Source organism: Scyliorhinus torazame, chromosome 5 (genome assembly GCF_047496885.1).
Source record: "Scyliorhinus torazame isolate Kashiwa2021f chromosome 5, sScyTor2.1, whole genome shotgun sequence".
NCBI lineage: Eukaryota > Metazoa > Chordata > Chondrichthyes > Carcharhiniformes > Scyliorhinidae > Scyliorhinus > Scyliorhinus torazame.
The window spans coordinates 150,313,786-150,594,008 of NC_092711.1; the positions used below are offsets into that span (position 1 = coordinate 150,313,786).

Here is a 280,223-nt window from a genome sequence, read left to right on the forward strand (position 1 = left end):
ACTCATGAAACATAAACTTCTGAGTCTGAGAATGATGATGGCGACCGTTGTGGGACAACCCAGCCCCCCACCAGGAGATACTCAGAATCAGGTTTTAAAGCTTTATTCCGATGTATGAAGGAAGAGACCAATTTTATATAAACTAAGACTGACTTTCACCATCCACATTAAAGACACCTCTTTTAGTCGCCTTCACATTCTATGAAGCTATTACTTACAATCATGTGTGAATCATCTGTCTCACATTTCATTATTGTTTCTTATAAGTAAATGCATCAGACGTTGTTCATATAAGTTACTATGAAGGGTGCTGATATTGCCACATTAAGAGATCAGAATGTGCTAATGGAAGAACAAAGGCACATTCTGATCTCTTAATGTGCCACTGTCAACACCCTTCTTGATGTGGAGGTGCTGGCGTTGAACCTTTCTTAGTCATTATCACCACCTTTGTCTTTTTGTCCACTACGTCTTTGTCAATCCCCACCTGTCACTGGCCCTCTAACCAGCCCCACTGCTCCACGCCACCACCCCTCACAACAGGAGAAATCTCATCTTATTTCCAGTTCCCTCCAGCTTTGACAAAGAGACATCCAGGTTCGGCACGGTAGCTCCATTCTCTCTCCACCGATGCTGGCAGACCGGCGAGGGTGTCCAGCATTTTCTGTTTTGTTTCTGATTGAGCATCTGCAGTAATTAGCTTTTATCATAGGTGCATTTAAGGGTTCCCTGTGTGTGAAGAGATTCACCCAGTTTTCCAATCTGTTGATGCCCTGGTGAGTTCACTCCAGGGAGAGGCTGTTTAAATGTTGTGTGCGTGGTGCCATGCGAGTGTCCCTTGAAGAAAGGTTTTTGTCTTATCACATGGCTTCAGTGATGTCATTTTGTGTATGGAGCTGGGCTGTCGCTGCCAGGTGTTTGGTCTCAGTTTCATTTTGGAGTGCAGAGGAGGAAATAAGTGTGTTTTTGCCTGTCTCTCTCTATTTTCATTTTAAATATCTGTTCCAGTAAAAAAAAACATTGGTTGTTGGTACCTGCTTTGGTAACTTAAAATATATAGTATAATTTCCAGAAGGAGTTTAAATCTGCTAGTTGAAACTGGCTCAAAATTTCAGGAAAAAGACCAGTCCCATTCAAGTGAGAATGCAGTGTGTTGTGCCACGCCCTTGAGTAGGGCTCTTTGGTTTATTGGATTTTGTTATTGAATTGGAACAGTTAAAGGTGGAATTCATTAAGTGTTATACATAGATCACTGTAGCTGTGTGGTGTCTTTATGTTTGATCATTATTGCTGTGTGTATATATATATATGTGTGTGTGTTAACTGTATTCTTAGAATAAACCTTGTTTTGATTAAGGTGTCTAGGGAGTCTGTTGAATCACACCTGAGGCGAAAGCTTTTGTGCTCATCCTAGCCAAAGTCAACATAAAGGTTGTAGATCAGGTGAACTCCATAATGCACTTTGGAGTTTCGGAAGCCCTGGCCCATAACAGTGGGAAGGGAGTCACTCACTCCCTGACACACCAGTGAGTTTCTGTTTGAATGTAGGGGTTGGATCCTGCTGCTATTGCTGCTGTTGTTCACATCCAGGACTGAACCATGTTCATTCTGACAGTTGAGGTATTTTCAGTTGTTGTTAATAATCCCTGTAACTGGGTTGGGAATTTAATATTCTGGATGAATTTCAAATAAATTATCTCCCGTGAATGTTTCAAGTCCTTGAAGTCAACGAAATGAAAAAGTAGGTTTTAAGCAGAGTGTTGAAGGAGGAGAGAGAAGTGGAGGGGTCAAGGGAGGGAATTCCAGAGTTAGGAACCTGGCAGCAAAAGACTGAAAGAGAGTCAGTCCTGGATTATGGGGGAGTCGAGTCTCCGGAGCGGGGACTTGAACCCACGACCTTCAGCCTCAGAGGTGAGAGTGTGAGACTGACTGAGCCATGGTGTTCGGGAAAGTGATGTGAAGTCTCAGTCTCATCCTTTCCCTGTCCCCACTCCAGGAACAGCAAATAGAGCTGAGAAACTGGGCAGTAACTAAAAGGGAAAAGACAAAGGTTACAAAAATAATCCTCTTACCCAGCGAAGTGCAATTGTGGAACTCACTACCACGGGTAGTGGATGACGTGGATAATATTGATGTATATCAGAGGAGACTGGATGAACAGATGAAGGAGAAGAGTGGTGAGAATGTGGCGTTCGCTGCAACACAGAGTGGTTGAGATGAACAGTACAGATGTATGTCAGGGGGAGCTGGGTAAACACATGAGGGAGAAAGCTGGAGCTTGATGAAGTAAAGTGGGAGGAATCTCGTGTACAGTATAAATGACAGGGACTGAATAGCCTGGTTCGGGTGCTGTACATTGTGAGTGAAGAACTTGCATCGCACAAGATTCCCACCTCTTCAGCCAATTAAATACTTATTAAAAAAACATTTTAGCATTTGATGTGTTCAAAACTTTGTTTGAGATGCAGTGTTTTAACATAGAAAACATGCTCAAGTTTAGGGTGGGGATCTTAATGTTGAAACAGCACCACACTTATAAATGTACAAATAGCGAGGATCAGAGCATAGGGGCTAAAGATCAGGAAATAGCCAAGTTAAAACCTGCCCAGAATGCAGCAGAATAGGCTGAGCAAGCTGATACTGAGCTGAAAGGGACCAGGATCTGGACAGACTCTGAGCTAAAGAGGTTTGTGCACACACAGATATTGATCTGAAGGACTTTTATATTCACAGACCCCTGAAGCAGATAATTCCAAATCGCCCTGAGGGAATTTCAGGTGGTGCTGTTCCCATGTGTTTGCTGCCCTTGTCCTTCATGACAGTCAAGGTCATGGGTTTAGAAGGTGATGTCGAAGGAGCCACAGGTCACTGAAAGGTGCAACACAGGTGGAGAAGGTAGTCAAGAAGGCATACGGCATGCTTGCCTTCATTGGTCGGGGCATTGAGTATAAGAATTGGCAAGTCATGTTGCAGCTGTATAGAACCTTAGTTAGGCCACATTTGGAGTATAGTGTTCAATTCTGGTCGCCACAATACCAGAAGGATGTGGAGGCTTTAGAGATGGTGCAGAAGAGATTTACCAGGATGTTGCATGGTATGGAGGGCATTAGCTATGAGGAGCGGTTGAATAAACTCGGTTTGTTCTCACTGGAACGACGGAGGTTGAGGGGTGACCTGATAGAGGTCTACAAAATTATGAGGGGCATAGACAGAGTAGATAGTCAGAGGCTTTTCCCCAGGGTAGAGGGGTCAATTACTAGGGGGCTTGGGTTTAAGGTGCGAGGGGCAAGGTTTAGTGTAGATGTACAAGGCGTTTTTTACACAGAGGGTAGTGGGTGCCTGGAACTCGCTGCCAGAGGAGGTGGTGGAAGCAGGGACAATAGTGACATTTAAGGGGCATCTTTACAAATATATGAATAGGATGGGAATAGAGAGATACAGACCCAGGAAGTGTAGCAGATTGTAGTTTAGTCGGGCAGCTTGGTCGACATGGGCTTGGAGGGCCGAACGGCCTGTTCCTGTGCTGTACTTTTCTTTGTTCTTTGTTTGTTCTTTGAGCCCTGGTGAGCTCATAGATCATAGAATTTACAGTGCAGAAGGAGCCCATTCAGCCCAGCGAGTCTGCACCGGTCCTTGGAAAGAACACCCCACTTAAGCCCACGCCTCCACCCTATCCCCGTAACCCCACCTAACGTTTTTGAACACGAAGGACAATTTACTTTGGCCAATCTACCTAACCTGCACATTTTTGGACTGTGGGAGGAAACCAGAGCACCCAGAGGTAACCCACGCAGACACGGGGAGAACGTGCAGACTCCGCACAAACAATGACCCAAGCCGGGAATCGAACCTGGGACCCTGGAGCTGTGAAACAACTGTGCTAACCACTGTGCTACCGTGCTGCTCCTCCCACTGTGCTACCGAGTTGCCCTGTCACTGTGCTAACATCCTGCCCTATCACTGTGCTACCGTGAAATATCTTGTAGATGGTACACTCACTGCCACCATTGTGCTCTGGAGAGTCACTGTTTCGGGTGGTGGATGGGGTACTGAACAAGCAGATGCATTGTCCTGTATAAAACATGATGTGAAGATGCCGGCATTGGACTGGGGTGGGTGTAGTAAGAAGTCTCACAACACCAGGATAAAGTCCAACAGCTTTATTTAAAATCACAAGCTTTCGGAGCACTGCTCCTTCATCAGGTCTCACTTCACCTGATGAAGGAGCAGTGCTCCGAAAACTTTTGATTTCAAATAAACCTGTTGGACTTTAACCTGGTGTTGTGAAACTTTTTACTGTATAAAACAGATTCCATAATTTAAATAAGACTGACCGATAAATAATAATTGTTGCCGAAAGGACTGTGACCGAGAAAATATAACCAATTCAGTCCACTTGAAAAAAGATCTGCTCTTCAAAGATATATCAGAAGAAATCCCATTTGGTGTTTGTAGTTGAATTTATTTCCTCAGCAGCTCACTCAGACGCCAAACTGACAAAGGCATTGACTGGACAATAGTGGAAACAATGATCTGAAATGTTCTGTGAGCGAAACTTCTCTCTTTAACCCGGAATGGACTATGTCAGAGTTAAAGGCTAAATTACATTGAATATAAAGCACAGAAACAGGCCATTCAGCCCAACCAATCTCTGCTAGTATTTCTACTTCACTTCATCCTCCTCCCATGCTTTCTCATCTGACTCTATCAGTGTATCCGTCTGTTTATTTCTCCCTCATGTGTTCATCCAGCTTCCTCTTCAATGTATCGATGTTATTCACCTCCACCACTCACTGTGGTAGTGAGTTCCACATTCTCACTACTCTCTGGATAGAAGTTTCTCCTGAATTCAGTTTTGCTCTTATCCCTACAAGTGGGAAACACCCTCTGTTTATCAAAACCTTTGATAATTTTAATGACCTCAATTAGCCCCTCGACCCTGTATTTGGAAAAGAGGAAAGTGACCAAGCCTATTCATTGTGAACATTGAGAATAGATGATTCACTGAGAATGGGTGGGCTGGTCTAGAACAAACAAAGAACAAAGAAATGTACAGCACAGGACAGGCCCTTCGGCCCTCCACGCCCGTGCCGACCATGCTGCCCGACTAAACTACAATCTTCTACACTTCCTGGGTCCGTATCCCTCTATTCCCATCCTATTCATGTATTTGTCAAGATGCCCCCTAAATGTCACTATCGTCCCTGCTTCCACCACCTCCTCCGGTAGCGAGTTCCAGGCACCCACTACCCTCTGCGTAAAAAACTTGCCTCGTACATCTACTCTAAACCTTGCCCCTCTCATCTTAAACCTATGCCCCCTAGTAATTGACCCCTCTACCCTGGGGAAAAGCCTCTGACTATCCACTCTGTCTATGCCCCTCATAATTTTGTATACCTCTATCAGGTCTCCCCTCAACCTCCTTCGTTCCAGTGAGAACAAACCGAGTTTATTCAACCGCTCCTCATAGCTAATGCCCTCCATACCAGGCAACATTCTGGTAAATCTCTTCTGCACCCTCTCTGAAGCCTCCACATCCTTCTGGTAGTGTGGCGACCAGAATTGAACACTATACTCCAAGTGTGGCCTAACTAAGGTTCTATACAGCTGCAACATGTCTTGCCAATTCTTATACTCAATGCCCCGGCCAATGAAGGCAAGCATGCATTATGCCTTCTTGACTACCTTCTCCACCTGTGTTGCCCCTTTCAATGACCTGTGGACCTGTACTCCTAGATCTCTTTGACTTTCAATACACTTGAGGGTTCTACCATTCACTGTATATTCCCTACCTGCATTAGACCTTCCAAAATGCATTACCTCACATTTGTCCCGATTAAACTCCATCTGCCATCTCTCCGCCCAAGTCTCCAAACAATCTAAATCCTGCTGTATCCTCCGACAGTCCTCATCGCTATCCGCAATTCCACCAAGCTTTGTGTTGTCTGCAAACTTACTAATCAGACCAGTTACATTTTCCTCCAAATCATTTATATATACTACAAAGAGCAAAGGTCCCAGCACTGATCCCTGTGGAACACCACTGGTCACAGCCCTCCAATGAGAAAAGCATCCTTCCATTGCTACTCTCTGCCTTCTATGGCCTAGCCAGTTCTGTATCCACCTTGCCAGCTCACCCCTGATCCCGTGTGACTTCACCTTTTGTACTAGTCTACCATGAGGGACCTTGTCAAAGGCCTTACTGAAGTCCATATAGACAACATCCACTGCCCTACCTGCATCAATCATCTTAGTGACCTCCTCGAAAAACTCTATCAAGTTAGTGAGACACGACCTTCCCTTCACAAAACCGTGCTGCCTCTCACTAATACGTCCATTTGCTTCCAAATGGGAGTAGATCCTGTCTCGAAGAATTCTCTCCAGTAATTTCCCTACCAGTGACGTAAGGCTCACCGGCCTGTAGTTCCCGGGATTATCCTTGCTACCCTTCTTAAACAGAGGAACAACATTGGCTATTCTCCAGTCCTCCGGGACATCCCCTGAAGACAGCGAGGATCCAAACATTTCTGTCAAGGCCTCAGCAATTTCCTCTCCAGCCTCCTTCAGTATTCTGGGGTAGATCCCATCAGGCCCTGGGGACTTATTTACCTTAATATTTTTTAAGACACCCAACACCTCGTCTTTTTGGATCTCAATGTGACCCAGGCTATCTACACACCCTTCTCCAGACTCAACATCTACCAATTTCTTCTCTTTGGTGAATACTGATGCAAAGTATTCATTTAGTACCTCGCCCATTTCCTCTGGCTCCACACATAGATTCCCTTGCCTATCCTTCAGTGGACCAACCCTTTCCCTGGCTACCCTCTTGCTTTTTATGTACGTGTAAAAAGCCTTGGGATTTTCCTTAACCCTATTTGCCAATGACTTTTCGTGACCCCTTCTAGCCCTCCTGACTCCTTGCTTAAGTTAATTCCTACTTTCCTTATATTCCACGCAGGCTTCGTCTGTTCCCAGCCTTTTAGCCCTGACAAATGCCTCCTTTTTCTTTTTGACGAGGCTTACAATATCTATCGTCATCCAAGGTTCCCGAAAATTGCCGTATTTATCCTTCTTCCTCGCAGGAACATGCCGGTCCTGAATTCCTTTCAACTGCCACTTGAAAGCCTCCCACATGTCAGATGTTGATTTGCCCTCAAACATCCGCCCCCAATCTATGTTCTTCAGATCCCGCCTAATATTGTTATAATTAGCCTGCCCCCAATTTAGCACATTCATCCTAGGACCACTCTTATCCTTGTCCACCAGTACTTTAAAACTTACTGAATTGTGGTCACTGTTACCGAAATGCTCTCCTACTGAAACATCTACCACCTGGCCGGGCTCATTCCCCAATACCAGGTCCAGTACCGCCCCTTCCCTCGTTAGACTGTCTACATATTGTTTTAAGAAGCCCTCCTGGATGCTCCTTACAAACTCCGCCCCGTCTAAGCCCCTGGCACTAAGTGAGTCCCAGTTAATATTGGGGAAGTTGAAGTCTCCCATCACCACAACCCTGTTGTTTTTACTCTTTTCCAAAATCTGTCTACCTATCTGCTCCTCTATCTCCCGCTGGCTGTTGGGAGGCCTGTAGTAAACCCCCAACATTGTGACTGCACCCTTCTTATTCCTGATCTCTACCCATATAGCCTCACTGCCCTCTGAGGTGTCCTCCCGCAGTACAGCTGTGATATTCTCCCGAACCAGTAGCGCAACTCCGCCTCCCCTTTTACATCCCCCTCTATCCCGCCTGAAACATCTAAATCCTGGAACATTTAGCTGCCAATCCTGCCCTTCCCTCAACCAGGTCTCTGTAATGGCAACAACATCATAGTTCCAAGTGCTAATCCAAGCTCTTAGTTCATCTGCCTTACCCGTAATACTTCTTGCGTCTGTATAATACGTCTGTATAAATTAGATAGATAATCAGATTGTTCATGAACAGGTACTTGGTATTTGGGAGTTGTCGAGCAGTTCAAGTGGCCATCTTCAATAAAGCATTAATTTTCATTTGGACAGCAGATTTAAATAAAAAAATAGAGTACCTAATTATTCTTTTCCAATTAAGGGGCAATTTAATGTGGCCAATTCACCTAACCGGCACATCTTTGGATTGTGGGGGTGAAACCCATGCAGACACAGGGAGAATATGCAAACTCCACACAAACAGTCAACTGGGGCTGGGATCGAACCAAGGTCCTCAGTACCATAGGCAGCAGGGTTAACCACTGTGCCACCGTGCCGCCCTATTGGTTAGCACATTTGACTTAATAAGAAATGCCAAGGATTTTCCAGGAACATTGTAAAACAAAGTTTCAGGAAGGTTGACGAAGATCGGGATGTGACACAAAATACTGCTCTCTCAGTAATTCTACATCTCATTCCCCCACATATTCTCTCCTTCCCATTCATTGCAACACTAATTCATCCCACTATCCTGCTTTTCTCCAAAATCTCATCCCCTGAAGGCGCTGACTCTCGAGTTCTGTTTCACACTAATCTATTGCCCTCCCCAATATTTCACCCAGGTGTCTAAATCTTTACACCTTAACAAACTGTTTTGCGAAGGGGGTGCCACATTCAAATCCACTGACTACCCATATGTACTGTCTCAGAGTGGGACTTCTTCTTCTTCTTCTCTCTCTCTCTCTCTCTCTCTCCCCCCCTCTTCTCTCCTCCCCCCCCCCCCCCCCCCCCCGGCCCCCCCCCATTTCATCCCAGTACAAGGGGTTTGGAGACTGGAGTCCGGATGAATAATGGCGGCCACAGCACCCACAAACCCACGCGGTAACGAAACCATTCTATTCACCGGGCGGGTTGCCCGGACTGCGCATGTCCCTGGGGGGGCGATGGAAAGCTGCGCATGTGCAGGGAGAACCCACCCCCTGACCTTTCTGCTGAGGTGTTGACCAATGGGAGCAGTTGTAGGACCGGAAGGACTCTCGTTCTGAAGGGAAAGGAAGTGAATCCAAGGAGGGTGCGGACTCTGGAAAGGTTGGCCCAGGTCTCTCGGTGAGTGCACGGATTGTGCGAAAATTGGTGGTGGTAAATAGTGAGGAGGATAGTCTATGGTTAAAGGAGGACAATAATAATCTTTAATATTGACAAAAGTAACCCTGCAGCGTCCATCCAATTCAGTTAGAAATTATTGATCATCTCTGCTTCAGAACCTTCATAGGCAGAAAGTTCCAGATCATGATCAATCACTACCTCCTGTATCTGAACCAACTGATACAATCCTTTACATTAAACACAATTTTCGTCCTGTTACATATTTCCGTTAGGCTGGCAGTCTGCATGAAGATTTCCAGGGCTCTCTGTCCACGATTGTAAGCAGTGAGCTTGGATCTGTCAATCAGCACCTTCAGGAGAATTGGGAGGGTGAATATTAGATACAGCAGAGTGAGAATGGAGGGAGAGTGTGTGGGACGGAGATTTACAGCTTTTGGGAAATAAGAGAGGACAGAATGTTCCATAGAAACTAGAAATGTCTATTCTGAATTCTGATCCTGTACTGATACTGATGGTTTTTGTAAATTCCTTTCACAGGATATCAGAAGAGGAAGAATTACAGACAGAAATCTCAAACCAAACCTCACGTCTCGATTTGACAGATTCACTCAATTCATGGGGACCTGAATATCATCAGCCTTTGAATCGAGAAGGAAAAAGGTTTGTCTATTCTTCCTGCTTCAGATGGTTTTAACCATCAGTGTGACTGGAAAATCACCGAGACACACACACCTGAGTGAGAGTGTTCCAGAGCACTGACTGGAAAGAGCTTTAACCAGTTCCACAAACTGAAAATAAACAGCACGGAGAGACCGTACACGAGTTCTGTGTGAGCCTTCAACTGATTGTCCAACCTGGAGAGACACAAGGACACCAGCACCATGGAGAAACCATGGAAATGTGGGGACTGTGGGAAGAGATTCAGATTCCCATCTGTACTGGAAACTCATCGACGCAGTCACACTGGGGAGAGGCCGTTCACCTGCTCTCAGTGTGGGAAGGGATTCACTAAGTTATCCCACCTGAAGACACACCAGCCAGTCCATGTCGGGGAGAAGCTATTCACCTGCTCCACGTGTAGGAAGGGGTTCAGTACTTCATACGAACTGCGTACACACCAACAAGTTCACACTGGGGAGAGACCATTCACCCACAGTGAGTGTGGGAAGGGATTTACTCAGGTATCCAATCTGCTGGGCCACACTGTCACTCACAGCAATGAGAGACCCTTTAAATGCTCTGACTGTGGGAGCAGCTTCAAAAGGTCTCACAAACTGATGAACCATCAGTGCATTCACACCAGGCAGAGACTGTTCAGCTGTTCTCACTGCACAAAGAGGTTTCAAAACTCATCCCATCTGCTGACACACCAGATCCTGCACACCGGAGAGAGGCCATTCACCTGCTGTCAGTGTGGAAAGGGATTCACTCAAATAAGCAACCTGCGGAGACACGAGCGAATTCACACTGGGAAGAGGCCGTTCACCTGCTCTGATTGTGGGAAGGGATTCACTCGGTTATCCCACCTACAGACACACCAGCGAATTCACACTGGGGAGAGGCCATTCACCTGCTCTGACTGTGGGACAGGATTCACCCGGTTATCCCACCTGCAGGCACACCAGCGAATTCACACTGGGGAGAGGCCGCTCACCTGCTCTGACTGTGGGAAGGGATTCACTCAGTTACCCAATCTGCAAGCACACCAGCGAGTTCACACTGGGGAGAGGCCATTCACCTGCTCTGAATGTGGGAAGGGATTCACTCTTTTAGCCACGTTGCAGGCACACCAGCGTCTTCACACTGGGGAGAGGCCGTTCATCTGCACCGTGTGTAGGAAGGGATTCACGCGGTCAACACTTCTGCTGAGACACCAACAAGTTCACGAGTGATGAAGGGGTTGGATTCTGCTGTTATTGCTGCTGTTCATCACATCCAGGACTGAACCATGTTCATTCTGACACTTGGTGAAGTGGGAGGGTCGGAGAGTTTCTTTCTGCTGGACTGGCCGGTCTCACGACTTTGCCTCCAGTGGGCTGATACGCTTTGAGCTTGGGAGAGCACATTTCCACTGAAGTGATCCACAAAAGCTGATGAAGGACATTTTTTTCCCCCCATTACAGGTCGATCTAAAATAAATACAGAAAGAACTGGAAAAACGCAGCAGGTCTGGCAGCATCTGTGAGAGAGAAACAGAATTAATGTTTCACGTCCAATGTGCCACAAGGTGCAATGATCCGAGAGGTGTAAAATACATGAATAGGATGGGAATAGAGAGATACGGACCCAAGAAGTGTAGAAGATTGTAGTTTAGTCGGGCAGCATGGTCGGCACGGGCTTGGAGGGCCGAAGGGCCTGTTCCTGTGCTGTACATTTCTTTGTTCTTTGTAACTCTACCTCAGAACTAAACAGAGGGGGAGAAATGTGATGGGTTTGATGCTGGTGAGAAAGGGGGAGGGTCAGACAGAACAAAAGGGAAAGTCAGGGATTGGTGAGATTAAATGACAAAAATGTTCTGAAATGACTTCCAGTGGAGGCCATGAGTTTATCGGCCGCACACAAGGTGGCTCCTGCTTGGAAGCTTGGGTTTCTGGCCCTTTCTGCCCGGTTAATGGGGACTTGTGTGTAAAAAGTGCAGAATAAGTGGAGGGAGTTGGTTTCTCCTCCAAAGTGGAATATCAGCAGGTTACAACACCCGGCAAAGGTCAAGTAAAGCCTTGGCTTGAGATGGAGGATCTGTGTGGTGCAGCAACTGAGAGTATGACGGAGTTGGAGGGTGTTTCGGCAGCATCGGAAAGAAATGCAAAAGGACTGGTCCAGGGTGATTGAGGAAGCAGTAGCCCCTCTTCGTGGGGCTTTGGAGCGGGTGGAGGATCGCCTGGAGTCACAAGGTGCGATGATCCGAGAGGTGGAAAGGACGGTGTTGGATCGCAGTGTTAGATCGTGTTGCTGGAGGCAGAGATGGTGATGCTGGGAGAGGCCTGCAAGGTGCTGAGGGCGAAGGTGGACGGCCAGGAGAATCAGTCCAGGCGACAGAATCTGTGAATTGTAGGCCTGAGGAAGGGGTGGAGGGAACAAGTGCCACGGGCTATGTATTGAAAATGTTCACGAAGCTGGTTGAGGAGGGGGTCTTCGATAAGGCCCCAGAGGTGGATCGGTCCCCCCGATCATTACAATGGAGGCCGAGAGCTGGTGAGCCACCGTGGGCAGTGATCGGCCGGATGCACAAGTTCCAGGAGAAGGAGAGGATTCTGAGGTGGGTGAAGACGACGTGAGACTGTAACTAGGACGGGAATCTGATCCGGATCTACCAGGACATTGGGGCCGACCTGGCCAAATGGAAGGTGGGTTTTAACAGGGCCCAGGCGGCGCTCTTTCGGCCAATGGGTGTTGTCCCTGGACAAACTCTGGGTGACTTTCACAAGGGCAAAGGACACTATTTTACGATGTCAGAAGAAGCGGATGACTATGTCAAGGAGCATGGGTTGGGGGAGGACTAATGGTGGGATCTGTTCTGTCTCGACGTGTATATACAAGTTTTGTAAATATTATGTTGTTTTTTGCATGTTATGACTCGGGCTCGTATGGATGGGTTCTTCCCTGAGGTTGAGGACAGATGTGAGAGATACAGGAGTGGGCCTGTCAATCATGTTCACATGTTTTGGGTGTGCCCAAAGTTGGGGGATTCTGGCCATTGATTTCCGAGACCCTGCCGGAATTGTGGAGGTGACGATGGCGCCGTGATCTTTGGTGGGGCTTTCTGGTGTTTCGGATCTGCCAGAGCTGAAGGAGGGTAAGGGGGTCTTCACCACTCTGATTGCCCTGCGGCGAATCTCACTGGGATGGAGGTCAGTCACCCCACCGAAAGTATCGGCATGGTTGGGGGATTTGATGGAATTTCTACAGTTGGAGAAGACGAAGTACGTTCTCCGAGGGTGAAGAGGGTTCTACGTAAGACGGAGGGTCTTTCTGTCTGTATTTGAGGATCTGTTTGTTGCCCGGGGAAGGGGGGGGTGGTCAGTTGGGAAAGGGATGTTGGGGTAGTTTAGGGAAGAAAAGAGGGAAAATTATAAATCGTTTGAAAGCCAATGGTATTTGATTGTTGTTTATTTGTATAATTGATTGTGTTTGGAATAAAATACATATATTAAAAACGCGAACTAAAAGTCTAATGATCTTGTCCATTGTTGGTAGAAAAAACCCATCTGGTTTACAAATTCCCTTTCGGGAAGGAAATCTGCCTCCTTACCTGGTCTGGTCTACAAGTGACTCCAGATCCACAGCAATGTGGTTGACTCTTAAATGGCCCAGCACAAAACTGTAAGAATCTGCAAGGATGTTTATTCCATAGAATGGAATTCTACAGTGCAGAAGGGGACCATTCGGCCCATTGAGGCTGCACCAACCGTACCAAGAGCAGCTACCTCAGTCTATTCCCCCGCCATATCCCCATAAACCCACTTAACAAGTATATCTTTGGACTGTGGGAGGACTCTAGAGCGATGGAGGAAACTCATGCAAACACGGGGAGAATGTGCAAACTCCACACAGATAGTCACCCAAGGCTGGAATTGAATCCGGGTTGCTGGCACTGCGAGGCAGGAGTGATATTTGAATGAAACCAGACTATTTGTGTGCCAAACATCAAAAGCAGCGATCAATAGACAGAGCTAAACGATCCAACAACCAATGGATCAGATCTGAGCTCTGCAGTCCTGCAAGTATCTTTGAGCCGCACAAATGCCAGGCAATGACCACCTCCCTCATGAGAGAATCTAACCACCTCCCCTTGACATTCAATGGCATTACCATTGCTAAATACCCCACTATCAACATCTTGGACAGCAGACAGACAGGAACACCACCACCTGGATGTTCCTCTCCACACACCATCCTGATTTGTAAATGTATCACTGTTCCTTCAGTCGCTAATAGCAGTGGATGTACCAACACCACATGGACTGCAGTGGTGCAAGAAGGCAGCACACCAGTACCTTCTCTAAGGCAACTAGGGATGGTCAATAAATGCTGGGTCTAGCCAGCAACGCCCACATCCCGTAACTATATGTATTGTTTTATTTAAAAATTCGATTGGGCCAACAATGAACTTGGGAGAAATAATACTGAGTAAGAACTGTCTATAAGTTGGACGGGGGTAAAGAGGGAGCTGGAGAATATTTTACATCCATGTTTGATCTGTTGCTTAAAGCATCTGTCCTTATGTACCAGCAACTTAGAACTCACGGCGTTCCTTCAGGAGAAAAGGTCGAGTAGACGTTACCCCAGGCGGGGTCAGAACAGACCTGGAAGACAACGGAGTGAAATTGAGTGAGGGGTTGGAGAGAGAGTTCTCCTCCCCCTCTAGGTGTGGACTGTAAGAATCCTGGGGGACTCCGTGCTTTGGGTTTTCTTGTTAATTAGTGAACATTAAATTAAATTCTATGACTGGCTGTGGATTTATTTTGAATTTGATTGGAACACTTCTTCTGTTTTTATTCCTGTTGTGATTACGCTCTGGGTAAGGATGGTCGACAGATGACAGGATGGGAAATTGTGGTTTGGGTCTTCACTGACCAAATGTTTTATTGATCCGAAAGGTGTAAAAGGGACCAAACTCCAGCAGAAATCGAGCAGAGCTGAGAAAAGTCGACTTGCTGTGTGGGAACAGGGAGATAAACAGTTCCCAGAGGACAGAGAAAACAAGAATGCCTGGAATCCTGGACAACACCTGGGTGTCAAGGCCACCATGTTTTCACTGCTTGGCATGGGAATGCTGGCTCCCTGTACCGGGGACGGAGCGTGGGGAAGACAATTGAGAGTTTGGCGTGGCTTGGGCGGGTACAGATGGTTCAATGACAAGTTTTGTAATTGGTCCGTTCAAATGTTAGCTCGGCAATGATTGGGTTAAATCAGTCTCCATAGACTTTGTGATGTAATAAGAAGGGATTCCCCGAGCACAGAGATTTGTTGAGGTTTTACATATTCCACTGACTGGGGCCATGGCATCTGGGGCAGAGCAGGGAGCATTTACCTGGAGATGGTGCTTCTACCCAGAGTGTAATGGTAATGCTGCTGCACTTTGATATTACTGCTCAGACATCGGGGCAGGAGCAGGCCATTCGGCCCCTCGAGCCCACTCCACCATTCAATAAGATCAGGGCTGATCTGATTGTGGTCTTAACTCCACTTTCCTTCCTCCACCCTTTCACTCCCTCGTCAATCAAGAATCTATCAAATTCAATCCGAAAACATTCACTGACCCTGCCTCCAGCACCCTCTGGGGAAAGGGATTTACAGACCCACGGCCCTCAGGAGAAAAACAATATTCTCATCCGCGTCTTAAATGGAAGACCCCTAATATTTAAGCAGTGTCCCCTAATTCTAGTCTCTCCCACAAGGGGAAACATTCTCTCAGCAATCTCTCTGTCAATTCCACTCATGATCTTATTGAAACACATGAGATCCTCTCTCATTCTGCTAAACTGCAATGGATACAGTCCCAACCTGTCAAACCTTTCCTCAGAGGATAACCCCCTCATTCCAGGAATCCGGGGAGTCAACCTCCTCTGAACTGCTTCTGATGCAATTATCTCATTTCTGAAATCAGGAGACCCAAACTGTACACAGTGCTCTAAATATGGTCTCACCAAGGTCCTGTACAACTGCAACAAAACATCCCGACTTTTATTTTTCGGTCTCTTTGCCATACACAACATTCCATTGTGCTTCCCAAGTGATTTCAACACTCGATAAAGCCTGATTAAACTGTTCAAGGATTCGATCGAGCCACTTGCTGTACCTGCAAACTAACTTATTGTGACTCCTGTACACGGACGCCCAGATCCCTCTGTACCTCATCGTTCTGTAATGTCTCACCATTTAAATAATATTGTTTTATTTAATCCTTCCTGCCAAAGTGGACAATTCACATTTTCCCACATTATCCTCCATCTGTCGAGTTTTGTCCATTCACTTAATGTCCTTTGCAGACTCCTTATGTCCACTTCACAAATTACTTTCTGAACTATGTGTCATCCGAACATTTAGTCGCCATACATTCAATCCCATCACCCAACTCATTGATATAGATTGTAAATAGTTGAGGGCCCAGCACTGATCCTTGTGACACTCCACTTGTCACATCTTACCAACCCAGAAATTACCCATTTAAACCTACTCTCTGCTTCCTGTGAGCTAACCAATCCTCTATCCATGCTGATATGTTAACCCCCGACATCATGAGCTCCTATTATGTGTAATAACCTTTGATGTGGCCCCTTGGAAAATACCTTCTGGAAATCTAGATAAACCACATCTCCAGGTTTCCTTTATTGACATTCCTTGTTACTTCCTCAAAGAGCCTGGATAAATTAGTTCATCCCTGAATCTCATTTTTAAACATTGTGTGTCAAAAGAAAAGGTCTCCTCCACCCCTCTGTCTCCTTTGCTAATTACCTTCGAGGGGCTCACTCTCTGTTAAAGAGCCTGCCAACCCCTCTCACCCACTTTCCCCAAAGTGAATGAATTTAATCAGAAAAAGACCAAAAAAACCAAATATTTTTAATGAAACAAGTTTATTAATGAAACAGAACATGGGTTTAAAAAAAAATTATCAGAAAATGACTTAAGGATCAAAGACAACCAGAGTAAAAGAATAATCAGAATAAAAACATGTTCACAATGTTCCAGACCCAAATGTTTCTCTTCAGCTCCCCTGTACCTAGCTCCAGTGACTCCCCACATTGGACACAGGGGCACTGAACCTTGGGGTCACGTCCCCATCAGCCCCAGTTACCCCACCGTCGAACCCCGATTGGTTGGGGATCCATTTTCCAGTCAGTCCTCCAGCACCTTCCTGTCCCTTTATTAGTGACATACCCGTGACAATTTCCCAACTGGGGCGCAGGTCCCAGCTAAATTCAGTCCTCAGCTCCTTTGCCTGTCACTGATGTGAGCAATAGAGAGACAGAAAGGTTCCAAAGGCTCAAATGGGAAGTGAAAACTTGTGGATTCGGATCTCTGTGAAGATCAGTAATTAATATTTTAAAAAATCAAATTCCCAGTCAAATTAAAAGATCACATGACAAGACGTCTTTAGGACTTTTGTTGCAACAAACAAAATAGAAACAACATTAACTAATCACTATTTTTGAAGGAAACCTACACAAAGTATAAAATATAACTTTTCCCTTTTACACAATCTAAACTTCCACTCCACATTATTCTCTCCTCTACCCCGGAAGTCGACACTTAATTGTCTCAGAACCAGTCCAAAGTGATTATTCATTCCAGAGGTTTCCGTTCTTTTCTTTTCCCAATCTGCAGGCTTTAACCCCAGAACTGTCATTCACAGCGAATGATTGGCGAGCTACCAGAAAACAGGCATAAATAGGTCATTTTCTGGTTGGCAAGATGTAACGAGTGGAGTGTCACAGGGATCAGTGCTGGGACCTCAACCTTTAAAGTTTATATAAAAAACTTGGATGACGGGACTGAAGGTATGATCGTTACATTTGCTAACACTGTGGCCAAAAAGGGAGAGGAGGTGGTGCTGCGCCGTTAACAAGGATGATGTCAGTACGTAAGGGAGGATCACAGATCAGGAATACAAAATGTGGAAACTGTTTGGGTGGAGCTAAGAAACAGCAGAGGGCAGCAAACATTGGTAAGAATTGTTTATAGACCACCAAACAGTAGTGGTTTTGTGTGCACTGTAAAAGCTTCTATAGGTACGTAAAAAGGAAATATTTAGCCAAGACAAACGTGAGTCCATTACAGGGAGAATCAGTAGAATGTATAGTACTGTGAATAGAGAAATGGCAGATTATCTACATTTAAAATTTAAATTTTTTTTAAAATTTAGAGTACCCAATAATTTTTTACAATTAAGGAGCAATTTAGCGTGGCCAGTCCACCTACCCGGCACATCTTTGGGTTGAGGGGGTGAGACCCACGCAGACACAGGGAGAATGTGCAAACTCCACATGGACAGTGACCTGGGGCCAGGATCGAACCCGGGTCCTCAGCGCCGTAGGCAGCAGGGCTAACCACTGCACCACCTGTATATTACCTCCTATCCCATGTGCTTTCATTTTGCTAACTAACCTCCTGTGGGGTGTTTGTCAAAAACCTTCTGAAAATCCAAGTGTACGACGTCCACAGACTCCCCTTCATCAATTCTGTTAGTAACATCCTCAAAAACTCCAAAAGGTTCGTCAAACAGGATTTCCTATTCCTAACTCCATGTTGACTATTCGGAGTTTGCTCTCATATTCTATTTTCTCTTTATCAATTTTGTGGTCCTCCTTTGCTGAATCTAAACAAGTTCCCAATCCTCAGGCTTACTACACTCTTACCCACTTTCTGAACCTCTTCCTTTGAACTAATGGGAATCTTAAACTTTGCTTGCCACGGTTCCATCGCGTTTCCTGTTGGATTTTTGTTTCTAAAGGAATTTATATTTGATGTAAATATCTAATAATATTTTAAATGCTAGCAATTGTCTATCTATTGTCACACCTTTTATTGTAAGTTCCCAATGTGCCCACAGACAACTTGTCCCTCATACGTTGACAGTTTCCTTCTGTGAGAAACACCCAGATAAATTAAACAAAAGAACCATGTAACCACCATAGCCCATCTTCATGGCAATGTGGCATTGGCTTTGGGGGTTTCCAATCAGGAATGGGAACAAAATATCTTCCGACGTCCAAATACCCTATCACTCTGGTCCTCGTGAAACTTGGAACCAGGTATTCACAACAAAGCTCAAAGAGCATCAGCCCACTGGAGGCAAAGTCATGAGACCGGCCAGTCCAGCAGAAAGAAACCCTCAGACCCTCCCCATTGACCAACTGACAGAATGAACACAATGCAGTCCTGGCTGTAATTAAGAGCAGAAATATTAACAGCAGAATCCAACCCCTTGTTCACTTGTGAACCTGTTGGTGTCTCAGCAGGTGCGATGAAACACAAAATCCCTTCCCACATTGAGAGCAGATGAAAGGCCTCTCCCCAGTGTGAACTCGTTGGTGGCTCCGTAGGTGGGATGGATGAGTGAATCCCTTCCCACACTGAGAGCAGGCGAATGGCTTCTCCCCAGTGTGAACTCGCTGGTGTGTCTGCAGGGTGGATAACCGAGAGAATCCCTTCCCACAGTCAGAGCAGGTGAACGGCCTCTCTCCAGTGTGAACTCGCTGATGTCTCTGCAGGTTGGATAACTGAGAAAATCCCTTCTCACACTGAGAGCAGATGAACGGCCTCTCCCCAGTGTGAACTCGCAGGTGAGAGATCAGTTCTCGAGAGCTTTTGAAGCCAACCCCACAGTCAGAGCATTTAAAGGGTCTCTCATTGGTGTGAGTGACACTGTGTCTCCGCAGGTTAGATAAGTGAGCGAATCCCTTTCCACAAACGGAGCAGGTGAACGGTCTCTCTTCAGTGTGAACTCGCTGGTGGGACATCAGTTCTTGAGAGCTTTTGAAGCCACTCCCACAGTCAGAGCATTTAAAGGGTCTCTCATTGCTGTGAGTCAAATTGTGTCTCTGCAGGTGAAATAACTGAGTGAAACCCTTCCCACACACGGAGCAGGTGAACGGCCTCTCCCCGGTGTGACTGTGTCGATGGGTTTCAAGCACAGATGGGAACCTAAATCCCTTCCCACAGTCCCCACATTTCCACTGTTTCTCCATGTGCTGGTGTCCTTGTGGAACTCCAGGTTGCACAATCAGTTGAGGCCTCGTCCACACACAGGACACGTATGCGGTCTCTCCCCACTGTGATTAGGTTCAAGCTGTGTAACTGGTTAAAGTTCTTTCCACAGTCAGTGCTCTGGAACACTCTCACTCGGGTGTGTGTGTCTCAGTGCTTTTCCAGTCACACTGATCTTTAAAATCTCTTGAAGCCGACAGAACAGACAAACGTTTGTTCTTCTAGATTGAAAGACCAATGATATTCAGAACCCAATGAATTGAGTGACTGTCAGATGTTGATGCAACGTTTGGTTTGAGTTGTCTGTCTGTAAATCTTCCTCTTCTAATATCCTGTAAAAGGAGTTTACAAAAAGCATCCCTGTCAGTACAGGATAGAAATTCAGAACAGACAATTCTAGTTTCTCTGGAACATTTTTTCCTCTCTCATTCCCGAAATCTGTAAATTTCAATCCCACACACTCTCCCTCCATTCTCACTCTGCTGTATCTAATATTCACCCTCCCAATTCTCCTGAAGGTGCTGATTGACAGATCCCTGCTCACTGCTTCCTGTTCTGGACACAGGGACCTGAAAATCTTCATGCAGGCTGCCAGACAGATATGTGTCTATATTCCTGGACTGAAAATGTTTTAATGTATAAGATTGTTCCAATTGGTTAAGATACAGGGGGTTGTGACTGACCATGTCCTTGAACTTGCTGCCCATGAGGGGAGTCAAGCAGAGATGATTAATCATTTTTAAATGAAATTGGATGGGTGCTGCAGGGTTACAGAATGGGACCCACTCGACACTGACAGAATTGCTCGACAGACAGTCGGCATCGACACAAAATGTCCAATCCTCTTCTGTTATAAATCTGACTGGAAATATATAACGTAGCTACTGTACTACATTACAAAACAAGAATAATTAATGTACTTTATTTCAGAACCATCAGTAATATATCAGAACCATCAGTAATATATCTAACCTGTACCATATAACACATGGTGAGACACAGTGGTTTGCACTACTGCCTCACAGCATGAGGCAGTCGGGTTCAATTCCAGCCTCGGGTGATTGTGTGGAGATTGCACTTTCTCCCCGTGTCTGCGTGGATTTCCTCCGGGTGCTCCGGTTTCCTCCCACAGTCCAAAGGTGTGCAGATTAGGTGGGTTAGCCATGCTAAATTGCCCCTTAGTGTCCAATAAGGTTAGCTGGGGATAGGGGGGGGCTTGGGCCTCGGTGAGGTGCTGTTTTGGAGAGTTGGTGCAGACTCGATGGGCCCAATGGCCTCTTTCTGCACTGCACCGATTCTATGAAGACAAATCTCATAGAATCAGAGAGTTTACAACAGAGCACGAGGCCCTTTGGCCCATCATTTCTGCGCCAGCCATCAAGCACCTCTCTATTCCAATCCCACTTTCCATCACTTGGACCATAGCCGTGTGTGCTTTGGCCTATCACGTGCTCATCTCAATGCTTCTTCAATGTTGTGAGGGTTCCCGCCTCTGCCACACTTTCAGGCAGCAAGTTCCAGATTCCCACCACCCTCTGGGTGAAAATGTTTTTCCTCAAATCCATTCCGAATCTCCTGCCCCTTACCTTAAATTTATGCCCACTGTTTACTGACCTGCCAACTAAGGGGAAAGCTTTCTTCCAATCTACTCTAGCTATGTCCTTCATAAATTTGTACAATAATAATCTTTATTGTCACAAGTACGCTTATATTAACACTGCAATAAAGTTACTGTGAAAAGCCTCTAGTCGCCACATTCCGGCACCTGTTCGGGTACACGGAGGGAGAATTCAGAATGTCCAAATTACCTAACAGCACGTCTTTTGGGACTTCTGGGAGGAAACCGGAGCACCCGGAGGAAACCCACGCAGACATGGGGAAAACGTGCAGACTCCACACAAAGAGGGTGGAGGAATCGAACCTGGGACCCTGACACAGTGAAGCAACAGTGCTGCCCATATCACATATCCCCTCAGCCTCCTCTGCTCCCAGGAAACTCCTAACCAGCCTCTACTCATCGCTGAAACGCCCAGGCAACATGCTGAGGAATCGCCTCTTCATTCTTTCCAGTACAATCCCATCCTTCGTCTAGTGCGGCAGCCAGAACTGCACTCAGTTCTTGATTAATAAGGGGATCAGGGGTCATGGGGAGAAGGCAGGAGAATGGGGATGAGAAAATATCAGCAATGATTGAATGGCGGAGCAGACTCGATGAGCTGAGTGGCCTAATTCTGCTCCTATGTCTTATGAATCTCCTCTGCATCCGGGGCTTTTCACAGTAACTTCATTGAAGCCTACTTGTGACAATAGGCGATTATTATATTATTATTATCCTCTCCAGTGCAATCACATCCTTCCTCTAGTGTGGCAACCAGAACTCCAGCTATGGCTTAACAAGTGTTTTATACAGCTCCATCGTAACCTCCATCCTCTTATATTCTATACCTCAGCTAATAGAAGTATCCCATATCTCTTCTTAACCACCTTATCTACCTTCCCTTCTGACTTCAGGGATCTATGGACAGGCACATCAAGGTCCCTCTGACCCTAAGTACTTCCTAGGATCCAACCATTCATTGTACATTTCCTTGCCTTTTCATCCTCCCAAAATGCATTGCCTCACACTTTTCAGGGTTAAATTCCATTTGCCACTGTTCTGTCCATCTAACCAGTCCAACTACATTACCCTTTAATCTTTCCTCCTCACTACTTATCATACAACCAATTTTTGTATCATCTGCGAACGCACTTGATCTTACCTCCTCCATTCACATCCAGATCATTAATGTACACAACAAAGAGCAAAGGGCCCAGCACTGATCCCTGTGGAACACCACTGGACACGGGCTTCCAGTCACAAAAATAACCTTCAACCATCACCCTCTGCTTTCTATCACTAAGTCAATTCTGGGTCCAATTTGCCAATTGCTCTGGATCCCATGGGCTCTTGTCTTCTTGACCAGTCTCCCATGTGAGACCTTGTCAAATGCTTCACTGAAGTCCCTGTAGTCTACATGAACTGTACTACCGTTAGCTACACACCGAGACAGCTCCTGAAAAAAATCAAGTCAAATTTGTAAGACATGATCTCCCCTTCACAAAACCATACTGACTATCCTTCATTAATCCTTACCCCTCCAAGTGGAGATCAATTCTGGCCCTCAGAATTTTTTCAAAAGTTTCCCTACCACTGAGGTTTGGCTCACTGGTCTGTAATTTCCTGTTTTTTTTACTTACTTCACTCCTTGAATAATGGAACCACATGATCTGTCCACCAGCCCTCCGAGCACCACTCGTGTGACCAGAGAAGATTTGAAAATTGTCAGAGTCTCTGCAATCTCCTCCCTTGCCTCCCACAGCAGCCTGGGGTACATCTCATCTGGGCCTGAGGTTTTAAACAAGTGACCAATTGAAGGTGAGAATGCGAAAAGAAATGGAAAGGGGGAGAAAAGAAAGTGTTTTACTCACAGATGTTGGGGACAGGAGGAAGGTGCAGTCTGTGTGAAGCTCAATCTTCACTCACAGCCAGAGGAGCAGCAACTTTACTGGGCAGACAGTGGAAGAAGGTCCGTCCAACCATTGAACCAATGGCCAGACTTGATTGTCTGGAGGACCTTCCGGTCCTCCGGGGATGCCATCGGCCAAGCTGACGTAAGGGTGGGCGGGGTTTACAGGCCAGCCACGGTGAGCTGCTGTCCAATCCCGGATCAGTGATATTATTCCCAATACGAAGTCTTACAACACCAGGTTAAAGTCCAACAGGTTTGTTTCGATGTCACTCGGTTTCGGAGCGCTGCTCCTTCCTCAGGTGAATGAAGAGGTCTGTTCCAGAAACACATATATAGACAAATTCAAAGATGCCAAACAATGCTTGGAATGCGAGCATTAGCAGGTGATTAAATCTTTACAGATCCAGAGATGGGGTAACCCCAGGTTAAAGAGGTGTGAATTGTATCAAGCCAGGACAGTTGGTAGGATTTTGCAGGCGTACGTTCTGTACTGTGCTCACCCCAGTCCAACGTCGGCATCTCCACATCATTATTCCCAATGGGAGACCTTGCGCTGGGAAGTCTTTGTGACGTCACAATGACGCCGTTCTTGAATCGTCCAATAGCAATTAGTCTGCTGCGCGCTGATGTCTCCGGGCTCCAGTGCGAACCCCGCCCCCACCGATTGTGTCCCCTCTTCCTGCACCTCCTCGAGACAAGGTTTCCAGGCAGCCGGCCGATATTCCAGCCAGAGTGAAGTCTCTCACGCCACCCCCGGCCTGGGACTGCTCATGTCCAAGGGAGAGGGGACGTTGCGCACGGGCAGAGGAGAACCCATCTCTTGAACTTCCTGCTGTGATGTTGACCAATGGGAATATGTTGACAACCGGAAGGACTCTGGTGCGCCAGCCAATCAAAGCGTGGCATTTGTGTGAATGAAGATTGAGCTTTACACTGACTAAAACCTCATCCTGTCTCCATCTGTGAGTAAAACACTTTCTCATCTCCCCCTTTCCATTTATTTTCTCATTCTCACCTTCAATTGGTCACTTGCAGCAACTGAAGGGAAAGGAAGTGAATCCAGGGAGGGTGCAGACCATGGAAAGGTTGATCCAGGTCTCTCTCTCTCTCTCTCTTAAAGATAGGGACATCCTTTGCTCCCACTGCTTGACACATTTATTTGTCTGGCTGGAATGGAGGGAGTGTGTGTGGGATGGAGAATTACAGTTTTGGGGGAAACAAGAGGGAAAATAATATTTCATAAAAACAGAATTGTCTTTTCTGAATTTCTATCCTGTACTGATAATTAATTTTGGAAACTCCTTTTACAGGATGTTTAAAGAAGAGGATTTACAGACAGAAATCTCAAACCAGACATCATGTCAGCATCTGCCAAAGACATTCAGTTTCACGGGGGCTGAATATCATTGGCCTTTTGAGTCTCGAGAGGGAAATGTTTGTTTTGACTACTTCAAAAGATTTTAATCATCAGTGTGACTGAAAGAGCACTGAGACACAAACCGAAGTGAGAGTGTTCCAGTTAACTGACTGTGGAAATAACTTTACACAGCCTGAAAAAAACATCACACCATTCATAGCAGGGAGAGACCGTCCGTGTTCTGTGTGTGTGAACCAAGCCGTCAACTGATTGCCAAACCTGGCGAGTCACGTAAACACCTGCCGAATGGAGAAACCATGGAAATGTGGGGACTGTGGGAAGGGATACAAAGCCCCATCTGAGCTGGAAATTCATCGATGCAGCCAGACTGGGGAGAGGCTATTCATCTGCCCTGAGTGTGGGATGGGATTCGCTCGGTTATTTAACCTTCAGTTATACCAGCGAACTCGCACCCGGGAGAGGCCGTTCAGCTGCTCTGAGTGTGGGAAAGGATTCACCAAGTCATCCAACCTGAAGTTACACCAGAGAGTTCACACTGGAGAGAGGCCGTACACCTGCTCTCGGTTTGTGAAGGGATTCATTGATTCATCCACTCTACAGAAACATCAGCGAATTCACACCAGGGAAAAGCCGTTCTCCTGCTCTGAGTGTGTGAAGGGATTCACTCAGTCATCCCACCTGCAGACACATCAGCGAATTCACAATGGGGAGCGGCCTTTTACTTGCTCTGCGTGTGGGAAGGGATTCACTCAGTTATCCAACCTGCTGTCACACCAGCGGGTTCACAGTGGGGCGAGGCCTTTCACATGCTCCATGTGTGGGAAAGGATTAATTGATTCATCCACTCTGCAGAGACACCAGAGAGTTCACACTGGAGAGAGGCCATACACCTGCTCTCGGTGTGTGAAGGGATTCATTGATTCATCCACTCTACAGAAACATCAGCGAATTCACACCAGGGAAAAGCTGTTCTCCTGCTCTGAGTGTGGGAAGGGATTCGCTCAGTCATACCACCTGCAGACACACCAGCGAATTCACACCGGGGAGCGGCCTTTTACATGCCCCGCGTGTGGGAAGGGATTCGCTCAGTCATCCCACCTGCAGATACACCAGCGAGTTCACAGTGGAGAGAGGCCGTTCACCTGTTCTGTGTGTGGGATGGGATTTATTTGTTCATCCGAGCTGCTGAGACACCAGGACAGTCACACTGATTAGAGACATTTTCGATGCTCTGACTGTGGTGTTAATTGTATCTGTTGGGTTTCAGTATCCACAGTATTGATTGGATGGTTACTTGAGCAAATATAAAGAGCCATTCTTCATGCCCGGTGGGCACTGCGGGGGTTGGGCTGCATCATTGACTCACAAGATAACATTTTAGTTTCAAGTTTTATAACTTTGGTAATTTGTTTTGTTTCACTGCCCAGTCAATGTTAATGTTTGTTTTAAAGGAGCAGAAAGAGACACTGACTGACATCAGGTGGTGACAGGTGGTGTATAAATGGAACATTTCACTCTGTGAACAAATCCACACCAAATAGAGATTTAGTCCACCCTAAGACTGGATTATTAATGGAGGTTTGAGCCCACACCAAACTGAAAGGTGAAGAAAAATACGCCACCACTTATAAAGGGGGAGATCAGGAATCAAAACCTCCATTCTGTTTACAGACCAGTAGAGAGAGGAGAAATCAGGGCTGTTTAAATTAATTCCCCTCCTTTCTGTAACAAGAAACACTTACAGACATGGAGTGGAGTGGGGTCAGGAGGTATCTACCTGTAATGTTTAACTCTGTGAATAAATCTATACCAAGTACAGATTGGCTCCAGTTTCTTCCTTCACCATGAAGCTCTCAGGATTATAACATGGGAACACAGAATGCCTGCCGGATGGTGAAGGTTGGAAAATAACATTTCAGACAGAATCTTACAATCCCAGTAGTTTTTGTGAGAAATAACTGAAGCAAGTGGAAATTGTCAGGGTCTGATTACCCGCTGCTGTTCTCGGAGTCTGAGCCATACGACCAGTGGAAGAATGAAGTGGAGATGTGGACAGGGGTTACGTCCCCACCAAGGAGGAAACAAGGTCTGGCCTCGGCATCCTCACTTCCTAACAAAAGGAAAATCAGAAGCAAAGTATTCTGGGAGCTGGGCTCCTGTCGGTTGGATCCTGATTAAAGTTTGGATTTTCCATGAGGGTTTTTGTTGATGAGGTTTACAAGAAAGATGATCTGTTGGATGTCTATGACGCACAGTTGGACTTGGACAGATTGTGAAGGAGGGTGAAAGCATCTTTTGCAGATCCAGATATCACAACCAAAGACAGAATTAATAGGTGAATGAACCCCAGGAATGACTGGGGAACAATTAACAGGAGTTTCAGGTCCGACTGAAAATATCATTATGAGATGAACTGTCCAAATTGGAAAACCAGGGTCATCAAAGCGACACATGGCAGAGTGAATTCTGAGGCTGAAGGTGATGATGATCAATCTGAAGGCATTGTCTTCATCACAAGGAGCTTTGGTCCAGTATTTTATTTAGCAAATGCAAAGTCCCCAAGCCAAGCAGTTTCTTCCGGTCCTGCTGTAGTGCGAATAGGCCTCCACTGAGTCTGTGGATTGGACCATCTTGTATGATGTGTGCATAGGGGGCTGGTACTAATGCCCCATCTGTGGAGGTTGGTCAAGCAGGGGCCCTGGCTGGTTCTGAACCTGTTAAGTGTGGACACTCTTTCCTGGGAAGGTTGAAAGCAGGCAGCTGTTGGGTTGGGTTTGAGACCAGGTACTTGTTTGTCAAGTCCAATGATTCCCATTAATTTGCCCAGGTGGAATTTGTGTTGACATCCCGTGTGGGAGGATTTTTCCAGATTGGCCTTCTTGATGGGAGACATACTTTGGGTGGGCTGAATACATAGAAACATAGAGAGAAAATAGAAGCAGGAGGAGGCCATTCAGCCCTTCGAGCCTGCTCCACCATTCATTATGATCATGGCTGATCATCAAGTTCAATAAGGGCAAGACTTCTGGTGGTGGCGAACGCACATCAGGTGGCTCTCCACCCAAACAAACCCAACAGAGGCTATTTATCGGGAATTCCGGTTTAAGAAGCCGGAGAACTGAACACCCTACCCCCCCCCCACACACACACACACACACATGCGGGGGGGGGGGGGGACTAATGGAGAATGGTGCTGAAAAGGGAGCTAAAAGCCATGAAGGAGGCGATCAGGACGGAGTTCCACACGATGATGAAGGAGGTGATGTCGGAGGCGACAAACACAATGCAGCGAACCATCGAAGGCCTGGGAAGGAAGGTGGAGGCCCAGGGGAAAACAATCCTGGAGTTGGAGAAAGCTCCCTCGGACCAGAGCGACAGGATTGGAGCTCTGGAAACTGAGGTGAGAAGGTTGGTGACAGCCCAAGGGAGCCTAAGAGGGAAAGTGGAGGACCAGGAAAACAGGTCCAGACGGCAGAACGTCAGAATAGTGGGTCTGCCAGAGAGGACAGAGGGTAGGTTAGGTGGGGTTACGGGGATAGGTTGGAGGTGTGGGCTTAAGTGGGGTGCTCTTTCCAAGGGCCGGTGCAGACTCGATGGGCCAAATGGCCTCCTTCTGCACTTTAAATTCTATGATTTTATGAATAACCTGAGCCTTCCCTCCATCGCCACTGATCCCTTTAGTCCCAAGAGCTGTCTAATTCCTTCTGGAAATTACACAACGTTTTGGCCTCAACTATTTTCTGTGATAGTGAATTGCAAAGATTCACTACTCTCTGGGTGAAGAAATTTCCTCTCACCTCAGCCCTAAAAGGTTTACTACCCATTTTCCTCCAATTATGACCCCCAGTTCTGGACTCCCCCACCATCGAGAATATTCTTTCTGAATCTACCCTGTCTAATCCTGTTAGAAGTTTGTAGGTCAGGCTGGTTTCTATTGATGTGATCCGATCAGTATGGTCGGAGAGGCTGTTACGATCCGATCAGTATGGTCGGAGAGGTTGTTACGATCCAGGCAGTATGGTCGGAGAGGTTGTTACGATCCGAACAGTATGGTCGGAGAGGCTGTACGATCCGGTCAGTATGGTCGGAGAGGCTGTTACGATCCGATTTGTATGGTCGGAGAGGTTGTTACAATCCAGTCAGTATGGTCGGAGAGGTTGTTACGATCCAGGCAGTATGGTCGGAGAGGTTGTTACGATCCGAACAGTATGGTCGGAGAGGCTGTACGATCCGGTCAGTATGGTCGGAGAGGCTGTTACGATCCGATTTGTATGGTCGGAGAGGCTGTTATGATCTGGTCAGTATGGTTGGAGAGGCTGTTCCCAGCTTTTCTCGGTGGCACCACGTGTTTCCAGGATTTTACTCAGATTTTCCCATTTTGCAGAGCTATGAGCCGGGGCCTCCTCGACCGATTTCTTTAATTCCACCGCCAAGCTTTGGTGATGTTTCTCTAATCCGGGCACCACAATGCGGTCGACGTTGCCGATGGCTGACGATATAGTCGGCAGGGGAGAGGGAGAGCCCGCCCTTGCCACCTTGTTACTTGCCGAGCCCTGCGACACCTCAGAATCTGAAGAGTAATCGCACCTTTCTTGTTTTTTCCCCTCCCTGGGCATTTTCAGTGGGTTTGTATCTTCACCAATCAGGTTGTTGGGTTTGGAAGTTCCCGTAAGTGTCTGTTGTACCTGAACATCTATATTTAGAACTTGTGAGTCCCCCTCTCCTAAATACGTCACTGAAGTCCCCCAGACTCACATTTCTGTCCTCGGCCTGCTGCAATGTTCCGGAGAAGCCCAACACAAGCTGGACCAACAGCCCCTCATCTTCTCATGAGGCACTTTACAGCCTTCTCAACTCAACACTGAGTTCAGCAACTTCACACCCTGAACTCTCTCCTCCATTTTGATTTGTTTTTTTGCCGAGTTCCAGTCTGCATCTTGTTTTCATGTTTTTTGCTTCCAGAGTTGTCCTTTATTCTGCCATTAACACTTACTCTGGACCAATGCTTTGTTTCTTTAGTACAACCATTATCTCTCCCTTTGCCTTTTGTTCCAGGATATTTTTGACATTTAATCTCACCAACACTCTAACCAATCCCTGACTGATGAATCTGTGTGACTATTCGGAATCCTGGATATCCGTTATCCCTTCTCAGTTCCCAAATAACAGAGGCCAAGTCTGTGCTTTTTGGCAAAGTCCATTTGGACTTTATTTGTCAGCTTGTGCCACTGGTAAACATGTTTTCAATACAAAATTTAGAAAGTTTTCAACTAGCCCTGCAGCAAGCTAGTCAGATTGATTGTCTTTAGCGAATACAGTAGTGAGTTTTCATTCAATTACAGATCGTAGTAATTCTTCAAATCATAATACACAGGATGAAATAACTAAGTAATTTAAGCAAAATAAAGACGGTGATTGGTAAAAGCAAGCAGCAAAGGAAATAGGTTTCAGAAATATAGATGGGGTGATCCCAGGATGCGTTTTTCCATCCCGGTTTGTGATTTTTAAGGATATTGTTATCTTAATGTCTCACCTTTTTACTTCTGATTGGCTTTAACTAATTTATAATTACTCAATTCGGCCAAAATGCCTGTCCCTCAATTTAAGAGATATTGTATTTAATTGCACTGGTGCAAATTTTCCATTCCATCGCTTGCCAAGTTTCCAAATTATCCACACCTGCATCTAACATTAATTGAAAAACACAGTTTTGATTAAGACATTATCACTCTAGACTGGCTGTTACCACAGAAACTGGACTACTCGTTCTTAGGATAGCAGCACCAGTTCTTACGATACAATGGGGCCTTTTAGCTAGTTGACATCACTGACCTTGCAGATGTGAAACCTAAGAAATTAAAGTGTATGATCTGGATTAACCCTTAGTGGATTCCCAGCTATTGTTGCACTCAAGTAATGCTGAAATGATATGAAATGAAAATCGCTTATTGTCACTGGTAGGCTTCAAATGAAGTTACTGTGAAAAGCCCCTAGTCGCCACATTCCGGCGCCTGTTCGGGGAGGCTGTTATGGGAATTGAACCGTGCTGCTGGCCTGCCTTGGTCTGCTTTAAAAGCCAGCTATTTAGCCCTGTGCTAAACCAGCCCCTAATATGCTTAATATGATTATAGTTAATTATTCCTAATGAGTTCTCATTTAACCTTTTTACCTCTATCATCTTCCCTTACTCTCATGGTTATAGCTGACTAGAAAAGTCACTGACTTTCCCTTTTGTTCTACCTGACCCTCCCCCTTTCTCACCAGCATCAAATCCATCACATTTCTCCCTCTCTTTAGTTCTGAGGTAGAGTTACATTGGACGTGAAACGTTAACTCTGTTTCTCTCTCACAGATGCTGCCAGACCTGCTGCGTTTTTCCAGTTCTTTCTGTATTTATTTTAGACCTGTCTGTAGGGGGGACAAAGACTATTTCCAATCCAGTAATAAATTAAATGTCTTTCTTCAGCTTTTGTGGATCATTTCAGTGGATATGTTCTCTCCCAGGCTCAAAGAGCATCAGCCCAGTGGAAGCAAACCCAGTGAAATGGGCCAGTCCAGCAGAAAGAAACCCTCCAACTTCACTCACTGTCAGAATGAACATGGTTTAGTCCTGGATGTGATAAACAGCAGCAATAACAGCAGAATCCAAACCCTGTCATCACTTGTGAATTCCCTGGTGTTTCAACAGATAGGATGACCGAGTGAATTCCTTCCCACACACAGAGCAGGTGAATGGCCTCTCCCCAGTGTGAACTCGTTGGTGTCTCAGCAGCTGTGATGAAACACAGAATCCCTTCCCACACTCTGAGCAGGTGAACGGCTTCTCCCCGAAGTGAACTCGCTGGTGTGCCCGCAGGTTGGACGAATTTCCAAATTCCTTCCCACACTGAGAGCAGGTGAACGGCTTCTCCCCAGTGTGAATTCGTTGGTGTTTCCGCAGGCTGGATAACTGAGTGAATCCCTTCCCACACTGAGGGCAGGTGGATGGCTTCTCCCCAGTGTGAATTTGCTGATGTGACTTCAGGTTGGATAACTGAACAAATCCCTTTCCACACATAGAGCAGGTGAACGGCCTCTCCCCAGTGTGAATGCGTCGATGAGCTTCGAGCCTTGATGGGAAACTGTATCCCTTCCCACAATCCCCACATTTCCACGGTTTCTCCATATTTTGGGTGTCCTCGTGTCTCTCCGGTTGGACTGTTGAAGCCTCGTCCACACACAGAACACGTGTAGGGTCTCCCCGCTGTGAGTGGTGTGATGTTTTTTCAGACTGTTTAACTGGTTAAAGTTCTTTCCACAGTCCGTTCTCTGGAACACTCTCACTCGGGTGTGTGTGTCTCGGTGCTTTTCCAGTCACACTGATGTTTAAAATCTTTGAAGCTGACAGATCGGGCAAACATTTCTCCTTCTAGATTCAAAGGCCGATGATATTCAGGTCCCAAGGAATCGAGTGACAGTGACAGATCCCAGATGTGACATTTGCGACTTCTGTCTATAATTCCTCCACTTCTAATCTCCTGAAAAGGAATCGTCACTGTCAGTACAGGATAGAAATTCATAAACAGACAATTCTAGTTTCTCTGGAACATTCTTTCCCCTCTCATTCTCCAAAAGCTGTAATTCTCCATCCCACACACTCTCCCTCCATTCTCACTCTGCTGTATCTAATATTCACCCTCCCAATTCTCCTGAAGGTGCTGATTCAGGCAGATTGACAGATCCCTGCTCACTGCTTCCTGTCCTGGACACAGAGATCATAACAAACAGGAGCTGCAGTCGGCCATTCGGCCCATCGAGCCTGCTCAACCATTCAATGAGCTCATTGACCGATCTACCTCAGCACCATTTTCCACACTATCCCCCATATCCCTCAATATCTTCAATACCGAGAAACCTATCAATCTCTGTCCTGAAAATACTTGATGACTGAGGCTCCACAGCCCTCTGGGGTAGAGAATTACGGCAGCATGGTAGCACAGTGGTTAGTAATGCTGCCTCACAATGCCAGGGTCCCGTGTTCAATTCCAGCCTTGGGTCAATGTCTGTGTGGAGTTTGTACGTTCTCCCCGTGTCTGCGTGGGTTTCCTCCGGGTGCTCTGGGTTCTCCTAGATGTACGGGGTGAGTGAATTGGCTGTGCTAAATTGCCCCTTCGTGTCCAGATTAGATTATGGGGTTGCAGGGATAGGGTGGAATATGGACCCGTGCAGGCTCGATGGTCCGAATGGCCTCCTACTGCACTGTAGGGATTCTAAGAATTCCAAAGCAGCACCACATCATCGAGTGAAGAAATCCCTTCTCATCTCAGCTTTCTCTCCATTTTCCTGCCGGTTCCCCACAATCCTCTATCATCTCGTCAATCGGAAATCGGTCGTGAAGCGGGCGCGAAAATAGCTGCTTTTCCGCAGGTTCTGGTGCCACTCGCCGAGAATCCGTCATTTATCCCGATTGCCCAGCACTCATCTACCTCATCTTGATTTAATATTTGTTGCCATGTCGGGCAGCACGGTAGCATTGTGGATAGCACAATTGCTTCACAGCTCCAGGGTCCCAGGTTTGATTCCAGGTTGGGTCACTGTCTGTGCGGAGTCTGCACATCATCCCTGTGTGTGCGTGGGTTTCCTCCGGGTGCTCCGGTTTCCTCCCACAGTCCAAAGATGTGCAGGTTAGGTGGATTGGCCATGATAAATTGCCCTTATTGTCCAAAATTGCCCTTAGTGTTGGGTGGGGTTACTGGGTTATGGGGATAGGGTGGAGGTGTTGACCTTGGGTAGGGTGCTCTTTCCAAGAGCCGGTGCAGACCCGATGGGCCGAATGGCCTCCTTCTGCACTGTAAATTCTATGATGTCCCTCGAGCGCTTCGGATTAGGTTTGGTAAGATTATGCTGAAAAACATCAAGAAATCCGTTGATAAAAGAGTGCAGGCGGATTCAGCGGGGCTGGAGACGCCTTTTCAACATGGCGGCCTGACCCTCAGGAGGTCTCTCGACCCCGCGCTCTCCGGGACTCTCTCGGAGCTGGTGAAGATTATGACTGACGACATTCTCCGTGTTCTTGACCAGAGGCTGGGTGTGCTGACTCAATATCTGTGAGCTCGTGAGGCCGAGCTGTAAAACACCATGAAGAGGCTCGATGATCCTGAGGAGAGAATCCTGAACGTTGAGCAAGATGCCTCCTCAGCGGAGGCAAGAATTCAATCCTTGGAAAACCGGCCGAGTGACGTGGGGGACTCCTGGAGAACAGAGGGTCAGAGAAAGGACATCCGAGTCGTTGGCCTGTCAGAAGGTGTGGAGGGTGAGGCTCCCATTGGGTTCTTCGAGGACCGGCTGCCACGTTTTCTCAAGCTGGATGTGAAGCCTGGGCGTTTCAAATTAGAAAGGGCACATCATGGACTTCCAGTAGCAGCCATGGAGTGAGTGGGCGCACACAGGGCGGCTCAGCCACGGAGTGAGTGGGCGCACACAGGGCGGCTCAGCCACGGAGCGAGTGGGCGCACACAGGGCGGCTCAGCCACGGAGTGAGTGGGCGCACACAGGGCGGCTCAGCCACGGAGCGAGTGGGCGCACACAGGGCGCTCAGCCACGGAGTGAGTGGTCGCACACAGGGCGCTCAGCCACGGAGTGAGTGGGCGCACACAGGGCGGCTCAGCCACGGAGTGAGTGGGCGCACACAGGGCGGCTCAGCCACCGAGTGAGTGGGCGCACACAGGGCGGCTCAGCCACGGAGCGAGTGGGCGCACACAGGGCGGCTCAGCCACGGAGCGAGTGGGCGCACACAGGGCGGCTCAGCCACGGAGCGAGTGAGCGCACACAGGGCGGCTCAGCCACGGAGTGAGTGGCGCACACAGGGCGGCTCAGCCACGGAGCGAGTGGGCGCACACAGGGCGGCTCAGCCACGGAGTGAGTGGGCGCACACAGGGCGGCTCAGCCACGGAGTGAGTGGGCGCACACAGGGCGGCTCAGCCACGTAGTGAGTGGGCGCACACAGGGCGGCTCAGCCACGGAGCGAGTGGGCGCACACAGGGCAGCTCAGCCACGGAGTGAGTGGGCGCACACAGGGCGGCTCAGCCACGGAGCGAGTGGGCGCACACAGGGCGGCTCAGCCACGGAGCGAGTGGGCGCACACAGGGCGGCTCAGCCACGGAGCGAGTGGGCGCACACAGGGCGGCTCAGCCACGGAGCGAGTGGGCGCACACAGGGCGGCTCAGCCACGAAGCGAGTGGGCGCACACAGGGCGGCTCAGCCACGGAGTGAGTGGGCGCACACAGGGCGGCTCAGCCACGGAGTGAGTGGGCGCTCACAGGGCGGCTCAGCCACGGAGTGAGTGGGCGCACACAGAGCGGCTCAGCCACGGAGTGAGTGGGCGCACACAGGGCGGCTCAGCCACGGAGTGAGTGGGCGCTCACAGGGCGGCTCAGCCACGGAGCGAGTGGGCGCACACAGGGCGGCTCAGCCATGGAGCGAGTGGGCGCACACAGGGCGCTCAGCCACGGAGTGAGTGGTCGCACACAGGGCGCTCAGCCACGGAGCGAGTGGGCGCACACAGGGCGGCTCAGCCACGGAGCGAGTGGCCGCACACAGGGCGGCTCAGCCACGGAGTGAGTGGGCGCACACAGGGCGGCTCAGCCACGGAGTGAGTGGGCGCACACAGGGTGGCTCAGCCACGGAGTGAGTGGGCGCACACAGGGCGGCTCAGCCACGGAGCGAGTGGGCGCACACAGGGCGGCTCAGCCACGGAGTGAGTGGGCGCACACAGGGCGGCTCAGACACGGAGTGAGTGGGCGCACACAGGGCGGCTCAGCCACGGAGTGAGTGGGCGCACACAGGGCAGCTCAGCCAGGGAGCGAGTGGGCGCACACAGGGCGGCTCAGCCACGGAGTGAGTGGGCGCACACAGGGCAGCTCAGCCAGGGAGTGAGTGGCGCACACAGGGTGGCTCAGCCACGGAGTGAGTGGGCGCACACAGGGCGGCTCAGCCACGGAGTGAGTGGGCGCACACAGGGCAGCTCAGACACGGAGCGAGTGGGCGCACACAGGGCGGCTCAGCCACGGAGTGAGTGGGCGCACACAGGGCGGCTCAGCCACGGAGTGAGTGGGCGCACACAGGGCGGCTCAGCCACGGAGCGAGTGGGCGCACACAGGGCGGTTCCTGCTCGAAGGTGTTGGTTTTGTCCCTTTTTGCCTGAGTTCCGGGTACATTCAGTGGTAATGTGGAGCGAGAGTGCAGGGCAAGAGGTTCTCCCCTGGATGGGCATGTTTATGGGCTATCAGACCCGGCTGAAGACAGGTAAAGAGCTGGTGAAAGAGGTGGGGAGACTCTTGGCGCTGTTCCAATTACAAAGGAGGGGGTGGGGGGGGGGGGAGGGGGGGGGGGGGTCATTGACAACGGGAAAACTGCAGATGGAGCAACTGATGGGCTTCATTAAAGAGGAGATTGGGCAGCAGAGGGAATGCAGAGCGACTGGTCGAGGCGATTGAGGGGGCAGTGGCACCACTTCGCGGGACCCTGGAACGGTGAGAAAGTGCCTCGAGATGCAGGGGGTGATGATCCGGGAAGTGGAGAAGGTGGAGACCGATCAGATGGACCGTATTGTGCTTTTGGAGGTGGAGGTGGCGATCCCGAGGGAGTTGTGTAAGTCACTGCTGCCGAGGGCGGGGGAGCAGGAGAACAGGTCCAGGTGGCAAAATCTGTGGATTGTGGGTCTGTCAGAGGGAGTGGAGGGAATGAGTGCTACGAACTAGGTCGCCAGGATGCTGGCATCATTGGTGGAGGAGAAGGTGTTGGACAAGGCCCCAGAGGTGGATCAGGCCCATTGGTCCCTGAGACAGAAGCTGAGAGTGGGGGAGCGGCCGTGGGCAGTGATCGTGCGGATGTAGAAGTTCCAGGACAAAGAAAAGATCCTGCGGTGGGCCAGGGCACGGCAGGACTGTGAATGGGAGGCAAACCGAATCAGGATATATCAGGACATTGGAGGGGAGCTGGCCAGGAGGCGGGCGGGGTTCAACAAGGCCAAGGCAGTGCTGTACCCGATTCGGGGTGCTGTACCCGGCCAGACTTTGGATGACCTGTGGGAACCGGGAATATTATTTTGGGCCGCCGGAGGAGGTAAATGACTTTATCAAGGAACATAAGCTGGGGGAGAGCTGAAAGGTGACTCTTGAGTGGAGGAGTTCTGTCCGTGAAAGTTGGAAGTGGAGCGATTACCCCCCCCCCCCCCCCCCCCCCCCGACTTTTGTTGTGTTTTGGGTATTTTTTCTGGACGTGTTGGTATTTTCAGTCTTTACTGTAGTCCGGTGCTTGTTGCACATGGTCACGTTTCTACGAAAGGTCAATGCAGGTTGTATGGAGGCTGGGCTTGGGGCCTTCGGGTGGGAGTTGCCATGTTAGCAGGTAATGCCAGTGAATGGAAGTGTAGTGAGGCGGGGGGGGGTGGTGGTGGAGGGCACGGCGACGTGGGAGGTATGGAGGATGGGTTTGGTCATGGGCAGGGTGGGGGGGCCATCTTGGGTGGGCCCGGTTCAATGTGGGGATGGGGGAGGGGGTGGTAACCCAATGGTGATGTTGGCGGACACTAGAGGGGGGTGGAGGCGTAAGCCTTTGGTGAGAATCGTGACAGGGAACGTCCGCCGACTACATGGGTGGGTCAAGAGGTCCTGTATGTTTCCACACCTGAAGAGTTTGGGAGCGGAGGTGATTTTCTTGCAGAAGATGCATCTCAGGGTGAAATGTCAGTTGAAAATGAAAATGAACAAGTAGGCGTCAAATAAAGTTACTGTGAAAAGCCCCTAGTCGCCACATTCCGGCGCCTGTTCGGGGAGGCTGGTACGGGAATTGAACCGTGCTGCTGGCCTGCCTTGGTCTTCTTTAAAAGCCAGCGATTTAGCCCAGTGTGCTAAACCAGCCCCATGAGACTGAGGAAGGGATGAATGGGTCAAGTGTTTCACTTGATTGGAAGTCAAGGGGGTGGCCATTTTGTTGAGCAAGAGAACAGGGTTTACGGGGGCCAGAGAGGTGTTGGACCTGGGAGGTTTGTGATAATGAGTGGGGCGTGAGAGGGGACGGCGGTGGTGTTGGTGTCTGCGCCCAATTGGGATGATATTGGTTTTGTAAAGAGGTTACTGGGAGCGATTCCGGACCTGGATTCTCACCAGCTGATCATGGGAGTGGATTTTAATTGTGTAATGGAGGTGAGATTGTGGAGATCGAGCCCCAAGTCGATGGGAAGGTTGAGAATGATGAAAGAGTTGGGGGGGTTCATGGAAAGGATCGGGTTGGTGTATCCGTGAAGGTTCGTGAACCCGGCAGAGAGAGAGAAAATAATCCTTCTTCTTGCATGTGTATAGGGTGTATTCCCGGATTGATTTTTTTGTAGTGAGCTGGGCGGTGCTTGAATCTACAGTGCAGAAGGGAGGCCATTCGGCCCATTGAATCTGCACCGGCCCTTGGAAGGAGCACCTCTTGGAAAGAGCACCCTACCCAAGGTCAACACCTCCACCCTATCCCCAAAACCCAGTAACCCTACCCACACTAAGGGCAATTTTGGGCACTTAAGGGCAATTTATCATGGCCAATCCACCTAACCTGCACATCTTTGGATTGTGGGGGGAAACCGGAGCACCCGGAGGAAACCCACGCAGACACGGGGAGAATGTCCAGACTCCGCACAGACAGTGACCCAAGCTAGGAATCGAACCTGGGATCCTGGTGTTGTGAAGCAACAGTGCTAACCACTGTTCTACCGTGCCACCCATATCACATATCCCCAGCCTCCTCTGCTCCCAGGAAACTCCCAACCAGGCTCTCTTCATCGCTGTAACGCCCAGGCAACATGCTTATGAATTTCCTCTGCATCCTCTCCTGTACCATATAACTACACGAGACTGTCTCTGTGCTATATTAATTCACTATCTCCTTAAATGTCAGCCATCTCCTGGAGAAACTAGCCCTTTAATTGTGAACATTAGGAAAGAGACCATCCTTTTAGCCAGACAAGTTAATGTGTCAAGCTGAGGGAGGAAAGGATGTCAATGTCTTTAAGAGAGAGAGGGAGAGAGAGAGACCTGGGCCAACCTTTCCAAAGTCTGCACCCTCCTTGGATTCACTTCCTTTCCCCTCAGTTGCTGCAAGGGGAGAGAAAAGAAAGTGTTTTACTCACAGATGTTAGAGACAGGAGGAAGTTACCGTCTTTGTGAAGCCCCAGTGTTGCTCATTGTTCAGCTTCCGCATTCAGACAACGGGGGAGCTGATTGGATGGTGGAAGAGAGTTCTTCCGGTTCACCAACTCTTCCTATTGGTCACAAATTTACTGCTCACGCACGTGAATCCGTGGTGACGTCTCAGGGTTCCAATGCGCAGGCCCGGCGCGCGGACATAGCAGCTCCGCCCCACTCATAGTTCCTTCTCCTCCAGACAAGATTTCCAGACAACCGGCTGACGGCTCCGGCGAGAGCGAGAAGCCGCTCGGTGATTTCCCCTCCCCCCCCGGACACGGGACTGCGCATGTCCAAGAGAGAGGAGAGGCTGCGCATGTGCGAGGGAAAGCCCAGCCCCTGACCTTCCTGTGAGGTGTTGGCCAATGGATAGAGTTAGGACCGGAAGGATGCTGGTCCTCCAATCAGCGCGGGCTTCATGTGAAAGGAGATTGGGCTTCACACAGACTGAAATGTCCTCCTGTCTCCCACATCTGTGAGTAAAACATTTTCTTTTCTTCCCCTTTCCATTTATTTTCTCATTCTGACCTTCAATTGATGACTTGCAGCAACTGAAGGGAAAGAAAGTGAATCCAGGGAGGGTGCAGACTCTGGAAAGCTTGGCCCAGGTCTCTCTCTCTTAAAGACATTGAGAAGTCTTACAACACCAGGTAAAAATCCAACAGGTTTGCTTCGAATCACTAGCTTTCGCAGCACTGCTCCATCTTCAGCCCCTTCCATTCACCTGAGGAAGGAGCTGTGCTCCAAAAGCTAGTGATTCGAAACAAACCTGTTGGACTTTAACCTGGTGTTGTAAGGCGTCTTACTGTGCTCATGACAGACCCATGATCATCACTTCCTGTCAGAACACAGATCATAACAAATAGATGCTGCATTCAGCCATTCAGTCCATAGCTAACTCATCCTTGAATATATTCAATGACCCTCAGATCCCACTGGTCCCTGTGGAAGAGAAATCCAGAGACTACTAACCCTCTGAGGGAAGAGAAGACTGGAAATATATAACGTAACTGCATACATTATTACACAACTAGAAACAATAATAAATGTACTTAATTACAGAACCATAAATATTATATTAAATATGTACCATATAAAAACATTAGACATATCTCTGCCTGATTTTAATTTTTTTCTTTCTAAAAGTAAATTTAGAATACCCAATTCCTTTTTTCCAATTAAAAGGCAATTTGGCATGGCCAATCCACCTACCCTGCACATCTTTGGGTAGCATCTCCACATCATGGCTTAAAGACATTGACATCCTTTGCTCCCTCAGCTTGACACATTTATTTGTCTGGCTAAAATGATGGTCTCTTTCCTAATGTTCACAATTAAAGAGCTGGCTTCCCCAGGAGATGGCTAACATTTAAGGCAGTGGGCAGCATGGTTAATCTCTGCTGCTTCACGGCACCGAGGACCCGACTTCGATCCAGGCCCCGGGTCACTGTCCGTGTTGAGTTTGCACATTCTCCCTGCGTCTGCGTGGATCTCACCCCCACAACCCAAAGATGTTATGGGCAACAAGTCGGAAAATGGAGAGAAAGCTGAGATGAGGAGGAATTTCTTCACTCGAGGATGTGGCGAAGATCTGGAATTCTCTACCCCAGAGGACTGTGGAACCTCAGTCATCAAGTATTTTCAGACTGAGATTGACAGGTTTCTCGATATTGAACATATCGATGGGGGATAGTGTGAGAAAATGGTGCTGAGGTAGATCGGCCAATTAGCTCATTTAATGGTTGAGCAGGTTCTATGGACTGAATGGCTGAATGCAGCTTCTATTTGTTATGATCTGTGTTCTGACAGGAAGTGATGATCATGGATCTGTCAATCAGCCTGAATCAGCACCTTCAGGAGATTTGGAAGGGTTAAGATCAGATATAGCAGAGTGAGAATGGAGGGAGGGTGTGTGGGATGGAGATTTACAGCATTTGGGGAAAGAAAGAACGTTCCAGAGAAACTAGAATTGTCTGTTCTGAATTTCTATCCTGTACTGACAGTGATATTTTTTGTAAATTCTTTTTACAGGATATTAGAAGAGGAGGAATCACAGACAAAAATTGCAAGCGTCAAGTCTCGATCTGACAGTCACTCGATTCCTCTGGACCTGAATACCATCGGTCTTTGAATCTGGAAGGAGAAATGTTTGCCCGTTCTGTAGGCTTCAAAATATTTTAAACATCAGTGTGACTGGAAAAGTACCGAGACACACACACCTGAGTGAGAGTGTTCCAGAGCACTGACTGTGGAAAGAGCCTGAATCAGTTACACAGTCTGAAAGAATATCACGCCATTCACAGGGGGGAGAGACCATACATGTGGGTTCTGTGTTGTCAAGGCTTCAGCTGATTGTCCAACCCGGCGAGACACAAAGATTCAAAATATGGACAGACCGTGGAAATGTGGAGATTGTGGGAAGGGATACGGAGCCCCTTCTGCACTAGAGGCTCATCGGCGCATTCACACTGGGGAGAGGCCATTCACCTGCTCTCAGTGTGGGAAGTCATTCACTCAGTTATCCCATCTGCGGACACACCAGTGATTTCACACTGGGGAGAGGCCGTTCACATGCTCCCAGTGTGGGAGGGGATTCAGTGATTCCTCCACCCTGCACAGACATCAGGCAGTTCACACTGGGGAGAAGCCGTTCACCTGCTCTCAGTGTGGGAAGGGATTCACTCAGCTATTCCCGCTACAGACACACCAGCGAGTTCACACTGGGGAGAAGCCATTCTCCTGCTCTCAGTGTGGGAAGGGATTCAGTTGTTCATCCAACCTGCAGGCACACCAGAGAGTTCACACTGGGGAGATGCCATTCAACTGCTCTCAGTGTGGGAAGGGATTTACTCAGTTGTCCAACCTGGAAACACATCTGAGAGTTCACACTGGGGAGAAGCCATTCACCTGCTCTCGGTGTGGGAAGGGATTCAGTGTTTTATCCAGCCTTCAGAGACATCAGCGGGTTCACACTGGAGAGAAGCCGTTCACCTGCTCTCAGTGTGGGAAGGGATTCATTCAATTATCCAACCTGCAGACACACCAGCGAGTTCACACTGGGGAGAGGCTGTTCACCTGTTCTCAATGTGGGAAGGGATTTTGTGTTTCATCACATCTGCTGAGACACCAACAAGTTCACAATTGATTGCTGGGATTGGATTCTGCTGTTCTTGCTTGTGCTCTCAATTACCTTGAGGACTGCATTTTGTTCATTCTGACAGTTGGTCAGTGGGGATTGTTGGAGGGTTTCTTTCTGCTGGACACTCCGGTTTCACAACTTTGCCTCCAGTGGGTTGATGATATTCAAAACTTGTTGCGAATACCAGGCTTTAAATTGCACAATAAAAGAATCACAGAGTGAAAGGGCTTTTGTAAGTTAAAAGATATATAGTTCCCATTTCTGTTTGGAATCCCCTAAATCATGCCGTGTTGCCATGAAGATGGGCTGTGGTGGTTAGCTGGCTCTTTTGTTTAATGTATCTAAGTGCTTCTGACAGAAGTAAACTAACAGGTTATGAGGGGCAAGCTGTCTGAGATGGACGGGGAAACTAATGGGAGATAGCGAATAGATAATAGTTAAGGAATTATTACATATTCAAGGGCCAGTTAGCTCAGTTGGCTGGATGGCTGGTTTGTGATGCGGAGTGACTCCAATAACATGGATTCAACTCCCATATCGGCGGAGGTTATCCATGAACCTTGCCCCTCATCTGAGGTGTGGTGACTCTCAGGGTAAATCACCACCAGTCAGCTCTCTCACTCAAAGGGGAGAGCAGCCTATGGTCCCCTGGTCCATTGGTGACATTCATTTATTTTTAAAAATAAATTTAGAGTACCCAATTTGTTTTTTCCAATTAAGAGGCAATTTAGCGTGGCCAATTGACCTCCTCTGCATATCTTTTTGAGTTGTGGGAGTGAGACCCAGACAGACACTGGGAGAATGTTCAAAGGTGACTTTCATTTCACATGAATGCAACAAACAGGGGCTGGTTTAGCATAGGGCTAAATCGCTGGCTTTGAAAGCAGACCAAGGCAGGCCAGCAGCACGATTCAATTCCCATACCAGCCTCCCTGAACAGGCGCTGGAATGTGGCGACTAGGGGCTTTTCACAGTAATTTCATTTGAAGCCTACTTGTGACAATAAGCGATTTTCATTTCATTCATTTCAAATATAGATTTTCTTTTAATAATATTTTATTAAGGTCTTTGAAAATTTTTATAACAGTAACATAAACAATGACATCAACATGGTAAAATAAACATTCCCCCCCACAACCTAATCTTCACACACCCCAACCATACAACAACAACCCCCCCCCCCCCCCCGGAATACTGCATCTGCTGACATTTTAATTTTCCCCGAGAAAGTCGACGAAAGGCTGCCACCTCGGGGTGAACCCTGACATTGACCCTCTTAAGGCGAACTTTATTTTCTCGAGACTGAGAAACCCAGCTGTCACTAACCCAGGTCTCCACACTCGGGGGCTTTGAGTCCACGTACTGAAGGTTCCCGAGGCCGAGTTCCAAGGAAATGACTGTCAAAGGAGCCAGAGAGGGTAACGCTTCTACAGACTGATCACCCACATGAAGTTGTAAAAGGCAATGTCTGAAAGTTTCTTTGAATAAACCTTTTAAATTCAATATCAAGAGAATTCTGCCTTTGCCTTAATTGCCTTGTCTGAACCAAAGTGAATTTTTTTAATGGTATGATGGGGGTGGCTGAAATCAATTGAGTTCCAAATAACAAGTTCAGATAACATAAATCTTCAATTTAAAAACTTGCATTTGTATAGCACCTTTCACAACCACCGGACGTCCCAAAGTACTTTCCAGCCAATGAAGTACTTTTAAAGTGTAGTCACTGTTGTAATGCAGGAAACGCAGCAGCCAATTTACACACAGCAAGATCCCACAAACAGCAAATGATAATGAGCAGATGATCTGTTTTTAGTGATGTTGACTGAGGGATAAATATTGACCAGGACACCGGGGATAACTCCCCTGCTCTTCTTCAAAATAGTGGCTGCGGGAACTTTTACACCCACCTGAGAGGGGCAGACAGGGCCTCAGTTTAACATCTTATTTGAAAGAAGGCTGTTCTGACAGTGCAGCACTCCCTCAGTGCTGGGACGAGGAATGTTGGATGTAACAATATAAAGTTAGAAAGGGAAAGTTACCCTTTAAAACCCCCACCCTTTCCCTCCAGTGCCTAAATCTAACAATAAAAACCCCAGTATAAATAACCTGGATTTGACTGACAAATGTTTAAGTGTTGGTTTAGAGCCACAAGTTTTGACTTCCCATTTGAGCCTCGGGACCTTTCTGTCTCTGTTGCTCATGTCAATGACAGGCAGGCGATGGAGCTGAGGGCTAAATTTAGCTGAGAATAACGGGGCCTGGGCCCCAGTTGGGAAACTGCCATGGGCGACGCACTAATAGAGAGACAGGAAGGTGCTGGAGGACTGACTGGGAAATGGGCCTCCAACCAATTGTTATATCGGTCACTCAGAGCTAAAGAGAAACCCGTCTCTTTAAATACATATACAGGGAAGAGGCTGCAATGAAATCTGTCCCTTTTAACCTGCACAAAAACAGGAGGCTCAGATTCACAGACTGCAGGAGGAATCCATTCAGCCCATCGTGCCCCTGCTATCTCTTTGAAAGGACTCTCCCATTCATCCAACTGCTCTGCCCTTTCGCCACAGCCCTGCAAATTCTTCCCGTTCAAGTATTTACCCTTTGGAAAGATACTATTGAATCTGCTTTCGGGCAGATCAGAACAACTCACTGTGTCAATAAATAAAATAAAATCTCATCTCCCCCTCTGGCTCCTTTGCCAATTACCACAGAGGGACTCACTTTCTGTTAGAGAGCCTGTCAACCCCTCCCACCCACTTTCCTTAAAGTGCATCAATCTAATCATGAAAAGTTCAGAAAAATCAAATATTTTTACTGATAAAAGTTTATTAATGAAACAGAACATGGTTATAAAACAGAAAATGATTTGAGGATCAAAGACAACCAGAGTAAAGGGATGTTCACAATGTTCTGGATACAAATAGTTTCTCTTGAACTCATCTGTAGCCTGTTCCTTGCCATCTTTAAAATAAAAATCTTTTTATTGGCATTTTCAATATTGTATACATTGCCTTTCGTTGTCATGTATTGTACAGTCACAAAGGTTTCTTCTTAGGTTTCTCTATTTACAGTCTGTCACCGTCTGGCTCAGCATTCAATCCTCCCTACCCCTCCTCCAGCACCCCCCCTCCCCCCCAGCTCCTCTCTCCCTGACTCCCCTCCCCACTCCTGCTCCCCTCTCCCTGACCTCCCCCTCCCTTCTAGCTCCCCTCTCCCTGACCCTCCCCCTCTCCCCAGCTCTCCTCTCCCTGACGCCCCTCCCCCAGCTCCCCTCTCCCTGACTCTTCCCCCCCCCCCCCTACCTTTCCCCCCCTTCTTCACTGCTGCCCCCCATTCTTTCTTGCTGGGTTTTGCTCCCTCACCTTGCACCCCAGCCCACCATGGCCCTCCCTCGCTTTCCTCTTTTTGTTTTGTCCTGGCTATTTCTCCCTGGCTACTGGCTATTTATCTATTTACGTGTTGGCCACAAACAGGTCTCGGAACAGTCGGGCGAGTGGCTCCCATGTTTTGTGGAATTCCTCTTCCGACCCACGGATAGTGAATTTGATTTTCTCCATTTGGAGAGATTCCGATAGGTCGGACAGCCAGTCTGCAGCTTTGGGTGGTGCTGCTGACCGCCCGCCGATCAGGATTCTCCGGCGGGCGATAGGGAGGCAAAGGCAAGGGCATCCGCCCTCCTCCCCAGGAATAGACCTGGCTGGTCTGATACCCCAAAAACCGCCACTTTCGGGCATGGCTCCACCCTCATCCCCACCACTTTGGACATTGCCTCGAAGAAGGCTGTCCAGTACCCAACAAGTCTGGGGCAAGACCAGAACATGTGGGTGTGGTTGGCCGGACCTCCTTGGCACCGTTCACATCTATCTTCCACCTCCGGGAAGAGCCTGTTCATTCAGGTTCTGGTCAAGTGGGTTCTATGTACCACTTTTAGCTGCGTTAGGTTGAGCCTTACGAGGGACTTCCGGTGGGGTGGGCGAGCAGGGCTGCTGCAAAAAAAAGAGCTCCCGCCGGTGGCCGCGATTCGCGGCGATTTCGGGGACATCCCCGAGACTCCACGCACTCCCCGACTATCGTCGGCCTTTGGGGCCGCCACGAGCAGCCAGCGGGAAACCCCGCGCGGGTGTCAGGCGGCGGAGGCTGAGGCGCCGGGCCCGGCAGGTCGGAGCAGTGGGGGCGGAGCTATGAAGAGGTCGAGGCGGCAGGCCCGAGCGCCATGTAGGGAGGGTGCTCCACGTCGGATGGCTCCCACCTAGGAAGAAGAAGGTTTGAAGCCTGGTCCCAGGTGAATGTAGAGGAGAAAGAAAGAAGATTCATGGAAGTTTGGTAAAAGTTTTTTTTTCTCAAAAGAGAAGAATGTCAGATTGATGAAGAGCAGGAGAGTGAAGGAAGAGAGAGGAGAAAGGAAAGAAGATAAAAAACAATAAGCCGCTAAAAGATGCGAAAAGCAGCGTCAAAGAAAGGAGGAAACGCGGGTTCGCCGCCGAAGGAGAAGACGAGCAAAAGAAAAGTGTTGACAGGATGGCGGAAGCCGAACTGCAAGGTGGGACCGCACTACTTACGGTGGAGAAGGTGACCGAGGTGATGGTGGTGGAGCTGGAAAAACGTTTGGTGAGGCACATGGAGATCCTGAGGAAAGAGATGGTGGTCGTGGTGAGGTCATTGTTGGAGGAGGCAAATTGGCCCGATCAGGGTGGAGGTGGCAAAGGCATTGGCCGAGGTGAGAGAGCAGGGCGAGAAGATGAAGGAGGTGGAGGAGGCCCTGACACGACACAGCGACCAGGTCCCCTCGATGGGAGACGAGCTGCGGAGGGTGGTGGAGGTTAACAGAGGGCTCCGAGCAAAGCTGGAAGACTTGGAAAACCGCTCAAGGCGGCACAATTTGAGAATTGTGGGCTTGCCCGAAGGGACAGAGGGCCCAAGGCCAACGCAATACTTCGCTAAGAAGTTGGCGGAGCTGATGGGGGAGGGTGAGAACCCCACCCTGTACGAGCTAGACCGAGCTCATCGGTCATTAAGGCCGAAGCCCAAAGTGAACGAGCCACCCAGGGCAGTAATTATCTGCTTCCATAAGTTTTGCATGAAGGAGAAAGTATTAAGCTGGGCGAAGCAGAAGCGTGAGGTGCTGTGGGATGGTACTGCGGTTCGGATCTACCAGGATTGGACGGTGGAGTTGGCAAAAAGACGAGCGGCGTTTGGGCGAGTGAAGGCGGCTTTGTACAAGAAGGGGGTGCGATTTGGTGTGGTGTACCCGGCGAAGTTGAGAGTAACATATAAAGCCAAAGACTTTTATTTTGAGACAGCGGAGGCGGCTGAGGCGTTCGTGAGGGCAGAAGGCTTGGGACAGACGTGAAGAGCGGAACAGGAAGAAAGACTGTGGACTGTGTTTGAGCGGCTGGAAAATGTACAAATGTTACAACTTTTTTTTAATTGATTTGTATTGAAATTTGAAATTTACTTCTCTTTGCATTGTTGCAGAGTTCCAGTTAATGGTGTTCTGTGTTGCGACGGTTAAATGTTATGTTAGTGAATTGTAGGGGTTGGATTGTTGGGTTTGTTTTGGTGTTTCTTTCTCTGGGACTGGGTGGAAGGGGGCGAGAGGTATTGGCGGGGGGGAGCCACCCGCGCTAGCTAACTAGAGTCAGTTAGTGAACGGGGGTGAGGTGAAAGGAGGACTGTGGACGTTGGAGCCTGGGTAGCAGGCTTCAATGGGCCTACGAGGCGAGCAAGAGGGGGTGGAGGGAGGGATGTTGGGGGATGTTTTTGTAGGGGGGGTTCTTGGGAGGGGGGGGGAAGGGGTTCGATGTTAACAATGGACAGGGGCGGGTCAGGCTTATGGGGCAGGGCCCGGTGGTATGGTGATGGTGGATAAGAAAGGTGGGGGGGGGTGAGAGACCCCCAGTAAGGATAATCACGTGGAACGTGAGAGGGCTAGGAGGTCCGGTCAAGGGTGCTTGCACATCTTAAAAGTTTGAAAGCCGATGTAGCAATGCTGCAGGAGACTCACTTGAGGGTGAAGGACCAGGTGAGACATAAAAAGGACTGGGTTAGCGTTTAGTGTTTCACTCCGGATTTGATGGAAGGGCTCGAGGGGTAGCGGTGCTGGTCAGCAAAAGGGTACGCTTCCAGATGGCGAATGTGGTGGCAGATCAGGGGGGTAGATATGTGATTGTGACAGGGGCATTGGAGGGGACATTAGTGGCGCTGTTAAGTGTATACGGTCCCAATTGGGACGATGTGGGATTCGTGAGGAAGGTGGTTGGGGTTATTCCCGACTTAGACACGCATGAGCTGATTGTGGGGGGGGTCTGGAACCTGGTGCAGGAACCAAGGTTGGACAGATCATGGCCGCGCTCGCTGGTCCCATCAGGGGGGGGCGAAGGCACTGGCTGGGCTAATGGTGGAAATGGGAGGGGTGGACCCTTGGAGGTTCCTGCACCCAAGGGAACGGGAGTATTCGTTTTTCTCAGCGGTCCATAAGGTATACTCGCGGATCGACTTTTTTGTGGTGGGGAAGGCTTTGCTGGCTGGAGTCAAGGGGTCGGAACACTCTGCAATTGCAGTGTCAGATCACGCTCCACATTGAGTGGATATGGTGCTAGAGAAGGGGGCAGCGCAGAGACCGGGGTGGAAACTGGATGTGGGGCTTTTGGGGAACCAAGTATTCTGTGAGAAAATTGAAACGGTAATTAAGGAATATGTAGATTTCAATTGTACGGGTGAGGTGTTGAAGGCAGTCATCTGGGAGGCTCTAAAGGCGGTGGTGAGAGGTGAGGTAATTTTGTTTAAGGCTAGGGTGGATAAGGAGGAGAGGTTGGAGTGGCAGAGGGTAATAGATGAGATGTTGGAGGTAGCTAGTAGGTATGCAGAGGATGGGGACCCGGCAAAGCTGGAAAAGAGGAAGGAACTACAGGAGAGCTTCGACCGACTGTCCACCAGGAAGGCGGTGCGCCAACTGAGACGAGCAAGGGGTGCAGTTTATGAACATGGAGATATGTTAGCAGGTCAGCTCCGGAGGGAGGCAGCGGCAAGGGAAATTCTTCAGGTGAAGGATAGGGCAGGGAAGTTGGTGGTGGCCCCAGTGCTGATTAACAAGGTTTTTGAGGAGTTTTATGAGAGGTTGTACAAGTCAGAGCCACTCGGAGGAGACCGTGAGATGCAGGAATTTCTCGATGGGTTGGAGTACCCGAGGCTAGGGGAGGGGGACAGGGCTACATTAGAAGGAGCAATAGTGGAGCAGGAGATAAAGGATGCGATTGGGAGGATGCAGTCGGGGAATGTGGCAGGGCCGGATGGGTTTCCGGTGGAATATTATAAAAAATTTAAGGATAGGTTGGCACCCCTGATGGTGGGGGATGTTTGAGGAGGCGAAAGGGAAGGGGGTGTTGCCGCAAACCTTGGGGCAGGAATCGATGTCCCTGTTACTAAAAAAAGATAAGGATCCGACGGAGTGTGGGTCGTATCGGCCCATATCACTTCTGAATGTGGATGTAAAAGTGTTGGCGAAGGTACTGGTGGGTAGGCTGGAGGAGTGCCTTCCGAAGGTAATAGGGGAGGATCAGACGGGGTTCGTGAAAGGGAGGCAGCTGTTTTCGAACATTAGGAGGGTTTTGAACGTTGTTATGGCACCGGCGGAAAGAAAGGAAACAGAGGTAGTTGTGGCATTGGATGCCGAGAAGGCGTTTGATCGGGTAGAATGGGGGTACCTGATGGCAGTGCTGGAGCGGTTTGGGATTGGACCCAGGTTTGTGAACTGGGTAAAGCTATTATATAAGGAATCGAAGGCGAGTGTCCGCACAAATAATATCAGTTTGAGATATTTCTCTCTCCACCGTGGGACGAGACAGGGATGTCCTATGTCCCCCCTGCTGTTTGCACTTGCGATTGAGCCGCTGGCCATCGCATTGAGAAGTTCGGGAGCATGGAAAGGAATAGTGCGGGTGGGGGGGGGGGGGATAGAGCATAGGGTGTCCTTATATGCCGATGACTTGCTGCTGTATGTGTCAGAGCCGAGTGCGTCGATAGGAGGAATATTGGAGCTACTGCGAGTATTTGGGTCTTTCTCGGGGTACAAGTTGAACCTGGACAAGAGTGAGTACTTTGTGGTGTCTCGGCCGGGGGTGGGGGCAGGGGTGGGGGGGTTGCCATTCCGTAGAGCAGGGACTCATTTTAGGTATCTGGGGGTGCAGGTTGCCCGGGAGTGGGGGAGGCTTCGCAGGTACAACATCACTAGTTTGGTGGGGAGAGTGAAAGCCGATCTGGCAAGGTGGGATGGCCTTCCGCTGTCACTGGCAGGTCGGGTACAGGCGATTAAAATGAATGTGTTGCCACGATTCCTGTTTATTTTTCAATGCCTACCGATTTTCCTGCCAAAGTCTTTTTTCAGGGAGATTGAGGGAGGGATTACCTCATTCATATGGGGAGGGAAGGTGGCCAGAGTGAGAAAGGTGCTACTACAGAGGGGAAGGCAGGCAGGGGGTTTGGGTCTCCCGAACTTGTTGTACTACTACTGGGCGGCGAATGTGGAGAAAGTGAAGAGCTGGGTCAGAGGGGTGGATTCTCAGTGGGTCAGAATGGAGGAGAGTTTGTGCAGGGGGTCAGGGCTGAAGGCACTTGCAACAGCGCCGCTCCCAATAGCTCCGGGGAAATATTCAGGGAGTCCGGTAATAATAGCTTCATTGAAAATCTGGAGGCAGTTTCGCCAACACTTCGGGTTGGGTTTAGGGTCAAGGGAAATGCCGATTCGGGGGAACCACAGATTTGAGCCAGGGAGGTGGGATGGAAGTTTTCAGAAATGGGAAGAGAAGGGGATTAAGACGCTAAAAGATTTGTTTCTTCGGGATCGATTTGCAGGATTGAGGGGGCTGGAAGCGAAGTATGGGCTAGAGCAGGGAGAAGTGTTTAGGTACATGCAGGTTCGGGATTTTGCCAGGAAGGAGATACAGAGCTTCCCAGAGGAACCGGCCTCCACATTGCTGGAGGAGGTGTTGACGACAAGGGGACTGGAGAAGGGGGCAGTGTCAGCGGTGTACGGAGCTATTCTGGAAGAGGATAAGGCACCACTGGAAGGGATCAAAGCAAAGTGGGAGGAAGAGCTGGGAGAGGTTATAGAGGAGGGGGCCTGGTGTGAGGTGCTCCGGAGAGTGAATGCCTCCACCTCGTGTGAGGTTGGGGCTGATACTGCTGAAGGTGGTATATAGAGCACACCTCACGAGGGCGAGGATGAGCTGATTTTTTTGAAGGAGTAGAGGATGTGTGTGAGCGTTGCGGGGGGGGGGGGGGGGGGGGGGGGCGCGAATCACGTTCATATGTTTTGGTCCTGTCCAAAGCTAGGGAGTACTGGAAGGAGGTGTTTAGGGTAATTTCCAAGGTGGTGCGTGTGAAACTGGACCCGGGTCCCCAGGAGGCCATATTCGGGGTGTCGGACCAGCCAGGGTTGGAAACGGGAGAGGAGGCAGATATCATAGCCTTCGCCTCGTTGATCGCCCGAAGGCAGATCCTGCTGGGATGGAGAGCAGTCTCTCCACCCAGTGCCCTGGCGTGGCGGGGGGGACCTGTTGGAATACTTGACCCTTGAGAAGGTTAAGTTCGAACTGAGGGGAAACTCGGAGGGGTTCTACAAGTCATGGGCACTATTTATTATGCACTTTCAAGAACTGGATAACATCGAACATTAGTTGGGGTGGGGGGGTGGGGGAAGGGGGGCTGTGTAGATTAAGGGTGACTATGGGTAATCCCTGATTCCTTTGTGTCATTTGTTTATGTAAACATGTGGACTGAGGTTTGGGGGTTGGTGGGCGGATGGGATCGTTGTTATTATGGGGATTGACATATCTTGTTGATTATTGTTTATTGTTGATGGGTGTAAATGTGGGAGAAAATGTGAAAAAAAATTTTAAAAGAAAAGATTTAGAGTGCCCAATTCATTTTTTCCAGTTAAGGGGCAATTTAGCGTGGCCAATCCACCTACCCTGCACATCTTTGGGTTGTGGGGGAGAAACCCACGCAAACTTGGGGAGAATGTGCAAACTCCACACGGACAGTGACCCAGAGCCGTATCGAACCTGGGACCTCGACGCCGTGAGGCAGCAGTGCTAATCACTGCGCCACCGTGCTGCCCAAGATTCCCAAACTTTAACCAACTCTGGACCCCGAGTGACATTTGTCCCACAACAATCTGGTGCCAGGAACAGGATCCACTGACGGCTCTGATTAAAGGAAAGTTCCCGTAGACAGCAGATACCGGGGTGAGTTTTATACCACCCGGATTTAGTTCAGTCTGACTGACCACTGGGGCCTCCTGGAATCTCAGGGATCTGCTCTGGTTTGTTTCTTTGGCGTCCATTTGATGTAATTTCAATGACTGGAACATTCCAGACAGAGAATTGTTGGTTTTATACCAAGGATGTGTTTGGGGGCAATGTTGAAGTCCCCGTGATCGAGAGGGTTTTGTTGCTGCTGACAAATTAAGGCTTAAAGCTATATGGGAGGCTAACCAGAAAGAGTTAGGCAGGTGGAGAGAGTTTGGCGTGTTCAGAGATCCCAAATAAGGGGTCATTTAGCATTATTGCCTCGATGGATCTGCACAGAAAAGCTCCAAATTGTGTGATCAATGCAGGAATTTCAGAAATATTGTGTTATAGATATTTGGTGCATTAAGGGTTAAAAGTCTCGGTTAGTGTGTGACTGCTGTAGTCATGTTTATAAAAATCCTGGTTTGTAAAGCAGCTCGGCATTTTTGAGAGAGGTGCAATTAAGGCATCGTAAAATCTTGGGAAATGTACTTTTTTATATAAAGAAGCTTCTCTGGTGAATAAATAATTGGATAAATTGTGTTTAAACTTGAATAATCAGGTCTTGATATCCGGGAAGTGGCATAAGGGTAATGTAACTAATGGGAGGTGTGAGGGTACCAGATATCTACCAGGCCAGCAGTGTTTTCGTTTTTTGGCTGGAAAGTGAGCTGAGAAACATTTTCTGAAGAATACAGCCAGCAATTGTGCATTGTTCTGACTGTACTCCAGTTTCTTCAAAAGAGCTCTATCCAATATTAAGCAAGTATGCTTTGTCTGCTAACTGTATTTAAACGTGGATTTTGACCAGAGATGGGTTTGTTTGAGTGCAGATAAAGATAGCAGTTAAGGGTTATTTTTTCATTGTATTGTTAAGCATTGTTTAATGGGTAATTGTAAGCTATTTTCTTTGTGATGCAAAAATTAGTAATAGTGTGTTAGTAATAAAGTTTGTTTTAATATCGCTACGTGTGTGTGAAATCAATCACGCCTGGAGTGAAGTATCCTTTCCTCGCAGTCTTACAAATTGAATAAAATATTGGGGTTTCTGTCCGGTATCCCAGCAACTGTTGTGGTCTGGTCCAGGATCATAATACCAAATGGAACTTATCAGGCCAAGACTAGGTTAGCGGCTCAGGGATTTGAAGAAACCCTTCGGAGATAAAGAGGTCAGAGTGGACGCGCCCACAGCGGAAAAGGTCATTTAAATGTTTTATCATTCCTTTTAACGACTTTTTCTTGTGAATGTAAATCAATAGATTAAAAAGCTCCTTTTCTGCCAAGGATCACCTCCAGAGGGCAGTTTTTTGTAACTTCCTAAGATCTTCCTCCGAAGATCAGAGGCTGAATGCCCTTGACTGCTGAAGTGTTCCCCGACTGGAAGGGAACATTCCTGCCTGGCGATTGTCGTGTGATGTCCGTTCATCCGTTGTTGCAGTGTCAGCATGGTCTCGGCGATGTACCACGCTTCGGGACAGTCTTTCCTGCAGTGTATGAGGTAGACAACGTTGGTCGAGTCGCACGAGTATGTACCGCGTACCTGGTGGGTGGTGTTCTCACGTGTAATAATGGTACCCATGTTGATGATCTGGCCAAGCAGGAATGTTCACTTCCAGTCGGGGAACACTTCAGCACTCAAGGGCATTCAGCCTCTGATCTTCGGATAAGCATTCTCCAAGGCAGCCTTCAGGACGCGCGACAACGCAGAATCGCCAAGTAGAAACATATAGCCAACTAGAGCGGATTAAGTTCGTCCTAAGGGGGTCGGCTCAAGGGTTTACCAGGCGGTGGCAACCGTTCGTCGAATACCTCGCAGAAAGATAGACGGAATGGGAAAAAGAAGGCAGCAGCAGCAGCCCAGGATCGGGGGGGGGGGGGGGGGGGAGGAACCAGAAGGACTCTCAGGGTTGTTAATATATACTGTATAGTATGTATAGGTCGTTGCTACAGATAATTATATATTGGACTGTTAAATTATATTTTTGGAGAGTGTTACTTGTGATAAGGCAGTTGCCAATTAGGGCTAGTTTTCATTTTTGTTATTTATTATTTATTCATTTTTTTTTTTTTTTTTTTTGTTTATAAAATAGGTCATTGTTATTTGTGTTGTTATAATATTGTGTAAAGGATGCACAATGTACTGTGTTGGTTGACCAAAAATTTTCAATAAAATATTTTTTTAAAAAAAGAAACATATAGCCAAGTCCCGCACACGTGTACAGCCTCAACCGGGACCTTGGATTTGTGTTGCATTACATTCACCCCCCACTCTCTGGCCTGGGCTTGCGAAATCCTACCAACTGTCCTGGCTTGAGACAATTCACACCTCTTTAACCTGTGATTATCCCTCTCTCCAGTTGCTCAGTCTGGACCTGTAAACTTAATTACCTGCAAAGACTCGCATTCAAAGTATTGGCTTGCATCTTTGACTTTGTCTATGTATATGTTTCTGGGACCCACCTCCTCATTCACCTGAGGAAGGAGCAGTGCTCCGAAAGCTAGTGATTCGAAACAAACCTGTTGGACTTTAACCTGGTGTTCTAAGACTTCTTACTGTGCTCACCCCAGTCCAATGCCGGCATCTCCACATCATAAGAAGGTGCCAGATGTAGAATGAAGACTTTGGAAGTTAAATAAGTTTGTCTCTGTTTTGAACAATGTTTCAGAGTGTATGGCACTTCACAGTTAGATCAGTTTTGTCCAAGTTGGATTGTCTCCACCTGAAGGCAGAAGCTGCCGTGCTTTATTGGTACCATGGCAGGAAACTCGCGGACATCTTTATGATGCATGTTAATGACTGCCTATGTGATGGTGCTAGTGAGTTCCAAAACAATGTTACTGACAGCAGCAGAACAACATTTAAGATTTGGAGTCAGGTTTCTGGGACCTTGAAGTAAATTGGATTGGAAATCGGGCAGTGTGTGGTCTGACATCACTTTACATCAACAATCTCCCGGAGACAGTATGAACCCTGTCACAGTCAATGGGGCCGGGGCCTCACAGAAAGATGAAGATGTTTCCAAAGCTGGGACTGAGCAGCTGCAAAGTTGAATTGACAAATTGGATTGGTTGGGCACACAGACAAGGCCGGATACAAGTGTTGATGTCTTCGAGCTGAGTTCTGTAATGAAACGTCCAAAGGTCGAGGACATTTAACGGGCGAACAGAACATTAAAAAATACAAGGTGGTTGGGTGAGCTGAAGAATATAAAATGGATTGTTTTTCGTGATGCCTTTCACTGGCAGGAGCCTGTCTCAGTGTCTGGACACTGAGTGATGTTTAAACATCTCTTTTAGCAGAACAGACAAACATTTCTCCTTCTAAATTCAAAGGCCATGATATTCAGCTCCCATGAAGTGGCTGACACAGTCTGGTCTTGGCCTAATGTTTGACTTGCGATTTCTGACTGTAAATCCTCCCCTTCTAATATTCTGGAAAAGGAGTTTACAAAGGTTATCACTGACAGTATAGGATAGAAATTCAGAACAGATCATTCTAGCTTCTCTGGAACATTGTTTCCTCTCTCATTCCCCAAAAGGTGTAAATCTCCGTCCCGCACATCTCTCCATTCTCATGTTATTAGTTAGTAATTTCCTGCTTCTGGACTGTAGTAGAATGATTCAACAACGCTCGTTAAGGCAAAATAACAAGGCTTTATTTACGAAGACTGCATGCAGTAATGGCTGAAACTTGAGGTCAGAGAGCAGTTTGTACCACTGCTGATTCCTTCCCAAGTCCACGCTTTCACAGAGAATCAGCTCAGTATTTATACATTATCAAGGGTGCGTGACTACAGCTTAGTCAGGAATTCAATCTGAAGTAGAAACGGAAGCAATGTCATAAACCTGCTGATCTTCTCGGACTCTTTGTCTCATCCCTCATACCATTATCTTGTCCTTTGATAGAACATTAAAAGGTCGGCGAAGACTCATTCATTCCTTATCTTGTCTTATTCATACCGCCCTAGGTTATGACGGGTTAGCCTTATCAGAAATACCAGAGGTCAGGCATTTTGGATTAGCTAGATTAGCATTCCTTACAAAGGGCTCTGGTACATTGAAGTGGCTAGGTCAGCTTTTCTTACATTGTACTGAATAGTTGACCAGTTTTCCCATCATGCCATTACTTAATTCGTACAACATCACATTCCCTCCTTTTGTCATATCATGACAACTAGTTAAATAGGGATTTCCATGACTCGATTGAAAATGCATTTACACAAGCAACCAAGCAATCCTATCCCTAGTAGCATTAGTAGTAGTAGCATGAAGGCCTTAAAGATCCAATCAAATAATCCATAACCCAACCATCCTAGCCAACCCGGCGGGTTATAGTCATGAAATTCACTGCCAATCTCTTGAATTTGATCAGTTTGTCTCTTAATATGGTAATATGGTCGGCCAGGTTAGTGATATTTTCAGAGCCATCTGGAATATAAGTACAGCACTCCTGACCGACAATAGCACACGTTCCTTCCTGCGAGGCTAACAGATAATCCAAAGCCAGTCGATTTTGTAATGCCACGGTCCAGACAGCCACCAGCTCAGCTGAGACCTCGGCCAGTGCCTGTCCAGTTTCCCAGGCTTCTGCTGCCGTTATGTTCGCCAGTTGTTCCAATGCTGTGGCCATGTGGATCAGTTTGTTGGCTGCCTTGCCCATTCCATACAATGGAAAGGCCATCATAAAGAACTGTTCCGTTTTAGTGATAGTCCTTTTGGCTCGCGAGGGGGAGTGCTTAAGGGAGGGTAGGTGACGCATTTGGGGTACGACATATCCCAGAAAGCAGGATCCTGTCCAATCAGTAGGGAGCCACGGATATGCTTTAGTGCCGCATATTAAATATGTTCCATTATAGGCCGTAAAATCATCAGCTAACGTCATCCAGGGGATTGGGGAGGTTTGGCCCCATGAGCTGTTAGAGGTTATATTCCATACCCTGGACCAATCACAGTTAAACATGCCCTTGTTGGATATGCCTGGTACCGGTCCTTGCCAGTCAACTGTAAGGCTGCACCTACTTTGCCCCATCAACTTTCCTTTCCCTGATTTATTAAAACACATGGAACCTTGAACATTATTTGAGTGGATGGTGAGGGAGGGTGGAGTCCAGGCATGGATTATAAGCGGGCTGATACGAAGCCGAAAATTTAGTCATGTCATAGCCAGCAGATCTCCATATTTCCATATCTCCCCTGGTCCCTTTTTGATTTTGTCGTAAAATCCATTCAACTGTCTCTGCGATATGGAAAGGGGATGGATTGGAGGTATTCCTTCCCTCGAATGGACGGGGATGTGGGTATAAACCCAACACTTGCTTACATTCAATTTTTCAGCATAAAGATATGACATATATAAATAGGTATTGGAATGCAGTTCCCGGGTAGTTCGGTTTTTTTTCTACCGAGTGGCCATTAAGGCTAAATAGTCCAGAGAGTCCAAAAATTATAATGAAGATCTTCATCCTGTGTTCACGTCTGGGTTGGAGACTATCTCCTTGCAATCGGATAGATGTATCCAACTTGAACGTCCTTCAAGCTTGACAGAAGTCGGTGTAGTCAGTAGTACTAGGAAAGGTCCGCTCCAGCGTTGTCCTAGTTTCTTTCTGTCCCAGTTCTTTACCAATATGTAGTCTCCGACCACTGGATATCGAGGGACGGCTGTCCCTGCTGGCACTGGGAGATGTGCCTGTTTCACCTGTGAGTGGAAAAACTTCAGAGCTTCAAATAGTTCTGCATCTGTTCCCCCATCACATGGAGGTCTATTCCCCCATCACATGGAGGTCTATTCCCTCCAGGGGTTTTTCATGGGCATCCCAGGGAGTCCTCATTGGCCGACCATAGACTATCTCTGCAGCTGACAGTCCGGTCCGCGAATGTGGAGTCATTCGCATGTGAAACAGTGCCAAGGGTAATACCTTTAGCCAATTTAACCCAGTTTCTTCAGTTAATTTAGATAATTTTTCTTTTAAAGTCCCGTTGGCTCTTTCCACAATTCCTGCTGCCTGCGGGTGATACGCGCAGTGCAGTTGCTGTTTAATTACGAGTGCTTTGAGTACCGTCACCTGCTAGTTTCCTCCGTCAGGGATGAGGGGTCGTAGCAACGATCCGAGAGAGAGAGACCAAGGTGAATCTTACCCTGTGCCGGAGTCCGTCTCTTCCCTCCGGGTCGTGGCTCAATCACTTCTTCAGTCCCCCACGGTATTCACTCAGGATATTCGTAGCTGCTCGCTTGCGCCAAATGTTATTAGTTAGTAATTTCCTGCTTCTGGACTGTAGTAGACAGATTCAACAACGCTCGTTAAGGCAAAATAACAAAGCTTTATTTACAAAAAGACTGCATGCAGTAATGGCTGAAACTTGAGGTCAGAGAGCAGTTAGTACCACTGCTGATTCCTTCCCAAGTCCGCGCTTTCACAGAGAATCACCTCAGTATTTACACATTATCAAGATTGCATGACTACAGCTTAGTCAGGAATTCAATCTGAAGTAGAAACGGAAGCAATGTCATAAACCTGCTGACCTGTTGATCTTCTCGGACTCTTCGTCTCATCCCTCATACCATTATCTTGTCCTTTGATAGAACATTAAAAGGTTGGAGAAGACTCATCCATTCCTTATCTTGTCTTATTCATACCGCCCTGGGTTATGACGGGTTAGCCTTATCAGAAATTCCAGAGGTCAGGCATTTTGGAATAGCTAAATTAGCATTCCTTACAAAGGGCTCTGGTACATTGAAGTGGCTAGGTCAGCTTTTCTTACATTGTACTGAATAGTTGACCAGTTTTCCCATCATGCCATTACTTAATTTGTACAACATCACACTCACTCTGCTGTATCTAGTATTCACCCTCCCAGTTATTCTGAAGGTGCTGATTCAGGCTGATTGACAGATCCATGCTCACTGCTTCCTGTCCTGGTTTGAATTGGATTGGATTTGTTTATTGTCACGTGTACCGAGGTACAGTGAAAAGTATTTTTCTGCGAGCAGCTCAACAGATCATTAAGTACATGAGAAGAAAAGGGAATAAAAGAAAATACATAATAGGGCAACACAACATGTATCCTGGACAGAGAAACCTGAAAATCTTCCTGCAGACTGCTAGTCTAAATACATATAGATATCTGTATATTTATTGAGCGAAAGATACGTTTAATAGTCACAGTTACTTGAACAGAGATACAAGGATGATGTGAGGAAGAGCTTTATTAAACAGTGAGTAGTCATGACCGGGAACTCGCTGCCTACGAGGATGATAGAAGTGGAGACAATCAACAATTTCCAAATTTAAATTCTTGGACTTTTGAAGGAAATAAACTTACAGGAGAACGGGGATAGAGAGGGGGATGGGACAGACTGGATTGTTCTACAGAGAGTCTGGACTCGAGTTATTGAATGGACTCCCCCTGTGCTGTAAGGACTCTATGACTGGAGATATATAACGTAGCTACAGTACTATATTACAAGAGTAGAAATAGTAAAAATTTACTTCATTACAGAATCTTGAATAACATATGTTATACCACAGTATTAAACATTTAATCTCTATTATACAATAGCACTCAAAATATTTCTGTCCTATGTTAGTTTATAGTCCCCATAAATGTCAGCCAACTCCTGGGAAACCGCTGCTTTATTTGTGGACATTAGGAAAAAGACCGTCCTTTTACCCAAATAAATGTGTCGAGAGGGCGTGAAGGATGTCAGAATGGGCGGCACGTTAGCACCGTGTTTAGCACTGATGCTTCACAGCTCCAGGGTCCCAGGTTCGATTCCAGGCTTGGGTCACTGGCTGTGTGGAGTCTGCACATTCTCTCCACGTCTGCGTGGGTTTCCTCCGGGCGCTCCGGTTTCCTCCCACAGTCCAAAGATGTGCAGGTTAGGTGGATTGGCCGTGCTAAATTGCCCTTAGCATCCAAAAAGGTTAGGTGGGGTTACTGGGATGGGGTGGAGGTGTGGGCTTCAGTAAGGTGCTCTTTCCAAGGGTTGATTAGACTTGATGAGCCGAATGGCCGCCTTCCGCACTGTAAATTCTATAAATGAACACGGTTGATCCTGGATGTGATTAACAGCAACACCGACAGCAGAATCTGACCCCGTGTAATCATCTGTGAACTCTTTGGTGTGACTGCTGGTGGGATAACTGAGAGAATCCCTTCCCACACACAGAGCAGGTGAATGGCCTCTCCTTGGTGTGAACTCGCTGGTGCCTCTGCAGGTTTGATGAATGAGTGAATCCCTTGCCACAGTCAGAGCAGGTGAACGGTCTCTCCCCAGTGTGAACCCGCTGGTGTGTCATGAAGTGGATTGAATGGTTGAAGCCCTTCCCACACACACTGCAGGTGAACGGTCTCTCCCCGGTGTGAACTGTCTGGTGCGTCTGCAGGGTTGATAATCGAGTGAATCCCTTCCCACACACAGAGCAGGTGAATGGCCTCTCCCCAGTGTGAATCCGCTGGTGTTGCAGCAGGCTGGATGACTGAATAAAATTTTTCCCACACACAGAGCATCTGAACGGCTTCTCACCTGTGTGACGTCGCTGATGAATCAGCAGGGTAGATGACTGAGTGAATCTCTTCCCACATTGAGAGCAGTTGAATGGTCTCTCCCCAGTGTGAATTCGCTGGTGTGCCCGCAGATCTGGTGACTGAGTAAATTGCTTCCCACACTCAGTGCAGGTGAATGGCTTCTCCCCTGTGTGAACTCGCTGATGTCTCTGCAGATTGGGTAAGTGAGAGAATCCCTTCCCACACACAGTGCAGGTGAACGGCCTCTCCCCAGTGTGAACTCGCTGGTGTGTCTGCAGATTGAGTAACTGAATGAATTCCTTCCCACACTCAGAGCAGGTGAATGGCCTCTCCCCAGTGTGAACTCGCTGGTGTCTCTGCAGATGGGATAACTGAGTGAATCCCTTCCCACACTCCGTGCACGTGAATGGCCTCTCCCCAGTGTGAACTCGCTGGTGCGTCTGCAGATTGGGTAACTGAGTGAATCCCTTCCCACACTCCGTGCAGGTGAATGGCCTCTCCCCGGTGTGAACTCGCTGGTGTGTCTGGAGTTTGAATGAATCACTGAATCCCTTCCCACATTCAGTGCAGGTGAAGGGCATTTCCCCGGTCTGTCCATGTTGATCAGTTTCCACTTCAGACAGGCATCCAAATTTATTCCCCAAATTCCCGTGTTCCCACAGATTCTGCATGATAAAGGTGTCCCTTGTGTGTCCCCAGATTCAACAGTATGTTGAAAATTCACTTACATAGAACACAGGTACGGTCTCTCCCCACTGTAAATGGTGCAATGTTTTTTCAGGCTGTGTAACTGTGTAACAACAGTCTGTGCTGTGGAACACTCTCACTCGCTGTGTGTGTGTTTTCCAGTCACGCAGATGATTAAAATCTTTTGAAGCCGTCAGAACAGAGAAACGTTTTCTCCTTCTAAATTTAAAAGCTGATGATATTCTGATCCCAGCGAATGGAGCGACTCCACCAGATCTTGATGTGACGTTTGGTTTGAGATTTCAGTATGTAGATCCTAACCTTCTGATATCCTGTAAAAGGTGTTTACAAAAGACATCACTGTCAGCCCAGGACAGAAATTCAGAACAGACAATTCTAGTTTCTCTGGAACATTCTTTCCTCTCTCATTCCCCAAAAGCTGTAAATCTCCATCCCACACACTCTCCCTCCATTCCCACTCTGCTGTATCTAATATTCACCCTCCCAATTCTCCTGAGGGGCTGATTCATGAGGGATCCAGGCTCACTGCTTCTTGTTGAAGAGGTGAAAATCTTCATCCAAGCGTCTATTGATTCGATAAAGGGGGGGGGGGGGGTCTAATAATAATCTTTATTAGTGTCACAAGTTGGCTTACATTAACACTACAATGGCATTGCTGTGAAAATCAACCAGTCGCCACACTCCGGCGCCAGTTCGGGTACATCGAGGGAGAATTTAGAATGTCCAATTCACATAACAAGCGCGTGTTTTGGGAATTATGGGAGGAAACCGAGGCAACCAGAGGAAACCCACGCAGACACTGGGAGAACTTGCAAACTCTGCACAGTGACCCAAGCTGGGAATTGAACCCGGGCCCTAGCACTGTGAAGCAACAGTGCTAACCACTGTGCTACCGTGCCACCCTGAGGAAGGGTTTAATTTTGGTAGCGAGTGGTTAAGAGTTTTCTGCCTATGATGGAGGTGGAAGTGGAGACGAATATTGATTTTAAAATAAAATTGGATAGGTATTTGAAGGAAATTAACTTGCAGGGGAACGAGCAAATAGAGGGGGGATGGAACTGACTAGTTTGTTGTAAAGAGAGTCGATATGGACTCGAGTTACTGAATGGATTTCTTCTGTGCTGTAATGACTCCATGACTGGAAATATATAACATAGCTACAGCACTATATTATACAACTAGAAATAATAAGAAATGTACTTTATTGCAGAACTATAAATAGTATATCTATTATGTACCATATAACACTAAACATATCTCTGGCGTATATTAATTTATTGTCCCCTTAAATGTCAGCCATCTCCTGGGGAAAGCAGCCCTTTAATTGTGAATATTAGGAAAGAGACCATCCTTTTAGCCAGACAAATAAATGTGTCAAGCTGAGGGAGCAAAGGATGTCAATGTCTTTAAGAGAGAGAGAGACCTGGGCCAAGCTTTGCAGAATCTGCACCCTCCCTGGATTCACTTCCTTTCCCTTCAGTTGCTGCAAGTGACCAATTGAAGGTGAGAATGAGAAAAGAAATGGAAAGGGGGAAGCATTGATTTCCTCCTAGATGTTGTACAGAGGAGAAAGTTTTAGATCTTTTAGTTTGTTAACAATTCTACAATACAACAGGACAACGCTGAATACAGAACAATCAGCAAGAAAACAAGGCCAGCGACTCCCCAGCGGTAGCCCCACATCAGTGGAAACGTGTGTGGGGTAAATCATGGGTGTGGAAGCAGTACATGCATGTCAGTAAGAGCAGGCGTGTGTGAAGGAGTATCTGAGTGAATGCTGCATGTGCCGGTCTGTGAGAGTGTGTGTGAGAGAATGAGCAGCACCGACCATCAGGAAAGGACACACCGACACCGAGAGAGACCCCTCCCCTCCCCGGAGGGGCACAGTTCAGCCCCAAAAGGCGGTTCCATTGCCCAAGAGACCAAGGCAGAGGACAGGGTAAACACACAAAACACAATAGTCACGATGCAAAAACACATCAGCTGCACCAAAGACAAAAAGCTCCAAACAATCAATAAAACGAAGCCGTCAGCAGCCGAGCCCGCGCGTGCGCACTCCCCCGCCCCCCCCCCCCCCCGCACATTCTTCCACATCCGCGGAAAGGCCCCAAACACATCTCCGGGTTCCAGTGCGCGTGCCCGGCGCGCGGGCACCGGATCCCCGCCCCCACCAATTGTTCCCTCTCCCGCCACACCTCCTCGAGACAAGGTTTCCAGGCAACCGGCTCCGGCCAGAGCGAGAAGCCGCTCGGTGATCACCCTCTCGGCCCGGGACTGCGCATGTCCAAGGGAGCGGGGAGACTGCGCGTGTGCGGGGTAGAGCCCGCCTCCTGACCTTCCAGCTGACATATTGACCAATGGGTCGAATTGGAGGACCGGAAGGACTTTGTCCACCAGCCAATCAGAGCGCGTGTTTGTGTGAATGACGATTGAGCTTTGCACGGACTGAAATCGACTCTTGTCTGCAACATCTGTGAGTAAAACACTTTCTTTTCTCCCCCTTTCCATTTATTTTCTCGTTCTGACCTTCAGTTGGTCACTTGCAGCAACTGAAGGGAAAGGAAGTGAATCCAGGGAGGGTGCAGACTCTGGAAAGCTTGGCCCAGGTCTCTCTCTCTCTCTCTCTCTTAAAGACATTGACATCCTTTGCTCCCTCAGCTTGACACATTTATTTGTTTGGCTAAAAGGACGATCTCTTTCCCAATGTTCACAGCTAAAGGGCTGGTTTCTCCAGGAGATGGCTGACATTTAGGGGACACTAAAAATATCAGACAGAGATATGTCGAGTGTTATATGGTACAGATTAGACATATTATTTATGGTTCTGTAATAAAGCACATTGATTATTATTTCAAGCTTCTAATCTAGTACAGTAGCTATGTTATATATTTACAGTCATCTTTTTCCTCAGAAAGTTGTTAGTCTCTGGATTTCTCTTCCACAGGGCCCAGTGGAGTCTGGGGTCATTGAATATATTTGAGGATGAGTTGGACAGATTTATATTTGACGAGGGAGTCAAGGATTATGGGGAACCGGCAGGAACATGGGGAGAAAGCTGAGATGAGTCTCAGTCATCAGGTATTTTCAAGACAAAGGTTGATGGGTTTCTAGATATTGAATATATCAAGGGATATGGGGGAATAGTGTGGGAAAATGGTGTTGATGTAGATCACCCAGTGATATGATTGAATGGTTGAGCAGGCTGGATGGGCCATTAGCTTATTCTTTATTATGATCTCTGTGTCCAGGACAGGAAGCAATGATCATGGGTCTGTCAATCAGCCTGAAACAGCACTTTCAAGAGAATTGGGAGGGTGAATATTAGATGCAGCAGTGTGAGAATAGAGGGAGAGTGTGTGGGATGGAGATTTACAGCTTTTGGGGAATGAGCGAGGAAAGAATATTCCATGGAAAATAGAATTATCTGTTCTGAATTTCTCCCTGTTAAGAGAGGTGATATTTTTTGAAAATTGTTTTTACAGGATATTAGAAGAAGAGAAATTACAGATAAATCTCAAACATCACATCTAGATCTGACAGAGTCACTTGGATTCCTTGGGACCTGAATATTATCGGCTTTTGAATCTACACAGAACAATGTTTGTCTGTTCTGGCTGCTTCAGAAGATTTTGAACATTTGTGTGACTGGAAAAGCACCGAGACACATACACCCAAGTGAGCGTGTTCGAGAGCAGTGACTGTGGAAGGACCTTTAACCAGTTACACAGCCTGATAGAATATTGCAACATTCACGGTGAGGAGAGACCGTACATGTGTTCTATGTGTGGACGGGCTTCAACTAATTGTTTGACCTGAAGAGACACGAGAAGATGATGAACATGGAAAAACCGTGGAAATGTTGGGATTGTGGGAAGGGATACAGATACCCATCTACGCTGGAAATTCATCGACGCATTCACACTGGGGAGAGGCCGTTCACCTGCTCTGTGTGTGGGAAGGGATTCACTTGCTTATCCCAGCTGCAGAGACACCAGCGGGCTCACACTGGGGAGATGCCATTCACCTGTTCTCAGTGTGGGAAGAGATTCGGTCATTCATCCACCCTGCGGGCACACCAGCGAATTCACACTGAGGAATGGCCGTTCACCTGCTCTCAGTGTGGGAAGGGATTCGCTCAGTTATCTAACCTCAATTCACACCAGCGAGTTCACACTGGGGAGAGGCCATTCACCTGCAATCAGTGTGGGAAGAGATTCACTGAGTTATCCAGCCTGAAGTCACACCAGCGAGTTCACACAGGGGAGAGGCCATTCACCTGCTCTGAGTGTGGGAAGGGATTTACTCAATTATCGACCCTGCAGACACACAAGCGAGTTCACACTGGGGAGAGGCCATTCACCTGCTTTCAGTGTGGGAAGGGATTCACTCATTTATCCAGCCTGAAGTCACACCAACAACTTCACACTGGTGAGAGGCCATTCACCTGCTCTGTGTGTGAAGATGTTCAAGGAGTTATCCAACCTATTGGTCCACCAGTGAGTTCACACCAGGGAGAGGCCATTCACCTACTCTGATAAGGGAAAGGCATTCAATGATCCATCCCGCCTACGGAGACATCAGTGAGTTCACACTGGGGAGAGGCCATTCACCTGCTTTCACATGAGGGCCTCAACCGGGACCTGGGATTCATGTCGCATTACATTCATCCCCCACCATCTGGCCTGCGAAATCCTACCAACTGTCCTGGCTTGATACAATTCATACCTCTTTAACCTGGGGTTACCCCATCTCTGGATCTGTAAGGATTTAATCACCTGCTAATGGTCGCATTCCAAGCATTGTTTGGCATCTTTGAATTTGTCTATATATGTGTTTCTGGAACAGACCTCTTCATTCACCTGAGGAAGGAGCAGCGCTCCGAAAGCTAGTGACATCGAAACAAACCTGTTGGACTTTAACCTGGTGTTGTAAGACTTCGTACTGTGCTCACCCCAGTCCAACGCCGGCATCTCCACATCATGAGGGAGAAAGGAATAGAAGGATATGCTGACAGGGAGATGAAGAAGGGTGGGCAGAGCCTCATGTGGAGCATAAATACTGACAGATACCAATTGGGCCGTCTGGCCTGGCCCTGTGCTGTAGACTCAATGGAACAGAGACAAATGTATTTATTTTAGATCTACCTGTAGTGGGGGGAAAAACACCATAAAGTAAATGTCCTTCAGCAGCTTTTAAGAACATAGGACATACAGTGCAGAAGGAGGCCATTCGACCCATCGAGTCTGCACCGACCCACTTAAGCCCTCACATCCACCCTATCCCCATAACCCAATAACCCCTCCTAACCTTTTTTGGTCACTAAGGGCAATTTATCATGGCCAATCCACCTAACTGGCACATCTTTGGACTGTGGGAGGAAACCGGAGCCCCCGGAGGAAACCGACAGGCAGACATGGGGAGAATGTGCAGACTCCGCACAGACAGTGACCCAGCAGGGAATCAAACTTGGGACCCTGGCGCTGTGAAACCACAGTACTGATCACTTGTACTTTGTGGATCATTTCAGTGGAAATGTGCTCTCCCAGGCTCAAAGAGCATCAGCCCACTGGAAGCAAAGTCGTGAGATTGGCCAGAATATACCCATTGTATAGAACCTTGGTTAGACCACAGCTGGAGTACTGTGTGCAGTTTTACTCCCCTTACCTTAGAAAAGGTATTATTGCCACAGAGGGAGTGCAATAAAGGTTCACCAGACTTGTATCTAGCTTCCCCTTCAATATATTCACGTTGTTTACCTCAACCACTCGCTGTGGTAGTGAGTTCCACATTCTCACCACTCGCTGGGTAAAGAGGTTTCTCATCAAATCCCTATTGGATTATTGAACCCCTTCATCATCTTAAAGACTTCCATCAGGTCACCCTTCAGTCTTCTCTTTTCTAGAGAAAAGCAGCCCCAGCCTTTCCTGTGGGTTAATGTTCTCAGTTCTGATATTATTCCTGGGCAGCACGGTACCACAGTGGTTAGCACTGCTGCCTCTCAGCACCAGCGACCCAGGAGGTTCAATTCCGGCCTTGGATAACTGTCCGTGTGAGTTTTCACTTTCTCCCTGTATCTGTGTGGCGGATGTGCAGGTTAGGTGGATTGGCCATGCTAAATTCCTCCTTAGTGTCCAAATGTTTAGGTTGACGGGTTATTGGGATAGGACAAGTGAGTGTGCTTGGGTGGTGTACTCTTTCAGCGGGCTGGTACATAATGTGAGGGGCTGAATGGCCTCCTGCACTATAGGGATTCTATAAATCTTAGTTGCACCTTCTCCAGTGCCTCTATTTCCTTTTTCCAAATGGAGATCACAAATGTTGACAGTGCTCCCAGTGTAGTCTAACCGTTGTCTAAACAAGTTGAACATAACCTCCCTGTTTTTCAATTCTATCTCTCTCGAATGGAACCCTCTGTATGGGCCCCACAGTTTAGGAAAGATGTGAAGTTCTCAGAGAGGGTGCAGAGGAGGTTTATGAGAATGTCACCAGGGATGAAGGACTTCAGTTAGTTGGAGAGACTGGAGCAGCTGAATTTGTTCTTTTTCAGACATAGTCATTAGTACCCAGAAGGAGGACATTCAGCCCATCGAATGATATGGGAAATAAAGTGTGAATGTGATTAAAGTGAGTTATATTCATGAAAGCTCTCTGTCTCTCTCACACACTTTTCCCCACCAGATCCATTGGCCTGCACATCTGTTGTTTCATTCATGGGATGTGGGCATTGCTGGCTGGGCTGCATTTGTTGCCCATCCCTAATTGCCCTTGAACTGAGTGGCTGCAGTTAAGAGGCAGCCACATTGCTGTGGGTCTGAAGTCACAAATAGGCCAGACCACGTCAGCATGGCAGATTTCCTTCTCCAAAGAACATCAGTGAACCAGATTTTTTTTCCAACCATCAACAATTCCTTCCTGGTCATCAATGACTTTAATTCCAGATATAAATGAATGCAAAATTCACCATCTGCCGAACCTGGATCCCTATTGTATTTCCGTGGGTCCTTAGATTATTAGTCTAGCTATTGTTTTCCTAGATCTGTTTTGTGAGCGATGAATATAGATCACTATAGCCGATAATTCTGAGCTGTTTTCGAGTTGTTTCCTTGACATCCTGTACTTTCCCACTAATTTGCAGAAACAACAGCCTGACCAGCAGCAACTGTACTGTGTATAAACGTGTGTTATTGCAACTACTCCTTGAGATGCTTCGGTTCGCCGAAGCATTCCCTGCATGTTTGTAATAAAGATTCCCAAACTTTTACCAACTCTGGACTCCGAGTGACATTTGTCCCACAACAACCTGGTGTCAGGAACAGGATCCACTGACGGATCCTGATTTAACAGTAAGAATTCTTACAACACAAAACAATGTGTTTTGAATCACAAAACAAACCTGTTGGACTTTAACCTGGTGTTGTAAGACTTCCTGCTGTGCCCACCACAGTCCAATGCCGGCATCTCCACATCATGGCTCTGATTAAAGGAAGGTCCCCGTGGACAGCAAACACTTGGGTGTTGTTTGTTTTATACCACCCGTGTTTAGTTCAGTCTGACTGACAACTGGGGCCTCCTCGGAACCTCAGGGATCTGTTTCTGGTCTGTTTCTGTGACGTCCACTCGATGTAATTTCAATAACTGTAACATTTCAGACAGGAATTGTCGGTTTTACACCAAGGATATGTTTGGGGGCGATGCTGAAGTCCCCGTAACCGAGAGGGTTTTGTAGCTGCCAAAATATGAGGGGATAAAGCCGTAAGGGAGGTGAAACAAAAAGAGTTAGGCAGTTGGACAGAGTTTGGCATGTGTTCCGAGGTCCCAGATAGGGGTCAGCCAGCATCATCACATCGATGGATCTGCACAGAAAAGCTCCAATCAGGCGGAACTTACAAGTCCATGGTGAGGTTAGTGTCTCGGGGATTTGAAGGACCCTTGGAAGATAAAGAGGTCAGAGTGGACTCCCCCACAGCAGGAAAGGTAATTTTGAAATTCCTTTGGTCCTCTTCACAACATTTTCTTGGGAATATAATTCAAGAAACATAAAAGCTGCGTTTGTGCTGGGGGTCACACCCGAGGGCAGTGTTTCTGCAACCTCCTAAGAAGGTGCCAGATGTAGAAGGAAGACTTTGGAAGTTAAATAAGTTTGTCTATTTTTTCAGAGTATATGGTACTTTTCATTTGGATCAGTTTTGTTCAAGTCGGGTTGTCTCCACCAGAAGGCAGAAGCTGCCGTGCTTTATTGGTACCATGGCAGGAAACTCTCGGGCATCTTTATGATGCATGTTGATGACTGTCTATGTGGTGGTACGAGTGAGTTCCAAAACAATGTTACTGACAGGATCTGAACAACATTTAAGGTTGGAATCAGGCTTCTGGGACCTTTAAATAAATTGGATTGGAAAGCGAGCAGTGTGGGTCTGATGTGACTTTACATCAACAATTTCACGGAGACAGTATGAACCCTGTCACAGTCAATGGGGCTGGGGTCTCAGAGAAAGTGGAACATAGGAATTGGGAGCAGCAGTAGTCAATTCAGCCCTTCGACCCTGCTCTGCCATTCAATCAGATCTTGGCTGATCTCTTCCTGATCTAAAATCTACCTCCCCACATGTTGGCCATATCCCTTTAACCGTTTTTGAAATCAAAATATATCTCTCTTTCTTGAAAACATTTAATTACTGAATTTTGCAAATTCACCGCCGTCTGCGATAAGTAGTTCTTCCTCATCTCAGTTCTAAATCTACCGCCTCTCAACTTATATCCGTGACCTCTTGTTTCCCCACAAGGGGGAACATTTGGTCTATGTTTACCTTATCAATCCCATTTAGTATTTTATACAACTCGATCAGATCCCTCTCATCCTTCTAAACTCCAGCAAGTATAAGCCCAAACTGTTTCCTCACGTCAAACCGTTCATCCCCGGAATCAATCTGGTGAACCTCCTCTGAACTGCCTACAATACCACCACATCCTCCTTCAAATAAGGAGGCCCAAACTGGACACAGTATTCCAGATGTGATCTCACCAACACCCAGACAATTACAACAACACTGCTCTACTTTTATACTCCAGTCCTTTTGCAATAAACGCTAACATTCCATTTGCCTTTTTAATTACATGCTGAACCTGCACTTTCTTGTTGAATACAATCTGATCACACAGAGGGGTGTCTGATAATAGCGAAAAATTACAGATCTGCGCTTTGAGCCTGAGATCTCTTATGAAACTGTCAAGTGTTTCACATGCCTTTTGGACTCTTTTTCGGAATATATAGCACTCAAACATTTCATTAATCTGCAATTCACAGTGTCTGTTGAACTTTTCTGTGACTATTATATTTTTTCTTATCAACTTCACTCTTGAAGTAGAATGAGTTATACAATTCTAACGCTTGTGGTCCAACCATGGTTAAGCACAGCGCAATCTTTCACTGATCACTGCCCGCTTCGAGGTCTGAGGCTGAGAGGTACAATTTAAACTGTGGTTTGAAATTCCTCCAGTTTACATCTACTTTACCCAATGTCCTGAACTGCTTTGGAGCCTGCAAACCCTCCATGAAGCTTCGACTGGGCTCTTCTGTTCAAAATGACTGGCTTCCATGAGGGTGTTGCAATCAGTCTGGATGAGATTTTTTTTTGACCTTCGCAAGTATTTTGGGGGGGAGATTGTTTTCTTTTCCTCTCTAAATCTAACTATTCTATCTTAGGATCCACTCCTGGTACCATGTGATGTTCTCTGTTGTGTACGTGGTGTTGAACAAAGAACATCAAGCTAAGTAAACAAACAAAGCTGATTTATTTACACTACATAAATAAGATACGAACAAGTTCCAAGGTAAAAGTTATTAAATGAAACAATATCTCTAACTACTGATCTCTCAACTATGCAACTAATCTCTCATGCCGAAACATCTTCTCCCAGAATCACAGGAGTCACCTGATATTTATTTGACTGCTCCTTATCTCCATCTGGTGGTGAGAAGTATGAACATAAAATTGTTAACCCTTTGTCATCTTTACAATTTTCATATTGTTACAGATCCCTCTGCCCAGATGCATCTTGAATCTGCTTTCCATTTAAATAATAATTTGCCTTTATTATTTTTGGCCAAAATGGATAACCTCACACTTATCTACATTAAACTCCATTGCCAAATTTTAGCCCAATCTCCTATCCTACCTATATCCATCTGTAAAATCTTTACCTCCTCTTCACTGCCTGCATTCGCACCAATTTTAGATGTTTCCAAAGCTGGGACTGAGCAGCTGCAAAGTCGAAGCCAATTGGATTGGCTGGGCTCACAGACAAGGCCGGACACAAGTTTTGATGTCGTCGAGCTGAGTTCTGTAATGAAACGTCCAAAGGTCGAGGACATTTAACGGTTGAACAAAACGTTAAAAAATACAAGATGGAGAAATGTGAGCTGAAATTTCCATCTTTGGGTGAGCTAAAGAGTATAAAATAGATTGTTTGCAGTGATGCCTCTCACTCGCATGAGACTGTCTCAGTGTCTGGACAGTGAGTGATGTTTAAAAATCAAACAACATTTTTCCTTCTAGATTCAAAGGTCGATGATATTCAGCTCCCATGAATCGTGTGACTCTGTCAGATCTTGATGGGATGTTTGGTGTGAAATTTCTGTCTGTAAATCCTCCCCTTCAACCCTGTAAAAGGAGTTTACAAAAGCCATCGCTGTTAGTGCAGGATACCCAAATGGAGTGCGAAATTCGATCCTGTTGTAAGATCTGGGTTTGGCTCCAATCTCAATTGTAACACTCAAATCAATTACATGTCAGAATGTGTTGCGATCGTTATCTAAATGGAACCTGCTGCTCCTGACTAGTTACAGACCATTCCGGGTACAAGAATGTTGTCACAGAATTCATTAAGTTGATTGTAATAAAATCACAATACTTAACATCGTCAGTGGATCAGTCTGTTTACTCTGGGTCACCAGCTCTCGAGTTCCGAGTGACTGTGGGCTGTCACTTGTTCTTTTTTCTAAAATACATTTAGAATACCCAATTAATTTTTCCAATGAAAAGCAATTTAGTGTGGCCAATCCACCTACCCTGCACATCTTTTGGGTTGTGGGGGTGAAACCCAGAGTGACCCAGAGCTGGGATTGAATCTGGGACTTTGGCACTGTGCTAACCACTGCGCCACCATGTTGCTGCTGTCTCTTGTCCTGTTGACCGATGTCTAACTTCTTACTTCATGTTGTGTTGTGCACCGAGCTCCAGAGAATTGTAGCTCATTAACCTTTTCTAGAAACCAGCTCGATACATGGTCGGTAGTATCCTGAACTTCAGATTGGCCCAAAGAGTGCATGATCAGTCGCTGATTGATTAAATGGTGCAACATCAATGTCTGATTGGTCTCTGAAGGTTGTTGGTCACCTTGCTGATGTTGTTTCCCATTTACCCAGTCACCTTGCTGATGTCACTTCCCATTAACTACTAAATAGTTACCCAGGACCTCAGTCACTTGTGGTAACATCCTTTTTTTATTGCTGTCTCTTGCTGTTTTATTACGTTTCTAGCTTTTGCACTAAGATAGCAAGGCAGCACAGGTAATTTGTGTGTCTACGTACTTGTAATAAGAGGATATGTGGTGTCAATTCCTCATGATTGATGTCCGTCAGGCTCATCGTCCTGATACATCTCAGGTGTTATGTGTAACTTCTCAGTGACTGCTGATGCCTGAAGCAAGTTACTTAACTACAAATAGCTGTAAGTACACGAGATACACAAACTTAAACTAACACAGCAACTACTACAGAACATAGAAAATAAATCCATAAAGGTGATTGGTATACTAAAGTTCAAGTAGCAAGATACACATTACAAAACAGCATTATCTATTAATAAATGACGTGTTCATAAGAAATACAAATCACAGAAACTGCATAACGACAACATCATTACAGAAACATTACAAAACCCAAATTAATGCAGATAATCTGTGTATACTTTGAAGGAAAGTGATTATTTTGCTTTAAGTTAAAAAGCGAATACAATTGAAGACATCATTTCTCCAGCATTGACACGCACAATTAATCTACAAGAAACATCATATACAACAGAGATTCTCATTCTGCATTAGTCCTGTGGTAAAACCATAAAACGTAACCCTACTTTGGGCTAAGACAATATGGTACAAGTCACTTGTCGAGGAGTGCACCTGAATACAGAAACTCACAGAGTGCGATACTGTATTGAGTGAATTGATTCATACACTTTGATTCTGTGATAACCGAACATAACTAAACCAAATCTATTAAAATGACTAAATAGTGACTTCCCTTGAATATTATGATCACTGTTACCCAGATGCTCCATCACCATGTTTATTGATGAATCCTGTCTCACTGCACACTGAGGTCTCGGATAGACTGCTTCCTGGTTGGCTCCAGAAGGAACAGCTCTAAGAAATTCTCCCCCAAAAACTTTATCAACCCAACATATTTTTGCCAATCTGATTATCCCAATCTACTTTTTTTTTCTTTATAAATTTAGAGTACCCAATTCATTTTTTCCAATTAAGGGGCAATTTAGCGTGGCCAATCCACCTACCCTGCACATCTTTGGGTTGTGGGAGTGAAACCCACGCAAACACGGGGAGAATGTGCAAACTGCACACGGACAGTGACCCAGAGCTGGGATCGAACCTGAGACCTCGGCGCCATGAGGCAGCAGTGCTAACCACTGCGCCACCATTCAGCCCATCCCAATCTACTTTGATTAAAGCCACCCATGATTATTGTGGCACATTAATTACAAGCCTTATTTATCACTCCTTGTTCATTCTACCTGCAGTATAACTACTGTTAGGAGGCCCGTTAACTACTCCCAAAAAATACATCGTATATTTACTATTTGTTAGTTTGACTGAAATTGATTGCTCATCCTCATCTTTCAGGCTAAGGTGATCACTCAGTACTGACAAAATGTTATTCTTAATTGACAGGAGTGATCTCTTCAACTTTTCCTAGCTTCCTGCCATTCCGACAATACCCTTCAACATTTAGATTCCCGCCTTTGTCAACTTTTGACCAAGTCTCTGAAATGTCTATCAGGACACACATTTATCTCTTTCCACACTGATAATTCATCCCTTTGTTACAAATGCTGCGCATATTTCCAATCCATTTTCAGGAGTTCAACAATCCAACCAGGATATGATGAGAAACCTCTTTACCCAGCGAGTGGTGTCAATGTGGAACTCGATACCACAGCGAGTGGTTGAGGTGAACAGCATGAATACATTGAAGGGGAAGCTAGACACAAACATGCGGGAGAAAGGAATAGAAGGATATGCTGATGGGGGCGATGAAGAGGGCTGGGTGGAGGCTCATGTGGAGCATTAATACTAACAGAGACCAATTGAATCATCTGGCCTGGTCCTGCAGACTCAATGGCACAGAGACAAATGTATTTATTTTAGATCTACTTGTAGTGGGGGTAAACACTATTTACTATCCAGGATCAAAGAAATGTACTTCATCAGATTTTTAAAATAATAATAATCTTTATTATCACAAGAAGGCTCATATAAACACTGCAATGAAGTTACTGTGAAAAGCCCCTAGTCGCCACATTCCGGCACCTGTTCGGGTACACCGAGGGAGAATTAAGAATGTCCAATTCATCTAACAAGCACATCTTTCGGGACTTGAGAGAGGAAACCGGAACATCCGGAGGAAACCCACGCAGACACCGGGAGAATGTGCAGACTCCACACAGACAGTGACCCAAGCCAGGAATCGAACCTGGAACCCTGGAGCTGTGAAGCAACTGTGCTACACACTGTGCTAACGTGCTCCCCTTGTAGACCATTTCAGTGGAAATGTGCTCTCCCAGGCTCAAAAAGCATCAGCCCACTGGAAGGAAAGTCGTGAAACCGACCAGAATATTCCCATTGTATAGAACCTTGGTTAGACCCCAGCTGGAGGACTGTGTGCAGATTTACTCCCCTTACCTCAGGGAAGGTATTATTGCCACAGAGGGAGGGTAATGAAGGTTCACCAGACTTGTTCAGGGAATGGCGGGACTGTCCTATGAAGAGAGATTGGGGAAACTGGGCCTGTATTCTCTGGAGTTTCAAACTGAGAGGGGATTTCATTGAAACCTACAAAATACTTAAAGGAATAGACAGGGTGGGTGCAGGTGAGATGGTTCCCCTAGTTGGAGAATCTGGAACCGGGGGACACAGTTTCAAAATAACGGGGAAGTCATTTAAGATCGGTCTCGGAGGAGACATTTCTTTACTCAGAGGGTTATGAATCTTTGGAATTCTCTACCCCAGAGGGCTGTGGAAGCTCAGTCATGGTGTGTTTAAAGCAGAGACTGACAGATTTCTAAATAACAATAACACAAAGGGATATGGGGATAGTGTGGGGAAAAAGGCATTGAAGTGGATGATCAGCCGTGGTTGTATTGAATGGTGGAGCAGGCTCAACGGGCTGAATGGCCAAGTCCTGCTCCTATGTTCCAAAATTACAAAGATAGGCAGGAATGTAAATTGTGAAGAAGACATAAGGAGGCTGCCAAGTAACATAGATCAGTTAAATGAGTGGGAAAATGTTAGTGGGAATGAATCCGAAAGAATCACTCGACACTCGGGTCTGCACCAATCGTCAGTTTATTGAGGTTACACCGGCAGGGAACGAGTCACAGAGCGATACAGATACATCTCCGCCGAACAAAGAAAATCAGCGATCTTTATACCATTTCAAACAGTTACTCCGCCCATCTCGGCTGGACTCAATCCAATCATAGTGATTATAGATTACATATATTGACCTTTAGAACCAATGAAATTGGATATTGGGCAGCAAGGACCTGTGTGATCATATCATGGACACTTGGGGGGGGGGGGGAAAGAGTTACTCATGGTCTTATGACATCTTCCAGACCCCCTTATCAACCACCCCTGGGTCTTTTTTTTTCATTAAAAAAAATAAAATTAGAGTACCCACTTCTTTTTTCCAATTAAGGGGCAATTTAGTCTGGCCAATCCACCTACCCTGCACAACTTTGGGTTGTGGGGGTGAGACCCATACATACGGGGAGAATGTGCAAACTCCACACGGACAGTGACCCAAGGACGGGATCGAAGCTGGGACCTTGGTGCCGTGAGATAGCAGTGCTAACCACTGTGCCACATGGACAGATTTCTGATTTTCTCTCCTTGATTTAAGGTACTGGTCTGTGGTTCCCCATTTTCTCTCTCCCTCCTTAAATATTGGGGTTACATTTACCACCTTCCAATCTGCAGGAACAACTCCAGAATCTATAGAATTTTGAAAGATGATCACCAATGTATCCAATATCTCTACAGCCGCCTCTTTCAACACTCTGGGATGTAGAGCAGCAGCTTTTGGAGGTTTATTAACTTTCAATACCATTAATTTCTCCAGTACTACTTTTTTACTAATACTAATATCTTTTAGTCCCTCGTGCTCACTAGTCCCTTAGTTCTCTCGTGTTTTGGGGACAATTTCTGTCTCCATGAAGACAGACACATTGTTTAGATTCTTTGCCATTTCCTTATTCCCCCTTGTAAACTCTCCTGTCTCTGCCTGGAATGGACCCACATTGGTCTTCGCTAATCTTTTTCTTTTCACATACTGATCAAGGATATTCCATTGATTTTTATGTTTCTCGCCAGTTTGCTCTCACATTCTATTTTCTCTTTTATCAGTTTCTTGGTCCTTTGCTGAATTCTAAAAGAAGTTCCCAATCCTCAGGCTCACTACTATTTTGGCCACTTTATGAGTCTTTTCCATGGATCTAAACGTTCCTTGTTAGCCATGGTTGCACCACTTTTCCTGTTGACAGTTTTGTTCCTCAAAGCAATCTAATTTAATGTCAATAGGTAATAATTCCTGAAATGCTGGCGATTGCATATCTGCCATTGTATCTTTTATTGTCATTTCCTAGTCTACCATAGACAACATGCCCCTCAGCTTGACAGTTTTCGTCTGTGAGAAACACCCAGATAAAATAATCAAAAGAACCATGTGACCACCATTGTCCATCTCTATGGCAACAAGCATAATTTAGGGGGTTCCAAACAGAAATGTGATCTAAATATATTCTTACACCCTTTCACTTTATGATCCTTGTGAAATTTGAAGCCAGGTATTCGCAACAAGGCTCAAAGAACATCAGCCCACTGGAGGCAAAGTCGTGAGACCGGCCAGTCCAGCAGAAAGAAACCCTCCAACCCTCCCCATTGACCAACCTTGAACACAATGCAATCTGTGGTGTAATTGAGAACAGAAACAATAACAGCAGAATCCAACTCCTGTAATCAATTGTGAACTTGTTGGTGTCTCAGCAGGTGTGATGGATCACTGAATCCTTCCCACACTGAGAGCAGGTGAACGGCCTCTCCCCAGTGTGAACTCGCTGGGGAGTCTGCAGGTTGGATAATTGAGTAAATCCTTTCCCACACTGAGGGCAGGAAAACGGTCTCTCGCCAGTGTGAACTTGCTGGTGTGTCTGCAGACTGGATGAATCACTGAATCCCTTCCCACACTGAGAGCAGATGAATGGCCTCGCCCCAGTGTGAACTTGCTGGTGTCTCAATAGGTGAGATGAATCACTGAATCCTTTTCCGCACTGAGAGCAGGTGAACGGCTTCTCCCCAGTGTGAATTCGCCGGTGTTTCTGCAGGATGGATAATTGAGTAAATCCCTTCCCACACTGAGAGCAGGTGAATGGCCTATCCCCAGTGTGAATTCGCTGGTGTCTCAATAGGTGGGATGAATCAGTGAATCCCTTCCCACATTGAGAGCAAGTAAATGGCTTTGCCCCAGTGTGAACCCGCTCGTGAATCTGCAGGTGAGATAACTGAGAGAATCCATTCCCACATTGAGAGCAGGTGAATGGTCTCTCCCCAGTGTGAACTCGCTGATGTTTCTGCAGAGTGGATGAACGACTGAATCCCTTCTCACAGTGAGAGCAGGTGAACAGTTTCTCTCCAGTGTGAACCCGCTGATGTGTCTTCAGGCTAGATAACTCAGTGAATCCCATCCCACACACAGAGCAGGTGAACGGCCTCTCCCCAGTGTGAATGCGTCGATGAGCTTCCAGCTCGGATGGGAATCTGTATCCCTTCCCACAGTCCCCACATTTCCACGTTTTTTCCATGTTTTGGGTCTCCTCGTGTCTCTCCAGGTTGGACAATCAGTTGAAGCCTCGTCCACACACAGAACACGTGTACGGTCTCTCCCCGCTGTGAATGGTGTGATGTTTCTCCAGGCTGTGTAACTGGTTAAAGCTCTTTCCACAGTCAGTGCTCTGGAACATTCTCACTCAGGTGTGTGTGTGTCTCCAGTCACACTGATGTTTAAAAGCTTTGACGCTGACAGATCGGACAAACATTTCTCCTTCTAGATTTAAATTCTGATGAAATTCAGGTCTCAAGGAAGCGAATGACTCTGTCAGATTGAGACGTACGTTTGAGATTTCTGTCTGTAATTCCTCCTCTTCTAATATCCTGTAAAAACAATTTACAAAATACATCACTGTCAGTACAGGATAGAAACTCAGAACAGACAATTAAATTCCAGTTTTCTGGAACATTTTTCCTTTCTCATTCCCTAAAAGCTGTAAATCTCCATCCCACACACTCTCCCTCCATTCTCACTCTGCTGTATCTAATATTCACCCTCCCAATTCTCCTGAAGGTGCTGATTCAGGCTGATTGACAAATCCAAGCTCACTGCTTCCTGTCCTGGGCATAGAGGTCATATCAAATAGGAGCTGCAGTCGGCCATTTGGGCCTGTTCAACCATTCAACGAGATCATTGGCCGATCTATCTCAGCACCATTTTCCCACACTATCCCCCACATCCCTCGATATCTTTAATATCTAGAAACCTATCAATCTCTGTCTTGAAAATAATTGATGACGGAGGCTCCACGGTCTCTGGGGTAGAGAATTCCAAAGGTTCACCACATCCTCGAGTGAAGAAATCCCTCCTCATCTCAGCTTTCTCCTCATTTTTCCTGCCTGTTCCCCATAACCCTCGACTCTCTCGTCAATCAGAAATCTGTCCCGGGGGAGAATATCCCGTAATACGGCCATGGGAGTAGCTGCTATTCCACAGGTTCTAGTGTCACTCGCCTATAATCCATCATTTATCCTAATTGCCCGGCACTCATCTACCTAATCCTTGAATTAATATTTGTCGTCATGTCCCTGGAACGTTTCGGGATTACGTTTGGTAAGATTATGCTGAAAAGCATCAAGAAATCCGTTGATAAAAGAGTGCAGGCGGATTCAGTGGGGGTGGAGCCACCATTTCAACATGGGGCCTGACGCTCAGGAGGTCCCTCGACCCCGCGCTCTCTGGGACTCTCTCAGAGGCATTGAAAATGATGACTGGCGACATTCTCCGTGTTATTGACCAGAGGCTGAGTGAGCTGACTCAATATCTGTGAGCTCATGAGGCCGAGCTGTAAAACACCATGAAGAGGCTCGATGATCCGGAGGAGAGAATCTTGAACGTTGAGCAAGATGCCTCCTCGGTATCTCCTCAATTCTTGGAAAACCGGCCGAGTGCTGTGGTGGACACCTGGAAGACTTGGAGAACTGAGGGTCAGAGAAAGAACATCCGAGTCGTCGGCCTGCCGGAATAGGTGTAGAGGGTAATGTTCCCGTTAGGTTCTGGATCCTGTCTTTGACGCCGAGGGATAGTTTCCAACCCAGACCTGTAATCATTCATTTCCACAACTTGAAAGATCACCAGTCGGTCCTGGAGATGGGTAAGGTGAGGTGGGACCTGGCTCCATGAGGGAGTGAGGATTTCCTTCTTCCAGGACTTTCCGGCAGCCACACAAACGAAGCATCGGGGCTTTCAGAAAGTATTTCCCAAGGTGCCACATCAAAGGTCACTGCACAACAAAGGAGCTCATGGTGTTGACTAGAGGGCAGCATATAGAGGATTGGTTAGCTCACAGGAAGCAGAGAGTGGGTATAAATGGGTCATGTTTGGGTTGGTAAGATGTGACAAGTGGAATGTCACAAGGATCAGTGCTGGGCCCTCAACTATTTACAATCTATATTAATGAGTTGGATGGGGTTAAATTTGCTGATGACACAAAGAGGGATTGGAAATTAATTTGCCAAGTGGACTTCAGGAGAATGCAAAGCGCAACAAATAGATTAAGTGAGTGGGAGCAAATTGACAGATGGAGTATAACTTGGGAAAATGTGAACGTGTCCACTTTGGCAGGAAGGATTAAATAAAACATTATTTAAATGGAGAGAGATTACAGAACTCTGAGGTACAGAGGGATCTGGGTGTCCTGGTACAGGAATCACAAGTTAGTTTGCCGTGTTATGACACCCTGGGCTAGTGCGCGGTCAATTCCAGCCCCACGTGCACCAGTCACAGCACTAGTGAATTAACCAATAATTCTTATAAAAATACCCTATGTCTTTGGCCCTTGGCTGCCCAATAATCAGTCACCATTGTTGCAAATGTAAATACGATTACTGTTTATTTATAACAAGAACAATAATAAAATATGCAGCAAACACAACTGATTAACTATAAGCCAATTCCTAATTCCCACTTTAACCTGCCCCCAGCCTCTATATATACACACACATAGACAGACAAACACAGATGGGTGGAAAGGGATAAAATCAAAAGTGAAATAAATTATTTTTTTCAGATGATGGTTTTTAGCGCACTTTTCTTCACAGCAAACCTGCAGATTAAAGTCTTTAGTTTACAGCCTGTACTGATCTCTGTAGATTAATTTGTTCAGGTGCTCTGTAGTTTAGAAATGCAGTACTCACACTTTTCTGGAGAGGCACCTCATCTCTGTTCAAACTTTTCTTGCAGTTTGTGGTTTGTATTCGGGTCTCCATGGTTTCAGGAATACAGCACCCACAGGCTATCTGGGAAGAGAGATAGCACTCACAGCTGCCTTCTGGAGAGAGAGTTGGTCAGTTCTGCCTCTTGTGCTGCTAGAATCAAACTGAAAGCTTGGGACTCTGAAAAGCATCCCAGTGGGATAGGATCCAATCACCGCCTGTTACCTCGGACCACAGCCTTTTGGACCAATTCATTGGCCACCAGTGAATCAATCAAACCGAGTCCCAACCCCAATTCTTACACTGGTGCCTAAAGGTCTGCAGCTCCAGTTTAAACCAGTACAGGCACTTGGATTCTTCTGCTTGAATTAAAGATACAGGCTGCTTGCCTTAAAGTGACTTGTCCATTAATCATCCATGGACCAAAAATGTAATGGCAGAAATAAAAGAAAGGGGAAATAAGGTTATGAAAAGGAAGGGCCCTTACAGCCGGTACAGCAAGTGATTAGGAAGGTTAATGGAATATTGTTGGTTATTGCAAAGGGACTGGAATATAAAAGTTGGGATGTTTTGCTGCAGTTGTACAGGGCCTTGGTGAGACCATGGGCTGGATTCTCCACTGGCGAGATTCTCTGTTGCACCGGCAGCGCACCCACGCCTGGGGATTTCCAGACGACGAGCTGGCAACAGTGGGAAACCCCATTGGCCACTGTTGGTGGGGGCGCCTCAGGATGGAGAATCCCGCCCCATATTGAGAGCACTGTGTACAGTTTGGGTCTCCTTATTCACAAATGAGATAATTGCATTAGAAGCAGTTCAGAGGAGGTTGACTCCCAGATTCTGGAATGAGGGGGTTATCCTCTGAGGAAAGGTTTGACAGGTTGGGCCTGTATCCATTGCAGTTGAGAAGAATGAGAGATGATCGTATTGAAGCACATGAGATCCTGAGTGGAATTGACAGAGAGAATGCGGAGAGGATGTTTCCCCTGGTGGCAGAGACTAGAAATAGGGGAGACCCGGTTAAAATCTGAAATGTCCGAGCAAGCCCCTCAGTTCAAGGGTAATAAATTCTGGTCCAGCGACTCCCACATCCTATTAAGAATTTACAAGACTCTCCACAAATCCTCACTCAATTTCACTCCATTATTGTCCAGTTCTGGCTCCGCCTGGGGTAACATCTACTCGATAATTTCTTCTTGTGCGGTGAGTTCTAGGTTATTGGTGCATAAGGACAGATGCTTCAAACAACAGATCAAACATGGATGTGAAAGATTTTCAAACTCCCTCTCTACCCCACGGCCAAATTGTGGACAGTTCTTACTCAGTATTATTTCTCCCAAGCCCTTCATTGTCCCATTATCGCTTTAATTTCACTCCCACTCTGCCCATGTCCAGTGTGTTTAATTCTATCCTGATTGTTTTAAAGTCAGTTTCTCTCTGGAGTGTGTCAATGTCTTGATGATGTCACAATGGTGTCTCAATCCCCCGGCCACATTAACCATTTCATCTCCTGCTGTGTCTCCAGTAGCTGTGTGTGTTTGGGACCCGGTCTTCAGTCCATTTCACCATGAATTTAGGCTTGTTATTTTTCGCATGTAACAAATCACATCTGCACACCCACACCGGTATCCCAAAATCATGTCATATATTCTTAACTCTCAGATGCTCTGAAGATCAAAGTGAGTGTCTGTCTGTCTTATCTGCCCTGTTATGGTGCTGATATTTCATGTTGTGGCTGGGCTTTCAAATGTGGATTTCTTTAAAACAAAATTCATGGGCCAGGATGTAAATATTTCCAGGAGAAAGTGATCAACTTATTCATCCCATCTAAACATTCCAGACTTTCACTGGAACACAGGTGGATACCAGATTGATATAGGTTTGCCTTTCAGTAGTCAATGGTCAGACGCCCTGTACCATTTGCCAAACTGGACTATTTGACGAACTGCGTGTTTTAATTAACACCCCTCTTTCCTCCAGTTGCTCTACTGTGGGTAAAATCCCTTCGGTTGGGGACGGGTTGATGGGTATTGTTTGGTACACGGTGGAACATTACCAGTGAATGATGCTGGTTCCATCTGTAATTGGCCACAATCATTCTAACCTTTTGCCACATTGGATGTTCATAAAGCTGATCTTTCCTGATGGTTCTGATTGACCATGTTACTGTCCCATTTTCAAAGCTTAAGGGAGAATTCAATTAGGATAAAATATCCAGACCCAGAATAGCCTGGTCCACTGGGCCTATCCAGACTGAAGATATCAGAGAGAGAGGGAGCGAGAGCGAGATGACTGGTGGTTTAATCTGAGGGTAACCACACCTCAGGCGAGGGGCAATGTTGAGAAGGTGGACCCTTCATGGATAACCTCAGCCAGTACGACAGTTGCACCCCAGCTATTGGAGTCACTCCGCATCATGAACCAGCCATCCAGCCAACTGAGCTAACTGACCCCGCCCCCCCCGTAGATGAATAATAATGCCTTAAAATATTAGCTATTGCCCGTCTCCCATCATACCATTTAATGCAGTTTCCCAGTCTACCTCAGACAACTTGCCCCTCGTACCCTGACTGGATGTTCACCCAGATAAATTAAACAAAAACATGGAACCACCAATGCCCATCTTCATGGCAATGTGGCAGGATTTAGAGGGATCCAAACAGAAATGCAAACTGAATATCTTCTCACTTCCAAACACCCCTTCACTCTGTGATCCTTGTGAAATTTGAACCAAGGTATTCGCAACAAGGCTCAAAGAGCGTCAGCCCTCTGGAGGCAAAGCCATGGGACTGCCAAGTCGAGCAGAACAAAACCCTCCGACCCTCCCCAGTGACCAACTGACAGAATGAACAAAATGCAGTCCCGGATGTAACTGAGAGCAGAAACAATAACAGCAATAGCCCCTGTAATCACTTGTGTCTCGGCAGGTATGAGGAAACACTAAATTCCCTACCACATTGAGGGCAGGTGAACGGCTTCTCTCCAATGTGAATTTGTGGTGTGACTTCAGACTGGATAACTGAGTGAATCCCTTCCCACACTGAGAGCAGATGAACGGTCTCTCCCCAATGTGAACTCGCTCGTGACTTTGCAGGTGGGATAACTGAGTGACTCCCTTCCCACACTGAGAGCAGGTGAATGACCTCTCCCCAGTGTGAACTCTCTGGTGTGTCTGCAGGTGGGATGGAACACTAATTGCCTTCCCTTACTCAGAGAAGGTGATTGCCTTCTCTCCACTATGAACCCGCAGATGTGTCCGCAGGTTGGATGAATCACTGAATCCCTTCCCACACTGGGAGCAGGTGAACGGTCTTTCCCCAGTGTGAATTCGCTGGTGATTCTGCAGGCTGGATAACTGAGTGAATCGATTCCCACACTGAGAACAGGTGAATGGCCTCTCCCCAGTATGAACTCGCTGATGTGTCCGCAGGTTGGAGAACTGAGTGAATCCCTTCCCACACTGGGAGCAGATGAAAGGTCTCTCCCCAGAGTGAACTTGCTGGTGACTCTGCAGGTGGGATAACTGAGTGAATCCCTTCCCACACAGAGAGCAGGTGAACGGCCTCTCCCCAGCGTGAACTCGCTGATGTGTCCGCAAGTTGGATGATTTACTGAATCCCTTCCCACACTGGGAGCAGATGAACGGTCTCTCCCCAGAGTGAACTCGCTGGTGACTCTGCAGGTTGGATAACTGAGTGAATCCCTTGCCACACTGAGAGCAGGTGAATGGCCTCTCCCCAGTGTGAACTCGCTGATGTGTCTGCAGATTGGGTAACTGAGTGAATTCCTTCCCACACTGAGAGCAGGTGAATGGCCACACTCCAGTGTGAATTTGCTGGTGTGTCTTAAGGCTGGAGAACAGAGTGAATCCCTTCTCACACATGGAGCAGGTGAATGGCCTCTCCCCAGTGTGAATTCGTCGATGAGTCTCCAGCTGTGATGGGAATCTGTATCCCTTCCCACAGTCCCCACATTTCCACGGTTTCTCCATGTTTTGGGTCTCCTCTTGTCTCTCCAGGTTGGACGATCAGTTGAAGCCTCGTCCACTCCACACAGAACACGTGTACGGTCTCTCCCCGCTGTAAATAGAGCAATGTTTTATCAGGCTGTGTAACTAGTTAAAGCTCTTACCACAGTCAGTGCTCTGGAACACTCTCACTCGGATGTGTGTGTCTCGGTGCTTTTCCAGTCACACTGATGTTCAACATCTTTTGATGCCGACAGATTGGGCAAACATTTCTCCTTCTAGATTCAAGGGCCGATGATATTCAGGTCCCAAGGTGACTCTGTAAGACCAAGATGTGACAATTGAGATTTCTGTCTGTAATTCCTCCTCTTGCAATATCTGTAAAAGAGGTTTACAAAAGTCACACTCAGTACAGGATAGAAATTCAGAACAGAGAATTCTAGTTTCTACGGAACATTCCTACCTCTCATTCCCCAATACCTCGTCTCCAATACCTATTCCCCAGACCTAGTCTCCAGGGAGCGGACTCGGAGGGATGAAGTTTTGGAGCTGTGAGGACAAAAACCTTATCTCGGGGATTCGCAGCCGAGTTTCCAGGGAGCGGACTCGGAGGGGCAGGGTATCGGAGCAGTGACTGTAGGAAGGATGAGCTGGCTGACCACTGCACCCTGGTACAGGGAGCCATTCAAGCGGGGGGGAGGAAGTGGTAGTTGTCGGGGTTTCTATACTTGATAACATCCTTTGGAAGCAGGACCGAGAGTCCCACATGGTATGTTGCCTGCCCGGTGCCAGGGTGAGGGGCATCTCTAACCGGCTTGAAAGGATATTGGAGAGGGAGGGGAGGATCCAGTTGTTGGGGTCCACGTTGGGACAAACAACATCAGCAAGACTCGGAAAGAGGACCTGTTTGGGGAATATCACGAACTAGGAACAAAATTAAAGAACAGGTCCTCAAGGGTTATAATCTCTGGATTATTCCCCGAGCCACATGTAATTTGGTGCAGGAATGAGGAAAATTAGGGAAGTAAAGACGTGGTTAAAGGAGTGGTGCAGGAAAGAGGGGTTCCATTTCATGGAGCACTGGCATCAGTATTGGGACAGGAGGGACCTGTACCGTTGGGACGGTCTCCACCTGAACCAATCTGGGACCAGTGTCCTCGTGGAAAGGATAAATAGGGAGGTCACAATGACTTTAAACTAACAAATGGAGGGGGAGGGGAAGGCCTCAGGGGAACTCAATACAGTTCCAAAAACAAGTATCAGGACAGTCTGGACTGGGCACGAAATATACCGGTTATAAAGTTTACAGGAGGGACAGAGAATATGGCAGAGGGGGTGGAGTAGCCTTACTGATTAGAAATACTATCACCTCAATAGTGAGGGAGGATATAATGAGGGGAAGCATCCAGCGGAGACCATGGGCTGGATTCTCCGTCAGCGGGATCCTCCGCTTCGCCAGCAGCGCGCTCACGCCCGCGGACTTCCCGACGACATGGGGGTGCCCACAATGGGAAACCCCATTGGCCGACGAGACGGAGAATCGTCCACCCATATGGGTGGAACTGAGGAACAAAAAAATCTAAAACTGTAACGGGTGTTGTGTATCGACCGTCTGGTTAGCTCTGAGGCGCTAGATTGTATAAAGGCAGAAATTAGGCGAGTGTGTAGCAAAGGCAGAGTAGTATTAATGGGGGATTATAACTGACACACAGATTTGGAGAGGCAGACAAGCAACTGTCAGAAAGGGAGTGAATTTCTGGAATGTGTCCGAGATAGTTTCCTGCAGCAATATGTTCCAGATGTAACAAGGCGACAGGCAATATTAGATTTAATTATGAGTAATGAGCCCAATTTAATGAGTAGCCTAACTGTGCATGAACATTTATCAAATAGTGATCACAACATGATTGAATTCAGTGTAGTGTTTTAAAGTGAAAAGCACGTTACAGACAGTAGAGTTTTAGGCTTGGGTAAGGCTGACGTTAACGGGATGAGACAGAGACTGTCCACGGTAAACTGGGGAGATCTGTTAATATGTCAAACAACTGAGGATCAGTGGAGAATATTTAAAGAAACATTTAACGAGATACAGAGCAAGTATATACCCCTGAGAGGAAAAGTTTCCACTTCACAAAAAGAAAACAGCCACGGACAAATAAAGAGATTAGGGACAGCTTATGTACAAGACATAGTACAGATCCGGCTGAATGGGATAGGTACAAGGACCAGCAAAGGGTCATAAAGCAGCTTGTAAGAGCGACTAAAAGGGATTATGAAAAGAAACTTGCAAGTGACATCAATATCAATGAGAAGAAATGTTTAGTTATGTAACGGGAAAGCGGGTGGTGAAGAGCAATGTAGGCCCAGTAAAAGCTGGAAATGGAGATATTGTCAGTGATAATGGGGGAATGGCAGACACGTTGAACAATTACTCTGCCTCAGTATTTGCAGTTGAAAAGGAGGATAACTTGCCAGAAGTCCCAAAAAAATTAATAGTCGATAGAGGACAGGTACTTAATACAATTAACATAACTATACCATCACTAACTAGGAAACTAATGGAACTAAAGAGTGACAAATCCCCAGGACCTGACGGTTTCCACCCGAGGGTGTTAAAGGAAGTCGGGGAGCACATTGTAGATGCCCCAACGATAATCGTCCAGAGTTCCCTAGATTCAGGAGTAGTCCCTCTGGATTGGAGAATTGCACTTTTTGAAGTGCAGATACACCAGCGAGTTCACACTGGGGAGAGGCCATTCAGCTGCTCTTAGTGTGGGAAGGGATTCATTTTTTAAGATGGGTGAAAGGGGAAAAACAGGGAATTACAGACCACGAACCGAACACGGCATGGTAGTACAATGGTTAGCACTGTTGCTACGCAGCACCAGGGACCCAGGTTCGATTCCCGGCTTAGGTCACTGTCTGTGTGGAGTCTGCACGTTCTCCGCCGTGTCTGCATAGGTTTTATCCTGGTGCTCCCACAAGTCCCAAAGGTCGTGCTGTTAGGTGAATCGGACAATCTGAATTCTTCCTCAATGTGAATGTGAGCCTACTTGTGACACTAATAAAGATTATGAACATCTACGGTGGGGAAACTACTGGAATGTATAATTAGGGATGGGGTAACTGAACACTTTGAAAAACTTTGTTCTATCAGGGACAGCCAGCCTGACTTATTTTACTGAATTTTTTGAGGAGGTGACTAAGGTAGAGGACAGGGGAATGTCTATGGATGTCATTTATACGGACTCCCAGAACGCATTTGATAAAGTCCCACACAAAAGACTGTTAGCTGAGGTGGAAGCCCTCGGAGTTGAGGGCAAATTATTGACACGGTTAGGAAATTGGTTGAGTGGCAGGAGAGTGTGGGGATATGGGTATTTAATGAGATACAATCAAGAGTATAACACCAAGTTGTAGAGAAAACAAAACTTATTTTATTTAACATTAACTATATACACAGCTCCAGTTGCTGAGTTAGGAGAGATTACTCAAATTTGACCTGTTGCACTTTTCAGGATTAAATTCAATTTGCCACTGTTCTGCCATCTAACCAGCCCGTCCATATCATCCTGAAATCTGAGGCGTTCCTCACCATTTCCCACACCCCCAATTTTTGTGTCATCTGCCAACTTATCATATCTCCAACATTCACATCCAAATCATTGATGTACGTCCGAACAACATGGAACCCAACACCGATCGCAGTGGAACACCACTGGACACAGGTTTCCAGTCACAAAGACAATCTTTGACCATCTCCCTCTGCCTGCTGCCAGGAAGCCAATTTTGGTGCCAATTTGCATGGAGCCCATCTTGACCAGTCTCCCATGTAAGACGTTGTCACAAACCTTACTGAAGTTTTTCTGGGCTACATGTGGGCGGCACGGAAACACAGTGGGTAGCACTTTGCTCCACAGTGCCATGGTTCCAGGTTCGATTCCCGGCTTCGGTCACAGTCTGTATGGAGTCTGCACGTTCTCCCCGTGTCTGCGTGGGTTTCTTCCGGGTGCTCTGGATTCCTCCCACATGTCCCGAAAGACTTGCTTGTTCGGTGAATTGGACATTCTGAATTCTCCCTCCATGTACCCAAACAGGCACCAAAATGTGGTGACTAGGGGATTTTCACAGTAACTTCATTGCAGTGTTAATGTAAGCCTACTTGTGACAAAATATATTATCAACTGCACTACCCTCAACTACACACCTAGTCACCTCCTCGGAAAATTCTAATGAAATCGAATCCACAGAATCCTTCTGCACCGACCCTCCGATAGAGCATGCTACCCAGGTCCACTCCCCCTCTCTATCCCCTTAAACCCACCTACCTTTTGGACACTAAGGGGCAATTGTTCATGGCCAATCCACCTATCCTGCACATCTTCTGGACTGTGGGAGGAAACTGGAGCACCCGGTGGAAACCCACGCAGACAGGGGGAGAATGAGAAAACTCCACACAGTGCTGACCATAGATCTCTTCCTTTCCAATTCCCCACCCTCTTCTTTCAAACCAACTTTCCCCTTCTGATTTCCTGCTTTCAGAGACCCAAAACCTAAAGAGTCAGAGAGTTTTACAGCACAGAAAGATGCCCTTCGGCCCATCGTGAAAATGCTGCCTGTTCAGCCACAGCAGGTCAAAGATGAAAAGAGAGAGCAACAGCTCAGCACTTCATGTAGACACAAAGCCATTTGATCAGTCCCTCACTGCCACCAGCTCAGATACGATACTGCACAAACTTAGCAGCCACTATAGAGTTCGGATCAGCTGTGGTGAAACACTGGAACTGGATCCAGGTCAGGGTGAAATACAGTTTGCTTGCCAGTTCATTGGATGGTGAGATCAGAGATGGGTTCTGCTATGGGTGAACTCAGATGAGGATTTTAATAGGCACTGATGAGGGTGTACATTGAGATGCTGAGTGGATTGACTGGCTTGTCAGACAGTCAGTCCCCTTCACTGTCAGGCAGCATGTAGAGGTCTGACTCCAAGTCTCCAAATTGGCAGAGGACATTGTGCAGAACGTGCCCTGTCCACAGCCTCTGCTCCATCTCCTTGTTCTAGTGCAGAACCAGAGGCACTGCTATTGTTGCTCAGAAACCAGTTACATCCTTTGTTTGGGTCGGTCTTTATAAGACAGAATCTCCCTTTGACAAAGCTATGCTGACTATCCTTGATTAATTCTTGCCTCCGCAACAGAGATTAATTCTGTCCCTCAGGATATTTATTTCCTGACCACTCACGTTAAACTCACTGGTCTGTAATCCCCTGGATTTTCTCTACTTCTCTTCTTGAATAATGGAACCACATTATCTGTCCTCCTTCCTCTGGCACTGCTCCTGTGACCAGAGATTTGAAAATTATTCTCAGAGCCTCTACAATTTCCTCTCTTGTGGGCCACAGCAGCCAGGGAAACATCTCATCTGGGCCTGAGGATTTAAACAAGTCACCATGTGAAGGTGAGAATGAGAACATGAATTTAATGGGGAGAAAAGGAAGTGTTTTACTTACAGAGGTGAGAGGAAGTTTCAGTCTGTGTGAAGCTGCAGGAGCAGCAGCTTTGCTGGGCAGATAGTGAAGGAAGCTTCGTGCAGCCAGTGACACAGGCCCCAGACTCTGATTGGCTGGAGGATCAGCGCCTGTCCAGTCGTCCACAGGTTCCTATTGGCCAATCCCCGTCATGGAGACAATGAGGGGACGGACCTCGGCGCACGTGGGGTGGGCGGGTATTTGACCTCCCGACGCTGAGCTCTTGTCCAATCCGGAGTATTTTGTTTCTGTGACCAGGTGTTGCTCTCAGAGTGCTGGGAACGCCCCTCTGGGTCATTGTGACGTCCCAAAGAAGCCCTGCCTGAATCACTCTGTTCCGCGGTGACGTTTCCGGGTTCCAGTGCGCAGGCCCGGCGGGCGGGCACGAGAGCCCCGACCCCTCCTGTTGTTCCCCCTCTCCCTTCCCCTGCACATCAGCAGACAAGGTTTCCAGGCAACCGGCTGACGCTTCGGGCCAGAGCGAGAAGCTGCTCGGTGATCTCTATCTCCACCCAGCCCGGGACTGCGCATGACTAAGGGAGACAGGGAACTGCGCAGTACAGAGGAGAGCCCACCCTCTGAACTGCCTGCACAGGTGTTCGCCAATGAGAAACTGTGAGGACCGGAAAGACTCTGGTCCTCCAGCCAATCAGAGCGCGGGTTTTGTGTGAATGATTGAGCTTCACAACTACTGAAACGTCCTCCTGTCTCCAACATCTGTGAGTTAAACACATTCTTTTCTCCCCCCCTTTCCATTTCTTTTCTCATTCTGACCTTCAATTGGTGACTTGCAGCAACTGAAGGGAAAGGAATTGAATCCAAGGAGGGTGCAGACTCTGAAAAGCTTGGCCCAGGTCTCTCTCTCTTAAAGACATTGACATCCTTTGCTCCCTCAGCTTCACACATTTATTTGTCTGGCTAAAAGGATGGTCTCTTTCCTAATGTTCACAATTAAAGGGCTGGTTCCCCCCGGAGATGGCTGACAGTTAAGGATAGGAAATGAATATCATACAGAGAAATGTCCAGTGTTGTTCCACGGTACAGATTAGATATATTATTTATGGTTCTGTAAAGTACATTTATTATTATTTCTAGTCTTGTAATATTGTACTGTAGCAACGTTATATATTTCCAGTCATCTCTTCCCTCAGAGGGTGTTAATCTCCAGAATTATTTTTCCCCAGGGACCAGTGGAGTCTGAGAGTCATTGAATATATTCAAGGATGAATTGGACTGAATTATTTTTTTGAATTTAAAGTGCCCGATCTTTTTTTTCAATTGAGGGCCTCTCTCTCTTGGACATGTGCAGTTCCGGTCACCCGCTCTCCCGTGCGGAGGATAGAGCAGTTTTTTCAGCACGGGGGGATTGTGGGAGCTGCGGCCACCATTACCTCTCCGCAGCCCAGTCTCCAACCTCCTGGGACTGGGATGAAAAGTGAGGGGGTGGACATTCACCCCAACATGACACAAAGTACATGTGGCTAGTAATTGGATTTGATTGTGATGCCCCCCCCCCCCTCCTCACCAAAACATATTTTTTTAATTTAAAGTACCTAATTCATGTTTTTTCCAATTAAGGGCCAATTTAGTATGGCCAATCCTCTTACCCTGCACATATTTGGGTTGTGGGAATGAGGTCCACGCAGACACGAGGATTTTGTGCAAACTCCACACGGAGCGAAGCTGGGTGCTCAGCTCCGTGAAACTAGACAGATTTCTGACTGACGAGGGAGTTGAGCGTCATGGGGAGCAGGTCGGAAAATGAACTGAAAGATAAGATGAGGAGTGAATTCTTCACTTGAGGATGTGGTGAAGTTTTGGAATTCTCTACTCCAGAGGACTGTGGAGCCTCAGTCATCAAGTATTTTCAAGATCGTGATTGATCAGTTTCGAGATGTTGAAGTCACCAAGGGATAGGGGGGATAGTGTGGGGAAATGGTGCTGAGGCAGGTCGGCCATTGGCCTCATTACAGGGTTGAGCAAGTTCAATGGGCCAAATGGCTGACTGCAGCTCCTATTTATTATGGTTGCTGTGTCCAGGACTGGAAAACGTGAACATGAATCTGTCAATCAACCTGAATCAGCACAATTGAGAGGGTGAATATTAGATACAGCCGAGTGAGAAGGGAGGGAGAGTGTGTGAGATGGAGATTTACAGCGTTTGGGGAATGAGTGGAAAGAATGTTCCAGAGGAACTAGAACTGTCTGTTCTGAATTTCTATCCTGTACTGACAGTGATGTATTTTGTAAATTGTTTTAACAGGAGATTCGAAGAGGACGAATTACAGACAGAAATCTAATACACGTTGTCTGGATCTGACAGTCACTCAATTCCTTGGTACCTGAATATCATTGGCTTCGAATCTAGAAGGACAAATGCTGGTCTTATCTGTCAGCTTCAAAAGACTTTAACCATCAGTGTTACTGGAAAAGCACTGAGACACACACGCCCGAGTGAGAGTGTTCCAGAGCACTGACTGTGGAAAGAGCTTTAACCAGTTACACAGCCTGAAAAAACATCGCACTATTCACAGCGGGACGAGACCATACACGTGTTCTCTGTGTGGGTAAGGCTTCAATTGTCTGACATAGGGAGACACAAGGAGACCCAAAACATGGAGAAACAGTGGAAATGCCGGGACTGTGGGAAGGGATTCAAAGCCCCATCTGCACTGGAAGCTCATCGGCGCATTCACACTGGGAGAGGCCATTCAGCTGCTCTCGGTGTGGGAAGAGATTCACACATTTATCCACCCTGCGGAGACATCACTGAGTTCACACTGGGGAGAAACCGTTCACCTCCTCTAAATGTGGGACGGGATTCACTCAATTATCCAGCCTGTAGAGGCACAAGTGGGTTCACACTTGGGAGAGGCCATTCATCTGCTCTCAGTGTGGGATGGGATTCAATCAATTATCTAGCTTGACGTCCCACCGACGAGTTCACACTGGGGAGAGGCCGTTCACCTGCTCTCAATGTGGGAAGGGATTCTGTGTTTCCTCGTACCTGCTGAGACACCAACAAGTTCACAATTGATTCCAGGGGTTGGATTCTGTTGTTATTGTTTCTGCTCTCAATTACACCCAGGACTGCATTTTGTTCATTCTGACATTGGTGAAGTGGGAGGGTTGGAGGGTTTCGTTCTGCTGGACTGGCCGGTCTCACGACTTTGCCTCCAGTGGACTCCAGTAACAAGAAAAATTAAAGATTCCATTAGGTCAAAGGAAGAGGTTCATTGATAGATTACAGATTTATTGCTTCACTGATTTATTGGTAACCTTTAAGAATTGATGCAGTATAATTCTTAAATGTAGTATACATACAGACAGAAAATGGAAAATCCACAAGGCAAAGTCATTGTTTCAGATAAAAATATGAGTATTGCTGTACAGCAACTTAATATGTGTCAGAATCTAACACTGCTTCACGAAAAGTTGAATAAAAGCCCTCGTAACGAATAAACCATTGTTCTACAAATACATCTGGTAAGGAGAAGTATTGCAGCCTTAGCAACAGAAACATTTACAAATATCGCAAAACCTTAGCAACAAGCAAGGTTAATGCAAAACACCTTATCTTCAGAGGATTGGCACACATGGTGGGAGCATGTAGACATTTAATTAATTTGATAGACATTAATAAATCTTAAGTAATGACCAATGCCTGGATAACAAATCATGCTCCAAGTGGCAGAGAGTTTTTGGAATAAATCAGGAAGCCTCAGCTGAGAATTTGAAACCAATAAGGGGTTAGACCATTGATAAGAATTTTTAAAGAATAAGTTTTCATGATTAAAGTTTGTTTTGCATTCATGCTTTAAGAAATTCTGAACCATCTATTGATTTCCTAATATTTTCTTATCTTTTCGTTTTATTGTCTTTATGATTTGATGTTTTATTTGATCTAAGTTTTGATTAATTTTTATGTAAGAGAATCAAGGTGGATAATTAGCAATAAAATTGTATTTTTGGACACTTCCAATCAACCAGATCTTGGGCTGTTATTTGAAGATAAAATAAGAGATCTTTTCACTCATAAAGTTGCCAAAATAAGTGTAACCCTGAGGATTGGAAACTTGTCTTAGAATTCAGCAAAGGAGGATCAAGGAACTCATCAAGAGAAAATTGAATATGAGAGCAAACTGGCTAGAAACATAAAAAAACGACAGGAAAAGCTCCTATAGGAATGTGAAAAGGAAAAGATTAGCAAGGACCAATGTGGGTCCATTCCAGGCAGAGATAGGAGAGTTTACAATGGGGTACAATGAAATGGCAGAGAAACTAAACAATGTGTGTCTGTCTTCATGGAGGACATGAAATTGTCCCAAAGACGCGAGAGAACCAACGGACTAGTGAGCACGAGGAACTGAAGGAGATTAGTATTAGTGAAAAAGTAGTACTCGAGAAATTAATGTGGTTAAAAGTTAATAAATCCCCAAAAGCTGATGCTCTCCATCCCAGAGTGTTGAAAGAGGCGGCTGTAGAGATAGTGGATACATTGGTGATCATCTTTCAAAATTCTATAGATTCTGGAATGGTTCCTGCAGATTGGAAGGTGGTAAATGTAACCCCACTATTTAAGGAGGGAGAGAGAAAACGGGGAACCACAGCCCCATTAGCCTTGCATCAGTAGGAGAGAAAATGCTATAATTTATTATAAAGGTTGTGATAACAGACGAATTAGGAGCAGGAGCAGGCCACTCGGCCCCTCAAGCCTGCTCCACCATTCAATACGTTCCCGGCTGATCTGATTGTAACCTCAACTCCACATTCCCGCCCACCCCCCGATAACCTTGTTTAACCTGAATCTATCCAGCTCCGCATTAAAAATATTCAAAGACTCTGCTTCCACTGCCCTTTGAGGAAGAGAGTTCCAAAGACTCACGACCCTCTGAGAGAAAAAAGTTCTCCTCTGCCTTAAATGGGCAAGTTATTACTTTTAAAGTGACTCCAATTTCTAGATTCTCCCACAAGAGGAAACATCCTTTCCACATCCACCCTGACAAGGCCCCTCAGCATCTTATACGGTTCAATCAAGTCACCTAAACTTCATCGGACACAAGCCCAGCCTGGCCAATCATTCCTCATAAGACCAGCCTCCAATTCCAGGTATGAGTCCAGTAAACCTTCTCTGAACTGCTTCCAATACATTGACATCATTCCTTAAATCAGAGCAATACTGTACACGTGCTCCAGATGTGGTCTCACCAATGTCCTGTATAACTGAAGCATAACCTCCCTACTTTTGTATTCAATTCCCCTCACAATAAACAATAATATTCTATTAGCTTTCCTAATTACTTGCTGTACCTGTATACTCGCCTTTTGTGATTCATGCTCTTGGACACCCAGATCCCTCTGAATCTCAGAACTCTGCAATCTCTCACCATTTAGATAATAAGCTTTTTTATTCTTCTGGCCAACATGGGCAATTTCACATTTTCCCACAAGATTCTCCATTTGGCAGACCTTATCCCACTTACTTAATTGATCTATATCACTTTGTAACCTCCTTATGTCCTCTTCATAATTTACTTTCCCACCTATCTTTATATCATCGTTGCAGGAGTTGGCCATTCAGCCCATCGAGCCTGCTCCACCATTCAATACGATCATGGCTGATCATCCACTTCATTGTCTTTTTCCCCACACTATCCCCATATCCCTTTGTGTTCTAGGGATTTAGAAATATGTCAGTTGGGTGGCACAGTGGTTAGCACTGCTGCCTCACGGCACTAAGAACCTGGGTTTGATCCTGGCCCCAGGTCACTGTTCGTGTGGAGTTTGCACATTCTCCTTGTGTCCTTTGGGTCTCAGACCCACAACCTAAAACGATGTGCAGGGTAGGTGAATTGGCCTTGCTGCACTGCCCCTTAATTGGAAAAGAATAATTGGGTACTCTTAAATTTATTGAACAAAAAATAAAGAAATCTGTCCATCTCTGCTTTAAATACACTCAGTGACTGAGCTTCCACAGCCCTCTGGGGTAGAGAATTCCAAAGATTTACAACCCTCTGAGTAAAGAAATGTCTCCTCCGGGACCCGTCCTAAGTGGCTTCCCCCTTATTTTGAAATTGTGTCCCCTGGTTCTAGACTCCCCAACCAGGGGAAACATCTCACTTGCACCCACCCTGTCTATTCCTTTATGGATTTTGTAAGTTTCAATGAAATCCACTGTCATTCCTTGAAACTCCAGAGAAAAGAGGCCTAGTTTCCCTAATCTCTCTTCATAGGACAGTCCTGCCAAACCCAGAACAAGTCTGGTGAAACTTTGTTGCTGTTCCTCTGTGGCAATACATTTCCTCAGGTAAGGGGAGTAAAACTGCACACATTACTCCAGCTGTGGAGTATCTAAGCATTTCATCATGATCGATGTCAAGGCCACCGGACGGTATTCATTGAGGCACGTTGCCTGGTTCTTCTTTGGCCCTGGTATGATGGTGGTCTTCTTGAAGGAGGTGGGAACCTCAGAACGGAGTAGGGAGAGGTTGAGGATGTCCGCGAACACACCCGCCAGTTGGTCCGCGCAGGATCTGAGTGCACGACCAGGGATCCCGTCAGGACCTAGCGCTTTCGAGGGTTCACTTTCAAGAAGGCCAATCTGACTTTGGACGCTGTGATGATAGGTATGGGTGTGTCGAAGGCTGCTGGGGCAGATGACAACGGTTTGTTGGTTTCCTGCTCGAAATAAGCATAGAATAAATTGAGTTCATCGGGAAGGGGTGCGCTGTTACCAAAGATTCACCTCGGCTTTGATTTTTTAGCCCATTATGTTGTTTAAGCCTTGCCACAATCGATGAGAGTCCATGATTCTAGCTTAGTCGGGTATTGTCTCTTGGCATCCCTGTTGGCTTTGCGAAGGTCGTAGCTAGATTTTTTTGTATAGGTCAGGATCACCTCTCTTGAACTCCTCACACCTGGCCTTCAGCAGGGAGTGAATCTGCCGATTAAACCATGGTTTCTGGTTGGGTAACGTACGTACTACCTTCTTTGACACACAATCTTCTACACACTTACTGATGAAGTCTGTGATGGTGCTGGCATACCCGTTTAGGTTAGCTGCTGTGTTCTTGAATATGGACCAGTCACTGACTCCAAGCAAGTTGCGTCGGTGCTCTTCTGTTGCCTCAGACCAGCATTTGCACAACCTTCTGAACCGGATTCTCTCGCTTAAGTTTCTGCTTGTATGCCGGGAGAAGGAGCACCATCTTGTGGTCCGATTTTCCGAAGTGCGGTCAGGGGATGGATCATCAGCCGCCCTTGATGTTTGTGTAGCAGTGGTCAAGGATGTTGGGGTCCCTGTTGGGACAGGAGATGTGTTGGTGGAATTTTGGCAGTACACTCGAGGTTGGCCTGGTTGAAGTTCCGGCCACGATGAACAAGGCCTCCGGGTATTCTGTTTCATTGTTATTTATAGCGGTTACAATTCATCAAGCGCCTTCTTCACTTCCGCCTGGGGTGGAATGTAGACCGCTGTGATGATGGCAGAAGTGAACTCCGTGGAATGTAGTATGGACGGCACTTCACAGTCAGGTATTCCAGCTCCGGGGTGCAGTAGTTCACCAGGGTCGCCATGTCCGAGCACCAGGAGGAGTAGGTAAGAAGAAAAATCCCTCCACCCACTCCAGGTTCAGTCCTGGATGTGATTAACAGCAGGAATAACGGCAGAATCCAACCTGTCATCACTTGTGAACCCTTTGGAGTCTCAGCATGTTGGATGACTGAGTGAATCCCTTCCCACAGTTACAGCAGATGAATGGCTTCTTTCCAGTGTGGACTCGCTGGTGTTTCAACAGGGCAGATGAATCACGGAATCTCCTCCCACAATCAGAGCAGGTGAAATGAAATGAAATGAAAATCGCTTATTGTCACAAGTAGGCTTCAAATGAAGTTACTGTGAAAAGCCCCCAGTCGCCACATTCCGGCGCCTGTTCGGGGAGGCTGTTACGGGAATTGAACCGTGCTGCTGGCCTGCCTTGGTCTGCTTTCAAAGCCAGCGATTTAGCCCTGTGCTAAACAGCCCCTGTCAGGTGAATCAAGTGTGAACTCGCTGGTGTCTCCGCAATGTGGATGATGTTTGAAATCTCTTTGTGCAGTGAGAGCAGCTGAACGGTCTCTCCTCAGTGTGAATGCGCTGGTGGGATATCAGTAGCTGTGAGCTTTTAAACCCACTCCCACAATCGAAGCATTTAAAGGGTCTCTCGTTGCTGTGAGTGACATTGTGGCTCAGCAAGTGATGACCGAGTGAAGCTTTTCCCAGTCGGAGAGGTGAACGGGCTCTCCCCGGTGTGACCTCGCTCGTGTTTCGTCAGGTTGGATGAGGATCTAAACCTCTTTGTGCAGTGAGAGCAGCTGAACGGTCTCTCCTCAGAGTGAACGCGCTGGTGGGACATCAGTAGCTGTGAGCTTTTGAAACCCCTCCTGCAGTCAGAGCATTTAAAGGGCCTGCTCTTGGTGTGAGTGACATTGTGTTTCAGCAGGTTTGATAATTGAGCAAATCCCTTATCACACACAGTGCAGATGAACGGCTTCTCCCCGGTGTGAAGTCGCTGGTGTCTCTGCAGGTGGTGCAACTGACTGAATCGCTTATCACACACAGTGCAGATGAATGGCCTCTCCCCGGTGTGAACTCGCTGGTGTCTCTGCAGGTTGCCAATGTCAGTGAATCCCTGTTCACACTGAGAGCAGGTGAAAGGCCTCTCTCCAGTGTGAACTCGTTCGTGTCTCCGCAGGTTGCCAATGTCAGTGAATCCCTTTTCACACTGAGAGCAGGTGAAAGGCCTCTCCCCAGTGTGAACTCGTTCGTGTTTCCGCAGGTTGCCAATGTCACTGAATCCCTTTTCACACTGAGAGCAGGTGAAAGGCCTCTCTCCAGTGTGAACTCGTTCGTGTTTCCGCAGGCTGCCAATGTCTGTGAATCTCTTTTCACACTGAGAGCAGGTGAATGGCCTCTCTCCAGTGTGAACTCTCTGGTGGCTCTGCAGGTTGGATAACTGAGTGAATCCCTTCCCACAGTCAGAGCAGGTGAACGGCCTCTCTCCAGTGTGAACTCGCTGGTGGCTCTGCAGGCTGGATAACTGAGTGAATCCCTTCCCACAGTCAGAGCAGGTGAACGGCCTCTCTCCAGTGTGAACTCGTTCGTGTCTCCGCAGGTTGCCAACATCAGTGAATCCTTTTTCACACTGAGAGCAGGTGAAAGGCCTCTCTCCAGTGTGACTACGTTGATGCCTTGCCAGCTCGCACGGGGCTGTGAATCCCATCCCACACACAGAACAGGTGAACGGCCTCTCTACAGTGTGACTAAGTTGATGCCTTTCCAGCCCGTACGGAGCTTTGAATCCCTTCCCACAATCCTCACATTTCCATGGTTTCTCCATGGTCCGGGGGATCTTGCGTCTCACCGCGTTGGACGATCAGTTGAAGCCTCGTCCACACACAGAACAACTGTACAGTCTCTCCCTGCTGTGAATGGTGTAGTATTTTGTCAGGCTGTGTCACTGGTTAAAGCTCTTTCCACAGTCAGTGCTCTGTAACAGTCTCACACGGGTGTGTGTGTGTGTCTCAGTGCTTTTCCAGACACACTGATGTTTAAAATCTCTTGAAGTAGACAGAATAGACAAACATTTCTCCTTCTAGATTCAAAGGCCAATGATCTCCGGTTCCCAAGAATTGAGTGACTCAGTCAGTTCTTGACGTGATATTTAGTTTGAGATCTCGGCGTCAAACTCCTCTCGTTCGAACTTCCTGCAATCAGATTTTACAATAGTAATCATTGTCAGTCCAGGATAGAAACTCAGAACTGACAATTCTAGTTTCTATTGAACATTCTTTCCTCTCTCTTTCCCTGAAATGCTCTAAATCTCAATCCCACACACTCTCCCTCCATTCTCACTCTGCTGTATCTAATATTCACCCTCCCAATTCTCCTGAAGGTGCTGATTCAGGCTGATTGACAGATCCAAGCTCACTGCTTCCTGTCCTGGACACAGAGATCTGAAAATCTTCATGCAGGTTGCCAGACAGATATATGTCTATATTACTGGATGAAAAATGTGTGTAATATCCAGACTGTATTCACTTACTTTCCCTCCCAATTTTCCTGAAGGTGCTGATCAACAAATCTAAACTCACTAAAACCTGTACAACCGTAGAGAATCTCCATATAAGTACATTAACTGATTAGAGATAGGGAAATTCTGAGGAAGAATTTTATTTAGTCATGGAGTGGTCATGACAGGGAACTCACTGCCCACAAGGGTTGTGGAAGTCCAGATGATCAATAATTTAAAATAAAATAGGATGGTTACTTGAAGAAAATAAACTTACAGGGGAACAGGGCTATCGAGGGGGAACGGGACTGACTGGATTGCTGTACAGAGAGTCAGCATTGACTCGAGTTACCAAATGGATTCTGTCAGTGCTGCAATGACTGTATGACTGTAAATATATAATGTAGGTCCAGTACTATATTACAAAACTAGAAATAATAATACATGTATTTTATTACAGAACCATCAATAATATCAGAGAATATCATAATAATAGAACCATCACACCACATAACACGTGACATATCTCCGTCCGATATTAAATTTTTTAAAATTAATTTACAGGATGTGGACAATGCTGCTTAGGCCAGCATTTATTGCCCATCCCCAGTTGCCCTTCCGAAGGGGCTGGTTTAGCACAGGGCTAAATCGCTGGCTTTGAAAGCAGACCAAGGCAGGCCAGCAGTACGGTTCAATTCCCGTACCAGCCTCCCCGAACAGGCGGCGGATATGTGGCAACTAGGGGCTTTTCACAGTAACTTCATTTGAAGCCTACTTGTGACAATAAGCAATTTTCATTTCAAGTAGTGGTGAGTTGCCTTCTTGAACTGCTGCAGTCATTAAGGTGTAGGTATATCCCCTGTGCTGTTTTTTTTAAATTTGTTTTTTATAAATTTAAAGTACCCAATTCATTTTTTTCCAATTAATGGGCAATTTAGCGTGGCCAATCCACCTACCCTGCACATCTTTGGGTTGTGGGGGCGAAACCCACGCAAACACGGGGAGAGTGCGCTAACTACACATGGACAGTGATCCAGAGCTGGGATTGAATCTGGGACCTCGGCGCTGTGAGGCAGCAGCGCTAACCACTGCTCCACCATGCTGCCCTACATCCCCAGTGCTGTTAGGGAGGGAATTCCAGGATGTTGCCCCAGGGACAGTATATTTCCAAGTCAGGGTGGTGTGTAACTTGGAAGCGAACCTCCAGGTGGTGGGGTTCACAGGTATCTGCTGCTCTTGTCCTTCTAGATGGTAGTGGTTGTGGGTTTGGAAGGTGCTGTCTGAGGAACCTTTATGAGTTACTGCAGTGTATCTTGTAGATGGTATACACAGCTGCTATGGTTTGTCAGTGGTGAAAGGTTTGAATGTTTGTGGAAGGCGATGCAATCAATCAGGCTGCTTTGTCCTGGATAGTGTCAAGCATCTTGAGTGTTGGTGGAGCTGCACTCATCCAGAAAACTGGAGCGTATTCCATTACACTCCTGACTTGTGCTTGTAGATGTCTGGTGGACAAGCTTTGGGGCATCAGATGGTGTGTTACTCGCCGTAGGATTCCCAGCCTTTGACCTGCCCTGGGAGCTACAGTATTAATATGGCGAGTCCAGTTCAGTTTCTGATCAATGGTAACTCCCAGGATGTTGGTTGTGGGGGATTCAGCGATGGAAATGCCACTGAATGTCAAGGGGTGGTGGTTAGATCCTCTCTTGCAGGAGATGGTCATTTCCTGGCACTTGTGTAGCAAGAATGTAACTTGCCACTTATTAGGCCAAGCCTGATTATTGTCCAGGTCTTACTGAACTTGGACATGGACTGCTTCATTATCTGAGGAGTTGAGAATGGTGCTGAACATTGTGCAGTCATCCACAAACATCACCACTTCTCACCTTATGATGGAAGGAAGATCATTGATGAAGCAGCTGAAGATGGCTGGGCTGAGGAAACTGTCCTGAGGAACTCCTGCAGTGATGTCCTGGAGATGAGATGATTGACCTCCAATCACCACAACCATCTTCCTTTGTGCCAGGTATGACTCCAACTAGTGGAGAGTTATCCCCCGATTCCCATTGGCTCAAGTTTAGCGAGGGCTCCTTGATGCCATACTCGGTCAAATGCTGCCTTGATGTCGAGGGCAGTTACTCTCACCTCACTTCTGGCATTCAACGCTTTTGTCCAAGTTTCAACTAAGGCTGTAAAGAGGTCAGGAGCTGAGTGACCCTGGTGAAACCCAAACTGAGCGTCCAGAACCAGGTTATTGCAGAATAAGTGCCGCTTAACAGCAACTTTGATGACTCCTTCCATCACTTTGCTGATGATGGACAGTGGACCTGCAGAGAAGTAATTGGCTGAGTTGGATTTGCCCTGTTTACTGTCCCCTTAAATGTCCGTCATCTCTTGGGGAAACCAGCCCTTTAATTGTGAACATTAACAAAGAGATCGTCCTTTAAGCCAGACAAATAAATGTGTCAAGCTGAGGGAGGAAAGGATGTCAATGTCTTTGAGAGAGAGACCTGGGCCAAGCTTTGCCGAGTCTACACCCTCCCTGGATTCACTTCCTTTCCCTTCAGTTGCTGCAAGTGACCAATTGAAGGTGAGAATGAGAAAAGAAATGGAAAGGGGGAGAAAAGAAAGTGTTTTACTCACAGATGTTGGAGACAGGAGTCTGTGTGCAGCTCAAGCTCATTCAGGGTTGGAGGAACAACAGCTTTGCTCGACAGAAACCTCCATGTCCAGCTTCCGCATTGAGACAATGGGGGAGCTCTGATTGGCGGAGAAACAGAGTCCTTCCGGTCCTCCAATCTTCCATTGGGCACAAGTCAGCGGGAAAGTCAGAGATAGTGAACTCACCCTGTACATGCGCAGATTGCCCTCTCCCTGAGACATGCGCAGATTCCCCTCTCCCTGAGACATGCGCAGTCTTGAGTTGGTGGGATGGGCTTCTCGCTCTGGCCTCAGCTGTCAGCCGGTTGCCTGGAAACCGTCTTGACGATGTGCTGGGGGAGGGAGTACAAAGGGTGAGGGCGGGGCTCCCGTGTCCTCGCGCCGGGCGGTGCGCTCAAATGCAGTGACGTCACTGCGGAACCGATTTATTCCTATTGGCTGATTTAGAGGCCAAGCTCCTTTGTGATGTCACAATGTGGAGGTTGGACAATGAGTTTCAGACTAAAACTTCCTCCTTTGGGCAACATCTGGGAGCAAATCAATGTCTTCCCTTTTCAGAAGGTCATGAGATATAGGAGCAGAATTAGGCCATTTGGCCCATCGAGTCTGCTCTACCATTCTATCATGGCTGTGCTCATCCTGGCTTTAATTACACCGTACTGTCAGTTCCCCATTACCCTTGAACCTATTACCAATTAAAAATCTGTCTAAAATCTGGATTTAGCCCTTTACATAAAGTGTGTGACATTCATGGAAGTTTGCCAACTGGAGCGTTATTCTCAGTTAAATTCAGCTCTCAGCTCCGTCGCTGCCCGTCATTGACATGAGCAATAGAGACAGAAAGGTGCCCAAGGCTCAAATGGGAAGTCAAATCTTGTGACTTGATACCAACACCTCAACATTTGTCAGTCAAATCCATGTTATTTATACTGGGGGTTTTATTATTACATTTAGGCACTGGAAGCAAAGGATGGGGGGTTTTAAAAGGTAACTTTCACTTTCTAACTTTGTATTGCCTATAATGTCAGCCGTGGCTCAGTGGGCAGCTCTCTCACCTCAGAGTCAGAAAGTTGTTGGTTCAAGTCCCAATCCAGGGACCTGAGGACAAAAATCACATCCAACATTTCTCCTCGCAGCACTGAGGGAGTGCTGCACTGTCAGAACAGCCTTCTTTCAAATAAATAAAATGAAATGAAAATCACTTATTGTCACAAGTAGGCTTCAAATGAGGTTACTGTGAAAAGCCCCTAGTTGCCACATATCCGGCGCCTGTTCGGGGAGGCTGGTACGGGAATTGAACCGTGCTGCTGGCCTGCCTTGGTCTGCTTTCAAAGCCAGCGTTTTAGCCCAGTGCTAAACCAGACCCTAATAATAAGATTCAAATAAGATTCTAAACGGAGGCCCTGTCTGGCCCTATCAGGTGGATGTTAAAGATCCCACAGCGGAGAGGGAGAGGCTGGTGGGAGAGATACCTTGGGTAGACAGGAAGTATGCGGAGGCCCCCGAGGGAGGGTTGCGAAAGGAGCGCCGGAGATTATAGGTGGAGTTTGATTTGCTGACCACTGGGAAGGTGGAGGCACAGTTGAGGAAAGTGAAAGGGGCAGTTTATGAGTATGGGGAGAAAGCAAGTAGGATGCTGGCGCACCAACTTCGCAGGAGAGATGGGGCCAGGGAGATCGGGGGAGTGAGGGATAAGGAAGGTAATACGTTCTTGGGCCCAGAGAAGGTCAATGAAGTCTTTAAGGAGTTTTACTGTAAACTGTACGAGTCAGAACCCCCGAGGGGAGGGGAAGGGATGAAGCAATTTATGGATCGATTGAGGTTCCCAAGGGTGGACGAGGAGCGGGTGGAGGGACTGGGGGCCCGATTGAGTTGGAGGAGATGGTTAAGGGCTTAGCAAGTATGCAGTCGGGCAAGGCCCCGGGTCCGGACGGCATCCCTGTAGAATTTTATAAGAAATTCTCGGAGCTACTGAGCCCACTCCTGCTAAGAACCTTTAACGAGGCAAAGGAGAGAGGAACCCTCCCCCCGACGATGTCACAGGCACTGATCTCGCATATTTTGAAGAGGGGGAAGGATCCGCTTCAATGTGGGTCCTTCAGGCTGACATCCCTCCTGAATGTGGATGCCAAACTGCGAGCAAAAACTTTGGCTACCAGAATAGAGGACTGCGTCCGGGAGTGATTGAGGAGGACCAGGCGGGTTTCGTCAATGGCAGGCAATTGAACACAAATGTGAGGAGGCTCCTGAATATTATTATGATGCCCTCAGAAGGAGGGGACGCAGAAGTAGTGGCTGCAATGGACGCAGAGAAAGCCTTTGACAGGGTGGAATGGGAGTACCTGTGGGAAGTGTTAGGTAGGTTGTATATTTCGGACCCGCCAGAGGGGACGGGGGAGATCATGCGGATCCGAAGGGACTTTGGGAGCTTCTCGGGATACAAGTTGAATGTGAGGAAAAGTGAGCTGTTTGTAATCCACGCTAGGGGTCAGGAGGAGATACTGGGGGAACTCCCGCTCGAGATGGCGGAGGGAAGCTTTCTTTACCTAGGTATACAGGTGGCTAGGAACTGGGATGCCTTGCACAGGCTCAATCTATCTCGGCTTGTAGAGCAGATGGAGGGAGACTTTACAAGGTGGGACATGCTCCCGCTTTCCCTGGCGTGAAGGATGCAGACCGTGAGGATGACGGTCCTCCCCAGATTCCTGTTTGTTTTCCAGTGCCTTCCCATCTTCATCCCCAAACCCTTCTTCAAGTGGGTGAACAGGATTATCACGGAATTTGTGTGGGCAAACAAGACCCCGCGTGTTAAAAGACTGGGCGGGCGGGGGTGGGGGGGGGTGTTGGTGTGTCTGAACTTCTGTAGCTACTATTGGGGTGCTAATGTGGCCATGATTAGGAAATGGGTAATGGAGTAGGGGGTGGCGTGGGGGCGGCTAGAGGCGGCATCATGCAAAGGCACCAGCCTAGGGGCACTAGTAACGGCACCGCTGCTGCTCTCACCGGCACAATACACCACAAGCCCGGTGGTGACGGCGGCACTGCGGGTCTGGGGTCAGTGGAGAAGGCTCGGGAAGGAGGGTCCTCAGTTTGGACCCCGATACGGAACAACCATAGAATTGCTCCGGGCAAGATAGACGGGGGGTTTCAAGGCTGGTATAGGGCAGGCATTAGAAGGATGGGAGACCTGTTTATAGATGGGACTTTACCGAGCTTGAAGGCGCTGGAGGAGAAATTCACCCTACTCCTGGGAAATGCCTTCAGATACCGCCAAATCCGTGACTTTCTCAAAAAACAGGTGGGGACATTTCCGTTGTTACCCCCTCGAAGGATACAGGACAGGGTGGTGTCTGGCATCTGGATAGGAGAGGGAAAGGTGTCGGACATCTACCAAGAGCTGCAGGAGATGGAGGAAGCATCAGTGGAGGAACTGAAGGGCAAGTGGGAGGAGGAGCTAGGTGAGGAGCTAGATGAGGGCCTGTGGGCTGATGCCCTGGGCAGGGTAAATTCCTCCTCATCATGTGCCAGGATCAGCTTAATTCAGTTTAAGGTGGGACACCGGGCTCATATGATGATGGCGAGAATGAGCAAGTTCTTTGGGGTGGAGGACAGTTGTGCGAGATGTTCAGGGAATCCAGCGAACCATGTCCATATGTTCTGGGCATGCCCGGCGCTTAAAAGAATTCTGGCAGGGCTTTGCGAGGGCTATGTCCAGGACTTTGGACACGCGGGTGAAGCCGAGTCCAACAATAGCGATCTTTGGGGTGTCAGAAGATCCGGGAGTGCAGGAAGCGAAAGAGGCCAAGGTTTTGGCCTTTGCCTCCCTGGTAGCCCGGAGACGGATCTTGTTCATGTGGAGAGACTCGAAACCCCCGAGTGTGGAGACCTGGGTTAGTGACATGGCTGGGTTCCGCAGCCTGGAGCGAATAAAGTTCGCCTTGAGAGGGTCCTTGCTGGGGTTCTCCCGGCGGTGGCAACCTTTCCTTGACTTTCTAGGGGAGCAGTAAAATTTCAGCAGCAGCAGCAATCGGGGGTGGGGGCTCAGGTGGGGGAACTGTCTATTTAATGTATATTCTCTTTTTGTATAATGATAACAGCCACCTAGGTTTGTTAAATATTTTTCGTTTATTTTTCTGTTATTGGTTATGTAAAAATTCTGTTTGAAAAAAGCTTTAATAAAAACAAATTTAAAAAAAAAACATTCCCCCGGAGACGTCTGAGACAGTGGAACGCAATCAGCAGTCACAAACCTGAAGAGAAGGGAATCCCAAAAGGCGCTTGCTTGGACAAGGAGAGCAAGTATTGGTGCGCAGCTGTACTACCAGCGAGAAGTGGGTTCCTGCAACTGTATTGGCAATATTACAATAATCATGGGGGGCTTCGATATGCAGGTGGACTGGGAAAATCAGGTTGTTAGCAGATCCCAAGAAAGGGAACTTTTGGAACAGCTTGTGGTAGAGCCCATTTGGGAAAAAGCAATTCTGGATTTGGTGATGTGTAATGAGGCAGACCTGATTAGGGAACTTAAGGTGAAGGAACCCTTAGGGGGCAGTGACCACAATATGATAGAATTTGCCCTGCAGTTTGAGAGGAAGAAGCTGGAATCAGGTGTAATGGTATTACAATTGAATAAAGGTAACTACAAAGACATGAGGGAGGAGCTGGCCAGAGTTGATTGGAAGGGGAGCCTCGCAGGGAAGACAGTGGAACAGCAATGGCAGGAATTTTGAGGGGTTATTTGGGAGGCACAACTGAAATTCAACCCAAGGAGGAGGAAACATGCTAAGGGGAGGACAAGGCATCCATGGCTGACAAAGAAAGTCAGGGATAGTATGAAAGCAAAACAAAAGCATACAAGGTGGCGAGAATTAGTGGGAAGCCAGAGGATTGGGACGCTTTTAAAAGCGAGTAGAGGACAACTAAAAAACCAATAGGGGGGGGGGGGGTGAGATGAAATAGCGAGTAATATAAAAGAAGATAGCAAGAGCTTTTTACAATACATAAAAGGGGAGAGGCAAGAATAAACATTGGATCACTGGAAAATGAAGCTGGAGAAGTAGTAACAGGAAACAAAGAAATGGCAGAGGAACTGAATAGCTACTTTGTGTCAGTCTTCAAGGTGGAAGACACCAGTGGGATACCAGAACTTCAGGTGAATCAGGGGGCAGAGGTGAGTGTAGTGGCCATCACTAAGGAGAAGGTTCTGGGGAAATTGAAAGGTCTGAAGGTGGATAAATCACCTGGACCAGATGGAGATAGCTGAGGAGATTGTGGAGGCATTACTGGTGGAATCACTAAAGGCAGGGAGGGTCCCAAAGGACGGGAAATTGGCTAATATAACACCGCTGTTTAAGAAGGGAGAGAGGCAGAAGACAGGAAATTATAGGCCGGCTTCTGACTTCGGTCATTGGTAAGATTTTAAGATGTAAGATTAAAGATGAGATTGCGGAGTATCTAGAAGTACATGATAAAATAGGACTGAGTCAGCACGGCTTCGTCAAGGGGAGTCACGTTTGACAAATCTGTTGGAGTTCTTTGAGGATGTAACAAGGAAGTTAAACAAAGGAGAACCAGTGGACGAGATCTATTTAGATTACCAGAAGGTCTTTGACAAGATGGCGTATAGGAGGCTGTTAAATAAGTTAAGAGCCCGTGGTGTTAAGGGTAAAATACTGGCATTGATAAGAGGATTGGCTGACTGGCAGAAGTCAGAGAGTGGGGAAAGGGGTCTTTTTCAGAATGGCAGCTGATGACCAGTGGTGAGCCTCAGGGGTTTGTTCTGGGACAACTTTTCACAATATACATTAATGATCTGGAAGACGAACTAAGGTCACTGTTGCTAAGTTTTCAGATGATACAAAGATATGCAGAGGGACAGTTAGTATTGAGGAAGCAGGGGGCTGCAGAAGGACTTGAACAGGCTCAGAGAGTGGGCAAAGAAGTGGCAGATGGAATATAATGTGGAAAAGTATGACGCCATACACTTTGGCAGGAAGAATGGAGGCATAGACTATTTTCTAAAATAGGAGTCCTTGTTCACGATTCTCTTAAGGTTAATGTGCAGGTTCAGTCAGCAGTTAGGAAGGAAAATGTAATGTTAGCATTCATGTCGTGAGGGATAGAATACAAGAACAGGGAGGTACTTCTGAGGCTGTATAAGGCTCTGGTCAGACCCCATTTGGAGTATTGTGGGCCCCGTGTCTAAAGAAGGATGTGCTGGCCTTGGAAAGAGTCCAGAGGAGGTTCACAAGAATGATCCCTGGAATTAAGAGCTTATCGTATGAGGAGCGGTTGAGGACTCTGGGTCTTCACTTGTTGGAATTTAGAAGGATGAGGGGGGATCTTAATGAAACTTACAGGATACCGAGAGGCCGAGATAGAGTGGAACGGAGAGAATATTTCCACCAGTAGGAAAAACTAGAACCTGAGGCCACAGCCTCAGACTTAAGGGAAAATCTCAATACTGAGATGAGGAATTTCTTCAGCCAGAGGGGGGTGAATCTGAGGAACTCATTGCCGCAGAAGGCTGTTGAGGCCAATTCACTGAGTGTCTTTAAGACACATAGGTTGTTGATTCATAAAGGGATCAGGGGTTATATGGAGAAGGCAGGAGAATAAGGATGAGAAACATGTCAGCCATGATTGAATGGCAGAGCAGACTAGATGGGTTGAATGGCCTGATTCTGCTTCAATCTTTTTTTATTCATTTATGGGATACGGGCTGGTTGGGCCAGTATTTATTGCCCATCCCTAGTCTCACGGAAACGGACCCTGATTCCTATACTGTACAAACTGAACATTTAAAAAAATATAAATTTAGAGTACCCAATTATTTATTTTCCAATTAAGGGGCAATTTAACGTGGCCAATCCACCTACCCTGCACATCTTTGGGGTGTGGGGGTGAGATCCACGCAGACACAGGGAGAAAGTGCAAAGTCTACACGGACAGTGACCCGGGACTGGGATCGAACCCGGGTCCTTGGTGCTGTGAGGTAGCAGTGCTAACCACTGCGCCACCGTGCCCCATTGTACAAACTGAAGATGAGCGAGTGTGGCGACGACACAGATCAGTTGTTAGTGACACCCATCAATGTGCCAGTACCATGTGTGCTAGAACTACCTCAGGATGAACCGCCATCCATCCTACCCAATCATGTGACTGCGACTTCTGGTCAATCAGCAGAAACTGAAATTGCCAAAGAACCAAAGAATCTATGAAAGGGAAATCATGCTTGACAAATCCACTAGAATTCTTTGAGATGTAACTAGTAGATTTTTAGAAATAAATAAATTTAGAGTGTCCAATTCATTTTTTCCAATTCAGGGGCAATTTCGCATGTCCAATCCACCTACCCTGCACATCTTTTGGGTTGTGGGGATGAAATCCACGCAAACACGGGGAGAATGTGCAAACTCCACACAGACAGTGACCCACAGTTGGGATCGAACCTGGGACCTCAGCGCCGTGAGGTAACTAGTAGATTTGACCAGGGAGACCCAATGGATGTGGTTTATTCAGAAGGCTTTCGACAAGGTCTCCCATAGCAGATTACTGTGTAAAGTTAAAGCATTTGGGATTGCGGGTAGTGTCTTGCGATGGATAGAAAGCTGGTTAGCAGACAGGAAGCAAAAAGTTGGAATAAATGGGTCTTTTTCTGATTGGCAGGCAGTAACTACTGGGGTGCCACAGGGATCTGTGCTCAGACCCCAACTGTTCACATTATGTATTCATGATTTGGAAGAGGGAAGTAAATGTATTATCTTCATATTTGCAGATGATACAAACTTGGGTGAGAGGGTGAGCTGTGAGGAGGATGCAGAGATTCCTCAGCGTGATTTGGACAGGCTGGGTGAGTGGGCAAATGTATGTTAGATGCAATATAACCTGGGTAAATGGTAGGTTATCCACTTTGGTAGCAAAAATAGGAAGGCACATTATTATTTGAATGGGTGTAAATTGAGAGAGGTGGATACAGAGCGAGACTTTGGTGCCCTTAGGCATCAGTCACTGAAAGTAAGTGTGCAGGTACAGCAGGCAATAAAGAAGACAAATGGTTTGTTGGCCGTGAGAGGATATACGTATAGAAATAGAGATGTTTTCCTGCAGTTGTATAGCCCATTGGTGAGGCCACACTCGGAGTATTGTGTGCAGTTTAGGTGTCCTTATATAAGAAAGAATGCTCTTGCTATGGAGGAAGTGCAGCAAAGGTTTACAGGCTAAATCCTGGGATGGCGAGACTGTCATATGAGGAGAGACTAAATCGGTTAGGATTATATTCATTGTCGTTTAGAAGAGTGAGAGGGGATCTCATAGTAACTGATAAAGTTCCATTAGGATTAGGCAGGGTAGATTCAGAAAGAATGTTGCTGGTGGTGGGAGAGACCAGGACTAGGGGTCATAGTTTGAAGATAAGGGGTAAACCTTCTAGGCATGAGGTGAGGAGACATTTCTTCACCCAGAGAGTGGTGAATCTGTGGAATTCACCACCACACAAAGTAGTTGAGGCAAAAACATTGTGTCATCTCGAGAAGGAGTTCGACATAGCTCTTGGGGCTGAAGGAATATGGGGAGAAAGCAGGATCAGGGTATTGAACTTGATGATCACCCAGATCATAATGAATGGGAGAGCAGGCTCGAAGGGCGAATGGATTCCTCCTGCTTCTATTTTCGATGTATCTATGTATGTATTTAGGAGATGGAGAGCTGACGGGTGGTGATTTAACCTGAGGATCACCACACCCCAGGCGAGGGCAATGTTGAGAAGGCGGGGCTTTCATGGATGACCTCAGCCGGTATGGGAGTTGAACCCGCACCGTTGGTGTCATTCCAATCATGATGCAGTCGTCCAGCCAACTGAGCAAATTGACTCCCTGGTAAATATGTTATAATTCCATAAATATTAGCTATTCCCTGTCTCCTATCAGTTTCCCAGTTCACCTCAGACAACTTGCCCCTCATACTCTGATTGTTTCTCACAGACGAAAACACTTAAATAAGTTAAAGAAATAAACCATGTAATGACCATATCCCATCTTCATGGCAAGGCGGCATAATTTTAGGGGTTCCCAAACAGAAATGGGAATGAAATATCTTCTACTTCCAAACACCCCTTCACTCTGTGATCTTTGTGAAATTTGAAACCAGGTATTCTCAACAAGACAAAGAGCATCAGCCCACTGGAGGCAAAGTTGTGAGACTGGCCAGTCCAGCAGAAAGAAACCCTCCAACCCTCCCCATTGACCAACTGACAGAATGAACACAATGCTGTTCTGGGTGTAATTCAGAACAGAAACAATAACAGCAGAATCCAACCCCTGTAATCACTTGTGAACATGTTGGTGTCCCAGCAGGCGCCATGAATCACGGAAACCCTTCCCACATGGAGAGCAGGTGAATGGCTTCTACCCAGTGTGAAGTTGCCAGTGTCTCTGCAGGTGGGATGGATCAGTGAATCCCTTCCCCTACTCAGAGCAGGTGAATGGTATCTCCAAGATGTGAACTCGCTGGTGTTTCCGCAGGTTGCGTTCATGCATGAATCCCTTCCCACATTCAGGACAGATGAATGGTCTCTCCCTGGTGTGAACTCTATGGTGTGTCAGCAGGATGGATGAAAGAGTGAATCCTTTCCCACACACTGAGCATAGAAATGGCCGCTCGCCAGTGTGAACTCGCTGGTGTGTCTGCAGGGTGGATGAATCACTGAATCCCTTCCCACACTGAGAGCAGGAGAATGGCCTATCCCCAGTGTGAACTCGCCGGTGTACCCGAAGGTGGAATAAGTGAGTGAATCCCTTCCCACACTGAGAGCAGGTGAACGGCCTCTCCCCAGTGTGAACTCACAGATGTGCCTGCAGGTGGGCTAACTGAGTGAATCCCTTCCCACACTGAGAGCAGATGAATGGCCTCTCCCCAGTGTGAATTCACTGATGTTTCTGCAGGGTGGATGAATGTCGGAATCTCTTCCCACACCTTGAGCAGGTGAATGGCTTCTCCCCAGTGTGAACCCGCTGATGTGTCTGCAGGGTGGATGAATGATTGAATCCCTTCCCACACTGAGAGCAAGTAAACGGCTTCTCCCCAGTGTGAACCCGCTGGTGCCTCAACAGGTGGGATGTATCACTGAATCCCTTCCCACACTGAGTGCAAATGAACGGCCTCTCCCCAGTGTGACTGTGCCAATGAGTTTCCAGCTCTGATGGGACTCTAAATCCCTTTCCACAGTCCCCACATTTCCACGGTTTCTCCATGCTTTGAGTTTCCTTGTATCTCTCAGTGTTGGACAATCAGTTGAAGCCTTAACCGCATACAGAACACGTGTACAGTCTCTCCCGGCTGTGAATGGTGTGATGTTTTTCAGGCTGTGTAACTGGTTAAAGCTCTTTTCACAGTCAGTGCTCTGGAACACTCTCAATCGTGTGTTGTACAAAGAACAAAGAACAAAGAAATGTACAGCACAGGAACAGGCCCTTCGGCCCTCCAAGCCCGTGCCGACCATACTGCCCGACTAAACTACAATCTTCTACACTTCCTGGGTCCGTATCCTTCTATTCCCATCCTATTCATATATTTGTCAAGATGCCCCTTAAATGTCCCTATCGTCCCTGCTTCCACTACCTCCTCCGGTAGTGAGTTCCAGGCACCCACTACCCTCTGCGTAAAAAACTTGCCTCGTACATCTACTCTAAACCTTGCCCCTCTCACCTTAAACCTATGCCCCCTAGTAATTGACCCCTCTACCCTGGGGAAAAGCCTCTGACTATCCACTCTGTCTATGCCCCTCATAATTTTGTATACCTCTATCAGGTCGCCCCTCAACCTCCTTCGTTCCAGTGAGAGGGGCTCACTGTCTCTGTGTCTTTGTCTCTGTGATTTTCAAATCGCACGAATGTTTAAAATGTTTTGAAGCCGACAGAGCAGTCAAACATTTCTTCGAATTCAAAGGTCAATGATATTCTGGTCCCAAGGAATCAAGTGACTGTCAGATTTAGACATGATGTTTTGAGATTTCTGTCTGTAATTTCTCCTCTTCTACTATCCTGTAAAAACATTTTGGAAAAGACATCCTCTTCTAATATCCTGGAAATACAATTTACAAAGTAATCACTGTCAGTACAGGATAGAAACTCAGAACAGACATTTCTAGTTTCCATAGAACATTTTTCCTCGTTCATTCCCAAAAGCTGTAAATCTCCAACCCACACACTCTCCCACCATTCTCACTCTGCTGTATCTAATCCTGAAGGTGCTGATTCAGGCTGCTTGACAGATCCATGCTTCCTCTCCAGGATAGGGAGATCAGAATAGGAGCTGCAGTCGGCCATTAGGCCCATCGAACCTCCTCAACCATTTCATGAGATCATTGGCTGATTTACCTCAGCACCAGTTTCCCACACTGTCCCCCACATCCATTGATATCTTCAATATTTAGAAACTTATCAATCTCAGTCTTGAAAATACTTGGATGACTGAAGCTCCACAATCCTCTGGGGTAGAGAATTCCCAAAGCTTCACTACGTCCTTGAGTGAAGAAATCCCTCCTCCTGCCTGTTTCCCATAACCCTTAACTCCCTTGTGGGCAGAACGGTAGCATAGTGTGTAGCACTGCTGCTTCACAGCTCCAGGGTCCCAGGTTCAATTCTCAACTTGGGTCACTGTCTGTGTGAAGTCTGCACGTTCTCCCTGTGTCAGCGTGGGTTTCCTCCGGGTGCTCCGGTTTCCTCCCACAGTCCAAAGATGTGCAGATTAGGTGAATTGACAACGCTAAATTGCCGCTTAGTATTCAAAGATGTGTAGGTGAGGTTACTGTAACTGGGCTGGAATAAATTCTGGGTTTAGATCAACTGAAACAGGTTTGAATTGAACATCCTGTGAAATTTGCAGACTGGAACAGAGGAGCAGGAGTAGGCATTCAGCCCTTCGAGCCTTATGCCCCATTCTTCAAATCATGGATGATCTAGTTGTCATAGATTATCATAGAATTTACAGTGCAGAAGGAGGCCATTCGGCCCATCGAGTCTGCACCGGCTCTTGGAAAGAGCACCCTATCCCTAATACACAACCCAACACTAAGGTCAATTTTGGACACTAAGGGCAATTTATCGTGGCCAATCTACCTAACCTGCACATCTTTGGACTGTGGGAGGAAACCGGAGCACCTGGAGGAAACACACGCAAACACAGGGAGGATGTGCAGACTCCGCACAGACAGTGACCCAAGCCGGAATCGAACCTGGGACCCTGGAGCTGTGAAGCAATTGTGCTATCCACAATGCTATCATGCTGCCCCAAATGAAAATCGCTTATTATTGTCACAAATAGGCTTCAAGTGAAGTTACTGTGAAAAGCCCCTAGTCGCCACATTCCGGCGCCTGTTCCGGGAGGCTGGTACGGGAATTGAACCGTGCTGCTGGCCTGCCTTGGTCTGCTTTCAAAGCCAGCGATTTAACCCTGTGCTAAATCAGCCCTTCACCTGTGAGGTTGTGATCTCAACTCCACTTTTCTGTCTGGCCCCCATAACCCCCGACTCCACTATCTGTCAAAAATCTGTTCAACTCCGCCCTGAATATAGAATCATAGAATTTGCAGTGCAGGAGGCCTTTGGGCCCATCGAGTCTGCACCGGCTCTTGGAAAGAGCACCCCACCCAAACCCAAACCTCCACCCTATTCCCGTAACCCAGTAACCCCACCCCAACTTTTGGACACTAAGGGCAATTTAGCATGGCCCATCCATCTAACCTGCACATCTTTGGACCGTGGGAGGAAACCGGAGGAAACCCACGCAGACACGGGGAGAACGTGCAGACTCCACACAGACAGTGACCCAATCCGGGAATCGAAACTGGGAATATATTCAATGACCCAGCCCCCACTGCTCCCTGGGTTACAGAATTCCACAGACTAAACACCATCTGAGAGAAAAACGTTCTCCTCAAGTATGGTACTGTTTCTCTATTCCTCCTGCCAAAGTAAACACCTTAATTTTGACACGAGCAATAGAAACAGGAAGGTGCCCGAGGCTCAAATGGGAAGTTGAAACTTGTGGCTCTAAACCAACACTTCAACATTTGTCAGTCAAATCCATGTTATTTATACTGGTGGTTTTATTATTAGTTTTACTGGAGGCAAAGGGTTGGGGTTTAAAGGGTAACTTTCCCTTACTAACTTTGTATTGTCTACAGTGTCAGCCGTGGCTCAGTGGGCAGCTCTCTCACCTCTGAGTCAGAAGGTTGAGACCCAGTCAGGGAACTGTGGACAAAAAGTTCCAACATTCCTCGTTGCAGCACGGAGGGAGTACTTCACTGTCAGAACAGCCTACTTTCAAATAAGATGTTAAACTGAGGCCCTGTCTGCCCCTCTCAGGTGGGTGTAAAAGTTCCCACAGCCACTATTTTGAAGAAGAGCAGGGGAGTTATCCCCGGTGTCCTGGTCAATATTTATCCCTCAATCGACATCATTAAAAACACATCATCTGCTCATTATCACATTGCTGTGTGTGGGATCTTGCTGTGTGTAAATTGGCTGCTGCATTTCATACATTACAACAGTGACTACATTTCAAAAGTACTTCATTGGCTGTAAAGCACTTTGGGATGTCCTCTGGTTGTGAAAGGTGCTATACAATTTTTTAATTGAAGATTTATGTTATCCGATCTTGTTATCTGGAATTTTATTGATTTCAGCTACCCCCAACTTACCATTTAATAAATTCACTTTGGTTCAGACAAGACTTTAACCAATTAAGGCAAATGCAGAATTCGCTGGATGGCAAATTTAAAAAGCTTATTAAATGAAAAAGGTTTACTGATCAGTTTTAAGACATTTACTTTTACAACTTCATGCGGATAATCAGTCTGTAGAAGTGTAACCCTCTCTGGCTCCTTTGACAGTAACTCTTGTGGAATTCAACCTCGGGAGTCGGGCTCCTTGTTTGACAGTAATTTCTTGGAACTCGGCCTCGGGAATCTTCAGTACTTGGCCAGCAAGACCTTCAGAACCTCTACTTTTATCCCCAAAGTGACCATTACCTCACATCAGAGTTAGGCCTGTTATAACATGATAATTGGTCAATTTGGTCACTAGATTAATTTAATTAGATCCCCAATTACTGACTCCACCTTCTCTCATTATCTTAAACAGTAATACAATAGAACTATTTCATACTATCCCTTTATCTGATTCTATACAATCCCTTATTCATACTTCAAATGTTGAGGCTAATCAGAGATTGAAGATCTCTCTTGCCAGTACATTTATCCTCATTGCACATTTTTTATACGGATGTGCAATGCGCGAAACCAAGAGTGCCAGTTAGATCGAAGGAGAGTCTGAAATCGGGCACCGCACCAAGCGCCAATCGATTTCCAATCTAACCGGCCTATTCCCATTGGCGAGATCTGGATACAATTAAGGCCAATCTCCATCGGGAAGGACTCCCTATCTAAAGGTCTCCCTTGATTTAAGCAACTCCCCAGCCGGTCAAATGGACGCCGATTAGTATTGGCCCACGCAGACATGGGCCAGGCATCAGGGTACCTGAGGGCTTCCCGGGCCATTGGAGGCCCCCCAAGTGGTCAGGGATAGGTCAGAGTGGTCTCCCTGGCCCAGCCCCTGGAACGTGTGCACCTTGGCACTGCCAGACTGCACTTTGGCACTACAAACTGGGTATTTCACGTTCTGCCCATTCCTGAAGATCACTCATAAAGACTGAGTCTTGATTTTGTGAAACAACCATGTCTTTTTCTCCATTTCAAATCCTCTGTGAAAATCCAAACACAGCGTATCGTGAAATTATTAGATTTAAAACAGAACGAGTTGTTGGGATTCACTGCCTGACAAAGGTGCAGGAAGTAAATTCAACTGTAACTTGCACAAGGGAACTGGACAGATTCTGTGGGAAAAGAAACTTGCCGGGCGATGGGACTAATTTGATGTTCACTCAGAGAGCTAGCATGGGAATGATGAGCGGGATGGCGTCTTTCTGTGCTCTCTGAGACTCGTTTGCATTTGACGAAATTGGGAAATACCTGGAACACACTTCCTACGAGGGGGGTAGAAGCAGAGATGGTGGAATGTTTCCAAAAGGAAATTGGTTGGGCTTTTGAGGGAAATAAACTGACAGAGAAACGGGGATAGAATGGTTTGATCTGCAAAGATCTACAAGTTGTGAATGTTTGGAATTCTCTAACCCAGAGGGCTGTGGGAGCTCAGTCATTGAGTGTGTTTAAAGCAGAGACTGACAGATTTCTAAATACAAATAACACAAAGGGATATGGGGATAGTGTGGGGGAAAAGCATTGAAGTGGATGATCAGCCATATCGTATTGAATGGTGGAGCAGGCTCGATGGGCTGAATGGCCAACTCCTGCTCCTATGTTCCAATATACAAAGATAAGCAGGAAAGTAAATTGTGAAGAGGACATAAGGAGGTTAAAAAGATAGATGTTGAAATGAGTGGAATAAGATCTGCCAAATGGAGAATAATGTGGGAAAATGTGTAATGTCCATGTTGGCCAGAATAAAAAAGCTTATTATCCAAATGGTGAGAGATTGCAGAGCTCTGACATTCAGAGGGATCTGGGTGTCCAAGAGCATGAATCACAAAAGGCGAGTATTCAGGTACAGCAAGTAATTAGGAAAGCTAATAGAATGTTATTGTTTATTGTGAGGGGAATTGAATACAAGAGTAGGGAGGTTATGTTTCAGTTATACAGGACATTGGTGAGACCACATCTGGAGCACTGTGTACAGTATTGCTCTCATTTAAGGAATGATGTAAATGTGTTGGAAGCAGTTCAGAGAAGGTTTACTGGACTCATACCTGGAATTGGAGGCTGGTCTTATGAGGAACGATGGGACAGGCTGGGCTTGTGTCCGATGGAGTTTCGGTGACCTGATTGAATCGTATAAGATCCTGAGGGGCCTTGACAGGGTAGATGTGGAAGGGATGTTTCCTCTTGTGGGAGAATCTAGAAATTGGAGTCACTTTAAAAGTAATAACTTGCCCATTTAAGGCAGAGGGGAACTTTTTTCTCTCCGAGGGTTGGGAGTCTTTGGCACTCTGTCGGATCTCTGCGTCTATTCATATACTTGTAACACCATAGCATGTACCAAAAAACAGAGATTCAAGACTGGCTTCTTGGGTTAAAGGCAATTTGCCACTTTTATTTTGTAAGCGAGTAGAATCTAATGGTTAGTTTCAATTTTCACACATGTACAGAATTTAGGATGTTCTGACTAGCCCTGCAGGAAGCTAATCAGAATGATTGTCTTTCACAAATACAGATTGTTGAATTCAAAATACAATGACAGCTTGTAGTAATTTCTTCAAATCAAGATACACAGTACAAAGGACTGTGCAGTTTAAAATAGAATAAATAGCAGTTTTGCAAAGCCAGCGGACAGAATAGGTTTCAGAGGATAGGTTGAATTGATTCTAGAATGGCTTTCCATCCCGATACCTGAACTTTTATGAAGATTACTATCTATAAAGTTTTGTCCTCTTTACAGCTGTGAATGGTTTTAACTAATCTGTAATTCGTTTAATTTGGCTGAAGTGTCTGTCTGTTAAATTAAGAGATAAACATTTCTGTAATTTTCCACTTGATGAAAAGCTTTCACAGCAAAACATCTTTGCATGGGGTGATTTGTGATTACCATGGACACGGAACTGGATCTTATCCCAGCTCTCCAACAGTCTTTCTGTCAGATTGGCCTTGCAAAATCTTGCAGTTTGCTGATCTGATCCTTTCACAAGCAGTTATCCATTTCTTACTGTTATGGTTAATACATAATAATTTAAAATTTTTGGAATTATAACTTCTTTATATAAATTCTTCCTTTAACCCTTTTTACCTATAATAAAAGGTTAGTTTCTATCAAACTCTCTTTCTCAAAGGGCAGTGGAAGCAGAGTCTTTGAATATTTTGAAGGCAGAGCTGGATAGATTCTTGAAAAGCAAGGGGGTGAAAGTTTACCAGGGGTAGGTGGAAACAAGACCATACAAAGACCATAAGGGATAGGGGAGGCCATTCAGCCCATCCAGCTGCTCCACCTTTCAATGAGGATCATGGCTGAAACCAACATTCCTCACGTTCACTTTCCTGCCCTTTCCCCATAATCCTCGGTTCCCTGACTGATCAAGAATCTATCTCAGCCGGGCAACATGGTGGCGCATTGGTTAGCACTACTGCCTCACGATGCCGAGTTCCCAGGTACGATCCCGGCTCTGGGTCACTGTCCGTTGGGAGTTTGCACATTCTCCCTGTGTTTGCGTGGGTTTCGCCCCCACAACCCAAACATGTGCAGGGTAGGTGGATTGGCCAAGCTAAATTGCCCTTTAATTGGAAAAAAATGAATTGGGCACTCTAAATTTACATTAAAAAAAACAAAAAAATAAGAATCTATCTCAGCCTTAAATATACACAAGGACTCTGTCCCCACAACTCTCTCAGTTCCAAAGACTCTCAGAAGAAATTCCTCCTCATCTCAGTCTTAAATTGACATCTCTTTATTCTGAGACGGTGCCCTCTGGTCCTAGATTCTCCCATGAGGGAAACATCCTCTCAGCATTTACCCTGTCAAACCCCTTAAGAATCCTGGATGTTTCAATGAGATCACCTCTCATTCTTCTAATTTCCAATGAGTAGAGTCCCAACCTGTTTAACCTTTGCCCCGAAGACAATCCCCCCCATAATGGGGATCATCCTAGTGAACCTTCACTGAACCTCCTGCAATAAAATATCTTTCCTTAAATAAGGGGACCAAAACTGCTCTCAGTTCTCCAGATGTGGTGTCACCAGCACCTTGTACAGCTGCAGCAAGACTTCCCGACTCTTATACTCCAACCCTCTTGAAATCAGGGCGAAGGGCTCTGCCCCCACAGCTCTCAGTTCCAAAGACTCTCAATCCGCAACAGAAGAAATTCCTCCTCATCTCAGTCTTAATTGGCACCTCTTTATTCTGAGACGGGTCCCTCTGGTCCACATCTGCAGCAAGACTTTCCGACTCTTATACTCTAACCCCCTTGGAATCAGGGCCAACATTCCATTCACCTTCCTGATTACCTGTTGCACCTGTCTGCTAGCTTTCTGTGTTTCGTGCACAAGTTCCCCCAAGTCCCTTTGTGTTGCAGCTTTCTGCAGTTTTTCTCCATTTAAATAATACTGTTCTTTTCTTCTCCCTTCCAAAACGAACTTCACATTTTCCCACATTATGCTCCATGTGGCAACTTTTTGTCCACTTGCTTAACCTCTCAATATCTCTTTTCAAACTGTTTATATCCCCCTCGCAACTTGCCTTTCCACCTATTTTTGTGTTGTCTGCAAATTTGGGCACAGTACGTTTGCTCCCTTCCTCCAAGTCAAATATAAATTGTACACAGTTGCGGTCCCAGCACTGATCCCTGTGGAACCCCACTGGTTACAGGTCACCAACCTGAAAAAGAACCCCTTATCCCCACTCGCTGTTTCCTGCTCATTAGCCAATTCTCTATCCATGTCAATATATTACCTCCAACACAATGGGTTCTTATCTCATGACTTAACGTTTTGTGAGGTACCTTGTCAAAGGCCTTCTGGAAGTTTAAATACAACACATCTACTGGTCCCCCTCTATCCACTCTGCTTGAGACTTCCTTGAAACACTCTGATAAATTAGTCAGACACGGTTTCCCTTTCACAAAGCCATGTTGACTGCTTGATTAGATTATGATTTTCTGAATGTGCTGCCTATTACTTCCTAATAATTGATTCCAACATTTTTTCAACAATAAATGTTAGGCTAATCGTCCTATAATGTCTCGTTTTTTTCCTCCCTCCCATTTTGAATTGGAGGGTTGTCACATTGGCAGTTTTCCAATCCTCTGGTACTTCTCCAGAATCCAAGGATTTTTGGGAAATTACAATCAATGCATCCACTATCTCTGTAGACATTTCTTTTAGGATCCTAGGATGCAGCCATCCAGGGACTTACCTTATCCGCATTAGTTTGTCCAATACAACCTCTCCAACGTTGGTATTTAATTGCTTCCTCCGTATTCTTTAGTATTAATGGGATATTCGAAGTATCTTCCACCGTAGAGACTGATGCAAAATATCTGTTTAACTCCTCTGCCATTTTCTTGTTCCCCATAACTGACACAGCGGCATGGAGGCACAGTGGTTAGCACTGTTGCTTCACAGCTCCAGGGACCTGGGTTCAATTCCCGGCTTGGGTCACTGTCTGTGCGGAGTCTGCACGTTCTCCCCAAAACTGCGTGGGTTTCCTCCGGGTCCCTCCCACAAGTCCCAAAAGACGTGCTTGTTAGGTGAATTGGACATTCCGAATTCTCCCTCCGTTACCTGAACAGCTGCCGGAGTGTGGCGACTAGGGGATTTTCACAGTAACTTCATTGCAGTGTTAATGTAAGCCTACTTGTGACAATAATAAAGATGATTATAATAAAGAATATTATTACGCTCTCCCAAGATTTATTTTCTAAGGAGCCTCTGTGGAGTTGAGGTTTCAATCAGATCAGCCGGGAAGTTATTACTATTTTTAAAAATATGTTTATTCAAAATTTTTCCAACAGAAATTTTTCAACAATTAACCCCCCCCGCCCCGGAACAAAAGAAAAAGAAAAGAACAGAACATAAACATGTCAATCAAAAATAACACAGAACTTTCCAGTGGGTTTCTCTCGCATATATTAACCCTCCCTTATGTTTTTTACAAGTACCCCTGGGAAACACCCCCCCCCCCACCCAAATACCATCCCCCCCCGAAAGATACACCCCCCTACTCCCTTCCCTCCCTGGGTTGCTGCTGCTGACCTCCTCCTAACGCTCCGCGAGATAGTCTAGGAACGGTTGCCACCGCCTGGAGAACCCCTGCGCAGACCTTCTCAAGGCAAACTTTATCCTCTCCAACTTAATGAACCCTGCCATATCATTTATCCAGGCTTCCACACTGGGAGGTTTTGCGTCCTTCCATAATAGCAAGATCCTCCGCCGGGCTACCAGGGACGCAAAGGCCAGGATACCGGCCTCTTTCGCCTCCTGCACTCACGGCTCGTCCGTTACCCCAAATAGCGCCAGCCCTCAGCTCGGCTTGACCTGGACTTTCACCACCTTGGACATGGTCCTCGCGAAACCCCTCCAGAACCCATCCAGTGCCGGGCATGACCAGAACATGTGGGCGTGATTCGCCGGGCTTCCCGAGCACCTCCCACATCTGTCCTCCATCCCAAAGAACCTACTCAGTCTCGCCCCGGTCATATGCGCTCTCTGAATAACCTTAAATTGTATTAGGCTGAGCCTGGCACAAGAGGAAGAGGAGTTAACCCTACTCAGGGCATCAGCCCACAGACCCTCATCAATCTCCTCCCCCAGCTCCTCCTCCCACTTGCCCTTCAACTCCTCTACCGAAGCCTCCTCCTCTTCTTTCATCTCCTGAAATATCGCCAAAACCTTGCCCTCTCCAACCCATGCACCCGAAATCACCCGGTCCTGGATCCTCTGTGCCGGGAGCAATGGGAATTCCCTCACCTGCTGCCTCACAAACGCCCTCACTTGCATATACCTGAACGCATTTCCCGGGGGTAGCCCAAACCTCTCCTCCAGCGCCCCTAGGCTCGCAAACGTCCCATCTATAAACAGGTCCCCCATCCTTCTGATCCCTGCCTGATGCCAGCTCCGAAACCCCCCCGTCATTCCTTCCTGGGACGAACCGATGGTTCTCCCGGATCAGGGACCACACCGAGGCTCCCATCTCACCCCTATGTCATCTCCACTGCCCCCAGATCTTTAGCGTTGCAGCCACCACCAGACTTGTGGTGTACCTTGTCGGCGAGAGCGGCAGCGGTGCCGTCACCAGCACCCTCAGGCTCGTGCCTTTACAGGACGCCATCTCCAACCTCTTCCATGCCGCCCCCCTCTCCCTCTATTACCCACTTACGGATCATCGCCACGTTGGCTGCCCAACAATAGCCAAACAAATTTGGCAGCGCCAACCCTCCCCTGTCCTTGCTACGCTTCAGAAACACCCTCTTTACCCTCGGGGTCTTATTTGCCCACACAAAACCCATGATGCTCCTACCTACCCGCTTAAAAAAGGCCTTGGTAATCATAATAGGAAGGCACTGGAACACAAAAAGAAACCTCGGGAGGACCATCATTTTAATCGGCTGTACCCTGCCCGCTAGCGAGAGTGGCAACACATCCCATCTTTTGAAGTCCTCCTCCATCTGCTCCACCAACCGCGCCAAATTAAGTTTGTGCAGGGCCCCCTAGCTACCTGGATCCCCAGGTATTGAAAGTTCCTTTCCGCCCTTTCCCTCTTCCTTGGTCCCCTGGATGCACCACAAAGAGCTCACTTTTCTCTACATTGAGCTTATAGCCCGAGAAGTCCCAAAACTCCCTTAGGATCCGCATGACCTCCACCATCCCCTCCACTGGATCTGCCACGTACAGCAACAGGTCGTCCGCATACAACGACACCCGATGCTCCTCTCCCCCTCGGACCACCCCCCTCCATTTCCTGGACTCCCTTAATGCCATGGCCAAAGGCTCAATTGCTAATGCAAACAACAGGGGGGACAGGGGGCACCCCTGTCTTGCCCCTCGGTACATGCGAAAATACTCCGACCTCCGCCGATTCGTAGCCACACTCGCCACCGGGGCTCTATATAGGAGCCTAACCCAACTGATAAACCCCTCCCCAAACCCAAACCCAGGAACCCTTCCCAGAGATACTCCCACTCCACCCGGTCAAAGGCCTTCTCCGCGTCCATAGCTGCCCCTATCTGTACCTCTCCCTCCACCGATGGCATCATAATCACGTTTAGGAGCCTCCGCACATTGGTGTTTAACTGCCTGCCCTTTACAAATCCCGTCTGGTCCTCATGGATCACCCCCGGAACACAGTCCTCAATCCTCGCAGCCAACACTTTTGCCAGCAACTTAGCATCCACATTACGGAGCGAAATCGGCCTATGCGACCCGCATTGCAGTGGGTCCTTCTGCCGCTTCAGTATCAGCGAGATCAGCACCCCGGACATTGTCGGGGGCAGGGTCCACCCCCCCTTGCCTCATTGAAAGTCCTCACTAACAACGGGCCTAACAGGTCCACATACTTCCTATAAAACGCAACCGGGAACCCATCTGGCCCCGGGGCCTTCCCCGCCTGCATGCTCCCCAGTCCTTTAACCAGCTCCTCCAATCCAATTGGTGCCCCTAAACCAGCCACCTCCTGCTCCTCCACCCTCGGGAACCTCAGTTGATCTAAAAACCGTCGCATTCCCTCTTCCCCCGCTGGGGGCTGAGATCTGTGCAGCTCCTCAAAAAGTCCTTAAATACCTCATTTACTCTCACCGCGCTCCGCACCGTATTCCCCCTGCTATCCTTGACTCCACCTATCTCCCTTGCTGCCATCCTCTTACGGAGCTGATGTGCCAGCATCCGGCTCGCCTTCTCCCCATACTCGTACACCGCCCCGTGCTTTCCTCCACTGTGCCTCTGCCTTCCCTGTGGTCAACAGGTCGAATTCCGTCTGGAGGCTTCGCCGCTCCCTAAGTAGTCCCACCTCGGGGGTCTCTGCATATCTCCTGTCCACCCTTAAGATCTCGCCCACTAACCTCTCCCTTTCCCTGCCATCTCTCTTCTCCCTGTGAGCCCTTATGGAGATCAACTCTCCCCTAACCACTGCCTTCAACGCCTCCCAGACCACCCCCACCTGCACCTCTCCGTTGTCATTTGCCTCCAAGTATCTCTCGATACACCCCCGTACCCTCCCGCACACCTCCTCATCCGCCAGTAATCACACATCAAGACGCCACAGTGGGCGTTGGTCCATCTCCTCTCCTAACTCCAGCTCCACCCAGTGCGGGGCGTGGTGTGAGATGGCTATGGCCGAGTACTCCGTTCCCCCCACTTTCGGGATCAGCGCCCTACTCAAAACAAAAAATCTATCCGGGAATAGGCTCTGTGTACGTGAGAAAAAAAAGGAAAATTCCCAGGCCAGGGGTCTGGCAAATCTCCACGTATCTACTCCCCCCCCCCCCCCAATCTGGTCCATAAACCCACTATGCACCTTGGCCGCAGCCGGCCTCTTCCCAGTCTTAGATCTGGAGCGATCTAATGCTGGGTCCAACACCGTGTTGAAGTCCCGTCCCCGTCCCCCCCCCCCCCCCCATTATCAAGCTTCCTGCCTCCAGGTCCAGAATCCGCCCCAACATGCACTTCATAAATCCGGCATCATCCCAGTTTCGGGGCGTATACGTTTACCAATACCACCCCACCCCCTGCAACCTACCGCTCACCATCACGTATCGACCTCCATTGTCCACTACAATATTCTTGGCCTCAAACGACACCCACTTCCCTACCAGTATTGCCACCCCTCTGTTCTTTGCATCCAGCCCCGAATGGAATACCTGTCCCACCCATCCCTTTCTCAACCTGACCTGGTCTGCCGCCTTCAAATGTGTCTCCTGAAGCATGACCACGTCTGCCTTCAGTCCCTTTAAGTGTGCGAACACTCGGGCCCTCTTAACCGGCCCATTCAGGCCCCTCACATTCCAAGTTATCAGCCGGATTGGGGGGCTTCCCAACCGCCCCCCTCCCCCCGGCCGACTAGCCATCTCCTTTTCTAGGCCAGTCCCGTGCCCGCGCCTCCCGCACCCTCCAGTCCCCCAGACGGCGGACCCTCGTCCCGACCACCTCTTCTGTTTCCAGTTCCCATTGGCCAATGCAGCAGCAACCCTGTACCCCCCTCCCCCGCTAGATCCATATCTAGCTCTTTTTCTCCCCCCATAACACTCACGTAAGTCAGCTGACTCCTGCTGACCCCCCCCCCCCCGCCCCATGTGTAGGAATACCCCCTCCTCCCCATCAATCAGTGTGCGCTCCTCCACCCCCCCCCCGTCCTTCCCTCGCGTGGGAAAAAGCCCGCGCTTTCCTGAGCCTGCCCCGCCCCCTCTGGCGCAGCTCATTTTGCGGCCTTATCTCAATTCTCCCATCCTTGGGCCTCCCCTCCCTCCTGCGCCGGCGCCCACTCTCTCTCGCAGTCACCCCATCAGATCCCTTCCCCCATCCCCATCCATCACCCAACCAATGGAACATTCCCTACACATAGTTAAAACCCTATATACAGCAGACATCCCCCCCACAACCACAAACCCTCAGTTTGAGTCCAACTTTTCAGTTTGTATAAAGGTCCAAGCCTCCTCGGCGTTTCAAAATAGTGGTGCCGATCTTGAAATGTGACCCACAATCGTGCTGGCTGCAGCATACCGAACTTCACCCCCTTCCGATGGAGCACCGCCTTGGCCCGATTAAAACCAGCTCTCTTCTTTGCCACCTCTGCGCTCCAGTCCTGGTAGATTCGGATCTCCCTATTCTCCCACCTGCTGCTTCGCTCTTTCTTGGCCCATCTCAGGACACACTCTCTGTCCATGAAGCAGTGAAATCTCACCACTACCGCTCCAGGGGACTCGGGAAGGCCCGCGCTCCCATCAGCGAATTGAGCTTCGTGCTCACATATGCCCCGGCATCGGCCCCCTCCACTCCTTCAGGGAGACCCAGAATCCGAAGATTCTTCCTCCTCGACCTGTTCTCCAGGTCCTCAAATTTTTCCGCCCACCTCTTGTGCAGCGCCTCGTGTGCCTCCACCTTCACCGCCAGGGCCAAGATCTCATCCTCGTTCTCCGAGGCTTTTTGCCGCACCTCCCGGATCGCCGCCCCTTGGGCCTTCTGGGTCTCCACTAACTTCTCGATCACCGTCTTCATTGGTGCCAGCATTTCTTTCTTCAGCTCCTCAAAACAGCGTTTGAGAAACCCCTGCTGCTCCTGCGACCACTGCGCCCACGCTGCTTGATCTCCACCCGTCGCCATCTTGTTTTTCCTCCCTCGCACTTTTTGCTGCTCCAAGAACCCTTTTTTGACCGCTCCACTCCTGGTCCAATCCATATACTGTCGGGGGGACCTTGCTATCACCTTCCCACACTGGAAGTCATCGAACAATTGCCGTTGGGGCTCATCTGGAGCGCCCAAAAGTCCGTTCCCGGCGGGAGCTGCCGAACGTATGACCTACCTAGGCATAGCCGCAACCGGAAGTCCTCAGCCGGGAACTTATTAAATGGTGGAGTAGGCTCGAGGGGCCGAGTGGCCTACCTCTGCTCCTAATTCGTATGTTATCACATCCTTTATAATAGATTGTAGCATTTTCCCTCCTGCTGATGTCAGGTTAATGGGTCTGTGGTTCCCCATTTTCTCTCTCTCTCCTTAAATATTGGTGTGGAGATGCCGGCGTTGGACTGGGGTGAGCACAGTACGAAGTCTTACAACACCAGGTTAAAGTCCAACAGGTTTGTTTCGATGTCACTAGCTTTCGGAGCGCTGCTCCTTCCTCAGGTGAATGAAGAGGTATGTTCCAGAAACATATATATAGACAAATTCAAAGTTCCCAAACAATGCTTGGAATGCGACCATTAGCAGGTGATTAAATCTTTACAGATCTTTACAGATGGTCGCATTCCAAGCACTGTTTGGCATCTTTGAACTTGTCTATATATATGTTTCTGGAACAGACCTCTTCATTCATCTGAGGAAGGAGCAGCGCTCCGAAAGCTAGTGACATCGAAACAAACCTGTTGGACTTTAACCTGGTGTTGTAAGACTTCGTACTTAAATATTGGGGTTACATTTACCACCTTCCAATCTGCAGGAACCATTCCAGAATCTATAGAATTGTGAAAGATGATCACCAATGTATCCACTATCTCTACAGCCGCCTCTTTCAACACTCTGGGATGTAGAGCAGCAGCTTTTGAGGATTTATTAACTTTCAATCCCATTAATTTCTCCAGTACTGCCTTTTCACTAACACTAATCTCTTGCAGTTCCTCGTGCTCACTACTCCCTTGGTTCTCTCGTGTTTTAGGACAATTTCTGTATCTTTCTCCATGAAGACAAACACACACACTGTTTAGTTTCCCTGCCATTTCCTTATTCCCCATTATAACCTCTCCTGTCTCTGCCTGGAATGGACCCACATTGGTCTTTGCTAATCTTTTCCTTTTCACATTCCTATCGGAGCTTTTCCAGTTCTCCCCTGTTTGCTCTCATATTCTATTTTCTCTGCATCAGTTTCTTGTTCCTCCTTTGCTGAATTCTAAAACAAGTTCCCAATCCTCAGGCTCACGACTATTTGGGCCACGTTATGAGTCTCCTCTGTTGACCTAATTGAATCTTCAACTTTTCTTGTTCGCCACGATAGCTTCGCTTTTGCTTCTAAAAGGAATCTATATTTTATGTAAATAAAATGCGAGTGGTTGCCTGTCTATTGTCTATCGTCATACAAAGAACAACAAAGAACAAAGGACAGTACAGCACAGGAACAGGCCCTTCGGCCCACCAAGCCTGCTCGGATCATGATGTCTGTCTAAACTAAAACCTTCAGTGCTTCCAGGGTCTGTATCCGTCTATTCCCATCCTATTCATGTATTCATCAAGATGCCTCTTAAACGTCACTATCGTACCTGCTTCCACCACCTCCTCCGGCAGCGAGTTCCAGGCACTCACCACTCTCTGTGTAAAAAACGTCCCTTGCACATCACGGCTAATCTTTGCCCATATGTCACCTAGTAATTGATTTTTGCCCCTCGCACCTTAAACCTATGTCGCCTGGTAATTCACTTTTCCAACCTAGGAAAAAGCTTCTGACTATCAACTCTGTCTGTGCCACTCATAATTTTGTAAACTTTTATCAGGTCGTCCCTCAACCTCCGTCGCTCTAGTGAAAACAATCCGAGTTTATCCAACCTCTCCTGACAGCTAATACCCTCCAGGCCAGGAAACATCCTGGTAAACCTCCTCTGTACTCTCTCCAAAGCCTCCACATCCTTTAGGTAATGTGGTGACCAGAATTGTCGGCAATATTCCACGTGTGGCCTAACTAAGGTTCTGTACAGCTGCAGCATGACTTGCCAATTTTTATACTCAATGCCCCGATCAATGAAGACAAGCATGCCGTCTGCCTTCTTAGCTCCTTATCCACCTGCGTTGCCACTTTCAGTGATATGCTTATTGTAATTTCCCAATCTACCACAGACAACTTGCTCCTCATACCCTGACAGTTTCCTTCTGCGAGAAACACCCAGATAAACTAGACAAAAGAACCATGTAACCACCATAGCCCATCTTCATGGCAACATAGCTGCTTTGGGAACTAAATATCTTCCAACGTGCAAACACCTTTTCATTCTGAGCCCCTCGTCAAACTTGAAACCAGGTAATCGCAACTAGCCTCAAAAATGGTCAGCCCACCGGAGGCAGAGATGTTAGACCGGCCAGTCCGGCAGAAAGAAACCCTCCAATCATCACCATTCACCAGATGTCAGAATGAACAAAATGCAGTCCTGGATGTCAGTGAGAGCAGAAACAATCACAACGGAGCCAACATCTGTAATTTATTGTGAACTTGTTGGAGTCACAACAGGTGAGATGAATCACAAACCCCCTCCCCACATTGAGAGCAGATGAATGGTCTCTCCCCAGAATTAACTCGCGAGTGTCTCCGGAGTTGGGATGGATCATTGAATGTCTCCCCTGCTCAGAGCAGGTGAATGGCTTCTTCCAGGTGTGAACTCGCTAGTGTTCCTGCAGGGCGTATAGATATCTGAATCCCTTCTCTCACTAAGAGCAAGTTAATGCCTTCTCCCCAGTGTGAACTCGCTGGTGGCTCCGCAGGTTGGATAACCGAGTGAATCCCTTCTCACACTGAGAGCAGGTGAACGGCCTCTCCCCAGTGTGAACCCGCTGGTGTGCCAGCAGGCTCGATGAAGTAGTGAATCCCTTCTCACACTGAGAGCAGGTGAACGGCCTCTCCCCAGTGTGAACTCGCTGGTGTCTCCGCAGGTCGGATGATAGGATGAATCCCTTCTCACACTGAGAGCAGGTGAACGGCCTCACCCCAGTGTGAACTCGCTGGTGTCTCAGCAGGTCGGATGATAGGATGAATCTCTTTTCACACTGAGAGCAGGTGAACGGCCTCTCCCCAGTGTGAACACGCTGATGTCTCCGCAGGTCGGATGATAGGATGAATCTCTTTTCACACTGAGAGCAGGTGAACGGCCTCTCCCCAGTGTGAACACGCTGATGTCTCCGCAGGCTGGATAACTCAGTGAATCCCTTCTCACACTGAGAGCAGGTGAACGGCCTCTCCCCAGTGTGAACTCGCTGATGTCTCCGCAGGCTGGATAAGTCAGTGAATCCCTTCTCACACTGAGAGCAGGTGAACGGCCTCTCCCCAGTGTGAACCTGCTGGTGTCTCCGCAAGCCGGATAACTGAGTGAATCCTTTCTGACACTGAGAGCAGGTGAACGGCCTCTCCCCAGTGTGAACTCGCTGATGTCTCCGCAGGCTGGATAACTCAGTGAATCCCGTTTCACACTGGGAGCAGGTGAACAGCCTCTCCCCAGTGTGAACTAGCTGGTGTCTCCACAGCCTCGATGAAGTAGTGAATCCCTTCTCACACTGAGAGCAGGTGAACGGCCTCTCCCCAGTGTGAACTCGCTGATGTATTCGCAGGATGGATGAAGCAACGAATCCCTTGCCACACACAGAGCAGATGAACGGCCTCTCCCCAGTGTGAATGCGCCGATGAGCTTCCAGCTGAGATGGGGCCCTGAATCCCTTCCCACAGTCCCCACATTTCCACGGTTTCTCCATATTTTGGGTCTCCTCGTGCCCCTCCAGGTTTGTCGATCAGTTGAAGCCTCGTCCACACACAGAACACGTGTAACGTCTCTCCCGCTGTGAATGGTGTGATGTTTTTTCAGGCTGCGTAACTGTTTCAAACTCTTTCCACAGTCAGTTCTCTGGAACACTCTCACTCGGGTGTGTGTGTCTCGGGGCTTTTCCAGTCAGAATGATGTTTTGAAGCTGACTGAAAAGAAAAAAATGTCTCCTTCTCGATTCAAAGTCCGGTGATACTCCGTCAGATCGAGACGTGACATTTGAGATTTCTGTCTGTAATTCCTCCTCTTCTAATATCCTGTAAAAACAATTTACAAAAGTTACTTTTCTTCCCCTCATTTTGGAGAAGGTATCCTGAGGGTAACGACAGTCTGGCCGTGGGGTTAATCCTCCGGGTCCTCAGTCTTATTGAGGAATGTCCCCTTGGATCTATTGTGGTGGTGATTCTTTTGTATTTTTGTTATTATGGGAGGGTTTATGTGTTGTTGACTTTATCCTACTCTGGTACAGACGGGGCTTTTATCTGTGAAAGGAGCAGTTTGGGGAAACTTTGGTAAAGTGAGTTGGAGGAGGGGGTAATGACGCACGCCCGATTGTGGTGTGAAAATCTGTTCCTGTTCTCTCTGTCGCCTAACTAATGGCGGCAGTTAATCTGCAAATTTTCTCAGGGAATATACGGGGTATCCATCACCCTATCAGAAGGAAAAATATCCTCTCCTTTCTAAAGGAGAAAGTCGACATAGCTTTATTACAGGAAACTCATCTGGATTATGAGGAACACTTTAAATTGAGGTGGGATTGGATGGGGCAGTTTTTTTCGCCTCTTTTTCATCCAGTAACAGACTTGTGGCAATGCTTATTATACTATCCAAGCAGTCAGGGTAACTCTGCCGATTACAATGTGCATGTTCAATTTCCTTTGTGCCAGTCCCCTATTTCCCGTCCCTCCCCTCCGCCCCCTTCACTCGTCTTTTCCTGGACCCTTCACTGTACAATGGGAGTTATCTATTATTTACGAGTGGACGGTACCCTCCCCCCCCCCCCCCCCCCCATTGATGGGCCTCCCCCCTTCCACCCCGCGCACTCCCTGTCCTGTTTTAAACCTTCCCTTGGGGGTTCCTCTTCTTGTGTTTTTGTTCTAGGCTCTCTGTGTCAGTTGGTTTCTGGTTCTCCCTCCTTGTCCCAGTAGCCCCCCCACCCCATTTTCCAGCCTGCTCCCTGTGATCCCGTTGGCCCTCATACGCCCACCTCCCTCCCCAGTGTTCCATTGGCCGCTGGCTTCAAACAGGTCCTGGAACAAGTTGGTGAACGGCCTCCACACTTTGTGGGAACCGTCCTCTGACCCTCGGACGGTGAACTTGATCTTCTCCAGGTGGAGAAATTCCGATAGGTCTGCCAGCCAGTCTGAGCTGTGGGTGGTGCTGCTGATCGCCAGCCGAGCAGGATTCTCCATTGGCCGATTAGAGAACCAAAGGCAAGGGCGTCCAGCCTCTTCCCCATGAATAGTTCTGGCTGGTCCAATACCCTGAAGACTGCCATTTGTGGGCACGGCTCCACCCTCATAACCATGGACATTGCCTCTAAATAGGCTGTCCAGAATTCGACAGGTCTGGGGCATACTCAGAACATGTGGGCATGGTTTGCCGGGCCCCGCTGGCACCATTCACATTTGTCCTCCATCTCCGAGAAGAACCTGCTCATTCGGGTTCTTGTCAGGTATGTTCTGTGCACAACATTCAGCTGCATGAAGCTTAGCCTTGCAGAGGAGAAGGTGGAGTTGGTCCAATGCTTCGCTCCAGAGTCCTCACCCTATTTACGTCCCTCGCTCTTCCGCCCATTTTTCCTGGGTTTTGTCAAGTAAAGAGCGCATCCTGATGAAGAGTTGTCCGTGCAGGTCCCCACAGTTTCCCTTCCCCAGTCTGTCTGCGTCCAGTAGCTCCTCTTGCATTGTGCTTCTCAGGGTTCCTGGGTATGCTGGTGTCTCCTTGCGGAGAAAGTTTTTGACCTGGAGCTCATCCCTGTTTGGTCGGTCCAGTCTCTCCATCAGCTCCTCTAAGGTCGCTAGTCTATTTCCCGTGTAAAAGTCCCTAACCATCAGTGTTCCCCCGTCCTGTCTCCACCTCTTGAAGGTGGTGTCGAGAATGGCTGGTGCAAACCTATGGTTGCCGCAGATGGGGGCCATGATGGACACATCGGTCAGACTGAAATGCTGCCACATCTGGTTCCAGGTTTTTGGGGTAGCTGCCACCACTGGACTGGTGCTGGCGGGGATGGGAGTGTTGCCGTGACAAGGGCCCGGAGGATCATTCCTGTACGCGAGGACTCGTCCATCATCAACCATTCCATGTCAGGGTCCTTTACCCATCTCCTCACTCTTTCGGCCGTGGCTGCCCAGTGATAGTATTGCAAGTTCGGGAGGGCCAGGCCTCCCATGTTTCTTCTCCATTGTAGTACTGTTTTAGGGATTTTTGAATTCTTGCCCCTCCGCACAAACGCCATAATCACCTTATCTATTGAATGGAAAAAGGCCTTGGGGATGTAGATCGGTAAGGATCTAAACAGGAAGAGGAACCTGGGCAGTACGTTCATCTTGACCATCTGCATCCTCCCCGCCAGGGAAAGCAGGAATCCATCCCATCTCTGTGGGTCGTTTTTGACTTCCTCCACCAGACTGGTCAGCTTCCACTTGTGGATCCGTGTCCACTCGTGGGAAATCTGGATCTCCAGGTAGCGGGATTTGTTTTGGGCTATTTTAACTGGGAGGCCCTCCAGCTCTGCCCCTCCCCCTCACCGGGAAATCTTTGTTCTTGCCCAGGTTGAGTTTGTAGCCCAAGAAGATTCCGAACTCTCTCTGGGGGGGGGGGGGGGGGGGGGGCGGGGGCGGGGGGGGAGTATTGCGTACAGTTCTGGTCACCTCATTATAGGAAGGACGTGGAAGCTTTGGAGCGGGTGCAGAGGAGATTTACCAGGATGTTGCCTGGTATGGAGGGAAAATCTTATGAGGAAAGGCTGATGGACTTGAGGTTGTTTTCGTTAAGAGCGAAGAAGGTTAAGAGGAGTCTTAATAGAGGCATACAAAATGATCAGCGGGTTAGATAGGGTGGACAGTGTGAGCTTTCTCCCGCGGATCCAGAAACATCACCATTTCTCACCTTATGATGGAAGGGTGATCATTGATGAAGCAGCTGAAGATGGTTGGGCCGAGGATACTGCCCTGAGGAACTCCTGCAGTGATGTCCTGGAGCTGAGATGACTGACCTCCAATCACCACAACCATCTTCCTTTGTACCAGGTATAAATCCAACCAGTGGAGAGTTATCCCCTGATTCCCATTGACTCCAGTTTAGCTGGGGCTCCTTGATGCCATACTCAGTCAAATGCTGCCTTGATGTCAAGGGGAGTCACTCTCACCTCATTTCTGGCATTCAGCTCTTTTGTCCAAGTTTGAACCAAGGCTGTAATGAGGTCAGGAGCTGAGTGGCCCTGGCGGAACCCAAACTGAGCGTCCAGGAGCAGGTTATTGCAGAATAAGTGCCACTTAATAGGACCTTTGATGACCCCTTCCATTACTTTGCTGATGATGGAGAGTATTCCTACTGAGAAGTAATTGGCTGAGTTGGATTTAGCCTGTTTACTGACCCCTTAAATGTTAGCCATTTCCTGGGGAAACCAGCCCTTTAATTGTGAACATTAGGAAAGAGATCGTCCTTTTAGCCAGACAAATAAATGTGTCAAGCTGAGGGAGCAAAGGATGTCACTGTCTTTGAGAGAGAGAGAGAGAGAGACCTGGGCCAAGCTTTGCAGAGTCTGCACCCTCCCTGGATTCACTTCCTTTCCCTTCAGTTGCTGCAAGTCACCAATTGAAGGTCAGAATGAGAAAAGAAATGGAAAGGAGGAGGAAATAAAGTGTTTTACTCACAGATGTTGGAGACAGGAGTCTGTGTGCAGCTCAAACTTATTCAGGGTTGGGAGAACAACAGCTTTGCTCGGCAGAAACCACCATGTGCAGCTTTCGCATCGAGACAATGGGGGAGCTTTGATTGGCGGAGGGGCAGTGTCTTTCCGGTCCTCCAACTCTTCCCATTGGTCAACACCTGAGAGGTAAGGTCAGCGGAAGTGAGCTCCCCTACGCATGCGCAGCAGTCCCTCTCCCTGAGACGTGCGCAGTCCCGGATCAGGGAAGGGGGAGATCACCGAAGGCCGGAACTGTCAGCTGGTTGCTGGAAACCGTCTCGAGGATGTGTTGGGGGAGACGGAACAGAGGGTGGGGGCGGTGCTCGCGTGTCCGCGCGCCAGCGTGTGCGCACTAATGCAGTGACGTCACCGCGGAGCGAGTGGATTCCTATTGGCTGATTTAGAGGATGAGCACCTTTGTGATGTCACAATGTGGAGGTTGAACAATTGGTTTCAGACTAAAACGTCCTCCTCTGGGAAACATCTGGGAGCAAATCAATGTCTCCCCCTTTCAGAAGTTCATATGATATAAGAACAGTTAGGCCATTTGGCCCATCGAGTCTGCTCCGCCATTTGATCATCGCTGATCTCATCCTGGCCTTATCTCCACCGTCCTGAGAGTTCTTCAGAATCCTTCAACCCAATTAAAAATCTGTCTAACTTCTCCCTAAATTTACTCACTGTCCCAGCTCCTCCACACTCTGGGATCGTGAATTCCACAGATTCACAGCCCTTGGGAGAAGCAGCTTCTCTTCAACTCTGCTTTGAATAGGGCAGCACTGTGGCCCAATGGTTAGCACTGCTGCCTACGGCGCTGAGGATCTGGGTTCGATCCCGGCCCCGGGTCACTGTCTGTGTGGAATTTGCACTTTCTCCCCGTGTCTGTGTAGGTTTCACCCCCACAACCCAAAGATGTGCAGAGTAGGTGGATTGGTCACACTAAATTGCCCCTTAATTGGAAAAAAAAAATTGGGTACTCTTAAAAAATATATTTTTTAATTTAAACTTTTGAATTTGCTACCGCTTATCGTAAGACTATTACCTCTCGTTCTGGAATGCCCCACAAGAGGTAGCAGCCGCTCCAAGTCTACTTTATCTTTCCATTTCTTTTCTCATTCTGAGGGGACAGTGGTGACTTGCAGCAGCTGAAGAGAAAGGAAGTGAATCCAGTCTGTATGTTCCACACGTTTTGAGTTCAGTAACATAGACATATTTCTGTCTGGCAGTCTGCATGGAGATTTTCAGGCCTCTCCAAGACGGGGAGCAGGGATCTGTCAGTCAGCCTGAATCAGCACCTTTAGAGAATTAGGAGGATGAATATTACAGCAGAGTGTTGGATGGAAACTAGAATTGCCTGTTCTCAATTTCCATTTGTACATTCCTTTTACTGGATATTAGATGAAGATTTGCAGAAAAAAACCTAACGCCACTTCAGGATTTGGAAGAGTCACTTGGTTTATCGGGACCTGAATATCATCAGGAGAACCATCACTGCAAAAGACACTTCTGGGGTTAAGGATTGCCAGTCAGGCAAAGGAACAGAATGGAAGTAAACACAGGAACGAAGAATCACATTGGGCTGGTTCCAGGAGAATTGAGTGATAACTTCAGCGACGTAACCATGGAGTGTGATTTTTGATTGTCTTAAAAGTAAAAGGGCTACACTCTATTTGTAGTTTAAGGGATACGTTCCCTATAAAAATAGTGTTTAGGCATTGTTGCTTCTAGTTTGTTGCAGTAAAGTCATAAAACCTGAAGTTTTTGTCTTATGACTCATTAATTTGTTCACTGGGTTTAGAATTTATCTTTTAAAATTCCTGATCTTTTCAGAGATCTTACACAGTTGGTTTTGAGTCACAAGTTTCAACTTCCCATTTAAGCCTCAGGCAACATGCTCTCTCTCTCCTGCTCATGTCAATGACAGCCCAGTAACAGAGCTGAAGGCTGGAGTTGCTGTGACCCCTTGTCAGAGCTGGAATCAGTCGAAAGAAGAACCATAGTTTCTGGTTGAGCTTTGTGTTAGCTGTCCAACCAGACTGACCATATATAAATAGCTAACCAGGTATTATGTTGTGATGAGGGTTTAGAAAGAGACCCTGGATAGACAAGTTCACTGAAGCTGTGGGCTTGTCAGCTGTACAATGAAACCAGGCATCAAACAGCCACAGACACCTGTAATATTGGACACTGGGTTTAATCCTGTTCTGTATTAAACAGACCTAGTTGATACTGGGTGATTGTGATATAGTTAATCTGACCCTTTGTTCATTCAATTTCAAAAGTGAATAACATTGATTCAAGTACAGTGACTACCTTGTCAATCTGTCAATAAACTGGCGTCAGTTCATGCAGATTCGTATCTGATCTCAATTCCATTACTTATTTTTGTTACTGACTAGACTGTCTCTCTCTTCTCTCCTCTCTCTCTCCTGCCTCAGTCTCTGGTGTTCCTCTCTCTCTCTGGTGCCTCTCACTCCCTCTGCTTCCTCTCTGTCTCTCTCAGCTGCCTCTCACTCTCTTCAGTGCTTAGGAAGGCAGGTGGGATAGTTTCCTTTGGTAGCCGAGGGCTGACATTATGAGAACAGGGAGATTGTGCTGGAACTGCATCAAACACCAGTTAGACCACAGCCATATTACAGGAAGGATGTGATCATCCGAGAGAGACTGCAGAGGAGATTTATTTATTTAAATTTAGTGTGCCCAATTAATTTTTTCCAATTAAGGGGCAATTTATTGTGGCCAATCGACCTACCCTGCACAACTTTGTGTTGTGGGGGCGAAACCCACGCAAACACGGGGAGAATGTGCAAACTCCACACGGACAGTGACCCAGAGTCGGGATCGAACCTGGGACCTAATGCTGTCCGTTGCAGAGAAGATTTATGATGATGTTACCAGGGATGGAGAATTTTAACTATGAGGAAAGTTTGGATCTCCCCAGTGTGAATTCGCCGGTATACAGTGAGTTGCTGAATCTAGTCCCACAGTGAGAGTACCTGAACGGTCTCATCAGTGTGAACAAGCTGATGGGACATCAGTTCACCGGACGTTGTATAGAATTTCCCACAGTTTAAACATTTGAAAGGTCTGTCTTTAATAATAATAATCTCTATTGTCACAAGTAAGCTCACATTAACATTGCAATGAAGTGAAAAGCCCCGAGTCGCCACATTCTGCCGTCTGTTCGGGTACACGGAGGGAGAATTCAGAATGTCCAAATTACCCAACAGCACGTTAGATAAACTTGGTCAGTTCTCACTGGAACAACGGAGGTTGAGAGGCGAGCTGATAGAGGTCTACAAGATTATGAGTGGTATGGACAGAGTGGATAGTCAGATGCTCTTTCCTCGGGTAAGAGAGTCAAGTACTCGGGGACATAGGTTTAAAGTGCGCGGGGAAAAGTTCAGAACAGATGTGCAAAGCAGGTTTTTTACACAGGGTGGGAAATATATGGAACGTGCTGCCTGGGGAGGTGGTGGGAGCCGGTACGGTAGCGGCATTTAAGGGACAACTAGATAAATATATGAATAGGGTGGGAATGGAAGGATATGGACTCCATAAGTGCAGACAGTTTTAGTTTAGGCAGGTACCATTATCGACCCAGGCTTGGAGGGCTGAAGGGCCTGTTCCTGTGGTGTATTGTTCTGGGTTTTTTTTAAAATTAGAGTTCCCAATTCATCTTTTGCAATTAAGGGGCAATTTAGCATGTTCAATCCACCTAACCTGCACATCTTTTGGGTAGTGGGGGTGACACCCACGCAAACACGGGGAGAATGTGCAAACTCCACACGGACAGTGACCCAGAGCTGGGATTGAACCTGGGACCTCGGTGCCGTGAGACTGCAGTGCTACCACTCGCCACCGTGCTGCTCTTGCATATTGTTCTATGTTCACCTCTTTCGGGACTTGTGGGAGGAAACCGGAGCACCCGGAGGAAACCCACGCAGACACGGGGAGAACGTGCAGACTCCGCACAGACAGTGACCCAAGCTGTGAATCGAACCTGGGACCCTGGCGCTATGAAGCAACAGTGCTACTGTATCACCCCAATATGATCCCACTAGTGTTTCAGCCAGGTGGACAAATCCCTTCCCACAATCAGATGAATGGCCTCTCCCCAGTGTGAATTCGCTGGTGGACAGTGAGTTTAGATGATCGCCTGAACCCAGCCCCGCAGTGAGAGCACCTGAACGGTCTATATGAATATATTGGTGGGACATCAGCTCCCAGGAGCCTTCATAACATTTCACATAGGCTGGGCATTTAAAAGGTCTCTCATCAGTGTAAACATGTTGATGGTACATCTGTTTTCCAGAGCTTTTAAAGCATTTCCCACAGTCTAGACATTTAAAAGGTATTTTGTCAGTGTGAACTCGCTGTTGTCTCAGCAGGGTGGATATATGAGTGAATCCCTTCCCACACTCAGTACAGGCAAATGGTCTCTCCCCGGTGTGAACTCGCTACTGTTTCAGCCACTTGGATGAATCAGTCAATCCTTTTCCACACACACAGCAGGTGAACAACTTCTCTCCAGTGTGAACCCGCTGTTGTGTCAGCAAGTTTGATGACCAAGTAGATCCCTTCCCACACACGGAGCAGATGAATGGTCTCTCCCCAGTGTGAGTGTGTCGATGAGTTTCCAGCTCAGACGGGAAACCAAATGCCGCCTCACAATCCCCACATTTTCACGGTTTCGCGACAGTGTGAATGCGCTTGTGTCTTGACAGGCCAGAAGTTTAGTTGAAACCTCGTCCACACACACAACACATGTATGGTTTCTCTCCACTGTGAACGGTGTTTTTTCCTTCCATGTGAATCGATGGAATTCCCTGCCCAGTGAAGCAGTTGAGGCTCCTTCATTAAATGTTTTCAAGATAAAGACAGATAGTTTTTTGAAGAATAAAAGAATAAAGGGTTATGGTGTTCTGGCGGGAAAGTGGAGCTGAGTCGACAATACATCAGCCATGATCTCATTGAATGGCGGAGCAGGCTCAAAGGTCCAGGTGGCCTACTCCTGCTTCTAGTTCTTATATTCTTATTTTATGTTCAAAACCTGTTGATATTCAGTAACGATAACTTAAGCGACTCCGTCAGATCCTGATGTGATGTTTCCCAAATGCAAAGCTTCCCCTTCCAATATCCTGTGAAATCAGTTTAGACAGAAAAAAAGGAGTGAGGGAAAATCCAGAAAAACACAAAGGTGGATTGTGAAATTGAGCTGAAATCTGGTCATTTGTGAGGCCGGCACTAGGAAAAGGTAACCTTGAAAACTGCCAGATTTTCACAAAAGAACAACTGATTCACTGATGTAGTTCAGGGAAGGGAACCTTCCACAGGTCTGGGCCAGAAAAGTTTCAGGCCTCTGTGGGGGGAGGAGAGTGAGAAAAGATTGAGAGCAGAGGCGGAGAAGGAGAGGGAATTTCTCTTTCCAAAATCTAACCAGAACATTGACAGAATCTCCCAAACCCTCAACCTCCGCCTCCTTGAAGGACCAGGATATCGGGTCTGTGAACACCATCACATCCAGGTTCCCCTCCAAGGCACACACAGTTCTGACAGTAAGTAATGGGTGAGCAGAAACTTTCTCCACTTCAACATTGGGAAGACATTGCGTTCAGCCCCTGTAACAAACTCCTTTATTAGCCACTGACTCCATCCCTCACCCTGGTCATTGTTTTGAGATTGAGATTGAAAGAGATTGTCCAAATGGTTGGTGTGATATTTGACCCTATGACTTGCACCCAACCACATATTTACATCATCTTGAAGACTGGATTCCACCTCAGTAACATTGCCTGACTCCAGCCAAGGCTCAGAGCATCTGTTGCTAAAACTCTGATCTATTCCTTTGTTATCTCTGAGAGATCTATGCTCCTCGAATTGATACTTCCTGAGTATTCCTAATTTTATTTACTCTGTCTTAGGTGGCATCATCTGAAGGTGCCAAGACCACAAGACATTGTAAGGTGCACCTTGTACACCACCTTCAGTGGTATCAGCCCCAGCCTCGCACACAAAGTTGAGGCGTTTAGCCTCCGCAGCACACACCCTCCTCCAGTGCCACACCCAGCTTTTCCTCCCACTTCACCTTAACCCCTCCATGGACACCCCATCCTCCTCCAAAACCCTCCTGTAAATCACCGAGATGACACCACCCCCCCCTCCCCTCCCCTCCCCCTGTCCGTTGACAGCACCGCCTCCAACAGCGACGAGACAGGCACTATTCGGAAGGTCAGGAAGACCTTCCTTGCAAAGTCCAGCACCCGCATATACCTAAAACATTCTCCCCACGCCAACCCAAACATGTCAGTCAGCCCCTCAAAGCTCGTAAACTGCCCTTCCAGAAACAGGGATTCTATAATTCTAACTTTTAAAGAATATTTTAGAGTAGCCAATTATATTTCTTTTCCAATTAAGGGGCAATTTAGCGTGGCCAATCCACCCAACCAGCACATCTTTGGGTGTGAATATAATTCTAACTTAGGATGACCACTCGTGTGCCCTACTGAACTTAACTTTACCCCTTGCCATTGTCAGCAGTCCCTTCTTGGTGCAATATGTAGATAGTCCAACGAGGGAAGGGGCAGTACTGGATCTGGTATTGGGGAATGAGCCTGGACAGGTGGCTGAGGTTTCAGGAAGGGAACATTTTGGGAGTAGTGAGCATAATTCCATATGTTTTAGGGTACTTTCGCCACAGATTTTTGGGCACAAAAGGCAGGACGTCCCTTGAGGTAGTAGGATCCAGAGAGCAGGATTTACATCCTTTTCTTTCCTTCCCTGCTTCCACCCTGTCTCACATTAAGACACTGGGACTCAAAGGGTGACCCAGTTTGATGGACAGGTTGTCTCTATTCGAAACAATGGGGGACAAGCTCCACCCAGCTATGAAAATAATGCCCCCAGCGTGATGGCGGCTGCACATGCTCAGTGCTGCACATTGCCCCCAATAAAGATGGTGATCATTAACCGGGACGATTTAAGGGATCTTTGGCCCCGCTCAGTACAAATGCGATTGATGAGTTTTTGAGGGAGTTTGTAGATCACACAATCTGTATAGAAATCTTCCCGTCCACACGCCGGTTCCATCATACGCTCCGATCTGTGATTTTCCGCTTACAAATTACGGATCCGAGAAAAAAAGCATCCACCCCTCACCATTTCCCGCACTGCGCATGCTTCATTCACTGCCCCTCATTCGCTCCGATTGGTTGTAGGACCAGCCGCAACCGTTCGGTCCTCCAGTCCTGCCCCCTATTATTCGTGGTCCTGAGCCGCCGTCAATCATTCCCCTGGGCATTGTGATCTGGAGCATGCGCAGTGCGGTTGCTGAGGTGAGACAGTAGCGCGCAGGTGCAATGCTATTGTTCGTCTGGAGGAGAGTCCTTTGTCCCGGGGAAGCAAAGTTAGCATCAGGCGGTGGGAGGGAGGATCCGCAAACCCTTCACAATCATTGTCAGCTCCCTGGTTTGCAGCTGCGGGGCTTCTCCCTCCTGCGAACAAGCCCAGGTTAACGGTCACCATCGAGCTTCAGCGACTGGAGGATGGTTCACATCAGAAGATGGGGGAGGGGGGACAATAAACAAGAGCTCACACCGCACTCAATTCAATGAGGACTCTGATCTCTGGAAAGGAAGGAAACCCTGGGAGGTGCGCAGGGAGGATTCACAAACACCCGCTGGGGGCCCCAACCCACCAAGAAGAACCCGCAGATCCTGATTTTGCAGCTCCCGGGGCTTGTTTGCTTCAGCTGCGGCTGTCTTGGTGAAACAACAGAGTGGGCGGGGCATCAGGATTCCAGTGACCAGGAGAGAAAATTACCGATTTATTCTCACTGCACAGAGGGACTTGAGAACTGAACCCAGCCAGAGTGGAGGGAGCGGGTAAACTGTAAGGAATGGAATTTTGAAGGTGGTTTGAAAGATTTGGCAGACTGACAAACTCTCATGGTGAAAATTAAAGGTAAGCCTGCATGGGTCTGTGTGAAGAGGTGGGCGGTGTTGGGTGGGCTGCTGACAGAAATGTGAGGCCAGGGAGGGGGTGGTTGGCTGCCAGAATGGTTGGAACAGAGTTCTACATAGGTCCAGTTGACGAGTCAGACACCCAAGCAGCAAATCTCAGTGGATTCAAATATGGCCCATAAAATGTGGGCTGGTTTGTCACCCTGGGGTTTGGATTCCAGCATAGGGAGGAAGGAGAATGGATGTGATGAGGATTTACTGTTTCACAGAAAGAAGTGCAGAAAACCTGTTCCATACAAACGAGAATTGTCTGTCCTTCATTTTTATTCAGTATTGACAATGATGATGTTCATAAACTCTTTTTATGGGAAATTTGAAATTTACAGGTGTGAAATCGTCCAACCTGGAGAGACACAAGGACATCCACACCATAGACAAACCATGGAAATGTGGGGCCTGTGGGAAGGCATTCATATCTCCATCCCAACTGGAAACTCATCTGCGTAGTCACTCAGGGGAGAGACCTTTCACCTGCTCCATGTGTGGGAAACAGTTTAATCGATTGTTCAACCTTCGCACACACCAGCGAATTCACACTGGAGAGCGGCCATTCATCTGCTCTGTGTGTATGAAGGGATTCAGCAGTTCATCACACCTGCTGAAACACAAGCGTGGTCACACTGGGGAAAGACCGCCCATCTGCTTCAAGTGTGGGAAGAGATTTACTAATTCATCTGACCTTCTAACACACCAGCGAGTTCACACCGGGGAGAGGCCTTTCAACTGCTCCATGTGTGGGAAGGGATTCACGCTGTCACAAAACCTAATGAGACACAGGCGAGTTCACAAATAACTTTTGGGAGTAGATTCAGCTGAACGGATGATCTCAGTGTCAGTGACAAAGAAATCAATGAGCTCCTTGCACTTGTTCGAAGTCAGGAGAGAGATTTAAGAAGATGATCATGAAGAACAGAATCTGGGTTGTCCTTGCTTCCAGGAACAATCCAGAAATAGTGATCAGTTTAGGCAGAGGCGAGCAGGGCCAGGTAGAGCTGGATGTGTTGCTGCTGCCTCTGGTAATCAACAGTTCAACCAGTTGATAAGACTGCGCCAAGTGAAAAGTGAATTGGTAAGAGTGAGAAAATGGGCAGCAAATGATCTCAAGTTTACAGATGATAAAGGTTGGGATGCTGTTCAGGAGTGTGTTGGAATCATCAAGTTTAAAGATAACAGTTGCATAGATGTTGGTTTCAGAGCAGATACACTGAGGTGTGGGCTAGTTCAGGCAATATTATTGAGCTGGATATAAACAGTCTTAGTGATGGTGCAAATATGTAGTCAAAAGCTCATCTTCTGGTCAAATATGACATTGAAATCTGCATTAGTCACACACAGTGCGCGTACCACCTACAAGATGCACTGCAGCAACTCAACAAGGCTCTTTGGACAGTACTTTTCAACTTGTGACCGCCTCATACGACAAGAACAGCAGACACATGAGAACACCATCACCTGCAGGTTCCCCTCCAAGCCACACAACATCCTGACTTGGAACTATGTCCCTGTTCCTTCACTGTTGTTGGGTGAAAATCCTGGAACTCCCACCCTGGTCACACTGTGGCTCAACCTACAGATCATGCATTACATCAGTTTGAGAAGACAACTGACCACCATCTTCTCGAGGGCAATTAGGAGTGGGCAATGATTTCTCCCAGCAATATCCACTCCCTGTGAAAGGATAAAATAAACAGTTTCCAGGGAGGTGGATGGTGACTAGAGAATGGAGTTTGTAGCAGGGCCATAAGACAATGGCTTCACTATTTATTTTTTAAAATAAATTTAGAGTTCCCAATTATTATTTTCCAATTTAGCGTGGCCAATCCACCTACGCTGCACATCTTTGGGTTGTGGGGATGAAACCCACGCAGACACTGGGAGAATGTGCAAACTCAATGACTTCACTATTTCCAATGTTTAATTGGAGGAAATGTCTGTTCACCCAATTCTGGATGTCAGACAAGTCAGGACGATGTGTGAATTGGAGGTGGTGGTTTTCATATACACCTCTTACTTTGGGAAAGTTGGGGGTTTGAGATTCTGTCAAAGTTATTGTTCAAGTTGTAGTTGTATAAAATTTGTCTCCTTTACCTCCTGCCTCTCCACTTCTATTTGTCCCCTTCTGCTCCCAAAGTGTCCAGAGTCTAGTGTCGGCCCACTGACCCAGGGTGACCGGCCGCCATCTTGGTAGAAACAAAGTAGAAACTTGGTAAAAACGGCGCATGTGCGGCCATTTTGGTGAGGGAACAGGAAGTGGAGGCTTCAGGGTCCCAGTGACCAGGAGAAAAATCATTCTGAACCCTGGACCAGCTCTACCCTCCCATCCAATAATTTTAATATTTAAACATATTTTTCTGTTGATATTTTTGAAATACTCTCGTACTGCCCACTGCAAAACCTTCACTGAACTACCTGTATCACAATGGCAGTTGAGCAAAACTCAGTGAGTTCCAGGATCTGCCTGAAAAGGCAGCGATACGATTCACTAATTAATTTTAAAAGAGAGGTGGATAGTTACCTGAGGATGAGAAGGTGCAAGGCGAGGGACATGAAACTGGACTGAGGGATGAACAAGTCCGTTCTTTCTAAAAGTCAGCACAGGAAAGATGAGCTGAACAACCCCCACCACCCCCTCTTGTGCAATGCACCTCTACGATTCTCGGAACCTGAATGGAACCAAAACAAAATCCGAAATCGTTATTGGTCATTTTACTAAATGTAAAGAGGACACTGTCCATCAGGGGCCATTTAAGAGCAGAATAAACAGGAGCAGTTGGAGGACATAGAGCCTGCTCCACTTTTTCTCCTTGTCACCATTTTCCTTCTTTCCCTCTGTATCCAATAATCTCTTGAATTCAGTCTTGAATATACTCAGCGACTGAGCATCCACAGCCTTCAAGGGTGTCGAATTCCAATTGAGAAACTTGAATGAAGAAACACCTCATCTTATTCACATATCGCCACTAACATCTCAAGATGTTTTACCGGAGGATAGGCAGACAGGGATTCCTACAAATAGTTGTTTGTGGTTCATTGCAGTTCCTTGACAAGGTATCGGCTTTATTCTGAGTGTTGTGAAGGCTGAGCTGACTTTTCTGGTACGCCTGCTTTCCAGAGATGATCAGACAAGAGTAATGCTGCTGGGTTCAACGCTTTTTCAGCCTCTGCAGGAAATTGAGAAAAGAGGCAGCATTGCTCTGCGGCCACACAGGATAGTACTGGTTAGATTCAATGTCTTTATCCAGAGGGTGTGGAACTTGCTGCCACAGGGACTGGTTGAGGAAAACAACATGAATGCACTTAGCAAGTTGCAGACACAAGAGAGAAAGGAATAGAAAGACCTACAGACAGAGAGAAGTGATAGGCTCATGGGGAATATATACACTGACACTGGGTACAATGACCTGTTTTTGTGCTGTCTATTGAGTTTCATTCTACTTTGATTCTTTTTACAGGGTATTGGAATGGAAAGACTTACAGACAGCAAACTCAAAGTTTGAGAGCCTTTTGATTTGTCAGGATATGAATATCATCGGCCCCTGAATGTGGAAAGAGAAATGTTGGTCTTCTATCTGTGGGAAGGTCAGTGTGACTGGAAAAAGCACCGAGACACATACATACGCAAGTGAATGTGTTCCAGTGAGCTGACTGTGAAAAGAGCCTTAACCAGTTACACAGCCTGAAAAAACATCACATCATTCACAGCAGAGAGAAACTGTACACGATGTTCTGTGTGTGAATGAGGCTCCAATCTGGAGAGACACAAGGTCATCGGCACCATGGAGAAACGGTGGAAATGTGGAGACTGTGGGAAGGGGTTCAAATCTCCATCCCTGCCGGAAGCTCATCAACGCAGTCACACTGGGGAGAGACCATTCACCTGCTGCCTGTGTGGAGAGGGATTTACTCAGTCAGCACACCTTATGAAACATCAACTTGTGCACAGTAATACGAGATCTTTTAAATGTTCTGACTGTGAGAAGAGCTTCAAAAGTGAAATGGATCTGCTGAGACACCAGTGAGTTCACACCGGAAAGAGGCCATTCACCTGCTCAGAGTGTGGGAAGGGATTCACTCAGTCAGCCAACCTGCTCACACACCAGCAGGTTCACACTGGGTAGAGGCTGTTCCCTTCCTCTGTGTGTGGGGAAAGATTTAATCATTTATCTAACCTGCAGAGACACCAGAGAGTTCACACTGGAGAGAGGTCGTTCACCTGCTCCGAGTGTGGGAAGAGATCCCTTCACTTATGGAACCTTGCTACACATCAACTTGTTCACAGTGATCAGAAACCTTTTAAATGTTCTGACTGTGAGAAGAGCTGTAAACTACATCTGATCTGCTGAAACACCAACGCACTCACACTGGGGAGAGGCCGTTTATCTGCTCTGTGTGTGGGGAGAGATTCACTTGGTCATTCCACATGCTGAGACACCAGAGACTTCACGAGTGACTGCAGGGGTTGGATTCTGCTGTTATTGCTGCTGTTAATCACATCCAGGACTGAACCATGTTCATTCTGACAGCTGGAGTTTGTTTCTGCTGATAATAATCCCTGTTACCAGTTGGAGCTCAATATTTTGATATTTGTCAAATGAATTAATGTTTCAGACACACACTTTGTTGGGTCCTTAATTTCTCCAGGATAAGAGGCAACTAATTTGTGTCCTGTCACAGATTGCTCCATTTTTTGGACTTTTCTCCTTTCTAACTCTAGATTATTTCAATTCTCATACCTTATTACTTCCTTGGGTTTGAGGGTGAGACCCACACAGACACAAAATACTGTGTTTTCTGTATTGGACAATTACATTAAAATCTGGAACACATGTCGATATGGATTGGTGTCTCCATATCATGTGTATAAAGTATTGATGTTCTCTAGTTACGCTCTTCCCCACATTCTCTCCATATCCTCTCTCACAAAACCTTCCATTATTTTAAAGATTTCTATTAGGTTATCCCCTCCGCCTTCATTTCGAAGGAGAGATGAGACCCAGCCTGTCAATCCTTTCCTGATATTTTATATGTACCGACACATTTCTGGTTTCACAATTATAAATCTTCTTTGCACCCTCTTCAGTGCCTCGGTATCATTTTATAATATCGTGACCAGAACAGCATGCAGTGATCGGTGAGATACTTGATCCAAGAGTCACAGATAACCCCAAAAATGGGACCAAGCTAATATGCGATTTTACGCTGGTTTATTAAGAAACAGTTTAAAAATGATGCATAATGGACACACAAAACATCATACAGCCTGAGAATGATTTCCCAGTCCCAGAGGACAGACGGATGATGCAGAATGAGTACTGGTCTCCATTACTAGTGGCTGCAGTCTCCTCTGGATGGTTCACTGCTGTAAGCCAGTGTGGGTGTTGGGTGAAGCCAGTATGGATCTTTTTAGAAATCTCTTCCTGTTTTAACCTTTACACAGACAAATGGTTTGCGGATGGATCCTGAGATCCAATCATATCAGGATTAGAAATGTCAATTTAAGAGCCTGTGTTAGAGACCAGTCCTGGGCAGAAAGAACAGGTCTGTCCTGTGTTTGTCACCCAGCAAGCTGCTGTGGGAGATTTCTTCACAGGCGAGAAAGGAAGTGAGCTATTCCTATAATATTCAATAAATGCCTTAATATTTTATCATTTATTCCTTACAAATCTTCCCGTCTTGAGAAGTGAATATCCTTATTGACTTCTCTCAACTGATTTCTGATCAACCCACCTATTTCTACACTACAAGCTTGTTTTCATAATTTCTTGATTACATCGATAACACACTTAGATAACATACTAAAACTGCTAAAGTTATCAGAATCAGCAACACAAATGCTTGAGCTGCCACCAAGAATAAAAGTAAAAACCTTTCCAGTAAAATGTGATAACTGTTCACTTAGATTCATCTTTCCCAGCTGCAGAGCATCTCACACCATTCCAAATTATTGGCATGTTGAAAATACATCTGCTTCAAACAGAAGTTCATGCACGGACTTTAAAGATTCTCCAGCTCTCTGTTCAGCTACCTTCACCTTGTGGATATTTTCTAAATCCAGATTCTAGATCCCTCTTCACTTTAATTTCACTCCCTCTGACAGATACAAGTGTGTATAATTATATTCTGATTGTTTTAAAGTCAGTTTTTCAGTGGAATATGAGTCAATATCATAATGATTTAAAATGTTGTCTCATTCTACTGATCACATTAATCGCTCGATGTTGTTCTGTTATCGAATAGCTGAGTATGTCTGGGACCCGTTCTTCAGTGCAGCTTCACCATGCATTTCCACATCTGCACACCCACACTGGAATCCCAGTATCAGGCTCCATGTGCCATACACGTCACTCTTGGCCTTTCAGGTGTTCTCACTGAAAAGTCTGGCCCGGGGGGGGGGGTCTCTGTCGGAGGATCTGTACTTCTCTCTCCCTGCATGGCTCCAATGCCTCAGTCGATGGCCAATCAATTCAGTTTATCTTTTAAAGTTCAGAGGCAGGGACATATTTATCTCCAAGAGAAAGTTATCAATTTATTTGTCTGATCTACACTGATTTTCACTAGAATGTACATCGATATAACATTGTTCTATTCTATTGAACTCTCCCCAGGGTGAGTTATCCCATTTCCCATTGGGTGATGTGATTTTCTCTATATCTTATTCTAAGTGGGCCATCCTATTAATTATTATCAGTCTCATTCAGGAGTCCTGGAGAAACTTTACTGTCCAATAGTAATTGCATTCACACAATATTGTCTTTGTATATCAGAGACACAAGTATTTGAAATCAGTTTGGAGATAACTCCCATATCTCCCGTTCTCAAACACCCTGTTTTGAAAGATAAGAAATGGGATAAAGCCAAATCTTTAAAATGCAAATTGTCACCGTGCTGTCAGTGGAAAGGGTTAACTTCTCTGTTTGGAGGGGATTTTAAGAGGGGATTATAAGAGACAAGATTTATAATCATCTAGATAGGAATAATATGATCAGGGATAGTCAGCATGGCTTTGTGAAGGGTAGGTCATGCCTCACAAACCTTATTGAGTTCTTTGAGAAGGTGACTGAACAGGTAGACGAGGGTAGAGCAGTTGATGTGGTGTATATGGATTTCAGCAAAGCGTTTGATAAGGTTCCCCACGGTAGGCTATTTCAAAAAAATACGGAGGCTGGGGATTGAGGGTGATTTAGAGATGTGGATCAGAAATTGGCTAGCTGAAAGAAGACAGAGGGTGGTGGTTGATGGGAAATGTTCAGAATGGAGTACAGTCACAAGTGGAGTACCACAAGGATCTGTTCTGGGGCCGTTGCTGTTTGTCAGAGGTGGCAAATGGAGTTTAATGTAGAGAAGTGTGAGGTGATTCACTTTGGAAGGAATAACAGGAATGCGGAATATTTGGCTAATGGTAAAGTTCTTGAAAGTGTGGATGAGCAGAGGGATCTAGGTGTCCATGTACATAGATCCCTGAAAGTTGCCACCCAGGTTGATAGGGTTGTGAAGAAGGCCTATGGAGTGTTGGCCTTTATTGGTAGAGGGATTGAGTTCCGGAGTCGGGAGGTCATGTTGCAGCTGTACAGAACTCTGGTACGGCCGCATTTGGAGTATTGCGTACAGTTCTGGTCACCGCATTATAGGAAGGACGTGGAGGCTTTGGAGCGGGTGCAGAGGAGATTTACCAGGATGTTGCCTGGTATGGAGGGAAAATCTTATGAGGAAAGGCTGATGGACTTGAGGTTGTTTTCGTTGGAGAGAAGAAGGTTAAGAGGAGACTTAATAGAGGCATACAAAATGATCAGGGGGTTGGATAGGGTGGACAGTGAGAGCCTTCTCCCGCGGATGGATATGGCTGGCACGAGGGGACATAACTTTAAACTGAGGGGTAATAGATATAGGACAGAGGTCAGAGGTAGGTTCTTTACACAAAGAGTAGTGAGGCCGTGGAATGCCCTACCTGCTACAGTAGTGAACTCGCCAACATTGAGGGCATTTAAAAGTTTATTGGATAAACATATGGATGATAATGGCATAGTGTAGGTTGGATGGCTTTTGTTTCGGTGCAACATCGTGGGCCGAAGGGCCTGTACTGCGCTGTATTGTTCTATGTTCTATGTTCTATGTTTGTTTGCAAAGGGATTGGTTGCAAACATTCCCAACTGTGCCCAATTGTGCTGACTTTATGTGACTTTCCTTTTCAGATCAATGAACCAAACGCTGTCTGTGCGGAGTCTGCACGTTCTCACCGTGTCTGCGTGGGTTTCCTCTGGGTGCTCCGATTTCCTCCCACAGTCCAAAGATGTGTGGGTTAGGCGGATTGGCCATGCTAAATTGCCCTTAGTGTCCAAAAAGATTAAGTGGGGGTTACTCGGTTATGGATTACGGGGATAGGGTAGAGACGTGGGCTTGAGTAGGGTGCTCTTTGTAAGGGCCGGTGCAGACTCGGTGGGCTGAATGGCCTCCTGCACGGTAGATTCTATAGTTTTTAGTCCAGTAATTATAAACATATATCTGTCTGGCAGCCTGCATTTAAATTTTCATGTTTCTGTGTCTAGAACAGGAAGCAGTGAGCAGGGATCTGTCACTCAGCCTGAATCAGCACCTTCAGGAGAATTGGGAGGGTGAATATTAGATACAGCAGAGTGAGAATGGAGGGAGAGTGTGTGGGATGGAGATTTACAGCTTTTGGGGAATTAGAGAGGAAAGAATGTTCCAGAGAAACTAGAATTGTCTGTTCTGAATCTCTATCCTGCACTGACAGTGATGTCTTTTGTAAATTGTTTTTCCAGGATATTAGAAGAGGAGGAATTACAGACAGAAATCTCAAATGTGCCTCGATCTGATAGATTCACTCGTTTCCTTGAGACCGGAATATCATCGGCCTTTGAATCTGGAAGGAGAAATGTTTTCTGTTCTGTCGGCTTCAAAAGATTTTAATCATCAGTGTGACTGGAAAAGCACCAAGACACACACACCCGAGTGAGAGTGTTCCAGAGCGCTGACTGTGGAAAGAGCTTTTACTAATTAAAAAGCAGAAGAAATTTATCACATCCTTCACAGCGGGGAGAGACCGTACATGTGCTCTGTGTGTGGATGACATTTGAACTGATTGTCCAACCTGCTGAGCCACAAATGCACCCACACCATGAAGAAACCGTAGAATGTGGTGGCTGGGAAGGGATTCAGATCTCCATCTGTGCTGGAAACGCATCGTCGCACCTCGAAGCTGAGAACGACATCTGACCAACATTTCCCCTGGAGACGTCTGAGACAGTGGAACACAATCAGCAGTCACAAACCTGAAGAAGAGAAGGGAATTCCAAAAGATGCTTTTTTGGACTAGGAGAGCAGGTTTTGGTCTGCAGCTGCTCCACCAGCGAGAAGAGGGTCCCTGTAACTGTGTTGTCTGAAACTGGCCCTGTCTCCCACATTGTGCAAACTGAAGATGAGCGAGTGTGGAGACAACACAGATCAGTTGTTAGAGACATCCATCAATGTGCCAGTACCGTGTGTGCTAGAACTACCTCAGGATGAACCACCATCCATACTACCCGATCATGTGACCGCAACTTCTGGTCAATCTGCAGAAACCGAGATTGCTGAAGAACCCCTTGCTGCTCCTAATCTTCTGCAAAAGAGACGATAACACCTTCCAAGGGAGAGACATCTTCTGAAGACCCGGGGAGGACATCCAAGGTCAAGAAGAACCAAATCCCTGAAGTGAGCAGGCAACCAGTGCAGAATAGACACCCGCCCGATTGTCTTTCCTATTGACTGTATAATTCTTTGCCTGTTTTTGTGTATATGTTTTGATCATGATGTAAATGTAGTTTTTTTGATTTGATTTGATTTATTGTCACGTGTATTAGGATACAGTGAAAAGTATTGTTTCTTGCATGCAGTACAAACAATGCATACCGTAAATAGGGAAGGAAGGAGAGACTGCAGAATATAATGTTACGTTGTAGGAAGGTGTAGAGAAAAGATCAACTTAATACAGTGATTGAGGCTTTCTTAACCGGCCGAATTTTAGCGGGGTCGGTTCTATTCGGTTTTGTCCCAGGTGCTCAGAGGTTCACTGAAGGGGCCGAATTTTAGGGCAGCCCGATTTTGTGTAGCAGCAAACACCAAAAGGTTCATAAGTGTAAATAGCATGTGGGATCAGCCAAACATGACCTCCAAAAAGAGGAAAGAGAAAGGGAAGTGGAATGAGTCGGGTTATGGGATCAATACATTCTGCATCCCACAACCAAACTGTGGAGCAGCTCCCTCAATAAGTTCACAGCTGATCTGATTGTAACCTCAACTCCACATTCCCACCGATCCCCCGATAACCTTTCACTCCCTTGCTCATCAAGAATCTATCCAGCACTGCCTTCAAAATGGTCAAATCTCACCAGCTGATTATGGGAGGGGGTGGTGCGGATTTCAATTCTGTAAGGGAGCCAAGGTTGGATTGGTTCAGCCTTAATTTTCACAGTAACTTCATTGCAACGTTAATGTAAGCCTACTTGTGACACTAATAAGACACAGGTGCTGAATTAGGCCACTCGGCCCATCGAGTCTGCTCCGCCATTCAATCATGGCTGATATTTTCTCATCCCCATTCTCCTGCCTTCTCCCCATAACCTCTGATCCCCTTATTAATCAAGAATCTATCTATCTCTGTCTTAAAGACACTCAGTGATTTGGCCTTGATCGATAATGTCCAATTAAATCCGTTACCTTGATGGTGGGGCTTGTCGCTACCGGCCATGTCTTTGGTGTCCGAGGCACGTGGGCCTTCCCAAATGAGGAAAGCTCAAATGGGGCAAAGAGTTGCACAGATTTACCACCCTCTGGCTGAAAAAAATTCCTCCTCACATTTGTTTTAAAGGATCCTCCCTTTAGTCTGAGATTGTGTCTTCTGGTTCCAGTTTTTCCTACAAGTGGAAACATCCTCCCCATGTCCACTCTATCCAGGCCTCGCAGTATCCTGTAAGATTCAATAAGATCCCCCCCTGATCCTTCTAAACTCCAACGAGTACAGACCCAGAGTCCTCAACCGTTCCTCATACGACAAATAAAGGGTTGAGCAAGTTTAATGGGCCAAATGGTCGACTGCAGCTCCTATTTGTTATGATCTCTGTGTCCAGGACAGGAAGCAGTGAGCAGGGATCTGTCAATCAGCCTGAATCAGCACCTTCTGGAGAATTGGGAGGGTGAATATTAGATACAGTGAATGGAGGGAGTGTGTGTGGGATGGAGATTTACAGCTTTTGGGGAATAAGGGAGGGAAGAATGTTCCAGAGAAACTAGAACTGTCTGTTCTGAGTTTCTATCCTGTATTTGCAGTGATGTATTTTGTAAATTGTTTTTCCAGGATATTAGAAAAGGAGGTATTACGGTCAGAAATCCCAAACATCACATCTTGATCTGACAGTCACTTGATTCTTTGGGTCACACACACCCGAGTGAGAGTGTTCCAGAGCACTGACTGTGGAAAGAGCTTCAACCAGTTACAGAGCTTCACAGCGGGGAGGGACTGTACACGTGTTCTCTGGATGAGTAAGGCTTCAATTGTCTAACCTGGAGAGACACAAGGAGACCCAAAACATGGAGAAACAGTGGAAATGCCGGGACTGTGGGAAGAGATTCAAAGCTCCATCTGCACTGGAAGCTCATTGGCGCATTCACACTGGGAGAGGCCATTCAGCTGCTCTCAGTGTGGGAAGGGATTCAGACATTTATCCACCCTGCGGAGACATCAGCCAGTTCACCCCGGGGAGTGAGCATTCACCTGCACTCAAATTGAGAAGGGATTCTGTGTTTCCTTGTACCTGCTGAGACACCAACAAGGTCACAAGTGATTACAGGGGTTGGATTCTGCTGTTATTGTTGCTACTCTCAATTACACCCAGAACAGCATTGTGTTCATTCTGTCAGTTGGTCAATGGGGAGGGTCGGAGGGATTTTGTTCTGCTGGACTGGCCGGTCTCACGACTTTGCCTCCAGTGGGCTGATGCTCTTGAGCCTTGTGGCAAATACTTGGCTTCAAATTTCACAAGGATCACAGAGTGAAAGGGTGTTTGGAAGGTAGATGACAGATAGTTCCTGTTCCTGTTTGGAACCCCAAAGCATGCAGTTCAGATGAAGATAGGCTTTGGTGGTTACATGGTTCTGTCTCAGAAGGAAACTGTCAAGCCATGAGGGGCAAGTTGTCTGCAGTTGGTTAGGAACTTACAATAAAATTTGTAATGATACAATTGCATTTAAAGAATTATCACATATTTACATAAAATATAGATTCCTTTAAGAAACAAATATCCAACAGGAAAAGTGACGCAACCGTGGTTAACAAGAAAAAGTAAAGATTCCATTAGGTCAAAGGAAGAGGCTCATTAATCGATGACAGATTTATTGCTTCACTGATTTATTGGTACCTTGAAGAATCAATGCAGTATAATTCTTAAATTCAGTATACATACAGACAGAAAATGGAATATCCACAAGGCAAAGTCATTGTTTCTGATAAAAATATGAGAATTGCTGTACAGCAACTTAATACGTGTCAGAATCTAACACGGTTTCAAGAAAAGTTGCATAAAAGCCCTCGTAATGAATAAACCGTTGTTCTACAAATACATCTCGTAATGAAAAAGTTTTGCAGCCTTAACAGAAACATTCACAAAATGTAGCAAAGCCTTAGCAACAAGCAAGGTTAATGCAGAACACCTTGGGGGCGATTCTCCAATATTGGGCCCAAGAGTTCGCGCCATCATGAATGCAGTCGTAAACCGGGCCCGGTTACGTACGATTCTGCCCCCCATAGGGGCCGGCACGGCGCTCGAGCAGTTCACGCTGCTCCAGCCTCCTTTCGCGGTGCCAAATGGGTGCCGCGCCAACCCACGCATGCGCAGTTGGGCCGCGCCATCCTGTGCATGCGCGGGGGACTTCTTTAGCACGCCGCTCCCGACTCAAGATGGAGTAGGTGTTCAGGGGCCGGCCGCGCCAGAAAATAGGCCCAGGGAGGGATTTGAAGAGGAGGCAAACCCCTCCACCCACTCCAGGTTCAGTCCTGGATGTGATTAACAGCAGGAATAACAGCAGAATCCAACCCGTCATCACTTGTGAACCCTTTGGTGTCTCAGCATGTTGGACGACTGAGTGAATCCCTCCCCACAGTGAGAGCAGGTGAATGGCTTGTTTCCAGTGTAAACTCGCTGGTGTCTCCGCAATGTGGATGATGTTTGAAACCACTTTGTGCAGTGAGAGCAGCTGAACGGTCTCTCCTCAGTGTGAATGCGCTGGTGGGACATCAGTACCTGAGAGCTTTTAATCCCACTCCCATAGTCAGAGCATTTAAAGGGTCTCTCATTGGTGTGAGTGACATTGTGGCTCAGCAAGTGATGACCGAGTTAATCTTTTCCCAGTCGGAGAGGTGAACAGGCTCTCCCCGGTGTGACCTCGCTCGTGTTTCATCAGGTTGGATGAGGTTCTAAAGCTCTTTGTGCAGTGAGAGCAGCTGAACGGTCTCTCCTCAGAGTGAACGCGCTGGTGGGACATCAGTAGCTGAGAGCTTTTGAAACCCTTCCTGCAGTCAGAGCATTTAAAGGGCCTGCTCTTGATGTGAGTGACATTGTGTTTCAGCAGGCTGTATAATTGAGTGAATCCCATATCACACACAGTGCAGATGAACGACTTCTCCCCAGTGTGAACACTCTGGTGTCTCTGCAGGCTGGATAACCGAGTGAATCCCTTCCCACAGTCAGAGCAGGTGAACGGCCTCTCCCCAGTGTGAACTCGTTCGTGTCTCCGCAGGTTGCCAATGTCATTGAATCCCTTTTCACAGTGAGAGCAGGTGAAAGGCCTCTCTCCAGTGTGAACTCGTTCATGTCTCTGCAGGTTGCCAATTTGAGTGAATTCCTTTTCACACTGAGAGCAGGTGAAAGGCCTCTCTCCAGTGTGAATTCGTTCGTGTTTCCGCAGGTTGCTAATGTCAGTGAATCCCTTTTCACACTGAGAGCAGGTGAAAGGCTTCTCTCCAGTGTGAACTCGTTCGTGTCTCTGCAGGTTGCCAATGTCAGTGAATCCCTTTTCACACTGAGAGCAGGTGAAAGGCCTCTCTCCAGTGTGAACTCGCTGGTGTCCCTGCAGGCTGGATAACTGAGTGAATCCCTTCCCACAGTCAGAGCAGGTGAACGGCCTCTCCCCAGTGTGAACTCGTTCGTGTCTCCGCAGGTTGCCAATGTCAGTGAATCCCTTTTCACACTGAGAGCAGGTGAAAGGCCTCTCTCCAGTGTGAATTCGTTCGTGTTTCCGCAGGCTGCCAATGTCAGTGAATCCCTTTTCACACTGAGAGCAGGTGAAAGGCTTCTCTCCAGTGTGAACTCGTTCATGTCTCCGCAGGCTGCCAATGTCAGTGAATCCCTTTTCACACTGAGAGCAGGTGAAAGGCCTCTCTCCAGTGTGAACTCGCTGGTGTCCCTGCAGGCTGGATAACTGAGTGAATCCCTTCCCACAGTCAGAGCAGGTGAACGGCCTCTCTCCAGTGTGAACTCGTTTGTGTCTCCGCAGGCTGCTAATGTCAGTGAATCCCTTTTCACACTGAGAGCAGGTGAACGGCCTCTCTCCAGTGTGACTGCGTTGATGCCTTTCCAGCTCGCACGGGGCTCTGAATCCCTTCCCACAATCCTCACATTTCCATGGTTTCCCCGTGGTCCGGATCATTTTGCTTCTCGCCACGTTGGACGATCAGTTGAAGCCTCGTCCACACACCGAATTCCTATTGTTGGACGTTCAGTTGAAGCCTCGTCCACACACAGAACACCTATACAGTCTCTCCCTGCTCTGAATGGTGAAGTATTTTTTCAGGCTGTGTCGCTGGTTAATGCTCTTTCCACAGTCAGTGCTCTGTAACAGTCTCACACGGGTATGCATGTGTGTCTCAGTGCTTTTCCAGACACACTGATGTTTAAAATCTCTTGAAACAGACAGAATAGACAAACATTTCTCCTTCTAGATTCAAAGGCCAATGATCCCAAGAATTGAGTGACTCAGTCAGTTCTTGACGTGATATTTAGTTTGAGATATTGGCCTCAAACTCCTCTCGTTCGAACTTCCTGTGAACAGATTTTACAATAGTAATCATTGTCAGTACAGGATAGAAACTCAGAACAGACAATTCTAGTTTCTATCGAACATTCTTTCCTCTCTCTTTCCCTGAAATGCTCTAAATCTCCATCCCACACACTCTCCCTCCATTCTCACTCTGCTGTATCTAATATTCACCCTCCCAATTCTCCTGAAGGTGCTGATTCAGGCTGATTGACAGATCCATGCTCACTGCTTCCTGTCCTGGACACAGAGACCTGAAAAACTTCATGCAGGCTGCCAGACAGATATATGTCTATATTACTGGATGAAAAATGGGTGTAATATACAGGCTGTATTCATTTACTTTTCCTCCCAATTTTCCTGAAGGTGCTGATCAACAAATCTAAACTCACTAAAACCTGTACAAGAGTAGAGAATCTCCATACAAGTATATTTACTGATTAGAGATGGGGAAATTCTGAGGAAGAATTTTATTTAGTCATGGAGTGGTCATGACAGGGAACTCACTGCCCACAAGGGTTGTGGAAGTCGAGATGATCAATAAATTAAAATAAAATAGGATGGTCACTTGAAGAAAATAAGCTTTCAGGGGAACAGGGATATCGAGGGGGAATGGGACTGACTGGATCGCTGTACAGAGAGTCAGCATTGACTTGAGTTCCCAAATGGATTCTGTCAGTGCTGCAATGACTGTATGACTGGAAATATATAATGTAGGTACAGTACTATTTACAAAACTAGAAATAATAATACATGTCTTTTATTACAGAACCATCAATAATATATATAATACATACCATATAACAACACTAGACATATCTCTGTCCGATATTAAATTTTTAAAAATAAATTTACGGGATGTGGACAATACTGGTTAGGCCGGCATTTATTGCCCATTCACAGTTTCCCTTCCGAAGTAGTGGTGAGCTGCCTTCTTGAACTGCTGCAGTACTTGAGGTGTAGGTACATCCCCTGTGCTGTTTTTTAAAAAATATTGTTTTTTATATATTTAAAGTTCCCAATTCATTTTTTCCAATTAAGGGGCAATTTAGCGTGGCCAATCCACCTACCCTGCACATCTTTGGGTTGTGGGGGCGAAACCCACGTAAACAAGGGGAGAGTGTGCAAACTACACACGGACAGTGACCCAGAGCCGGGATCGAACCTGGGACCTCGGTGCCGTGAGGCAGCAGCGCTAACCACTGCTCCACCATGCTGCCCTACATCCCCTGTGCTGTTAGGGAGGGAATTCCAGGATGTTGCCCCAGGGACAGTGAAGGAATGGCAATATATTTCCAAGTCAGGGTGGTGTCTAACTTGGAAACGAACCTCCAGGTGGTGGGGTCCCAGGTATCTGCTGCTCTTGTCCTTCTAGATGGTAGTGGCTGTGGGTTTGGAAGGTGCTGTCTGAGGAACCTTTATGAGTTATTGCAGTATACCTTGTAGATGGTATACACAGCTGCTACTGTTTGTTGGTGGTGGACGGTTTGAATGTTTGTGGAAGGCGACGCAATCAATCAGGCGGCTTTGTCCTGGATAGTGTCCAGCTTCTTGAGTGTTGTTGGAGCTGCACTCATCCAGCAAAGTGGAGCGTATTCCATTACACTCCTGACTTGTGCTTGTAGATGTCCGGTAGACAAGTTTTGGGGCATCAGGTGGTGTGTTACGCGCTGTAGGATTCCCAGCCCTGGGAGCTACAGTATTAATATGGTTAGTCCAGTTCAGTTTTGATCAATGGTAACCCCCAGGATGTTGGTTGTGGGGGATTCAGCAATGAAAATGCCACTGAATGTCAAGGGGTGGTGGTTAGATCCTCTCTTGTAGGGGATGGTCATTGCCTGGCACTTGTGTAGCACGAATGTAACTTGCCACTTATTAGGCCAAGCCTGGATATTGTCCAGGTCTTACTGAATTTGGACATGGACTGCTTCATTATCTGAGGAGTTGAGAATGGTGCTGAACATTGTGCAGTCATCCACAAACATCACCACTTCTCACCTTATGATGGAAGGGAGATCATTGATGAAGCAGCTGAAGATGGTTGGGCTGAGGAAACTGTCCTGAGGAACTCCTGCAGTGATGTCCTGGAGGTGAGATGATTGACCTCCAATCACGACAACCATCTTCCTTTGTGCCAGGTATGACTCAAACCAGTGGAGATTCCCATTGACTCCAGTTTAGCTAGGGCTCCTTGATACCATACTCGGTCAAATGCTGCATTGATGTCAAGGGCAGTTACTCTCACCTCACTTCTGGCATTCAACTCTTTCGTCCAAGTTTCAACTAAGGCTGTAATGAGGTCAGGAGCTGAGTGACCCTGGCGGAACCCAAACTGAGCGTCCAGGAACAGGTTATTGCAGAATAATTGCCACTTAATAGCAACTTTGATGACTCCTTCCATCACTTTGTTGATGATGGACAGTAGACCTACAGAGAAGTAATTGGCTGAGTTGGATTTGCCCTGTTTACTGTCATCTTAAATGTCCGTCATCTCCTGGGGAAACCAGACCTTTAATTTTGAACATTAGGAAAGAGACCATCCTTTAACCCAGACAAATAAATGTGTCAAGCTGAGGGAGCAAAGGATGTGAATGTCTTTGAGTGAGAGAGAGAGAGAGACCTGGGCCAAGCTTTCCAGGGTCAGCACCCTCTCTGGATTCACTTCCTTTCTCTTCAGTTGCTGCAAATCACCAATTGAAGACAATAAATGGAAAGAGGGAGAAAAGAAAGTGTTTTACAGACAGATGTTGGAGACAGGAGGACGTTTCAGTCTGTGTGAAGCCCAATCTCCTTTCACATGAAGCCCGCGCTGATTGGAGGACCAGCGTCCTTCCGGTCCTAACTCTATCCATTAGCCAACACCTCACAGGAAGGTCAGGGGCTGGGCTTTCCTCCACACATGCGCAGCTTCCCCTCACCCTTGGACATGCGCAGTACCTGATCACCCGCCCGTGCGGCGGATAGAGCGGGTTCCCCAGCGCGGGGGATTGTGGGAGCTATGGCCGACACTGTCCAAACTCCTGGGGTGAAAAGTGGAGGAGGCTTGGGCGGTTGTGTGCGAGCTTGGTGTCCGCCCCCGGGCCGATTCGAAAGGCAGGCCGCCTCTGGGAGCTTCCTGGATGGGGTGAAACAGCAACTCGGCGCCCATTGCTCCTGGTCCCCGAGGGAAGGGGAGAAGACCGGTTTCGGAGTACTGCGACCAGTCGTGTTTCAAGTCAGCGGTTGAGCTGCGGAGACGCTGCTTCGGACCGCGAGGTTTGCTGTCGGCGGTTTTGAGTTCGCCCAATGGAGGACGAAGGAATGGAGGAAGGATGGCAGCTGGATAGGCTGCTGGAAGCAGCGGGTCGGAACCGGGAGTGGATACCCAATGGGCGGCCCGCGGCCTGCAGCCCGGGGTGGGTTGCTGCCGTTCCTGGGGTCTCCGGGGGTTTGGCCCCCCTGGACGCCCTGTGGGCGGTTGGGACTGACTCTGGGACTTTCTTCCCCGTTGTCGACTGTTGCCAACATTGGAGCGACTCTGGCCGCTGCCATTGGAGGACTTTGAGGACATGTTGTTCCTTGTGAAATTTCGGCAGGAGCGCCGGGGTCATGATGTGGAACGTGCAAAATTAATGGACTCTTTTTTATGGACTTTTCTATGAGTACTAAGGGATTTTGTTTTCATGTTTTCTTTGCTTTCATTTTCTTTAGCAGCCTATGACATTCAACTCATTTCGGGTTTTCCCTGAAATGGTAATTAGTAATTGTGGTGGAACGCTAGTTGGTGTGAAACTGCTCTCCCTCCGAATGGTCCCGTGCCTTTGGGCGGGGTCCAGGAGGGGGGAACCCTCTCTCCTCCGCCGCGCCCGGGTCTGGCTCTCCGGAGGTCTGTGCTCTTAGCGAGGAGGGGCCTTTCCCCCGGGGTGTCGGCTGCAGGGCGGGGTGAACGGGGGTGGGTGAGCGGGGATTAGTGTTCGGTGATTGATTCTATCCTGTTAAATCTTTTCTGGGGTGAATTGAGGCCTGGTGATTGGGTTTGATATGACACTGTTAAAATGTATCGAGGCCCTGTGGGTCATATTTGTTTCCGAAGTGGCCGTATTGTATCGGGGCCTTGTGCCTCGCGACTGCTTGTCTTATGTGTTTAGAGGTCGTCACCTTGAAATGTACTTGTGTTTTGTGGATTTTATTTTTGGTTTTTTATTTCATCACTTTTGGAGTGGTCGTATGGTTCCGAGGCCTTGTGCCTCGCGACTGCTTGTTTTATGTGTTTAGAGGCCGTTACCTCAAAATGTACTCGTGTCTTGTGGTTTTTTGATCCTTTTTTCTTTGGAATGTGTGGCGCACAAAGACTCCGTGAGATGAATAGAGTGAAGTCGATGAGGCTTTATTAAGCGTGTCTGTTCCCCAGCAGCCCGATAGTAAACTGGCCTGCGGGGGAAGGCACCGGCTTCTTATACTTCGCCTTCAGGGCGGAGCATGAGGTCAACGGCCAACCAGGACCCGGGATCTGTCAGCCAATGACATTAGGGCTTCCAGTCCCACATGACCCCCAATACATACTACCACAGAATGGTCGTTGGGTTTCGAGGCCTTGTGCCTCACGACTGTTTGTGTTATGTGACTGTTCGATTGTTACTTGAACTATGCGTAGGGCCTGTGCCTTGTGGCTGGTTGTGATAAGTGACTGGTTAATTGGTATTTGGAAACGTATTTTGGCCCTGTGCCTTGCAGCTGTTTGTGTTCAATGACTGTTACAACGTTATTGTGAAATGGAATTGGGCCTTGTGCCTTGCAGCTGTTTTGTGTTCAGTGACTGTTTAATCGTCAATTTGAAGTGTGTTTAATCGTCAATTTGAAGTGTAATGAGGCCTGGAGCCTTGTAAATTGGTTTCTGTAATAATTGTGACGACAATAAGAGTTACTCACAGAGGCAGGAGGGAGTTTCAGTCCGTGTGCAGCTCAATATCCAGCTACACAAAGCCCGCGCGCTGATTCACGGGAGGACCAGAGTCCTTCCGGTCCTACAAGTCTTCCCTTTGACCTGAGCCGGGCAGAAGCTCTGAATTGAAGGCGCGCGCATATTTTGGGGGTGATGCGCATGTGCAGGTTGGCTGGGGGCCGGGACAAAGCGGTGCACTGTCAATTGTGTGTCCGGGTCTTCCAGCCTTTCCCATTGGACACCAGCTCAGCGCGGCTGGAGGGAAAAGTCACTCCCACCCCCACGTGGGGTTCCGCCCCTCATTATCTGTCAGCGGGGGACTGACCAATAGGAAATCGGGAGCACCGGAAGGACTCTGCTCCTCCAACCAATTAAAGCTTCCCCATTGTTTGAATGCGGAAGCTGGACAACGAGCAAAGCTGCTGCTTCTGTGTCTGAGCGAAGATTGAGCTTCACACAGACTGCATCTTCCTCCTGTCTCCCAAATCTGTCAGTAACTCTTTTATTGTCGTCACAATTATTACAGAAACCAATTTACAAGGCTCCAGGCCTCATTACACTTCAAATTGACGATTAAACAGTCACTTAACACAAAACAGCTGCAAGGCACAAGGCCCAATTCCATTTCACAATAACGTTGTAACAGTCATTGAACACAAACAGCTGCAAGGCGCAGGGCCGAAATACGTTTCCAGATACCAATTAACCAGTCACTTATCACAACCAGCCGCAAGGCACAGGCCCTACGCATAGTTCAAGTAACAATCGAACAGTCACATAACACGAACAGTCGTGAGGCACAAGGCCTCGAAACCCAACGACCATTCCAAAGAAAAAAAGAACAAGAAACCACAAGACACGAGTACATTTCAAGGTAACGGCCTCTAAACACATAAAACAAGCAGTCGCGAGTCACAAGGCCCCGATACAATAGGGCCGCTTCGGAATCAAATATGACCCACAGGGCCTCGATACATTTTAACAGTGTCATATCAAACCCAATCACCAGGCACCAGGCCTCAATTCACCCCAGAAAAGATTTAACAGGATAGAATCAATCACCGAACACTAATCCCCGCTCACCCACCCCCGTTCACCCCGCCCTGCAGCCGACACCCCGGGGGAAAGGCCCCTCCTCGCTAAGAGCACAGACCTCCGGAGAGCCAGACCCGGGCGCGGCGGAGGAGAGAAGGTTCCCCCCTCCTGGACCCCGCCCAAAGGCACGGGACCATTCGGAGGGAGAGCAGTTTCACACCAACTAGCGTTCCACCACAATTTCTAATTACCATTTCAGGGAAACCCGAAATGAGTTGAATGTCATAGGCTGCTAAAGAAAACGAAAGCAAAGAAAACATGAAAACAAAATCCCTTAGTACTCATAGAAAAGTCCATAAAAAAAGAGTCCATTAATTTTGCACGTTCCACATCATGACCCCGGCGCTCCAGCCAAAATTTCACAAGGAGCAACATGTCCTCAAAGTCCTCCAATGGCAGCGGCCAGAGTCGCTCCAATGTTGGCAACAGTCGACAACGGGGAAGAAAGTCCCAGAGTCAGTCCCAACCGCCCACAGGGCGTCCAGGGGGGGGCGAACCCCCGGAGACCCCAGGAACGGCAGCAACCCACCCCGGGCTGCAGGCCGTGGGCCGCCCATCGGGTATCCACTCCCGGTTCCGACCCGCCGCTTCCAGCAGCCTATCCAGCTGCCATCCTTCCTCCATTCCTTCGTCCTCCATTGGGCGAACTCAAAACCGCCGACAGCAAACCTCGCAGTCCGAAGCAGCGTCTCCGCAGCTCAACCGCTGACTTGAAACACGACTGGTCGCAGTACTCCGAAACCGGTCTTCTCCCCTTCCCTCGGGGACCAGGAGCAATGGGCGCCGAGTTGCTGTTTCACCCCATCCAGGAAGCTCCCAGAGGCGGCCTGCCTTTCGAATCGGCCCGGGGGCGGACACCAAGCTCGCACACAACCGCCCAAGCCTCCTCCACTTTTCACCCCAGGAGTTTGGACAGTGTCGGCCGTAGCTCCCACAATCCCCCGCACTGGGGAACCCGCTCTATCCGCCGCACGGGCGGGTGATCAGGTACTGCGCATGTCCAAGGGTGAGGGGAAGCTGCGCATGTGTGGAGGAAAGCCCAGCCCCTGACCTTCCTGTGAGGTGTTGGCTAATGGATAGAGTTAGGACCGGAAGGACGCTGGTCCTCCAATCAGCGCGGGCTTTATGTGAAAGGAGATTGGGCTTCACACAGACTGAAACGTTCTCCAACATCTGTGAGTAAAACACCTTCTTTTCTCCCCCTTTCCATTTATTTGCTCATTCTGACCTTCAATTGGTGACTTGCAGCAACTGAAGGGAAAGGAAGTGAATCCAGGGAGGGTGCAGACTCTGGAAAACTTGGCCCAGGTTCCGAAAGCTAGTGTTTGAAACAAACATGTTGGACTTTAACCTGGTGTTGTAAGACGTCTTACTGTTCTCACCCCAGTCCAACGCCAGCATCTCCACATCAAAGACAATGATAGCCTTTGCTCTCAGCTTGACACATTTGTTTGTCTGGCTAAAAGGATGGTCTCTTTCCTAATGTTCCCAATTAATGGGCTGGTTTCCCCAGGAGATGGCTGACATTTAAGGGGACAATAAATTAATATCGGTCAGAGATATATGTCTAGTTATAAGGTGCAGATTACAAATATTATTCATGGTTCTGTAATAAAGTATATTGATATTTCCAGTTGTGTAACATTGTACTGTAGCTACATTATATATTTGCATTCATCTCTTTCCTCAGGGGGTTGTTGATCTCTGGAATTCACTTCCAAAGGGACTAGAGGAGTCTGGGAGTCATTGAATATATTCAAGAATCAGTTGGACAGATTTCTGATTGACAATGGAGTTAAGGTTTATGGGGAACAGGCAGGAGGAGGGATTTCTTCACTCGAGGATGTGGTGTAGCTTTGGAATTCTCTACCCCAGAGGACTGTGGAGCTTCAGTCATCCAAGTATTTTCAAGACTGAGATTGATAGGTTTCTAAATATTGAGGATATCACGGGATGTGGGGGACAGTGTGGGAAAATGGTGCTGAGGTAAATCAGCCAATGATCTCATGAAATGGTTGAGGAGGTTCGATGGGCCTAATGGCTGACTGCAGCTCCTATTTGTTATGATCTCCCTATCCTGGAGAGGAAGCATGGATCTGTCAATCAGCCTGAATCAGCACCTTCAGGACAATTGGGAGGATGAATATTAGATACAGCAGAGTGAGAATGGAGGGAGAGTATGTGGGATGGAGACTTGCAGTTTTTGGGAATGAGAGGGGGAAAAATATTCCACAGAAACTAGAAATGTCTGTTCTGAATTTCTATCCTGTACTGACAGTGATGTCCTTTCCAAAATGTTTTTACAGGACAGTAGAAGAGGAGGAATTACAGACTGAAATCTCAAAACATCATGTCTAGATCTGACACAGTCTCTTGATTCCTTGGGACCCGAATACCATCCTTTGAATCCTGAAGAAATGTTTGACTGCTCTGTAGGCTTCAAAACATTTTAAACATTTATGCGACTTGAAAATCACCGAGACAACACACACCCTAGTGAGAGTGTTCCAGAGCACTGACTGCGGAAAGAGCTTTAACCAGTTACACAGACTGAAAAAACATCACACCATTCACAGCGGGGAGAGACTGTACACGTGTTCTGTATGTAGTTAAGGCTTCAACTGATTGTCCAACACGGAGAGATACAAGGAAACTCAAAGCATGGAGAAACCTTGGAAATGTGGGGACTGTGGGAAGGGATACAGGGCCCCATCAGAGCTGGAAGCTCATCGGCGCAGTCACACTGGGGAGAGGCCATTCATTTGCACTCAGTGTGGGAAGGGATTCAGTGATTCATCCCACCTGTTGAGGCACCATCAGGTTCACACTGTAGAGAAGCCGTTCACTTGCTCTCAGTGTGGGAAGGGATTCAATCGTTCATCCACCCTGCAGACACATCAGCGGGTTCACACTGGAGAGAAGCCATTCACCTGCTCAAGGTGTGGGAAGGGATTCAGACATTCATCCACCCTGCAGAAACATCAGCAAATTCACACTGGAGAGAGGCCATTCACCTGCTCTCAGTGTGGGAAAGGATTCACTCAATTATCCAGCCTGCGAATACACCAGCGAGTTCACACTGGGGAGAGGCCATTCATCTGCTCTCAGTGTGGGAAGGGATTCCCTCAGTTATCCCACCTGCGGGTACACCGCCGAGTTCACACTGGGGGGAGGCCATTCTCCTGCTCTCAGTGTGGGAAGGGATTCAGTGATTCATCCACCCTCCAGACACACCAGCGAGTTCACACTGGCGAGCGGCCATTTCTATGCTCAGTGTGTGGGAAAGGATTCACTCTTTCATCCATCCTGCTGACACACCATAGAGTTCACACCGGGGAGAGACCATTCCTCTGTCCTGAATGTGGGAAGGGATTCATGCATGAACGCAACCTGCGGAAACACCAGCGAATTCACATCATGGAGATGCCATTCGCCTGCTCTGAGTAGGAGAAGAGATTCACTGATCCATCCCACCTGCAGAGGCACTGGCAACTTCACACTGGGGAGAGGCCATTCACCTGCTCTCCATGTGGGAAGGGTTTCCGTGATTCATGGCGCCTGCTGAGACACCAACATGTTCACAAGTGATTACAGGGGTTGGATTCTGCTGTTATTGTTTCTGTTCTGAATTACATCCAGGGCTGCAATTTGTTCATTCTGACAGTTGGTCAATGGGGAGGGTCGGAGGGTTTCTTTCTGCTGGACTGGCCGGTCTCACAACTTTGCCTCCAGTGGGCTGATGCTCTTTGTCTTGTTGAGAAAACCTGGTTTCAGATTTCACCAAAGATCACAGAGTGAAGGGGTGTTTGGAAGTAGAAGATATTTCATTCTCATTTCTGTTTGGGAACCCCTAAAATTATGCCACCTTGCCATGAAGATGGGATATGGTCGTTACATGGTTTATTTCTTTAACTTATTTAAGTGTTTTCGTCTGTGAGAAATAATCAGAGGATGAGGGGCAAGTTGTCTGAGGTGAACTGGGAAACTGATGGGAGACAGGGAATAGCTAATATTTACGGAATTATTACATATTTACCAGGGGGCCAATTTTCTCAGTTGGCTGGACGACTGCTTCATGATGTGAAATGACACCAACGGTGCGGGTCAACTCCCGTACCGGCTGAGGTCATCCATGAAAGCCCCGCCTTCTCAACATTGCCCCTCGCCTGCGGTGTGGTGATCCTCAGGTTAAATCACCACCAGTCAGCTCTCCATCTCCTAAATACATACATAGATACATCGAAAATAGAAGCAGGAGGAGGCGATTCAACCCTTCGAGCCTGCTCTCCCTTTCATTATGATCTGGGTGATCATCAAGCTCAATACCCTGACCCTGCCTTCTCCCCATATTCTTTTAGCTACAAGAGCTTTGACTAACTCTTTCATCAAATTACACAATGCTGTTGTCTCAACTAATTTGTGTGGTAGCGAATTCCACAGATTCTGGGTGAAGAAATTTCTCCTCACCTCAGTCCGAGAAGGTTTACCCCTTATCCTCAAACTATGACCCCTAGTTCTGGATTCCTCCACCATCAGGAACATTCTTTCCGAATCTACCCTGTCTAATCCTGTTGGAACTTTCTAAGTTTCTATGAGATCCCCTCTCACTCTTCTAAACGCCAATGAATATAATGCTAACCGACTTAGTCTCTCCCTCAATGTCAACTAAACGAAGGAGATTGTCATCGACATCAGGAAGCGTAGTGGAGAACATGCCCCTCTACATCAATGGGAACCAAGTAGAAAGGGTCGAGAGCTTTAAGTTTTTAGGTGTCCAGATCACCAACAACCTGTCCTGGGCCCCCCATGCCGACACTATAGTTAAGAAAGCCCACCAAAGACTCTACTTTCTTAGAAGACTGAGGAAATTTAGCATGTCAACTACGACTCTCACCAACTTTTACAGATGCACCATTGAAAGCATTCTTTCTGGTTGTATCGCAGCTTGGTATGGATCCTGCTTTGCCCAAGACCACAGCAAACTACAAAAGGTTGTGAATGTAACCAATCCATCATGCAAACCAGCCTACCATCCATTGACTCTGTCTATAATTCCCGCTGCCTCAGAAAGGCAGCCAGCATAATTACTCTATTCCACCTTCTTCCGTCAGGAAAAAGATACAAAAGTTTGAGGTCACGTACCAACCGACTCAAGAACAGCTTCTTCCCTACTACCATCAGACTTTTGAATGGACCCTGCCTTGTATTAAGTTGATCTTTTCTCTATACCCTAGCTATGACTGTAACATTACATTCTGCAGTCTCTCCTTCCTTCCCTATGTACGGTATGCGTTGTCTGTATAGCATGCAAGAAACAATACTTTTCACTGTATAGTATACATGTGACAATAAATCAAATCAAAATCCTCATATGAGAGTCCGTTCCCAGGATCCAGCCTGTTAAACCTTCGCTGCACTCCCTCCATAGCAAGAACATCCTTCCTCAGGTAAGGACAACAAAACTGCACACAATACTCCAGATGTGGCCTCACCAATGGCTTATACAACTGCAATAAAACATCTCTATTCCTATACTCCAATCCTCTCACTATGACACCCAACATACCATTTGCCTTCTTTACTGCCCGTTGAACCTGCACACTTACTTTCAGTGACTGATGCCTGAGGACACCAAGCTCTCGCTGTATCTCCACCTCTCTCAATTTACACCCATTCAAATCATAATCTGCCTTTCTACCTTTGCTACCAAAGTGGATAACCTAACATTTATCCAGGTTAGACTGCAGCTGCGATACATTTGACCACTCACCCAGCCTGTCCAAATCACGCTGACGCATCTCTGCATCCTCACAGTTCACCCTCCCCGCCAACTGTGTCATCTGCAAATCTGGAGATAATACATTTACTTCCCTCGTCCAAATCATGAATACATAATGTGAACAGTTGGGGTCTGAGCACAGATCCCTGTGGCACCTCAGTAGTCACTGCCTGCCAATCAGAATAAGACCCATTTATTCCAACTTTTTGATTCCTGTCTGCTAACCAGCTTTCTATCCATTGCAAGACACTACCCGCAATCCCAAATGCTTTAACTTTACACAGTAATCTGCTGTGGGAGACATTGTCGAAAGTCTAAATAAACCACATCCATTGGGTCTCCCTGGTCAAATCTACTAGTTACCTCACGGCGCTGAGGTCCCAGGTTCGATCCCAGCTCTGGATCACTGTCTGTGTGGAGTTTGCACATTCTCCCCGTGTTGGTGTGGGTTTTGCCCCCACTACCCAAAAGATGAGCAGGATAGGTGGATTGGCCATGCTAAATTGCCCCTGAATTGGAAAAAATGAATTGGGCACTCTAAATTTATTTATTTTTACAAAATCTACTGCTTACATCTCAAATAATTCTAGTGGATTTGTCAAACATGATTTCCCTTTCATAAAATCTTTGGCAATCTCGGTTTCTGCGGATTGACCAGAAGTCGCAGCCACATGATCTGATAGTATGGATGGCGGTTCATCCTGAGGTAGTACTAGCACACACGGTACTGGCACATTGATGGGTGTCACTAACAACTGATCTGTGTTGTCTCTACACTCGCTCGGCTTCAGTTTGTACAATGGGGCACGGTGGCACAGTGGTTAGCGCTGCTACCTCACAGCACCGAGGTCCCGGGTTCGATCCCAGTTCCGGGTCACTGTCCGTGTGGACTTTGCACTTTTTCCCTGTGTCTGCCTGGATTTCACCCCCACAACCCAAAGATGTGCAGGGTAGGTGGATTGGCCACGTTAAATTGCCCCTTAATTGGAAAAAAAGAATTGGGTACTCTAAATTTGTATTTTAAAAAATGTTCAGTTTGTACAGTATAGGAATCAGGGTCAGTTTCCATAAGACTAGGGATGGGCAATAAATACTGGCCCAACCAGCCCGCATCCCGTAAATGAATTTAAAAAAACATTGGAGCAGAATTAGGCCATTCGGCCCATCTAGTCTGGTCTGCCATTCAATCATGGCTGACATGTTTCTCATCCTTATTCTCCTGCCTTCTCCACATAACCCCTGATCCCTTTATGAATCAAGAACCTATGTGTCTTAAAGACACTCCGTGAATTGGCCTCCACAGCCTTCTGCGGCAATGTGTTCCACAGATTCACCACCCTCTGGCTGAAGAAATTCCTCATCTCAGTATTGAGAGATTTTCCCTTAAGTCTGAGGCTGCGGCCTCCGGTTCTAGTTTTTCCTACTGGGGGAAATATTCTCTCCGTGTCCACTCTATCCAGGCCTCTCAGTATCCTGTAAGTTTCAATAAGATCCCCCCTCATCCTTCTAAATTCCAACAAGTACAGACCCAGAGTCCTCAACCGCTCCTCATACGTCAAGCTCTTAATTCCAGGGATCATTCTTGTGAACTCTTTCCCAGGCCAGCACATCCTTCTTTATGTACAGGGCCCAAAACTGCTCACATTACTCCAAATGGGGTCTGACCAGAGCCTTATACAGCCTCAGAAGTACATCCCTGCTCTTGTATTGTGTCCCTCACGACATGAATGCTAACATTACATTTGCCTTCCTAACTGGCAACTGAACCTGCACATTATCCTTAAGAGAATCGTGAACAAGGACTCCAAAGTCCCTTTGTGCTTCTGATTTCCTCAGCATTTCTCCGTTTAGAAAATAGTCTATGCCTCCATTCTTCCTGCCAAAGTGCATGACCTCATACTTTTCCACATTGTATTCCATCTGCCACTTCTTTGCCCACTCTCGTAGCCTGTTCAAGTCCTTCTGCAGCCCCCTGCTTCCTCAATACTAACTGTCCCTCTGCATAGCTTTGTATCATCTGCAAACTTAGCAACAGTGCCCTTAGTTCTTCTTCCAGATCATTAATGTATATTGTGAAAAGTTGTGGTCCCAGCACAAACCCCTGAGGCTCACCACTGGTCATCAGCTGCCATTCTGAAAAAGACCCCTTTATCCACTCTGCCTTCTGCCAGTCAGCCAATCCTCTTATCAATGCCAGTATTTGTCCTTTAACACCACGGGCTCTTAACTTATTTAACAGCCTCCTATACGGCATCTTGCTAAAGGCCTTCTGGAAATCTAAATAGATCTCGTCCACTGGTTCTCCTTTGTTTAACTTCCTTGTTACATCCTCAAAGAACTCTTAACAGATTTGTTAAACATGACTCCCCTTGACGAAGCTGTGCTGACTCAGCCCTATTTTATCATGTACTTCCAGATACTCCACAATCTCATCTTTAATAATGGACTCTTAAAATCTTATCAATGACCGAAGTCAGAAACCGGCCTATGATTTCCCGTCTTCTGCCTCCCTTCTTAAACAGCGGTGTTACATTGGCCATTTTCCAGTCCTTTGGGACCCTCCCTGCCTTTAGTGATTCCGGAAAGATCACCAGGAATGCCTCCACAATCTCTTCAGCTATCTCCTTTATAACCCTGGAGTGTAGTCCATCTGGTCCAGGTGATTTATCCACCTTCAGACCTTTCACTTTCCCCAGAACCTTCTCCTTCGTGATAGCCACTACACCTCTGCCCCCTGATTCGCCTGAAGTTCTGGTATCCCACTGGTGTCTTCCACCTTGAAGACTCACACAAAGTAACTTCAGTTCCTCTGCCATTTCTTTGTTTCCTGTTACTATGTCTCCAACCTAATTTTCCAGTGGTCCAACGTCTATTCTTGCCTCGCTGCTCCCTTTTATATATTGTAAAAAAACTCTTGTTATCTTCTTTTATATTATTTGCTAGCTAACATTCATATTTCATCTTCTCTCCCCCCCCCCCCCACCCCCCCCCCCCCCCCCCGCCCCCTTATTGTTTTTTCAGTTGTCCTCTACTCACTTTTAAAGGCATCCCAATCCTCTGGCTTCCCACTAACCCTCGCCAGCTTGTATGCTTTTCATTTGCTTTTATGCTATCCCTGACTTTCTTTGTCAGCCACGGTTGCCTCATCCTTCCCTTAGCATCTTTCCTCCTTCTTGGAATGAATTTCTGTTGTGCCTCCTAAATAACCCCAAAAACCCCTGCCATTGCTGTTCCACTGTTTTCCCTGCTAGGCTCCCCTTCAAATCAACTCTGGCCAGCTCCTCGCTCATGTCTTTGTAGTTACCTTTATTCAATTGTAATACCATTACATCTGATTCCAGCATCTTCCTCGCAAACTGCAGGGTAAATTTGTTCATATTTTGGTCACTGCCCCCTAAGGATTCCTTCACCTTATGTTCCCTAATCAGGTCTGTCTCATTACATAGCACCAAATCCAGAACTGCTTGTTCCCCAGTGGGCTCTACCACAAGCTGCTCCAAAAATTCCCTTTCTTGGGATCTGCTACCAACCTGACTGCAATATGCAGTCCACCTGCATATCGAAGTCACCCATGATTATTGTAATATGCCAATACGGTTACAGGAACCCACTTCTCGCTGGTGGTACCACTGTGCACCAATATTTGCTGTCCTTGTCCAATCAAGCACCTTTTGGGATTACCTTCTCTTCAGGTTTGCGACTGCTGATTGTGTTCCACTGTCTCAGACGTCTCCAGGGGAAATGTTGATCAGATGTTGTTCTCAGCTTCCTCTTCAGTAGCAGTAAAACTGGGGGACTCTGAGTGGTTGTGTGTGTGGTGTTGCGCGAAGTAGCCAGGAAACTGTTTAGATGTTCTTTGAAGAGATAACAAATAGGTTATACCAAGGAGAGCCAATGGATGTTATCTATCTTGACTTCCAAAAGGCCTTTGATAAGGTGCCTCACGGACGACTGCTGAGTAAAGTAAGGGCCCATGGTATTCGAGGCAAGGTACTAACATGGATTGACGATTGGCTGTCAGGCAGAAGGCAGAGAGTGGGATAAAAGGTTCTTTTTCGGAATGGCAACCGGTGACGAGTGGTGTCCCGCAGGGTTCAGTGTTGGGGCCACAGCTGTTCTCTTTTATATATTAACGATCTAGATGACGGGACTGGGGGCATTCTGGCTACGTTTGCCGATGATACAAAGATAGGTGGAGGGACAGGTAGTATGGAGGAGGTGGGGAGGTTGCAGAAAGATTTAGACAGTTTAGGAGAGTGGTCCAAGAAATGGCTGATGAAATTCAACGTGGGCAAGTGCGAGGTCTTGCACTTTGGAAAAAAGAATAGAGGCATGGACTATTTTCTAAACGGTGACAAAATTCATAATGCTGAAGTGCAAAGGGACTTGGGAGTCCTAGTCCAGGATTCTCTAAAGGTAAACTTGCAGGTTGAGTCCGTAATTAAGAAAGCAAATGCAATGTTGTCATTTATCTCAAGAGGCTTGGAATATAAAAGCAGGGATGTACTTCTGAAGCTTTATAATGCATTAGTTAGGCCCCATTTAGAATACTGTGAGCAATTTTGGGCCCCACACCTCAGGAAGGACATACTGGCACTGGAGCGGGTCCAGCGGAGATTCACACGGATAATCCCAGGAATGGTAGGCCTAACATACGATGAACGTCTGAGGATCCTGGGATTATATTCATTGGAGTTTAGGAGGTTGAGGGGAGATCTAATAGAAACTTACAAGATAATGAATGGCTTAGATAGGGTGGACGTTGGGAAGTTGTTTCCATTAGCAGGGGAGACTAGGACCCGGGGCACAGCCTTAGAATAAAAGGGAGTCACTTTAGAACAGAGATGAGGAGAAATTTCTTCAGCCAGAGAGTGGTGGGTCTGTGGAATTCATTGCCACAGAGGGTGGTGGAGGCCGGGACGTTGAGTGTCTTTAAGACAGAAATCAAGATAAATTCTTGATTTCTCAAAGAATTAAGGGCTATGGAGAGAGAGCGGGTAAATGGAGTTGAAATCAGCCATGATTGAATGGTGGAGTGGACTCGATGGGCCGAATGGCCTTACTTCCGCTCCTATGTCTAATGGTCTTATGGTGCACAGAGAACACCTGACAAGAACCAGAATGAGCAGGTTCTTCCCGGAGGTGGAGGACAAATGTGAACTCTGCCAGGGGGGCTCGGCCAATCATGCCCACGTGTTCTAGGTTTGCACCAGACTTGTCGGGTTCAGGATAACCTTCAAAATAATCAAAAGAAGAGGCGGGGGTGTTTAGGGAATTGGGGTTTGGGGGTGTTTAGGGAGTTGGGGTTCGGGGGGGGGGGGTTTACTTCCAAGGTTGGGTTTTTGCAAACTATCTGCTCTGCACAAATTTGTTTATTCTGTATTGTATAAAACTTTTATAAAAACATTTTCATAAACATTCTCAACTTTGCCCCTCACCTCGGGCTGGATTCTCTGTTTTGGAGACGATGTCCCCATGCCGTCGGGAAAACTGTGGTCTTTTACCCCAGGAAAACTGGCGTCAAAAGGCCACAGATTCCCCGTTTTGCTGGGGGCGAGCAGGCAGTCGTCATAGAGCTTGCAGCTCTAGCTGCCGATATGGCCCCCAGCACTTCCGGGTCAGAGGATGTGCATGTGCACAGCAGCGTCCGCGCCGTGCTCCATGGCGAACTCAGACAGCGGGCCTGGACCGACAAAATTGTGCCCCGCATCAGCCGCCACGGACAGCCCACACACATTGCCCCCAACACTCCCCTGCCCGCCAATCGGCCCTTCCCCGACTGCAGCGACCCCGGACTGAGTCCAAAGCGGCCTCGCGAGGTTCCTGTACGGCTGGGACCATGAGAGTCCCGCGCCTTTGGGAATTTGGCCGGTCGGGGACAGAGTATCACGGGGTGGGCCTCAGGCGGTGGATTCTCGGTGCGGCGTACTCCACGAGTACAGCCATTATTGGGGGGGGGGGGTGTGGAGAATTTAAAAACCGGCGCCAGGCCCGATTTCGACACCAAAACTGATTCTCCGCCCCATCACCGAATGCGATTTTGGTGTCCGGGGGTGGGGGGGGGGGGGGGGGGGGGGGGGCAGTGGGGCAGAGAATCCGGCATCGGGGGCGCGGAGAATCCAATCCTTGGTGTGGTGACCCTCAGGTTAAGTCACCGCCAGTCAGCTCTCTCTCAAACTGGGAGAGAAACCTATGGTCTTCTGGGGCGACGGTGACTTTCATTTCAATCTAACTGCACACGTGGTGAGCTCAGCAGCCTGAACTCCTCGGGGGGCCTGTTTTAATTATTTGTTCTGCACAACCATCTGATAAATCCAATGCCAGGTGAAATCGGCTGACCTGCTGTTAATTCTGTCTCAACATCGAAAGCTTCAATTTTCTTTTCTTGCTTGAAAACAATTTAATCCATTTCTCTTCACCAGTATTCTTTTTATCTTATGTTCTGCACACTCAGGGCAAAAGAATGAAGCTGTAGCATGTGGGGTTGAATGCAGGTAACGCAGGTTTATTGAAGAGATAATCATAATCTTACACTAATCTTTCTTGTCACAAGTAGGCTTACATTAACACTGCAATGAAGTTACTGTGAAAAGTCCAGAGTTGTCACATTCCGGCGCCTGTTTGGGTACACAGAGGGAGAATTCAGAATGTCCAAATTACCTAACAGCACATCTTTCTGGACTTGTGGGAGGAAACCAGACCACCCGGAGGAAACCCACACAGTCACAGGTAGAACGTGGAGACTCTGTAAACACACAGTGACCCAAGCCAGGAATCGAACTGGGACCCTGGAGCTGTGAAGCAACAGTGCTAACCACTGTACTACCGTGCCGCCCGTAACTCAACAAAAGTTTGATCTAGAAGTTTGATAAAGCCCACGAAGCAGCCAATGACATTACAAACTATACATGTGACTAGATTTTTAAAGTGATCACGTAACAACACAACGATAACCCCAAATATATAACATTTATGACTTCATGTGGGTGATCAGTCTGTAGAAGCGTAACCCTCTGAGGCTCCTTCTTTGACAGTAATTTTTGTGGAATTCAGCCTCAGGAGTCTGGCTCCTTTTTTGACAGTAATTTCCTTTGGAACTCGGCCTCGGGAATCTTCAGTACTTGGCCAGCAAGGAAGACCTTCAGAACCTCTACTTTTATCCCCAAAGTGACCATTACCTCACGTCACTGTTGGACCTGTTGTAATATGACAATTGGTCAATTTGGTCACTAGATTAATTTAATTGGGTCTTCAATTACTGACACCACCTTCTCTCATTATCTCAATGAATGTAATAGAACTGTTTCATACTATCCCTTTATCTGATTCAAGCAATCCCTTATTTATACAGTTTCAAGTGTTGAGGCTAATAAGAGCTTGAAGGTCTCTCTTGCCAGTACATTTATCTTCATTGCACATTCTTTACATACACAGCAATTAAGCTTTTATATTTTTACAGCAAATAAAATTCAGTCTTTCATTACAACTATTGATTCATTAATTGTAACTTGATTAAGGTTCATTACTTATTAAGTCATCTGTTACTGACTGGTAGGTAATTAATACAGTAATCTTTGATTAATACTGTTGATTAATACAAGTTACATTAGTTAAAAAAAACTATTTTGTGGAAGGTAATACCTTTCTTTCTTATGAACCTTGATTGGATTGAACTTGAGCCAGACTTTAGCAACATATGATGTCCAAAAGCTTCACAAAATTATGGAACTATATTAGTTTAAACAATTTCCACGAGTTCAGCAAGTTTTGGAAACATTTTGGTTGATACAGTATTAATTTTAAAAATAAAGGTCCAGTCACATGTTGGATTTTATCATGGCTTCCTTGACCTTATTACATTTAACAATTGATTGTCATTGAAGAGTCATTGATTTTAAAAACAAAATATCATTTTTTAATATGTTCATGGGGCGTGAGCATCGTTGGTTGTGCCAGCATTCATTGCCCATCTCTAATTGCCCTTGAGGGGGCAGTTAAGAGTCATCCACATTGCTATGTGTCTGAAATCACATGCAGGTCAGACCAGGTAAGGACAGCAGATGTCCTTTCCTGAAGTACATTGGTGAACCAGATGGGTCTTTATGACAATCAACAATGGTTTCACGGTCATCATTAGACTTTTAATTCCAGATTTTTATTGAATTCAAATGTCATCATCTGCGGTGCGGGATTTGAACCTGGGTCCCCCAGAGCATTACTCTGGGTCTCTGGTTAAGTAATCAATTGACAATACCACTACGCCACCCCCTCCCCTAGAACTGAGGCATACCTACAGTTTCTGACATTACAACAGTACTGTCAAAAGTACTCAAAGTACTTCAATGGCTGTAAAATGCTTTAGGAGAACCTGTGATCATGAAAGATGCGATAGAAATATAATTTATTTTTAGAATTAATCCCTAAACAAGGTGGCACAGTAGTTTGCACTGCTGCCTCACGGCGCCACGGACCCAGGTTCGATCCCGGGTGACTGTCCATGTGGAGTTTGCACATTCTCCCCGTGTATGCATGGGTCTCACCCCCGCAACCCAACGATGTGCAGGGTAGGTGGTTTGGCCACGTTAAATTGAGCCTTAATGGGAATTTAAAAAAAAAAATTATAAACAAGTATTGGTCCCCAAACTGAGCCCACTCATGAAAATCATGAATAAAGACGGAGTCTTGATTTTGTGCAACAATCATGTCTTTCTCTCCATTTCAAATCCCCTGTGAAAATCCAAACACAGCATGTTGTAAATCATTCGATTTAAAACAGAACGAGGTGTTGTGATTTGGGATTCGCTGCCTGATGAAGGTGCAGGAACTTTACAGATTCTGTAGGAACAGAAACTTGCCGGGCGATGGGACTATATAAAGAATCTGTAAAGTTCCCCTTTGAAAGTTACAGTTGAATTTACTTCCTGCACCTTTGTCAGGCAGAGAATCCCAAATAACGACAACTTGTTCTGTTTTAAATCTAATAATTTCACAATATGCTGTGCAGAGAGCACAGGAGGCCATTCTGCCCATTAGATTTAAAACAGAACGAGTTGTTGTGAGCTGGGATTCAAAATAAACTTGGAAATAAACTAGGAAAATAAACTTGCAGGGCGGTGGAATTAATTTGATAGTTAATCCAAAGAGCTAGCAAGGGAACAATGGGCAGAATGGCCTCCTGTGCTCTCTGAACCTCATTTACATTTGAAGAAAGTGGGAAATATCTGGAACCCACTTCCGTCGTGCGGGATAGAAGCAGAGATGACGGAATGTTTCCCAAAGGAAATTTGATGGGCACTTGAGGGACATAAAGCGACAAGGATACGGGGAGAGAACAGGGAAATGGTTTGACCTACATAGATCAACAAGTTGTGAATCTTTGAAATTCTCCACCCCAGAGGGCGGTGGAAGCTCAGTCATTGAGTGTGTTTAAAGCAGAGACTGACAGATATCTAAATACCAATAACACAAAGGGATATGGTGATAGTGTGCGTAAAAAGGCACTGAAGTGGATGATCAGCTATGATTGTATTGAATGGTGGAGCAGGCTCGATGGGCTGAATGGCCAAAGATAGGTAGGAAAGTAAATTGTGAAGAAGACATAAGGAGGTTAAAAAAGTATATTTGAAATGAATGGGATAACATCTGGCAAATGGGTAACAATGTGCGAAAATGTGAAATTGTTCATTTTGGCAGGAAGAAAAAGAAGCTTCTCATCGAAATAGCGAGAGTTTGCAAAGTTCCGAGACTCAGAGGGATCTGGATGTCCAAGAGCAGGAATCACAAAAGGAGAGTATACAGGTACAGCAAGTAATTAGGAAAGCTAATAGAATGTTATTGTTTGTGAGGGGAATTGAATACAAAAATAGGGAGGTTATGTTTCAGTTATACAGGGCATTGGTGAGACCACATCTGGAGCACTGTGTACAGTATTGCTCTCATTTAAGGAATGATGTTAATGTGTTGGAAGCAGTTCAGAGAAGGTTTACTGGATTCATACCTGGAATTGGAGGCTGGTCTTATGAGGAATGATTGGACAGGCTGGGCTTGTGTCCGATGGAGTTTAGGTGACTTGATTGAACGTATAAGATCCTGAGGGGCCTTGACAGGGTGGATGTGGAAAGGATGCTTCCTCTTGTGGGAGCATCTAGAAATTGGAGTCACTTTAAAAGTAATAACTTGTCCATTAAAGGCAGAGAATAACTTTTTTCTCTCCGAAGGTTTGGAGTCTTTGGAACTCTCTTCCACAAAGGGCAGTGGAAGCAGAGTCTGTGAATATTTTCAAGGCAGATCTGGATAGATTCCTGTTCATCAAGGGGGTGAAAGGTTATCGGATGGGGGTGGGGCAGCAGAAATAGGAACAGGAGTAGACCATTCGGCCCTTCGAGTCTGCCCCACCATTCAATCATGGCTGATCCAACATTTCTCTTGGCCACTTTCCTGCCCTTTCCCTGTAATGCTTGATTCTCTCGCTGATCAAGAATCTATCTCAGCCTTCAATATGGACAAGGACTCTGTCCCCACAGCTCTCAATTCCAAAGACTCACAACCCTCAGTGAAGAAATTTCTCCGTATCTCAGTCTTAATAGGCACCTCGTTATTCTGAGACGGGTCCCTCTGGTCCACAGCTGGAGCAGGACTTCCCGACTCTTATACTCCAATCCCCTTGGAATCAGGGCCAACATTCCATTAGCCTTCCTGATTACCTGCTGCACCTGTCTGCCAGCTTTCTGTGTTTCGTGCACAAGTTCCCCCAAGTCCCTTTGTGTTGCAGCTTTCTGCAGTTTTTCTCCATTTAAATAACACTGATCTTTTGTTCTCCCTTCCAAAATCAACTTCACATTTTCCCACATTATACTCCATTTTCCAACTTTTTGCTCACTTACTTAACCTATCAATATCTCATTGCAAACTGTGTGTATCCCCCTCACAACTTGTCTCTGTGGAGTTGAGGTTACAATCAGATCAGCCTGGAACTTATTGAATGGTGCAGCAGGCTCGAGGGGCCGAGTGGTCTACTCCTGCTCCTAAGCCGTATGCTATCGTGTTCGTCATAATATTTTTTTCTTTAAATTTAGAGTGCCCAATTCATTTTCTCCAATTAAGGGCCAACTTAGTGTGGCCAATCCACCTACCCTGCACATCTTTGGTTTGTGGGGGTGAAACCCACGCAAACACGGGGAGAATGTGCAAACTCCACACAGACAGTGACCCAGAGCCAGGATTGAACCTGGGACCTCAGCGCCGTGAGGTAACAGTGCTAACCAATGCACTACCGTGCTGCTCTGCATCCGTCATAATGGATTGTAGCATTTTCCTTCCTACTGATGTCAGGTTAATGGGTCTGTGGTTCCCTGTTTTCTCTCTCTCCTTAAATATTGGGGTTACATTTACCACCTTCCAATCTGCTGGAACCAATCCAGCATCTATAGAATTTAGTAAGATGATCACCAATGTATCCACTATCTCTACAGCCACCTCTTTCAACACTCTGGGATGTAGAGCAGCAGCTTTTGGGGATTTATTAATTTTTAATCCAATAAATTCTCCAGTACTACTTTTTCACGAATACTAATCTCTTTCAGTCCCTCCTGCTCACTACTCCCTTGGTTCTCTTGTGTAACAGCAGAATCCAAAAGCTGTAATCAGGTGTGAAGAATTACTGCACCACTTTCCTGTGGATTTGTGTTCCTGAAAGGAATGTGTATTTGTTGCAAATATGTAATAATTTCTTCAATGCGAGCAATTGTCTGCCTATTGTCCAACCTTTTATTGTAATTTCCCAACCTACCACAGACAACCTGTCCCTCATACCTCAACATTTCCTTCTTTGAGAAAGACCCAGAAAAATTAAACAAAGAAACATATAACCACCATATCCCATCTTCATGGCAACGTGGCATGCTTTGGGGGGTTGCAAACAGAAATAGGAATTAACTATATTTTAACTTCCCACACATTTTCACTCTGTAACCCTTGTGAAATTGGAAATCACGTAGTCGCAACAAAGCTCAAAGAGCATCAGCCCACTGGAGGAAAAGTTGTGAGATCAGCCATTCCAGCAGAAAGAAACCCCGATCATCCCAATTGACAGGATGAATAAATTGCAGTCCGAATGAAATGGAGAGTAGAAACAATAACAGCACAATCCAATCCCTGCAATCAATTGTGAACTTGTTGGTGACTCAGCAGATGGGATGGATCATTCAACGTCTCCCCTAATCAGAGCAGGTGAATGGCCTCTCGGAGTGTGAACTCGCTGATGTCTCTGCAGGGTGGATAAATGTCGGAATCCCTTCCCACAATGAGAGCAGGTGAACGGCCTCTTCCCAGTGTGAACTCGCTGGTGACGCTTCAAGTGGGATGAATCACTGAATCCCTTCCCACACTGAGAGCAGGCGAACGGCTTCTCCCCAGTGTGAGCTCGCTCATGTTTCCACAGGGTGGATGAATGACTGAATCCCTTCCCACACTGAGAACAGATGAACGGCCTCTCCCCTGTGTGAACCCGCTGGTGTATCTTCAGGCTGGATAACTGAGCGAATCCCTTCCCACACTGAGGGCAGGTGAACGGTCTCTCCCCAGTGTGAATTCGCTGGTGTGTCCGCAGGGTGGATAAATCTCGGAATTCTTTCCCACACTGAGAGCAGTTGAATGGCTTCTCCCCACTGTGAACCCGCTGGTGTGCCTGCAGGTGGGGTGACTGAGTGAATTCTTTCCCACACTGAGAGCAGGTGAATGGCCTCTCCCCTGTGTGAATTCGCTGATGTGACTTCAGGCTGAATAATGCAGTGAATCCCTTCCCACACTGAGAGCAGGTGAATGGCTTCTCCCCAGTGTGAACCCGTTGGTGTGACTTCAGGCTGAATAACGCAGTGAATTCCGTCCCACACTGAGAGCAGGTGAATGGACTCTCCCCAATGTGAATTCGCTGGTGTGTCTTCAGGTTGGATACCTGAGTGAATCCCTTCCCACACTGATCGCAGGTGAACGGCTTCTACCCAGTGTGAACCCGTTGGTGTGACTTCAGGCTGGATAACGCAGTGAATCCCTTCTCACACTGAGAGCAGGTGAACGGTCTCTCCCCAGTATGAATTCGCTGATGTGACTTCAGGGTGGATGAATGTCTGAATCCCTTCCCACACCGAGAGCAGATAAACGGCTTCTCCACAGTGTGAACTTTTGCATGTGACTTCAGGCTGGATAATTCAGTGAATCCCTTCCCACACACAGAGCAGGTAAATGGCCTCTCTCCAGTGTGACTGCGTCGATGAATCTCCAGCTTAGATCGGACTCTGAATCTCTTCCCACAGACTTCACATTTCCACAGTTTCTCCATGTTTTGGGTCTCGTCGTAACTCTCCAGATCAGATAATCAGTTGAAGCCTTGACTACACACACAACACGTGTACAGTCTCTCCCCGCTGTGAATGGTGTTATGTTTTTTCCGGCTGTGTAACTGGTTAAAGCTCTTTCCACAGTCAGTGCACTGGAACACTCTCACTCGGGTGTGTGTGTCTTGGTGCTTTTCCAGTCACAATGATGTTTAAAATCGTCTGTAGCGAACAGAACAGACAAACATTTCTCCTTCTCGATTCAAAGGCCGATGATATTCAGGCCCCGACGAACCGAGCGACTCTGGCAGATCAAGATGTGACTTTTGAGATTTCTGTCTGTAATTCCTCCTCTTCTAATATCCTGTAAAAACAATTTACAAAAGACATTATTGTCAGTAAAGGATAGAAACTCAGAACAGACAATTTTTATTTCTCTGTAACATTTTATCCTCTCTCACTCTGCAAAAGCTGTAAATCTCCATCCCACACACTCTCCCTCCATTCTCACACTGCTCCACAACGAGTGAAGAAATCCCTCCTCATCTCTGCTTTCTCTCCATTTTCCTGCCTGTTATCCATAACCCTCGACTCCCTCGTCATCAGAAATCTGTCTGGGTGGGAACCATGTGATGCGGTGCAGGAGTAGCTGCTTTTCCGCAGATTCTGATGCCACTCATCTAGAATCCGTAATTTATCCTGATTGCCCGACACTCATCTACCTGATCCTTGAATTAATATTTGTTCTCATGTCTCTGGAAGACATTGGGATTAGGTAAGGCAAGATTAAGAAATCCGTCGATAAAAGAGGGAAGGTTGATTCAGTGGAAATGGAGCTGCCTTTTCAACATGGCGGCCTGACCCTCAGGAGGTCTCTCGACCCCGCGCTCTCAGGGACTCTCTCGGAGGTCGACTGCCGACATTCTCCGTGTTATTGACCAGCGGCTGAGTGAGCTGATTCAATACCTCTCATTGAGCTCATGAGGCCGAGCTGCAAAACACCATGAAGAGGCTCATTGATCCCGGGGCTGCGAGGGAGACCGGGAAAGTGAAGGACGTAGGAGGGAATATGGTCTTGGAGCCGAAGGGTGAGAATGGGGAGTTTTGGGACTTCTATAGCAAGCTGTACGAGTCAGAACCCCCTGCCGGGGCGGGGGCGATGAGGCAGACCTTAGAGGGGTTGGAGTTCCTGAAGATGGAAGAGGAGCAGGTGGAGGCCCTGGGGGCCCCAATTGCACTGGTAGAAGCATCCTTCACTTTCCCGGTCTCCCTTGCAGTCTCCTGCTTCCTCAACTGGTGCCCTAGCATCCTGCTCGCCTTCTCCCCCTACTCATACACCACCCTTCTTACCCTTCTCAACTGCCCCAGCGCCTTTCCCGTAGATAGAAGCCTAATGGATGGCTGTGTCTATTCGGAATCCTGGATATCCGTTATCCCTTCTTAGTTCCCAAATAACAGAGATCAAGTCTGTGCTTTTTGGCAAAGTTCAGTTGAACTTTGTCAGCTTGTGCCACTGGTAAACTTTGTTTGTCAACACAAGGTTAGGTCAGATTGATTGTCTTTAGCAAATACAGTAGTTGAGTTTTCATTCAATTACAAATTGTGATAATTCTTCAAATTATAATACACAGTATAAAATGACTGAGTGATTTAAAAAAAAGAAAGATGGCGATTTAGCAAAAGCAAGTAAAGGAAATAGGTTTCAGAAAGTGATAGATAGAGGGACTGGAGGTGATGCAACTGGGCAAGGTCCCTGGTCTGGAGGGGTACCTGGTGAAATTTTATAAGAAATTCTCTGAGGTATTGGGGCCAGGGGTGGTAAGGGATTTTAACGAGGCAAGGGAGCTGGGAGTGCTCTCCCAACGTTGTTGCAGGCTTCGATCGCCCTCATTTTGAACCAGGAAAAGGACCTTGAACAATGAAATGAAATGAAAATTGCTTATTGTCACAAGTAGGCTTCAAATTAAGTTACTGTGAAAAGCCCCTAGTCGCCACATTCCGGCACCTGTTCGGGGAGGCTGGAACGGCAATGCGAGTCATACAGACCGATTTCCCTGCTAAATGTAGATGCCAAACTATTGGCTAAGATCTTGGCCTCGAGAATAGAGGATTGTGTCCCAGGGGTGATAGGGGATAACTAGAGGGGTTTGTGAAGGGGAGGCATCTGGCGGCCAACATCAGGAGGCTACTCAATGTGATCACGATACCTCCAGAGGGACGAGAGATAGAGGTGGTGGTCGCCATGGATGCAGAGGTCTTTGATCGAGTGGAGTGGGACTATTTGTGGGAGGTCCTGGGGCGGTTTGGATTTGGACAGTGTTTTGTGGACTGGGTCCGGTTGTTATACCATGCACCGGTGTCGTGTGTACCGACAAACCAATTGAGTTCAGATTATTTCAGGTTGCACGGGGGGACGAGGCAGGGGTGCCCGCTCTCCCTACTGCTGTTTGCCCTGGCTATAGAACCATTTGCGATGGCACTGAGGGCGTCAGGGGATATTGGGATGGTGGACAGTATGAAAGAGACCATTCGTTTAGCCAGACAAATAAATGTGTCAAGCTGAGGGAGCAAACGGTGTAAATGTGTTAGAGAGAGACCTGGGCCAACCTTTCCGGAGTCTGCACCCTCCCTGTAATTACTTCCTTTTCCTTCAGTTGCTGCAAGTGACCAATTGAAGGTGAGAATGAGAAAATAAAGTGTTTTACTCACAGATGTTGGAGACAGGAGAGCATTTTAGTCTGTGTGAGCTCAGTCTCCATTCACACAAACGCGCGCTGATTGGCTGGAGAACAAAAGTCCTTCCGGTTCTAATTCTTCCCATTGGTCAATACCTCAGCAGGAAGGTCAGGGGTGGGCCTTCTGTCGCACATGCACAGCCTCTCCTCTTTCTTGGACATGCGCAGTCCCGTGCAGGGGGAGGGGAAATCATCCAGAGGCTTCTCGCTCTCGCCGCAGCTGTCAGCCGGAGCCGTCAGGCGGTTGCCTGGAAACCTTGCCTCGAGGAGGGGGAACAATGAGTGGGGAGGAGCTGCAGTGTCCGCGCGCCGGACCTGCGCACTGGAACCGTGAGACATCTCCGCGGATTCCTTTGCGTGCGCCGGAAGAGTTGGTGATCCCCTATCCAATCAGCTCCCCCTGTTGTCTGAAGGCAGAAGCTGGACACTGAGCAAAACTGGGACCTCACAGACGAAAAACGTCCTCCTGTCTCCAACATCTGTGAGTAAAACACTTTCTTTTCTCCTCCTTTCTATTCCTTTTCTCATTCTGACCTTCAATTGGTGACTTGCAGCAACTGAAGGGAAAGGAAGTGAATCCAGGGAGGGTGCAGACTCTGCAAAGCTTGGCCCAGGTCTCTCTCTCTCTCTTAAAGACATTGACATCCTTTGCTCCCTCAGCTTGACACATTTATTTGTCTGGCTAAAAGGATGGTCTCTTTCCCAATGTTCACAATTAAAGGACTGGTTTCTCCAGGCAATGGCTGACATTTAAGGGGACAGTAAATTAATACCAGACAGAGAAATGTCCAGTGTTGTTATATGGTAGAGATTAGATATATTATTTATAGTTATGTAATAACGTACATTTATTATTATTTCTAGCCTTGTAATATTGTACTGTAGTTATGTAATATATTTCCGGTTATTAGTCCACGGGGACCAGTGGGGTGTGGGAGTCATTGAATATATTCACGGATGAGTTGGACAGATTTTTAATAAATTGTTATGTTTTAATTCGTTTTGAAACAATGAGTGCAACAGAGTAACAGAAAAAATTGTGGGAAATGGGCACAGAGCAGAACAAGAGATATTGCCAACATAAATCCAAGCAACACATTGCAGAATTAATTTGGAACAAGATATTTGAGGGATGAAATGCCAGATCAATTGAACAACCAGTTAACAGGTTAAAGTAGTGAGTGGGGAAAGAACGTAAGATTATATCACAATTCATAGATTATTATAGAATTTACAGTGCAGAAGGAGGCCATTCGGCCCATCGAGTCTGCACCGGCTCTTGGAAAGAGCACCCTACCCAAGGTCAACACCTTCACCCTATCCCCCAAACCCAGTAACCCCACCCAACACTAAGGGCAATTTTGGACACTAAGGGCAATTTATCATGGCCAATCCACCTAACCTGCACATCTTTGGACTGTGGGAGGAAACCGGAGCACCCGGAGTAAACCCACGCACACGCGGAGGATGTGCAGACTCCGCACAGACAGTGACCCAAGCCGGAATCGAACCTGGGACCCTGGAGCTGTGAAGCAATTGTGCTAACCACAATGCTACCGTGCTGCCCGACCAATCCACTTAGCCTGCACATCTTTGGGTTGTGGGGGCGAAACCCACTCAAACACGGGGAGAATGTGCAACCTCCACACGGACAGCGACCCAGAGCCGGGATCGAACCCGGGACCTCAGCGCCGCGAGGCTGCAGTGCTAATTCAGTTTGTAAACCCAAAAATATTACAAACAGACTAACAGCATAATCAAATTAATATGGTACAAAGTCTTACAACACCAGGTTAAAGTCCAACAGGTTTGTTTCGATGTCATTAGCTTTCGGAGCACTGCTCCTTCCTCAGGTGAATGAAGAGGTATGTTCCAGAAACATATATATAGACAAATTCAAAGATGCCAAACAATGCTTGGAATGCGACCATTAGCAGGTGATTAAATCTTTACAGATCTTTACAAATTAATATGAATCACACAACATAGATGACATAGAACTCCTATAGTGCAGAAGGTCATTTGCCCCTTCAAGTCTGCAGTGAGCCTCAGAAAGAGCATTTCACTTTAGCCCACGCCCCATCCTATCTTCGTAACCCGGTGCATTGATCATGGTCAACCCACCTAACCTACACATCTTGGACACTAAGGGGCAAATTAGCGTGATCAATCCACTTTCACTGCACATCTTTGGACTGTGGGAGGAAACCAGAGCACCCGGAGGAAACACACATAGAGATGAGGAGAATATGCAAACTCCACACAGACAGCCCCCCAAGACTGGAATTAAACCTGGGTCCCAGGCGCTGAGGTAGCAGTACTAACCACTGTGCCCTACTCCGGGCCTAAGTTAAATTGAATTCACTCATGGAAAGCCCAGGAGGAACAAGTAAGTCAAATTGGAGCCTATGTATTTGAGATAGATTAACTGCCGCCATTAGTTAGGCGACAGAGAGAACAAGAACAGATTTTCACGCCACAATCGGGCGTGCGCCATTACCCCCTCCTCCAACTCACTTTACACCACAGGCACCAAAGTCTCCTCAAACTGCTCCTTTCACGGATAAAAGCCCCGTCTGTACCAGAGTAGGATAAAGTCAACAACACATAAACCCTCCCATAATAAGAAAAATACAAAAGAATCACCAACACAATAGATCCAAGGGGACATTCCTCAATAAGACTGAGGACCCGGAGGGTTAACCCCACGGCCAGACTGTCGTTACCCTCAGGATACCTTCTCCAAAATGAGAAGAAAAGAAGGGCCAACAAGGGAATGGGGATCGAATGTCCCTCCCACATTTTAGACCCACCTGTGAAGACCTACATCCACCATCCACCCTTCAACAATGGTGCCACTCGGTTTTGCCATGATTAACGCTCGGATAATAGAAGACAACGGATAATAAGCACACGGCACATCTACCATAACTGAGATAAGATAATCCGAGTCCCTGCAACACTTGAGGAGAAGATATTCAATTGCGCTCACAGAATAACAACTCCCTTCAACAGGATAAAAGATAACAAATTCAGACAACGAAACAGTGATAAGGAAAGAGTCCAGATTAGAGCCTGAGTTAGTCTGAGCTGCAAACCATCCCTCCAAATCCTTGCGCTTCATGGATTTAATGAAGGCAAAGGCAGTAGTCGGATTATCGAAAGTCTTGACGGAGTTGTCGGATACAATTTTCAGGGTCGCTGGTAAAGCGACATAATTCACTCCCGCAGCCTTGAGTTCCCTTCAAACTTCATCGAAGCCTCGATGCTTCGTTTGCGTTGCTGTTGAAAAATCCTGGAAGAAGGAAAATCCTCGTTCCTTATGGAGCCAGGTCCCACCTCATCTTACCCGTTTCCAGGACCTACTGCTGTCTTTCAAGTTGTGGAAGTGAATGATTACAGGCCTGGGATGAAAACTGTCCCTCAGCCTCAAAGACAGGATCCGATGCCCTTTCTAATTTGAAACACCCAGACTTCACATCCAGCTTGAGAAAACGTGGCAGCCGGTCCTCGAAGAACCTAACGGGAGCCTCACCCTCCACACCTTCTGGCAGGCCGACGACTCGGATGTTCTTTCTCTGACCCTCGGTTCTCCAAGTCCTCCAGGCTTCTCCCACGCCACTCAGCTGGTTCTCCAAGGATTTAATTCTTGCCTCCGCCGAGGAGGCATCTCGCTCAATGTTCAGGATTCTCTCTTCCGGATCGTCGAGCCTCTTCATGGTGTTGTTCAGCTCGGCCTCCTGAGCTGACAGATATTGAGTCAGCACACCCAGCCTCTGGTCAAGAACACGGAGAATGTCGCTGACATAGATCGGCCAATGATCCCACAGAATAAATGAGCAGGTTCGATGGGCCAAATGGCCAACTGCAGCTCCTATTTATTGTGATCTCTGTGCCCAGGACAGGAAGCAGTGAGCATGGATCTGTCAATCAGCCTGAATGAGCACCTTCAGGAGAATTGGGAGGGTGAATGTTAGATACAGCAGAGTGAGAATGGAGGGAGAGTGTGTGGGATGGAGATTTTGGGGAATGAGAGAGGAAAGAATGTTATCTAGGAACTAGAATTGTCTGTTCTGAATTTCTATCCTGTATTGACAGTGATGTCTTTTGTAAATTGTTTTTACAGGATATTAGAAGAGGAGGAATTACAGACAGAAATCTCAAACTTCATGTCTCAATCTGGCTGAGCCTCTTAATTCCTTGGAACTGGATATCACCGGACTTTGAATCTCGAAGGAGAAATGTTTGCTCAATCTGTCGGCTTCAAAAGATTTTAACCATCAGTGTGACTGGAAAAGCACCGAGAGACACACAACCGAGTGAGAGTGTTCCAGAGCACTGACTGTGGAAAGAGCTTTAACCAGTTACACAGCCTGAAAAGACATCACACCATTCACAGTGGGGAGAGACTGTACACGTGTTCTGTGTGTGGACGAGGCTTCAACTGATTGTCAAACCTGGAGAGACACCAGGACACCCAAAACATGGGGAAACCGTGGAAATGTGGGCACTGTGGGAAGGGATTTAGTGCTCCATCTCAGCTGGAAGCTCATCGACGCAGTCACACTGGGGAGAGGCCGTTCACCTGCTCTGTGTGTAGGAAGGGATTCATTCAGTTATCCGCCCTGAAGTCACACCAGCGAGTTCACACCGGGGAGAAGCCGTTCACCTGCTCTCAGTGTGAGAAGGGATTCACTACTTCATCTAACCTGCTGACACACCAGCGAGTGCACACTAGGGAGAGGCCGTTCACCTGCTCTCAGTGTGAGAAGGGATTCATTGCTTTATCGAACCTGCTGACACACCAGCGAGTGCACACTGGGGAGAGGCCATTCACCTGCTCTCAGTGTGAGAAGGGATTCACCACTTCATCGAACCTGCTGACACACCAGCGAGTGCACACTGGGGAGAGGCCGTTCACCTGCTCTCAGTGTGAGAAGGGATTCATTGCTTTATCGAACCTGCGGATACATCAGCGAGTTCACACTGGGGAGAGGCCGTTCACCTGCTCTCATTGTGAGAAGGGATTCACTCGGTTATCCAGCATGCAGATACACCAGCGTATTCACACTGGGGTGAGGCCGTTCACCTGCTCTCAGTGTGAGAAGGGATTCACTCGGTTATCCCACCTGCAGAGACACCAGCGAGTTCACACTGGGGGGAAGGTGTTAACCTGCTCTTCGTGAGAGAAGGTATTCAGATATCCATACACCCTGCAGAAACACTAGTGAGTTCACACCTGGAAGAAGCCATTCACCTGCTCTGAGAAGGGGAGACATTCAGTGATCGGTCCCAACTCCGGAGACACTAGCGAGTTAATTCTGGGGAGAGACCATTCATCTGCTCTCAATGTGGGGAGGGGTTTTGTGATTTGTGACTCCAACAAGTTCACAATAAATTACAGCTGTTGGCTTCGCTGTTATTGTTTCTGCTCTCACTGACATCCAGGACTGCATTTTGTTCATTCTGACATCTGGTGAATGGTGATGATTGGAGGGTTTCTTTCTGCTGGACTGGCCGGTCTAACACCTCTGCCTCTGGTGGGCTGACCATTTTTGAGCCTTGTTGCGATTACCTGGTTCCAAGTTTGTCGAGGAGCACAGAATGAAAAGGTGTTTGCACGTTGGAAGATATTTAGTTCCCAAAGCAGCCATGTTGCCATGAAGATGGGCTATGGTGGTTACAGGGTTCTTTTGTCTAGTTTATCTGGGTGTTTCTCGCAGAAGGAGGCTGTCATGGTATGAGGGGCAAGTTGTCTGTGGTAGATTGGGAAATTACAAGAAACATATCACTGAAAGTGGCAACGCAGGTGGATAAGGAGCTAAGAAGGCAGACGGCATGCTTGTCTTCATTGGTCGGGGCATTGAGTATAAAAATTGGCAAGTCATGCTGCAGCTGTACAGAACCTTAGTTAGGCAACACGTGGAATATTGCCGACAATTCTGGCCACCACATTACCTAAAGGATGTGGAGGCTTTGGAGAGAGTACAGAGGAGGTTTACCAGGATGTTTCCTGGCCTGGAGGGTATTAGCTGTGAGGAGAGGTTAGATAAAGTCAGATTGTTTTCACTAGAGCGACGGAGGTTGAGGGACGACCTGATAAAAGTTTACAAAACTGAGTGGCACGGACAGAGTGGATAGTCAGAAGCTTTTTCCCAGTTTGTAAAAGTCAATTACCAGGTGACATAGGTTTAAGGTGCGAGGGGCAAAGTTTAGCCAAGATGTACGAGGGACGTTTTTTACAGAGGGTGGTGAGTGCCTGGAACTCGCTGCCGGAGGAGGTGGTGGAAGCAGGTACGATAGTGACGTTTAAGAGGCATCTTGACGAATACATGAATAGGATAGGAATAGACGGATACAGACCCTGGAAGCACAGAAGGTTTTAGTTTGGTCAGACATCATGATCCGAGCAGGCTTGGTGGGCCGAAGGGCCTGTTCCTGTGCTGTACTGTCCTTTGTTCTTTGTTGTTCTTTGAATGCCGATAGACAATAGACAGGCAACCACTCGCATTTTATTTACATAAAATATAGATTCCTTTAAGAAGCAAAAATTAAACAGCAAAATGAAGCTATCGTGGCTAACAAGAAAAGTTAAAGATTCCATTAGATCAATGGAGGAGATAATATAGTAGCGAGCCTGAGGATTGGGCACTTGTTTTAGAATTCAGCAAAGGATCAAGAAACTGATGAAGAGAAAATAGAATATGAGAGCAAACTGGGGAGAACTGGAAAAGCTTCTATAGGAATGTGAAAAGGAAAAGATTAGCAAAGACCAATGTGGGTCCATTCCAGGCAGAGACAGGAGAGTTTATAATGGGGAATAAGGAAATGGCAGAGAAACTAAACAATGTGTGTCTGTCTTCACAGAGGAAGATACAGAAATTGTCTGAAAAATATCAGAGAACCAAGGGACTAGTGAGCAGGAGGAACTGAAAGAGATTAGTATTAGTGAGAAAGTAGTACTGGAGAAATTAATGTGGTTGAAAGTTAATAAATCCCCAAAAGCTGCTGCTCTCCATCCCAGAGTGTTGAAAGAGGCGGCTGTGGAGATAGTGGATACATTGGTGATCATCTTTCAAAATTCTATAGATTCTGGAATGATTCCTGCAGATTGGAAGGTGGTAAATGTAACCCCACTATTTAAGGAGGGAGAGAGAAAACAGGGAACCACAGACCCATTAGCCTGACATCAGTAGGAGGGAAAATGCTACAATCTATTATAAAGGATGTGATAACATATGAATTAGGAGCAGGAGCAGGCCACTCGGCCCCTCGAGCCTGCTCCACCATTCAATAAGTTCCCGGCTGATCTGATTGAAACCTCAACTCCACAGAGGCCCCTTAGAAAATACGTCTGAGGAAATAGTAAGAATATTCTTTATTATTATAATCTTTATTATTGTCACAAGTAAGCTTACATTAACACTGCAATGAAGTTACTGTGAAAATCCGCTAGTCGCCACACTCCAGCACCTGTTCGTGTACACAGAGGGAGAATTCAGAATGTCCAATTCACCTAACAAGCACGTCTTTTGGGACATGTGGGAGGCACCCGGAGGAAACCTACGCAGTTTTGGGGAGGACGTGCAGACTCCGCACAGGCAGTGACCCAAGCCGGGAATTGAACCCGGGTCCCTGGAGCTGTGAAGCAACAGAGCTAACCACTGTGCCTTCATGCTGCTGTGTCAGTTATGGGGAACAAGGAAATGGCCGAGGAGTTAAACAGATATTATGCATCAAGATACTTCGAATATCCCATTAATATTAAAGAATACGGAGGGAGCAATTAAGTACCATCACTGGAGAAGTCGTATTGGACAAACTAATGGGGATAAGATAAGTCCCCTGGATGGCTGCATCCTCGGATCCTAAAAGAAATGGCTGCAGGGATAGTGGATGCATTGATTGTAATTTTTTAAAAATCCTTGGATTCTGGAGCAGTACCAGAGAACTGGAAAACTGCCAATGTGACAACCCCCCGATTCAGAATGGGAGGGAGGCATAAAATGAGACACTATCGGACGATTAGCCTGACATTTATTATTTATTTGTTTTTGTTTTTTTTAGCTTAACGTTTATTATTGAAAAAATGTTGGAATAAATGAGGAAGTAATAGCAGCACATTCAGAAAATCTGAAGATATTAAGGCTGAGAGATTTTTAAAAAAATGTAAATTTAGAGTTCCCAATTCATTTTTTCCAATTAAGGGGCAATTTAGCGTGGCCAATCCACCTACCCTGCACATCTTTTGGGTTGTGGGGGCGAAACCCACGCAAACACGGGGAGAATGTGCAAACTCCACACGGACAGTGACCCAGAGCCGGGATCGAACCTGGGACCTCGGCGGCGTGAGGCAGAGAAAATCCCTCTCAGAGAAAAAAGTTCTCCTCTGCCTTAAATGGGCAAGTTATTACTTTTGAAGTGACTCCAATTTCTAGATTCTCCCACAAGAGGAAACATCCTTTCCACATCCACCCTGTCAAGGCCCCTCAGGATCTTTCACGGTTCAATCAAGTCACCGAAACTCCATCGGATACAAGCCCAGCCTGTCCAATCATTCCTCATAAGACCAGCCTCCAATTCCAGGTATGAGTCCAGTAAACCTTCTCTGAACTGCTTCCAACACATTTACATCATTCCTTAAACGAGAGCAATACTGTACACAGTGCTCCAGATGTGGTCTCACCAATGTCCTGTATAACTGAAGCATAACCTCCCTACTTTTGTATTAAATTCCCCTCACAATAAACAATAACATTCCATTAACTTTCCTAATTACTTGCTGTACCTGTATACTCGCCTTTTGTGATTCATGCTCTTGGACACCCAGATCCCTCTGAATCTCAGAGCTCTGCAGTCTCTCACCATTTAGATAATAAGCTTTTATATTCTTCTGGCCAACATGGACAATCACACCTTTTCCCACGTTCTCCAATTGACAGATCTTATTCCACTCATTTAACATCTACCTTTGTAGCCTCAATATGTCCTCTTCACAATTTACTTTCCTACCTATCTTTGTATCATTGGAACATAGGAGCAGGAGTTGGCCATTCAGCCCGTCGAGCCTGTTTCATCATTCAATACGATCATGGCTGATCATCCACTTCAATGTCTTTTCCCCCACACTATCCCCATATCCATTTGTGTTATTGGTATTTAGAAATCTGTCTCTGCTTTAAACACACACAGTGACTGAGCTCCCACAGCCCTCTGGGGTAGAGAATTCCAAAGATTTACAACTTGTAGATCTCTGTAGATCAAACCATTGCCCCATTCTATCCCCATATCCCTGTCAGTTTATTTCCCTCAAAAGCCCATCCAATTTCCCTTTGGAAACATTCCAACGTCTCTACTTCTACCCGCATCATAGGAAGTGGCTTCCAGGTATTTCCCACTTTCTTCAAATGCAAATGAGTCTCAGAGAGCACAGAAAGAGGCCATTCTGTCCATTGTTCCCATGCTAGCTCTTTGAATGAGTTATCTAATTAGTCCCATCGCCCGGTGAGTTTATTTTTCTACAGAATCTGTCCAGTTCCCTTGTTAAAGTTACAGTTGAATTTACTTCCTGCACCTTTGTCAGGCAGTGAATCCCAACAACTCGTTCTGTTTTAAATCGAATAATTTTACGATATGCTGTTTGGATTTTCACGGGGGATTTGAAATGGAGAGAAAGACATGGTTGTTACACAAAATCAAGACTTGGTCTTTATGAGTGATCTTCATGAATGGGCAGAGTGTGAAATACCCAGGTTTGCGGTGCCAAGGTGCCAGTCTGGCAGTGCCAAGGTGCACACGTTCCAGGGGCTGGGCTGGGGAGCCACCCTGCCCTATCCCTGACCACTCAGGGGCCTCCAATGGCCCGGGAACCCCTCAGGTACCGTGATGCCTGGCCCATGTCTGTGTGGGCCAATACTAATCGGCGTCCATGTGACCGATGGGGACTCGGACTCTCCTGCGATCTAACTGGCGCACTTGGATTCGCGCCTTGCTCATCGTGGCCATGAGATTGTGCCCTGATTCTCATTTGCTGTAAAAATGTCAAAGGTTAATTGCTGTGTATGTAAAGAACGTGCAATGAAGATAAATGTACTGGCAAGAGAGACCTTCAAGTTCTGATTAGCCACAACATTTGAAACTGTATGAATAAGGGATTGTATAGAATCGGATAAAGGGTTAGTATGAAACAGTTCTATTGTACTCCTGTCTAAGATAATGAGAGAAGGTAGAGTCAGTAATTAGGAACCAATTAAATTAATCCAGTGACCAAATTGACCAATTATGTTACAACAGGCCCAACTCTGACGTGAGGTAATGGTCACTTTGGGGATAAAAGTAGAGGTTCTGAAGGTCTTCCTTGCTGGCCAAGTAATGAAGACTCCCGAGGCCGAGTTCCAAGGAAATTACTGTCAAAGAAGGAGCCAGAGAGGGTTACGCTTCTACAGACTGACCACCCACATGAAGTTGTAAAAGTCAATGTCTTTTGTTCAGTAAACCTTATTTATTTAATAAACCTATTTTTAAATCTACTATCCAGAGAATTCTGCCTTTGTCTTAATTGGTTAATTTATTAAATGGTAGGTTGGGTGGTGTGGCTGAAAACAATTAATTTCCAGAAAACAAGATCAGATAACCGAAATCTTCAATTTAAAAACTTGCATTTCTATAGCGCCTTTCACAACCACAGGATATCCCAACGTGCTTTCCAGTCAATTAAATATTTTTGAAGTGTCACTGCTGTAATGTAGGAAAAGCAGCAGCCAATTTACACACAAGATCCCACACACAGCAATGTGATAATGAGCAGATGATGTGTTTTTGGTGATGTTGATTGAGGGATAAATATTGACCAGGACACCGGGGATAACTCCCCTGCTCTTCTTCAAAATAGTGGCTGTGGGAACTTTTACACCCACCTGAGAGGGGCAGACAGGGCCTCAGTTTAACATTTTATTTGAAAGAAGGCTGTTCTGACAGTGCAGCACTCCCTCAGTGCTGGGGTGAGAAATGTTGGATGTGATTTTTGTCTTCAGGTGCCTGGACTGGGATTTGATCCCACAACCTTCTGACCTAGACTTAGTGTCAGCCATGGCTCAGTGGGCAGCTCTATCGACAATTCAAAGTTAGAAAGGGAAAGTTACCCTTTAAACGCCCACCCTTTGCTTCCAGTGCCCAAATATAATAATAAAAACCCCAGTATAAATAACATATTTGACTGACAAATGTTGAAGTGTTGATTTAGAGATACAAGTTTTAACTTCCCATTTGAGCCTCGGGCACCTTTCTGTCTCTATTGCTCGTGTCAATGACAGGCAGGAGCTGAGGACTGAATTTAGCTGAGAATAACGGGACCTGCACCCCAGTTGAGAAACTGCCAAGGATGTCGCACTAATGGAGGACTGACTGGGAAATGGGCCTCCAACCAATTGTTATATTGATCACTCAGAGCTAAAGAGAAACCCGTCTCTTTAAATACATATACAGGGAAGAGGCTGCAATGAAATCTGTCCCTTTTAACCTGCACAAAAGCAGGAGGCTCAGATTCACAGACTGCAGGAGGAGTCCATTCAGCCCATTGTGTTCCTGCTATCTCTTTGAAAGGACTCTCTGATTTATTCAACTGCTCTGCCCTTTCCCCACATCCCTGTAAATTCTTCCCTTTCAAGTATTTACTCTTTGGTAATATACAATTGAATCTGATTTCAGACAGATCAGAACAACTCACTGTGTCAAAAAATAAAATAAAATCTCATCTCCCCTCTGGCTCCTTAGCCAATTACCTCAGAGAGACTCACTTTCTGTTAAAGAGCCTGTCAACCCATGAAACAAAACATGGTTAAAAGACAACCAGAGTAAAAGATATTCACAATATTCTGGACCCAAATAGTTTCTCTTTAATTCATCTGGAGCTTGTTCCCTGCCCTCTTTGTGGAACACCTCCGCTCAGTCCACAAGCATGACCCTGACCTTCCGCTCGCTGCCATTAGAATTCGCCACCTTGCTCTCAGGCTCACATTTCTGCCCTCGGCCTGCTGCAATGTTCCGGAGAAGCCCAACACAAGCTGGACGAACAGCCCCTCATCTTCTGATGAGGCACTTTACAGCTCTGGACTCAACATTGAGTTCAACAACTTCAGACCGGAACGCGCTCCTCCATTTTGATTTGTTTTTTTTACCGGGTGCCAGTCTGCATCACTTCCAGAAGGAGCTGTCCTTTATTCTGCCATTAACATTTACTCTGGACCAATGCTTTGATTCTTTACGACAACCATTACCTCTCCCTTTACCTTTTGTTCCAGGACATTTTTGTCATTTAATCTCAGCCACCCTCGAACCAGTCCCTGACTTTCTCTTTTGTTCTGCCTGACCCTCCCCCAATGAACATTCACCTGAAGAAGGAGCAGTGCTCCGAAAGCTAGTGTTTGAAACAAACCTGTTGGACTTTAACCTGGTGTTGTAAGACTTAAACTCATTCGTGGCAATACACAGGATTCCCCAGGTTCATTGTTCTTTGGGACATTCCTGTCAAACCAACTGTTCACCCACGACAGAGTCTGATGGCCTCTGTCCGTCGATGAGAGGTTAGCTGCACATCAATATCATAGCTCTGTTCTTCTGCATAAGGAGCTTGGCAGCGGTTAGAGAGAGAGAGAAAGAATGCGGTTCTGAATAGTTACATACAAGAAGGCTTTGGAAATTGACCAAGAGAGGTCATGAAAGTTGCCACCGAGGCAGGCTTTCGAAAACGGTTATGAACGAATATCCCCAACAGAAGAAAAATTGCTTTGTTAAATGGAAGTATTGCCTTTGCCTGTTTGTGTCAGGGGAAAGAGAGCTGCATGTTCACGTAAAGTGTTGCTTAATGAGAACTGACACCTTACATTTAAGAAACTATATGTAATGGGGGGGGGGGGAAGGTTAAAACTACAAGAAGTATAACCAAAGCAGGTCAGCATGTGAGGAGAGGATAGAGGTTAATAAGATGAGCATACAGGACCAGTCTGACGACGATGGCGGGGAAAGGAAACATGAAAAATCAAATTGTAAGGTGACTGTTGGAGTGAAAGTTGGGCATGAGGTTAAGTGTTATCAGAGATTGGACTTCCGGTGATGGTAGGCGGGGATATAAAGAGGAGGAGACTAGGTAAAGTAATTATTGGCCCTTTGGAGGATGAAACTGGTGAGGTAATAATGGGGAACACAGATGGCAGAGGTAGTGAACCAATATTTTGCCTCTGTCTTCACAGTAGAAGATAATAAACATTTTCCAAAAACTACAGTAAATGCAGGGGAACTTGGTGTAATAAACATCACTAGGGAGACGGTATTGAATAAACTGATGGAATTAAAGGCAGATAAGTCTCTGGGACCTGATGGCCACATCCTAGGGAATTAAAGAGATCATGGATGCATTGGTTATGATATTAAAGAATTCCCTGGAAGAGTCCTGTGGATTGGAAATACGCTAATGTAACTCCCCAACTCAAAAAGGGAGAGAGGCAAAAAGTAGGAAACTATTACCAATTAGCTTGACCTCTGTGGTGGGGAAGTTGCTGGAATCAATCATTAAGGATAGATGACTGAACATTTGGAAAGACAAAGCTCAATCTACCATTGTCGGCATGGTTTTATGAAGGGAAGTCATGGCTGACAAACTTGCATGAGGTCTTTGAGGACGTAACCAGCGAGGTGGATGATGGGGATGTGGTATGTTATGGCTGGCATGGTAGCACAGTGGTTAGCACTGTCGCGTCACGGCGCCAGGGACCCGGGTTCGATTCCTGGCTTGGGTCACTGTCTGTGAGGAGTCTGAGTGAGTTTACCCCGGGTGCTCCGGTTTCCTCCCACAAGTCCCGGAAGACGTGCTTGTTAGGTAAATTGGACATTCTGAATTCTCCCTCAGTGTACCCGAACATGCGTGGAGTGTGACGACTCGGGGATTTTCACAGTAACTTCATTGCAGTGTTAATGTAAGCCTACTTGTGACACTAATAAAGATTATTATTATATCTAGACTTCCAGAAGGTGTTAGAAAAGGTGCTGCATAAAAGATTGATCCAGAAAGTTAGATCGCAGGGGGTTGGGGGTAGAAAACTAGATTGGATTGAGGATTGACTGACTGACAGAAAGCAGAGGGTTGGGATAAATGGGTCCTCCTCTGACCGGAGAACTGTAACTGGTGGGGTGCCGCAGGGGTCAGTCCTCAACTGTTTACAATCTATATAAATGATCTGCAAGCAGGGACAGAGTGCAACATTGCAACATTTGTGGATGATACTAAAGCAGGTGGGAAAGCAGGCAGTGAAGAGGAGATAACAGTGTTACAGACGGATATGGATAGGCTAGGAGATTGGGCCAAATATTGGCAGATGGAGTTTAATGTAGATAAATGTGAGGTTATCCATTTTGGCCGAAAAAAATAGAATGACAATTTATTACCTAAATGGAAAGCAGATTCAAAATGCTTCTGGGCAGAGAGATCTGGGTGTCTTTGTTCATGAATCGCAGAAAATCAGTATATAGGTACAGCATGCAATTAAACAGGCAAATGGAATTTTAGCATTTACTACAAAAGGACTGGTGTATAAAAGTAGAGAAGTGTTGTTGTAATTGTCTTGGGTGAGACTTCCGGGTGCGGCGATGACCAGCTGAGTCGCACGTTTCGGCAGCTCCCTGTGAAACGGACTTTTGGGCTCTTGATAGGAGCCCCAACGGCAATTTTGACGGCTAAAAACACTGTGTGGTAAACCAGAAGGGAATCCCCCCTGGATACGGATGGAAAAAGGAGGAGAAAGTGGCCAGATTGCAGTGGATCCTTTAGAACAGCGGCAAGGAAGGCAAGCAAAAACCAAGATGGCGTCGGAAGGTGGCAGTTTAACATGGGGCCCTGAACAACAAGAGTTCTTGAAATGCTGTGTGGAAGAGATCAAAAAGGAAATGAAGAAAGAGCTGTTGGCCCCGATACTACAGGCGATCGAAGGGCTAAAGGAGGAACAAAATACCCAGGAGCGGGAGCTTCGGGTCGTGAAGGCAAAGGCAGCCGAGAATGAGGACGACATACAGGGCCTGGTGGTGAAGACGGAGACGCAGGAGGCACATCAGAAACGATGTGTGGAAAGGTTGGAGGCACTGGAAAACAACGCAAGGAGGAACAACCTGAGGATTCTTGGTTTTCCTGAAGGTGTGGAGGGAGCGGACGTCGGGGCATATGTGAGCACGATGCTGCACTCGTTAATGGGAGCGGAGGCCGCGGCGGGTCTGTTGGAGGTGGAGGAAGCATACCGAGTGATGGCGCGAGGACCGAGAGCAGGAGAAATTCCCAGAGCCATAGTGGTGAGATTCCTCCGTTTTAAGGATAGAGAAATGGTCCTTAGATGGGCGAAGAAAACTCGGAGCAGTAAATGGGAGAACGCGGTGATCCGCGTTTATCAAGACTGGAGTGCGGAGGTGGCGAGAAGGAGGGCGAGCTTTAATCGGGCCAAGGCGGTGCTTCATAAAAAGAAGATAAAATTTGGAATGCTGCAACCGGCAAGACTGTGGGTCACATATCGAGGGAGGCGCCACTACTTTGAGACGGCGGATGAAGCGTGGACTTTTATTGTGGAAGAAAAACTGGAATGAGCGGGTTATTAAAAAGAACGTTCGAACAAAGTGGTGGGGCGAATGTGGGGGGCAAAGAGGAGTTTTATGTACTAATCCTGCGATGTGGTAACTTTTCACTCTCCCACAGGCGGTGATGGGGGGGGGAGGGGAGGTGGAGGAGATGGGGTGTTGGCCATTGGGGACGGGGCCAAGGGAGAAGCGCGGGCTTGGTTCCCGCGCTATGATAATCATGGCGGGAATAGAGAAGCAGGAAGGAGGGGGCGTCGCACGGTGCGAGCCGAGGTCACGGGGGGAAGCCGAGGTCAGCCAGAGTTTGCTGACTTCTGGGAGCAACATGGGGGGAGTAATTACGCTAGCGGGGGATCTAGCGGGGGGTGGGAGGGGGGAATTACTGGGTTGCTGCTGCTGGGGAGAGGGGGGAAGCTGGTATGGGAGAGGATGGGCGGGGGGGCACCGCCTGGGGGAGATATAGCTGCGTGGGAACCGGGTGAGGAGCTGGAAAAAGGTGATGGCTAATTGACAAGGGGGGGGGGGTAGGAAGCCCCCCAACTCGGCTGATCACGTGGAACGTGAGAGGGCTGAACGGGCCGATAAAGAGGGCACGGGTACTCGCACACCTTAAGAAACTTAAGGCAGATGTGGTTATGTTACAGGAAACGCACCTGAAACTGATAGACCAGGTTAGGCTACGCAAAGGATGGGTGGGGCAGGTGTTCCATTCGGGGCTAGATGCGAAAAACAGGGGGGTGGCTATATTAGTGGGGAAGCGGGTAATGTTCGAGGCAAAGACTATAGTGGCGGATAACGGGGGCAGATACGTGATGGTGAGTGGCAAACTACAGGGGGAGACGGTGGTTTTGGTAAACGTATATGCCCCGAACTGGGATGATGCCAATTTTATGAGGCGGATGCTAGGACGCATTCCGGACCTAGAGATGGGAAAGCTGATAATGGGGGGAGATTTTAATACGGTGTTGGAACCAGGGCTGGATAGGTCGAAGTCCAGGACTGGAAGGAGGCCGGCAGCAGCCAAGGTACTTAAAGATTTTATGGAGCAGATGGGAGGTGTAGACCCGTGGAGATTTAGCAGACCTAGGAGTAAGGAGTTCTCGTTTTTCTCCTATGTCCATAAAGTCTACTCGCGAATAGACTTTTTTGTGCTAGGTAGGGCATTGATCCCGAAGGTGAGGGGAACGGAGTATACGGCTATAGCCATTTCGGATCACGCTCCACACTGGGTGGACTTGGAGATAGGGGAGGAAACAGGAGGGCGCCCACCCTGGAGAATGGACATGGGACTAATGGCAGATGAGGGGGTGTGTCTAAGGGTGAGGGGGTGCATTGAAAAGTACTTGGAACTCAATGATAATGGGGAGGTCCAGGTGGGAGTGGTCTGGGAGGCGTTGAAGGCGGTGGTTAGAGGGGAGCTGATATCAATAAGGGCACATAAAGGGAAGCAGGAGAGTAAGGAACGGGAGCGGTTGCTGCAAGAACTTTTGAGGGTGGACAGACAATATGCGGAAGCACCGGAGGAGGGACGGTACAGGGAAAGGCAAAGGCTACATGTAGAATTTGACTTGCTGACTACAGGCACTGCAGAGGCACAATGGAGGAAGGCACAGGGTGTGCAGTACGAATATGGGGAGAAGGCGAGCAGGTTGCTGGCACACCAATTGAGGAAAAGGGGAGCAGCGAGGGAAATAGGGGGAGTGAGGGATGAGGAAGGAGAGATGGAGCGGGGAGCGGAGAGAGTAAGTGGAGTGTTCAAGACATTTTATAAAAAATTATATGAAGCTCAACCCCCGGATGGGAGGGAGAGAATGTTGGGCTTCTTGGATCGGCTGGAATTTCCCAAGGTGGAAGAGCAGGAAAGGGTGGGACTGGGAGCACAGATCGAGGTAGAAGAAGTGGTGAAATGAATTAGGAGCATGCAGGCGGGAAAGGCCCCGGGACCGGATGGATTCCCAGTCGAATTCTATAGAAAATATGTGGACTTGCTCGCCCCGGTACTGACGAGGACCTTTAATGAGGCAAAGGAAAGGGGACAACTGCCCCCGACTATGTCTGAAGCAACGATATCGCTTCTCTTAAAGAAGGAAAAGGACCCGCTACAATGTGGGTCCTATAGACCTATTTCCCTCCTAAATGTAGATGCCAAGGTCCTGGCCAAGGTAATGGCAATGAGAATAGAGGAATGTGTCCCGGGGGTGGTCCACGAGGACCAAACTGGGTTTGTGAAGGGGAGACAGCTGAACACTAATATACGGAGGTTGTTAGGGGTAATGATGATGGCCCCACCAGAGGGAGAAACGGAGATAGTAGTGGCGATGGATGCCGAGAAAGCATTTGATAAAGTGGAGTGGGATTATTTGTGGGAGGTGTTGAGGAGATTTGGTTTTGGAGAGGGGTATGTTAGACGGGTGCAGCTGTTGTATAGGGCCCCAGTGGCGAGCGTGGTCATGAATGGACGGGGATCTGCATATTTTCGGCTCCATAGAGGGACAAGGCAGGGATGCCCTCTGTCCCCATTATTGTTTGCACTGGCGATTGAGCCCCTGGCGATAGCGTTGAGGGGTTCCAAGAAGTGGAGGGGAGTACTTAGGGGAGGAGAAGAGCACCGGGTATCTTTGTATGCGGACGATTTGCTACTATACGTGGCGGACCCGGCGGAGGGGATGCCAGAAATAATGCGGATACTTGGGGAGTTTGGGGATTTTTCAGGGTATAAATTGAACATGGGGAAAAGTGAGTTGTTTGTGGTGCATCCAGGGGAGCAGAGTAGAGAAATAGAGGACCTACCGTTGAGGAAGGTAACAAGGGACTTTCGTTACCTGGGGATCCAGATAGCTAAGAATTGGGGCACATTGCATAGGTTAAATTTAACGCGGTTGGTGGAACAGATCGAGGAGGATTTCAAGAGATGGGATATGGTATCCCTGTCAATGGCAGGGAGGGTGCAGGCGGTTAAGATGGTGGTCCTCCCGAGATTCCTCTTTGTGTTTCAGTGCCTCCCGGTGGTGATCACAAAGGCTTTTTTTAAAAGGATTGAAAAGAGCATCATGGGTTTTGTGTGGGCCGGGAAGACCCCGAGACTGAGGAAGGGATTCTTACAGCGTAGCAGGGATAGGGGGGGGGGCTGGCACTACCGAGCCTAAGTGAGTATTATTGGGCCGCTAATATTTCAATGGTGAGTAAGTGGATGGGAGAGGAGGAGGGAGCGGCGTGGAAGAGATTAGAGAGGGCGTCCTGTAGGGGGACTAGCCTACAGGCTATGGTGACAGCCCCATTGCCGTTCTCACCGAGGAACTACACCACAAGCCCGGTGGTGGTGGCTACACTGAAGATTTGGGGACAGTGGAGACGGCATAGGGGAAAGACTGGAGCCTTGGGGGGGTCCCCGATAAGAAACAACCATAGGTTTGCCCCGGGGGGAATGGATGGGGGATATGGAATGTGGCAAAGAGCAGGAATAACGCAACTGAAAGATCTGTTTGTGGATGGGAAGTTCGCGAGTCTGGGAGCGCTGACCGAGAAATACGGGTTGCCCCAAGGGTATGCATTCAGGTATATGCAACTGAGGGCTTTTGCGAGGCAACAGGTGAGGGAATTCCCGCAGCTTCCGACACAAGAGGTGCAGGACAGAGTGATCTCAAAGACATGGGTGGGGGATGGTAAGGTGTCAGATATATATAGGGAAATGAGGGACGAAGGGGAGACTATGGTAGATGAACTAAAAGGGAAATGGGAAGAAGAGCTGGGGGAGGAGATCGAGGAGGGGCTGTGGGCAGATGCCCTAAGCAGTGTAAACTCGTCGTCCTCGTGTGCCAAGCTAAGCCTGATTCAGTTTAAGGTATTACACAGGGCACATATGACTGGAGCACGGCTCAGTAAATTTTTTGGGGTGGAGGATAGGTGTGCGAGGTGCTCGAGAAGCCCAGCGAATCATACCCATATGTTTTGGTCATGCCCGGCACTACAGGGGTTTTGGATGGGGGTGACAAAGGTGCTTTCAAAAGTAGTAGGGGTCCGGGTCGAACCAAGCTGGGGGTTGGCTATATTTGGGGTTGCACAAGAGCCGGGAGTGCAGGAGGCGAGAGAGGCCGATGTTTTGGCCTTTGCGTCCCTAGTAGCCCTGCGCAGGATATTGCTAATGTGGAAAGAAGCCAAGCCCCCGGGGGTGGAGACCTGGATAAATGACATGGCGGGGTTTATAAAGCTAGAGCGGATTAAGTTCGTCCTAAGGGGGTCGGCTCAAGGGTTCACCAGGCAGTGGCAACCGTTCGTCGAATACCTCGCAGAAAGATAGACGGAATGGGAAAAAGAAGGCAGCAGCAGCAGCCCAGGATCGGGGTGGGGGGGTGGGGGGGGGGGGGGGAACCAGAAGGACTCTCAGGGTTGTTAATATATAATGTATAGTATGTATAGGTCGTTGCTACAGATAATTATATATTGGACTGTTAAATTATATTTTTGGAGAGTGTTACTTGTGACAAGGCAGTTGCCAATTAGGGCTAGTTTTCATTTTTGTTATTTATTATTTATTCATTTTTTGTTTATAAAATAGGTCATTGTTATTTGTGTTGTTATAATATTGTGTAAAGGATGCACAATGTACTGTGTTGGTTGACCAAAAATTTTCAATAAAATATTTAATTTAAAAAAAAGTAATTGTCTTGGGTGTTGGTGAGACCACATCTGGAGTATGTTGTGCAGTTTTGGTTTCCTTATTTGAGGAAGGATGTGGTGGCATTGGAGGCAGTTCAGAGGAGGTTCATCAGATTGTTTCCGAGGAGAGATTAAACAGTTTGGTCTTTTACTCGCTGGAGTTTAGAAGAATGAGAGGGGATCTGATTGAGGTATTTAAAATACTAAAAGGGATTGATAAAGTAAACGTAGACCAAATGTTCCCCCTTGTGGGGCAATCTAGAATGAGAGGTCATGGATATAGGTTGAGGCGCAATAGATTTAGAACTGAGATGAGGAGGAACTAACTCTCGCAGAGGGTGGCAAATTTGTGGAACTCACTGCTTCATAGTGCGGTGGAATCTGAGTCATTAAATGGTTTCAAGGAGATAGATATATTTCTGATCAAAAATGGGTGAAAGGGATATGGGGAGCAAGTAGAGAGGTGGATTTGAGACCAGGAAGAGATCAGCCATGATCTGGTTGAATGGCGGAGCAGGCTCGAAGGACTGATTTGCCCACTTCTGCTCCTAATTCCTGTGTTCTATGTAAATCAGTTAACCTTAGAGTTAAAGTTTAAATATTGTTTTTGTTTGTTTTAACAAAGTTTGTTTATAAAATAACCAAGCCCTATTTCTTACATCATCACTACTGGCACAAATCGACCTTTCCACACAATCTTAAAACTTTAAAATGTTCTGGTTCTGGTTCAGTCTCTTAGCTACCAGGTGTCCAGAACAATTGGACGTGAAACATTCACTTTGTTTCTCACTCCACAGATGGTGTCCGACTTGCTGCGTTTTTTCAGTTCTTTCTGTATTTATTTTAGATCTACCTGTAGTGGGGGAAAAACAGTAACTTAATTTGAAGCCTACTTGTGGCAATAAGCGATTTTCATTTCATTTACTGTCCAGGATAAAATAAAAGTCCTTCCTCAGCCTTTGTGGGTCATTTCTGTGGAAATCTGCTCTCCCAGGCTCAAAGAACACCAGCCCACTGGAAGCAAACTTTTTTAAAAATTTAGAGTACCCAACTCTTTTTTCCAATTAAGCGGCAATTTAATGTGGCCAATCCACCTATGCGGCACATGTTTTTGAGTTGTGGGGGTGAGCCCATGCAGACAAGGAGAATATGCAAACTCCACACAGACAGCGACCTGCAGCTGGCATCGAACCCGGATCCTCGGCGCCGTGAGGCAGCAGTGCTAACCACTGCATCACGTGCTGCCTCTTACTGGAAGCAAACTGTGAGAGTCCAGCAGAAAGAAACCCTCTGACCCTCCCACTTCATCGACTGTCAGAATGAACATAGTGCAGTCCTGGATGTGATTAACAGCAGCAATAACAGCAGAATCCAGCTCCTGTAATCACTTGTGAACTCTCTGATGTGTCAGCAGATGGGATAACTGAGTGAATCTCTTCCCACACATGGAGCAGGTGAACGGTCTCTCCCCAGTGTGAACCCGCTGATGTGTCAGCAGGTGGGACAACTGAGTGAATCCCTTTCCACACACTGAGCAGGTGAATGGCCTCGCCCCAGTGTGAACTCGCTGATGTGTCAGCAGGTTGTCTAACCGAGTAAATCCCTTCCCACACTCAGAGCACGTGAACGGCCTCTCCCCAGTGTGAACTCGCTGGTGTCCCTGCAGGTCAGATGATTGAGTAAATCCCTTCCCACACACTGTGCAGGCAAACGGCCTCTCCCCGGTGTGAACTCGCTTGTGTCTCAGCAGGTTGGATGAATCACTGAATCCCTTCCCACAGTCAGAGCAGGTGAATGGCCTCTCCCCAGTGTGAACTCGCTGGTGTATCTGCAGGGTGGATAAATCACTGAATCCCTTCCCACACACAGAGCAGGTGAATGGTCTCTCCCCGGTGTGAACATGCTGGTGTCTCTGCAGTGTGGATGACCGTCCAAACCTTTTGGTGCAGTGAGAGCAGCTGAATGGTCTCTCTTCAGTGTGAATGCGCTGGTGGACCATCAGTTCCTGAGACCTTTTGAAACAACTCCCACAGTCGGGGCATTTAAAGGGTCTCTCATTGGTGTGAGTGACATTATGTCTCAATAGGCTGGATAACTGAGCGAATCCCTTAGCACACACAGTGCAGGTGAATGGCTGCTCCCCAGTGTGAACTCGCTGGTGTGTCTGCAGGTTGGAAGAATCACTGAATTTCTGCCAACACTCAGTGCAGGTGAACAGCCTCTCTTCAGTGTGACTGTGTCCATGGGTTTCCAGCTCTGATGGGGATCCGAATCCCTGTCCACAGTCCCCACATTTCCATGGTTTATCCATGGTGAGGGTTTCCTCGTATCTCTCCAGGTTGGACAATCAGTTGAAGCCTTGTTCACACACAGAATACAGGTACGGTCTCTCCCCGCTGTGAATGGTGCAATGTTTTTTCAGCCTGTGCAACTGGTCAAAGCTCGTTCCAGTCAGTGAACTGGAACACTCTCAATCAGGTGTGTCTTGGTGCTTTTCTAGTCACACTGATGTTTAAAACCTTCTGCAGCCAGAACGGACAAAATGTTCCTTCTAGATTCAAAGGCCGAGGAATCGAGTGACACTGTCAGAGTTTGATGTGACGTTTGGTTTGAGATTTCTGCCAGTAATTCCTCACCTTCTAATATCCTTTAAAAGTTTACAAAAATCATCACCATCAGTACTGGATTGAAATTCAGGACCGACAATTCTCATTTCCATGGAACATACTCTCATTTTGCAAAAGCAGTAACTCTCACTGCGTTCTCACTCTGCTGTATCTAATATTGACCCTCCCAATTCTCCTGAAGGTGCTGATTCAGGCTGATTGACAGATCCCTGCTCACTGCTTCCTGTCATGCAGGCTGCCAGACAGATATATGTTTACATTACTGGACTGAAAACATGTGTAATCTGCAGATTGGATTCAGTTCTATTCCCTTCAGTTACTGAAAGTCATAATGCCCCGCCCGAATGAGGAAAGAAATGGAAAGGGGTAAACATTGATTTGCTCCCAGATATTGCCCAGAGGAGTTTTACTCTGAAGTCCAACTTCCGCTGACGTCACAATGGTTTCACTCTGCTCCGCGGTGACGTCTCCGGCTTCCAGTGCGCAGGCCCGGAGATGGCGGCCCCGTCCCCACCCCTTGTTCCCTTCTCCCCCCTCACCACCTAGAGATAAGCCAGGCAAACAGATGACGGCTCCGGCCAGAGCGTGAAATCCCACCTCTCCCCCGCCCCGGGACTGCGCATGTGCAGAGGTGCCTTTCTTGACCTTCCTGCTGAAGGTATTGACCAATGGGAGCTGTTGGACAACCGGAAGGACTCTGGCCCTCTAGTCAATCAGAGCGCGGCCTTTGTGTTAATGAAGAGCGAGCTTCACACAGACTGAAGCTTCCTCATGTCTCCAACATCTGTAAGTAAAACACTTATTTTCTCCCTCTTTCCATTTCTTTTCTCATTCTGACCTTCAATTGGTGACTTGCAGCAACTAAAGGCAAAGGAAGTGAATCCAGGGAGGGTGCAGACTCTGGAAAGTTTGGCCCAGGTTTCTCTCTTAAAGACATTGTGTGGAGATGCCGGTGTTGGACTGGGGTGGGCACAGTAAGAAGTCTTACAACACCAGGTTAAAATGCAACAGGTTTGTTTAGAATCAATAGCTTTTGAAACGCAGCTCCTTCCTCGGGTGGCATTAAAGACATTGACATCCTTTGCTCCCTCAGCTTGACATATTTATTTGTCTGGCTAAAATGATGGTCTCTTTCCCAATGTTTACAATTAAAGGCCTGGTTTCCCCAGGAGATAAGAACATAACAAAATAAGAACTTGGAGCAGGAGTAGGCCATCTAGCCCTTCGAGCCTGCTCCGCGATTCAATGAGATCATGGCTGATCATTTGTGGACTCAGCTCCACTTTCCCGCCCGAACACCATAACCCTTTATTCCTTTACTCTTCAAAAGCTATCTATCTTTATCTTGGAATCATTTAATGAATGAGCCTCAACTGCTTCACTGGGCAGGGAATTCCATAGATTCACAACCTTTTCGGTGAAGAAGTTCCTCCTAAGCTCAGTCCTAAATCTACTTCCCCTTATTTTGAGGCTATGCCCCCTAGTTCTGCTTTCACCCGCCAGTGGAAACAACCTGCCCGCACTCATCCTATCTATTCCCTTCATAATTTTGTATGAGATGGCTGACATTTTAGGAGACAGTAAATTAATATTGAACACAGATATGTCTAGTGTTGTTATATGGTACAGATTAGACATATTTGTGATAGTTCTGTAATAAATTATGTTTATTATTATTTCTAGTTTTTTTGTAGTACTGGATCTAGTTTATATATTTCCAGTCATAGAGTCATTGCAGTCCAGAAGTAGTCCATTCGGCAACTCGAGTCATTGCCGACTCTCTGTCGACCAATTCTGTCCGTCTCGAGTGCGTCCCATTCTGTAACCCTACAGTGCCCTTCCAATTTCAGTTAGAAATCATTGATCATCTCTGCTTGACTCTTCTCATAAGCAGCAAGTTCAAGATCATGATCAATCACAATTCCCTGAATCTCAACCAACTGAAACAATCCTATCCATTAAACATATCTTTATTCCAATGATATAGACGTCTTTCCATTAGGCTGGCAGTCTGAATTAAGATTTTTGGACTTCTGTATCCAGGACAGGAAGCAGTGAGCATGGATCTGTCACTCAGCCTGAGTCAGTACCTTCAGGAGAATTGCGAGGGGGAATATTAGACACAGCAAAGTGAGAATGAAGGGAGAGTGTGTGGGACAGAGATTTACAACTTTTGGGAAATGAGAGAGAAAAGAATGTTCCATAGAAACTAGAATCAACTGTTCTGAATTTCTATCTTGTACTGACAGTGTTCAGTTTTGTAAACTCCTTTCACAGGGTCCCACAAGGTGAGGATTTGCAGACAGAAATCTCAAACCAAACTTCACATCAAAATCTGACAAAGGCACTCAATTCATTGGGACCTGAATATTATCAGCCTTTAAATCTAGAAGGAGAAATGTTTGTTGTGTCTGCTACAGAAGGTTTTAAACAGCAATGTGACTGGATAAGCACCAACACAAACACCCGAGTGAGAGTGTTCCAGTGCACTGACTGTGGAAAGAGCTTCAACCAACTACACGGCTTGAAAAAACATTACACCATTCTCAGCGAGGAGAGATCAACACGTGTTCTGTGTGTGGACGAGGCTTCAACTGATTGTCCAACCTGGAGAGACACAAGGGCACCAGCACCATGGAGAAACGGTGGAAATGTGGGGACTGTGGGAAAGGATTCAGGTACACATCTGAGCTGAAAATTCATCGCCACAGTCACACCGGAAAGAAGCCATTCACCTGCACTGAGTGTGGGAAGGGATTCAGTGTTTCATCCAACCTCCGGACACACCAGCGAGTTCACACTGGGGAGAGACCATTCACCTGCATGGAATGTGGGAAGGGATTCTCTCAGTTATTCAATCTGCGGACACACCAGCGAGTTCACACTGGGGAGAGACCATTCACGTGCTCTGTGTGTGGTAAAAGATTTAGTCATTCCTCCCAACTGCTGATGCACCAGCGAATTCACACTGGGGATACGCCATTCAACTGCACTGTGTGTGGGAAGGGATTCACTCAGTCATCCAGCCTGCAGACACACCAGCAGGTTCACACCAGGGAGAGGCCGTTCACCTGCTCTCAGTGTGGGAAGGGATTCACTCAGTCATGCAACCTGCTGAGACACAAAGTCACTCACACTACTGAGAGGCCCTTTAAATGTTCTGACTGTGGGAGTGGCTTCAAAAGCTCTCGGGAACTAATACACCACCAGGGCATTCACAGCGAGGAGAGACCGTTCAGCTGCTCTCATTGCATAAAGAGGTTTAGAACGTCATCCAGTCTGTGGACACACCAGCGAGTTCACACTGGGGAGAGGCCATTCACCTGCTCTGTGTGTGGGCAGGGATTCACTCAGTCATGCAACCTTCTGAGACACAATGTTATTCACACCAATGAGAGACCTTTTAATTGCTCTGACTGTGGTAGCGGCTTCAAAAGTGCTGCTGATCTGATGACCCACCAGCGAATTCATACTGAGGAGAGACCGTTCAGCTGCTCTCACTGCTCAAAGAGGTTCACAAAGTCGTCCAACCTGCGGGCACACCAGCGAGTTCACACTGGGGAGAGGCCATTTATCTGCTCTGTTTGTGGGAAGGGATTCACTCGATCAAAACCTCTGCTGACCCACCAGCGAGTTCACAAGTGATGATGGGGGTTGGATTTTGCTGTTATTGCTGCTCTTAATCACATCCAGGACTGAACCATGTTCATTCTGACAGTTGGAGTTTGATTCAGTTGATGTTAATAATCCCTGCAACCGGACTGGAGTTCAATATTCTGGATATAGTTTAATTAAATCAGTTTGCATCAAACACATTTTTAAGTCCTTGATTTCTTTAAAGTAAGACAAGACTGATTGATGTCCTGTTACCGACTCTTATGGAAGTGTCCCTTTCAGAAAAGTTTTTGTCTTATCACACGGCTTCAGTGATGTCATTGTATGGGTGGAGCTGGGCAGTGGCTCTGTGAACTGTTTTTACTTTCCCTTTCAGTTTTGGCTGCTGTGGACTCAGACAGAACAATGAAGTGTTTTGGCTTGTCTCTCTCTATTTCCATTTTAAATATCTGTTCCAGTAAGAAGAAAAAACAGATAGCTACCTGCTTTGGGAACTTAAAATCTATAATTTGCTTTCCTGAAGAGTTTAAACCTGCTGGTGAGACGGGTCAGAAGCTCAGGAAAAGCCAGTCTTATTCAAGTGAGAATGCAGAGTGCTGGACCGCGCCCTTGAAAAGGGGTTTTTGGTTAATGGGATTTTGTTTATGAATAGTAACAGTTAAGGGGGAATTCATTCAGTGTTATACATAGATAAGTGTCGCTGTGGGGTGTCTTTATGTTTGTAATTGATAAAAATTCTTGCTGTGGGTGTATATATTTGTTAACTATGTTCTTAAAATAAAGCTTGTTTTGATTAAAATTGCCCCAATTAAGGGGCAATTTAGCATGGCCAATCCACCTATCCTGCACATCTTTTTGGTTTGTGGGGGTGAAACGCATGGGGAGAATGTGCAAACTCCTCATGTGCAGTGACCTGGGGCCGGGATCGAACCCGGATCCTTGGCGCCGTGAGGCAGCAGTGCCACTGCACCCCCGTGCCATCCAACACTCGGTATTTCAGTGGGAGACTATTTAATGTTAACTAGAACTGGGTGAAAGTCAAGATTCCCTTCCCATACAGCCCTCCTGAAGTCAGGTTCTATTTCACCGAGTGAGTGTCCCTCTCCAGTTCTCAGCTTCATTCTGGGAACATACAGCTGGGTGAAGCTGTTTCAGGTCCTCCTTCTCTAACTCAGCATGGGACGTTTAAAATATTTTTAATATTGTGGTGAGGATGAGTGGGGCTGGTGTCCATATTCACTGTCACCCCAATTCCTGTTTCAGAGACATGAAAAGGGAGAAAGGGGTCTGTGATTGGTCGGGTGGTGACCTTTTCCCTGAGCCTAGTGGATGAGGATAGTTCTCCACCGATTTACCCCCCCCCCCCCACCTCCTCCCCTTTCTGCCTGGGTCTCAGCCTATCCTGTATCCCTGGCCTGGGTGACCACACACACACAAACCAGCATTTCCCCATTGCATAGAAGAGGCAGAGCAGAGGGGGAAGTGCTTTCAACTTGGCTGACTCAGCAAGAGCCAGAGGTCACCTCCTCTGGTTTCGGAGACAGCAGCTACGAGGGTCACGGTTTCAGAGACAGCAGCCATGAGCGTCACCTCCTCTGGTTTCAGAGACAGCAGCCACGAGGGTCACCTCTGGTTTCGGAGACAGCAGCCACGAGGGTCACTGCCTCTGGTTTAGAATACAGCAGCCATGAGGGTCACCTCCTCTGGTTTCGGAGACAGCAGCCACGAGGGTCACCGCCTCTGGTTTCGGAGACAGCAGCCACGAGGGTCACCTCCTCTGGTTTCGGAGACAGCAGCCATGAGGGTCACCTCCTCTGGTTTCGGAGACAGCAGCCACGAGGGTCACCTCCTCTGGTTTCGGAGACAGCAGCCATGAGGGTCACCTCCTCTGGTTTCGGAGACAGCAGCTACGAGGGTCACCTCCTCTGGTTTCGGAGACAGCAGCCATGAGAGCTGTTGCTGCTGATTTGTTCCCGAAGCTGTCGGATTTGATCTAAACCGAGGATGTGGTCTGCTTCAGGGGAGGTGACAGTTTGTTGTTGAACTAATTCCTTTAACAGCCTCCTTGCATCTTCTAATTCCTCACCCAGTCGGTATTATGTCTGTAATTCAATATTTTGTTCCAGAGTTTGGTAAAGTTTTTTTTCTGATATAATTCTTACTTGTGACAATAAAGATTATTATTATTGACATGTGCCTCCTGTTTCAATCGTTTTTTTTAAATTTAGAGCATTCAATTCTGTTTTTCCCAATTAAGGGGCAATTTTAGTATGGCCAATCCATCTAACCTGCACATCATTTTGGGTTCTGGGGGTGAGACCCACGCAGACAAGGGGAGAATGTGCAAACTCCACATGGACAGTGACCCAGAGCCGGGATCGAACCTGGGACCTCGGCGCCGTGATGCAGCAGTGCTAACCACTCTACACCGTGCCGCCCCTCCTGTTTCAATCATAACTGATTGTGTCGGACAGCAATGCTCGCCAACTAATCATCACTTTTGTTTTTAAACTTATTGACCCATTCCATTAACTCCTTGTACTTTTCATACAGTTGTAAGACACACATGTACTGTGGACTAACTGATCCTGGACCTTCTTCAACTTAATGTTACCCTTTCTGAACCTCTTTACAAAGCCGATTAAGATATACTGATAATCCCTGTCAATCTTCTACAAATCCCAGGATATCTCACTCCCAGCACACCCGTTTCCTCTCTCAGACCATCGATCAGTCATTTCAGGTTTATACCAATATCATTGTAGACTCCTGAATTCACAAAGGAGCATCTCCATCCACTTTCAACAAGAATGCTGCTTCTCAAGCCTGTGATCTGGACCAGATCAATCCCACTCCTGACACCACTTCGAAGAATTGTGTATGGGAATCACAGATTACCCAAAATAGGGTCAAGCTGATAAGTAATTTTAAAGTAGTACTGAGAAGCAACTGTTGAATTATAATTGAGAAGCTATTGGGGTGGCACAGTGATTAGCACGGCTGCCTCACAGCACCAGGGACTCGGGTTCAATTCCGGCCTTTCCTGATTGTCTGTGTGCAGTTTGCACATTCTCCCCGTAAAAGGGGGCTTATAGGACAGGCCATTAGATTAAAGTAAGTACCACATTCCTGGGAAGAACAGACACGCACAAAATGCAGGCGACTCAGCTCAGCAGAAATATTCCTCATGCCCAGCTCCAAACAGCCTGGACTAATTAGACAATGGTACCATTCAGAGGTAGAAGAAAGATAAAGAGGACCGTTTGTACAGAGCATCAAGGTCAGTGGATAAGAAGGGCCTGGGAAACATTAGAAGAGCATGAGTAAGGCCTGACATGTGCAGGAGCTGGTCACGCAGCCCCAGATTGTCCAAAAGCAATTATATTGGTCAATGTATGTAATCGAGCCACAATGATTGTATCAAGTCCAGCTGAGGCAGGGCGACTGATGTTTGGAAATTGTACAATTATTGAACCTAGAGCAACGTAAGGTAGAGTCAATCTGCCCCAGATTGCTCTCCCATCGTACGTTGGCAAATAAAGAATGTCTTTACCAGAGTTGCTGTCTCCATGAGTCTGTGTGTTAGCTGAGCTGTATTTAAGAGGTGGACTCTCCCACGTGAAAGACAGCTGAATACTTAGCCTCTGAAAACGCTCCTACACCCCATGTCTGCGTGGGTTTCCTCCGGGTGCACCGGTTTACTCCCACAGTCCAAAGCTGTGAAAGTCAGGTGGTTGGCCATATTGAAATGCCCCTTTGTGTCCAGGAATGTACAGGTTAGGTTATGGGAATGGGGCAGGGAGTGGGCCGAGGTAGGATGCTCTTCCAGAAGATCAGTGCAGACTCGATGAGTCAAATGGCCTCTTTCTGCACAGTATGGTTCTACTCTGTGGCTCTAAACATTCAGGAAAAACATTGAACCCATTACAGATGAGAATAGTTTACTGGTCCTGGAGGATGAATGGACTGAGGATGCAGAATAAGAGCTGGTCTCAGTCGCTGGTGATGGCATTCTCATCTGGACGGCTAACTGGTGTAAGCCAAGAGCATGGGTGCATCACTTTGAAATTATTTTACTCTGAAGAGCCTGTTTTCACTTCACACAGTGTTACTATCTAGTTAGAAACAATAAACACACAGGAAATCAAATGTCTTGCTTTAACCAATGACTTGTTTTACGCCACGAGATTTAACTTTATTTTAAAACAAAACCAATTGAGGGGCGGCTCGGTGGTGCAATATTTAGCACTGCTTCCTCGCATCGCCGAGGACCTGGGTTCAATCTCAGCTCCGGGTCGCTATCCATGTAGAGTTTGCACATTCTCCTCGTGTTTGCGTGTCTTCACTGTGAACCCGCATGAGTTGGGATGATTGAATGAAACCTTTGCCACACTTGGAGCAGGTGAACAGTTTTTCCTCAGTGTGAACTCGCTGGTGTATCTGTAGGGTGTACGGAGGGAATCCTTTCCCACACATAGAGCAGGTGAACGGCATCTCCCCAGTGTGGCTGCGTTAGTGAATTTCGAGCTTATATGGGTAATTGAATCCTTTCCCACATTTCCATGTTTTTTCTCCGGTGTGACTGCACTTATGTCTCGACAGGACAGCTAATCGGCTGAAGCTTCGTCCACACACAGAACATGTGTATGGCTTCTTCCCACTGAGAACGGTGCTTTTCCTTCCATGTTCAAAATATATTCCGGTTCCGATAAACTGGGAGATTCCATCAGATCCTGATGTGATTAGCACTGCTGCCACACAGCGCCGATCCTGGCCCTGGGTCACTGTCCGTGTGGAGTTTGCATATTCTCCCCATTTCTGTGTCTCACCCCCACAACCCAAAGATGTGCAGGGTAGGTGAACTGGCCGTGCTAAATTGCTGCTTTATTGGAAAAATAATTGGGTACTCTAAATTTACTAAAAAAAATATCCTGAGGTGATGTTTGATTTAAGTTTCCAGAGGCAAATCCTCCCCTTGTAACATCCTGTGAAATAGATTTAAAATAGAAAAATGGGAGTGAGAGAGAACCCACAAAAACACAAAGACAGGATGTGAAATTGAGCTGAATGAATCTGGTAATTTGTGGGGCTGGGATTGGGAAAATGTGGCCATGAAGACGGCTGGATTGTCATTAAAAACCCAACTGGTTCAGTAATGTCCTTCAGGGAAGGGAAGCTGACACCCAGTGTGGGCCGACACTAGACCCTGGACACTTTGGGAGCAGAAGGGGACAAATAGAAGTGGAGAGACAAGAGGTGAAAGAGACAGATTTTATACAACTACAACTTGAACAATAACTTTGACAGAATCTCAAACCCCCAACTTCCCCAAAGTAAGAGGTGTATATGAAAACCACCACCTCCAATTCACACATCGTTCTGACTTGTCTGACATCCAGAATTGGGTGAACAGACATTTCCTCCAATTAAACATTGGAAATAGTGAAGTCATTGAGTTTGCACATTCTCCCAGTGTCTGCGTGGGTTTCATCCCCACAACCCAAAGATGTGCAGCGTGGGTTGGTTGGCCACGCTAAATTGGAAAATAATAATTGGGAACTCGAAATTTATTTTAAAAAATAAATAGTGAAGCCATTGTCTTATGGCCCTGCTACAAACTCCATTCTCTAGTCACCATCCACCTCCCTGGAAACTGTGTATATTTTATCTTTTCACAGGGAGTGGATATTGCTGGGGAAAATCATTGCCCACTCCTAATTGCCCTCGAGAAGATGGTGGTGCGTTGTCTTCTCAAACTGATGTAATGCATGATCTGTAGGTTGGGCCACAGTGTGGCCAGGGTGGGAGTTCCAGGATTTTCACCCAACAACAGTGAAGGAACAGGGACATAGAATAGAATAGAATATTACAGCACAGTACAGGCCCTTCAGCCCTCGATGTTGCACCGACCTGTGAAACCAATCTAAAGCCCATCTACACTATTCTATTGTCATCCATATGTTTATCCAATGACCATTTAAATGCCCTTAATGTTGGCGAGTGCACTACTGTTGCAGGCAGGGCATTTCACGCCCTTACTACTCTCTGAGTAAAGAACCTACCTCTGACATTTGTCCTATATCTATCTCCCCTCAATTTAAAGCTATGTCCCCTCATGCTAGCCATCACCATCCAAGGAAAAAGGCTCTCACTGTCCACCCTATCTAATCCTCTGATCATCTTGTATGCCTCTATTAAGTCACTTCTTAACCTTCTTCTCTCTAACAAAAACAGCCTCAAGTCCCTCAGCCTTTCCTCCTAAGATCTTCCCTCCATACCAGGCAACATCCTGGTAAATGTCCTCTGCATCCTTTCCATTTCTTCCACATCCTTCATATAATGCGGCAACCAGAACTGCACGCAATACTCCAAATGCGGCCGCACCAGAGTTTTGTACAGCTGCAACATGACTTCATGGCTTCGCAACTCAATCCCTCTACCAATAAAAGCTAACACACCGTACACCTTCTTAACAACCCTATCAACCTGGGTGGCAACTTTCAGGGATCTATGCACATGGATACCGAGATCTCTCTGCTCATCCACACCACCAAGAATCTTACCATTAGCCCAGTACTCTGTATTCCTGTTACTCCTTCCAAAATGAATCACCTCACACTTTTCTGCATTAAACTCCATTTGCCACTTCTCAGCCCAGCTCTGCAGCTTATCTATTTCCCTCTGTAACCTACAACATCCTTCCGCACTGTCCACAACTTCACCGACTTTAGTGACATCCGCAAATTTACTCATCCATCCTTCTGCGCCGTCCTCCAGGTCATTTATAAAAATGACAAACAGCAGTGGCCCCAAAACAGACCCTTGTGGCACAACACTAGTAACTGAATTCCAGGCTGAACATTTCACATGAACCACCACCCTCTGTCTTCTTACAGCTGGCCAATTTCTGATCCAAACTGCTAAATCACCAAGTCAGGATGTTGTGTGGCTTGGAGGGGAACTTGCAGGTGATGGTGTTATCATGTGTCTGCTGTTCTTGTTGTATGAGGTGGTCACGGGTTGAAAAGTACTGTCTAAAGAGCCTTGATGAGTTGCTGCAGTGCATCTTGTAGGTGGTACGCGCACTGTGTGCGACTAATGCAGATTTCAATGTCATATTTGACCAGAAGATGAGCTTTTGACTACATATTTGCACCATCACTAAGACTGTTTATATCCAGCTCAATAATATTACCTGACCGAGCCCTCACCTCAGTGTGTCTGCTCTGAAACCAACATCTATGCAACTGTTATCTTTAAACTTGATGATTGCAACATACTCCTGACCAGCATCCCAACTTTTATCATCTGTAAACTTGAAGATAATTTGCTGCCCATTTTCTCACTCTTACCAATTCCCTTTTCACTTGGCGCAGTCTTATCAACTGGTTGAACTGTTGATTACCAGAGGCAGCAGCAACACATCCAGCTCTACCTGGCCCTGCTCTCCCCTGCCTAAACTGGTCACTATTTCTGGATTGTTCCTGGCAGCAAGGACAACCCAGATTCTGTTCTTCATGATCATCTTCTTAAATCTCTCTCCTGACTTCGAACAAGTGCAAGAAGCTCATTGATTTCTTTGTCACTGACACTGAGATCATCCGTTCAGCTGAATCTACTTCCAAAAGTTATTTGTGAACTCGCCTGTGTCTCATTAGGTTTTGTGACTGCGTGAACCTCTTCCCACACATGGGGCAGTTGAAAGGCCTCTCCCCGGTGTGAACTCGCTGGTGTGTTAGAAGGTCAGATGAATTAGTAAATCTCTTCCCACACTTGAAGCAGATGAACGGTCTTTCCCCAGTGTGACCACGTTTGTGTTTCAGGAGGTGTGATGAACTGCTGAATCCCTTCATACACACAGAGCAGATGAATGGCCGCTCTCCAGTGTGAATTCGCTGGTGTGTGCGAAGGTTGAACAATCGATTAAATTGTTTCCCACACATGGAGCAGGTGAAAGGTCTCTCCCCTGAGTGACTACGCAGATGAGTTTCCAGTTGGGATGGAGATATGAATGCCTTCCCACAGGTCCCGCATTTCCATGGTTTGTCTGTGGTGTGGATGTCCTTGTGTCTCTCCAGGTTGGACGATTTCACGCCTGTAGATTTCAAATTTCCCATAAAAAGAGTTTATAAACATCATCATTGTCAATACCGAATAAAAATGAAGGAGAGACAATTCTCGTTTGTACGGAACAGGTTTTCTGCACTTCTTTCTGTGAAACAGTAAATCCTCATCACATATGTTCTCCCTCCTCCCTCTGCTGGAATCCAAACCCCAGGGTGACAAACCAGCCCAAACTTTATGGTCCATAAGACCATAAGACATAGGAGCGGACGTAAGGCCATTCGGCCCATCGAGTCCACTCCACCATTCAATCATGGCTGATTTCAACTCCATTTACCCGCTCTCTCTCCATAGCCCTTAATTCCTCGAGAAATCAAGAATTTATCAACTTCTGTCTTAAAGACACTCAACGTCCCGGCCTCCACCGCCTTCTGTGGCAATGAATTCCACAGACCCACCACTCTCTGGCTGAAGAAATTTCTCCTCATCTCTGTTCTAAAGTGACTCCCTTTTATTCTAAGGCTGTGCCCCCGGGTCCTAGTCTCCCCTGCTAATGGAAACAACTTCCCTACATCCACCCTATCTAAGCCATTCATTATCTTGTAAGTTTCTATTAGATCTCCCCTCAACCTCCTAAACTCCAATGAATATAATCCCAGGATCCTCAGACGTTCATCGTATGTTAGGCCTACCATTCCTGGGATCATCCGTGTGAATCTCCGCTGGACCCGCTCCAGTGCCAGTATGTCCTTCCTGAGGCGTGGGGCCCAAAATTGCTCATAGTATTCTAAATGGGGCCTAACTAATGCTTTATAAAGCTTCAGAGGCTTTTATATTCCAAGCCTCTTGAGATGAATGACAACATTGCATTTGCTTTCTTAATTACGGACTCAACCTGCAAGTTTACCTTTAGAGAATCCTGGACTAGGACTCCCAAGTCTCTTTGCACTTCAGCATTATGAATTTTGTCACCGTTTAGAAAATAGTCCATGCCGCTATTCTTTTTTCCAAAGTGCAAGACCTCGCACTTGCCCACGTTGAATTTCATCAGCCATTTCTTGGACCACTCTCCTAAACTGTCTAAATCTTTCTGCAGCCTCCCCACCTTCTCCATACTACCTGCCCCTCCACCTATCTTTGTATCATCGGCAAACTTAGCCAGAATGCCCCCAGTCCCTTCATCTAGATCGTTAATATATAAAGAGAACAGCTGTGGCCCCAACACTGAACCCTGCGGGACACCACTCGTCACCGGTTGCCATTCCGAAAAAGAACCTTTTATCCCAACTCTCTGCCTTCTGCCTGACAGCCAATTGTCAATCCATGTTAGTACCTTGCCTCGAATACCATGGGCCCTTATTTTACTCAGCAGTCTCCCGTGAGGCACCTTATCAAAGGCCTTTTTGGAAGTCAAGATAGATAACATCCATTGGCTCTCCTTGGTCTAACCTATTTGTTATCTCTTCAAAGAATTCTAACAGGTTTGTCAGGCACGACCTCCCCTTACTAAATCCATGCTGACTTGTCCTAATCTGACCCTGCACTTCCAAGAATTTAGAAATTTCATCCTTAACAATGGATTCTAGAATCTTGCCAACAACCGAGATTAGACTAATTGGCCTATAATTTTCCATCTTTTTCCTTGTTCCCTTCTTGAACAGGGGGGTTACAACAGCGATTTTCCAATCCTCTGGGACTTTCCCAGACTCCAGTGACTTTTGAAAGATCATAACTAACGCTTCCACTATTTCTTCAGCTATCTCCTTTTGAACTCTAGGATGTAGCCCATCTGGGCCTGGAGATTTATCAATTTTTAGACCTCTTAGTTTCTCTAGCACTTTCTCCTTTGTGGTGGCTACCATATTCAACTCTGCCCCCTGACTCTCCGGAATTGTTGGGACCTTACTCATGTCTTCTACTGTGAAGACTGACGCAAAGTACTTATTTAGTTCCTCAGCTATTTCCTTGTCTCCCATCACAAATTACCAGCGTCATTTTGGAGCGGCCCAATGTCAACTTTTGCCTCCCGTTTGTTTTTAATGTATTTAAAGAAACTTTTACTATCATTCCTAATGTTACTGGCTAGCCTACCTTCATATTTGATCCTCTCTTTCCTTATTTCTCTCTTTGTTGTCCTCTGTTTGTTATTGTAGCCTTCCCAACCTTCTGACTTCCCACTACTCTTTGCCACATTAGAGGCTTTCTCTTTTGCTTTGATGCATTCCCTAACTTCCTTTGTCAGCCATGGCTGCCTAATCCCCCCTCTGATAACCTTTCTTTTCTTTGGGATGAACCTCTGTACTGTGTCCTCAATTACTCCCAGAAACTCCTGCCATTGCTGTTCTACTGTCTTTCCCACTAGGCTCTGCTCCCAGTCGATTTTCGTCAGTTCCTCCCTCATGCCCCTGTAGTTACCTTTATTTAACTGTAACACCTTTACATCTGATTCTACCTTCTTTCTTTCAAATTGGAGATTGAATTCTACCATATTATGATCACTGCCTCCTAAGTGCTCCCTTACTTTAAGATCTTTAATCAAGTCTGGCTCATTACATAACACTAAGTCCAGAATGGCCTGTTCCCTTGTGGGCTCCATCACAAGCTGTTCCAAAAAGCCCTCCTGTAAACATTCAATGAATTCCCTTTCCTTAGGTCCACTGGCAGCATTATTTACCCAGTCCACCTGCATATTGAAGTCCCCCATGATCACTGTGACCTTGCCTTTCTGACATGCACTTTCTATTTCGTGGTGCATTTTGTGCCCCCGGTCCTGACCACTGTTAGGAGGCCTGTACATAACTCCCATTATGTTTTTTTTGCCTTTGTGGTTCCTCAACTCTACCCACACAGACTCCACATCATCTGACCCTATGTCGTTTAGTGCTATTGATTTAATTTCATTCCTAATTAACAAGGCAACCCCACCCCCTCTGACCACCTCTCTGTCTTTTCGATAGGTTGTGAATCCCTGGATGTTTAAATGCCAGTCCTGAACCCCCTGCAACCATGTCTCTGTGATGCCTACCACATCATACCTGCTAGCCACAATCTGGGCCACAAGCTCATCTACCTTATTCCGTACACTGCGCGCATTTAAATATAGCACCTTTAATTCTCTATTGACCGTCCCTTTTTGTTTTCTTAGTGTGGTGGACCTTGGTTTACTGAGCCTTTCCATATACTGTGTCATATTTTGTGGGATGGGGACTATCGTAACCTCTCCTGAGTTTTGTCTTTTCGTGCTTTTTTGTATTCCTAAGCAGCTACGCTTCCCATTGATTACTTCACCTCTTGGTTCCCTGACTTTCCCTCCCCCCCCCCCCCCCCCCCCCCCCCCCAATCTTTAGTTTAAAGTCCTATTGACCACCCTATTTACTCTTTTCACCAGAACACTGGTCCCAGCTCGGTTCAGGTGGAGACCATCCCAACGGTATAGGTCCCCCCTGTCCCAAAACTGATGCCAATGTCCCATGAAAAGGAACCCCTCTTTCCCACACCACTTTTTCAGCCACGTGTTAACTTCCCTTATTCATGCCTCCCTATGCCAATTTGCACGTGGCTCGGGCAGTAATCCGGAGATTATGACCCTTGAGGACCTGTTTTTTAATTTGAATCCTAGCTCTTTATAATCTCTAAACAGGTCCTCTTTCCTAGACTTGCCTATGTTGTTGGTACTGACATGGACCACAACAACTGGATCCTCCCCGCTCCCTCTCCAGTATCCTTTCAAGTCGGTCAGAGACGTCCCGCACCCTAGCACCGGGCAGGCAACATACCATGCGGGACTCTTTATCCTGCTCACAAAGGATACTATCTATCACCCTGATAATAGAATCCCCTACAACTACAACTTGCCTATTTACTCCCTCCCCTTGAATGTTTAAATCCACTGAGATTTGCTGCTTGGGTGTCTGACTCATCAACTGGACCTATGTAGAACTCTGTTCCAACCGTTCTGGCAGCCAACCACCCCCTCCCTGGCCTCACATTTCTGTCAGCAGCCCACCCAACACCGCCCACCTCTTCACGCAGACCCGTGCAGGCTTACCTTTAATTTTCACCATGAGAGTTTGTCAGTCTGCCAAACCTTTCAAACCACCTTCAAAATTCCTTTCCTTACAGTTTACCCGCTCCTTCCACTCTGGCTGGGTTCAGTTCTCAAGTCCCTCTGTGTAGAGTGAGAATAAATCGGTAATTTTCTCTCCTGGTCACTGGAATCCTGATGCCCCGCCCACTCTGTTGTTTCACCAAGACGGCCACATCTGAAGTAAAGAAGCCCCAGGAGCTGCAAAATCAGGATCTGTGGATTCTTCTTGGCAGTTTGGGGCCTCCAGCGGGTGTTTGTGAATCCTCCCCGCCCACCTCCCAGGGCTTCCTTCCTTTCCTGAGATCAGGGTCCTCATTGATTTGAGTGCAAAGTGTGAGCTCTTATCTATTGTCCCCCCTCCCCCATCCCCTGATGTGAACCATCCTCCAGTCGCTGAAGCAGGATGGTGACCTTTAACCTGGGCCTGTTCCTAGGAGGGAGAAGCCCCGCAGCTGCAAACCAGGGAGCTGACAATGATTGTGAAGGGTTTGCGGATTCTGCCTCCCACCGCCTGACGCTAACTTTGCTTCCGCGGGACAAAGGACTCTCCTCCAGACGAACAATAGCATTGCATCTGCGCGCTACGGTCTCACCTCATCAACCGCACTGCGCATGCTCCAGATCACAATGCCCAGGGGAATGATTGACAGCGGCTCCGGACCACTAGTAATAGGGGGCGGGACTGGAGGACTGAATGGGAGCAGCTGGTCCTCCAACCAATCGGAGCAAATGAGGGGCAGTGAATGAAGCATGCGCAATGCGGGAAATGGCGAGGGGTGGATGCTTTTTTTCTCGGATCTGTATGGCAGCGCAGTACAGGTCCTTCGGTCCTCGATGTTGCGCCGACCTGTGAAACCACTCTAAAGCCCATTTACACTATTCCCTTATCGTCCATATGTCTATCCAATGACCATTTGAATACCCTTAGTGTTGGCGAGTCCACTACTGTTGCAGGCAGGGCATTCCACACCCTTACTACTCTCTGAGTAAAGAACCTACCTCTGACGTCTGTCTTATATCTATCTCCCCTCAATTTAAAGCTATGTCCCCTCGTGCTGGACATCACCATCCGAGGAAAAAGGCTCTCACTGTCCACCATATCCAATCCTCTGATCATCTTGTATGCCTCCATTAAGTCACCTCTTAACCTTCTTCTCTCTAACGAAAACAGTCTCAAGTCCCTCAGCCTTTTCTCATAAGATCTTCCCTCCAGGCAACGTTCTGTAAATCTCCTCTGCACCCTTTCCAATGCTTCCACATCCTTCCTATAATGCAGTGACCAGAATTGCACGCAATACTCCAAATGCGGCCGCACCAGAGTTTTGTACAGCTGCAACATGACCTCATGGCTCCGAAGCTCAATCCCTCTACCAATAAAAGCTAACACACCGTACGCCTTCTTAAAAACCCTCTCAACCTGAGTGGCAACTTTCAGGGATCTATGTACATGGACACCGAGATCTCTCTGCTCATCCACACTGCCAAGAATCTTACCATTAGCCCAGTACTCTGTCTTCCTGTTATTCCTTCCAAAATGAATCACCTCATACTTTTCTGCATTTAACTCCATTTGCCACCTCTCAGCCCAGCGCTGCAGCTTATTTATGTCCCTCTGTAACTTGTAACATCCTTCCGCACTGTCCACAACTCCACCGACTTTAGTGTCATCTGCAAATTTACTCACCTATCCTTCTACGCCCTCCTCCAGGTCATTTATAAAAATGACAAACAGCAGTGGCCCCAAAACAGATCCTTGTGGTACACCACTAGTAACTGGACTCCAGTCTGAACATTTCCCATCAACCACCACCCTTTGTCTTCTTCCAGCTAGCCAATTTCTGATCCAAACTGCTAAATCTCCCTGAATCCCATGCTTCTGTATTTTCTGCAGTAGCCTACCGTGGGGAACCTTATCAAACGCTTTACTGAAATCCATATACACCACATCAACTGCTTTACCCTCATCCACCTGTTTGGTCACCTTCTCAAAGAACTCAATAAGGTTTGTGAGGCACGACCTACCCTTCACAAAACCGTGTTGACTATGTCTAATCAAATTATTCCTTTCCAGATGATTATACACGCTATCACTTATAAACCTTTCCAAGGGACTTCCGGTGACGGTGGGCGGGAGGCGGCTGCACAATGGAGAGCTCCCGCTCGGGAACGGCATTTTCGGGGTTTTAAGCCCGGTCCCAGGGTCTACGGAGGCGGCAGAAGCAGGGAGAAGGCACGGAGGAGGCACAGTGAAGACACAGGAGGGAAAAAAACCCAAAGAAAAATGTCGAGGGTGAGCAAAAAAACGGCCGAAAAAAAACCAGCTGGAGGTCCGTCGGGGAGTGGAAAGGTCACCGCGGGGTCACCAGGAAAAATGGAGGCTGGCGCACCAGGGAAGGCCGCACTGTTTACGGCTGAAGAAATAACCAAGGTGATGGCTGCGGAATTTGAAAAGCTGTTGGCGCAGATTGCGAAATGCATGGAGACGGTGAGGAAGGAGATGAGGGAGGTTTTGAGTGTGCTGGTGGAGGAGGCGGTTTCCCCGGTGAGGACGGAGGTGGCGAGCGCAGTGGCGGAGGTGCGAGAGCAAGGGGAGGCGCTGAAGGAAGTGGAGGAGACATTATTGCAGCATGGTGATCAACTTGCCTCGATGGGGAAAGAGATGCGGAAGGTGATGGATACTAACAAGGATCTGCGAGGAAAAATGGAAGACCTGGAAAATAGATCCAGGCGACAGAACTTGAGGATTGTGGGGCTGCCCGAAGGAGTTGAAGGACCGAAGCCGACTGAGTATTTTGCCGCGATGCTGGCAAAACTATTGGGGGAGGGGGAGGATCCCTCCCGATATGAACTGGATCGGGCTCATCGGTCGTGGAGGCCTGTACCAAAGGCAAGTGAGCCGCCAAGGGCAGTGACTCTGTGCTTCCATAGGTACAGGGTGAAGGAGAAGGTCCTGAGCTGGGCCAAGCAGAAGCGGGTGGTGCAGTGGGCTGGAGCTGGTGTACGTGTATACCAGGACTTTACGGTGGAGCTGGCAAGGAGGCGGGCTGCCTTCAACCGGGTGAAGAGGGCACTGTACATTAGCAAGGTGCGGTGCGGCATTGTATATCCAGCGAAGCTGAGGGTGACTTACAAGCTCAGGGACTTTTATTTTGGAACGGCTGAAGCAGCGGAGGAGTTTGCGAAAGCAGAAGGACTGTGGCAGAACTGACAAATTGAGGAATGGCCATGTGCCGATGTAACCTCATGACTGTATTTTCTTCTTTTTTGTATCACTGCGCGCGGGTGTAGAGATTAAAGGAGCCAATGTGTAATATATTTGGACAAGGGAAGGGACGGGACTTTCACTCAAAATGAGAGTTCTTTGGGGTGTAGGTGGATATGCGGGGTTTGTGTGCTAAAAGGGGATCTTTGGGCTTTCCTGGGGCCGGGCAAGTGGGAAAGGGACCCGGGCGGGGGCCTCCACGCTGGCCGGTTTGTGCCGGCCAGTGAACGGGAGTGAGGTGGGGGGAGGAGCTGCGGCCATCGGAGCCTGGAAGAACAGGGTCCGAGTGGTCTAGCTGGGGTGGAACGTTGGGGGGAAGGAACAGAGGTTGGGGGGAGGAGTTTTACAGGAGGCAGTGGACGGGAGGAGCTGGAGACCTGGGGTGGGGGTGGGGGGTTGGGGGGTGGGGGGGTGGGAGCTGTGTAAGATTAAGGGTGACTACGGGTAATCCCTGATTCCTTTTTGTCATTTGTTTATGTAAACATGTGGGTTGAGGTTTGGGGGTTGGTGGGTAGATGGGATCGTTGTTATTATGGGGACTGACATATCTTGCTGATTATTGTTTATTGTTGATGGATGTGAATGTGGGAGAAAATGTGAAAATGGAGGGGAATAAAAAAAATTAAAAAATAAAATAAAATAAACCTTTCCAAGATTTTGCCCACAACAGAAGTAAGGCTCACTGGTCTATAGTTACCGGGGTTGTCTCTACTCCTCTTCTTGAACAAGGGGACATCATTTGCTATCCTCCAGTCTTCTGGCACTATTCCTGTTGACAAAGGTGACTTAAAGATCAAAGCCAAAGGCTCAGCAATCTCCTCCCTAGCTTCCCTAAGAATCCTAGGATAAGTCCCATCTGGCCCAGGGGGCTTATCTATTTTCACCCTTTCCAGGATTGTTAACACCTCCTCCTTATGAACCTCAAGCCCTTCTAGTCTAGTAGCCTGAATCTCAGATTTTGGAAATATAAATTCCCTCTCCTTCTCCGCCTCTGTTCTCAATCTTTTCTCACTCTCCTCCCCCCACAGAGGCCTGAAACTTTTCTGGCCCAGACCTGTGGAAGGTTCCCTTCCCTGAATGACATCAGTGAATCAGTTGTTCTTTTGTGAACATCTGACAGTTTTCAAGGTCACCTTTTCCTAGTGCCGGCCTCACAAATGATCAGATTTCAGCTCAATTTCACAACCCATCTTTGTGTTTTTCTGGATTTCTGGTCTTTCTGTCTAAACTGTTTTCACAGGATATTGGAAGGGGAAGGTTTGCATTCGGGAAACATCACATCAGGATCTGACGGAGTCGCTTAAGTTATCGTTACTGAATATTAGCAGGTTTTGAACATAATATAAGAACATAAGAACTAGGAGCAGGAGTAGGCCATCTGGACCTTTGAGCCTGCTCTGCCATTCAATGAGATCATGGCTGATCTATTGTCAACTCAGCTCCACTTTCCCGCCAGAACACCATAACCCTTTATTCCTTTATTCTTAAAAAAACTATCTATCTTTATCTTGAAAACATTTAATGAAGGAGCCTCAACTGCTTCACTGGGCAGGGAATTCCATCGATTCAAATGGAAGGAAAAAACACCGTTCACAGTGGAGAGAAACCATACATGTGTTGTGTGTGTGGACGAGGTTTCAGCCAATCTTCTGGCCTGTCAAGACACAAGCGCATTCACACTGGCACGAAACCGTGGAAATGTGGGGATTGTAAGGTGGCATTTGGTTTCCCGTCTGAGCTGGAAACTCATCGACGCACTCACACTGGGGAGAGACCATTCATCTGCTCCGTGTGTGGGAAGGGATCTACTTGGTCATCAAACGTGCTGACACAACAGCGGGTTCACATTGGAGAGAAGTTGTTCACCTGCTGTGTGTGTGGAAAAGGATTGACTGATTCATCCAAGCGACTGAAACAGCAGCGAGTTCACACCGGGGAGAGACCATTTGCCTGCACTGAGTGTGGGAAGGGATTCACTCATATATCCACCCTATTGAGACACCAGCGAGTTCACACTGACAAAATACCTTTTAAATGTCTGCACTGTGGGAAGTGCTTTAAAAGCTCTGGAAAACAGATGTACCATCAACATGTTCACACTGATGAGAGACCTTTTAAATGCCCAGACTATGTGAAATGTTATGAAGGCTCCTGGGAGCTGATGTCCCACCAATATATTCACACTGATGAGAGACCGTTCAGGTGCTCTCACTGCGGGGCTGGGTTCAGGCGATCATCTAAACTCACTGTCCACCAGCGAATTCACACTGGGGAGAGGCCATTCATCTGATTGTGGGAAGGGATTCATCCACCTTGCTGAAATACTAGTGGGATCATATTGGGGTGATACAGTAGCACAGTGGTTAGCACTGTTGCTTCATAGCGCCAGGGTCCCAGGTTCGATTTGTGGCTTGGGTGTCTGTGCGGAGTCTGCACGTTCTCCCCGTGTCTGCATGGGTTTCCTCCGGGTGCTCCAGTTTCCTCCCACGAGTCCCGAAAGAGGTGAACATAGAACAATACAAGAGCAGCACGGTGGCGCAGTGGTAGCACTGCAGTCTCACAGCACCGAGGTCCCAGGGCCAATCCCAGCTCTGGGTCACTGTCCGTGTGGAGTTTGCACATTCTCCCCTTGTTTGCGTGGGTGTCACCCCCACAACCCAAAAGATGTGCAGGGTAGGTGGATTGAACATGCTAAATTGCCCCTTAATTGGAAAAGGTGAATTGGGTACTCTAAATTTAAAAAAAAACAGAACAATACAGCACAGGAACAGGCCCTTTGGCCCTCCAAGCCTGCGTCAATATGGTACCTGCCTAAACTAAAACTGTCTGCACTTATGGAGTCCATATCCTTACATTCCCACCCTATTCATATATTTATTTAGTTGTCCCTTAAATGGCGCTACCATACCTGCTCCCACCACCTCCCCAGGCAGCACGTTCCATATATTTCCCATCCTGTATAAAAAACCTGCTTCGCACATCTGTTCTGAACTTTTCCCCGCGCACTTTAAACCTATGTCCCCTAGTACTTGACTCTCCTACCCTAGGAAAGAGCATCTGACTATCCACTCTGTCCATAGAATCATAGAATTTACAGTGCAGAAGGAGGCCATTCGGCCCATCGAGTCTGCACCAGCTCTTGGAAAGAGCACCCCACCCAAGGTCCACACCTCCACCCTATCCCCACAACCCAGTAACCCCACCCAACACTAAGGGCAATTTTGGACACTATGGGCAATTTAGCATGGCCAATCCACCTAACCCGCACATCTTTGGACTGTGGGAGGAAACCGGAGCACCTGGAGGAAACCCACGCACACACGGGGAGGATGTGCAGACTCCGCACAGACAGTGACCCAAGCCGGAATCGAACCTGGGACTCTGGAGCTGTGAAGCATTTGTGCTATCCACAATGCTACCGTGCTGCCCCTTTTCTGCATTAAACTGGGCAAAGTGATCACAAATTAAGCAAATAAAGCTTCAAATTTCCAAATCACCACAGCTGCTCGACATATAAAACGATCAAACAGATGTACATGGTTCGAATGGGCTGTGATTGATCCCAAAAAAGTTTAAAAGCATTTTTCTATGAAACACCTCCTGCTCACCCAAATTTTTACTACTAAGTTTTTGTGGCACTTCTTTAAGGGTCTGTGAACAAAGATGCAATCTGCTTCGTTAGCTAGACTATCCACTGAAATCAAATAAATTTGCTTGTTCAATGGCTGACACTCATCTTGCAGCTCGCCTCTCAACCCCTGTTGTTCCAGTGAGAACTGACCGAGTTTATCTAACATGCTGTTGGGTAATTTGGACATTCTGAATTCTCCCACCGTGTACACGAACAGACGGCAAAATGTGGCGACTCGGGGCTTTTCACTTCATTGCAATGTTAATGTCAGCTTACTTGTGACAATAGAGATGATTATTATTAAAGACAGACCTTTCAAATGTTTAAACTGTGGGAAATTCTATAAAATGTCCGGGGAACTGATGTCCCATCAGCTTGTTCACACTGATGAGAGACCGTTCAGGTACTCTCACTGTGGGACTAGATTCAGCAACTCACTGTATACCGGCGAATTCACACTGGGGAGATCCAAACTTTCCTCATAGTTAAAATTGTCCATCCCTGGTAACATCATCATAAATCTTCTCTGCAACGGGCAGCATGAGGTCCCAGGTTCGAATCCCGGCCCCGGGTCACTGTCCATGTGGAGTTTGCACATTCTCCCTGTGTTTGCGTGGGTTTTGCCCCCACAACACAAAGTTGTGCAGGGTAGGTCGATTGGCCACAATAAATTACCCCTTAATTGGAAAAAATTAATTGGGCACACTAAATTTAAATAAATAAATCTCCTCTGCAGTCTCTCTCGGATGATCACATCCTTCATGTAATATGGCTGTGGTCTAACTGGTGTTTGATGCAGTTCCAGCACAATCTCCCTGTTCTCATAATCTCAACCCTCGGCTACCAAAGGAAACTATCCCACCTGCCTTCCTAAGCACTGAAGAGAGAGAGTGAGAGGCAGCTGAGAGAGACAGAGGGAGAGAGAGGAAGCAGAGGGGGTGAGAGGCACCAGAGAGAGAGAGGAGCACCAGAGTCTGGGAGAGGCAGGAGAGAGAGAGGAGAGAAGAGAGAGACAGTCTAGTCAGTAACAAAAATAAGTAATGGAATTGAGTTCAGACACGGATCTGCATGAACCGACACCACTTTATTGACAGATTGACAAGGTAGTCACTGTATTTGAATCAATGTTATTCACTTTTGGAATTGAATGAACAAAGGGTCAGATTAACTATATCACAATCACCCAGATTCAAATAGGTCTGTTTAATACAGAACAGGATTAAACCCAGTGTCCAATATTACAGGTGTCTGTGGCTGTTTGATGCCCCGTTTCATTGTACAGCTGACAAGCCCACAGCTTCAGTGAACTCGTCTATCCAGGGTCTGTTTCTAAACCCTCATCACAACATAATACCTGGTTAGCTATTTATATATGGTCAGCCTGCTTGGACAGCTAACACAAAGCTCAACCAGAAACGATGGTTCTTCTTTCAACTGATTCCAGCTCCGACAAGGGGTCACAGCATCTCCAGCCTTCAGCTCTGTTACTGGGCTGTTATTGACATGAGCAAGACATAATAAGAACTAGGAGCAGGAGTACGCCATCTGGCCCCTCGAGCCTGCTCCACCATTCAATGAGATCATGGCTGATCCTTTGTGGACTCAGCTCCACTTTCCGGCCCGAACACCATAACCCTTAATCCCTGTATTCTTCAAAAAACTATCTATCTTTATCTTAAAAACATTTCATGAAGGAGCCTCTACTGCTTCATTGGGCAAGGAATTCCATAGATTCACAACCCTTTGGGTGAAGAAGTTCCTCCTAAACTCAGTCCTAAATCTACTTCCCCTTATTTTGAGGCTATGCCCCCTAGTTCTGCTTTCACCCGCCAGTGGAAACAACCTGCCCGCATCTATCCTATCTATTCCCTTCATAATCTTATATGTTTCTATAAGATCCCCCCTCATCCTTCTAAATTCCAATGAGTATTCCATTTGCCTTCTTAATCACCTGTTGCACCTGAAAACCAACTTTTTGCGACTCATGCACTAGCACACCCAGGTCTCTCTGCACAGCAGCATGTTATAATATTTTATCATTTAAATAATAATCCCTTTTGCTGTTATTCCTAACAAAATGGATAACCTCACATTTGTCAACATTGTATTCCATCTGCCAGACCCTAGCCCATTCACTTAGCCTATCCAATTCCCTCTGCAGACTTCCAGTATCCTCTGCACTTTTTGCTTTACCACTTATCTTAGTGTCGTCTGCAAACTTGGACATATTGCCCTTGGTCCCCAACTCCAAATCATCTCTGTAAATTGTGAACAGTTGTGGGCCCAACATTGATCCCTGAGAGACACCACTAGCTACTGATTGCCAACCAGAGAAACACCCATTAATCCCCATTCTTTGCTTTCTATTAATTAACCAATCCTCTAACCATGCTACTACTTTCCCCTTAATGCCATGCATCTTTATCTTATGCAACAACCTTTTGTGTGGCACCTTGTCAAAGGCTTTCTGGAAATCCAGATATACCACATCTATTGGCTCCCCGTTATCTACCGCACTGTTAATGTCCTCAAAAAATTCCACTAAATTAGTTAGGCACGACCTGCCCTTTATGAACCCATGCTGCGTCTGTACAATGGGACAATTTCCATCCAGATGCCTCGCTATTTCTTCCTTGATGATAGATTTCAGCATCTTCCCTACTACCGAAGTTAAGCTCACTGGCCTATAATTACCCGCTTTCTGTCTACCTCCTTTTTTAAACAGTGGTGTCACGTTTGCTAATTTCCAATCTGCCGGGACCACCCCAGAGTCTAGTGAATTTTGGTAAATTATCACTAGTGCATTTGCAATTTCCCTAGCCATCTCTTTTAGCACCCTGGGATGCATTCCATCAGGTCCAGGAGACTTGTCTACCTTTAGCCCCATTAGCTTGCCCATCACTATCTCCTTGGTGATAACAATCCTCTCAAGGTCCTCACCTGTCATAGCCTCATTTCCATCAGTCACTGGCATGTTATTTGTGTCTTCCACTGTGAAGGCCAACCCAAAAAACCTGTTCAGTTCCTCAGCCATTTCCTCATCTCCCATTACTAAAGAGAGAGACAGCAAGTTGCCTGAGGCTTAAATGGGAAGTTGAAACTTGTGACTCAAAACCAACTGTGTAAGATCTCTGAAAAGATCAGGAATTTTAAAAGATAAATTCTAAACCCAGTGAACAAATTAATGAGTCATAAGACAAAAACTTCAGGTTTTATGACTTTACTGCAACAAACTAGAAGCAACAATGCCTAAACACAATTTTTATAGGGAACGTATCCCTTAAACTACAAATAGAATGTAGCCCTTTTACTTTTAAGACAATCAAAAATCACACTCCATGGTTACGTCGCTGAAGTTGTAACTCAATTCTCCTGGAACCAGCCCAATGTGATTCTTCGTTCCTGTGTTTACTTCCATTCTGTTCCTTTGCCTGACTGGCAATCCTTAACCCCAGAAGTGTATTTTGCAGTGATGGTTCTCTTGATGATATTCAGGTCCCGGTAAACCAAGTGACTCCTCCAAATCCTGAAGTGGCGTCAGGTTTTTTTCTGCAAATCTTCATCTAATATCCTGTAAAAGGAATTTACAAATGGAAATTGAGAACAGGCAATTCTAGTTTCCATCCAACACACTCTCCCTCCATTCTCACTCTGCTGTAATATGCATCCTCCTAATTCTCTAAAGGTGCTGATTCAGGCTGACTGACAGATCCCTGCTGCCCGTCTTGGAGAGGCCTGAAAATCTCCATGCAGACTGCCAGACAGAAATATGTCTATATTACTGAACTCAAAATGTGTGGAACATACAGACTGGATTCACTTCCTTTCTCTTCAGCTGCTGCAAGTCACCAATGTCCCCTCAGAATGAGGAAAGAAATGGAAAGATAAAGTAGACTTGGAGCGGCTGCTGCCTCTTGTGGGGCATTCCAGAACGAGAGGTAATAGTCTTACGATAAGCGGTAGCAAATTCAAAACAGTTTTAATTTAAAAAAAATTTTTTTTTAAGCATACCCAATTATTTTTTTCTTCAATTAAGGGGCAATTTAGTGTGACCAATCCACCTACTCTGCACATCTTTGGGTTGTGGGGGTGAAACCTACGCAGACACAGGGAGTAAGTGCAAATTCCACACAGACATTGACCCAGGGCCGGGATCGAACCCAGATCCTCAGCGCCGTAGGCAGCAGTGCTAACCACTGGGCCACAGTGCTAACCACTGGGCCACAGGGCTGCCCTATTCAAAACAGTGTTGAGGAGAAGCTGCTTCTCCCAAGGGCTGTGAATCTGTGGAATTCACTACCCCAGAGTGCGGTGGAGCTGGGACAATGAGTAAATTTAGGGAGAAGTTAGATTTTTAATCAGGTTGAAGGGTTCTGAAGAACTCTCAGGACGGTGGAGATAAGGCCAGGATGAGATCAGCGATGACCAAATGGCAGAGCAGACTCGATGGGCCAAATGGCCTAATTCTGTTCTTATATCGTATGAACTTATGAAAGGGGGGGGGGGGGGCATTGATTTGCTCCCAGATGTTGCCCAGAGGAGGAAGTTTTAGTCTGAAACCCATTGTTTAACCTCCACATTGTGACATCACAAAGGAATTCATCCTCTAAATCAGCCAATAGGAATCCATTCGCTCCGCGGTGACGTCACTGCATTAGTGCGCACACGCCGGCGCGCGGACACGCGAGCGCCGCCCCCACCCTCTGTTCCGTCTCCCCCAACACATCCTCGAGACGGTTTCCAGCAACCGGCTGATAGTTCCGGCCGTCGGTGATCGCCCCTTCCTTGACCCGGGACTGCGCATGTCTCAGGGAGAGGGAATGCTGCGCATGCGTCGGAGAGCTCACTTCCCCTGACCTTACCTCTCAGGTGTTGACCAATGGGAAGACTTGGAGGACCGGAAAGACTCTGCCCCTCCGCCAATCAAAGCTCCCCCATTGTCTCGATGCGAAAGCTGCACATGGAGGTTTCTGCCGAGCAAAGCTGTTGTTCCTCCAACCCTGAATAAGTTTGAGCTGCACACAGACTCCTGACTCCAACATCTGTGAGTAAAACACTTTATTTCCTCCCCCTTTCCATTTCTTTTCTCATTCTGACCTTCAATTGGTCACTTGCAGCAACTGAAGGGAAAGGAAGTGAATCCAGGGAGGGTGCAGACTCTGCAAAGCTTGGCCCAGGTCTCTCTCTCTCTCTCTCTCTTCAAGACATTGACATCCTTTGCCCCCTCAGCTTGACACATTTATTTGTCTGGCTAAAAGGACGATCTCTTTCCCAATGTTCACAATTAAAGGGCTGGTTTCCCCAGAAGATGGCTGACATTTAAGGGGTCAGTAAACAGGCCAAATCCAACCCAGCCAATTACTTCCCTGTCGGAACACTCTCCACCATCAGCAAAGTAATGGAAGGAGTCATCAAAGGTCCTATCAAGTGGCACTTATTCTGCAATAACCTGCTCCAGCTCGCTCAGTTTGGGTTCTGCCAGGGTCTCTCAGCTGCTGACCTCATTACAGCCTTGGCTCAACCAACATCCTGGGGGTTACCATTGATCAGAAACTGGACTGGACTAGCCATATTAATACTGTAGCTATCAAGGCAGATCAAGGGCTGGGAATCCTACGGCGAGTAACATGCCTCCTGATGCCCCAAAGCCTGTCTACCAGACATCTACAAGCACAAGTCAGGAGTGTAATGGAATACACTCCACTTTGCTGGATGAGTGCAGCTCCAACAACACGCAAGAAGCCGGACTCTATCCAGACAAAGCAGCCTGATTGATTGCATCGCCTTCCACAAACATTCAAACCTTCCACCACCGACAAACAGTAGCAGTCGTGTATACCATTTACAGGATACACTGCAGTAACTCATAAAGACTCCTCAGACAGCACCTTCCAAACACACAACCATTACCATCTAGAAGGACAAGAGCAGCAGAAACCTGGGAAGCCCACCACCTGGAAGTTCTACAAGTTACTCACCACATTGACTTGGAAATATATTGCCATTCCTTCACTGCCCCTGGGGCAACATCCTGGAATTCCCTCCCTAACAGCACAGGGGATGTAGGGCAGCATGGTGGAGCAGTGGTTAGCGCTGCTGCTTCACGGCTCCGAGGTCCCAGGCTCATTCTCGGCTCTGGGTCACTGTCCGCGTGGAGTTGGCACACTCTCCCCGTGTTTGTTTGCGTTTCGCCCCCACAACCCAAAGATGTGCAGGGTAGGTAGATTCGCCACACTAAATTGCCCCTTAATTGTAAAAAATTAATTGGGTATCCTAAATTTATAAAAAAACAAATGGAAAAAAAACCAGCACAGGGGATGTACCTACACCTCAAGGACTGCAGCAGTTCAAGAAGGCAGCTCAACACTACTTCGGAAGGGCAACTGGGGATGGGCAATAAATGCTGGCCTGACCAGCATTGTCCACATCCCGTAAATTAATTTTTAAAAATTTAATATTGGACAGAGATATGTCGAGTGTTGTTATATGGTATGTATTGTAGCTATTACTGATGGTTCTGTAATACAATACAGGTATTATTTCTACTTTTGTAAATAGTACTGTACCTACATTATATATTTCCAGTCATACAGTCATTGCAGCACTGACAGAATCCATTTGGTAACTCAAGTCAATGCTGACTCTCTGTACAGCAATCCAGTCAGTCCCATTCCCCCTCGATATCCCTGTTCACCTGCAGGTTTTTTTTCTTCAAGTAACTATCCTATTTTATTTTAAATTATTGATCATCTCGACTTCCACAATCCTTGTAGGCAGTGAGTTCCCTGTCATGACCACTCCATGACTGAATAAAATTCTTCCTCCGAATTTCACTATCTCTAATCAGTAAATGTACTTATATGGAGATTCTCTACTCTTGTACAGGTTTTAGTGAGTTTCGATTTGTTGATCAGCAGCTTCACGAAAACTGGGAGGGAAAGTAAGTGAATACAGTCTGTATATTACACACATTTTTCATCCAGTAATATAGACATATATCTGTCTGGCAGCCGGCATGATGATTTTCAGGTCTCTGTGTCCAGGACAGGAAGCAGTGAGCTTGGATCTGTCAATCAGCCTGAATCAGCACCTTCAGGAGAATTGGGAGGGTGAATATTAGATACAGCAGAGTGAGAATGGAGGGAGAGTGTGAGATTGAGATTTAGAGCATTTCAGGGAAAGAGAGAGGAAAGAATGTTCGATAGAAACTAGAATTGTCTGTTCTGAATTTCTATCCTGTACTGACAATGATTACTATTGTAAAATCTGTTTGCAGGAAGTTCGAACGAGAGGAGTTTGAGGCCGATATCTCAAACTAAATATCACATCAAGAACTGACTGAGTCACTCAATTCTTGGGATCATCGGCCTTTGAATCTAGAAGGAGAAATGTTTGTCTATTCTGTCTTTTTCAAGAGATTTTAAACATCAGTGTGTCTGGAAAAGCACTGAGACACACACACACACCCGTGTGAGACTGTTACAGAGCACTGACTGTGGAAAGAGCATTAACCAGTGACACAGCCTGTAAAAATACTTCACCATTCAGAGCAGGGAGAGACTGTATAGGTGTTCTGTGTGTGGACGAGGCTTCAACTGATCGTCCAACGCGGTGAGACGCAAGATCACCCGGACCATGGGGAAACCATGGAAATGTGAGGATTGTGGGAAGGGATTCAGAGCCCCGTGCGAGCTGGAAAGGCATCAACGCAGTCACACTGGAGAGAGGCCTTTCACCTGCATTCAGTGTGAAAAGGGATTCACTAACATTGGCAACCTGCGGAGACATGAACGAGCTCACACTGGAGAGAGGTCTTTCACCTGCTCTCAGTGTGAAAAGGGATTCACTGACATTGGCAACCTGCGGAGACATGAACAAGTTCACACTGGGGAGAGGCCGTTCACCTGCTCTGACTGTGGGAAGGGATTCACTCGGTTATCCCGCCTGCAGGGACACCAGCGAATTCACACTGGAGAGAGGCCTTTCACCTGCCCTCAGTGTGAAAAGGGATTCACTGACATTGGCAGCCAGCGGAGACACGAACGAGTTCACACCGGGGAGAGGCCATTCACCTGCTCTCAGTGTGAAAAGGGATTCACTGACATTGGCAGCCTGCGGAAACACGAACGAGTTCACACTGGAGAGAGGCCTTTCACCTGCTCTCAGTGTGAAAAGAGATACACTCACATTGGCCACCTGCGGATACATGAACGAGTTCACACTGGGGAGAGGCCGTTCACCTGCTCTGACTGTGGGAAGGGATTCACTCAGTTATCCAGCCTGCAGGGACACCAGCGAGTTCACACTGGAGAGAAGCCTTTCACCTGCTCTCAGTGTGAAAAGGAATTCACGCAAATTGGCAACCTGCGGAGACACGAACGAGTTCACACTGGAGAGAGACCATTCACCTGCTCTGACTGTGGGAAGGGATTCACTCGGTTATCCAGCCTGCAGGGACACCAGCGAGTTCACACTGGAGAGAAGCCTTTCACCTGCTCTCAGTGTGAAAAGGGATTCACTGACATTGGCAACCTGCGGACACACGAACGAGTTCACACTGGAGAGAGGCCATTCACCTGCTCTCAGTGTGAAAAGGAATTCACGCAAATTGGCAACCTGCGGAGACACGAACGAGTTCACACTGGAGAGAGACCATTCACCTGCTCTGACTGTGGGAAGGGATTCACTCGGTTATCCAGCCTGCAGACACACCAGAGAGTTCACACTGGAGAGAGGCCGTTCATCTGCACTGTGTGTGATATGGGATTCACTCAATTATCCAGCCTGCTGAAACACAATGTCACTCACACCAAGAGCAGGCCCTTTAAATACTCTGACTGCAGGAAGGGTTTCAAAAGCTCACAGCTACTGATGTCCCACCAGCGCGTTCACACTGAGGAGAGACCGTTCAGCTGCTCTCACTGCACAAAGAGCTTTAGATCCTCATCCAACCTGATGAAACACGAGCGAGGTCACACCGGGGAGAGCCCGTTCACCTCTCCGACTGGGAAAAGCTTCACTCGGTCATCACTTGCTGAGCCACAATGTCACTCACACCAATGAGAGACCCTTGAAATGCTCTGACTATGGGAGTGGGATTACAAGCTCTAGGGTACTGATGTCCCACCAGCGCATTCACACTGAGGAGAGACCGTTCAGCTGCTCTCACTGCACAAAGTGGTTTCAAACATCATCCACATTGCGGAGACACCAGCGAGTTTACACTGGAAACAAGCCATTCACCTGCTCTCACTGTGGGGAGGGATTCACTCAGTCGTCCAACATGCTGAGACACCAAAGGGTTCACAAGTGATGACGGGTTGGATTCTGCTGTTATTCCTGCTGTCAATCACATCCAGGACTGAACCTGGAGTGGGTGGATGGGTTTGCCTCCTCTTCAAATCCCTCCCCGGGCCTACTTTCTGGTGCGGCCGGCCCCTGAACACCGACTCCATCTTGAGTCGGGGGCGGCGCGCTAAAGAAGTCCCCCGCGCATGCACAGGATGGCGCGGCCCAACTGCGCATGCGCAGGATTGAGCTGGCCCAACTGCGCATGCGTGGGTTGGCGCGGCGCCCATTCGGCACCGCGAAAGGAGGCTGGAGCAGCGTGAACTGCTCGAGCGCCGTGCTGGCCCCTATGGGGGCCAGAATCGTACATAACCGGGCCCGGTTTGCGACGGCATTCATGATGGCGCGAACTCTTGGGCCCAATATTGGAGAATCGCCCCCAAGGTGTTCTGCATTACCCTTGCTTGTTGCTAAGGCTTTGCTACATTTTGTGAATGTTTCTGTTAAGGCTGCAAAACTTTTTCATTACTAGATGTATTTATAGAACAACGGTTTATTCATTACGAGGGCTTTTATGCAACTTTTCTTGAAACAGTGTTAGATTCGTACACATATTAAGTTTACATAGATTACATATAACATACAGTGCAGAAGGAGGCCATTCGGCCCATCGAGTCTGCACCGACCCACATTAATCCCTCACTTCCACCTTATCCCCGCAACCCAATAACCCCTCCCAACCCAACCCTTATGGACACTACGGGTAATTTAGCATGGCCAATCCACCTAACCTGCACGTCTTTGGACTGTGGGAGGAAACCGGAGCACCCGGAGGAAACCCACGCGGACACGGGGAGAACGTGCAAACTCCGCACAGACAGTGACCCAGCGGGGAATCGAACCTGGGACCCTGGCGCTGTGAAGCCACAGTGCTAATCACTTGTGCTACCGTGCTGCCCTGCAAGTTGCTGTACTGCAATTCTCATTTTTAAAAAAATATATATTTTATTCAAGATTTTTTGGCCAAACATAACAGTACGTAGTGTTTCTTTTACACAACAATAAAGCAATATAAATAACAGTGGCCAGTTTTAAACAAATAAATAAATAATATATAAACAGAAACAAAAACAAAACTAAATGGCAACTGCCTTGTCAAAAATAGATACTCTCCAAAGATACAATCCAACAGTCCAATATACTTTACCTATAACAAATGTCTATACATATACAATAGCATCCCTGAGAGCCCGTCCGGTTCCTCTCTCTCCCCCCCCCCCCCCCCCCCTTGGGTTGCTGCTGTTGTCTTCTTCTTTTCCATTCCCTCTATCTTTCTGTGAGGTAGTCGACGAACGGTTGCCACCGCCTGGTGAACTCTTGAGCCGAACCCCTTAATACGAACTTAATCCGTTCTAACTTTATAAACCCTGCCATGTCGTTTATCCAGGTCTCCACACCCGGGGGTTTGGCTTCCTTCCACATTAACAATATCCTGCGCCGGGCTACTAGGGACGCAAAGGCCAAAACATCAGCCTCTCTCGCCTCCTGCACTCCCGGCTCTTCTGCAACCCCGAATATAGCCAACCCCCAGCCTGGCTCGACCCGGACCCCCACCACCTTCGAAAGCACCTTTGCCACCCCCACGCAGAACCCCTGTAGTGCCGGGCATGACCAGAACATGTGAGTGTGATTCGCTGGGCTTCTCGAGCATCTCCCACACCTATCCTCTACCACAAAAAATTTACTGAGCCGTGCTCCAGTCATATGCGCCTTGTGAAAAACCTTAAATTGTATCAGGCTTAGCCTGGCACACGAGGACGACGAGTTTACCCTACGTAGGGCATCAGCCCACAGCCCCTCCTCAATCTCCTCCCCCAGCTCTTCTTCCCATTTCCCTTTCAGCTCATCTACCATGATCTCCCCCTCGTCCCTCATTTCCCTATATATGTCCGACACCTTACCATCCCCCACCCATGTCTCTGAGATCACTCTATCCTGCATCTCCTGCGTCGGGAGCTGCGGGAATTCCCTCACCTGTTGCCTCGCAAAAGCCCTCAGTTGCATATACCGAAATGCATTCCCTTGGGGCAACCCATATTTTTCTGTCAGCGCTCCCAGACTCGCAAACGTCCCATCCACGAACAGATCTCTCCATTGTGCTACCCCTGCTCTTTGCCATGCTCCAAATCCCCCATCCATTCTCCCCGGAACAAACCGATGGTTATTTCTTATCGGGGACCGCACCGAAGCTCCTGTCTTTCCCCTATGCCGTCTCCACTGCCCCCAAATTTTCAATGTAGCCACCACCACCGGGCTTGTGGTGTATTTCTTCGGTGAGAACGGCAACGGTGCCGTCACCATTGCTTGTAGGCTAGTCCCCCTGCAGGACGCGCTCTCCAATCTCTTCCACGCCGCTCCCTCCCCTTCTCCCATCCACTTACACACCATTGAAATATTGGCGGCCCAGTAGTACTCACTTAGGCTCGGTAGTGCCAGCCCCCCCCCCCTGTCCCTACTACGCTGCAAAAACCTCACTCTCGGGGTCTTCCCGGCCCACAGAAAACTCATAATACTCTTCTCGATTCTTTTGAAAAAAGCCTTCGTGACCACCACCGGGAGGCACTGAAACACAAAAAGGAATCTCAGGAGGACCACCATTTTAACCGCCTGCACCCTACCTGCCAGTGACAGGGACACCATGTCCCATCTCTTAAAGTCCTCCTCCATCTGTTCCACCAACCGCGTTAAATTAAGCCTATGTAATGTACCCCAATTCTTGGCTATCTGGATCCCCAAGTACCGGAAGTCCCTTGTTTCCTTCCTCAACGGTAAATCCTCTATTTCTCTGCTCTGCTCCCCTGGATGCACCACAAACAACTCACTTTTCCTCATGTTCAATTTATACCCTGAAAAATCCCCAAACTTCCCAAGTATCCGCATTATCTCTGGCATCCCCTCCGCCGGGTCCGCCACATATAACAACAAATCATCCGCATGCAGAGATACCCGGTATTCTTCTCCTCCCCTGAGTACTCCCCTCCACTTCCTGGAACCCCTCAATGCTATGGCCAGGGGCTCAATCGCCAGTGCAAACAATAACGGGGACAGAGGACATCCCTGCCTCGTCCCTCTATGGAGCCGAAAATAATCAAACCCCCGTCCATCCATGACCACGCTCGCCATCGGGGCCCTATACAGCAACTGTACCCATCTGATATACCCATCTCCAAAGCCAAATCTCCTCAGCACCTCCCACAAATAATCCCACTCCACTCTATCAAATGCTTTCTCAGCATCCATCGCCACCACTATCTCCGCTTCCCCCTCTGGTGGGGGCATCATCATTACCCCTAGCAGCCTCCGTATATTTGTATTCAGCTGTCTCCCCTTCACAAACCCAGTTTGGTCCTCATGAACCACCCCCGGGACACAATCCTCTATCCTCGTTGCCATTACCTTGGGCAGAATCTTAGCGTCCACATTAAGGAGGGAAATGGGCCTATAGGACCCGCATTGCAGCGGGTCTTTTTCCTTCTTTAGGAGGAGCGATATCGTTGCCTCTGACATAGTCGGGGGCAGCTGCCCCCTTTCCCTAGCCTCATTAAAGGTTCTCATCAGTAGCGGGGCCAGCAAGTCCATATATTTCCTATAGAATTCCACAGGGAATCCGTCTGGTCCCGGGGCCTTCCCCGCCTGCATGCTCCCAATCCCTTTCACTACTTCCTCCGTCTCAATCTGTGCTCCCAGTCCCGCCCTATCCTGCTCCTCCACCTTAGGAAATTCCAGCTGATCCAGAAAGCACATCATTCTCTCCTTCCCATCCGGGGGCTGAGTTTCATATAATCTTTCATAAAATGCCTTGAACACTCCATTCACTCTCTCCGCTCCCCGCTCCATCCTCATCTCTCACCCCCCCTATCTCCCTCGCTGCTCCCCTTTTCCTCAGTTGGTGGGCCAGCAACCTGCTCGCCTTCTCCCCATATTCGTACTGTACACCCTGTGCCTTCCTCCATTGTGCCTCTGCATTACCCGTAGTCAACAAGTCAAATTCTACATGTAGCCTTTGCCTTTCCCTGTACAGTCCCTCCTCCGGTGCCTCCGCATATTGTCTGTCCACCCTCAGAAGTTCTTTCAACAACCGCTCCCTTTCCCTACCCTCCTGCTTTCCTTTATGTGCCCTAATAGATATCAGCTCCCCTCTAACCACTGCCTTCAGCGCCTCCCAGACCATTCCCACCTGAACCTCCCCATTATCATTGAGTTCCAAGTACCTTTCAATACACCCCCTCACCCTTAAACACACCCCCTCGTCTGCCAATAATCCCAGGTCCATTCTCCAGGGTGGATGCTGTTCTTTTTCCTCCCCTATCTCCAGGTCCACCCAATGTGGAGCGTGATCCGAGATAGCTATAGCCGTGTACTCCGTCCCCGTCACCTTCGGGATCAGTGCCCTTCCCAAAACAAAAAAGTCTATCCGTGAATAAACTTTGTGGACATAGGAGAAAAACGAAAACTCCTTACTCCTAGGTCTACTAAATCTCCAGGGGTCTACTCCTCCCATCTGCTCCATAAAGTCCTTGAGCACCCTAGCTGCAGCCGGCCTCCTTCCGGTCCTGGACCTCGATCTGTCCAGCCCTGGGTCCAGCACCGTATTAAAATCTCCACCCATTACCAACTTCCCCACCTCTAGGTCCGGGATACGTCCTAACATACGCCTCATAAAGTTGGCATCATCCCAGTTCAGGGCATATACGTTCACTAAGACCACCGCCTCCCCTTGCAATTTGCCACTCACCATCACGTATCTGCCCCCACTATCCACCACTATGGTCTTTGCCTCAAACATTACCCGCTTCCCCACTAGTATAGCCACCTCCCTGTTTTTTGCGTCTAGCCCCGAATGAAACACCTGTCCCACCCATCCTTTGCGTAGTCTGACCTGGTCTATCAGTTTCAGATGCGTCTCCTGCAGCATAACCACATCTGCCTTAAGTTTCTTTAGGTGTGCGAGTACCCGTGCCCTCTTTATCGGCCCGTTCAGCCCTCTCACATTCCACGTGATCAGCCGGGTTGGGGGGCTCTTTACCCCCCCCCTTTGACCACTAGCCATCTCCTTTTTCAATCCAGCTCCTCAACCGGTTCCCACGTAGCCGTATCTCCCCCCAACGGTGCCCATCCACCCCAACCACCCCACCCCATACCAGCTCCCCCTTCTCCCCAGCAGCAGCAACCCAGTTACCCCCCCCCCCCCCCGCTAGATCCCTCACTAGCGTAATTGCACCCCCCATGTTGCTCCGTGAAGTCAGCAAACTCTGGCCAACCTCGGCTTCCCTCCGTGACCTTGGCACCCACTGTGCGAGGCCCCCTCCTTCCTGCTTCCCTGTTCCCGCCATGATTACCATAGCGCGGGAACAAAGCCCGCACTTCCCATTTGGCCCCGCCCCCAATGGCCGGCGCCCCCAGCTCCTCATCCTCCCTCCCCAACTCCTCATCCTCCCTCCCCCCTCCCCCACGACATGGGGAAGAGGGAAAGGTTACAGGGTCGCAGGATTAACAACTTGGGAAATCATCTCTTCCCCCTTTTTCCCCCCTTCATCCCACATAATCACCCCACCACTTTGTCCCAAACGTTCTTTTTCTAGCCCGCTTATTCCAGTTTCACCTCGACAATAAATGTCCACGCTTCTTCTGCCGTTTCAAAGTTGTGGTGTTTCCCTTGATGTGTGACCCACAGTCTTGCCGGCTGCAGCATCCCAAATTTAACCTTCCTTTTGTGCAGCACCGCCTTGGCCCGATTAAAGCTTGCCCACCTTCTCGCCACCTCCGCACTCCAATCTTGATATACGCGGATCACCGCGTTCTCCCAACTACTGCTCCGAGTTTTCTTTGCCCATCTGAGGACCATCTCTCTGTCCTTATATTGGAGAAATCTCACCACTATGTCTCGAGGAATTTCTCCAGCCCTCGGTCTTCGCGCCATAACTCGATAGGCTCCCTCCACCTCCAACGGGCCTGTCGGGGCCTCCGATCCCATTAACGAGTGCAGCATCGTGCTCACATATGCCCCGACGTCCGCCCCTTCTGCACCTTCGGGAAGACCAAGAATCCTTAAATTCTTCCTCCTCGCATTATTCTCCAGCACCTCCAGCCTTTCCACACACCTTTTGTGTTGTGCCTCGTGCGTCTCTGTCTTCACCACCAGGCCCTGTATTTCCACCTCATTCTCAGCAGCCTTTGCCTTCACGACCCGAAGCTCCTGCTCCTGGGTCTTTTGCTCCTCCTTTAGCCCTTCAATCGCCTGTAATATCGGGGCCAACAGCTCCTTCTTCATCTCCTTTTTAAGTTCTTCCACGCAACGCCGCAGGAACTCTTGTTGGTCAGGGCCCCATGTTAAACTGCCTCCTTCCGACGCCATCTTGCTTTGTGCCTGCTTTCCTGGCCGCTGCTGTAGAGGATCCACCACAATCCGGCCACTTTCCTCTCCTTTTTCCATCCGTGTCCAGGGGGGATTCCCTTCTGGTTTACCGCAGTGTTTTTAGCCATTAAAATTGCGTTGGGGCTCCTATTAAGAGCCCAAAAGTCCGTTCCACCGGGAGCTGCCGAAACGTGCGACTTAGCTGGTCATCGCCGCATCCGGAAGTCCAATTCTCATATTTTTATCTGAAACAATGACTTTGCCTTGTGGATATTCCATTTTCTGCCTGTATGTATACTGAATTTAAAGAATTATACTGCATTGATTCTTCAAGGTACCAATAAATCAGTGAAGCAATAAATCTGTAATCGATTAATGAGCCTCTTCCTTTGACCTAATGGAATCTTTAATTTTTCTTGTTAGCCACGGTTGCGTCACTTTTCCTGTTGGATTTTTGTTTCTTAAAGGAATCTATATTTTATGTAAATATGTGATAATTCCTTAAATGCGATTGTATCATTACACATTTTATTGTAAGTTCCTAATCAACTGCAGACAACTTGCCCCTCATGGCTTGACAGTTTCCTTCTGAGACAGAACCATGTAACCACCAAAGCCTATCTTCATCTAAACCTGCATTCTTTGGGGTTCCAAACAGAAACAGGAACTATCTGTCATCTACCTTCCAAACACCCTTTCACTCTGTGATCCTTGTGAAATTTGAAGCCAAGTATTTGCCACAAGGCTCAAGAGCATCAGCCCACTGGAGGCAAAGTCGTGAGACCGGCCAGTCCAGCAGAACGAAACCCTCCGACCCTCCCCATTGACCAACTGACAGAATGAACACAATGCTGTTCTGGGGGTAATTGAGAGTAGCAACAATAACAGCAGAATCCAGCCCCTGTAATCACTTGTGACCTTGTTGGTGTCTCAGCAGGTACAAGGAAACACAGAATCCCTTCCCACATTGAGTGCAGGTGAATGCTCACTCCCCGGGGTGAACTGGCTGATGTCTCCGCAGGGTGGATAAATGTCTGAATCCCTTTCCACACTGAGAGCAGGTGAACGGCTTCTCCTCCGTGTGAACTCGCCGGTGGGACGTCAGGCTGGCTAATTGAATCTTTTCCCACACTGAGAGCAGTTCAATGGCCTCTCCCCAGTGTGAACCCTCTGGTGTGTCTGCAGGGTGAATGACTGACTGAAACTTCCCCCACACTGAGAGCAGCTGAATGGCCTCTCCCAGTGTGAATGCGCCGATGAGCTTCCAGTGCAGATGGGGCTTTGAATCCTTCCCACAGTCCCGGCATTTCCACTGTTTCTCCATGTTTTGGGTCTCCTTGTTTCTCTCCAGGTTAGACAATTGAAGCCTTACTCATCCAGAGAACATGTGTACAGTCCCTCCCCACTGTGAAGCTCTGTAACTGGTTGAAGCTCTTTCCGCAATCAGTGCTCTGGAACACACTCACTCGGGTGCGTGTGACCCAAAGAATCAAGTGACCCTGTCATATCAAGATGTGATGTTTGGGATTTCTGTCTGTAATTCCTCCTTTTCTAATATTCTGGAAAAACAATTTACAAAATACATCACTTGTCAGTACAGGATAGAAACTCAGAACAGACCATTCTAGTTTCCATGGAACATTCTTCCCTCTCTCATTCCCCAAAAGCTGTAAATCTCCATCCCACACACTCTCCCTCCATTCCCTGTATCTAATATTCACCCTCCCAATTCTCCTGAAGGTGCTGATTCAGGCTGTTTGACAGATCCATGCTCATTGCTTTATAATAATAATCTTTATTGCCACAAGTAGGCTTACATTAATATTGCAATGAAATAACTGTGAAAAGCCCTGAGTCGCCACATTCCGGCGCCTGTTCGGATAGACAGAGAGAGAATTCAGAATGTCCAAATTACTGAGGGGCTGGTTTAGCACAGTGGGCTAAAGAGCTGGCTTGTAACGCTGAATAAGGCCAGCAGCGCGGGTTCAATTCCCATACCAGCCTCTCTGAACAGGTGCTGGAATGTGGCGACTAGGGGCTTTTCACAGTAACTTAATTTGAAGCCTACTTGTGACGAGCAATTTTCATTTCATTTTTCATTTCACCTAACAGCATGTCTTTCAGGACTTGTGGGAGGAAACCGGAGCACCTGGAGGAAACCCATGTAGACACAGGGAGAATGTGCAGACTCCGCACAGCCAGTGACGCAAGCGGGAATCAAACCTGGGACTCTGGAGCTGTGAAGCAACAGTGCTAATTACTATGCTATCATGCGTTTGAAGACAGAACAAATAGGAGCTGCATTTGGCCCATCAAGCCTGCTCAACCATTCGATGAGATAATTGGTCCCTCTACCTCAGCATCGTTTTCCCAGGTTCTAACCCTACAGGAGGCCAATAGATCTGCAACTCATTCCCTCAGGCCTGACCCTCGTACAATCTACCTGGATGAGGGAGGCAGAGCTACCCCCTTAATCCAGGGGCCTTTGTGACATAAACACATCAGCCCAAGTGTGGGTCGGGGACAGGAGACCGCCGGGCCAAGCACATTGGAACCACCCAGGGGTTCGGCCCAAAAGCCTGGTCCCACTGTCTGTGCGGCGTCTGCACGTTCTCCCCATGTCAAGTTGAGGGAGCAAAAATGTATTTTTGAGAGAGAGAGAGAGAGAGACCTGGGCCAACCTTTGCAGAGTCTGGAAAGTCCCTGGATTCACTTCCTTTCCCTTCAGTTGCTGCAAGTGACCAATTGAAGGTGAGAATGAGAAAAGAAAGTGTTTTACTCCCAGAGGTTGGAGACAGGACGAGGTTGCAGTCGGTGTGAAGCTCAATCATCATTTACACAAAGCCCGCCCGCTGATTGGCTGGTAGCCCAAAGTCCTCCCGGTCCTCCAATTCTTTTAATTGGTTAATACGTCAGCCGGACGGTCAGGGGGTGGGTTCTCCGCCGCACATGCGCAGCCCCGGGCCGGAGGAGGGGAAGGTCACTGACTGGGTTGTCCTCCCGTCAGACCCGCAGCACCGACCGGCGACACCGAGCAGTGAGTCCCGAGGCTCTCGGCAGCTTGACCAGGCTGCGCGGAAAGAGCTGAAGCGGCTCCCTGACTCCCTGTCGGAAGGGAAGCCGCGCACCTCCCGCCAGACACCCGCAAATGTAAATATTTTTATACTTTTCTTTTCACCATTTTTCAAACAATGAAAGCAGCAGAAAAACTGGCGGGAAATGGGCCCAGAGAACAAGAGATATTGCCGCAGAAATACAACCAGACATTGGGAATTCATTCAGAACAGGATATCTGAGGGAGCACAGCCTCCAGATCAAATGTCAGCAATTCAACAACCAGTCAACATGTTCACACAGTGAGTGGGGAAAGAGGGTTAGATTCTATAAAAACAGGAGGATAACAATGCAGCTCACACACCCCAAAGTATTGGGGAACTGACTAACAACATAGTCAACTTGAAATGGATAAATTGAATTCGCTCATGGAAAGCCCAGGAGGATCAAGCCAATAAAATTGAAACATCTGAATTTGAGGTTGGGTCTCATACGTTATAGAATGGGGAGGGCAAATTTTTAAAACATAAGACAGGATCTGTACAAAATCAACTGGGAGCAGCCACTTGTAGAAAAATCTACTTCTGAGCAGTGGGATTCATAGAGAGCGCACATGGCGGCACGGTAGCACTGTTGCTTCACAGCTCCAAGGTCCCAGGTTCGATTCCCGGCTTGGGTCACTGTCTGTGCGGAGTCTGCACGTTCTCCCTGTGTCTGCGTGGGTTTCCTCCCACAGTCCAAAGATGTGCAGGTTGGGTGGATTGGCGATGCTAAATTGCCCTTAGTGTCCAAAAAGGTTAGGTAGGGTTACAGGGATAGGGCAGACGTGTCCAAGGGCCGGTGCAGACTCGATGGGTCAAATGGCCTCCTCCTGCACTTTAAATTCTATGATTCTATGTTCCCATGATAGTGAAAGGTGGGAGCAATAAGTCCAGGGAACCCTGGCTGTCAAGGGATATCCAGGGTTGGATAAGGAATTAAAGTGTCTTAACACAGATACCGAGGGCGCAAAGTGGAAGTCCTAGAGGAACATAGAAAGTGTAAAGGATTGCTTAAGAAAGGAATTAGGAGAGCAAAGAGGGAGCATGGAAAAGCACTGTCGGGTAAAATAAAGGAAAATTTAACAATGTTTTATAAGTATATTTGGAGCAGGTGGTTGACCAGGGTAAGACTACGGACCAATGTGGCAATGTGTGCATGGAACTGGAAGATACAGGTGAAGTTTTAACTGAGTACTTTGCATCTGTGTTCACTGTGGAGAAGGATGATGTAGTTATAGAAATCACGGAGGCATATTGTGATTTGCTTGAACAACTTAACATTGAGAGGGAGAAGGTATGAACAGTTTCACCAGGTCTGAAAGTGAATAAATCCCCAGGGCCAGATGAGATGTGTTCCAGGCTGCTGTGGGAGGCAAGGAAGAAGATTGCAGAGGCTCTGACAATTTTCAAATCTTCTGTGGCCACAGGAGAGGTGGCCTGAGGACTGGGAGACAGCTAATGTGGTGCTATTATTCAAGAAGGCAAGTAGGGACAAACCAGGAAATTACAGGCCAGTGAGTCTAACTTCACTGCCAGGGAAACTACTGGAAAACATTCTGAGGGACAGAATTAATCTCCACTTGGAGAGGCAAGGATTAAAAAGGGAGAGCATGCCTTACAAATTTGATTGAATTTTTTGAAGAAGTGACTAGGTTGTAGATGTAGGTAGTGCGGTTGATATAGTCGACATAGACTTTAGTAAGGCTTTTGACAAACTCTCACATGGGAGGCTGATGCAGAAGGTAAGAGCCCAGGGGATTCAGGGCAATTTGGCAAACTGGAACCAAAACTGGCTTAGTGGTCGGAGGCAGAGAGTGATGTTTGAAGGTTGCTTTTGTGCCTGGAAGTCTGTGTCCAGCGGTGTTCTGCAGGGATCAGTGCTGGGTCACTTGTTGTTTGTAGTACACATTAATGATCTGGATGTGAATGTAGGAGGTATGATTTGGAAGTTCACAGCTGACACAAAAATTGGTGGTGTGGTAAATGGTGAGGAACAAGGCCTCAGATTGCAGGACAATATAGATGGGCTGGCTAGATGGGCAGACGAGGGGGAAGCAGGGTGGTGCAGTGGTTAGCACTGCCATCTCCCGGCGCCGAGGACCCAGAAACTATCCCGGACACATTCCAGAAATTTACTCCCTTTCTGACAGGTGCTTGTCTGTCTCTCCCAATCTGTGTGTTATAATCCCTCATTATTACTCCTCTGCCTTTGCTACACACTCGCCTAATTTCTGCCTTTATACAATCTAGCGCCTCAGAACTGCCACCAGGGGGGTCGATACTCAACACCCATTACAGTTTTAGATTGTTTTCTTCCTCAGTTCCATTCCTATGGTTTCCACTGGATGCTTTCCCCTCATTGTTTCCTCCCTCACCATTGAGGTGATAGTATTTTTGATCAAAGAACAAAGAAAAGTACAGCACAGGAACAGGCCCTTCGGCCCTCCAAGCCTGTGCCGACCATGCTGCCCGTCTAAACTACAATCTTCTACACTTCCGGAGTCCGTATCCCTCTATTCCCATCATATTCATGTATTTGTCAAGATGCCCCTTAAATGTCGCTATCGTCCCTGCTTCCACCACCTCCTCCGGCAGCGAGTTCCAGGCACCCACTGACCTCTGTAAAAAACTTGCTTCGTACATCTCCTCTAAACCTATACCCCCACGTAATCAGAAAGGCTACTCCACCCCCTCTGCCATATTCTCTGTGAACTTTATAACTGGTATATTTAGTTCCCAGTCCTGACCATCCTGCAGCCAAGTCTCTGTAATAGCGACAACATCATAATCTTCAACTTGCATTTGCGCCTGCAGATCGTCTAGTTTATTCCTTACACTCCGTGCATTTGTCTATGGAACTCTTAATCGGGTTGTTCCCCCTGACCGCTCCCTCAACACTGCTTCTTTGTTATTTGCTTGTTTGTTACTTTTCACTTTTGCTTTAACCAGTATACTTCTGGATTTGTTTATTGTCACGTGTACCGAGGTACAGTGAAAAGTATTTTTCTGCGAGCAGCTCAACAGATCATTAAGTACATGAGAAGAAAAGGGAATAAAAGAAAATACATAATAGGGCAACACAACATATACAATGTAACTACAAAAGCACTGGCATCGGATGAAGCATACAGGGTGTTGTGTTAATGAAATCTGTCCATAAGAGGGTCATTTAGGAGTCTGGTGACAGTGGGGAAGAAGCTGTTTTTGAGTCTGTTTGTGCGTGTTCTCAGACTTCTGTATCTCCTGCCCGATGGAAGAAGTTGGAAGAGTGAGTAAGCCGGGTGGGAGGGATCTTTGATTATACTGCCCGCTTTCCCCAGGCAGTGGGAGGTGTAGATGGAGTCAATGGATGGGAGGTAGGTTCGTGTGATGGACTGGGCGGTGTTCACGACTCTCTGAAGTTTCTTGCGGTCCTGGGCCGAGCAGTTGCCATACCAGGCTGTGATGCAGCCTGATAGGATGCTTTCTATGGTGCATCTGTAAAAGTTGGTAAGAGTCAATGTGGACATGCCGAATTTCCTTAGTTTCCTGAGGAAGTATAGGCGCTGTTGTGCTTTCTTGGTGTTTTGTCATTAGCTGTAGTTTCTGACGTTCGGTTCCCGACTACCTCCCTATTTATCCTTTCCACGTGGACACTGGTCCCAGAGTGGTTCAGGTGGAGACCGTCCCAATGGTACAGATCCCCCCTGTCCCAATCCTGATGCCAGTGCCCCATGAAATGGAACCCCTCTTTCCTGCACCACTCCTTTAGCAACGTGTTTACTTCCCTAATTTTCTCATCCCGATGCCAATTTGCACGTGGCTCGGGGAATAATCCAGAGATTATAACCCTTGAGAACCTGTTGTTTAATTTTGTTCCTAGTTTCTGATATTCCCGAAACAGGTCCTCTTTCCTAGTCTTACTGATGTTGTTTGTCCCAATGTGGACCACAACAACTGGATCCTCCCCCTCCCTCTCCAATATCCTTTCAAGCCGGGTAGAAATGCCCCTCACCCTGGCACCGGGCAGGCAACATACCATGTGGGACTCTAGGTCCTGCTTCCAAAGGATGTTATCAGTTCCCCTAATTATAGAATCCCCGACAACTACCACTTCCTCCCCCCGCTTGAGTGGCCTCCTGTACCAGGGTGCAGTGGTCAGCTAGCTCATCCTTCCTACAGTCACTGCTCCGATACCCTGCCCCTCCGAGTCCGCTCCCTGGAGACTCGGCTGTGAATCCCCGAATAACGTTTTTATACCCACAACTCCGATACTAAATCTCCGGGGTAAGGTTTTTATACTCACAGTTCCGGTACTCCGTCCTTCCGAGTCCGCTCCCTGGAGACTCGGATGCGAATCCCCAAGATAAGGTTTTTTTACTGTTAGCTCAGATACTCCGCGCCTCCGAGTCCGTTCCCTGGAGACCTTAGGCCGCGAATCCCGAGGTAAGGTTGTTATACTTATGCTCCAATACTCCATCCCTCCCTGGAGACTAAGTATGGGGAAGAGGTATTGGAGACGAGGTATTGGGGAATGAGAGAGGAAAGAATGTGATACAGAAACTAGAATTGTTTGTTCTGAATTTCTATCTGATACTGAGTTGACTTTGTAAACTCCTTTTACAGCTTATTACAAGAGGAGGAATTACAGACAGAAATCTCAAAACGTCACATCTCGATCTGAAAGAGCCACTTGATTCATTAGCATCTGAATATCATCTGCCTTTGAATCCAGAATAATTCATGTTTACCCGATCTGTCGGCATCAAAACATTTAAACCATCTGTGTGACTAGAAAAGCACCGAGACACACACACCCGAGTGAGTGTGTTCCAGATCACTGACTGTGGAAAGAGCTTTAACCAGTTACACAGCCTGAAAAAACATCACATCATTGACAGCGGGTAGAGACCGTACACGTGTTCTGTGTGTGGACGAGGCTTCAACTGATTGTCCGACCTGGAGAAATACAAGGAGACCCAGAACATGGAGAAACCGTGGAAATGTGGAGTCTGTGGGAAGGGATTCAGAGTCCCATCTGCACTGGAAACTCATCAGCGCCTTCACACTGGGGAGAGGCCATTTGCCTGCTCTCAGTGTGAGAAGGAATTCACTCATTTATCAAGCCTGAAGAAACACCAGCGAGTTCACACTGGGGAGAGGCCATTCACCTGCTCTCAGTGTGGGAAGGGATTCACTGAGTTATCCAGCCTGAAGATACACCAGCGAGTTCACAGTGGGGAGAGGCCGTTCACCTGCTTTCAGTGTGAGAAGGGATTCACTACTTCACCGAGCCTGAAGAAACACCAGCGAGTTCACACTGGGGAGAGGCCGTTCACCTGCTCTCATTGTGAGAAGGGATTCACTACTTCATCGAGCCTGCTGATACACCAGCGAATTCACACTGGGGAGAGGCCGTTCACCTGCTCTCAGTGTGAGAAGGGATTCACTCAGTTATCCAGCCTGCAGAGACACCAGCGAGTTCACACTGGGGAGAAGGCGTTAACCTGCTCTTAGTGAGAGAAGGGATTCAGATATCCATACACCCTGCAGGAACCCTAGAGAGTTCACACCTGGAAGAAGGCATTCACCTGCCCTGAGCAGGGGAGACATTCAATGATCCGTCCCAACTACGGAGACAGTAGAGAGTTAATTCTGGGGAGAGGCCATTCATCTGCTCTCAATGTGGGGAGGGGTTTTGTGATTCATCGCACCTGTTGTGACTCCAACAATTTCACAATAAATTACAGATGTTGGCTCCGTTGTTATTGTTTCTGCTCTCACTGACATCCAGGACTGCATTTTGTTCATTCTGACATCTGGTGAATGGTGATGATTGGAGGGTTTCTTTCTGCTGGACTGGCCGGTCTAACACCTCTGCCTCCGGTGGGCTGACCATTTTTGAGCCTCGGTGCGATTACCTGGTTCCAAGTTTGACGAGGAGCACAGAATGAAAAGGTGTTTGCACGTTGGAAGATATTTAGTTCCCAAAGCAGCCATGTTGCCATTAAGATGCTCGTATTCCAAGCATTGTCTGGCATCTTTGAATCTGTCTATATATATGTTTCTGGAACATACCTCTTCATTCACCTGAGGAAGGAGCAGCGCTCCGAAAGCTAGTGACATCGAAACAAACCTGTTGGACTTTAACCTGGTGTTGTAAGACTTCGTACTGTGCTCACCCCAGTCCAATGCCGGCATCTCCACATCGTGGCCATTAAGATGGGCTATGGTGGTTACAGGGTTCTTTTGCCTAATTTATCTGGGTGTTTCTCGCAGAAGGAAACTGTCATGGTCTGAGGAGCAAGTTGTCTGTGGTAGATTGTGAAATTACAATAAACATATCACTGAAAGTGGCAACGCAGGTGGATAAGGAGCTAAGAAGGCAGACGGCATGCTTGACTTCATTGGTCGGGGCTTTGAGTATTAAAATTGACAAGTCATGCTGCAGCTGTACAGAACCTTAGGCCACATGTGGAATATTGCTGACAATTCTGGCCACCACATTACCAAAAGGATGTGGAGGCTTTGGAGAGAGTACAGAGGAGGTTTACCAGGATGTTGCCTGGCCTGGAGGGTATTAGCTATGAGGCGAGGTTGGATAAACTCGGATTGTTTTCACTCGAGTGACAGAGGTTGAGGGACGACCTGATAAAAGTTTACAAAATTATGAGTGGCACAGACAGAGTGGATAGTCAGCAGCTTTTTCCTAGGTTGGAAAAGTTGAAAAAAACAGGCGATATAGGTTTAAGGTGCGAGGGGCAAAGTTTAGAGGAGATGTGCAAGGTACGTTTTTTACACAGAGGATGGTGAGTGCCTGGAACTCGCTGCCGGAGGAGGTGGTGGAAGCAGGTACGATAGTGACGTTTAAGAGGCACCTTGACGAATACATGAATAGGATGGGAATAGACGGATACAGAAACTAGAAGCACAGAAGGTTTTTGTTTAGACAGACATCATGATCCAAGCAGGCTTGGTGGGCCGAAGGGCCTGTTCTGCTGCTGTACTGTCCTCTGTTCTTTGTTGTTCTTTGTATGACGACAGACAATAGACAGGCAACCACTCGCATTTTATTTACATAAAATATAGATTCCTTTAAGGAACAAAAATCCACCAGCAAAAGTGAAGCTATCGTGGTGAACAAGAAAAGTTAAATATTCCATTAGATGAATGGAGGAGACAATATATTAGTGAGCCTGAGGATTGGGAACTTGTTTTAGAATTCAGCAAAGGACCAAGAAACTGATAAAGAGAAAATAGAATATGAGAGCAAACTGGGGAGAACTGGAAAAGCTCCTCTAGGAATGTGAAAAGGAAAAGATTAGCAAAGACCAATGTGGACCCATTCCAGGCAGAGACAGGAGAGTTTATAATGGGGAATAAGGAAATGACAGAGAAACTAAACAATGTGTGTCTGTCTTCACGGAGGAAGATACAAAAATTGTCCCAAAACACAAGAGGACCAAGGGCGTAGTGAGCACGAGGAACTGAGATTAATATTTTATATTTTTTTAATGTTTTTATTCTCCGTTTTCACATTTTCCTTGAAAATTTACACCCCACCCACAGACAGTAAATGATAACAAATACAAAATCAATCCCCTGAACAATAACAACGATCCCATCCACCCACCACCCCAAACAACGGCCCACCTGTCAATATATGCATCCAATGAAACAACCCCTCCCACAGTGGAAACAAAAAACAAAGGAGAAAAAGAAAAAGGAGTCCGGGATCGCACATGGTCACCATTAGCCTATCGAGTCCCCCCCCCCCACACACACACACACTCAACGCCATCCAACCTCTGAAAGAGAACCGTACATGATACCCAAGAGTTGTAAACACCTCCCAGTCTCCAACTCCTCCCGTCCACTGCCTCTTGTAAAACTCCTCCCCCAACCTCGGTTCCTTCCCCTCCCAACTTTCCACCCCGGCGTGATCACTCGGACCTGTTCTGCCAGGCTTCGATGGCCGCAGCCCCTCCCCCCACCTCACTCCCGTTCACTGGCCGGCTTAAACAGGCCAGCTTGGAGGCCCCCGCCCGGGTCCCTTTCCCCCTTGCCCCACCCTAGGAAAGCCCAGAAATCCCCTTTTAGCACACAAACCCTGCATATCAACCTACACCCCAAAGAGCCGTCATTTCGAGTGAAAGTCCCATCACTTCCCTTGTCCAAGTATATACAACATTGGCTCCTTTAACCCATACACCCGCACGCAGTGAAACAAAAAAGGAGAAAATACAGTCCTGAGGTTACATCGGCACATGGCCATTTCTCAGTTCTGCCACAGTGCTTCTGCCTTCGCAAACTCCTCCGCTGCTTCCGCCGTTCCAAAATAGAAGTCCTTGAGCTTGTAAGTCACCCTCAGCTTCGCTGGATATACAATGCCACACTGCACCTTGCTAATGTACAGTGCCCTCTTCACCCGGTTGAAGGCAGCCCGTCTCCTCGCCAGCTCCACCGTAAAGTCCTGGTATACACGTATACCAGCCCACTGCACCACCCGCTTCTGCTTGGCCCAGCACAGGACCTTCTCCTTCACACTGGACCTACGGAAGCACAGAGTCACTACCCTTGGCGGCTCACTCGCCTTTGGTACAGGCCTCCACGACCGGTGAGCCTGATCCAGCTCATATCGGGAGGGATCCTCCCCCAATAGTTTTGCCAGCATCGCGGCAAAATACTCAGTCGGCCTCAGTCTTTCAACTCCTTCGGGCAGCCCCACAATCCTCAAATTCTGTTGCCTGGATCTGTTTTCCAGGTCTTCCATTTTTCCTCGCAGATCCTTGTTAATCTCCATCACTTTCCGCATCTCCTTCCCCTTCGAGGTAAGTTGATCACCGTGCTGCAATAATGTCTCCTCTACTTCCTTCAGCGCCTCCCCTTGCTCTCGCAACTCAGCCACTGCGCTCGCCACCACCGTCGTCACCGGGGTAACCTCCTCCACCAGCACACTCAAAACCTCTCTCATCTCCTTCCTCATTGTCTCAATGTATTTTGTAAACTGCCTTTCGAATTCCGCAGCCATCACCTTAGTTATTTCTTCAGCCGTAAACAATGCGGCCTCCCCTGGTGCTCCAGCCTCCATTTTCCTTGGTGACCCCGCGGTGACCTTTCCACTCCCCGACGGACCTTCAGCTGTTTTCTTTACGGCCGTTTTGTTGCTCACCCTCGACATTTCTCTTCACTGCCTCCTCTGTGCCTTTTCCCTGCTTTTGCCACCTCCGTGGACCCTGGGACCGGGCTTAAAGCCCTGAAAATGCCGTTCCCGAATGGGAGCCCTCCATTGTGTGGCAGCCTCCCGCCCGCCGTCACCGGAAGCTCCCAACTGAGATTAGCATTAGTGAAAAAGTAGTACTGGAGAAATTAATGTGGTTGAAAGTTAATAAATCCCCAAAAGCTGCTGCTCTACATCCCAGAGCGTTGAAAGAGGTGGCTGTAGAGACATTGGATACATTGGTGATCATCTTTCACAATTCTATAGATTCTGGGATGGTTCCTGCAGATTGGAAGGTGGTAAATGTAACCCCACTATTTAAGGAGGGAAGAGAGAAAACGGGGAACCACAGGCCCATTAGCCTGACATCAGTAGGAGGGAAAATGCTACAATCTATTATAAAGGATGTGATAACATATGGATTCGAGCAGGAATAGGCCACTCGGCCCCTCGAGCCTGCTCCACCATTCAGTAAGTTCCTGGCTGATCTGATGGAAACCTCAACTCTACCGAGGCCCCTTAGAAAATAAATCTTTGGCGATTAATATAATAATCTTTATTATTGTCACAAGTAGGCTTACATTAACACTGCAATGAAGTTACTGTGAAAATCCCCTTGTTGCCACACACCGACGCCCGTTCGGGTACACTGAAGGAGAATTCAGAATGTCCAAGTCACCTAACAGCGCATCTTTCAGGACTTGTGGGAGGAAACCGGAGCACCCGGAGGAAACCCACGCAGACACAGGGAGAACGTGCAGACTCCTCGCAGACAATGACCCAACCGGGAATCAAACCTCGGTCCCTGGTGATGTGAAGCAATGGTGCTAACCATTGTGCCACTGTGCCACTTGCAGATGCTACACACTGCTGCCACTGGGTATCAATGGTGGAGATGGTGAATGGGGTGCTGATCATCTGCCTACTTTGTCTTGTGTCAAACTCTCCGATTTGAATAAGACTGTCTGATAATCAAGCACTTTAAAGAATTGAGTAAAACCTAATAAATTTAAATAATCCAGTCTATTTGAAAAAAAATCTGCTCTTCAAAGATATATTGTTACAAATTACAGGAGATCTTTGTAGTTGAATTGAATACCTTGACTCCTCACACAGACACCTGGCTGACAAGAGGCACTGATTGGACAATATCTGGAAACAATGAGCTGAAATGTTTCTGGGAGTGAAACTGTTTCACTTTAACCTGGAATCGACTATGTGAGAGTTAAAGGCAATACCAGGCTAAATTACATTGAATATACAACATCGACACAGCCCAACCAATCCATGCCAGTGTTTAGACTTCATTTGAGCCTCCTCTCATGCTTTCCCATCTGACTCTATCAGTTTATCCGTCTGTTCATTTCTCCCTCATGTTCATCCAGCTTCCCCATAAATATATCGATGTTATTCACCTCCACCAATCCCTGTGGTAGCGAGTTCCACATTCCCACCACTCTCTGGGGAAGAAATTTCTCCTGAATTCCTGATTAGATTATCTCACATTGACAGCTTCGAGTTTTGTTCTTACCCTTACAAGTGAAAACATTCTCCATGTGTATCAAAATCTTTCATAATTTACAGCCCTCCATTAGCCCCTAAGCGTTGTATTTTGATGAGAGTAGAGACTGGCCTATTCATCATCTCCTGATAGGTTTAACCTCACAGTAAAAATCTGAAGACATAAATGCTTTGTTGGCACTTGAGCTCAGCGCAGTGAGAGCAGGGATGGAGTTACAAGGGAGCCTGAGAAAAGCAGATTCACTGAGAATGGGTGGGCTGGTCTGATCTGTGTGAATAAGCTGGTTAATCAGACTGTTCATGTTCGGGGACTTGGTGTTCAGGGTAGTGGAGGAGCTCAAGTGACCGCCTTCAATAATACATGAATCTGCATTTATACAGCACATTTAATGTAATTAAATATCCCAAGGTGTTTCACCGGAAGTCCCCGGAACGAACAACATCAATATAACACCAGCATCTCCATATTAATGACAGGCCATTCATCTGCTCTGTCTGTGGACAGAGCTTCTCTCAGTCAGGCAGCCTGCTGGCAATGGGGAGAGGACATTGAAAAATGTTCCAGAAGTGGGATGGAATTCAGCCAATCCTCCAGCCTGTTGACATACCAGCGAGTTCAAACTGGGGAGCTGCTATTTCCATGTTCTCTGTGCGGATAGAGAGTCACTCACTCATCCCACTTCCTGACACACCAGTGACTTCATGTTTGACTGCAGGGGTTGGACTCTGCTGAGGGGAATATTCACTCTATCTGAGCCCCTCAGAATTCAATTCAATCTCCCCTCAGCCTCCTCTGTTCCAATGAGAACAACCCCAGCCTCTCCAATCTTTCCTCATCATTAAAATTCTCCATCCTGGGTAACATCATCATAAATCCCCTCTGCAGCCTCTCTCATGTGATCACATCCTTCCTGTAATGTGGTGACCAGAACTGTCTACAGTGCTCCAGCTGTGGTCTAACTGGTGTTTGATACAGTTCCTGCACAATGTCCCTGTTCTTCTCTTCTTGGCCCTCGGCTACCAAAGGAAACTATCCCACCTGCCTTCCTAAGCACTGATGACAGAGAGTGAGAGGCAGCTGAGAGGGAGAGAGAGGCAGGAGAGGGAGAAAGGAGCACCAGAGACTGAGAGAGGCAGGAGAGAGAGAGAGGAGAGAAGAGAGAGGGAGAACCTAGTCACTAACAAAAATAAGTAATGAAATTGAGTTCAGACAGAGATCTGCATGAACTGACACCACTTTATTCACAGATTAACAGAGTAATCACTGTACTTGAAGCAATGTTATTCACTTTTGGAATTGAATGAATTAAGGGTCAGATTAACTATCACCCCCAGTATCAGATAGGTCTGTTTAATACAGAACAGGGTTAAACCCAGTGTCCAATATTAGAAGTCTCTGTGGCTGTTGGGTGCCTGGCTTCACTGTACAGCTGACAAGCTCACAGCTTCAATGAACTTGTCTACCCAGGGTCTGTTTCTAAACCCTCATCATAACATATTACCTGGTTTACTATTTATATATGGTCATCATGGTCAGACAGCTAACACAACGCTCAACCAGAAACTATGGTTCTTCTTTCTACTGATTCCAGCTCCTACAAGGAGTGACGGCATCTCCAGTCCTCAGCTCTGTTACTGGGCTGCCATTGACATGAGCAATAGAGAGACAGAAGTTGCCTGAGGCTTAATGGGAAGTTGAAACTTGTAGCTCTAAATCAATTGTGTAAGATTTCTGAAAAGATCAGTAACTTTAAAAGATAAATTCTAAACCCAGTGAACAAATTAAAGAGTCATAAGGAAAAAACTTCAGTTTTATAACTTTTAATGCAAAAAACTAGAAGCAACAATGCCTAAACACTATTTTTATTAGGAATGTATCTCTTAAACTCTCAATAGATTTTGCCCTTTTACTTTTAAATTTTTTTCGAGAACCCAATTTATTTTTTCCAATTAAGGGGCAATTTAGCATTACCAGTTCACATACCCTGCACATCTTTGGGTTGTGGGGGTGAAACCCACGCAAACACAGGCGGAATGTGCAAAGTCCATACGGACAGTGACCCAGAGCCAGGATCGAACCTGGGACCTCGGCGCCGTGAGGCAGCAGCACTAACCACTGCGCCACCCTGCTGCCAATTTGCCCCTTTACTTTAATATGGTAATGCTGGCGTTGGACTGGGGTGAGCACAGTAAGAAGTCTTACAACACCAGGTTAAAGTCCAACAGGTTTGTTTCGAATCACTAGCTTTCGGAGCACAGCTCCTTCCTCCGGTGAATGAAGAGGTGGGTTCCAGAAACAGACATAGACAAAGTCAATGATGCAAGACGATACTTTTGAATGCAAATCTTTGCAGGTAATTAAGTCTTTACAGGTCCAGACGGAGTGACTGGAGAGAGGGATAATCCCAGGTTAAAGAGGTGTGAATTGTCTCAAGCCAGGACAGTTGGTAGAATTTCTCAAGCCCAGGCCAGATGGTGGGGCGGGGGGGGGGGGGGGGGGGGGGGTGTGAATGTAATGTGACATAAATCCAAGGTTCTGGTCAAGGCCGTACTCGTGTGTGGAACTTGGCTACAAGTTTCTGCTTGGTGATTCTGCATTGTCGCGCATCCTGAAGGCCGCCTTGGAGGGGCTACTCCCACTTAATAATAAAAATAACCTTTATTTTTGTCACAAGAAGGCTTACATTAACACCACAATGGGGCAGCATGGTGGTGCAGTGGTTAGCACTGCCGCCTCATGGCACCGAGGTACCAGGTTCGATCCCGGATCTGGGTCACTGTCCGTGTGGAGTTTGCGCATTCTCCCCGTGTTTGCGTGGGTTTTACCCCCACAACCCAAAGATGTGCAGGGTAGGTGGATTGGCCACGCTAAATTGCCCCTTAATTGGAAAAAATGAATTGGGTACTTTACATTTTTTTAAAAACACGGCAATGAAGTTACTGTGAAACTCCCCAAGTCGCCACATTCTGGCGCCTGTTAGGGTACACAGGAGAATTCAGAATGTTCAATTCACCGAACAGCACGTCTTTCAGGCATTCTAGAACGAGAGGTAATACTTAGGATAAGATGGCCAGCATGGTAGTACAGTGGTTAGCACGGTTGCTTCACATCTCCAGGGTCTTCGTAGGTTTTGTACGGGTGCTCCGGTTTCCTCCCTCAGTCCAAAGATGTGCAGGTTAGGTGGATTGGCCATGATAAATTGCCCTTAGCATTTGCCTCCAGCAGAGGGCAGTAGAGCAGAGATGCTGATTGGCTGTTGCGGGGGGAAATTGCATACGTCCGTGTGGTCACCCTAACTTGAAGGTGTACATGTGCAAGAGACTTTAGCTGTTCAAGTGAAGACAAGCATCCAGCAGAGGGCAGTAGAGCAGAGCTGCTGATTGGCTGTTGCGTGGGAAATTTGCATACGTCCGTGTGGTCACCCTAACTTGAAGGTGGTTTGTGGAGGAGCTGTTGTCAAGTGACACTTAAACCCGAAACACTTCTTCAGTGTTTCCCTCCCTACCTCCTCCTCTAACCAAAAAAACCCAGCCGCTGTAAAGATCAAGAGGAAGGCTCGAGGGCAGGTAGAAATAGAAAGAAGTTGAACCGTGACATCACAGCCTGCAGGTAAGAGATTGGCTGGTGACTGGTAAGTAGTTTTTCTTTTATTTTCCCTCTGGTGCGGGGCGCAGAGGTTGCTGAGTGAGTGCTTGCGGAGAAGGAGAGTGAATGACAGGTAAGCTCTTTCTCTTTTTTATCCAGAGGGGATGGCAGTGCAATGTTCCTCCTGCAGAATGTTTGAGGTGAGGGACGCCGTCAGTGTCCCTGCTGATTTCATCTGTGGGAAGTGCACCCATCACCAGCTCCTCAGAAACCGCTTTAGGGAACTGAAGCTGGAGCTGGATGAACTTCGGATCATTCGGGAGGCAGAGGTGGTCATAGATAGAAGCTTCAGGGATGTAGTTACTCCAAAGAATAAAGATAGATGGGTGACGGTGAGAGGGGCTGGGAGAAGCAGTCAGTACAGGGATCCCCTGTGATCGTTCCCTTTAGTAACAAGTATACCGCTTTGGATACTGTTGGGGGGGGGGCTTACCAGGGGTAAGCCATGGGGTACAGGTCTCTGGCACAGAGTCTGTCCCTGTTGTTCAGAAGGGAAGGGGGGAGAGGAGTAGAGCATTAGTCATTGGAGACTCCATAGTCAGGGGGATAGATAGGAGATTCTGTGGGAACGGGAGAGACTCGCGGTTCGTGTGTTGCCTCACAGGTGCCAGGGTGCGTGATGTCTCGGATCGTGTTTTCGGGATCCTTAAGGGGAGGGGAGCAGCCCTAAGTCGTGGTCCACATAGGTACCAACGACATAGGTAGGAAAAGGGATAGGGATGTAAGGCAGGAATTCAGGGAGCTAGGGTGGAAACTTAGATCTAGGACAAACAGAGTTATTATCTCTGGGTTGTTACCCGTGCCACGTGCTAGCGAGACGAGGAATAGGGAGAGAGAAGAGTTGAACACGTGGCTACAGGCATGGTGCAGGAGGGAGGGTTTCAGATTTCTGGATAATTGGGGCTCATTCTGGGGTTGGTGGGACCTCTACAAACGGGATGGTCTACACCTGAACCAGAGGGGTACCAATATCCTGGGGGGGCAAATTTGCTAATGCTCTTCAGGAGGGTTTAAACTAGTTCAGCAGGGGCTTGGGAACCTGAATTGTAGCTCCAGTATACAGGAGGTTGAGAGTAGTGAGGTCATGAGTAAGGTTTCAAAGTTTCAGGAGTGTACCGGCAGGCAGGAAGGTGGTTTAAAGTGTGTCTTCTTCAATGCCAGGAGCATGCGGAATAAGGTGGGTGAACTTGCGGCATGAGTTGGTATCTGGGACTTCGATGTTGTGGCCATTTCGGAGACATGGATAGAGCAGGGACAGGAATGGTTGTTGCAGGTGCCGTGGTTTAGATATTTCAGTAAGCTCAGGGAAGGTGGTAAAAGAGGGGGAGGGATGGCATTGTTAGTCAAGGACAGTATTACGGTGGCAGAAAGGACGTTTGATGAGGACTCGTCTACTGAGGTAGTATGGACTGAGGTTAGAAACAGGAAAGGAGAGGTCACCCTGTTAGGGGTTTTCTATAGGCATCCAAAAAGTTCCAGATATGTAGAGGAAAGGATTGCAAAGATGATTCTGGATAGGAGCAAAAGCAACAGGGTAGTTGTTATGGGGGACTTTAACTTTCCAAATATTGACTGGAAACGCTATAGTTTGAGTACTTTAGATGGGTCTGTTTTTGTCCAATGTGTGCAGGAGGGTTTCCTGACACAGTATGTAGATAGGCCAACGAGAGGAGAGGCCATATTGGATTTGGTACTGCGTAATGAACCAGGACAGGTGTTAGATTTGGAGGTCGGTGAGCACTTTGATGATAGTGACCACAATTCGATTACGTTTACTTTAGTGATGGGAAGGGATAAGTATATACCGCAGGGCAAGAGTTATATCTGGGGGGAAAGGCAATTATGATGCGATGAGGCAAGACTTAGGATGCATTGGATGGAGAGGAAAACTGCAGGGGATGGGCACAATGGAAATGTGGAGCTTGTTCAAGGAACAGCTACTGCGTGTCCTTGATAAGTATGTACCTGTCAGGCAGGGTGAAGTGGTCGAGAAAGGGAACCGTGGTTTACTAAAGCAGTCGAAACACTTGTCAAGAGGAAGAAGGAGGCTTATGTAAAGATGAGACATGAAGGTTCAGATAGGGTGCTCGCGAGTTACAAGTTAGCTAGGAAGGACCTAAAGAGAGAGCTAAGAAGAGCCAGGAGGGGACATGAGAAGTCTTTGGCAGGTAGGATCAAGGATAACCCTAAGGCTTTCTATAGATATGTCAGGAATAAAAGAATGACTAGGGTAAGAGTAGGGTCAGTCAAGGACAGAAGTGGGAAGTTGTGCGTGGAGTCCGAGGAGATAGGAGAAGTGCTAAGTGAATATTTTTTGTCAGTATTCACACAGGAAAAAGACAATGTTGTCGAGGAGAATACTGAGATTCAGGCTACTAGACTAATAGGGCTTGAGGTTCATAAGGAGGAGGTGTTAGCAATTCTGGAAAGTGTGAAAATAGATAAGTCCCCTGGGCCGGATGGGATTTATCCTAGGATTCTCTGGGAAGCTAGGGAGGTGATTGCTGAGCCTTTGGCTTTGATCTTTAAGTCATCTTTGTCTCCAGGAATAGTGCCAGAAGACTGGAGGATAGCAAATGTTGTCCCCTTGTTCAAAAAGGGGAGTAGAGACAACCCCGGTAACTATTAGACCAGTGAGCCTTACTTCTGTTGTGGGCAAAATCTTGGAAAGGTTTAGAAGAGATAGGATGTATAATCATCTGGAAAGGAATAATTTGATTAGAGATAGTCAACACGGTTTTGTGAAGGGTAGGTCGTGCCTCACAAACCTTATTGAGTTCTTTGAGAAGGTGGCCAAACAGGTGGATGAGGGTAACGCAGTGGTGTATATGGATTTCAGTAAAGTGTTTGATAAGGTTCCCCACGGTAGGCTACTGCAGAAAATACGGAGGCATGGGATTCAGGGTGATTTAGCAGTTTGGATCAGAAATTGGCTAGCTGGAAGAAGACAAAGGGTGGTGGTTGATGGGAAATGTTCACACTGGAGTCCAGTTACTCGTGGTGTACAACAAGGATCTGTTTTAGGGCCACTGCTGTTTGTTATTTTTATAAATGACCTGGAGGAGGGCGTAGAAGGATGGGTGAGTAAATTTGCAGATGACACTAAAGTCGGTGAGTTGTGGACAGTGCGGAAGGATGTTACAAGTTACAGAGGGACATAGATAAGCTGCAGCGCTGGGCTGAGAAGTGACAAATGGAGTTTAATGCAGAAAAGTGTGAGGTGATTCATTTTTGAAGGAATAACAGGGAGACAGAGTACTGGGCTAATGGTAAGATTCTTGGCAGTGTGGATGAGCAGAGAGATCTCGGTGTCCATGTACATAGATCCCTGAAAGTTGCCACTCAGGTTGAGAGGGTTGTTAAGAAGGCGTACGGTGTGTTAGCTTTTATTGGTAGAGGGATTGAGTTTTGGAGCCATGAGGTCATGTTGCAGCTGTACAAAACTCTGGTGCGGCCGCATTTGGAGTATTGCGTGCAATTCTGGTCGCCGCATTATAGGAAGGATGTGGAAACATTGGAAAGGATGCAGAGGAGATTTACCAGAATGTTGCCTGGTATGGAGGGAAGATCTTATGAGGAAAGGCTGAGGGACTTGTGGCTGTTTTTGTTAGAGAGAAGAAGGTTGAGAGGTGACTTAATTGAGGCATACAAGATGATCAGAGGATTGGATAGGGTGGATAGTGAGAGCCTTTTTCCTCGGATGGTGATGTCTAGCACAAGGGGACATAGCTTTAAATTGAGGGGAGATAGATATAGGACAGATGTCAGAGGTAGGTTCTTTACTCAGAGAGTAATAAGGGCATGGAATGCCCTGCCTGCAACAGTAGTGGACTCGCCAACACTAAGGGCATTCAAATGGTCATTGGATAGATATATGGATGATAAGGGAATAGTGTAGATGGGCTTTAGAGTGGTTTCACAGGCAGCGCAACATTGAGGGCCGAAGGGCCTGTACTGCGCTGTAATGTTCTATGTTCTATGTTCATAGTGTCCAAAAAGGTTAGGTGGGTTTACTGGGTTACGGGAATGGGGTGGAGGCGTGGACTGGGGTGGGGTGCTCTTTCCAGGGGCTGGTGCCGATTCGATGGGCTGAATGCCCTCCTTCTGCACTGTAAATTCTATGATTCCACCGGACGCTTCGGTTTTCTCCCACAAGCCCCGAAAGACGTGCTGTTAGATAATTTGGACATTCTGAATTCTCCCTCTGTGTGCCCGAACAGGCGCCAAAATGTGGCGCGTAGGGGCTTTTCAGAGTAACTTCATTGCAGTGTTAATGTAAGCCTACTTGTGACAATAAAGATTATTTAAAAAAAGAGGTAGCAAATTCTAAAGAGTTGAGAAGCTGCTTCTCCCAAAGGGCTGTGAATCTGTGGAATTCACTACCCCAGAGTGCGGTGGAGCTGGGACAGTGAGTAAATTTAGGGAGGAGTTAGACAGATATTTCATGGTTGAAGGATTATACTCGATGGGCCAAATGGCCTAATTCTGCTCCTATATCTTATGAAAGGGGGAGACATTGATTTGCTCCCAGGGGAGGAAGTTTTCATCTGAAACTCATTGTCCAACCTCCACATTGTGACATCACAAAGAGCTCGTCCTCTAAATCAACCAATAGGAATAAATCCGCTCCGCGGTGACGTCACTGCCCAGCGCGCAGACGCGAGAGTCCCGCCCCCACCCATTGTTCCCCTCCCCCACAGATCCTCGACACTAGGTTTCCAGGCAACCGGCTGACAGTTCCGGCCGTCGTTGCTCTACCCCTCCCCTGACCCAGGACTGCGCATGTCTAAGGGAAGGGGGCGCTCACTTCCGCTGACCTGACTGCAAACGTGCTGCCCATTAGGAAGATTGGAGGGCCGGAAAGATTCTGCTCCTCTACCAATCAGAGCTCCCCCATTGTCTCAATGCGGAAGTTGGACATGGAGGTTTCTCCCGAGCAGGTTCCTCCAACCCTGAATGAGCTTGAGCTTCAGACAGACTGAACCTTCCTCCTGTCTTCAACATCTGTGAGTAAAACACTTTCTTTTCTCCTCCTTTCCATTTCTTTTCTCATTCTCACCTTCAATTGGTGACTTGCAGCAACTGAAGGGAAAGGAAGTGAATCCAGGGAGGGTGCAGACTGGAAAGCTTGGCCCAGGTCTCTCTCTCTGGCTGTCTGAAAGACATTGACATCCTTTGCTCCCTCAGCTTGACACATTTATTTGTCTGGCTAAAAGGATGGTCTCTTTCCTCATGTTCACAATTAAAGGGCTGGTTTCCCCAGGAGATGGCTGACAATAAAGGGAACAGTAAACAGGACAAATCAAACCCAACCAATTACTTCCCTGTCGGAATACTCTCCACCATCAGCAAAGTGATGGAAGGAGTTATTAATAGCACTATCAAGTGGTACTTATTCAGCAAAACCTGCTCAAGGACGCTCAGTTTGGGTTCCGCCAGGGTCACTCAGCTCCTGACCTCATTACAGCCTTGGTTCAAACATGGACAAAAGAGCTGAATGCCAGAGGTGAGAGTATCTGCCCTTGGTATCAAGGCAGCATTTGACCGACTATGGCATCAAGGAGCCCCAGCTAAACTGGAGTCAATGGGAATCGAGGAAAACTCTCCGCTGGTTGGAGTCATACCTGGCACAAAGGAAGATGGTTGTGGTGGTTGGAGGACAATCATCTCAGCTCCAGGAGTTCCTGAGGGCACACTCCTAGGCCCAACCATCTTTAGCTGCTTCATCAATGACCTCCCTTTCATCATAAGGCGAGAAGTGGGGATGTTTGTGGCCAACTGCACAATGTTCAGCACCATTCGTGACTCCTCAGATAATGAAGCAGTCTACGTCCAATAGCAGCATGCCCTGCACAGTGTCCAGATGTTGGCTGATAAGTGGCAAGTTACATTTGTGCTACACAAGTGCCAGGCAATGACCAGCTCCGACGAGAGGATCTAACCACCACCCCTTGACATTCAGTGGCATTAGCATTGCTGAATCCTCCACAACCAACATCCTGAGGGTTACCATTGATCAGAAACTGAACTGGACTAGCCATATTAATACGGTGGCCACCACGGCAGGCCAAAGACTACAGCGAGTAACGCACCTCCTGACCACCAAAGCCAGCCCACCATCTACAAGGCACAAGTCAGGCTTGTAATAGAATAATCACTACTTGCCTGGTTGAGTGCAGCTCCAACAACACTCCAGATGCTGCTCTACACCATCCAGAATAAAGCAGCCTGCTTGACTGCTCCCCATTCCACGAATATTCAAACACTCCCCCACCGACGAACTGTGGCAGCCGTGTTTACCATCTACAATATGCACTGCAGTAACTCACCAAGGTTCCTCCGACAGCACCTTCCAAACCCACAACCACTACTATCTAGAAGGACAAGAGCAGCAGATACCTGGGAACCCCACGACCTGGAGGTTCACCTCCAAATCACTCACCAGACAGACTTGGAAATATATTGCCCTTCCTTCATTGTTGCTGGGGTGACATCCTGGAACTCCGTCTCTGACAGCACAAGGGATGTACCTACAACTGAAGGACTGCAGCGGTTCAAGAAGGCAACTCATCACCACCTTCTGAAGGGCAACTAGGGATGGGCAATAAATGCTGGCTGAACCAGCGACTCTCACACCCCTTAAAAGAATTTTAAATTTTTTTATATCGGACAGAGATATATCTAGTGTTATATGGAATGTATTAGATATATTATTGATGGTTCTGTAATGAAATACATGTATTATTATTTCTAGTTTTGTATCATAGTGCTGTACCTACATTATATATTTCCAGTCATACAGTCATTGCAGCACTGACAGAATCCATTTGGTAACTCAAGTCAATGCTGACTCTCTGTACAGCAATCCAGTCAGTCCCATTCCCCCTCGATATCCCTGTTCCCCTGCAAGTTTATTTTCTTCATATGTTATTTTGAATTATTGATCATCTCGACTTCCACAACCCTTGTGAGCAGTGAGTTCCCTGTCATGACCACTCCATGACTAAATAAAGTTCTTCCTCAGAATTTCCCTATCTCTAATCAGTAAATGTACTTATATGGAGATTATCTACTCTTGTACAGATTTGAGTGAGTTTAGATTTGTTGATCAGCACCTTCAGGAAAATTGGGAGGGAAAGTAAGTGAATACAGTCTGGATATTACACATTTTTCATCCAGTAATATAGACATATTTCTGTCTGGCAACCTGCATGAAGATTTTCAGGTCTCTGGAAGCAGTGAGCTTGGATCTGTCAATCAGCCTGAATCAGCACCTTCAGGAGAATTGGGAGGGTGAGTATTAGATACAGCAGAGTGAGAATGGAGGGAGAGTGTGTGGGATTGAGATTTAGAGCATTTCAGGGAAAGCGAGAGGAAAGAATGTTCGATAGAAACTAGAATTGTCTGTTCTGAGTTTCTATCCTGTACTGACAATGATTACAATTGTAAAATCTGTTTGCAGGAAGTTCGAACGAGAGGTGTTTGAGGCCGATATCTCAAACTAAATATCACGTCAAGAACTGACTGAGTCACTCAATTCTTGGGAACCGAAGATCATTGGCCTCTGAATCTGGAAGGAGAAATGTTTGTCTATTCTGTCTACTTCAAGACATTTTAAACATCAGTGTGTCTGGAAAAGCACCGAGACACACACACCCGTGTGAGACTGTTACAGAGCACTGACTGTGGAAAGAGCTTTAACCAGTGACACAGCCTGAAAAAATACTACACCATTCACAGCAGGGAGAGACTGTATAGGTGTTCTGTGTGAGGTCGAGGCTTCAACTGATTGTCCAACGTGGTAAGACGCAAGATCACCCAGACCATGGAGAAACCATGGAAACGTGAGGATTGTGGGAAGAGTTTCACAGCCCCGCACAAGCTGGCAAGACATCAACGCAGTCACACTGGAGAGAGGCCGTTCACCTGCTCTCAGTGTGAAAAGGGAGTCACTGACATTGGCAGCCTGCAGAGACACGAACGAGTTCACACTAGGGAGAGGCCGTTCACCTGTACTGTGTGGGGGAAGGGATTCACTCGGTTACCCAACCTGCAGAGACACCAGACAGTTCACACCGGGGAGAGGTCATTCGTCTGCACTGTGTGTGATAAAGGATTCACTCAGTTATCCACCCTGAAGAGACACCAGAGCATTCACACCGGGGAGAGGCCGTTCACCTGCTGTGTGTGTGATAAGGGATTTACTCAATTATCCAGCCTGCTGAGCCATAATGTCACTCACACCAATGAGAGACCCTTTAAATGCTCTGACTGTGGGAGTGGGTTTAAAAGCTCTCAGGTACTGATGATCCACCAGTGCATTCACACTGAGGAGAGACCGTTCAGCTGCTCCCACTGTGCTAAGAGGTTTAGAACCTCATCCAAACTGATGAAACACAAGCGAGGTCACACCTAACAATGAAGCAGAATACCCGGAGGCCTTGTTCAACGTGGCCGGAGACTTCAACCAGGCCAACCTCAGGAGTGTACTGCCAAAATTCCACCAACACATCTCCTGTCCCAACAGGGGCCCCAACATCCTTGACCACTGCTACACAAACATCAAGGGCACCTCTCGATCCATCCCCCAACCGCACTTCGGAAAATTGGACCACAAGATGGTGCTCCTTCTCCCGGCATACAAGCAGCAACTTAACGGGAGAATCTGGTTAAGAAGATTGTGCAAATGCTGGTCCGAGCAACGGAAGAGCTCCTACGCGACTGCTTGGAGTCAGTGGACTGGTCCATATTCCAGAACTCAGCAGCCAACCTAAACGAGTATGCCAGCACCGTCACAGACTTCATCAGCAAGTGTGTAGAAGATTGTGTGTCAAAGAAAGTAATATCTATGTTACCGAACCAGAAACCATGGTTTAATCGGGTGATTCACTCCGTACTGAAGGCCAGGTCTGAGGCATTCAACAGGCGACCCTGACCTATACAAGAAATCTAGGTACGACCTCCACAAAGTCAACAGGGACGTCAAGAGATAATACCAGACTAAGCTAGAATCACAGACTAATGACATGGACTCTCGTCGGTTCCGGCAAGGCTTAAACAACATAATGAGCTGCAAAGCCGAGTAGAATCTTCGGCAACAGGGCACCCCTCCCCGACAAATTCAATGCATTCTATGTTCACTTCAACAGGAAACCAACTAACCTTTGTCAACTGCCCCAGGAGCCTTGGACACACCCATACCCACCATCACAGCCTCCAAAGTCAGATCGGCCTTTTTGAAAGTGAACTCTCGGTAAGCGGCAGGTCCTGACGAGATCCCTGCCATGCACTCAGATCCTGCGCGGATCAACTGGCGGTTGTGTTTCCGGACATCCTCAACCTCTCCCTACTCCGTTGTGAGATTCCCACCTGCTTCAAGAAGACCACCATCCATACCAAAGGAGAACCAGGCAACGTGCCTCAACGACTACCATCCGGTGGCCTTAACATCGATCATTATGATGTGCTTCGAGAGGTTGGCCATGAGACACATCAACTCCAGACTCCCAGAGTGCCTTGATCCACTGCAATTCGCATACCACCGCAACCAGTCCACCGCAGATGCCACCGCCATCTCCCTGGCCCTACACTCATTCCTGGAGCATCTCAACAACAAGGACTCCTATGTCAGACTCCTTTTCATTAACTACAGCTCCGCCTTCAACACCATAATCCCAGCCAAACTCATATCAAAACTCCAAAACCTAGGACTTGGCTCCTCCCTCTGTTATTGGATCATCGACTTCCTGAAATGGAATGAAAATGAAAATCGCTTATTGTCACAAGTAGGCTTCAAATGAAGTTACTGTGAAAAGCCCCTAGTCGCCACATTTCGGCGCCTGTTCGGGGAGGCTGGTATGGGAATTGAACCGTGCTGCTGGCCCTCCTTGGTCTGCTTTAAAAGCCAGATATTTAGCCCAGTGTGCTAAACAAGCCCCTGACCGCAATCAGTAAGGATAAACAACAATGCCTCCTCCTTCGCGATAGTCCTCAATAGCAGGGCTCCACAAGGCTGCGTACTTAGCTCCCTACTATACTCGCTGTACACACACGACTGTGTTGCAAAATTTGGCTCCACCTCCATGTTTGTCGATGACACGACTGCAGTGGAGTGGGTCGGATCTCAAACAACGACGAGTCAGAGTACAGGAGGGAGATAGAGAACCGAGTGGCATGGTGTAACAACAACAATCTCCCCATCAATGTCATCAAAACTAAGGAGCTCGTCATTTCCTTCAGGAAGCAAAATATCGTACACACCCCTACCTGCATCAATGGTGCCGAGGGGGAGATGGTTGCCAACTTCAAATTGCTGGGTGTGCAAATCACCAACAATCTGTCCTGGTCCACCAACGTCAACACTACGACCAAGAAAGCACAACAGTGCCTATACTTCCTCAGGAAACTAAGGAAATTCAGCATGTCCACATTGACTCTTACCAATTATTACAGATACACCATAGAAAGCATCCTATCTGGCTGCAGCACAGCCTGGCATGGCAACTGCTCGGCCCAAGACCATAAGAAACTACCGAGAGCCGTGAACACCGCCCAGTCCATCACACAAACCCGTCTCCCATCCATTGACTCTGTCATGACTGATATGTTCCCAGTGCCCCGTTCTATCCCTGCATCCCTGCAGTTTAGTTCCCTCAAATGCCGATCCAATTTCCGTTTGAAATCCTCCATTGTCTTCCTTTCCACACAACACCTTCCCCTCACAGGTAGCGAGTTCCAGGTCATTACCATTCGCCACATCAAAATATTCCCCGCCCCTCCAACTCGATTTTCAAATTTGCTGATGACACCCCCATAATGGGTCGGATCTCAAACAATGACGAGACAGAGTACAGGAATGAGATAGAGAATCTGGTGAACTCGTGTGACGACAATAATCTCTCCCTCAATGTCAACAAAACAAAGGAGATTGTCATCGACTTCAGGAAGCGTAGTGGAGAACATGCCCCTGTCTACATCAATGGGAATGAAGTAGAAAGGGTCGAGAGCTTCAAGTTTTTAGGTGTCCAGATCACCAACAGCCTGTCCTGGTCCCCCCATGCTGACACTATAGTTAAGAAAGCCCACCAATGACTCTACTTTCTCAGAAGACTAAGGAAACTTGGCATGTCACCTACAACTCTCACCAACCTCTACAGATGCACCATAGAAAGCATTCTTTCTGGTTGTATCACAGCTTGGTAATGAACCTGCTCTGCCCAAGACCGCAGGAAACTACAAAAGGTTGTGAATGTAGCCCAATCCATCATGCAAACCAGCCTCCCATCCGTTGACTCTGTTTAGAATTCCCACTGCCTCGGAAAGGCAGCCAGCATAATTAGGAACCCCACTCACTCCGGACATACTCTCTTCCACCTTCTTCCGTTAGGAAAAAGATACAAAAGTTTGAGGTCACGTACCAACCAACTCAGGAACAGCTTTTTGCCGACTGCCATCAGTCTTTTGAATGGACCTTCCTCGTATTAAGTTGATCTTTTCTCTACACCCTAGCTATAGCTGTAACATTATATTCTGCAGTCTCTCCTTCCTTCCCTATGTACGGTATGCATTGTTTGCACAGCATGCAAGAAACAATACTTTTCACTGTATACTAATACATGTGACAATAATAAATCAAATCAAATAAACCCGTCATATTCTTGTCCACCTCTCTCAAATCTCCCCTCGACCTCCTTTGCTCCGAGGTGAACAATCCCAGCCTGACTTGAACAAACAAACAGAATATGTTAATACCTGGGATCAGATGGGAATGTTTAATTTCTGTTTGAAAGATACTGGGAATATTGTCCTGGACAATAAATGATTGGAATGTTTACCTTGGGTGTGGGTGAATGAAATATATCAATCTGGTATCCTCCTACGTTCTAGTGAAAGTCTGGAATGTGCAGATGGAATGAATAAGTTGATCACTTTCTCTTGGAAATATTGACATGCTTTTTAAAAAAAAAGAGGACCCAATTATTTTTTTCCAATAAAGGGGTAGTTTAGCGTGGCTAATCCACCTGCCCAGCACATCTTTTGGGTTGTGGGGGTGAGACCAACGCAGACACGGGGAGAATGTGCAAATTCCTCAGACAGTGACCTGGGGTCGGGATCAAACCCGGGTCCTCGGCGTCTTAAGGTAGCAGTGCTGACCACCGTGCCACCCAGATATATTTACACCCTGGCCCATGAACTTTATTTTAAAGAAATCCACATTTGAAAGCCCAGGTACTACAGGAAATATCACCACCATAACAGGGCAGATAAGAAAGACACATTCTCTTTGATCTTTTCATCAGAGCATCTGAGAGTTAAGAATATGTGACATGATTTTGGGATACCGGTGTGGGTGTGCAGATTTGATTTGTTACATGCGAAAAATAACAAGCCTAAATTCATGGTGAAATGGACTGAAGACCGGGTCCCAAACACACACAGCTACTGGAGACACAGCAGGAGATGAAATGGTTAATGTGGCCAGGGGATTGAGACACCATTGTGACATCATCAAGACATTGACACACTCCAGAGTGAAACTGACTTTAAAACAATCCGGATAGAATTAAACACACTGGACATGGTCAAAGTGGGAGTGAAATTAAAGCGATAATGGGACAATGAAGGACTTGGGAGAAATAATACTGAGTAAGAACTGTCCACAAAGAGAGAGCTGGAGAATCTTTTCCATCCATGCTTGATCTGTTGCTTGAAGCATCTGTCCTAATGTACCAGGAACCTAGAACTCACGGCGCTCCTTCAGAAGAAAAGATGGAGTAGATGTTACCCCAGGCGGAGCCAGAACAGAACGGGAAAATAACTGAATGAAATTGAGTGAGGGGTCGGAGAGAGTTTTCCTCCCCCTCAAGGTGTGGACTGTAAAAATCCTGGAGGACACCCTACTTCGGGTTTTCTTGCTAATTAGTGACATTAAATTAAATTCTATGACTGGCTGTGGATTTATTTTGAATTTGATTGTTACACTTCTCCTGTTTTTATTCCTGTTGTGATTACGCTCTGGGTAAGGATGGTTGACAGGTGACAGGATGGGAAATTGTGGTTTGGGTCTTCACTGACCAAATGTTTTATTGATCCGAAAGGTGTAAAAGGGACAAAACTCCAGCAGAAATCGAGCAGAGCTGAGAACAGATGACTTGCTGTGTGGGAACAGGGAGATAAACAGCTCCCAGAGGACAGAGAAAACAAGAGTGCCTGGAATCTTAGACAACACCTGGTCAAGGCCACCATGTTTTCACTGCTTGACATGGGAATGCTGACTCCCTGTACCAGGGACTGAGCGTGGGGAAGACAATTGTTTGAGAGTTTGATGTGGCTTGGGCGGGTACAGATGGTTCAATGACAGGTTTTGTAATTGGTCCATGTATAAGGAATCTTTTTAGAATTCTTGTCTGCTCCATGTGTCCTTTTTTATTGCTGGTTGCTGCACCATTGCATATTCTGGGTTTGAACAACAGACTTTGGAAACCCCCCGGCTGCAAGCTGTTAGTTGAACTGGCCAAAGGGATTCCCCTCTGTGCTGTGTGGTAGGGTCCCGTGGTGTCAGTTTGATGGACTTGACTAGCAGTCAATCAGCTCCGATTTACCCAATTCTTCATTGTGATTGGTGGAACCCTTCAGAAACCGCTGAAGGGAAGGTGAGGAGAAGAAGCGATCTCCATTTTAATTCACTTCTATTTACACCTGGAAGGCAGCACACAGCAAGTCTGGACTCTCTCTATTTTTACCTCTCTGCCTGGAGATTTAAAATGCTTCCAGCCAGCCTGTGAAAGTTCCACTAGAAGCTAAAGCAGATCTCTCTCAGCTGAGGACTTGTGACCAATACCTTCCTCTTTCTGCACAACCTGGGAGCGGTTGGCAAGTTGTCATTTCTGTTCTGATTAAGCAATTGTGAGGCCAGAGCTCTGAGCTTTCTCTCACCTGTTGGACTCTTCCTGTGGGTTCAGGATAAAGAGAGGGGCCATTGAAAATGTATTTAAAACTCTCATGTTGAGAACTTCAGTGAGGTTGGTCGTCTGTATGGTGGTCCATCAATGACCCTGACTCCACCACTCCCTGGAGAAGAGAGATTCACAGACTCATAGACCTCAGGGGAAAGAAATATCCTCATCTGCGTCTTCAGTGGGAAATCCTTTTTAAATGTAGTTCTAGTCTCTGCCACAAGGGAAACATCCTCTCCGCATTCTTGCTGTCAGTTCCACTCAGGATTTCATATGTTTCAATAAGATCATCTCTCATTCTTCTAAACTGCGATGGATAACCCCCTCATTCCAGGAACCAAGGGAGTCAACCTTCTCTGAACTGCTTACAATGCATTAATCTCA

At 47.2% G+C, this 280,223-nt stretch overlaps 8 protein-coding genes, 4 long non-coding RNA genes and 1 pseudogene across 21 annotated transcripts; 9 read left to right on the forward strand and 4 right to left on the reverse strand.

Annotated features, from left to right (window-relative positions):
• Positions 1 to 8,982: 8,982 nt before the first annotated feature.
• Positions 8,983 to 13,318, forward strand: LOC140422066 (uncharacterized). Its single transcript, XM_072507061.1, has 2 exons — positions 8,983 to 9,012; positions 9,550 to 13,318. The coding sequence occupies exon 2, from the start codon at positions 9,894 to 9,896 to the stop codon at positions 10,902 to 10,904; it is 1,011 nt and encodes a 336-aa protein (XP_072363162.1). The 5' UTR covers positions 8,983 to 9,012; positions 9,550 to 9,893; the 3' UTR covers positions 10,905 to 13,318.
• Positions 13,319 to 16,567: 3,249 nt separating this feature from the next.
• LOC140422057 (uncharacterized) lies at positions 16,568 to 91,022 on the reverse strand. 6 transcript variants are annotated; one of them, XM_072507038.1, is made up of 4 exons: positions 60,588 to 62,082; positions 31,393 to 31,679; positions 22,562 to 22,566; positions 16,568 to 19,232 (listed from the first exon to the last, which is right to left on the reverse strand). In XM_072507038.1, the coding sequence occupies exons 1-4, from the start codon at positions 61,436 to 61,438 to the stop codon at positions 18,942 to 18,944; spliced, it is 1,434 nt and encodes a 477-aa protein (XP_072363139.1). In that variant the 5' UTR covers positions 61,439 to 62,082; the 3' UTR covers positions 16,568 to 18,941. The 6 variants fall into 6 exon arrangements, with proteins under 6 accessions (XP_072363139.1, XP_072363140.1, XP_072363142.1 ...); XM_072507039.1 differs by lacking the exon at positions 22,562 to 22,566 and adding an exon at positions 57,226 to 57,230 and having other exon boundaries at positions 16,568 to 19,244; positions 31,391 to 31,707; positions 60,456 to 62,082; XM_072507041.1 differs by lacking the exon at positions 22,562 to 22,566 and adding an exon at positions 29,450 to 29,455 and having other exon boundaries at positions 16,568 to 19,215; positions 31,293 to 31,715; positions 60,369 to 62,082.
• Positions 24,542 to 26,422, forward strand: LOC140422072 (uncharacterized). The gene has a single exon (XM_072507067.1). The coding sequence runs from the start codon at positions 24,892 to 24,894 to the stop codon at positions 25,819 to 25,821; it is 930 nt and encodes a 309-aa protein (XP_072363168.1). The 5' UTR covers positions 24,542 to 24,891; the 3' UTR covers positions 25,822 to 26,422.
• LOC140422112 (uncharacterized) lies at positions 39,171 to 43,455 on the forward strand. The gene is made up of 2 exons (XR_011947260.1): positions 39,171 to 39,288; positions 40,845 to 43,455. It is a non-coding gene; the product is annotated as an uncharacterized lncRNA (long non-coding RNA).
• On the forward strand, positions 63,592 to 68,741 carry LOC140422118 (uncharacterized). Its single transcript, XR_011947266.1, has 2 exons — positions 63,592 to 63,948; positions 64,958 to 68,741. It is a non-coding gene; the product is annotated as an uncharacterized lncRNA (long non-coding RNA).
• Positions 91,023 to 94,919: 3,897 nt separating the features above from the next.
• Positions 94,920 to 122,496, reverse strand: LOC140417968 (uncharacterized; annotated as a pseudogene).
• Positions 122,497 to 130,938: 8,442 nt separating this feature from the next.
• LOC140417969 (uncharacterized) lies at positions 130,939 to 210,381 on the reverse strand. Its single transcript, XM_072501400.1, is given in 3 exon segments — positions 130,939 to 132,252; positions 183,303 to 184,398; positions 208,859 to 210,381. Coding segments are annotated over 3 exon segments (3,051 nt in total). The 5' UTR covers positions 209,746 to 210,381; the 3' UTR covers positions 130,939 to 131,184.
• LOC140422047 (uncharacterized) lies at positions 156,607 to 164,318 on the reverse strand. The gene is made up of 2 exons (XM_072507025.1): positions 164,214 to 164,318; positions 156,607 to 159,310 (listed from the first exon to the last, which is right to left on the reverse strand). The coding sequence occupies exon 2, from the start codon at positions 158,916 to 158,918 to the stop codon at positions 157,563 to 157,565; it is 1,356 nt and encodes a 451-aa protein (XP_072363126.1). The 5' UTR covers positions 158,919 to 159,310; positions 164,214 to 164,318; the 3' UTR covers positions 156,607 to 157,562.
• Positions 164,607 to 170,691, forward strand: LOC140422089 (uncharacterized). Of its 3 annotated transcripts, none has more exons than XM_072507103.1 (2): positions 164,607 to 164,715; positions 167,628 to 170,691. In XM_072507103.1, exon 2 carries the CDS (start codon positions 167,983 to 167,985, stop codon positions 168,766 to 168,768), a length of 786 nt encoding a protein of 261 aa, XP_072363204.1. In that variant the 5' UTR covers positions 164,607 to 164,715; positions 167,628 to 167,982; the 3' UTR covers positions 168,769 to 170,691. The 3 variants fall into 3 exon arrangements, with proteins under 3 accessions (XP_072363204.1, XP_072363205.1, XP_072363206.1); XM_072507104.1 differs by lacking the exon at positions 164,607 to 164,715 and adding an exon at positions 164,724 to 165,100; XM_072507105.1 differs by lacking the exon at positions 164,607 to 164,715 and adding an exon at positions 166,392 to 166,496.
• Positions 187,286 to 215,872, forward strand: LOC140422063 (uncharacterized). Of its 3 annotated transcripts, none has more exons than XR_011947241.1 (2): positions 187,286 to 187,647; positions 191,293 to 192,603. XR_011947241.1 is itself a non-coding variant. In XM_072507056.1 (2 exons), exon 2 carries the CDS (start codon positions 212,696 to 212,698, stop codon positions 213,704 to 213,706), a length of 1,011 nt encoding a protein of 336 aa, XP_072363157.1. In that variant the 5' UTR covers positions 187,299 to 187,647; positions 212,339 to 212,695; the 3' UTR covers positions 213,707 to 215,872. The 3 variants fall into 3 exon arrangements, 2 of the variants coding, with proteins under 2 accessions (XP_072363157.1, XP_072363156.1); XM_072507056.1 differs by lacking the exon at positions 191,293 to 192,603 and adding an exon at positions 212,339 to 215,872 and having other exon boundaries at positions 187,299 to 187,647; XM_072507055.1 differs by lacking the exons at positions 187,286 to 187,647; positions 191,293 to 192,603 and adding exons at positions 210,575 to 210,847; positions 212,339 to 215,872.
• A 21,667-nt stretch (positions 215,873 to 237,539) lies between these two features.
• On the forward strand, positions 237,540 to 247,253 carry LOC140422044 (uncharacterized). The gene is made up of 2 exons (XM_072507022.1): positions 237,540 to 237,764; positions 239,997 to 247,253. Exon 2 carries the CDS (start codon positions 240,356 to 240,358, stop codon positions 241,781 to 241,783), a length of 1,428 nt encoding a protein of 475 aa, XP_072363123.1. The 5' UTR covers positions 237,540 to 237,764; positions 239,997 to 240,355; the 3' UTR covers positions 241,784 to 247,253.
• A 4,330-nt stretch (positions 247,254 to 251,583) lies between these two features.
• LOC140422108 (uncharacterized) lies at positions 251,584 to 257,261 on the forward strand. The gene is made up of 2 exons (XR_011947256.1): positions 251,584 to 251,779; positions 256,124 to 257,261. It is a non-coding gene; the product is annotated as an uncharacterized lncRNA (long non-coding RNA).
• A 13,322-nt stretch (positions 257,262 to 270,583) lies between these two features.
• Positions 270,584 to 278,829, forward strand: LOC140422121 (uncharacterized). The gene is made up of 2 exons (XR_011947269.1): positions 270,584 to 270,890; positions 273,347 to 278,829. It is a non-coding gene; the product is annotated as an uncharacterized lncRNA (long non-coding RNA).
• Positions 278,830 to 280,223: the final 1,394 nt, after the last annotated feature.

Coding starts and splice junctions, on each gene's coding strand:
- LOC140422044 (XM_072507022.1), top strand. CDS start 240,356: ATGGGGAAACCATGGAAATGTGAGGATTGTGGGAAGGGATTCAGAGCC.
- LOC140422072 (XM_072507067.1), top strand. CDS start 24,892: ATGGAGAAACCATGGAAATGTGGGGACTGTGGGAAGGGATACAAAGCC.
- LOC140422063 (XM_072507056.1), top strand. CDS start 212,696: ATGGAGAAACGGTGGAAATGTGGGGACTGTGGGAAAGGATTCAGGTAC.
- LOC140422057 (XM_072507040.1), bottom strand. CDS start 85,302: ATGGAGAAACCGTGGAAATGTGGGGACTGTGGGAAGGGATACAGATTC. Junction 78,287..84,537: donor GGGTTCATAGTGGAGAGAAG/GCAATCACCTTC, acceptor ACTGGGGCAAAG/CCATTTACTTGCTCTCAATG. Junction 61,283..78,052: donor ACCTATTGAGACACCAGCAA/GTTCACACTGGG, acceptor CAGACACACCAG/CGAGTTCACACCGGGGAGAG.
- LOC140422066 (XM_072507061.1), top strand. CDS start 9,894: ATGGAGAAACCATGGAAATGTGGGGACTGTGGGAAGAGATTCAGATTC.
- LOC140422089 (XM_072507103.1), top strand. CDS start 167,983: ATGGAGAAACCTTGGAAATGTGGGGACTGTGGGAAGGGATACAGGGCC.
- LOC140422047 (XM_072507025.1), bottom strand. CDS start 158,918: ATGATCCGGACCACGGGGAAACCATGGAAATGTGAGGATTGTGGGAAG.